At 47.3% G+C, this 250,185-nt stretch overlaps 2 protein-coding genes and 1 pseudogene across 2 annotated transcripts; 1 reads left to right on the top strand and 2 right to left on the bottom strand.

Moving 5' to 3' along the window:
- Nucleotides 1-6,309: 6,309 nt before the first annotated feature.
- Nucleotides 6,310-170,976, bottom strand: CRTAC1 (cartilage acidic protein 1). The gene is made up of 15 exons (XM_063102816.1): nt 170,879-170,976; nt 152,989-153,188; nt 81,723-81,919; nt 69,334-69,470; nt 64,341-64,497; nt 53,836-53,970; nt 50,592-50,737; nt 47,784-47,920; nt 43,935-44,017; nt 42,958-43,058; nt 42,328-42,496; nt 32,782-32,927; nt 31,389-31,431; nt 28,826-28,969; nt 6,310-6,404 (listed from the first exon to the last, which is right to left on the bottom strand). Exons 1-15 carry the CDS (start codon nt 170,900-170,902, stop codon nt 6,382-6,384), a joined length of 1,842 nt encoding a protein of 613 aa, XP_062958886.1. The 5' UTR covers nt 170,903-170,976; the 3' UTR covers nt 6,310-6,381.
- On the top strand, nt 8,853-14,458 carry GOLGA7B (golgin A7 family member B). Its single transcript, XM_063102814.1, has 4 exons — nt 8,853-8,990; nt 12,681-12,833; nt 12,918-13,019; nt 14,348-14,458. The coding sequence occupies exons 1-4, from the start codon at nt 8,853-8,855 to the stop codon at nt 14,456-14,458; spliced, it is 504 nt and encodes a 167-aa protein (XP_062958884.1).
- On the bottom strand, nt 95,595-121,223 carry LOC134382421 (small integral membrane protein 14-like; annotated as a pseudogene).
- Nucleotides 170,977-250,185: the final 79,209 nt, after the last annotated feature.

Here is a 250,185-nt window from a genome sequence, read left to right on the forward strand (position 1 = left end):
TTGTACTATTCTTTCAACTTTTCTGTATATTTGAAAATCTCAAAATAATAAGTTGAAGGAAAAAAGAAAGGGCTGTAGAAAGTCTAGTGAAGTCCAACGTTCTTATTTTACAGAAATAGGATGGTGAGCTCAGGAGGTGGGACATTTGCCAGAGGTCCTACAGCCAGAGAAGGCTGGGCCGGAACCCAGACCTCCTGGCGGCATCTCTCCCTTTGTGTGGGCTGCTGTCATTGACCTACACGCAGCAGGGAGCTGCAGAAGAGCTCCTCAAGGAGACCAGGGGGAATTATGGGGTACACGTGTAAAAAGGCACCTGTGTGGGTGTTTCCTTTTTGTTTATTAAACAGATTGGTCATTTGGTTGGAAGGTGTGATGTCACAAAAGTGAAGGCAGCACCAGGGCCAAACCTGCCCTCCTTGGAGAGTGAGCAGACTGGTTTGGCACCATCTGCTTGTGGTTTTTGAGCGGTGATGGTACTGGTGGGGTGTGTGTGTAAACTCTGGGATTACCACGCAGAAAGGGAAGAGTAAGGGGTGAGGCCAGGGCCAGGAGGAGCAGCCAGGAGAGACTGGCTCCAATTCTGGTGCTCCCTAAAAGAAGGGACCCCGGGGTATGGCTGGGGATGAAAAGTAGGCACTATTTAAAGAAAGGAAATGAATCTCTGCAGCCTGCTGCATCTTCGTCTAGCTAATGGGGTTCAAGGCAGTGGAAAGGAGAGAGAAGGGAGAGGCGAGAATGTCCGTGCAAGCCTGGGTGCGTATGGAGAGCACACAGAGAGAAAACAGGAGAGAAAAAGAGAAAAAATACAGAAGAGGAAGTCTGGAGTGGGGTGGGGGAGGGGTGAGAGCCGGAGTAGTGGGGGGTTACTGGAAAGGTAAAGAGGAGGCACCTAGGGCCTGTGAACGGGTGAGGGTCGTCATCCCGCGGGGTGGAGTGTCTTGGCCCAGAACCTTCCTGCCCCTCTCTGCTGGAGGTCCCTGAGGCCGTGGTAGCGAGCGCAGAGCTCCCGGCGCTCTCACTAGGGGGAGGGCCGGCAGGAGAGGCGGGGCTCCGGGAGGGGCGGGAGCTGCGGCCGCGGGCGGGGCTCCTCTCCGGCGGGTGCCGGAGTCTGGGGGCCGCGGCTGCCCCTCCCGGCCCGCGGCCCGCAGAGGCGCCTGGCCGCTCCTCCCCCGGCACCCCTATCCCCTCCGCTGTCGCTGTCAGAGATAAACCGGGCCGTTGTCTGCAGGAGCGGCGGCAGCGGGCGATCTGGCCGTGAGGAGCCTCGGGCGCGGCCTCGCCTCCCGGCCGGCGCCCGCATCAGCACCGCGGACAGCACCGCTCCCCTCGCCGGGACCGCGCTGCCCGCCCACCCGCCAGCGCCCGCGTCAGCACCGCGGACAGCGCCCCCGGCCCCAGCCGGCCGCCGCCAGCCCACCTGCTCCCCGACTCAGCACCGCGGACGTCGCCCGGCTCCGCGGCAGCCTCGGAGCCGTCCGCGCCCCGGAACATGGCCACCGAGGTAGGGGCGAGCACCCGGCCCGCAGGCAGTGCCAGACTGCTGCGGGAACAAATCTCTGCTAAGGGCAGACTGGGCAGGAGGGAAGGGCGGGGGTGGGGTGGGGATGAGATGAGGTGATTCTCCGGGTCGAGTCCGGAGGGAGGAGGTGGGGGTGGAGTGGAAGGGTGCAACAGAGGGGCTTCTGGAGAGGGCTCCTCTCACCCCCGGAGTGTCAATCTTCCCCATGCCCCACCTGAGCCCCGAAGCTGCTTGCACCACTTGTTGGCACTAGGACCAGGGTTGCTGCAGGGCCCCAGGCTGGGGCTTCCCTTTCCCTGGGCTACACAAGTGCTGAAACCACTTTCCTAGAGGGTTGGAGTCGCGTGTACACATGTGCAAGGGGAGGGAAGGCGGCTGTCCGCTGTTGCTATGCAGTGCAGTCACCCAGCTTTTGAGTCCAGAAGCTTGGCTAAGGGATGACAGACCTACCTCTACACCTGCATTTCCTTTGGCAGAGGGAGGGGACAAAGACATTTTCAGGCTGTGAACCCAGATGGCTGGTTTTAATGAGCTGCCTGCACCAATCCCCACTTCTGCGCATCACCCTTTCTTGCTTTTTCACCCCATTTGAATTTCCTGTCCCAGGGTGTGCACATTTACCCTGTGTATGATGAAAGGTGCTGCCGCCTTCAGGGTGTGCCTATAGGCATATCACCTTCAAGGGACTTGAAGGCTGAACTGAGGGACCTGTTTGCTAAAGGCAGAGTCTTGGTGCAATGCCTAAGAGATCAGGAATTACCTCCTGTATTCGTAGGGATTACTTCTCTCCCCCCTCATCTTGTGAGGGAGATGGGAGCTCTTTTTGTCCTCACTTTATAAGTGATAAAGCTGACATACGGAGAAGGAAGGGCAGGTTTGGTACTCACACAGTTGTGAGTAGCAGAGTTGAAAGTTTCTTCCTTTGAATTTTTGGAGTGGAACCTAGGACACCAGAATCTCCCCATTTTTTTCTTTCTTTTTTTTTTTTTCTTACAAAAGATGACCAGTAAGGGGATCTTAACCCTTGACTTGGTGTTATCAGCACCACGCTCTCCTGAGTGAGCCATGGGCTGGCCCTAGAATCTCCCCATTTCTGATGTTGACTTCCTTTGTGGTGTTCCCCATTTCCAACCCAGCTGGAACACAACCAGGGGAGAGCCAAGGCCTTTGAATGATTCTACGCAGAGCCGCTGGCATCCTGGTGAGCAGCGTGACATCAATACCAAGTGTTATTGTTGTTATTCTGCTGAAGTCTCCACAGAACAAGGTGCAGTTGCTTAGCATTCTTGGCTTTCTGACCAGGCACAGGGTTAGCTAGGAGGACAGCTTGCCTGGACCTAGTGTCCAGGCAAGCCCTGAGCTGACCCTTGGAGCTTGGTTTCTAGAGCAGAGGAATGCAGAGCGCTCAGATAGTGCCAAAGATGCTGAGAAGAGCAGGAAGAACAAAGGGAGAAATGGCCAAGGAGCTGGTCACCTTCCAGACAGTGCTGCCAGACTGCAGCAGAGGCTGGTGTTGAGCAGACAGGGGAAACTTCAGCCACACAGGCACAGAGAGGCCAGCAGTGTGAGCAGAGAAGGTGGCTGTCCTTGTGATGTGATCTGACAAATTCCAACAGGCTCATCTGTCCCAGTATATCTCCCTCTTAGGTCTGCTGTGGTCCACAGATTCCAACCAGTAGGCTCCCATCTCTAGGGTGAGGCAGTGTTTCCAGGAGGCTGCTGTTAGGCACACATGACTCTCCCCTGAGAGAGACTCTGCTCATAATGCCTCTGTGAACATAGCACTTTCCTGTGTACAAAGCACTATCATATGTGTGATCTCCTTTGAGCCTTAGAGCAACCCTGTGAAGTGGGCGAGGATGGTGTTATTATCCCCAATTAACAGAAGAGACAAATGAGGCTCACAAGCTTGGCTACAGATGATCCCTGTGAAGGAGCTAAGGAAGGCATTATCCCATTTTACAGAGGATGCAACTGGAGTTCTGAGACTTATTCAAGAAAATATGGCTAAAAAGTGGCAGGGCCAGGATAAGAACTTGAGTCTTTTGCCTCTGTGGCCAGTGGTGTTTCTTTTTTTCTGCATCCGGGGTTAGTGTATCCGATTAGTTAATTGTGTTGCCTAATAGAGAGGAGGGTGCTAGGGGTCTTGACATGAGGCTTTGATGGGGGGAGAGATGCAAAGGAGGTTATGAGGGGCTGGAGTGTGGGGACTGAGACCCCTGGCTGGGTCAGTTTGAGGAAGAAGGACAGAGGAATGCCCAGAAGGGATGGGGAGCTGACGACAAACACCTCCTACTTCACAATTTGGCCTTGGATGGACTCTGATGTCAGAGCTGAAGAAGGAAGACTTCGCTCTGCCAAGGCACAGGACATGTGCATTATCTGGGCTGTGGGGTGAGTCATTCTCCCCAGGCTGTTTTTACTATTAGGATTGAGTTGAGATTGCCAGGAAAATCTGTCAGGAGAAGGAAAACCTCACTTCAAGTTCCCATGGCCATTCCCTTAGGATTCTGAACAGGAAGAACTCAGCTCCAGAAGGTGTATTGAGAGGGGAGAGAGAAGAGAAGGGAGAAAGGGAGAGAGCAACAGTGAGAGACAGAGACAGACAGACAGACAGACAGACACGCACACACACGAGGGGGAGGGGTGTGTGAGGAACACAGGCATGAACCTCCTGAGCGAGACACTGACCTCATTTGGAAAGCTGCAGTGAGCCTCTGAATGTGTGCCACTGGGAGCAGGGTCTGACCCGGGAAACAGTCCAGATGGCCAAGGACAACTGGGACGTTCCTGGCTGGGAGGGGCTTCTCCAAGTGGTGGAGTTTGGTCCCTCAGAGATTTTTAAATGCATCCAAATAGCATTATCCAAGCAGGGCATTTAGAGGTTTGATCTGAGGTGTGGAATTAACAGCAGCAGACAGTGGATTGGGCTTGGGCCCTTGCGTAGGCTAGGAAGGAGGGTGACCCCGTCCCTGGTTTTCCATGCTTAGGCCCGACCTGGCTGCCTGTGACTGGTGCTCATCACTCCTCCACACCCCAGCCAGGGGCACAGGACTGGCCATCAGCTGGGTCCCTGATTCTTGAGTGGAGCCTCGCATGCATCCTATGGGATGAGATGAGGAAGGAGGTGCGGGCTAGGTGGGGCCTCCTGTCCCTCTTGGGCAGGAGGGCCTGCGAGCTCGTTGGCACTCCAGAGCTTGCTCCTCCCCTGTCCGGTCTGGTTAACTGTCAGGTGCACAGGCCCTAAATGTGTGACCTTTGTTCCCCTCTCCAGGCAGCCTCTCCTTCCTGGTCACACTGCAGTTCGAAAATTGGTGCTCACTGTATCACCACTGATTTTCTTCCTCATGAAGTGCCTCTTGGTCCTGTCTTTACTCAGCTGCCAGCAGGCTGGGGGATGGTGATGGCAGAGAGGGCCAGGGCTGAGGATGGTGAGAAGTGGAGAAGCTTAGGTCTCTGGGTCAGTTAGGAAACCCCTGGGGAGCTACTCAGGGGGAGCTGCCCAGCGGAAATACAGAAGCCGAAGCCTCAGAGAGAGGTGTGCACGTGTTTTGGGATCCTCTTGTAGGATTTCAGAGCATCATGGATCTCTGCTGAAAACCCCCACCAACTTCCCAAATGCTAAGTAGCTGGCAAGGTGTCTGGAGCCTGGCTCTAGCTCTTGCCCAAGGGCCCCTGCTATAGGACTTTTTAATTGGAGGTCCTAAACTGGAGGCTCTAGGAATGAATCTGGTCCACAGGTGTGTCTTATTTGATCTGCTTAGTACTTATAAATTTCAAAATTTTATTGGAAGCATTTAAATTCAGGATATTAGATGTTAAGAAAATCTGGATTTCTGATTTCTCTTGAAAAATCAGAAGTGCTGGCAACTTGGGTGCACATTCTCACATGGCAGTGGGCAGCTGCCTCGAGACAGGGCACGAGTTCCTAATTAGCCCTGCCTGACCCACTTACTGCTTAGCTCCTGTAAACATCTGTGTTCATAATCTCTGATAAGGCCTCTAGAATGTCAGAACTGGAAGGGTGTGTTAACGATTATGCAGTTTCTTTTTCTTTTTTTTTTTTCTAAAAAGATGACCGGTAAGGGGATCTTAACCCTTGACTTGGTTTTGTCAGCACCACGCTTATCCAGTGAGCTAACCGGTCATCCCTATATGGGATCCGAACCCATGCCCTTGGTGTTATCAGCACCATGCTCTCCCGAGTGAGCCATGGGCCAGCCCCGATTATGCAGTTTGAACTTCTCAGTTTCCAGCTGGAAAAAAGGAGGCCCAGAGAAGGGAAGACTTTCCCAGGGTCATGTAGCCCAGGGTCAGGTCTCCTCCTCTCAGGTCGGTGGGCTGTCTTTCCACCAGGGCTTCTTGGTACTTCACAACTGAGCCACCATGGATGGAGAGAGCCAGGAGACCCTGCCTTGCCTTAAGTCCTGCTTGTCACCAACTACAGATGAGTCTGTGATGTGTGTGCTCTTGGTAGGTCTGGGAGACTAAGGCTCTGTCATATATGATGTGTCTGATACCATCCTCTAGCAATTCTTCAAGACCCCACAAACACTCTCCAGGGAGAGAAGCAGATCTCTAGTCACCCAGAGCCAGGATAGTATTCTAAGGCTCAGAATACTGTTTGGGTTGGAAAGGGAGTTGACCCCTCCCTTTCTGACTACTAGAGAACCCATACATCAAAACCGAGAGGAAATGAGACTGTATGATGTAAGGTACCACCCCAAAATCATAATGGTTTAATGCAATAGAAGTTTATTTCCCGCTCAGTAAAGTCCTAGGCAGGTGTTCCTGATCAGCAGGTAGATCTCCTTCAGGTAGTGATTCAGGGACTCAGGTGCTTTTTTGTGGTTCCATCATCTTCAGTCCATGGCTCCGTTGGTTTCTGTGGAAGGAGAAAGAGCATGAAGGAGTCGCAGGTCTTTATGAATCAGGCCTGTATATGACGGTCATCACTTCACTCAGTCATATGCCACACCAAACTGCAAGTGAGGCTGGAAATAAATCTAACTGTGTGTCTAGGAGGAAGGAGAAATGGCTCAGGTTAACAGCCAGCCAGCCAGCCACTAGAGACACACATGTATTGTGCATGCATGTATGTGCATACACATGTGTGCATTCAGGCACAGAAAGGGACGACAGTGGAGGGGAGGAAGCTGGGTCTGTGTCAGGATGGCTGAAACACTGTTCCTTCCCTTTCTTTCCATTCTCGCTGCCACTTTTCCTGGTTTACTCACTTTACCTTCCCCCTGAACTACTATAAACAGAATCATCCCTCCAACTGGCCCCTTACCCTGATCTTGCCTGCTTCCCACAAAACTGCCCCAAATCCTTCTAAGGATAGGGGAGTCTAGCCTCAAGATCAACTGGCTCTTGTAAGTTGGTTTTAGAAGGTCAGAGGAAGGCCACAGCCTTTCCTCTACTTTTGAAAATACATTATGAAACCTTAACTAGACAGAGCAGAAACATTAATGATTGACATATAAGGACTCTTTATTTTTTGAAGTCATCATAGGATCCTAGCAGATGTCAAAATGACTTCCTCAGTGAAAACCTTGATGAGAGGAATCAAAGAATATTTACAGGAGCCTTCATACATTTAATCCAATCACAATACTTTGGGATCACATTTCTTACACAGAGTAAGATTCATCTGGACTTAGGAAAGCCACATATGAGGGTACTTTGAAAAGTTCATGGAAAGATTCATATTATCTTTTAATTCTATTTTTCCATGAACTTTTTGAAGTAACCTGTTCTCTGATTCCCCCACCTTTTCAGGACTTCGATCCACCAATTATCTCCTCTTTCTACCCTATTGACAACTTTTCTTTCCTTATTCTTTCCCCCAGCTTTTCAGCAAGTTTGAGTCTTCCACCCTAAATCCTGCCCTTCTGCAGAAACAGCTCCAGCTCTTTGCGAGCTAACCCTGACCTCCTCTCTACTCTCATCTCCCGCTGCTCTTACGGAATCTGCAGACCAGCTGCAGTCCTGCTGAAGTCTGCCTCTAGTCATTGCAGGAGCTTTCTACTATCTTTCTTACTATGCATAAGCTTTCCCTTTTGTCTGGGGTCCCTTTTCCTCCCTCTTTCCCCTCCCTCCCTCTCACCTACCTGGTAACTCCTGGCCTTCCTTTATGACTCAACCCGGGCTATAGGAAGCCTTTTCTGAGTAAGCATTTCTGGGCAAAATGTTACTTCTTTGGAGCATTCATCACAGTCTAATTCATTATGTATTTACTTGTCTTCCTCCCTGGAGCTCAGAGACCATCTTTTGCTCAGTATCCCCAGAGCCTGGCACTAGTGGGGACTCAGTAAATGAGAGCCGAGTGACTGAACAGATTCAGCTTAATTGCACAGGGGGGACTGGCTGCTTGTTCACTCTGCCTTTGGGGCTTGGTCTCCACGTGGTTCCAGTGATGCGCATGTTTCAACCCATGGCCTGCTCCTCTCGAATGTGGGTGACTGAGGCTGCAGAGGTGGAAGAAAGAGGCCTTGTTCTTCTGTGGAACTGCGCCCACTCCCCTCGGATGCTACAACTGTGTCAATGTCAATTGTGCAGGTGTGGACAAGGGACAGAGATCACCCGCCCCTTCCTACCAGGAAAGACAATTTCTTCCATTTCTGGCCTCGGTCTACTTTATCCACAGTTGTCCCTGGGGAAGTTTGGACATTCATGGGTCCCTTCTTTTCTGGGGTGAGAAGCGCTAGTCATGACAACCATTCATGGCGTCCTACGGCTGGTGCCATAACATGGCCCGAACCCCAGTCTCCCTGTCCTGTGAGTTCAGGGGCACATTGGGACTCCTCTGTCCCACGTGCTCCCTCCCCCAACCTGGATGAAGTTCCAGTCAGTGGGGTCTGAAGCTTCAGTCTTTTCCAGAGTTGGGTTCCCTAAGCCCAGGGCCTGACAAGCTGTGAACACTTGATACTTGGTGAAGGAAAACATGAAAGGTCTGCTGTGTGTGTATGTGCCTGTGTGTGCGTGTGTGCGTGTGTGTGAGGGGGCGGGGAATGAGGGGCAGATTGGGAGAAAGGTCTGGGTTGGCCACTAGGTGGTCTTGTTCCTCTTGTTAAAATTTGTTTCTGGCTCTGTCAATGGTTCCATTTTGGCTCAGCTTTGGCTCTACGTTAGGCTTCTTAAAGATCTTTCTGGGACAGCTCAAGGTAGCTTCTCAGGTGACCTCCACTGTCCTGCTTCTCCATGGCCCCCCTGGAGCAGTAGAAGTCTGGCCAACTCATCCCTGTTTTAGCATGGAAAGACCTGCACTCCAGGAAACCCCTCGGTTTCAGATAAACTGAGATGGATGCCACCCTCACTGTGTGCCTCCTGTATGTCTCCTCAGGTCCACAATCTGCAGGAGCTCCGGCGAAGTGCCTCGCTGGCCACCAAGGTCTTTATCCAGAGAGACTACAGCGATGGGACTATCTGTCAGTTCCAGACCAAATTCCCCCCCGAGCTGGACAGCCGGGTAAGGAAGCTTTTTTCTAAACTTGAAACCCAGGTCATGATAGAACTGAGGGTCTTATTGGAATGTTATTTTTTTTTCAAGGACCATATGACACATGATATCACAGTACACAGTATGACTTGCTCAGCCACTGCAAATGGAAGAACAGAAAAAGTCCTAACACTATCTTGAGGTCTTCTCATAGAAAGCTAGAGCTGAAGAAATCTCCAAGATTTTCTAGTCCAGCAGCTCTCAAATTTCAGTTGCATGAGAGTCATCTAGAGAGCTTGTCAAACAAATGGAAATTCCTGAGTCCTGTTGGGTGTTATGTGTCACCCGGAGATGCTGACTGAGTTGTTGGACTGTGGTTCAGGAATCTCCATTGACTAGCAGCCTTTCTCAACCTTGGCTGCACATTACAATTTCCTGGGGAGCTTAAAAAACTCCTGATGCTCAGGCTGTGCCCCAAACCAATTAAATCAGAATCTCTGGGAGTGGGACCCAGGCATCAGCCTTATTTTAAATCTTAATTTAAAAAATTAATTTTAATAATAATTGTTTAAACCTTAATTTTTAATGAGGAATCCCCAGGTGAAGGGGAATTGAGAGGCTCATAGATCACACTTGGAGAACTGCTGGTCTTCTAGTACAGCGCTTCTTCCCACTCCTGGCTGCACATCAGAGTCACCCAAGAGCTTTTGAAGAATGTACCTGGCAGGGTGTCAGCCTGGGGAGGGTAGGGCAGTGGTGGGCTTTGCTGCTCTGATCCATCCTCCCCCTTCCCAGACCATTTGAATCAGAATCTCTTGGGGAGAAGACTTGGGCATCATAGGCTTTAAAAGCTGCTGAGATGAGTTTAATGTGCAGCCAGAGTTGGGTACCACTAAATCCTTGTTCTTAAAACTGTGGTGTGTGGACTGACAACATCGGCAGCCCCTGGCAGCTTGTTAGGAATGCAGAATCTCAGGCCCCACCCTGCATCTACCGAATCCAAATCTGCACTTTAAACAGATCCTTAGGTTCCTTATAAACACATTAAAGTTGGAGATGCACTGCACTAGTCCATCTTTCTCATTTGACAGAGGAAACTGATGGCCAGGAAGAGGGAGTGACTTGCCAGAGTTAGTAAGTACCAGAAGGCCCTCCGTGCCCTGCCTCTCTGATTTCACAAGATACTATTTTTTGGCTCATGCAATTGCATCCTCAATGGGTATAGATAACACTTCAGGTACTCCTCACCTTATGATGGGGTTATGTCCCCATAAACCCATCTAAGTTGAAAATATTGTAAGTTGAAATGCATGTAATATACCTAACCATCATAGCTTAGCCTAGCCTACCTTAAACACACCGAGAACACTTACATTAGCCTACAATTGTGCAAAGTCATCTAAAACAAAGCCTATTTTATAACAAAGCATTGAATATCTTATGTAATTTGTTGAATACTGTACTGAAAGCAAAAACCAGAATGGTTGTATGGGTACTTGAAGTACAGTTTCTACTGAATGCAGATCGCTTTTGCACCATCATAAAGTCAAAAAATTTTAAGTTGAACCATTGTAAGATGGGGACCATCTGTAGATGCTTTGTGATCAGAGTCTTTGCAGGGAAAGCTTAGAGACACAGAGGAAGAGCTAGAGGCTGATTTTCCATCCTCCCTGCCTTGGGCAAAGGAGAGAGCCCGATGCTCCATCCCAGTATGCTGCGTGACATCAAGGACAGACAGCCAAGGGCTCTGCCCCTAGCCTCTGCCTCTAGACTCAGTGACTTGGGTGCCTCATGGACATGGCCCCATGCGAGGCATCGGCTGCTGAGTTTTGCTCCCGGTCCTGGGGATGTATGCAGCCCTCATTCCAGGCTGCCTTGGAGCTGGCCTGGGTTTGGGGGAGGGCAGAGGGCACATCTTGATCCTTCCATTCAGCAGCCCAGGCAGATCTGGATGGGTCTGGGCAGGTGGGGCAGGGCTGGCTTTTGCTAATCTGACCCCCATCAGCATTTGTAGAGCAATGTAGGCCTCTTTCTCATCTTAGCGTGCCTGTCCTTTGGGGTGGCATGACCCCCAGGTTAGAACAGCTGGGCTTGGGTCATGGACCACATGGGCAGAATTTGCTCTATGGGTTCCCTCCAGGTCTGTGTAGGGGCAGTGGTTGGGAACCCCAAAGCATCTGACTAATTTTGGGGAGAGCTTTTGTCCTAGACAGGCAGGGAGGACCCTAAACTGTGTGATGGGCAGTTCTGGTCCTCTGAGGGCAAGTGAGGAAGGAGAAACTTTGAAGAGGGTGAAGAATCGGGCTACAGACTATTTGATACATGCTGAGTTAGGAACATGAGCTTCCAGGCTGTCTGTGTAGGGTTACTTGGTGAAGAGCACAGACTCTGGGGTCAGAGCTGTGTAACGCTGGACACATTCATTTAGTATTCCCTAAGTATATATTGAGCACCTACTATGTATTAGGCACTGGGGATATAGGAGTGAACTCATGGAGTTTATTTTATTTTAGACAGTATAGATAATAAAAAAGCAAGCAAATAAATATATAGTAGCTTAGGTGGTAACAAGCACTAGGATAAGGGGAGGGTGTCAAGAGAATAGGGCGTGGTGGGGAGAGGTGCATGGTCGGGGAGGACCCTTGGATAAGGCGAGACTTGAGGGAAGGAAGGGATGAGCCATGGGGCTGTAGGGGAGGAGTGTTGTGGCTGAGGACTCAGGTGCAAAGGACCTGAGTCATATTCAAGAAGCAGGGGACTGGGTGAGGAATGTAGGAGACGGACTTAGGAGGTAGGAGGCCCAGGCCGTGGAGGGCCTGCTGGGCATCGCAAGGGCTTTTTGGATTTTACTTAGAGAGAGTTGGGAAGATTTTGGAAGCTATTGGTCAGAGCTGTGACATGATCTGACTTTAATAGGAAGTTAGGGCAGGGGCAGGGGCAGGGAGGCCAGTGAAGAAACCAGAGACGGTGGTGGCTGAGACCATAGAGCACATGGTCCCTGTGGCCTTAGGACCACAGAGCAGCTCTCACCTGCAAGATAAGGATGACATAGTACTTTTCTGATAAAATTGTGTTGATGGTTAAATGAAAGCGTCCTAAAAATGCCTGGCACGTAGAAAGTGCTTAATAAATATTAGCTATTATTATTATGGATGCAGGCAGGACAGCTTCTCTGTCGTCCAAAGACACAGGGTTCTGGTGTTCTGGGCAGTCTCTTAGCTAGCAGAAATGCTCCCTCCTGGAGAGACACTCCTGAGTCTCATGCAAGCAGCCGCATGAGTTGGAGTTCCACCTGAAAGGGAGAGACCCTATGAACTTGGTCCTAAGCGCTCTCATGACCATCAAAGCAGGAGGTGACAACGTCACTGGAGTACTTGAACTTGTCCGATCTTCAGCAGAAAATATCTGGGATATAATGGGAATTTCCTGTTTCCCACGGAGGCCAAGCAGCCATTCTTATTCTCACTTTATACATGAGGAAACTGAGGCCTAGGGTAGTCGAGTCATTAGTCCAAGGCCATGTCTGGACTGGTCCCCAGGTCTCCTGCCTCCCAGTGTAGTGCTCTTTCTGCTCCACTTGCAGCCTCTCTGGTCTTACCTGTGTTCCAATATGCCATGCCCTCCACCCATGTGGCCCCACACTGTCACCCCACCCCCATTGTGAGTGTCCACACTCCAGGGGGACTAACTTCAACCTGGCTCTGCCCTGTCTCCCTCCAGATTGAGCGGCAGCTCTTTGAGGAGACTGTGAAGACCCTCAATGGCTTTTACGCAGAGGCTGAGAAGATCGGGGGCAGCTCCTACCTCGAGGGCTGCCTGGCCTGTGCCACGGCCTACTTCATCTTCCTCTGCATGGAGACCCACTACGAGAAGGTGGGTCCTCCTCGCCCTGCCCTGTGTCTCCCCCCCATGCTTCCCTGCTGCATGCTCATCCCTGCCCGGCTCCTCTTTCTGCAGGTTCTCAAGAAGATTTCCCGCTACATCCAGGAGCAGAACGAGAAGATCTTTGCACCTCGAGGCCTCCTGCTCACAGACCCTGTGGAGCGTGGAATGAGGGTTGTATCCTGCCCAGCTGTTCTGTGTGAGGGCACAGAGCTGCCAACCAGTGGGGTCCCTGGCCAGGCTTCCAGGAAATGGGGGCCACTCTAGGAGCCTCCACTCGGAGTTTTCCCAGAATTCCCCACATCAATCGTCACCAATCCCCTCCCCCACATAAGTTACTGGGGCTGTTTGTGAGTTTCAGGGTTTGCATTTATTGAGCTGCATGTAATCAGTGCTTAATATATGCCAGATTCCATATTAAGTGCTTTGAAAATATGAATTCATGCAATTCTCACAGTAATCCTAAGAGGTGGGTGGCTCTCATTAGTCCCCTTTATAGATGAGGACAGTGAAGCTAAACAACTGGCTCAGAGTCACACAGCTGGTGAATGTCAGCCAGGATTTGAGCCCAGGCTCATGGTGAACTACAAGGCTGTACTGCCCCTCAAGGAATATGCAGATCATTACATTTATTTATATATCCATAATCTCATGTAATCCTCATTTAATCTTGCAAGGTAGGTCCCATTGTCCCCCTTTTACAGATAAGAAAAATGAGATCTAGGATGAGGTGACTCCCCCAGGTCTCCGTCCTGGAGGGAGGCTGGCCAGGGTGTGGCCACAGTTCTGCTGACCCCACCTGGAACTGTGGACCAGGTGTGCACACCTCTCTCTCCCACAAGCAGCAGCAATGAGAGTAGAAGTGTTAAAAAATAAATTTTACTGGCAAACCGAGAGGAAAAAAAAACACAAACACCCAGAGTCCCATGTTTGCAAAATCCGGGGAGTGGTGCTTCTTTTTACTGAGGCTTTACGATGTGCCAGGTATTGTGCTTAGTGCTTTGCATACATGATTTCACTTAATCTTCACAATAACCCCGGGATTCTATTATCCCCATTTTACAGGTGCAATAATTGATAGCTAACAAGGTAAGCGACTGGCCTAAGGTCATTTAGCTTGTGAGTGAGTCAGAACTTGAATTCAGACCACCACAGTCCTCACACTTCCCATGCAATCACCACCTCCCTGGGCACATCCATGTCCTAGGATACAGTAATTAGACCCCCTAGCATGTAAGCTCTAGCAGGGCGGGGCCCTGTGCGGTGTGATCGTGGCTGTGCATCCAGCACAGTGCCCGGCCCTTTGAGTTTCCATAACCATTAGCTGATCAATGTGCATGAGTGGGCTTGGGGAAGGAGTGTAGCTCCCAGGACTCCCCATCCCTTCTGTCTAGGGGGCGGCACAAGCTCAGCTTCCCACATCCCTGCCGCCTCGATCACGGTTCATGTCTGACCCCTGCTCAGCAGCTGGGCGGCTCACAGCTCTCCTTAACAGCCCACACCAGATCGAGATCTCCATCTACGAGGACAGGTGCAGCAGCGGCAGCTCCAGCAGTGGTAGCAGCAGTGGCAGTGGCAGCAGCAGTGGTGGGGGTGGCGGGGCGGGGGCCCGGTGACTGGCCGAGAGTCCCTGCAGGGAGGTGTATGGCCGGAGTGAGGGCCTCGCAGACCTGCGGCGGCTGCGCTACCAGAGCACCCGCTTCTGAGTCATTCTGTGGGCCTGCCCTGTTGCTGGAGAGGCGGGGAGGGTGGCTGGCCTGGTGTTCCCTGTGGCAGTCAACCCATGCCCCTGTCCCTCACCCCCAGTATGATCGGTCCACTTCCTGACCTGGGGGCTGTCCTTTCCTGATGGGGCTTGTCTGGGTCACTTGGAGCCAGACCTTCCTAGGGAAAGCTGGGGGCGGGGGGGAGAATACAACCTGGACGGTCCCTTTCTTCTGCAGCTCCTCTCCCACACCCAGTCCTGTCCCATAGAGAATTTCTTCCCTGCATGATTTCTCAGTCCAAACCCCATGTCCACCAGGACTCTGCACATGGGCTCTGCTCCCCGTGGCTGTCCCCCATTGTCTCCTCCTCCTGATGCCACCACAGGACCTCTGCCTGTCTATGATCCTGCCCGCACTGAATTCGAGGTCTGGGGAGATGGGTGCCATGGTCGGAGACATTTGGATGCTCCTGACCTCTCCTTGACCTGTGGCTTTCCTGGCCTCCACCCACAGCTGAGGCCATCTCGGGCTTGCCAAGAAACATCCAACTCTGAGACTTTGCAGGCTGCCAGGCGCTGGTTACGGGGCACACAGCCTGGGGCTCTGAAAAGTTATATGGGAGTCTGGAGAAACTCTTCGTGGAGAGACGTAGTCTTGGGGGCTTTGAACCTCCTGAGCTGGAGCTAATTTCCTGAGATTAGAACCTGAGTATATGTGAGAATGAGTGTGTGTATGTCTGCACACGTGTGAATGTGTGTGAGTGCACTGTGTGCATGAATGCATGTGTGTATGATTGAGTTTGTGAGCACGTGTGAATGCACTTGTGTGATGTATGCATACACATGTGAGCACCTGTGTGCTCGTGTGTGCATGAATGCATGTTGATGAGTGTGAGTGCATGTGAGTTGCATGAGTGCACAAGTGCATATGAGTGTGAGTGTACATGTGTGCGTGAGTGCACATGTATATGAGCATGTGCATGCACATGCACGCTATGAGTGTGAGTGTACATGTGTGTGTACATGTGTGCATGAGTACATGAGTGCATGTATGTGCATGAGTGCACCTGAGTGTGTGTGCGCACATGTGTGCATGAGTGCACAGGTATGTGAGTGTGAGTGTATATGTGTGAGTATGTGAGTGCTTGTCAGTGTGTAAGAATGCACTTGTGTGTCCCCCTGGGCTGCTAGCTAATGACTGCCCCTCTCTGAATCCTGCCTTGTCTTTGCTACATGATGGTCTGTGACTTCTTCCCTGCGTGGATCCAGCCTTGCTCCCCGTGAATAAATGTCTGAAAGCCCCTGGCCCCTGCCTGGGAGTGCCAGCTTGGCTCTTTTTCCTGGCCTCTCCCCTGCTTCTGACTCTATATGTTCTAGCAGAGAAGTTGGGGTTTTAGGAGAGCAGAGCCAACCTTCTGGTGGCCCTAGATACCCTTCTCCCAGCCCTTCGTGACAAGACAGTGGGGTCACAGATGTGCATAGCCAGCTTTCCCAGGCTCCGGGGCTCTTTAAGGCTGTGTAGGCGAGGCCACTTCGGACATTCAAAGGAACCAGCAACCTGTAGCTGCAGAGGCAAACCCCTGCCTTGCAAGGGAAGAGAGGACATCCAACATCCAACCAAGGATGCTCTGGCTCCTGGGGCCCAGGGAAGCCAGTGGGAAGGGAGCAGCTCTGAGCCTGGGGCCGCAAAGATGGACAGAAAGGGGCTGCCTACCTCAGCTGGCAGGAGGTGCTAGAAGTGGGTATGAAAGAGCAGCCACTGCAGGTATCTTGCTGGAACCAAAGAGGGACCTGGTTTTCTACTGGGTGTGGGAGCAGTGTGTGCAAAGCAGGAGACTACCCAGACAGCTAGAGACGGTTGGCCCAGCCCTGGAGGCCTCAGGGAGTTCTGAGTCCAAGTGAGTCCTGGTCCAGGAATTCCCTGAAAAGCTGCAGCCCCCCTGGCAACAGCCTGTGCCCCCCCCCCACTGTGTGGCTGGGCATTGTGTCTGACCCATGCATCTCCCGTGGGAGAGCTGGGCACTGGCAATGCAGTGGCCTTTTGTTATTTCTTTTTCCAATAAAAGGACTTGCCCAGCTCAAGGCTCTGTGCTGCTTTCTCTGCCCTGTGGTGATGGGGGCCAGTTCTATGCACCAGGATTGCGTGAGGGACTGCTTGGCTGCCTGAGCTGGCTGAGTGAGCTATTGAAGAGGTGGAGGACCTGACGGGGGCAGGATGGACCCTGTCTCCTCGGAGCTTCTAGTCTAGTTGGGTGGCAGGTCCTCTAATCTGGAATCTTTGGGGCACTTACAAACTTGGATGGGTGGAGCAAGTTAAACTGAAAGCCAGGCCAAAAGTAATTAATTAGATAAATATTCATTTGTTGAGCTCCTACCCTGGGTTGGGCCTTGTTAGGGGCTGGCTCACGCAGGTCACTCAGTACTAAAGATTAGAAGCAGGTGGATATTGGGACCTAACAGAGTTAGGTCTTGGATTTTATAATTTATTGAGCACCTCCTGTGTGCCAGCTACTTTGCTAAAACCATATGCTAGAGCTTGGAGGAGATTTAAGGATGACCTGAGTCCTCTCATAGAAGTGGAACGGAGGCCCAGAGAGGGTAGGTGACTTGCCCCAGGTCACACAGCTAGTTAATGGTGACAATGTCAAGCTTAGAACTGAGGTCTACTGACCCAGTGCTCACTCTGACACCATGGGAATGGCATCCAGATGGGATGTTGCCCAAGAATGCAGGGAGGCTGGGGCACACACTCAGCTCTGTGGGTCAAGGGTCTGTTCCCAGAGAGGATGTCACTAGACTGTGGGGACTACAGCTCCAGCCTCTGGGGTGAGGGGCTGGGGGTCCCCTCTGGGTGGCTCTCCTGCTTGTACTCAATGCCCCTAACAGACAGTGTGGCACACTCCTGAGCCATGGGGCAGCCTGGACTCACTGGCTCTGCTCAGACCTGGGCTGTATGGGGGTTGTCACAGGGAGGCTGCTCTCTAAGGCGTGGGTAGCTTCATTCTGTTGTCGTTTGGGATAGGAATTTTGTTATCCTGAGGTCAACTTGAACCTCCAGTCCAGCTGTTCCAGAGAGGAGGTCCTGGAGAGGGGGTAAGGATCTAATAAGCTGGTAAAACCAATTCTGAGTGCTTGTCTGGCTGAGAAGCATTCAGCCCTTCCACTTTCAAGTAGTGGAAGTAATAGTAACCAACAGTAGCTAACATTTATTTAGCACATACCATGTGCCAGGCACTAGGCTAAGATGCTACACATTCATCATTCAATCCTCACAGCAACCCTCTATGATATGGACTATTATTATTCTCATTTTACAGATGCAGAGACTGAGCTCAGGGAAATTAGTAACTTGCCCAGAGTTATACAACTAGCAAGTGGCAGAGCTTGGCTTTGAATCTAGGCAGTCTGACTCCAAACTGTGGGAAGAAGATAGATCCAGCTTTAGGGTCTCCTTCAGCGGCTTGAGGTCCTTACCTACCCCCAGGTTAGAATCTGGAAGATTCCCAGGGAAGGACTTGGAGCTGGTGCCTCCATGCCCAGTGCATCAGGGGAATGTGGGTGGCTGTGCTCACGGGCATGTGGAACCCCCGGGGCAGCCTGGTGAAGGGCAGCAGGGTGACCTGACTCACTGTGGCCTGACGAGGTGTGGCTTCTCTCTGCCGGCTCAGCGATGGGGGCATTATTGGCCTTTCTCCCAGGTCTGGTCGCAGCCATGTCCCTGCATCACCCCCTGCCAGCCAGGGACAGGCCCCATCAGGATGCAGAAGCAGAGAAACCCTGCTCCTGCCTCGGCCAGGCTGTCCCCCAGGGCTCACCCAGGCAGCTGTCCTGCATCCTCCCTCACTGCTGGCACTCGGCTGCCTGCCTGCCTTTGGCCAAAGGCACAGTGTGGGAAAACCACAGGGTGTACAGAGCTTGAGGTGCCACTGAGTGGCGGAGTCGTGTACTGCACCCGGGAATCAAAAGCGGCGGGGGCAGAGCTTCTCAGCTGTTGTGAAACTGCCCCCATGATGCCCAAACTGGCAGCCGCTGCCACCTGCCAGGAGTTTGCTGTGGCTTCCAGGGTGCCGAGCGAAGGTGGAGTCCAGTGCTGGTGACTCTCCCCACGGCCAGCCCCTGGGCTGTATTCTGGGCACCACTAGTCCAGGAAACCCACCTCCCTCTCCACGCATCCAGAGGGACTCACATCAGGGAGGGCCCCGGCAGCAGGCACCCCCACCTGGTTTTGGCTTCACTAGTCATCCAAGGATGAAGGTAAACACCCGCCACTCCAAACCAGACCCGCATTTGAGCTTGAGATCTGTCTTCATGATGCTGGCACATTATGAAGGCTCCTGGAGCCTCAGTTTCCTCAGCTGTAAAACAGGGACACTAACACGTCACAGAATTCCTTACACCCAAGGTTTTCAACCTTGGCTGCGACTGGTGTCACTGGAAGCATGAGAAACCACCAGATGCCTGGTTCTATCCCCAGAGTTTCTGATTTAACTGTTCTAGGGCACAACCTGGGCGTCAGGGTTTTAAAAAGTTCCCCTGGTGATTCTAATGTAAGGGAAGGTGGAGGTGGGAAAATCCCCACTTTCAAAAATGTCTGAGACCTCAATAAAAAGTTTACTGTTTCCACAAAAGCAGCCAGACATGAACTAAGCATGAATTGTATGATTCCACTTATAACAAATTCAAAGACAGGCAAAACTCATCTACGGTGTTAGAAGTCAAGATCACTGTCACCCTGGGTGGGGGTAGTGAATGGATGGGGGCCTGAGGGGCTTCTGGAGCTCATAGTGTTCCATTTCCTGGCCAGAGCCCTGCCCCTTATGAAGGGGTGCTCACTTTAGGAGAATTCTTTGAGCTGTGCACTTAAGATCTGTGTATTTTTCTGCACATGTGATATATTTCAATAAAATTTACCAAAAAAGTTTGTTGGCTCCAAAATAGGAAAAGAAAGCACAAAATTGAAATTAATGTTTTATTAAATATCTATAGATATAGCACATTATGTCAAACAACTGCAATTTAACTCAGTTGTGTGCGTGTATGTGTAAGTCACTGTGGGTTGTGGATGTATATGAAAATATTTGATATGATAAGAAAAGGTCCTTGATGCCTAAAAAATCTTAAAACAGCCAGGCTCATGCCAGGAGTTCTTAACCTTGACTTCCTGCACTTGTATGCACAATACGTTCCTTTATCTGGGGCAGGGAATGCAAAGCTTTCAAAAGATTTTCAAAAGGGTATGTGAGACCCCCACCCCCAAAGGTTAAGAAGAGCACCGGTTTTTGAGGAGTCAGTGAGAAACTGGCCGCCAATGTGCCTGGCATGAAACAGGTGGGCAGTAATGTCAGTTTTTCTCCTTCCTTTCAGAGTCCAGCCTTCAGGGGTTTCCAGGTTTCAGGTGACTTCTAGGAGGATTTATTCTCCTGGCAGTGCCAAGGGGCAGACTGAACCGAGCTCACAGCTTTTCCTCCAAGAGGCTGTTCAAAGGGCCTGTCATTTCAGCAGCTGCCGGACGGCAGAACTCAGCGTGCAGCATCCTGAAGTGCACCCGGGCTTGCGTTTTGAATCCGGGATGATGGAGGAGGTGGAAAATGTGAAGGGGGTCAAGGGGCTGCACCAGCCGGGAGACCCCCCAGTAATTCACTTAACTTTCCTTTGTAAATTTTTCCTTTTTAAAGCTTTGTCATTTGTAAAATGAGAGCATTATGAGAATGTATGTCTTTGTAAATGATCATCTGTTTCTCCAAAGTAAGATATTATTGTTATTGCAGAAGTGATATTAGGACCTCATTAAACCATGTCCTTATGATATAGATTTATAGATGGTTTCAGATTCTTGCACAGAATAAACAGATACTTATCCACGGGTCCACTGATTCCCTAATATATGCCAGGAACATTTATGTCCATTATTATTCCATTTAGTTCTCTAACACTCTGGTGGGTGGTTATATTCGAAATCTTATTTTATAGATGAGGAAACTGACGTTCTGGGTGGTTAGGTAGCTTGACAAGGGCTCACAGCTAGAGTCAGAGCAAAGACTTGAACCTAAGTCTCCGACTCCAAATCCCACTTTCATTCTGCCACAGTATGTCACAGGCAGATGAAAGACTCCGTTCTACCTGGATTGACTCATAAAGACAGATTTCAGACTCAGAGAGAAACACATGGGCAAATGCAGACACAGAAAAATTAGCTTTGCAGGGGCATGAAGGTGCTAGTTATTTTGGAGTAATTCAAGTTATCGATTTCTGTAATGGAAAAGTGATTGGGGACCAGCTAGCACCCGAGAGCAGTGCTGAGCGAGGCCCCCAGGAAGGGGGAAGCGTTACACACAGCTTACAAGACCTCATAGATGGCGATGGTCCTTTTCCCCCTGCCCCCAACTAAACTCCCTGATGGGGGGATCTTGTCTTACTCATTTCTACCACCTCCTTCCCCCTGCCCCAAGTGCTGTCACAGGGCCTTGCTGTGGCAGGTGAATGGGAGACGCAGCGTATTACAGGCTAGCGGGAAGAGGCGAGAATTTATAGGAGTGTAATCCGCAGGCCCCGGGGCAAAGTGCCACCAAGAAGCAGCTCAGGCCGATGTAGACAGACAGTGGTCACCAACTGATACATTCAACTGCAAGTGGTCACTGAATATCTCAATTACAGGGAGAGGCAGTGACCCCAGGCCACCCCCTGTGCTGGGCAGTAGCTCTCAGTCATGTTGTCCTGGCCGTGTCTGTGGGGCCCTGCTCACGACTTCCATCTGTCCTGGGGGAGGAGGGAGGAAGTGTGCATTCCCACCCCACTCAGCCCTCTCCGGTGCTCCCTGGACACCATATTTTGAGGTGGGTAAATCCTTCTGTAGCTGAGCATTTTGCCTGGGAAGTCTGGGCCCAAAACCCTACAGGGTGAGGTAGGTGAGGAGCCATGAGTGGATGGATGAATGTCTAAGTGGATGGATACAGAGGAGATGGGTGCAGGGAGATGACGGATGGGTCAGAGACCGGTGAGGGGCCTGCCAGGCTTGAGATGGATGCTCGCAGCCCCGGGGGAGGCAGGTGGATGGATGGGTACCAATCGGCCCTGGCCTTCCCAGTACAGGTCTAAACACAAAAGGGAAGATGCTGTGCTAACCCAGGCCCCAAATGAACTCTGCATTTGCAACTCTGAGTGATGGATATGTCTTGTTGGAAAGGATTCTTATAGGTCTAACATTGCCCAGTTAATGACTTATGGATTGTTGTAAAATCAGGCACTGCTAAAAGTGAAACCAGGAGGTTAAAGGGCCTGGAACAGATTTTATAATAATATCTGTATTTCATCATTCCAGGCACTATGTGCACTGACTGCTTTACATGCTTTATTTTGATGAAGACTCACAACAACCCTATGAGGATCTTTTGACTTCCTCCACTTTGTGGATGAAGAAACTGAGGCTCAGAGATGAAATAACTTGCTTAAGGCCACTTCATGGTGCATGGATGGAGTGTCTGTGATTCAAGCCTGAGCCGTCTGATCCAAGTCTCAGGGTGAAGAGAAAATGTTAAGGCTAGATGGAAGGAAGGGAGGTGCGAGGGTAACAGGTTTTTGCACAGCTCTCTATGAAAAAACATGGCATTTCAGCACACATGAGACACCTCGTGCAACAGGACAAGGCACTGAGACCTTCCAGTGACTGAGTGCCAAGAGACAGCCCCAAGTTTCCTTCTCCCTCTCTGCTCTCTGCGTCTGCCTCCAAGGGCTGTAAGTCTTGAGTCTGGGGACCTGAAACTGCAGAGAGGGTATTTGCTTTACCTTCCGTCCTTCAGCCTAAACTTGTCCCTCTGCACAGTCCCCATGAGCAGCTGGGGAACGTGGGTGTGCTTTTCTCCTGCCCCAGGAGCTCTGCACCCAGGTCTGGGGTGCAGGGAGGAAAGTCAGCCCTTAGGTTTGAGGGGGGATGCCTTAAATGATTCTGGGGGATAAGATCCTTCATGGCTGCTCTGGGACTGGCCACAGAAAAGGAGAAGGCGCTGCCTTTATGGGAATTATTCTGGCCTCAGACTGAGTTCCTTCTGGGAGGCAGGCAGCGGGCATGAAGTTCTGGGCGGGGACTTCCTGAGAAGGGGTGATACCCTTATTCTGGATGCTTCTGGCTCTGCCTCCCTCCTCTCAGCTGAGCAGGCCCCTCTCTGGGCTCAGCACCCTCATCCAGATCTTTAATCCCAGCTGTGTCCCAAGGCCCAAATGTGGTTCTTCTGTTCGCTTGGTGGCACGAACTCTGACTCAATTTCCATGTCAGCAAGATGGAAAGAACAAACAAGGCCCTCCTTATTTCTGAAATTGTTACACGCTGTGCTTCTGAAATGCTTGGAGCTTTCTGGAGAAGGAGGCTGGGAGTGGCTGGGCTGAGCTCTTCCAAGGAGCAGTAGGCAGAGCGGGCAGGGAGGAGGCCTAGACAGGAGGCAGATTCCTGGCTTGGCTGTGATCCTCGGGAAAGTCACGGCTCCTTTTTGGGCCTCAGTTTCCACATCTGGAAAGGACGGGGCAGGACTAGATTTCTCGGTGTCTCTGGATTTAATGTTCTAGAATTCTGTGATTGTTGAGGGCTGAGTCCCTAGGCCAGTTCACTGGTGTCTGGTGACCTCTGCTCTGTGGAGCCCAGTCGATCCCATGCCCACCCTGCTCAGTTTACCATTTTATGACTCTTCTCTGGGAATGGCACCACATGAGAACTAAGCTGAACGCAGCACAGCCCAGGCCTGGGGAAGGTCGGCTCTGCCCCCTCATGGCCATTTGTGGACTTGCTGTCCCTTTCCTGCTAATCTGTCAGCTCCACTGGGGTGGCCTGTGTCCCCACACCTCTCCACCATATGCCAGGTGTCCCAGGCAGTAGGAGTGTGTGCTGCCAGGTGTCCCGGGCAGCAGGAGAGTATGCTGGGAAGCACAGGCGCTTTGGCTTTGTGTAGGTCTGGGGCTCCATCCTGAACTTTGCTACTTAATAATAATAATAATATCTCTAATTTATTAGGAGCTTATTCTGTGCCAGGCACCATGTCAAATTTAATACAACAACTCTGTGAGGTATTATCACCATTCTACAGATGAGAAAACAGGTTCAGGGACATCCTACGTACTGTGTCTTTGCTTAAATGCCTCTTTCTCAGCCAGGCCCACCCTGACCCGCCCTTTATTTAAATGACATTCTGCCTCCATCCATGCACTCCCAAATTGCCTTAATGCTGCTCTTCTCCCCCATCCCCCACGGCACTTAGCATCTTCCAGCCTACTACACACTTGCCTTATTATGTTTCCTGTTTGGTGCCTGCCACATGTTGCTAGGGCAGGAATCTTTGCCGGTATTGTTCACAGACGTGTATCCCAAGCCACTACATCGATGCTCAGCACAGACATAGTAGGCGTCCAATCAGTGTATGTTGAGTGAACATCTGGTTAAATAACTTGCTCAGGTGTCAGTCACTTGGAGGCTGCACAGCACAAGGCTTAAGAATCCAGGCTTTGGAGCCAAATAGTTGCGGGTTTGAATGACAGCCCTTGCCACTTTGGCAAGCTGCGTGACTTTGGGTAACTTACTTTCTGAGCCTCAGTTTCTTTGGTAATAAATAGACTAATAACATTTATCTTGTAGGATGGGTGTGAGGATTAATGGAGACATGTATGTAAAGTTCTCCGCATGTGGTAGGCATTTCGCAAATGTTAGCTGCTTTCCCCGAGGGTGTTTTTCTCTCTTCTTGCTTCTCATTTTTCCTCTGATGGCCTGCCCTTTGACCACTTCACTGTTCAACAGCAGTTCCTTGAGGACAAGCTGCTGAAGGAGGGGGCTGGCACTCTCTGTGGTGTGAACCAGTCCATGCTCTCTGCACCTCCTTCTTCCTCCCAGGATGTGCTGTTGCTAAGGAGACGCAACGTCAGCCCTGGGCAGGTGCCTGGCCCCTGCAGCTGGGGTTCTGGCCACACAAAAGGAGTGGGAATATGGATGGACCCTGGGGGAAGGAGAGAAGGGGAGGGACCGGGTTTGCCTCCTGGGCTGGGAGTCTGGGTGGGGGTATCAGTCTGGAATTTGCTGGAAAAACTGCTGGCTCGCTCAGAAAATGAAGTGTTCATTCTCCTGTCTCCATGTGGCTCTTAAGGGTGGAGTGGAGCTCTTGCTTGGGCTGTGATCCAATGGCATTGGTCTAGGTGTGATGCCCAGACCCTGGGAGGGGGCCATAGCAGCCAGAGTGACACATAATCAAACTCCTGGCCCTCAGAATGGCACCTTCCCAGAGCACGGCTGGCAACCTGTAGATGCTCAAAGAGGCCTCGTGGACACTTCACCATCATGTACCAGCCAAGGTGGCCAGGCTTGCCGGGCGGGGGCTCCCAACACAGGCACTGCCGTTTCTTCTTGCAGCCTCGAACATGACCATGGCCCTCCAGGGGCTCCTTCCCAACCCAGCCCTCAACTCTGGGCAGCATGAGAGACTGTGGCTTTTGCATAAACCAGTGAGCTACCTCAATTTAGGAAGGAAGCAGTGGAAGTGCAGAGCCCAGGCTGGGAAGCCAGACTGTCCGGCACCCACCCTGCCTTTGTCCCAGCTGTGTGACCACTGACAAACCACTTAGCTTATCTACTAAACTGGGATAATTATAGCACTTTCCTCTAGGGATTGTTGTGAGGATTAAACGAGTTGATTCTGGTAAAGAGTTTGATCTGATTCAGACACACCAGGCTCACTAAATGTAAGCTATTACTGTCATTTTAAGAGGTACACTCCTGGGAAGAGGGAGTATTTTTGGACAAAATAAAAATGGTATTATTGTTATTATTATTATTACACTTTTCCTGAAAATGGGACATTCTGGTGGCACAAGCCCACCTCCTGCGCAGCTGGAGTGAGCCATGGCTGCCTCCTTCAGATGGGGCCCCAGCTTCTCCACTGGCATACTCCCTTCCTGGCCCATTTCATTACTTGCCTGTCCCTGAAGGTATTTTTTATTTTTCTTACAATTTCAAGTCCAGCATAAGCCAGTAAAGATATCAGGAGCCCAAATGGGGCTAAGGGACAGAGAGAGGACTGACTTGTCTGTGCTCAGGAGGGGAAGGCGAGGGTTTGGACCCTCGTGGGTTTCCGAGGAAGAGGAATTAGAAGAAAGAGGGGACAGGAACACAGAGCCTGGCTAGCCTGGGTGTGGCTTTGGCCCACACATCTGTGGCCAGCATAGCATAGACCAGAGGATGCACTGATCTTGAGGCACCTGGCTCAGAAAACCTGGATTCCTGGCCCTGTTTTGGGGCAGGTAATGTTGTGTTGGTCAGTACCCGCCTGCTCTCTGTATCTCTCACCCTTGTGTTTCTTCTAGCACAAACATCTTGGGTGCAGGGGACTTGATCGCATCATTGGAGGAACCTTGTCACATTCTTCACAGGAGGGGCCAAGTGCTTGTCAAGAAATGCTTGCTGAATGAATATATGGATGAATGAATGTAGACAGCTTGCTTTCTGGTATAGCAACCCAAGAATGTAGCTAGACTTTTCAGAAAGCCCCTTGGTATCCCACTCCCATCCCATGCACTTGGCTCCTCCATGAGGTCAGAGGGAAGGCGGTGCGGGGGCAGCAACCTTGTTACCTTCACTTAGCTTTGTATACCTAGAGCCTAGCTCAGTACCTGGCACATAGTAGATGTTCAACCAATATTTGTTGGATGAATAAATGAATCAAATGGAAAGCCTTCTTACTCTAGAGTCCAAAGGCTGTAGTTGTGCTTTTAACAGCTGGGTGGACTTTGAACTCCTCTTTGCATCTCATCTGGCCTCACCCACCAAGTAGGGTAAAACGACAGATACCCCGTTACGTGAAACTCAATGTGTGGTGATTCATGGTTATCACGTATAAGACATTCTCCGAAGTTTCCTGTCATCTGACCCTCCTGATGTCCTTGGCATGCTGTCTTGCTAGTAGTCCTGTCACTTATTTCTCGTGTTGTGTGTGGCCAGTCGATGGCCACTGTTACCTTGCCATTTACCACTGCATTTAGAACCATTCCTCTGTGGGTTTTGGGTTTTACTTATCTCATTGTCATAGATCCACTTATTCCTTTCTAAAAAGGCAGCGGCTTCCAGAATGACTAGGGAATAGTCTGAACAGTGACAGAGATGCCTGTTACCCCTCTGACAAGATGGTGTGGTGGGAGAGGGCTCCAGCCCTGGCTCAGGGACCAGCGGGCTCTGTGACCTTGGGTGGGTGAAGTAACCTTGATCACTTCATCTTTCTGAGCCTCATCTTTGGGGCCCTTTCAAATCTTGAACTCTATGTCAATGTGTAGGAGCGATTTTTAAGTTGGTATATGCTTTTTCTTTTATAATCCAGGGAAATTATAGCTGTTTATATTTTAAAACTTTTCATTTAAGCTCCTGTTCCTTTAAAACTTTTCATTTAAGCTCCTGTTCCTAGCGTAAAAACAGCACTAGCTACAAGGAATTCATATTTTGTGATTTATTGGGAGTATTATTACGATATCAGAAAATGGTAGTGTTTTTATTAAATATGTTTTTAAAAGGCTTGCTGCATTCTTAAGTGTGATTTTATTATATCTTGGGGTGACTTTTTTTCCCTATGAAGAATAGATCTGTGATTTATAATAAGCCTTCACCACTGAGGCTGGTCATGAACATATTCTATGGCGTTACATCATCCCCAAAGCATGAGCTGGCTACAGCAGCTTTCAGGTTTCTAAGCATATTACAGAGACCAAGTTGTAAGGCTCTTTCTAGAAATCAGGGTGACCTGAGACTAGCAATGCCTGTGTCCAGCCACACATTGAGGAATCTTAGGAAGGAAAGGGCACTTAGGGATATACCAACCCAACTCTCTTGTCATTTAGATTAGGGAAACTGAGGCTCAGACTTCCCCAAGTAAAAGGCCCAGAGTATTCTTTCCATGTTTGCCCCTTACTCATCCCACATCCTCCAAATGTGAACACATTGCACACACCCAACCACCTCATCATGCCTGGGGTGGTAGTTTGCTTGTATCAGGATTTGCTTTCCAAGCACCACAGCACCACATGGTGTAGGGCTGCTGCTAATTCAGCACTCCAAACAGCATCTACTTGCCCCAGACATACTTCCCCCCTGACTAGCTAGGCACTAATACCCAACAGAGAGTTTATTGACATGATTTCTCCAGAAAAGAGGCTGGAAGACTTAGCAAGTTTAACATTTTTATCGAGTCCCAAAGTGCCATCTTTTCCCCTCTCATCATCACCACCAGCCCCTATAAGCCTTTCTCTACCACAGGAAGTCAGGGCACACAAAGCAGAAACAGCACAGGCCAAACCAGCAGGCACACGATACATTATCGAATCAACCAAGCAAAGGACCACCTAGGAGCCATCTTTGTTAAGGGCAAAATAAGAAGCTCACGAGACACTGGAGGATACAGAAAAGACAGGACTATCTTGATTCTTCTGAAGGAGTGAGGGTGCTGGATGGGATATAGGGGAGACTTTCCTTTTCTGTTTTCTCAGAAAACATGCAAAGAAAGGCTTCACGAACAACTAAAGTTGCATCAGTATCTCCCACACTTCCCTTTTCCAAGATGGCCTCCCCTGCTGTCCATTCAGAGGGAGCTCTCAGCAGATTCTACTGGGCGTGGAGAGAGAGACAGGCAGCAGGAGAGAGATTTAGTGTTCCACAAGGTTGTTAGTTTTGTTTTGTTTTTTTCCTTTATTGATGGGATTTAAAGAGCATATAACTGAAGGCAAAGTCCAAGGCTTAGAGAAAGATATGAGGCCCGAGAGAGAGGCTCAGAGATTCTAAAGGCGGCAGAAGAATACCCACCTAAAAAGGCCACTTGAGCTGCAAAAAGGATGGGGCAAAGAGATGGAGAATGGGAAAGAGAGAAAAGGGGTGGGGATGGGGTGGGGGTGGAGGAAGGAGTTTGGGAGGAAGAAGACAAATACTAGTTCAGAAATTCAGCCAAAGATTATTGTAGGAGCTAGTTTACATCCCAGCTATGAAAATATGGGCTGATCTCAAGGTAGGAACACTTGTTTTACGAAATATAAGAAAAATGATAGCCTCAGGCCAGGATACAGCACCCTGGGGCCCTTCGGGTGTTGGTAGTAGTGATGGGTCTTTTCCAAGCCTCTGTCATGGTCTTCCCTGGAGACCCAATGTGGGTCTAAGGAGACTCTATCCATCTAGGAGAAGGCAAGGGCTGGGGACCTCGATCTGGGACATACCCAGAGCTCCCCAATGCAAGGCAACTTCCCTTTGCTACTGGACTGTGGCTGGAGCCCCACTCACCCACACAGGCAGTTCCATCCTCGTTGGGCTCGTAGCCCCGACTGCACCTCTTGTTGGTCCGGCACCTGTAGCTTCCATAGGTATTGACACATACGGGCTTTTCTCGAGGGCACACGAATGGGAACTGGATGCACTCATTGGTGTCTGAAAGACGAGGGGAGCCACTCACCACAGAGGTGTGGGGCAGTGGGTCCTGGCTCAGGCTCTGCCTGCCTACCCACTCTGTGACTGTGGGCATCTCCCTTCTCCTTTATGGGCTTCACTTTCCTTATTTCAGTACCCTTGACTGGCTCCTCCTGTACTTGACCTCTACATGTGGGTGGGGGGTGCTTGGTCTTGGTCCTGGGTCTTCTCTTCTATCGGCCTTGATTCCTCTAGGGCATCTCTTCATACATGAATGATTCCAAACTTCCTATCTCCAGCCACAACCTCTCCCCTGGGCTCCAGGCTCAGGAATCTAATGACCAATGACCTGCTTGACAGTTCCACTTGGATGTCTAACATGCATCTCAAACTTAATATGTCTAAAATGGAACTCTATATTTCCCTCCGCTCTTAAGCCTCTTGTGCCCCCTGTTCCCATCTTCCCTAACTCAATCAATGCCAACATCATCGACTCAGTCACTCAAGCAGAAGTCAGAGATCCCGGATTCCTCCCTTATCCTACTGTCTGTACGTGATTTCACAGCAGGTGCTGTCCCTTCTGCCCTGCACTACACCTCTCCTCCGGCCACCTCCTCCTCACTTCTCTGCCACTGCCCTATTCCCAGCCACCATGCTCTCTTGGCTGGATTTTGGCAGCTGCTCCCTTACTGAACTCCCAGTTTCCACTCTGTCCCCTAGTCCAATCTGCAATTCAGCAGCAAGAGTGATCTTTTAAAAATGTGAATTACATCATGTCACTCTCCTGCTTAACTTCCAAGGGCTCTAACAATGAAATCCAGACTCTTCACCAGAACCCCCAGCCCTCCTTGACTCAGCCCTGCCTCCCCCCTGCCATCTCCAGCACGTTGGCCTCCCGCTCCTGGGACCCTCCCAGCCTTTCTCCTGCTTCCTGCCCTTTGCTCCTGTGCTTCCCTCTGCCAGGAAAGCTTTTCCTTCAGCCCCTTCTGGGGCTGGATCTCACCGTTCAGGTCTCACCTCAAAGGTCCCTTCCCTAGAGGCCCTCCCTGAGCACTCTGTCTCGAACAGTCTCCAGAGAGCACCTTGCTTACAGGTTGTCCAGCTAGGTGGTCACTGTTTGGGGTCTGTTTCCCTCCACTAGGAGGAACACCCCTCCACGGCAGGGAAATGGCCCGCATCCTGGCATCCAGCATGGCATTTGGTGTGCAGGAGGCATGTAAGTCCCTGCTGGATGATGAGATGGAAGAGGGGGCTGGACTGTGATCTCAAACGGTCCCTCCAGTGTGCAGAGAAGACTCTGAAATTTCTGTGTACCTGCACTGTCTGTCTGGAGTGGGCCAGGGTGGGATGTGGAGAGTGTAGGGGAGTATTCCCCGCCCAGCCACCCTTTGCACCATCGCTCCTCCACTTCCTCACCTGCGGTCCTTTGCCCAGGCTGTGCTTCCACCATAATACCCTGTGCCCCCTCTGTGCCTATCTACTGCTCATCATCCCTCAGATACCAGCTTAGACCTCACTTCCTCTCGGCCACCTTCTGGGACCATCCCTAGACTGCTTTGTGCCCCAAGCCCCTGCCTGTCCCTCATCCCAGCCCCGATCACACCGTAGTCATGGGCTGTTAACTTTGGTGCCTCTCCCATCAGCTATAAGTTCCACAAGCAAGCCCTGGGATTGTGTCTGTCTCATTTACTCTCGTATCTCAGCAGCAAATTCATCAGCCCAGGGCTAACAAGTGGCTGCAGAGTGGACTTCAGAAGGATGCTGCCTGAGGGTCCAAGGGAGGAGGAGTCCTTGGCCTGACCCTCATTGCCATTGGGATGGAAGATGTTGGGTTGAAGGTCTTCTGGACACCAAGCCTCTAGGCTGCCCCCTTCCCATTCTGGGCCCCTTAGGGACTTTCAGAAGGTCACTGGGCTCTCACACAGCTGCCGTCCTGGAAGTGCAGCAGCCACCTGCCCCCCAGTACTCACCAGGCTGCAATCTCCCTTCTGCATGGGACCATGCTCCACACCCTGTTTTACCCAAACACCGCCGGTGATGCCCATCCTTGCTGCCAGACCCCCTGCTTGCTGTTCCACTGGCTGGCCATGGCATGTGGCTGCTCCTCCTGCTCCAGGGTGAAGCATGCCCACCCCAGCCACCATGGTCCCATGTCCAGGTGGTGGTGTCTCCTCCTCATGTTCATCCTCTCAGTATTTATGGCAGGAAGCAATGCCATTTCCCAGAACTGCAGTGATTCAGCCTGTGGCCACTAATATCTCTCCCACCCTGGTGCATCACATGGTGGCTGTCTTGGCATCCAGAGCCCCAGGGACAAATGACACCCTTTCCTCCCCACCTATCCACCCCTTGTCTGTACCCTGGAGCTTGCCACGGGTCAGGCCGACATTCCCCAGGGAGGTCCCAACTGCTGCCCCATCCCCTGGTGCCTGCAACTCACCCATGCAATGGCCATTTTCCTGCTGGGAGAATCCTTGGCCGCACTACAAGGGGGCAGAAGCAGAGATACCAGTGAGTTGAGAAGGTTCCAGCTCAGATCCCCTCCTAGTTGTGAGGGGTGCTCTTAGCTCTGGACCTGGGGGAACCCCCTCCCTTCAGGGACCCCCTTCCCTTGCACTTAGAATAGGAGCCTGGGGGGAAGGCCAATGACGGATACAGTTCATTTCCCTGCAGATAGGATCCAGGAGCCTGGTCTGGGACACCTAATGACCTGTTTCACCCACAGCATCGCCTGAGCCTGGGGCTGGTCCTTCAGGGCAAAGTGTAATGAGGGTTGGGAGATACTTTTTGAGGTGTCTGCTCAATGCCCACAGTCCCTTCTCTGAGGCTCTTCCCCCTCACAGGGCTGGGCACCTGCAAGCCACGCTTGTGTCCCACCTCTCTTGCCAGAGCTTACGGGACTAGGGGCAGACATCCCAGCAGGAGGGACAAATCACAGGCTTGGCAGCTGTAATTTGAACTAACTGACACTAAGACATAGAGGGGAGCTTCTCATGCCAGGCTGTGCTGTTTCTACTATGTCTACGTGGGGGTCTCAGAGACAGCAGCCTGGTGGTGGGGTAGGGGCACTGGAAACTTAACACTTTACTTACACAAGACAGAAAATGCCAACTGTCCATACTAACAGATGAGGGGGGCTGATGGGGATCACTGGGGAAGGTAATCCTCCTCTCCTCCCAAAGCCAGTACACCGATGACAAGGTCCTCGGGCTCCTGGGGCTAAGGCCATTGGGCTGCCAGGGTTCCTACTCATCCTGAGCTTCTCCTTGGATTTCGTGAGCTACCCTGAAACCTCCTTATATGTCCCCTTCATTTGTGTGAGTTTGAGTGGGTTCCTGTGACTTGCAACTGAGTGATCCCCATCAGAATTAGAAGGACACTCCAGAACTTATTGCAAAGCTGCTCTTCAAAGAGCCCTCAGAGGCCCTGCTATGGAGTCTGAGCCTCACCCTTAGGGCAACAGGAGACCTCAGCAGAGACGTGGACAGAACCAGGAGGGCAGCAGGAAGACTGGGGTCAATTCTTAACTCTGCTCACAACTGGCTGTGTAGACTTCAGTGGGCCTTGGAGGGTTTCCTCTCTTGGCCTCAGTTTACCTCCTCTGTAAAATGGGTGCAAACACACTTGCCATGGCAATATGCCTGGATTTCTGTGAGGAGTATTAGAGACATGGGTGTGATAGTGTTGTGTAAATTACAAATGAAGGGATCATCATGAAGCTTTTGCTGAGAAGATTTCTGTCATTGCAGAGGCTAAGTCTGCAGATTCCTGGGAACCCAGCTTCAGCCCATGGGGTTGTGGGTGGTGCTTGCTTTTCTGGATATGAGGCCCACCTCCAGTGGGGCTGGATCTTGAAGTTTCTCCTCATCCTGGGGGTAGGGGATCTCCAGTACCGAGTTCATTTCCCCACTGGCCACGCTGCGGCTCACCATCTTGCCATCTGGCCACGTCACCTCCACGCTGCTGGCTTCATCCTTCCCTGTGGGATGGACAGAGGGAGGGTCAGAAGCAGAGGAGAGCAGGGGGCTCTCAGCCGAAGCACCGGCATTAATGTATGCAGTCATTTAATAAAAACAGTAACTGAGCACTGTTCTAAGTGAGTGCTAGGGAAATGGTGAACAGATGGATTGCAGGTCCCTCATCTTTAGCATAGCATTGTCCAATAGAGTTTTCCACAATGACAGGAATGTTCTATATCTGTGCTGTCCAATATGGTAGCTGTGGCTGTCCAGCACTTGAAGTGGAACTAAGATGACTGAGGAGTTAAGTTTAAATTTTAATTAATTGTAATTGATTTACATCAAAATAGGCACATGGCTAGTGGCCACCATAATGGACAGTGCAGTGCCAGCATTTACATTCTAGTAGACAGGCCAACTGGCATGAGGCTGTATTTGGGGAGGGTGGAAGGCCTGGTGCTAAGCAGGTTGACTTTGGAGTCCAGGTTCAAATCTTGGCTCTACCACTTCCTTGATAGGTTGAAAAGAACATGCTGGAGGGTGGGCAGCTGGGAGACCTGGGGACAAGTCCCACTCTCTAGCTGACTTGCTGTGTAACCCTGGACACACCTCTTATATTTGGGGAGCTCTACTAAGGGCCAGGCTCAGTTTTGTCCCTGGGGATGTCCTTGTTCTCATGGAGCTTCCACTGGAGTAGGGGGAGACGAGCAAACATGAACAAACCAGTAATGTCAGAAATTGACAAGCTCTGTGAAGTCAACAAAAATAGGGCAACGCGGTAGAGAGGAGCTGGGGTGGGCTGGGGCCTTTCTAGTTGGTATGTCAGGGACAGCCTCCTGGGAGGGGACATTTGAGCTAAGCTCTTAATAAAAAACTTGGAAAAGATGGGGTGATAAAGAACCAGAAGATAGAGGGTCTGGGAGAAAGACCATTCTACAAAGCTGAGATGTTTACAAAAGATAACGGTGACACTCCGAGAATATTCATGGTGAATCCATTCACGCACATCCCTAAAGCAACGTGTTACATCACAGGCAGCAAGCAGGTTGGAAAGATTTGTCAGGTGTTTAGGCATTGTCAAAGCCCGCCCCAGCTCCCTGCGTGAGAAGCAGGCCCGTCACTGTGGCAAGGTCAGGCTAATGGTGATGGATGGGGTGGGAAGAGCGGGCTGGGCCTGACCTGCAGGGAGAGGTTGTTCTCCCGATCAGTCACCTGGGAAGGAGGGCAGCGCTCAGCACTGAGGGCAGGGAGGGTACAGCCCCCTCCTTATCCTCACCTATAGGTGACCAGATGTGGGCAGGGGGCTCGGGGGTGGGGCACACAAGGGCCTCAAATCCATATACTCCCCCACGCATCATTCCTGGGCTGAATAAATAATACATCGCACCCACACGCATGCACTACTCTTTTTCCTAGTGTATGTAGATACTGTTAGAAAACAAATTAAATGTAAAAGTGCTGTTGAATTGCTATCAGCTTTTGGTCATTACTCTCCACCCGGGGATTTCACAAGGATCGCCACAGGCAAACTGTGAGGAGAGTCTACAGGCAGAGGTCCGGGGCAGGGCTGAGCCAGGGTGCTGCCAGGACCCAGCTGCATCTTTCTCCCCAGAATGCCAGCGGGGGGTGGGGATTTGCAGAGGGAGTTACACCTTGTGAACGCCGTCACCCAGCTTCCATCCTCCCTGTGTTTGGTTCCCTTTCGCCAGCTTGTTCTCCCCACCACCCCAGCTCCCCTCCCCCGCACTGTCCCCGCAAATGTTCAGGCCTCACTGCAGCTGGGCTGTGAGTTCGGGAGGGCAAGGACCAGCTGCCACACTCTGGAAGAGTCCAGGCAGGCGCAGCCCCTGGCCCTGTGGGGAGAGGCTGGGACGGGGGGCAGAGACTCGTGCTCACAGTGCAGTCTCCCCACCACAGGCACCTCTCCTTCCAGGCCAACCTCACTGCTTCCAGGGTTTGCTTTACCCGGGGCCAGAAAATATTTCTCATCAATCCCTATTCCACCATTCTCTCAATCTACAATAACAATTTCTTCTGGAGGAGGGGGGTGCCAACTGCAGATTTTTTTCTGTTGGAAGTAGAATCTTGAGGTGCAAGAAATTTAGCATTTTTAGGGTGTACAGTGCTCAAAATAAGGGGCACATGTAAAAAGTAAACATTTTCCAACTAAAAAAAAAGAAAAAAAGGAGACATGGAAAAGCAAATGTTTCTCATGTAAGCCAAGAGAACAGCTACATGAATACATTTTCCAGCCTGACTGAAGTGCCACAAATAACTCAACAGAGTTGCCGAATATTCATGGACAATCACAAATTTACATCTTGTGCTTGCAGCACATAGTTCCGAGTCCTGCTTCCTGCTTCCTCCAGACCCAGGGAGTGGCTGGGACCATCACACGCAGCAGGACTCCCTCCTCTGCCACTGATTATTTTGCTGACCTGGACATCCTTTCTGGCCTCAGTTTTTCCATCTGTCAGATGGGGTCGCTGGTGTGGAGCCCTAACACTCATGGGAAGCACAGCCTCCTTCCCTGGAATATGAGCCCTGCCCCACTGATTAATCATCACCCTCAGCATCCCCATCACCTTCAGCTCTTAGACGTGGGGTCACCCTGAGGTTCCTAAAGGGCTTTCACTTGTTGGTAAGAACAGTGAACACTTATAAGGTGTCCCAAACTGTACACCAAGTGCTTTCTAGCTGAGGCCTGGAGGGACAACGTGAATTATCCATTTACCCAGCTGAGGTCTGTCTAATCCCAGAGCCCATATCTGCTCCACCCGTTATATTGCCCACCCACCCCCACACCCAGCAGTCCCCATGTGCCAAGCATTGCACGGGGATCTGCGATTCGGCAGTGAGCGAGACAGACCCAGGCTCCATTCTGGACCATCTGAATCCCATGGGAGCAAAGAACACAAGTGATTACATTATAAGAAACTGGGAAACTGCAGCAGTATCACTGGTGTCACTTGGTGAGAGAGGTGGATCACTTCATTAGGGTATTGCAGGAGGAATAAGAGTTTGTGAGGCAGAGAAGGGAAGGAAGGAGCATTGCAGGTAGAGGGAACAGCATAGGCAAAGGTACAGAGGAGAGAAAGGGTGTGGTGTGTTTGAAGATCAAAGTGGGGGAAGCGGGGTGTGAGAATGTGTATTAGGTGGGGTGGGTGGGAGAGAAGACTGAGGAGGGACTCTGGAGACTTTGCACCTACAAGGTGGACATTTTGTCCCCATTCTCCAGATGTACACATTGAGGCTTGGCTAGGTGAAGTGACTTGCAGGTGCCTGAACAAGGACCGGAACCCTGTCTCCTGTCTCAGGCCCAGCTGATCCCTCTGCCCCAGGCTGACTGTGAGAATCTCAAGTCTTCACAAAGGTGCACAACCAAGAGCGGCCCAGCTCCCAGACACTGCACAGCAGCAGCCTTCAAGCCAGCCAGTCTGCCAGGCCTGTGCGCAGGGGAGGGGTGAGCAGAGAAGGGCCCCCACTAACTAGCAGTGACATGAGCTTAGGAGCAGCGATGAGTTGCCTCTGGCAGCTTTTAAAGGACAAAGGCCAAGGCGGCACAGAGAGTTGCGCTTTTCGGAAGAATTACAAGCAAAACAGATGGTGAGAATACAGTTGGTGGAATATTTTTGCACTTTAATAAAGCAATTTTTATGTGGGCTACTGAATTTTCCTCCCCTAAATGAGTACCAGCCGGCTTGGAGGCAGCTCTGAGTCACCTGCAAACAGTCAGCTGCAAGGAAGGTGGTGTGTGTGGGTGGGGTAGCCTGAGGCGTGACCCCTCGTAAGGGTAGGCGGAGGCAAGTAGGTTGTTGGCGCTTGCTTTTACTTTCTGGGCCTGGTAGTGAGCTGCTTCAGCTTGCTGTCAGCCAGGAAACAGAGAGTCAGGGTGTGAGATCTGCGGGGGTGGGTGTGCAGGGGCTGGGGGTGGGTTCAGAGTGACCCGGGTGGGGCGGGGAGCACTCAACAACAGCTGTAAGCAGAATCACTCGCTTATGAGCCTGGTGGTTGGTCTGCACCCAGGGCAGGGTGGAGAAGGGCTGCAGAACCTGGCCAGGGGTTCCATTGAGCATCGGTGGGGCCGCCTGAGAAAGGACCGGTCTACAGGATGATGCTGAGACCGCTCTGTATGACACAGTGGGCCATCTGGGAACCCCCGAGAACAAAACGCTGCAAGGTTCCTGAGTTTTTTATTGTATGATGTGATGCAGCCCAGGCTGCAGAGAGAGTTGGGGAGCACAGGGAAGGGTCTGAGTCCTCTGCGGTAGCTCACACCTGGAGTGTTCAGAGAGGCACCAGCGAGTGCAAAGGTCAGCTGGACGCATGCACAGAGGGGGAGGAAGGGCGGAGGAGGCTGTCTGCTGAGAGGCGTGCTGTGCACACTCTCACATGTGCACGTGGCGGACACACTCAGCACACCTTGCAGCAAGCAATTCATGGAGGGAGGCAGGGAGCAGGGTCCCCTGGGGTGAGCTGGAGCCCTGTGAATGTTGGCAAGGGGGCTTCCTGCAGCCCTCCCCCCTTCAGCCTCACCTTCCCTGCCCAGCCTCGGCCCCACCTCTCCTCAGTCATGCAAACCGCAAGGCAGGCCTTTCTTGGATTCATGTTCTGGACATCCCCTTCTCATCCCAGACTGCTCAGAACTGGAAACATTCTAACTGTCCATCAACAGGGGACTTGGTAAATAAATTATGAAGGCTGATGCCCAGTGAAATACTCTGCAGCTCTAACAGAAAACAAGAGATATGCACAGACTTGGAATGATGTCCAGGATGCATTGTTAAAGGAAGCAAAAAAGAACAATTGTTATTGGAACAATTGGATGAGTATCATCATTTTTGTTAAAAATATCCCAAGTAATATACATCTGTGAGTGTGTTCCCATGTATATTACATGTAATAAAAGCACATCAGAAGCATGGAAGTGTGAACAGGCCATCCGGACCACCAGACCACCGTATTTGAGATTGCTTTTGTCCCTCCTCCTCCGCATTCCTAACCTCCTTTCCCTGTTCTGCGTTTTCTTTCTTCTTAGCACTAATGTCTTCTAACATTTTATGTATCCGCCTATTTGTTGTGTTTATTATGTATTTGTGTTTCTCCTCTTTCCACGAACACGTAAGATCCCTCACGGCAAGGATCTTCGTCTAGTTAGCGCTTGGCACATAGCAGGTGCTCAGTAAATATGTATTGAATAAACGAATCCAATGGTATTGGGGGAGGTTGAAGGGAGAAACACTTACTTTTTAAAATTCCACACATAGTGGTGAGACTATGGGTGATTTTTACTTCCTTTTTTCCAATTTGTTGTATTCTCTGATTTTCCTGTAATCAATATGTATTGCTCTTACGATCAGGAAAAAAAGGGCTTCTAAGAACAATCACAAACGCTGCTTGCACTAGGGACCCTGGTGCTGGGACACCATCCCTGCTAATGGCTTCCAGGTCCCCTCCGCAGCACTGCCACTCACAGCAATGCTGGGCTTTGGCTTTTCCAAACATGCCCCAGCCTGCCCGCCCGCCCTTCCAGCCTGGTCCTGGAGACCCCAGTCAGCCAGCCCGGCCTCCCTTTCCAGGCTCCACTCCCACCGGACTGCTCCCATTCCTTGTACCAAGCACTCCCACCTCTGGGCCTCTGTGCAAGCCAGCCTGCCCCCAGAGTGCTCTCCTCAGCCCCCGTCCATGCGTCTAAATTTCTACCCTCTTCCTCGATCTAATTCCCATCCCACTTCCTTGGAAAAGCTGCCCAGAGCAGAACTAATTTCTCTTGCCCCGTCCTCTGATGGTCACAGGGCCAGTGTGACGGTGCCTCCGAATCTGCCTTGTGTGGGAGCTCCCGTGTCCATCTGCCCCTTCTGCTGGACTGTGAGTCTGGAGGGCAGGGGGCATTCCTTCCCTAGGTCCCGTATCTGTCTGTCTTACCCCTTGTTCTCTCTCTTCCCTCGATCCTTCCCTCCACCTGGCCTTCCCACTGGCTCTCTCTCTTCCCGCTCCCTTTCTGGCTCGTCCATCAATCAGGAAGGCCTGTGCTATGCTGGATCTGCAAAGGAGACCCTCCTGGGACCATGATGGGCCTTGGAGCTGCAGGGACCTGCCTGCCCCTCACTGTGTCCCAGGATGCTGGCCCTGCTACCTGCTGAGCTGTCTTGGAGTCTCAGGGCTGGTCTCAGTTGACCCAGAAGCCTGTCCTTACAAGCAGCCTTCCTTGGAGTGCCTCCCTGGGAGTGGATCCCGCAACAGAGAGGAACTACTTTGGAACAGTTTGAGACAGAGTTCAAACAAGAACAAGTGCTGTAGCCCTGCAAGATAGCAAGGACTGGCAGTCCGGAGGGGCTTCCAAACAGGTGCAGTGACCTCCCCTGAGTGTGGGACGGAGATGGCCCAGCCTCGATCCCATCAAATGACCTGGCTGAGGCTGCCCAGTGGAGGAAGCAGGTCTGTTCTCCTAGCAGGGGCAGATTCTGGCCAGAGAAGGGACCCAGTATGGCCCATAATACGCACCTTAAAACAGCAGAGGCAGCCCATGCAATGTGGGGAAGGAGAACCTCACCCCAGTCCTGGCCTCACCACTGATTTGCTATGTGAGCCTCAACTTCCTTATCTGTACAGTGGGGTGGGGATTGATGTCCAACCAGATACCTGGATAAATAGCCCATCTGTGATACCATGGCAGTTGCCTTGGTGCTTGGATGGCCTCACTTGGGTCACCTGGTAATTGAGGGGACATGGCTGTCCAGTAAGAAAGAAGCAGAGCAGAGGACATTGGTAGCTGCACACAGAGCGGCTACGGAAGGTGGTGAGTGGCAGCATCAGGAACTCAGGCTGCAGTGCCCAAGGGGATGATGTCTGCATCCAGCCCACCCTACTTAACCTCAGCCTCAGTTTCCTGACTTGTAAAATGCGGATTATGATACCTAATTCATCAAGTCGTGCTGAGAATTGAATGAAGTATCTTATGCAAAGCACTTGGCACAGTGCCTGTCACACAGTAAGTGCTCGATAAACATCAGCTACTGCTATTTTGCAAAAGTGGGCTATATATTTGAAAGTCATCTTGTGCCTTTAAGGCTAACAAAGCAAATGGCTGCCTCAGGAGTGATAGACGCTCCAACCTCAGGCCAACCATCCAGGGTGAAATAGCCAGAGAACAGGCTCATAGAACCAGGCCCTGGGTCCCATAAATATCTACTGCTTCTTTTTCAGACCACATAAATATTATGTGTTCCCCATAAAAATTGGAGCACACACGCACAACAAAACATATGGAAGAAAATAAAGATCACATACTCAAGCAGGGTTTGAATCCCAGCTCTGCCATTTAAGTATCATGTGACCTTGTGCAGGATTCTTAATCATTCTGATCCTCCGTTTTCCCACTTGTAGAATGGGGTAATAATGCCCATCTCACAGGGTAGTCATGAGGAGTCAATGAAGTCAGAAGAAGGAAGCGCTCAGCTCCATCCGGAGCGAGAGAGTTACTGCATTAACCCAGCCACCGAGACAGAGTCACTCTTCACACGTTTTCATTTTCTTTCAGTATTTTCTATGTACACATGATGTATGTATAATGTTAATGTATGTATTTACTAATTTGAGACTATATTGCCTATACTTTTTATATCAAAATTATATCACGTTGTGAAGCGCTAACACATGGGGGTAAAGTGTCTGATTTTGAACCTAGGAATATTTGACTCAAATACTTTCTTTCTTTTTTTTTGTTTTTGTTTTTGGTGGCTGGCCGGTATGGGATCCAAATCATTATGTTGTTGTTACAAGGCTGTGCTCTAACCCACTGAGCCAGCCAGCCAGCCCTCAAATGCTTTCCTAACCACTGTGTTTAGTAAAGACACTCCTGGCACCCCCCAGTGTTTCTCAACCTTTTTTTCCCATTGTTGTAATCCCTCTCTGCCTTAGAAAACTTTTTTCCCCAATCCTTCCCTCCCCAAGCATTTCTTTAAGTACGTTTTATTTTGAAACCATTATAGATCCACAGGACATCGCAAAGATAGTACAGAGAGGTCCAGGTACCCTTCACTCAGTTTCCCCTGTGGTTACAGCTAACGTCACTACAGTATGATATCAACAGCAGGATTCAACAATGGTGCAAGGTGTGTGTATAGTTCTATGTCATCTGTCACGTGTAGATTCATGCAACCATCAGTCAAGATACAGAAATGTTCCAAGTCCCACAAAGATCCCCTCGGGCTGTCCCTTTACAGTCTCATCCACCCCTCTCCTTTCACCATCTCTAACCCCTGGCAACCACCAACCCGTTCTCCATCTCTATAATTTTGTCCTTACAAGAGTGTTATGTAAATGGAGCCATACAGTATGTGACCTTTCGAGATGAGCTTTTCATCACTCACCATTATGCCCTGGAGATCTATTCAAGTTGTTGCGTGTATCAATACTTTATTCTTTTTATTGCTGGTATGGTGTGGATATATCACAGTTTGTTGAACCATTAACCTATTGAAGGTTGTTTCTAGTTTTTGGCTATTAAATATAAAGCTACTATAAACAATAGTGTAAAGATTTTTGTGTGGATGTAAGTTTTTATTCCTCTGAGATAAATGCCTAGGGATGTAATAACTGGGTCATATAGCAGAAGTTGTATGTTTAGTTTTGTTTTTTTTTTTAAAAGAAACTGCCAAACTATTTTCCCGAATAGCTATACCATTTCACATCCCCAACAGAAATGTATGAGAGATCCAGTTTCTCCCACCTCTTGAAGCTACCTGATCCTTGCCAGCATTTGGTATTACCATTTTTTATTCTAGCTGTCCTAATAGGAATAGGTGTGACGAGATATTTCATTAATGCCACAGACATACTGCATATCTGTTTGTGTGCTATATGTACATTGGTGCTTTTATACATAGAAAAAAGACAGGATTTTTCATCTCCCCTCCCCTGCCAAGAACCAACTCTCTCTCCTTTGGGGTGACTTCACTCCTGTTGAAAACATGTGGCTCCCCAAGACTTCTCTCCAAGAGAAGTGATCAGGGCTTTGGGGTGACACTGTAAAGACGGAACCAACTCCCAAGAGGCCAGGAAAGCAGCTGTTTTGGACAAATCTGGTGCAGAGCAGGTTCTGAAGAACAAGGCTACAGCCTTGGACAAGCAGAGAATTAATACTCGGACCGCAGGGTAAACTAATTCTACAGAGGCACTGGGGTGGGCACTCGTGCCAGCGAGCAGCATGGAAACTTAACCGGCATTTCCCATTCCCTTCCCCTGGAGCTCAGGCTCATCTCAGAGCAGGCGTGCCTCCTGTGGCTGCATCCACCATGGCTGCCCAGTAAAGCAGCACCCTGAAGATGCTTGGGCTGTTACTCGGCACACTGCAGTGCTCACTCGCAGCACCTGCTGTCCTGATAACAGCTCACTGTCCCCCACTGGGCCCTGACTCACCCAGGCCGAAGTGTGCCACAGGCTCCATCTCGCACAGGTAGCCCGAGCCCCCGTCGATGATCCTCAGGTGGGCCCCGCTCTTCTTGGTGTAGAGCACGACCTTAGCCCCCCGGGCAAAGGCCCCAAATCGGGTGCGAGGCACCACTCTCAGCCAGTTGTTGCTGAAGCCCTGTAGGGAGGGAGAAAAGCAGACCTGGCATCAGCGTGGTGGGCAGGAGGAGCAGGGAAGCAGGGTGGCTGTGGAGGTGGGGGCCAGGGGCGGGGGGGAGGACAAGAGGGGCAGAGGAAAGAGAGAGGAGGAAGAAGCTGGGAAGGGAAGGTGAACAGGGAAAAGACGGACTGGCTGAAGGAAAAGAGGCAGTGGAGAAGGAGGAGGGAAAAGCCAGGAGACTTGGGAAAACAGGTTGGCATAAAGTGACAGTGGTGGGCAGGGGGGCTGAGGACTTCTCCTGGGAGGCAGCCCTTCGTGAGGTTTGCTGTGCTGCTGAGAATTGATTTGCTTCCTCCATGCCCGGGATTTCCATGTCCCGCCACTCTGGCCAAGCAAGCATCTGGGCTCCTTTGCTCTCATCTGCCCTGGGCCCAGAAGAGCCAGCAGGCTGGGATCTGGGTCCTGAGGTCTATGCACACCTGATTCCCCCGGAAGACAGACAGCGGCTGAGCCATAGACTCTCCATGGGACAAGATGAGGTCCAGCATCCCATCTCCATCGAAGTCAGTCACCACGCCCCCTGGAAATAATGCAGATTTCACTTCCTGTCATTAGCCAGGGGACCCACAGGGGAGAGGGTTCCATGGCAGGGGTAGTGTCTGCAGCCCTGCATGTGGGGGGCAGGAAGGAGAGCGGGGCTGGGGCAGGAGGGCAGGGCTTCCAGCCTGTCTCCTCTCCTTCCTAATAGTGGCTCATGATAGGAATTCATGGAAGAGGATTTTTTTCCTTCCCTGGGCTTTGCACACAGAGGGTGGGTGCAAATTACTCATACTATGCGGACTTCTTTCTAGTCTTTCTATTATGATTTGAATAATACACGCCCTTTATATTTGCACAGTTTTTTGTCTATTTATCAAGTGTTTGCATACACATGGTCTTTTGGTCCCAACCAGAGAGGCAAGGAGGGCAGATATAATTATTCCCATTTTATGGATGTGGAGAACAAGACCCAGAAGATGAAGCAGCTTTCCCAAGACCACAAAATGAGGCAGTGGCTGAACCAGGTCTTGGGACCCCTCATCCAGTGCTTTGCCTGACACCAAGCTGAGTGCCAAGAAGTCGGGTATCATATGGCAGGACCCCTGCCTGGGAGCAGAAGGGACTAATTCTTCTCCTTTCCATTCCCACCCAGCAAGGCATGTCCAGAGAAGCTCCTGCCCACAGACCCACAGATTCCCATCCTTCCCCCCAGCAGCCCTGGGGTTGGGAGGATTGACCGTGCCCCCTTCGGCTTTCTGCCTGGCAGCCCCCCCAGGGCTCCTCCATCTCCACTCTCACCCGCACCCTTGAATCTCAGCCCTCAGAGTGGCAGGGACAGGGGGAACCCTGTCTCTCCAACCCTCCCTCCAGGGTATAGACAGCGCTGAGACAGGGGGAGCCCGCTGATGTCCCTCACCTGTGCCCCGGCCCTCAGGCTCCAAGGCATCACCAGGGTTGAGCTCCTCGATGAGGGGGTCTCCGTGCTCCCTGCGGATGACGCTGCAGGAGAGGAGACAGGCTGGTTCTTGTGAGGTCCCAGCAGGCCCCCTGAACCTAGAGGCCCCTGACTCCATTCTGTCCCCCGAGCATCCCCAGGTGCCATTTGCATGCTCACAGAGCCCGCCTACACCCTTCTTGGGTTTTAATATATGTTGGTAAATATTGATTTTTCCTTCTCTAATGGATGAATTATAGACAGCCTGGAGAAGGGCAGGTGATGGATGGAATGGGGGCAGGGATACAACTCCCTTCAACTGACCTTCGCTTCCCTGCATGTGGCCCCTGGGTTTCCTAGTTCTGGAGGCTGCCCTGGGTTCAAACCCCACTCAGATGCCACCTCCTCCATGCCTTCCTTGATCATTCTGCTGGATATAATCCCTTCCTCCTCTGCCTTTAACATTTTTGTGGCCTTTATCCCTTTCTGCCGTGTGTTGAAGTGCTGTATGAAGGCATCTTGTCTCCCCGCTTAGACGGCGAGCTCTGTGCTGGGACCTGGTGCTGCTCGTCTCTGCACCTCCTGCAGCATCTAACACAGTGCCTGGCTCTCAGAAAGCTCCCGGCACATGTATGTGGGATATATGTGCAGATTCCAGAGGCAAAAGGGAGGAAAGGGGTCCCTTTAGGTTGCAGGGTTCTGTCTATTTTGAACTCTCAATCTTAGTAATATTTGTTTCAGAAAAGTCTGCTATAAAAGTCCTGCCCTTTCTCTACACTAAGTTTAATGCTGAGGAAGGTGGCGAGCTTTCATCTCTAATTTTTCTGACTTATTATATTCTCACAGCCTTGGGTGCTCTGCCCTAGATGTGGAGAGCAATGATGGGGGAAGACAGGGGACTGGGAGAAATCTGTGTCACTCTTCCTACCACACTGCACATTGCTGTTGTCTGCCCAAATCACAGAGAATCACCAGAGGGCTGTGGTGTGACCAATGCTTTCTGGAGATGGCCGGGGTCCTCTGAGAGGGAGTTTTTGGTGGCCTGATGGCACAGAGAGCTGGCAGAACTGCAGGGTGCTTGCAGGGTTGAGCAGATGCCCCAGGAGGAGTCCTCTGTCTACATGGGGTGTCTACGCTGAGCATGACCACTGGACATTTGGGTAGTGCCCAGTGTGCCTGGGCAGTGGGCTTGTGTGTAGGTGTGCATGCGTGAGTGCACACTTGCTGGATGGAGGTGTGATATCTCAGCCTGACACCCACAGTCCCTTTGACCATTTGGGTTCTGCAGACTCTGCCATAGCTAGGCAGACACCTCTTGGTTCAGGTGACAGTGCAGTTAGGGATTCCTAAGGATAAAACCCAGCAATTCCACTGTATTCACGTATTCATTGAACAAATTCTTCTGCAACAACTACTGTGTGATGACCTGGGGGTACGGTGAGGTTTAGGAAGGGTGGAGCTCAGAGTCCATGCCAACAGGAAGCACACACAGTGTGCTGAAGGCTGATGGGGATCACAGAACAGGACAAGCCCACCGAGACTAGGGCAATCACGGAAGGCTTCCCAGAGGAAGGGCCAGCAAAGCTGAGACCAGAACGGCGAGTGAGTACGTGTCCCTCAGATGCAGAGGGAGGGTGGGCAGAGTGGGGGTCCGGGCCCGGCACAGCCCAGAACTGAAAGAAGCTCGGTGTGCCTGGTCTTAGGTGTAAATGGGGAAGTGGAGAGTGCCAAGGCTGGGGACAAAGCCGGGTCATGTGGGTCATGTCAAAGAGTTTGGACTTAATCTAAAGGCAATGTGGAGCTTCTAACGGGTTATAAGAGGAAGAGGGGTATGTCCAGATTTACATTTTCAACAGCTGGCTCTGCAGGACTGGAGACAAGAAGAATGGCTGGGGTGGGTGCAGGAATCCCCATGAGAACAGAACAGAGGCATGTTCAGATGCATGAGTGGGGTGACCATACACACCCACTTGGCCTGGGAGAGTCCCTGTTTGCACCTGTCGTCCCGCACTTATTAATAGGGCTCCTATTCATACTCATTAAGTGTCTGGTTTGGGTGATGAATTAATTTCTCAGTTGTCCTAGGTATCATTAAAGGACTTGAAGACTCAAGACCACTGAGGCTTTGAGTCCCCAGTGCCTGGTGTGCCCCGGGAAAGCACCAAGACCAGGGAGCCCATGATGTTCCATTCAGTGACAGGTGAAAACCTGCTCAGTATGGGACAGGTGGGGGTTAAACTTCCAGAGCTGCCTGCTGAGTGGCAGTCCCAGCTGTAGCCTTCCTCATGCTCTGCTTTTTGTTATGTGCTCAGGACCCAGCCATCTGCCACGGGGATTTGGGCCACAGCCACGTACCTGGAAGGTGGCTTCGGCTGCCACTGTGTGGCAGCAAACACATTAACCCACTGGGCAACCATGTGGTGACTCACTCTGTGCACTGACAGCCCTGGGCCAGCTGACCTTTCTTCCATCCTAGCCCACCCTTGGTGGCCAGAGAGATTACAACAGGCGGGAAGAGTGGGCAGGCAGGGGAGGTGCCTGGGATCTCAGGCCACAGAGACAGGAGCACTAGACTCCTCAGTGCTCAGGGGCCCTGGCGAGTGACACTTTATTAGCCAGTGAAGGAAAGCAGTGTCTCTGTTAACGAGCAATTGATCTTCTGCAATTAATCTGGAAGTTGTGAATAAGCTTTTCGCAAGGCACCTAATTAGTAAATCTGGTGCCTTCGGGGGGTGATTACATCCAGTCAGGATTGATGCTTTGTTAATAATTATATTTTAAAACATGCTTAGTCACAGCTCATGCCTTTTATTAATAGTTGGGCCCTCCTGGGAGAAGGGGTAGGGGCCTTAGGGAACTGAGCAGGTGATCTGTCCCATTTCCTGGACCCAAGGCCCCTGGCCCACCCTCCTCTCCCTACCTGGTCCTGAGCCTCATTAACATGTTTTAGACCAGGAATAGGGACATCTCAGGCCTCATGCATCCTGAGGTTTGTTCTCCAACAGAGGTTCTCAAACTTTAGAGTGATATGAACCACCTGGTGCCTACTGTGCTTGTTAAAATACAGATTCCTGGGCTTCGCCCCCTAAGATTCTGAATCAGGAGATCTGGGGTGGGCACTGGGATTGTGTACTTTAAGCACTCCAAGTGATTTGGATGCCGATGGTCTCTGGACCCCCCTTCGAGAAGTGTTGCCTCAGAAAATCCAACCCTTCCTCCTTAGGCACAATGTTCAGCTGCCTGCAGATTCCTTCCATTTCTGAAACTCCCTTCTCCTTGTTTACAAGAAATGCTTGTCATCTAGTATTTCCTAGAGGATGTTTTGCAGAACACCAATCCCAAGAAAACATCTCTGAAAGATGTGTCCTGTGGTCAAATCTACTTGGAATACTCCACCCATCTTTTGGAAAGTTAAAATATTTATGGTTGTGTGAAAGGCTCTGAGAAGTTCTGCAGTAAATAAATCTGTTTGTCTTTGTTTAACACAGGTTTAGCAAACAGATTCGACTCTGTCCCTACTTTTTGTGGTGATGTGGATTGGTATCTACAGAGCTTGGGTTCTGTGCACACTCTGGGCCATGACCCTCTGCCCCTTTCCCTGCAAAAGCGGGAGGTGGGTTCCTCACCCCCAATTCTCCCAATTCGCCTGCATCCTCTAGCTCAGTCCCTGTCCTTCCCTCCTTTCTGTTTCTTCATCAGGGGACCTTCATCCACATTGGCATTGACTCCCTGGCCTTGGGAACCCTTCCCTTCTGATTCGTAAACCTTCCTCCCTGACCCATCCCCCAGACATCAAAGGAGAAAGGCCATGATCCAGGTGGAAGCATCTACCGGAAGAGGCGGTTGGCTGAGGAGCTGCGGTAGGCAATGTTGTTGAAGAAGATCTCCAGCTCCTGGTCATTGTCAAAGTCAGCAGCAAGGACCGTGCGGACAGGGGAGGGCATGGAGAACTTGGGTGAAGCGATGTCCTGGAGGAGAGAGGCTGAGATGAGCAGATAGGAGAGTGGGAGTGGGCAGGAAGCTGGCCCTCTCTGCTGGGTGTGTGGAGTCCCATCAGAGGCAGAGCAGGCTGGCCCAGCGCCTCCTCTCTCCCTGTCCCCCGAGGGACCTGGGGGGCTGCCTTTAGGACCACACGAACCCCAGGCTGCTTGTAGGAGAACAAGAAGAGAAGAATAACAGTCACAGCAGACACAGCACTTAACTGCTCCCTAGCCTGGATCACATTAACCATGCTGTCAGTCCCTTGAGGCAGTGCAGACTTTAGGGTTCCCATTTTACAGGTGAGAGAACTGAGTCCTGGAGAGAGAAGGGACTTGCCCTTAGTCACAGCTATTGAGTGGGATTGAAGCCAGGGCTTCTGATACCAGATGCCGTGCCCTTCAGACTGCACATCCTTCATCTTCTGCCGCGAGTCGGAGGCTGGGTGGTCACTGGAAACTGGTGCACCTGAATCTAGGCTCTGCCACGGACTAGAGTGTGATCTTAGGCAAGTTACTCAACCCCTCAGATCTCACATCCTCATCAGTAACAGGGTACTCATAGCTGCCCAGGTTGTGAGGGTTGCATGCAAAATGCTTGGCACAGAGTGGGCATGAGACAGGTCTCTGGCAACCTGACTGGCCTTGTTCCCACCATCAGCCTCATGGAAGGTGAAAGAGGCCAGCTTTAGCTATGTTTTTTGCTGCCTCTATTGCTTTATGTTGTTTCTTGAGAGCCTTTTAATTTTTTGTGTGGAGACATTTTATTTCAAGGGGGTTGCAATATCAGCTACACCTATCCAGAACTCATGAGGAGACCCCAGACCCGGGATAGCCCAGCTGGGACTCCAAAGTGCTGGCACAGCCTTAGGTGGACCTGGAAAAGGGTCCTAGGTGCAGCACTTGCCTTTGAAATACAAGGAGAGCCATGCAGGGTAACCTTTCATTTCTGAGCAGAATATCCCCATTATAGGTGGGTTTGTCCCTTGAAGTCCCAGGGTCCATGTGGAAAGGGCTGGGTAGACCACAGCCAGCATCTGTGGGAGGTCCCCCTGCCCCAGCCGTGGCCCTGCCCTCGGTCTCCTGCTGCAAGCTGTCTCTGTTGGCCACAGGAGAGAGCCAGCCTGGATCAGCTGGCAAGCTGCTTGCCTGTGCTGGGGAGGCCAGGGAGTGAAGTTGTCCCCATCAGCACAGTAATGAGCTTAAGAGCCTGGCCAGCTGGTCAAGGTGGGCTGAGCTGGGCCTTAAGAGCTGGGGAACAAAAAGATCTCAGGATCCCTAACTGGTTATTGCTCTATTGATTCTATAAAAATGGAAACCTTTACAGCCCCCTTGGGGTTGCCCCATTGCATGCCTACGCTTCCAAGATAATGTATGTAAAGCTCTTAGCACAGTTCCTGGCACATGGAAGGCACTTGATAAATAGGGCATTTATTATTGTTCTTATTGTTATTGCTCCTGTGAGCTCTGGGGAGAGACCATCAGATGGGTTAACAGGGTTCTTCAACCTCAGCACATTGACATTTTGGGCTGGATAATTCTTTGTTGTGCGGCTGTTCTGTGCATTGTAGAGTGTTCAGCAGCATCCCAGGCCTCTGTGTACTAGATGCCAGTAGCACCCCATTTCCAAGTTGTGACAACCAAAAAATGTCCCCAGACATTGTCAAACGTTCTGGGGTGGGGGGGTGCAAAATTAACCCTGTTGAGAACTTGGGTTAGAACAAAAGCTGAATAAAGATGGAAACCATCCAGGATCCCAGAATCAGCTGCCTTGAGTTCAGGGCATGCCTTGTCCCCACCCAGAGAACCTGGTCTCAAGCTTCAGTGGGTGGGTGGGTGGGGGGGAACTCATAGCGGTGGCTTCTCCCTGGTCACACAGACATAAGGTCCCTGGAGACTTCCCTGGGACCTTCAAGCCTCGGGTGAACACTGGAACTTTCTCATTCTCTTGGGGTTTTTTGGACAAGACCTAGGTAGCTCCAGAACAATCCTGGCTCCCTGAGATCAGCTTCACTGATCCCTTAGTCACCCTCCCCGAGAAAACACCAAACTCAAGCTCATCATGCAGGCGGCACCACCGTTACTGTCACCAAACAGCCCTTTTGAAGAATTCGTGGCATCACGAATTGACACCTAATGACAGCTCAGGGAGGGGGGTACGGAGAGGTCACCTTGCCCACCCTCTGCTGTGTGTCCTGAGGGGCAGCTGTTGGGAACTCTGGGGCCTTGGTCTCCCCCTCTCCCCCACCACTTCGTCCTTGTCTAACCTGAATTTGAAAGCCCAGGCTGGAGCTACAGATGGGGTTTCCAGCAGCCACCAGGAAAAATGGCCTCAATCCAGAGAATGAAACCCACCTCACAGGGCCCCCACCCACCCAAGAGGCTGCTCTTCCTCCACTGCCCACCTGGCTCTTCCCGCTCTGGGCACTGGAGTCTTTACAGCAGCCTGGCTGGAGTCCATCGTCCCCTAAATGCTACCTTCATGTGACCCCACCCCCACCCCAGGCTCTGGAGAGCTCCCAGCCTCTTCTCAGCCTGGTGGGGGTCAGAGGACAGGGCTGCAGCTCCTCCGTGACATGCAAGGCCCTCTGCAGCAAGACATGCTGGGCCCTCTGCAGCACGGGGTGGAGGAAGGGGGTGGGGAGAGAGAGGCCTTTCTTACCCGAAAGCGGACCTTTCCATGGGCGCTCATCTGCAGATAGAGGCGGTGGGGGCCGTTCCAGTTGCCGTAGACGATGTCCACTTTGCCATCACGGTTGAAATCGGCCAGGGCGACACCTCGCCCGTGCTGGTGTGGGTCGTCCACACCTGGGGAAGAGAGGCGGACCAGAGACTTGTCTTCAAGCCGTGTTTGCCCTGCAAGCTAGTTTTACTCAGCTTGGGGGCAGCATGGGAGTGGGGAAGGAGACTGGTGGAAATTGTGGAGGACCAAAGCCTTTCCTGGCCACCCCCAATACTGTCACTGGGAGACATTAAGTTGATCATGTCAGTCTTTTGATTAAATCTCTCATTGGCTCCCCAGTACTCTTGGGTCAAGTTCAAATTCCTGCCTGGGGAACACAAGGCCCTGTCTGACCATTCCCCTGCCCACCTCACTTGGTCTTTTTCTGGTACCTCTCTCCTTACTCACTGAGCTCTGGCCACCTGTTTCCTTCCACTCCTCAAATGAACCAAGCTCTTTCCAGCTTGTAGCCTTTGCTCAAGGGGGTCTCTCCACCTGCGATGCTCTCCCTCAGGCTCCTGATCACCTGGTTCCTTGTTATTCTGTTCTCAGCCACATGTCACCTCCTCAGGGAAGCCTTCCCTGACTATCCCATCTAAATCAGACCCTCCCACCCACCCTGTTACTCCCCCTGACAGCCTCTTATTCTTTTCCTTCACTGTGCTGATCACAGTGTGCATTTGAGTCCCTTTGCAGTTTACTTGTTTGGGGTCTGGTTTTCCTACCAGACCTGACACTCCCCGAGGTCAGGGCTGTCTTCTTGGTTCACCTGTGTACATGTAGCATCTGTCTCAGTGCCTGCGGTTGCCTGGCAGTTTTCAGTACTTGCTGAATGAATGAAGAGACATAAATAATGTGACAGAAAGCACACTGGGGATGCTGGTGACAGCAGAGGAAATACTGCAGCCATGACCGAGAAACCCACAGCGTGCCTTGTAAGCTCTGGGAAGGGAAGCCTCTGTGTCCAATGTCATCCACTTACACTATTCACTAATGAGCTGATCCTGGGGGAGGATGGAAGGTGGCTTTGCCCAGAGCGATGGCCTGACCTCCTGGCTGCCCAAGGCAGACATGCTGCCCCAGGCCAAGCTCAGAGAGCTGAGAGATGGTGGTTGCTGACTCTAACACCCACCCATGCTCTTTCAGAGGACAAACAGCTGTTAGTCATCAGGCCCTCAGGGATGTTGCGCAATAGCACAATATAATGGGAGGTGGGAGCCCAAGACCCCAGGGCACAGGGAGCTCTTGCAGGCTGCAAACAGGAGGTCTGAGGGTAGGAGCCAGGAGTAGGCAGGGATGGGACCCTCTGAGAACCTTGTAGGTGAGCATCCCCTTGGGGGAGGAAAGGACCAGGGGCATGGAAAGTGGGGGGAGAAGAGGCAGTAAGACCCAGGTGTGAGAAAGAGGGTTTGCAAAGGACTGGGGGCAGCCTCCATCCCTAGGATTAATATCCCATCAATTCTTCACAAAACTCCCCAGCCCAAGTGTCGGCGGCCTTCTGCGTCGGCCCATTTCTCTCCTATCTATGAGGCACCTTGACAAGGAGCTGGTTCCCTTTCACAGGAATAATCGGTGCCAGGCTGCATTTCACAGCAGCATCTGTTTGGGTGATAAATGCCCTCTTGACATGTCTTGTTAAACCCCTGCAATCATTCTGACTTTCAATTATGGGCCTAGCACCTTGCCTCTCTCCTCCCGCCTGATACCTTCTCCCACTCCAACTTCTTTGCTCACCTCTGCTTCTATCTCTTTAACACCTTATCAAATCCTCTAGGTTTTCTGCACTACCTGTTCCCCTTTGCTTTATGATTTTTAAGCAATGAGAAAATCTGCTTCCAGAGCATGGTACCAGGAGGGGTGAACAGGTGAGAGGACAGACCAGGGGAGCTACCCCCAACTTTAGCTTTGCCAGGGAAGGAGGAGAGGAAAGTGGGGCTGGTTGTCTACAAGCTGGGGGTAGGTGGATGTTCTGGGCCAGGAGTTCCCCCAAATGGAGACTCCCAAGCAGAAAGCTGGAGGAGTAGGTGCTCTTAATTAAAAGAAAATGGATTGGCACACACTCAGGGATTTGAGGCTCACTGTTAGCACCAGCTAGAGCTTATAGGACCTTTGATCTAAATGTCTAGCTCCCCACTCATCTCTTCTTCCAGAGGCTAGTGTTCTTCCCTATGCCTCCAAATAGGAGGTGAAACCAAACCTTACATTCCTTGGCAAGGAGGGAGGAAGGTTTGGGGTTAAGAGGTTGAAGGGCAGACTGATTACATCCACAAGCTTTTATAGTGTCCATTCTGTCACTCAGCAAAATTTACTGGGTGACCACTGGGTGCCAAGTATTATGTCAAGAGTGAATAGAACGGTGCCCCAGTCCTTGTAGAGCTCACAGACAAATCACGACGACAGCGTAGAAATGTGAGTGAGAGACACATGCAAGGGGTGGTGGGACCATGGAGGAGGAAGGGCCAGTCTCTGGCAGGCGGCACAGAGGGAGTCAGGACAGCCTTCACAGAGGGGACATTTGAGCTGAGTGTTGAAGGATAAATAGAAGTTCTGTAGATAGAGAAGGGGAAGGGCAGCCAGGCAGAGGGAATGGCAGGTGCAAAGGCCCTGAGGTTGATGAGGGATGAGCGCAAAAGGAGGCTGGGGAGCCCAGGGCACTGTTTTGTGTGGATTTTATCCTGCTTATTATAGCTATTTGTGTATATGTCTATTTCTAAAATGTCAGTGCCTTTTCTGCATGTGGGATGCCTTATTCAGGTCAGTATCCCCAGCTCCTAGCACCAACCTGGCACCTAGCAGGGGCTCCATCAGTGGTTACTGGATTGAACTGGATGTTTAAGGTAAATGTGGGAGGGGCCAAGATGGGGAGAGGCAGCTTGGAGGGGAAATTGACGCTGAGACACAAGTGGGATTCAGAGGGTCATGGACTAATTCCAGTTGCTGGAAAATGATAATGGTCAGGAATTTCAGTCCCTTTCTCCCCAGCAGCAGACATTCCCCGTGGCCTGAGCCATGAGGCATGTAGAACTGGAGGTGACAGGCACTGCTTCCCTGTGTGGTGCGGACGATGACTTGTCCTGTTCTCCCTGAGGTTGGTAGGGACCATGCTGGAGGGGGCAGGGCAGCTTGGAGTCCCCATGGGTCTGGGGTGGTCAGAGAGCACAGGGCAGTGGCTGCGTCCACTCACCAGCACTGGCCGCGATATCCACGAAGGTGCCGTCACCCCGGTTGTGGAAGAGGAAGTTGGGCCCGTTCTCGTTGTCGCAGAAGATATCCGAGGCACTACTGCTGAGGATGGGGCCCACGCTGACACCCCGGCCCCCTAGGAGAGGACATCGACCCACAGTCATTGAGTGGCAGAAGCAAAGCCCTAGGCCTGTCTGGAGGACGGGGCTGCTCTGAGGCCTGGGAGAAGCTGCAACAGAGGAGCCTTGGAAGAGCCTTGGGGGGATTTCTGACCTCTTGGATGTTTCCTGGAGCCAAATCCAGGCTCACAGTCTCCATAAAGCTGTTGGAGGGTGATGACACTGCTGGTGAGGCCAGTGAGGAGCTAGACCTGTCACTTAGTGCCAAAAGAGTGATTCCATAGGCTAAGGAACACAGGGCACGGGGTCGCCGCACAGGCGCCAGTGCCATTCCCTTCCCTTCTAAAAGAAGCAGCTGAATTGCACTAATCCTAAACCCAGCTCGAGCCACGCCATTTTGGTCAGTCAGAGTCCCCTGACATTTTGGCCAAGTCACAGTCCCCTCCCCCACTCCCACTCAGAGTCCCATGTATGCTGGCCAAGACCACGGGGTGTTCCTGTCTTAAGAATCTACAGGAACAGGTTCCAGCTAGAGGTAGCAGCTATAGGTACAAGGATGCTTACTTTGTTTTGTTTGGGGTAGTAAACAATTATGTCCATCGATAGTGAACTGGTTGAATGGATTATAGTACATCTGCACGATGTACTAAAAGGCCTGTGTAGATCCATATGTATTGACACGGAGGGGTGCCCATGATATAAGCAATTCACCACATAATAGTATCATGTGGTCTTACTTTTATTTTAAAAAAGATAGGGAAGGGCCGAGCCCGTGGCGCACTTGGTAGAGTGCTGCGCTGGGAGCGTGGCGACGCTCCCGCCGCGGGTTCGGATCCTATATAGGACTGACCGGTGCACTCACTGGCTGAGTGCCGGTCACGAAGAAACGACAAAAAAAAAAAAAAAAAAAAAAAAAAAAAAAAAAAAAAAAAAAGATAGGGAAATACATGATATTTCTGTGTGCAAGCTTCCTCAAGTTTGGAGAAAAGTGGGAAGGCCACACCCCAGGCTGGTAACACTGGCTACCTTGACAGGGTAGGATTTGGGGAGGGAAGGAGAGACAATAGTTGGCCTTTTCTTTGAATATCTTTGTGTTGTTTGCCTTGTTGCAACAAGAATTGCTTCCATAGTTTGAAAGGAAAAAATCTAATAAAGTATACATTTTTTCAAAAAAGAGTAAAAAAAGAAATCAAGCCAGCTCTGTATCAGGCTTTGAAGTCTCTAAGATCAAATATAAACTATCCATGTCAAGAAGTTCAACTTCATACATCTTGCACAAACCACCCCCAATCAGCGGGTTTCAAATAAAGGCTCCCTGCTTGCCAGGCCCCACCTTCTGCTCCCAGGAAAAGAAACCTGCACCAAGAAAGCCTTCCCTCAGTCACATCCCAAATGTTGGAAATACTGTACAGGATACAGGCCGACCAGGACCAGGAGATGGATTCTAGTCCCAGCTTGGCTTCTTACAAGCTGTGTATTCTTGGGAAATTTACATTACCCTTTGAGACTCAGTTTACTCATCTGTAAAATGGGGATATTCTGACCTAACTTTTCTACTTCAGGTTTTTTTTTTTTTTTTTTGCGGCTGGCTGGTATGTGGGTCCAAACCCATGACCTTGGTGTTATAAGGCTGTGCTGCAACCAACTGAACTAACCAGCCAGCCCTACTTCAGGGTTTTTGAGAGGATTAAATGAGGTGAGCTATATTACCTGTAAGAATGTGTATTATCAAAAATGTGAAAGATTACAAGTGTTGGGAAGGGTGTGGAGAAAAGGGAAAGCTTGCACACTGTTCGTGGGAAGGTATATTAGCACAGACATTATGGAAAACAGTATGGAGGTTCCTCAAAAAGTTAAAAATGGAACTACCATATGATCCAGCAATCCTAATACTGAGTATATCCAAAGGAAATGAAATCTGTATGTTGAAGAGGTATCTGCACTCCTGTGTTTATTGCAGCACTATTCACAATAGCCAAGATATGGAATCAACATATGTCCATTGACAAATGAATGGATAAAGGAAATATGGTATATTACACAATGGAATATGATTTAGTCTTAAAAAAGAAGAAAATTCTGTCATTTGCAACAACATGGATGAACCTGGAGAATGTTACATTAAATGAAATAAGGCACAGAAAGGCAAATACTGTATGATCTCACTTACATGTTGAATCTAAAACAGTTGAACTCATAGAAGCAGAGAGTAAAATGGTGGTTACCAAGGACTGGGGTAGGGGTGAGGTTAGGGAGATGTTAATCAAAGGATACAAAACTTCAGCTAAACAGGAGAAATAAGAGATCTCTTGTATAACGTCGTGACTATAGTTAATAACAATGTACTGTATACTTGAACTTGCTAAGAGAGTAGATTTTAAGTGTTCTCACCACAAATAAATGTGTGAGGTAATGCATAAGTTAATGAGCTCAATTTAACCATTTCACAATGTGTACATATTCCAAAACATCATGCTGTCCACCATAAATATATACAATTTTAATATTTCAATTAGAACAATGAGGTGAGCTATATGAAAGGGCTTTGTAGCCCCTACAACCTTGCTGCCCAGAGTCAGGCCTGTGGACCAGCGGCAGGAGCAGTACCTTGGAGCTTGCTAGAAATGCAGAATCTCAGGCCCCTACGGAATCAGAACGTGTGTCTAACAACACCCCTGGGTAGTTTGTGTGAGCATTAAAGTTTGAAAAGTACTGCTCTAAAGGGCTGTTTGGTACAATACGAATAGTTAGCAGAGCATCCTGGAAGAACCTGGTTTTTTAAAAAATAAATGAGAGCTCAGGCAGACCTGTGTGACGATGGGCCAAGTCCCCCCACCCGCCTGCCCACCTCTGGATGGGCAGAAGTTTCCCCAAAGGGCTGTGTTAATTTGAGACAGGGGCTCTCTTGGTCCTAGGCTACTCCCGTCCTCTGAGAGATGACTCTGGAGGAATTCCTGGGGCCTTTCTCACCTGTGCAAATGGAGCCTGGCTAGCAGAGCTGGCGTTTGGGGCCGGTGGGCCAGGGTGGGGCGAATGACATTGCTGCTCTGATCACTCTCAGGCTGGACTCCTTGCCAACACATTCTCGGCCCTGTGCCTTCCCAGACTCCTCCCAGATAATCTGATTAGCTCTCAAGGAAAGACAAAGTCTCATGGAAAAGGAAACACTAAATCCACATCATCCCTGGGGAGTTTCCTCCAAGACCTGGCATTTGCTTTTCACGATGATGGTCACAGAGTGGGGGGGGGAGGTGGCTTTCAGAGGCCTTCCCCAAAGCCAGCAGGGAAGGGAACTTGGGCACCACCTCTTCCCATTAAAAGAGGAGCCACTAAGTGGCTGCTGGCAGCTGTCCCTGCCCTGGTCCTGCCAGACTCCAGCCCAGGAGCAGGCTTCCGTGAGAAGCCCTCAGCCTTGCCCAGGCCCCCGGAAATTCCAGTCGGGACTCAGGGACTTGCAGCCATCCAGCTTCATCCTTCTTCTCCCACTTCGGCCTCCTCCAATTTCCTTTCTGCCTCTGGCTCCCAAGCTGCAACACATTCCTTTCATTTTCTACAAAGCAGGTTATTTCCCTTTTGGACAAATTTCTAAATCTTTCTAATTAACTAATTGGGTTGGGTTGAAGCCTTGCACCATTTGTAACCTGTAATTACTAGAAAATTTCCATGGTAACCACACTACTAATTAGTGACAATTTATTGCCATGGCAACCAGACCCTAACAGAGATGTTACCCACAACTCCTTCCTGGCAAGTTGGATGCACAGTTGGGGAGCAGGTGAGTCCACAGTCAGGGAGTCGGCCTCTTGGGACCAGCCCCAGCAGCATTAGGATGGGGGGCTGAACCCGGGTCTGAGGCAGGAGCAGCCAGGTGTCTGCACCCCTCGCTGATGCCACATGGGAAGCTCTCTTCCCAGGTCAACATGTAAGTCCCTTTCAAACCAATGAAATCCACCCATTCTAAGTGTAGCCTGCTGCTCCTACTTCTTGCCCGGTCAGTGACAAAGGCCCCTTATTCAGCCGTTGTCTTCTACCAGGACCTTTCCCTTCATCCTCCTCCTCCTTTGTCACACCCACCCTCTCCTCCAGCTCCTGAGGTTCAGCACGCACCACATGAGGCTACCTTGGGGTAGTCAGGAACATCTCTATTTAGCCCTGGAGAATGATGTCCCTAACAGAGTTAACTGCACTTAACTCTGGAGGAGAGGCCAGCACATCCTCTCGAGGACAAACAGTTCCTCACTTGAGGCTGGAGAGGCAGCACCGGTGGAAAGACTAGAGGATTGGGGATCAGAAAGTCCAAGTCTGAGCTGTGTGACCTTGGGCACACCACTGAACCTTTCTGAGCTTCTGTTTTCTCACCTGTAACATAAGACTGATAATAATGACAGCTTCTTCTCAGGGCTGTCATAAATATAAGTGAGCTGGTTTTTGGAAGGGACCTTGGAAAATGTCAGGTGCCACATAGTCATTAGTTGGGACTATTTACCACCTGCTGGGTGAACAATATCCCTTTATTTGTCCCAGCACTTTCAAAGCTTTAGGGGCCTCCTTTTTCTGTTGGGGTGTAAATGCTTCTCCCTGAAGGCTTCTGCTCATTCTGCCCACTAGGCTAGGGGTGGGGGAGGGTTCAGAGAAAAATGTCCCTCCATGGCTCCCACTTCCTCCTGCCACATTCCAGCACTTCCTCTGATGATCTGCTCATTGGACTGAAGACCCATGGGCAGCCTGGTTGTCCTCAAGAACTGTACCCCCAGATCCCTGAACCCCAGCACTTAGGTGATGCAGACTCAAGTACAATTTGGGTGCAGGTGACCCATCTTTCAGACCGCATCTGGGCCAGCCCTCAGGGACTGGGGTGGGGGGGTGAGGAAGGGAATGGTTGGTGGGGCGGGGAGGGGGGGGCACATGCTGCTGAACTACTCCAACCTGTGGGCCCGAGGACCCAGGGACAAAGCAGCACAAGGAGCCATGGTGCTGAGAAGAAGCCTCTCGGTTCCTGCCTGGCCCTGCCCTCTGCAGCTGCAGGACCTTGGGAAGTGTGCTCTCCAGGCCTCAGTCACCTTCCCTATAAAGCGGGTGGGAGAACGAGATCTCCAAGGCTCCTTCCAGCTTTACTTTTTACTGAATGCATCCTCCAGGGTGAACCTCAGGATAAGCATGTTGGGAGCTGATTCCTGCACATACTCCACTCTCTCTGCACCTGGGCAGACTCTCAGGCCAGGCCCGCCAGCCAAGGACCTTGGACCCGAGGATTAATCTGCTGAGACCTTGATAGAAATCGACTTTTGGTGGATGTCAAGGTCTGCAGGCTGCCAAAACATCCAAGATATTGTGAAAGAGTAGGGCAAAGATGCTGGAAAACGTGTGTGTGTGTGTGTGTGTGTGTGTGTGTGTGTGTCTGTTGGTGTCTGTGTGTAGGAGAAGTGGGTGGAAGGGTAAAGAGCAGGATGATAACAGGGTCTCTCCTCCTAAATTTTCCCCCAAAATCCAAACCAGAACGATACTGTGCTGGTGCTCATGTTGCCGCTCCTGAGCCCATGGCAGGGCTCCCACGGTGGGTTGGCGTGCAGAGGCCCTGCCTTCCCCACTCCTTCCTGCCTGTCTCTGCAGGATGGAAGGAGGGAGTTGGGCAGGAGGTCCGGCTCCATCATGTGTTCCCTGGGTGGGAGATTTCCAAAGCTCGGCCACCCAGTGGGTGCAGGAGGGAAGCTCCTCCTCTTCGTGTCCCGCCCCCAGCAGTGAGGAGCCAAGAAGGTGCTTGAAGCAGGAGGGGTAGAGGGTGCAGGAGGGCTCGTCTGCACACCAGCCGTTCAGCCTGTGCTAGGCTCCTGCACATCCATCCCATGTCAGTCTCAACAGCTCGAGATATGTTTCACCACCACCATCGTCTTCAGATAAATGATTGTCTGTATTTGTTATGTACGACATGATGTTTTGAAATACGTGTACATTGTGAAATGGCGAAATCGAACTAATCAACATATGCGTTACTTCACACATCACTTTTTTTTTTGTGGCGAGAACACTTAAAATCTGTTCTCTTAGCAATTTTTAAGAATATGATACATTGTTATTGACTATGGTCACCAGGATGTACAATAGATCTCTTAAATTTATTCCTCCCGTCTAACTGAAACTTTGTATCCTTTGACCAACATCTCCCCAAACCCCTCCACCCATCACCACCCTTTTCTAAGTGAGGAAACTGAGGCTCAAGGAGGAGCAATCACAGCTAACCGGCAGTGGAGTCACAGTTCAAACCCATGAGATGTATCGGCAGCTGCTTCCCAAATTTCTGCTAAGTTCTCTCTCAGCAGAGGAGGCAATGGTACCAGCAAGCCTGGGGGTGTCACCCAGAGGGGCCAGCCACAGGCTAGACATTTAAAAAAAAATCTCTTACGTTAGCTGAGAAAAATGCACACAAAGATTACATTTCTATTCCACAACATATCTGTGGTTGTTTTAAAAGAAAAATAATGTCCCTTCCAGACAGTCATAGAATGCATCTGACACCCCAGGAAAATGGGCCCCCATGTATCCTGGGCTCGGGGTCCCCTGGCAGGCCTGTACTGTGCTCTCTGGGGGTCCCTGGTCATGGCCGAGGAGGCTGTCTGTCACTACGGCTCTGCCTGGTCCTGGCTGTCAGCCTGGTTGCACTCTCGCTGAAAGGCCAGCACCCACCAGGGAATCTGGGAGGCTCTGCAGCCCCCACTCTGCAGCCCCCAGTTGTGCCGCTGGTGGGGATCCGCCAGAAGGCCTCAGCTGGGCTTAGGTATCTCCGTCTCCTCCAGTAATGACTTCCTATAAATCAGGTCTGCCCTCCGCTTTGTTCCACACTGCTCCCAGCCAACAGCAAAACTCCTCACCCGACATCATAAATCCACCTTCCTTTTTTTTCCAAATTTCTTTTAAGGCTTCTTTAATCACCACCTTGCAGCCCTGACAGATGCTCCCTCAAAGGGTGAGGCCAAAATGCAGAGTCCCTGGGGAGGGGTGGAAGGTGGGGGAGGCAGGGTCAGGCAGGCAGGAGGGAAGAGAGATGGATTCCAGTGGGGATGGGGATGAAGATAGCCAGCCCATGCCCAGGGCGGGAGGTCAGGCTGGGGACACACGGAGAGTGCCTCCAGGGCAAGGGCTTGGCCTGCTCCCCTTGTGCAATCGCCGTGCCTAGCTTGGCGCTCCCTCTGCCCATGATATGCCCAGCAGAGAGCCCTGGCATCACTCTGTCAGAGCCCAGATCAGGAGGGTGTTGATGTTTGCTACCCTCGGTGGGCACTATCTGTGAGCCAGGCCATTTGTCAGGCAGGTTCCATGTTCCCCCCTTCCATTCTCACAACACACCCATTTTGAAGGTGAGAAAACTGAGGCTGGGGAGAGGTTAATAATTTGCCCACTGCTGCCTGGCCTGGAGGGCATGGTGCAGGCAGGTCAGCTCCTGGCAGCCTGGCTCCAGACCCTGTCCCCTTAGCCACTCGACTAGACTGCTAGTTCAAGATGCTCAGAGAAGCTGAGGGAGGACATGCCCAGGGTCACTGAGCCCAAGAGGCAGTGCAGGACTCCCAGCCCCCACCGTCCCCCCTCTCTGGTCCCATGCCAGGCCCTCTGCAATGGGGAAAACCCAGGCTTCAGGATTCCCATGAAGGGGAGCTCCCGCCCTGTCCTGGCTCCAAGAGGCCTTGGGCAGCTGGGGAAGTTGGGGCTTGGGATCTTAGGGAACCAGGGGATGGGGGAGTCGTCTTCCTACTGCCTCATGGCACCAGCTTGCTCTGTTGCCCTCCAGGGGCCCTCGAGTCCCCTGAGAGCGGGCATAGTGGCCGCTAGATGGCACTGTGACTCAGCAGAGCAGAGGCAGCCACCAGAATCAATGGTGTCTGGAGACAAGGCTTCCCCTCCCCCTCCTGCAGAGCTAGTAGGCTGGTGCCAGGCAGCGCCATTGCCTGGCAGCCTCCCATGTGACTTGGCCTCTCCTGCTGCTCTGAGCATCCCGGCCGGGCAGCTGCTTCAGCCACAGCAACCTGGGACTGCAGTTCAAGCCCCGAGTGCCAGGGGCTGCATCCCAGTGGGGGCAGGGCCTACCCCTCCACCAGCCCCTCCCCTCCTGCAGGCTGGAGCCGGCTTCTCAAGTTGGAGGTCATCAGAAAGGTCAGCTGGCTGTGGCAGTTTAGGCATCTGGAGATGGGGATGGCAGTGCTAGTCCTCTACACACCTCTTGTGTGACCTTGGGTGAGTCCCTTCTCTCTGGACCTCAGTTTGTTCTTGTGTAGAATGAGAGATTCTCCTAGGCTGCATAGCTGTCCCGCAGATGGGTGCTGCGTGGCTTGGCTCCGGGGACCTCAGCTCCCTGACTGCACAGCTGGCCGTGGCGAGCTTCCCTCCCAGCCTGCTCAGGGCCCTGCTCATCCCTGCCTGCTTCCCTCCCCGCTTCCCAGGCCCCCCTGCACCAGCCTGGCACTGAGCACTGGCCCCGTGCCCAGAGCCTCAGCCATCAGGCTGGGCTCAGGATGGCGGCCCTTACATTTGGGGTCCATCCTTGGGGCTCAGGGGAGCACTCTGGACTAGTTTTCCAGCCAGATGTCCATGTGTCATTAGCTGAGTGCCAAGCGGGGCTGCAGGGTAGCGTTGGGGAGCTTGGTGGGCAGGGAAAGGGTGGGCTGGGGAAGGCAGACAGGATTGTAACATGGTGGGCCAAATAGGTTCTTGTCAGCCAAATGGCTTTTGGAAGTCTGCAGAGCTGCTCTAACGTGTCCTCTGGGCATGCCAGCTGCCCCAGCCTCCCCCATGCCTCCACAGAAGCCACCATTTCTTCCCGGAGCTGCCCCATCCTTCCAGTACAGCCAGGCACAGTTGGCTGGGGCTCCCATCCCCACCATGCACCTCAGCTGTCTCCTCTTGGTCCCTCCTTCCCCCTCTTCAGTTCCCTGCCAGCCCAGCCTGCGTGAACAATGCCCCCTTCCTGCTCAAACCTCTGCGTTCTTTTATTTTGTGCATAGCCTGCCCTGCCAGTCCTTGCCCCCCCCCACTCATCATTTTCAAGTGCTTCATCCCCGGCCCACCCCCTTCTGCAAGATCAAGGCACTTAATTGCCTAGCCAGCCTGGTGCACAGAACTGGGAACTATTCAGAAAAATTGACTGTACAAATCTAGGCTGAAGCGCCTGAATGTTTATTCCTTTTCCCGGGAAACATGGTTTATTACCGACACTCAGCCCTTCCGTGGTACATTCACACACAGAGCTCTTAGGCACTTTGATGGGGCTGAGCTGTGCAAACTATTTTATTGTCTAGTCATTTGTTCCCACAAACTTTGTCAGACAGGTCAACATTAATCTCCCCCTTTCCCTGAGGTGGAAAGTTGGCTAGAGAAAGGCATCATAAGCTCGGGGGAGGCAGTGACAACCCTTTTTGGGGTAGGACTTTGGGATTATGCCACCACCCAGGTGTCTGGAGGCAGGGGGATGCCCCAAATGACCCCTCAAGTATCCTTCCAGCCCCAGGATTCAGATTCAGGCAGGCCACCACTCTGGAAGTCTCTGTTGTGCATGTTGGGAGGGAGATATTGGCAAGGCCAACCAACAAGAGGATTTCTGCATCCAGCGTGCAGGTTGGGTGTGAGTGAGGCTGAAGTTCGCGTGAGAGGTTGTTGTGTGCTCGGCTCTGGCTCCCTGATTTTTGGCACCCAGCACTGGAACCAGATAGCTCTGCCATCAGCAGTCTATTGGCAGATTATCAGAGTTTAGTCAGCAGCCGTGCTGGAATTAGAAAAACAGCCTTCCCTAGAAAGATCTCCCTGTCAGAGACTCTGACAATAGGTCCCCCATCCAGAAAGCTGAAGGGGGGGAGCATGTCTTCAAAAAAAAGTGCTGGAGAGGTTTTGGAACAAGAACACAATTCTTTGAGCTCAGTTATCCGAGTCAGGACCCAGCTGAAGCTTAGGGATTTAGCAGTCAATTCCTGGCCGCTTATGTGTAAGTAAATAATTTCATCTGCTGTTTGGCAATAAAGAATGCTTTAAATCTTGGCTTTTGTGATTTGTCAGTTTTCTCCTACAGAACGTGTTCGCCCATCACTGGGGTTGCAGCAGGGAATGGGGCAGGAGGTCCCGGTGAGAGGATGTTGTGGGGCTCTCACCCCATGTTCCAGCAAGCCCCTCTGCCCAGTGTCCCCCACTGGGCACCCCAAAAACCCACACCTGCCAGGTATGTCCCCAACCCTCGGAGAGGCAGTGCTAGAGGAGCCTTTTGTGGTGGCAGATGGAACGAAGCCTTCATCCTCCCCTCCCCAGGGACACAGGTCCACCTCCTTCCTGTGGTCGTTGATGAGTTGGACTCAGCCTTGTGGGGCCCTAGATCCCAGCCCCAGGCCCCAGCCTCCTGTGTCACTCTGCCTACCTGTATATTTGCTGACCCCAGCTTCAGCAGCCACATCTCTGAGTGCCAGAATGCCCTGGGAGAGGTCGCTGGCCTCGGGGTCCATTTCAATGAGGGCATCAGGGCCCACATTGCCATAGGCATAATTGGCGATGTAGATGGAGTAGCGTCCAGAGCCCTGAAGGAAGGGAAAGAGGTGGGTAAGCAGGCCCATCTTGGCTCATCCCAGTCTTTCCCCAGAGATCCTCCAGCACCCGCCTGCCCTCCGGACCATAGCTCTTTCATGGGGTTGGGTTCTTCTCCCCAGGTCTGTCATGAACGGCCCTGCAGGCTGTGCACAGCACAACTCCAGAGGGGCAGTTCACAAAGACTACCATGTGAATGATGCCCCCCACCCCTGCCCAGTCATACGACAAAGCAGTGCTGCTTCTCTTTCTATCCTGTTCCACAGGAACACATCCCTCCCTTTCCCCGACAACCACCTTTTTATAGACAATTTTCTAATGTGCCTCCCTCCAGCTGAGCTCTCTCCAGCTGCCAGCCAGGGTAGCTGCTCAATAAATATTTGCTGATTGATTGATCTACCAATTCCCATTATTCTCAGTCTCTCTCTCTCCCGTTCAAACTCACTCCAGCCAAGATGACAAGCAAATTCCTGCGCCGTCTCCCTCTCCCCTTCCCACTATGCCTCTTCATTCCTCTATTTTGGTAGCACAAGAAGCAAAGATTTGCAGGGGTCCTCCTTTCCTCTTCCACTCCCTTCTTCTCTCCGTATTATCAGAAAGAAATATTACATTGCTTCTGTCTCGAATATTTCTTTTTCCTTTGCATCCAGGAGAAGCCCAGGGCAACAGTTCCTCTTTGCTGTAGTCATTTTCTTCTCTAGTCCAAAACATGGCTGATGAAAAATTCTTTTCTGCCTGTTATTATAATGATGTTATTTCTTCAATGGTTGCCTCCTTCTTCCAAGAGATCCACACAATTTCTAGACAGGTTTTCCAGCTTTCCACTTATCCTTTCATCTCTTCCCTCCAATTAATCAGACAGTAAATATTTCTTGACGTGCAAGGTGCTCTCCTATAAGTGTACTCGGGACAAAATCCCTGTCCTTAGGTTGTTTACAGTCTAGTTTGAAAGGCAAACTGTAAACACAAATGGACACAGGAGGAACAGCTGAGCTCAAGGCAATGAGGCTGTGCTCTGTCGCCCCCTCTTCTTGTCCCTCTTTGCTTGCTTCTATTTCTTATCCAGTGGCACATGAGCAGAACCCTCATCCCAACTAACTGGTCACTGACTACACCTTCTTAGGGACCGTTTTCTTCAGGGAAGCTGACTAAGAGCCACTTGTGTCTATTTAACTGGTGGGTGAGGCCAAGGAAGGGGCTTAGGGTCTCCTGGGGCACACAGATGCATTGGCAATCATGTGGGATATGGCAGAGGGTGTGGACAGGATTTCCTGGGTGTGCAGGAAGAGCTCCTGACCCAGAGGAAGGGCACCTAACTAGTTCAGAAAAGGTTTTCTAAGAGAAGTGTCAGCCAGGTGAAATGGCGGGTGGGGGGGAGAGCCTACCAGACAGAAGAGAAAGTGAATGATGTTATCTGAGTCTCTACCTGGCTACCTGGGAATCTATGCTTTACAAATCTCATTACTCAAAGTGGTCCCCAGACCAGCAGCATTGGTGACATCTGGAAGCATGTCAGAAATATAGACTCTCGGCCCCACCCTAGACCTGCTGAATCAGAATCTGCATTTTAACAAGACCCCCACGTGATTCTGATGTGGAACTAAGGTTTGACATGCACTGCTTTACAGCACGGCTTCTTGATTAGGGGAGAACTTTGAGGGATTCTCACCCATCCCAGGAGCTTGGTAAATGTGTGTGGAATGATTGGATGAAGAGGGAATGAAGGGAGCCAAAGAAGAAAGTGTGCCATCACAAACCGTTCCTGACCCTACCAGCTGTTAGCAATGTCGTCAACAAATGGCAATTAGGCCCAAGTGCACTGAAATGCACTCTGCTAGAAATTAGGATGTTTATAAAATTCAGTTACACCTAGTTCCTTACTTCAATTTATTGGGATGATAAAACTGATAAGCATAGATGTGTTACAGTTGTAGGAGATTAGAAATTCACATGTGAACTTGACCACAATAATTTGGGAGGGTAAGATGATTCCAGGGGAAGGAAGACGTTTCTGCAGCTTTTGGTCCCGGCAGTGGTTCTCATGCTTCAGCCTACATCAGAATCACCAGGAGGGCTTGATGAACCACAGTTGCTGGGCTCACAGAGTTTCTGATTCAAGAGGTCTGGGGTGGGTGCTGAGAATTTGCATTTCTAACAAGTTCCCAGGTGATGTAGAATTTGCATTTCTAACAAGTTGCCAGGGGTCGGTCTGGGAACTGCGCTTTGAGAACCACTGGTCTTGGGCTATTAGCCTGAGTCCTAGTCCACGCTCTGCCCTCAACTGGCTGTGTGTCCTTGGGCAAATCCCTCACTGCCTCCAGGTTGCCTCACCTCTCGTGTTAAGGGGCATCATATCCTCCCTGCTTCCTGGCAGTGTTGTGGGGAAGATGAAATGAGACAACTTATGTGAAAGGTCTTTGAAAAGATAAAAATGCTATATAAACATGAGGCATAATCATTATCGATCAGGGAACGTTTCTTGTAAGAGATCGGCTTTGAGCTGGCTCTAGAAAGGTGGGTGAGTGATGAGGCGGCTGAAGATAAAGGACAGGCGGGTGTTCCAGGTTTGGGGCAGAGAATGAATGAGGGGTGGACGGGGAGGGGAGCACATGGCGAGGGCTGAGACTTTTACCTGGTGCAATGGCTCTCAAACCAGAGCAGGCAGCAGAATCACCTGCAGCGCTGGTTGAACCCCAGATCGCTGGGCCTCACCCCCAGAGTTTCTGATTCAGTAGGTCTGGAGGGTAGAGTGGGTGGGTGCTGAGAAGTTTCATTTCTAACAGTGCTGATGCTGCTGGTCTGGGACCCACACTTTGAGAACCACTGACCAGGTAGATAGATGAAAAGGTCCCAGGTTAGGGACTGTGGGGCAAAGGAGGGCTGCCAAGGGCCAACGCTGTAATAGAACCTGTGGTTAGAAACTTATATTTGATGTCATTTCACTGAGGCAGGGTAGCCGAAGGGTGAAAAGGTATCTGCTTCATTTTCAGGCAGTCAGGACTCAATTCCTGGCTTTGCCTGCCACTTACTGTGTGACAAGTTCAAGTTGCTTAATTGCTCAAAGCTGTAGTTTCCATATCTGTAAAATGGGATAATGACAGCATCTACCTCACAGGCTTATTATATGGATTCAGTAAGAGGACACACACAAACCACTTAGCATAGGGCTTGGCAGGTTGTTAGCTTAATAAGCTAGAGCTGTTATCACCATTGTTGCACTTCTGTCTTCCTACACCACGCTGCGTCCTCTCTCTCCACGCCTCCCATCACAGATCTCAGGCCCCAGGGATGGCCAGTGTGGGGGCTGGGCTCAGAAAGCAACCCCTCTCCTGGTGGCAGATTGACTGTAGAGGTTCTCTCTAGTTCCCTGAGGCTTGGGAGTCTGAAGTCAGGGGCTAAGTGCCAGGACATCCTTTTTGGTTTTTGGTTTTCTTTTGCATTTCACATGGTGCCTTTGTCCTGTGGTTAAGTGTGTGGGTGTGCAGATGACCTTGTTAGGACAAAGACTGCATCTCTCTGATTACCCTTCATGCACCTCCCTCCAGTTCTTGGTGAAGTTTCCCACTTTAGCTGAGCGTGGGAAGCCTTGGTCTCAACGAACAAGTGACACAGGAAGCCAGAAGGAGATGGGAAGAGGATCCCAGCCATGACCAGGCCTGGTACTCCCCCAGATCCTCCCCACTCTCTGGGACTGTTCATAGAGCTGCCTCCCTGTTCCCTCCTGCTAGGCAGGAGTCCAGGTGGCACAGATTCAGGTCAGGGCTAAATGTGGCTTCACAGCCCAGCTTGACTTCTCTTCCCAGCACCAGCTTGCTAAGAAATAAATATTTATACCTGGCACCTGCCTTCTCCCAAGGCCTGGAAGCCCCTGCTGTGAAGATTCACGCTGAATCCCCAATCCCCACGGTGCCATCTCAATCCCAAAGCGAGACGATCCCTTTGCCCCTGTGCCCAGAATGGGGGCCAGAGATGCTCCCGTGGAAGCTGGGCAGCATCTGGGTCCCTGATTTAGTGATGACTGTTTATAAAGCCAAGGAGGTGGGTGGCAGGGGAGCAGGTGACAGGAGGGATAAATCACCTTCCTCCGAAGCAAGCCTCCAGCCCTGGCTGGGCCTGCTGGGACCCAAGCCCAGGCGGGCGGCCACCCCCCTATGTAGGGCAGATGGCTGCGCTGCTCCTGCCCCTCCCCCTCCTCGCACGGCCTTTCTTCCCCATTGGCTTTGGACTGGGCACCTCTGCGTAGGGTGCACTAGCAGGGCACAAAAACATTGACGGAACTATTGATTAACGAAAGTACTTGCACACTCAGGCAGCCTTCCACTCACCCACCTGTGGAGCCCTGTCCTGCTGTCATTTACTCCATAAATATTTGTGGAGGGCCCTATGGCTCAATGACTGGCACACAGGAGGCATTTAATAAGCATTAGCTGAATAAATGAATGAAAGAAAGATCACAGGATTTAGAGTAGAGGATTTTGATTCATGTCCTAGATATACTATTAATCCATTTTGGGTCCCCAGGCAAGTCAATGCTCCAAGCTGGGCCTCAGTCCCCTCGATGTCCAGTGGACACAGTGATGACAACCCCTGACCACCTTCTTCACTGGTTGCTGGGAGGGCCACATGGGGTGGGGGATGTGAACGGTGTATTCTAACTCATCCTGCGAGTCTTATTGTTAGTACTTAGCACGCACTCTGTTTAAGACGGGGAGCTGCCAAGGTGCTGCAGCCTTGGGCTCTACCCTCGAGGGCTACCACTGTCAGGGGATGTCTACCTGGTGGCTCTTCCCCTGGTTCCTCCAGACCACCATACACGACCGTGCACTCACCTTCCTGTCCACACAGGCCACAGAGCGTCCGGCAAAGAGGCTGGCCACGCCGCGGGCCACGTTGACCTCGTCACTCAGGACGTCTTCCCACCGGTTATTGCGGAACTTGAACAACTTGTCCGTGTATGTGGCCACCCCTGGAGAGAGGAGGAAAGGGAGGGCTGGTGGACAGTTCACCAAGGTACAGGTTCTGACCTCTGGGGATGTCTCATGGCACCTGTCACATGCAGGTGGGGCCAGAGGTGAATGGGTTGGGGTGCTGCAAGACCTCAAGCAGGTGAGAGTCCTGTTTGGGGGTGCACTCAGATGTTTTCAGTTGTGAGAAGAGACTCTGAGCCTTATGAAGATGGCCAACTGAGGCCTCGGAAACTAGGGAAGACATGCTGCTGTGAGGCTGGGATGATCCTCCTCAGCTGGATTTCCCACTCTGCACCACACTCCTGCAACATCATAAAGGAGATTCTGGGATTGCCAATATTTCAACACTGATGCTCAACCTAGAGTGTCTTTCCAGGAGCTGCCCCTACGTTTTCTGCTGAATTGCAGGACCTGAGCTGGGACTCAGATGAAATGGTCCTGGTCACTGAGTAGGTCTCTAAATCCAGGCTGAGGAAGGGGTTGGAAGCTGGGCTGACAGGGGTAAGGAGCTGTTTTGTCTGGAGTGTGAGGAGGGATTTAGGCAGCACTGGGAAGCCCCTAGTCCTGGGACTGGGGAGCCCCAAGAGGCAGTGGCCCTCTTTTGGGTTACTGGCCCCTCTGAGAATTAGATGGAGGCTAAGAACATTCCACTCAGGAAGTCACACATCTGCAGCACCCAATGTGCCATGTGCAATTTCATGAGGTTGGTGGCCTTCTGAAGCTTGTTCATCACTATGAAGCATCGTTCTTGGGAAGTGGGGGAGAGCTACTGGTGGCCAGAGCCTCAAGCCCTTCCAAGTGACCACTGAGGCAAGCTCTCCCCTCCACCCTCACCCTTAGCTTATTTCTTGTTAATGCAAGACCCAGTGCATTTAGGAAGGGGCCATATTCTGTCCTCAGGGCAGGACACACAGGGAGAGGAGCAGCTGAAGGAATTGGGGAAGGTGAGCTTGGGAGAGTGGACTTGGGGACAGAACCTCTGAGCTTGACTGGCTGGGTGGCCCAGGGAAGAGACAGGGGCTGAAGGGGGACAGCATGGGTTTGTGGCCAATAAGCCTGAGTTCCAATCTCAGTTCTACCTGGATTCTTCTCCTATGTTCTAGACTTTTGGCAATTTGCTTAGCATCCTTGTACCTCAGTTTCCTTATTTGTAAGTGGGGATGGTGATAATAACTACATTAAAGTTTACTCTGAGGAATAAATGAGACGATGCACATTAAAGGTTTGGCATAGTGCCCCCAAAGTGGTAGCTATCATTACACAGAAATGATTTTTCCCATTTTATAGACAAACCACTACTCTCTTGGGTTCTTCAGAGACCTGGCTGTGCACTGCAGGGGTTTGGTGAGAGTCAGTGATTCTGTGAGTGTGTGAGAGCAAGTGTGAGTGTGAGAGGGTGTGTGAGGGCATGTGAGCAGGAGAATGAGTGACCGCATGAGAGTAAGGGTGTGCTAGTGAGTGTCACAAGGGTGTGTGTGTGTGTGAGCCAGCATGTGAGTGAGGGTGCATGAGAGTAAGAGTGTGTGAGGATGAGTGTGAGAATAGGTGTGTGAGGACGAGTGTGTGAGAGTGAGTGAGAGTGAACGTGTGTGTGTGTGCAGGTGAGGGTAATGTATAAATGACCCCTCAGTGGCTCAGCCCAGGAGGGGACAAAGGGTTTGGTCTCTGAGGGCCTCAGGCCAGGAGCTCCTGAGACCATGGACCCGGACGGGCTGAGGCAGCATCTGTGGGTCCGGACTTGGCCTCAGGGATGCTTGAGGGCCACTAGAGGGCTGGCGCAGGAGCAGAGCCATCCTGCCCCTGCCTGACGCTTGGTGTGGAGCAGAGGCCTGACATGCCGAGGAGGAAGGGCCCTTCAAGAGCAGCAGGAGGTAGACCCCAGAGACCGCAGGGCATCTGTAGCCAGAGACTTGCACTAAGGCCCCTTTCTGAGGAGCCACAGGTGTGGGTCTGCACAGAGCTGCTGTGGCTTGGGAGGGATGCCCATGGGGGAAACTGAGGCGTGGATAAAATCACAGGTGCCCAACTCAGTAGGACCAAGGTCACTCCCAACATCTGACTCAAGTTAGCTACGAGGACTCCCTCCCAGTGTCACCATGGGAATTACATGAGAAAACGCACAGGAAGCCTTGGTCACAGGCCAGGCACATCGAGAGAGCTCGCAACAGCTCTGGACCACCCAGGTCCACAGCCACTCACTGACATCCCCAGGGGCCAAATGTGCTTAGAAATTGAGGTGTTTTTCCCTTCATATTTTAGAAAGGTAACACAGTGCACACATCATTTATTACATAACACCCCAGCAGGGACCAGGGGCAGCGCCCTGTAATTAAACATTAATATTCTTTCAGTGAAATATATGAATATTCACACTAAATGTGGTAAACAAAGCCTATAAATAGCTTACATCAGCTCTGGACAGATTTTGCTATCCATTGAGTTTCCCACAAACTTAAAAGCTCCTGAAGCTTTCAGAGTGCTTTGGTTTTCGGGACGGTGGAGAAGGGACTTGATCACAGCTGTTCTGGAGGCAGTGGCAGGCTTGTCATCACTTCTGGATGCCTGGGGCAGGGGGTGCGGAATCTGAGGATGGCCCCCTCAGGCTTCTGGTCTCCAGCCTTCAACAGTGAGCAACCTTTGCCCATCTCTGTCAACCAGGGTCCCCTTAGACTTTGTGTCTCCAGCTAGCCTAGGCCCTTCCTGAAATACCTTGGCGACACTCCATGAAAGCTTGGGCCAGGGTGAGAAAGTGGCTGCCAGCAGCTGGGGCTCTGCAAAGCTCTGCTGGGTGCCTCTGGAGTCAATGGGAGAAGTTTCTCAGACCGCCGAACTCCTACCTCAGCTAGACAAGAGGAGAAAATGGGCCCAAGGTAACTCTATCCCTTTCTGTTTGCTTCATCACCTCCAATTCCTCCTGCCCACCCAGGGCAGCATTTCCCAAGTGTGCTGTGTGGGACCCTGGTCTCTGTGAGCTGCCTGGAGAAAGGGTTCTGTGGTCACCTGAGTTTGGGGAAGACTGCACATTCACCCATCTCTTGGAGATTCTCAATGGACACTGGTCTATTAAAACTTTGAAAAGTCCTGCAATAAATTACCTGATTAACTCTATTTAACCCTGTGTACTTCAGCCATGGAATCCCTTTTTGCAGACCACCTATTAGCAGACAAACTGCCATCTTAGGCTGCTGATGTCCAGTCAGGCTCTGGGCTTTGGGGCCAGAAGGGTTGGGGTGCCACATGCTGTTGGCCTCTCCACTTCTCCAGCCCCCTGGCTTTGGAGCTCAACAGGGACGCCCAGAAGAATAAACTAATTAAGGTAAAATGTGCAACAGCGATGCAGAGCCTTGTAGATCATAAATGGGAATGGCAAAATCAATGGCAACCCTTCTGCAGGCACCAGCCCAGAGGCCTGGGCGACAGGAGATATGGGAGCCCATGATTTAGGAAGAGCAAACGCTCTGGCAGCTGCAACCTGGGTAATTAGGTGTGTCAGGAAGACAGATAAACAACGAGCTGTGCGGGTCGATGGCACAGGCAATAAACACCCAGCACCGGCCCCCGGCCCATGTCCGTGCATCATCCCGCCTTCCACATCCTTGTAGCTGCACCTGCCCGAGGTCCCTCACCAAGTCAGAGGGCAGCTTCTGGGAAGAGGAGAGGCTGTTAGAGGGACTCTCTTGAGAAGGTGGAGGCCTGGGAGAAACAGGGGCATGTTCAGGGGCAGGGCAGGGGGCTCTGAAGATCACAGCCCCTGTGAGAGGCAGGTGTGGGAATTCCTCTTTCCACCCTGAGTCTGGCATCTTGACGTTGAAGGAGCCTTGAAGGTCTCAGAGTCCAGTGGAACTCCCGGTTGCTGCCAGATGGCCAGTGGGAGGTCGGGGGTGAGGCTTGGGAGCCACCACGCCCTGTTGGGGGCCAGGTTGTATGCCAGATGCTGCAGAGGCCATGGGAAGTCTGAATCCTGGGGCCTGACTCAGGGCACTTACAGCCCATTTACAACATGAGAGATCAGCAAAGGGGATGCCATTAGACAGGAGTCAAACGAACACTACTAACACTTCTACAGCCTTCTCATGTGCTAGGTACTTCATGTATATTCACTCACTGCCCTCACGGCAACCTCACGAGGTGGGGACTGTTTCCATACCCCCTTTACAGATAAAGTGCCTGAGGCACAGGAGTCAGGGGACTTGCCTAAGATCCCACAATCAGCAGAGCCCAGCAGGGCAGGACTGAGCAATACATCTGGGAGATGCCATGAAATCAGGATGGAAGAGGTTGCTGTGATCAGGGAGGGCTTCCTGAGGGAGGGGGCACCTGAACTGAGGCATCTGAAGGGTCAGGGTAACAGTAGTGATGACCCCCACATGTATGGAGCACTTAGTATGGCCAGGTTCTGTGTGAAGTACTTTTTTGTTTTTACAACCACCATCTCGTCTAAACCCTGCAGTCACCCTGAGAGGTGGTGTAGCCCCATTTTACAGATGGGAGAAATTGAGGGTAGAGAGTTAATGGCCCAAGGTCACAGAGCTGGTAAGTGGTGGAGACAGATTTAAACCTAGGTCTTCCAACACCAAAGCATGTGTTAGCACTGCACTCTAGAAGGGCAGGGAGGAAGGAGTGGTGCTGTGGGCAGGAAGGATGGCAAGAAGGCGGCACAGAGGGGACACAGCTTGCCTAGAGAGAAGGGTTGGTGCAGGTAGAGGAGGAGAAACATAGCAGGGCAGGCGAGACCTGGTAATTCCAGGGCTGAGGGCAAAAGGGCCATCGGTGGCTTCTGATCTGGAGAATGTCAGGGGAAGACAGTGTTTCCAGAAGACTGAGTTGGCAGTGGAGGAAGGCGTGGGAGGGCTAGCAAAGGAGAAAATGCAGTGAGCCGCCACTTTTGTAGGAGTTCACTTTTGTAGGCCTGATTAGGGTGGTGACAGTGGGAGTGGGAGGAAGCGCCAGGTGCAGGGGGCCACAGCAGGAAGGGCAGGAGGGATTGGCTGGGTGTGGTGGGCACAGCAAGGGAGCCATCCACGATTGGGGACAGTGACCCGAGAAGGGATGCTGGGCCCACTGGGGGTGCAGAGCAGGAGCTTGGCTTCAGATGGTTTGCATTTGAGGTGAGAGGTTACTGGACATGAGGAACAGCAGCTTGCTGAGTGGTGAGGCTGGAGCCAGGGAGAAGGGAAAGACCAGGGCCATAGACTGAATCTCAGAGAGTAGCCACTTTGGGGCACAGGAGAGAGAAGAGGGGGCAGAGAAGAATGAGACATCAGGCAATAGAAAAGGGAAGGTTCTTTGTTAATGAAGATTAGGGCGCCAAGGGCCGTGGTGTTAATCAAGTGAATGGTCCTCAATTCACCATCCCGTCGTTCCTCCATACACAGCTCTGCCCCCTAGGGGGCACCCTGGATCCACTGGGCGGGTGAGTTGGGGCCGTAAAGGGCTCTTGCTGAGGATTATTGTCTGCACTGCCTTCTCCCCCAGGGGCTGGCCCCACTTTGGGAGATGACTTGAATCACGTCTGATCCTGGTGGCACAGAGAAGGGTGGGCAGGTGTGTGTGGCAGGGCGGAGGCCTCGGCCCCCAACCTCATTCATCATGCAAGGAGATTACTGCCAAAACAGCAAGGCTGCGGAGGGAGGCAGGAACACCCCTTCCTCTGGGTTGACCTTGAGCGGGTCATGAACTTGTCTTTTCCTCATCTATAAAATGGGATAAGGAGAATGGCCACCTATTCATCGGGCTGTTGCGAGGGTTAAATTAGATCATATATGTGAAGTGCTTAGAACACTGCCCGGTACATGTTAAGTTCAATAAGTAATAACAATACAACCACCGTTATCCTCATCCTCATCGTCTTCCTGCTCATCATCATCCAGGGAATTATAGGGCATAACCACAGCAGATCCACAGTGATCCACATCCCAGGAAGCAACTGTGACATTAACTGTAAAATGCTTTACAAGACTTAGTCAATGGAGAACCAGCAAAGCAGTGATGGTCCTGTGAGAAGAACTAGTTCAGGCAGCGGGACATTTAAAAAGAGAAGCTCAGGGTCCCCTGGGTCCCCGATATAATTCCTGACCCAAGCCTTCCTTCTAACTTCCCAGGGTGAAGAGGGAAACCCACTCAGCTCCTGCCATGTGCTGTACCCACATTAGCTCCTTTAGTCCTCTCCACAGCCATGCCAGGAAGACGGGTTCTTAATTTTACAGGGAGCACACGGGGCTCAGAGGGTTAAATAATTTGCCTAAGTTTGCATGGCTATTGTTAAGTGGCAATGCTGAGCATCAAACTGTGGTCTGTCTGCTGCAAAGTCCCCTTGCATGGTAGGAGAGAGCAGGGGCAGCCAGCTGGGGGGCAGGCCTGGGATCCCAAAGAAACGAATTCTTTGTTAATTCCCATTCTCATTACTGCGCTGCTTTGGCCGCCTTGCTCCATCCTCACTGCTCCTTGGGCCTCGTGTGATGAGGCACAGCGAGGGAGGAAGGCCCAGGGAGCCTGAACTCCAAACGAGGCCATGCTAGGAGAGCTGCAAATCAGGACTTTGCACCCAAGGGAAATCTGGTTGGGGGACTGGAGACCCTAGAATCTATTTAAAACCTAGAGAATCCTAGGAAAAGAGGATGGAGACTCAGGGCAGTGCATCTCAGACTTCACTAGGTACGGAAGCTCCTGGAGATTAGGACATATATTCTGGCCTAGTGGGTCTGGGGTGCAGCCTGAGAGGCTGCATTTTTATGAGTTTGCAGCTGGTTCCAGCGCTGTCGCACTTTGTGGAGTGTCTGGGTGCAGGTGGATCGGGGCCTGCGTGGAGGAGCTGCTGGACAAGCGTGCTTCTCTCGAGAGCAATGGCTCATCTACCATGAAGGCAGAAGAGGCCGGAAGTGCAACTGCCTGAATCCGCTTCTTTCTCTCTGGCATGGTGTCTGACGCCTCCTCTCCTCTCCAAGACGGTACAAACGCCTCTGCTGAAGGCCTCTCTAAGGATGATACAGAGCTCAGAAGCCATAAAAGAAGAGAGTGATAAATCCAAGTCCATAAAAATGAAAATTTTCCGCATTACAAAACCCACCATGAGCAAAGATAAAAGAAAAACTACAAACAAGGGAAAACTATTTGCAACTTGTATTACAGATGAAGGGCTAATTTCCCTAATTTATAAGGAGGTGTTAAAATCAATAAGAAAAAGACCAATAATCAATAGAAAAAATAGGCAAAGCCTATCAGCCAACAAGAGATTCAAATATATAAAGATATTCTCAGCCTCACTCATTATAAGAAAAATGAAAATTAAAGCTACACTCAGCCATTAATTTTTTCCTAGCAGATTGGCAAATATAAAAAAAATTGATGAAACATCACATTGGTGAGGGTTGGAAAGTGTCTGCTCACATCCATGGCTGATGGGGGTGAAATGAGTAGTGACCCTATGAAGGGCAATTTGGCAAGGTCGATCAAAACTACACATGTTTATTCCGTTGATGCAGAAATTCCATTTCTATGAACTTATCTTACAAATGCACCCGCAACTGTGGAAGATGGCAGGTTGCACAAGCTTACTCATTGGGTGGCACTCTTTGTAAGGGCGAAAAGATTGCAAGCAATCTAAATTTTCATCAGTAGAGGACCAATTAAATTAATGGCAAATCTATACGATGGAGTACTCTACAGCCATAAAAAGAATGAGAAAGCTGTCTGTGTATTGCCATGAAATAATATCCAAAATGTACTGTTAATTGAAAAAGCAAGGAGCAGGACTGTGAGTAGGGCATGCCACTGGTTGTGCAGAAAGGAGGGAGATATACATATTAACAGTGCTCTGCACATAGCCGATCTTCAGTGACCATTTTGTTGAACTGAATAAGTGAAAGTAAGGCAGTACTGGCTCACAGTTCATGCTGGTGCATCTGCTACCCGTGCTCCCATTTCCCCAGGCCAGGCCACGTGGGCAGGAGAGCTCAGGGATGCTCCCCAAGGCAGCTGGGTGGGCCGGTGTATGGCCCTCAGGGGAATGTGCTCTGACCAGCTCCTGCAGGAGATCTGGAGCTCCTGGATGTGGAGGGAAGAGCTGGCCCCCGTCTTTTGTTTCCCTTTGCCTCACATACCTTCCTACCTGGTTTTCACCGAGTAGCGTTGCTTGAAACACTCTGGCTTATACTTTTCCAGGTTGATTAAGCCATAAGCTGGTTTGCTAGCCCAGGCCTTCCTGGGATTGTGGTCTATCTCCTCCTTTTCCTTTCCCTTACCTACTTACCAGTTCTTAACCCTTGACCCACACCCACTTGGTACCCTCATCTGGGTGGTGTCTTCTTTATACTATGGTCCTTTTCTCTTCCTGCTCCTAGCGTCTCTCTTTCCCATGGGCCAGGAGAAAGGACTGTGGCCCTCTGCCCAGGGCACTTATAGAGAATCTGGCTTTCTTCATAGCCACAGAATTATAATGGCTATTGTTTAGAGAGTACTTGTAAAGTCCTAGGCACTGTAATAAGTGTTTTTCATTCATTATCTCAGTTTTTCATTCAAAAATTCATATGTAATGCTTCCTAAGTGATAAGCACTTCTTTGGGTCTGGAGCAGAGCAGTGAATAAGACGAAGTTCCTCCCCCCATGGAGTTAAGACTCTAGCAGGAGAGATGGGCAAACAAATATATATTTTCGGGTACTGCTAAGTGTTACAAAAAAAAAATAAAGCCAGTGAAGGGCACAGGGACTAACAGGGACACGATTTTAGGTAGGGTGCTCAGCGAAGACCTCATCTGAACAGCGGCCTGAATGAAGGGAAGGAGCGAGCACTGTGAGTATCGGTGGGAAAAACGTTTCAGGCAGAGGGAACAGCAAGTGTGGAGGCCTCGGGTGGGAATGCAGTGAGCAAGAGGAAGAAAGAGGCCAGAGAGGCAACGCGAGTCCCATCAGGATGGGTGCTGCAGGCAATGGGAAGGGCTTTGAAGATAGCCTACAGAGCCACTGGAGGGCGCTGAGTCTGTGAAGTTGATGTGATTTTTCCTGTCCTACAGTTGGGAGAACTGAGACTGAGAGAGGTCAAGTACCTTGCCAACATCACCCAATAAGTGAGGGAAAGATCCCAGGTTTGTACAAACTCACTCCCACAGGACACCGTTAGGAGGCCGGGTCTCAGTCTCTTCTGAGGACTCCAGTGCTAACACCCCAAAGGCTGGCTGAGGGAGGGGAGAGGGACTGTCCTTCCATAGGTCCCTCCAACACTGGCACAGGCTGAAGGATCGCACAGCCGAATGCCATGGACATGCCTGGGCTGGCTCCTGGAGAGGCCCTCAAGTTCCCCATAGTGGGCCGGGTGGCATTGGTCAAGCACCGTGCCAGCTGGACCCAAGGAAGTGCTGACACAACACAAATGTCTCAGCTCCACACCTGCCACTGTTGGTGAATCAATTGAGTCACTCAACTGAAAAATTAACTCAAACCCACAGACATCCCTCAAACCCACAGAAGGTCACCGGGGGATGCACACTGAGGCTGAAGCTGCTGGGCACTGTCGTCCTTGCCCCAGCCTCTCTACGCAAACACTTGTGCCCTCAAGTCCAGGAAGCCCAGGGCCCTCTGGGGCCTTCACTCTGCCTGCCTTGCTAGCCTTCCCTCTGCTGGAAAACCTCCTTTCAGGTCCAATGGCTCATGCCTGCCTATTCTTCTTGGGATTTATTTATCCAATTCCAATTGTCTGGCTGGGGCCACGGGGGCCACAAAATGCAGGGACTTTGCTCTAAAGGATCTTGGAGTCCTGGGGGCTAGGAGTAGGGAGTCAGATACCTGGAGAAATATAAGCTGTGCGGTGGTAGATTGTAGACTTCCTGAGGGCAGGGTATTTGTGTTTCATTATGGAAGCCTCCTCATGCTTAGGATAGTGCCTGGCACATAGTAGGTGCTTAATAAATGTTTGTCCAGTGAATGAATGCATTAATGAATGAGTGGGGCTATTGCTGGGCTAAGCATGGAACTGACATGATTCTGACGTAGTGGTCCTCACCATTGGCTGCACTTGGAAATCGCCTGGAGAACTGTACAGTCTGACAGCTGGGTCTCACCCCCAGAGGTTCTGATTGGATCGACTGGAGTGCAGCTCAGCTGGGATCATTAAACATTCCCCAGGTGACTCTCACGAGCAGTGAGGCTGGGAACCAGTGCTCTAGCACTCAGTGGAGCTCTGTAAGAGCAGGGGAGGGGATGCTGTCTTGCAGGTGCTCTGTGCTGGGGGGCAGGGAAGAGTCTGTCCCTATCCTCTGGCATCCTGCTTGCCAGGTTCACATTGAACAGCCCTTCCAAAGTTCTTGTTCCTGCTTCCCGGCCCTCGTGACTTTTCCTGGACTCACCCCTTCCACAGGCGTCCCTTGTTGCTGCTCCCTTCCTGACCTTGTCCCACATTAAAGAGTTGATCAGCCCATCAATTAATTGTGTCCTAATCCAATCTTGGCTTGGTTGGAGAGAGGGCAGTAAATCCAGCTGGGTAATCATGCCCTGATATTTGTGTAGGGATAATTACTATCTCTCAGGCCTCACTTGGTGGCAAGATGAGATGAAAACCCATAAAACACCACCCGGGGCTGTGGCTCATTGTTTCTTGGCTGTGCATGGCTGGCTGCCAGCCACCAGTGCTGCCCGCTCCTGCCCCTGGCAGGGCCCCAACCTCTTCCCCTCCCATTCATGCAACTGGCAGGGCTCAACATCAGGGACAGTCTAGGGGCTAGTCCTGGCTTGGATTTGGCAAACCAGCAGGGGCAACATTGTGGCCCAGAGGAAAGCCAGTGTGGATGTCGGGGTTGGGGGGAGCAGAAGGGTGGCCCCCACAGCCGGGCAGTCACCAGCCTCTAGTATGTTGGGAGGTCCAGGACAGTGCCTGCTCAGGTCTGAACCACAGGGTCTCGTCCAGAGCCAACCCAAGAGGCTGCTGCCATCTGGAGTTCAGTGCAATCCAACCTGGCCCTGAAAGTACTTGAGGCCCTGCACGCCCCAGGTGGACATCATGGCATGGGGCTTTCCCCCCAGATGATACAGCCCCACAGGAGCAAACTTGAGATCTGGGCCTCAGAAAACATGAGAGTCAGGGGTAGGGAACCACCTTGATCTGTAGCCCAAAAAACATTGCCCTCAATGCATGCAACGCTGAGCAGCCACCACAAGCCAGGCTCTCCATGGGGCCCTCAGGACACAGGACTGAGTAAAGCCAGGGAGTACCTTGATTAAAAGGAGAGGTCCAGAGTCAGGCCCCTGGCTTTGGATGATGGGACTTACGAGCTCTGTGGCCTTGGGCAAGTCAGGTAACCTCTTTTGCCTCAATTTCCTCAACTGTAAAGTGGGATTTACCAATACCTAGCTAACTGAGCTGTTGTGAGACTTAAATGAGATAACATAAACGCTCACATCAGGGCCTGGCTCACAGTAGGTGCTACTTAAGTATTAGCTGTTGTCATTATTGTTACTATTATTTAGCCCTCCGGGCATCAATCTCCCTCATCTGTTCCTTAGCGGGTAGAGCCTTGCTATTCAGAACGTGGTCCTGGACCAGCAGCCACATCACAGCCTGGGAGCATGTCAGAAATGCAGGTCTTGCCCCTCCAACCTGCTGAGTCTGTCTGCATTCACACAAGACCCTCGGTGATTCGGAGGGATGCACGCTTCAGTTTGAGAAGCTCTGAGCTAGAGAAGGCTCCATGAACTCACGTCTTCCTCAAAATTATATCCCCAGCACCTTTGGCCACTAGCTGGATGTAGAGTAGGTGCTCGGCAAAAACTTGTGGAATGAATAAACAAGCTCAGCTAGAAGCTGTGGGGGGCCCTTGAAGGATCTCAAAGCACTTTAGAAAGGGAGCCAGTGTAGAGGAGATTCCAGATGATGTCTGCTGGCTACGGCAGTGACCCAGGTGACAGCAATGGGTGCTTGAAGCTGGGCAGGAGCAGCAGGGATGGAGAGGAAGGAGGGTTAGGAGGACTGGGGGACTGTTCAGATTGGGAGGTGAAAGGGACACACAGTCCGAGGAGAGACCTGGTCTCCTCTGTTCACGCCCCTGCATCTTGGCCCAGGGCCTGGGAATGAGAACATGAGGCTTCATGAACAACACAAGAAGAGGCCTTCTAGGACGGAGGGAGGTCCTGGAGGCAGCAGGGGACTGCGCTTGGGGATCCGGTAACAGTGGCCTGAGGAAGGGCCAGGGTCCGCAGGCCCTCCTCCAGCTGGCACTGGGAGGGAGGAGGTGGGAAGCAGGCAGAGGCTGAGGCCCCGTCCTTACCCGAGAAGGCATTGTTGGTGTTGAGGAAGTAGATCTCCTCCCGGCCATCCCCGTCGATGTCGCAGGCTGTGACGCCGATGGCGTTCCCCTGCCGGTCCCGCAGTGCATAGTAGGGTGAGCTGCGCTCGTCCACCGCGATGTTCACCAGCCGCTTCTGGGCCTGGTCGTACTTCAGAACCAGGTTGGGGCCGTTGTACCTGGAGGAGGGACAGGTTGGGGACATTGGGGAGGAGAAGCTGGGCCCACCCTGTCCCCCCTGACCAGAGCACGGGCTGAGTCGTGGGGCAATTCTGCCCGAGAGCATTCCCAGGGGACCCTCGCCAGCTTTGTCTCGGGGGTCCCTGAGTGTTTGATGAGTGTCCCTGTATCAGATGTGGGTTCAGGCACAGTGAGAGTCAACTGGGCCCCTGCGGGACATGATAAACAGGGCGGGGTGGCGGAGGCGAGTGGGCCGCCAGTGACGGCCCCCTTACCACAGGCTTCACTGAAGAAAACTAAAACCTCCCTGGCATTTACCTTGCCCGCTTCAATATAAAAGGCACTTTCACATTTATGATCTCATTAATTTAAATCTAACAACAATCAAGTGAGGTAGGCATGGAAGGCTGCATTATCAACCCATTCTACAGGTGAGTAACTGAAGTTCATCAGGCAAACGGAAGCTCAGAGAGGTTGAGTGCCCTTTGCAGGGTAACACAGCTAGTAAGCGTCACGTGCTGGGACTTGAAACCAAGACCCTTGTTATGGTTTGAATGTTTGTCCCCTCCAAATCTCATGTTGAAACTTAATCCCCATTCTAACAGTAGTAAGAGGGCAATCCGACTATGGTATTTGAAAGGTAGAGCCTTTAAGAGGTGATTGGATCATGAGGGCTAGACCCTCAAGGATGGATTCATCTATTCATTGACTAATGGGTTAATGAATTACTGGGTTATTGGGGAGTAGACTGGCGGCTTTATAAGGAGAGGAAGAGAGCACGTTAGCACACTCTTGCCCTCTCACCGTGCATGCCATGTGATGCACTGCCTCAGGATTCTGCAGGGTCCCCACCCGGAATGCCCTCACCAACTATACCCCCTTGATCTTGAACTTTCCAGCCTCCCAAACTGTGAGAAATAAGTTTCTTCTCTTTATAAATTACCCAGTTTCAGGTATTCTATAAGAAGTGAAAGAAAATGGACTAATGCACACTTTCTGCTCTCCCAAGAGACCCTGCATGAATGAACCCTGGAGGAGCAGAAGGCTTTGTCGCTGAGGTTTGGAACACCTCTCTCCTGAAGAACGTCTCCGCATTTAAGCAGTAGTATGGAATCAGCTTCTCTGTTGGGAGAATATGAACACAGCTAAGTTATTAGGTGGACCTGCTGAATCTCCTTTCCTAAGGAACTCAAGACAAAAGATTAAAGTGCCCATCAGGCTCCTGCACCCACACCACCTCCTTGTGGCATGGAAGCTCAGGCCATTCCTGCCTCAGGGGCTTTGCATTTGCTGTTCCTTCTGTCCAGGATGCTGTTCCACTGGATATCCACACTCTGGCTCCCTCCTTCACTTCCTTCAGGCCCTTGCTCAATCATTCCTCTGCAGTGAGGCCTTCTCTGCTCACACTCCCCAGTTCTGCAGCCACTACCACGACAACCCTGTACACTTTACCCCTCACCACTGTTCTCTTCCCCACAGCTTCCACCACCGGCTGACCACTCTGCCTTCTTGTTTATCTCTTCCTTCTCTGTTCGGTCCCACTAGAGCGCTGTTAGCTACATAAGAACTTTTTGTTCATTTTGTTTTCCAGTGCCTAGAACAGTGCCTGGCATACGACAGGTGCTCAATAAATATTGTCAAATGATTGGATGAACGAGACCTCAGAGCTCATGCTTGGGTCATCAGGGCTTAGGTATCTGATGGTTGATTTCTTCCTATCACCTCTCAATCTGGAGAAAATGAGGGTCCCACAGGAAAGCAGCATGCCCAAGGTCACCCCCAGGCAGCAGAGCCATTAAAGTCTGAAGGCCACCTCCTGCCTCCTGGGAGCACCAGCCTGCCAGGCTCTCCAGAGGAACACAGCCAAACCCCATCCACAGAGTCCCTGAGCCCTTGCCTCTGTCTCACCCTGAGCGTCAGCATCTGGAGTGAAGTTCAGGTGCTGGCCTCTGGATGGGCCCCAGCTGAGAACACCTGGGGAGGGCAGGAAGAACTCTCCAAGGCGTTCGAGAGAAATTGCTTCTTTCTTTCCTGAATCAGATCCAACCTGGCCATCTCCTTTGTCACCAAGATGCAGAAGCCAGTGAAGTTTGGGGAGGCTGAACAGCTGGCCAGGAGCCTTCTGGCACCCACAGTGTGTGAAGGGAGAGATGGCCCTCATGGGGGCTGAGTCAGAGCCTGGTGATGGAAGGTGGCGCCTTGGACACCTTGATGAAGAGTGTCTGAGGGCTGCTTGTCGATGTAAGGAGACGTGTCTAGGCAGGGGAGACAGAACACTTGGGTTCCAGCATTGTCAGCAGCTGGCTCCAGCCCCTGAGGACAGGAAGTGCCTTTTGAGCGCTAAACACTAGTCCTGAAAGCTTTGGGGTCTTTTGTTCTTTCATTGCTACTGCACCTCCTAAGACGACTATATTCATGGAGTGCTTGGCCTTGTTAAAAGCTCTCTCACATGCATCGTCTCACTTGAGCCTCGCATAGTCCCAGAAAGAAGGTAGGTAAGGCATTTTTCTAGAAAAGGAAACTGAGGGTCAGAGAGGCAAAGTGAAGTCCAAGGTTACACAGCTTGCGAGTGGCAGTGCTGAGCCTTTGTCTTTAGGGTGCAATCCCGTGTTCTTTCTACACTGCCTATGATGCCAACACTCTTTATCCTCTGCAGTATTTTTTTCTCCTGGCAGCCTCCCCCAGAGTAGCAATCTTGAGAAATGCCCGAGAACTTCATGAAAATGGCAGCGATAATGGTAAACTACGTTTCTACAGCACTTTACAATTTGTAAAGCACTTTTCATCCTTGATCTCATTTGCTTCTTAAATGCTCTGCCAGAGATTAGGATGGTGGCCTTGGGCTGGTCAGTTCCCTCTCTAGGCTCTCGGCTTCTTTTCTGTAAAATGAGAGAGATGGAGGCTGGCGGGTTAGCTCACTTGGGAGACCGTGGTGATGGTAAAGTGATAGAATTGGACTAAATCAGGGGGCCACAAAATGTGTGGACAAATGCAGCCACAGGGCCCTACACTCTCAGTTTTAACCAGAGCATTTCTATGCTGATACATTTTATTTTATGCATCACCTTCCACAATGTTGTTTGAACAAGGGATTCCAGAGCCAAAGGTTGAAATCCAGTGGACCAAAAGCTCTGTGGTCAATGTGTCTAACTGCAACCTTATGAGACGAGCCCAGCAGGCATCCCCTCCCCCAGGCTATGGCTGAGGAGCCACCATATGAGGTCCAGCATTGACACCCTCCTTCACATCCCCTGGCCCTTGGGTCTTTACCATCCCCTGAAGCCAGCTCCAAGTGGGATGTGAGGAACCAGGGCCTCCCCACATATAGTCCTGAATCTGGGATGGCTTCTGTACACACAAGGTCCCTGCACCCATGGTTGTGGCCTTGGCAGAGCAGATGGCCCTGGCTCATCTCTTCTTTGAAGAACTTGGCAATGCTAATTCCAGGACATCTTCTAAGGGGATTGTGAAGTGATGTTACTAGGCTGTATCAAATTCTTGGATCTGTTACAGAATGATTATGTGCCATAGAGGTTACCCCCAAACCTACATAGTGTCCTGGGATGAATGCTGACACTCTGGTCCTCTTCATCTGCCACCCCCAACCCTAGACCCACATCCCCTAGGTTGGGTTGACAACCCATGGTGCAAGGCCATGCACAGAGCTGCCTCCCCCTCCACCCAGGCGGCCCTTGGCTGGGTCTGCTGACACCCAGAGCCTTGCACCATCTTCCCCAGGAAAGTAGCCCTACCCCTTCCTCCTCTTCTCCATGGAGCTGGCACTCCAGTTTGTTTCCTCGCCCTCCCTGAATATGCTCTGCCCTTTTCGATCCTGTGTCTTTGCTCAGCTGCAGCCTCCCCCTCCCGAGGGGAATGTTCTCACCCTCCCATCCTCCCACGAAGCCTGCCCGACTGCCCTGGCTGGATGTGACCTTCTCTTCTCTGGATACCCACAGCGTTTTGCTCCTCGCGTATTCCTGCGAGGGCAGAGAGGTTTGTGTTCCAACATCACCTCCCTCATTAAAACATCTGCTTCTTGAGCCAAGGAAGCATGTGGAGTGGATGCATCTCTGCATTTTCTGTGCTTACAGCAACGCTTGGCATCGAGAGGGTGCTCAACATATGTCTGTTTGATGCAAGAATGAGTGAGTGAGTGAATGAATGAATAAAAATAATCATGGGGAACGTGAATAGAGCAGTCACCACGTGCCAAGCACTGTTCTAAGTGCCTTATTCCCACTATCTCATTTCATCCTCACAACAGTCGTAGGACGGAGGTCTTATTAACGTCCCTGTTTTACAGATGTGGAAACTGAGGTGCAGAGGTTAGATGGCATGCCCACAGTCACTGTGGTGTCAGTCCCCAAGCTGACAAGCCTGTGGAGCCAGATTTAAGCTATAGGGCATTACTCTCTCCGACACCTGCCAGAAATTTTTGGGCACTTCTAGAAATTTAGGAGGCTTTGAAGCTCTGTTAAATGGAGCCAGGAAGTGGGACAAGGGCCCATGTTCTTTTTTTTTTCAAAAGATGACTGGTAAGGGGATCTCAACCCTTGACTTGGTGTTGTCAGCACCATGCTCTCCCAAGTGAGCCACGGACTGGCTCAGGCCCATGTTCTTAAAGAGCAGCTGTGGCTTCTGAGTATCAAAGGGTGGGCAGCAGGCAGAAGCAATTGGCTTGGTGGCAACTGTAAATTCTGCTTGAGAGACATCACCAAGGGCACCACCGGTCCTGGCTGTGGGTGCCATCCATAGGGACAGCATTGCTGGGGAGAGGAGGGGGCCTGGGGTTAGCCCAGAACAGCCTGGGGGCGGTGTCCTGGCCCTGCTGTTTTCTGGATCTGACCTTGAGCTTGTCATTCAGTTCCTCTAAGCTTCAGCTTGCTCATCTGTAACTCGAGACTGCCACACACCTCACAGGATGGCTGTGAGGATTAAGCGCAAGAGCGTGTGTGATGACACTTGGTAAACTGTGAGGAGTTACACAATTATAAGTTCTTATCATTATTTTTAAAAAAAAAAAAAATCCCAAGGCACAATCTCATTCTCCAGTGATCATTTTGATAGTTTGCAAACATGCTCCACTATTTCTCATCCCCAAACATCCCACCCTTGATTGCTCATCCTTTACAGGAATATTTCTTTATTCCTCTTTATAACTTGACTTCTTAAAAAAGCTGTCTTCACAAGCTGTCTCTACTTTCCCACCACATGTTTTCCCCACCCAAATACACCTTCCACCCCAAATCCACCAGAGCCAGCCTTGCTCCTGTCATCGGTGGCTTTCCTGTGGCCACATCTAGGGACACCCTTTCTGTCCTCATCTCCCTTGGCCTCTTGGCTATACATGGTGTAGTTGCTGCCTTCTCTGCCTCTGCCCTGCCACTCTCCTCTGAAAACTCTCCCCTCCTGGACTTAGGATGGCAGCCGTGGGTTTCCTGCCTTCTCTCTGCTTCCTCTCCTTCCCTCTGTGCAGATTCTTCCACGCTCTTAATGCTGGAGTCCCCAGGCCTGGCCCTGGGCCCTCTCCCCTTCTTTCTCTCCCCTTTCACAAGGGGTTAATATTCATTCCCATGACTGACACCTCCCAGATTTACATCTCCAATCCCAGTCCCCAATCCAAACTCAGACTCATGTATCTGACTGCCCACCTGACGTGCCGCTTGCAAGTGCCACAGCCACCTCTGATGGAACCTGTCCAAAAGGGAACTATCGATTGGCTCAGCCCTGCCTCCCCGAGTGAGCCCCCAAGTACTAAAGGCAGAAGCCTGGCGTCAGCCCTGGCTCTCCCTCCCCTTGTCTTCACATCTAATTCACCAGCCAATCCTGTCCTTGTTACCTCCTAAAATACTTCACATCCTTTCTCTTCTTTCCTCCCCTACTACCACCATCTCTGAAGAGCTTCCTTTCTATGCTTCCACACTTGCCACCTCCCAATCTAATTCCCCCACACTGCAGCAGAGTCATCTTTTTAATACAAAAATCAGATCATGCCATCCTCCTGCCTAAAACCCTTTGGTAGCTTTCCATTGTGTTGGCATGAAACCAGAGCCATGATCACTCCTGGCCCAGGAGCCTGGCACGGCTGCTCCTCCACCTCACTGACCTCCTCCAGCCCCCTGGGCTCCTTTCAGCTCTGGCTGTCCCACCAGGCATGTGCCCAGCCAGGGATCTCTTGCAGGATGGCTCCCTCTGCCCAGAACACTCTCATTCTACTTCCCTCCTTCCTGTCCCACAGCTGGCTCCTTCTCATCCTTTAGGACTCACGTTAAAAGGCAGCTCCTTAGAGAGATCTTCCCCCTTGCTGGTATCCCAGTCACTGCATCCAGTCCCCTGCTCTTGTTTGCTCTATTAGTTATTGCTTACTCCTCCCAGTAAACCACAAGCTTCATGAAGGTGGCGACTGTGTCTTGTTCACTACTGAGTCCCCATCATCCCATGCATAGTGACAGTACATGTGTAGAGTGGATGGAAGAGAAGTTTCCTAGGGAGGTACAAGTTGCTGAATGAAAGGTCAACTGAACCTCCAGTCTTTAGTTTGGTCTTTGACCCTCCACTTTCATAATTCCCAGAACATATGTACAAACACGTTAATGACAAAAAGGATGCCAAGAGTTGGTATCCTGAGTAAGGGGGAGAGAGAACAACAAAGTGTTATAGATATAGAGGATCGACTTATATTCTGTTCAGAATCGTTGACCCATATGGAAAAAAAAATCACTTAGGCAGTCGTATTAAGGGGAAGCCAGATAAAAGAATGTAATCATTGAGTACCTACTCTATACTGTGCTAACTAATTTACATATGATATCTCAATTTACAGAAATAGAAACTTTTTTTAGATTTGAAAGATATATAAAATATGCTACTTAAGAAAAAAAAAAACTAAAGAAAAAAACATGCTACCTATTTTGAAAATTCAGAACAGGAAACTTGTTTTTGTTAAAACATTTTTTTCATTAAAAAGTGAAAAAATATCTCTATTCAACATTATAGTCAAGGGAGAGAGGCAGGGCAGAAAGAAGAGACGACGTATCTATGCACAAAGAATGCAAGACAGAGACACGCAGAATATGCAAAAATGGAAATGCAGGACAGTGAAGCCTTTAAACAGAGAGAGAAAAACATGCACATAAACACAGGTAAAGAGACCGACCCCTGTAGAACAGAGACACATGGAAAAGGGGATCTGGAGACCTATAAAGACAAATGGAGAGACCCCTAGGAAGATTCAAAGTCATGGACATATAAACAGGACTCCGAGATATTGTCGTAGAGAAACAATCCCATCTTGTGGGCATCTTGGGCATTTCTTCTAAAGATTTTTAAAGTTGTGTTGCATTTTAACAACTATGGGCATAAAGGGGTATTTTATACTTGGTCACTTCAATGCCCTCATTGTAAAGATTAAAAAAGTGAGTTTCAGAGAAATGTGACTTTCTGAAATCCAGACAGCTAATCATTAGAACAAACTGCAAGACAAACTTATGCCTTGTTCTAAAGCAGGGAGCAGCAAACTGTGGCCTGTGGGCCAAATCTGGCCTGCTGCCTACTTTTGTAAATAAAGTCTTACTGGAGCACAGACACGCCATTCATTTACCTATTGTCTATGGCTGCTTTGGCTAAACAACAGAGTTGAGTAGTTGCAACAGAGACAGTATGGCTTGAAAGCTGAAAGTATTAATCATCTGGCTCTTTACAGGAAAAAAAGCCAACCCTGGGTCTACAGGGGTGTCAGCCTTATATCATGAGTGTATTACAAGTTTTAAATGACCATTATCATATACAACAAAAAATTAGAAGAAGGTTTGGTAAAAATTCATTTGGGGTCAGTACTTGGGAATACACAGTTTCCTAAAACAAGTATTTCAGGGAGAATGAAGGTTGAATGTCAGGTCTTAAAGTGGAGATTGTGAGGCGAGATAACCTTTGGGAAAAAAAGAGACCAAAAAGAGCCACTCAAGATGAGAACAGTGTTCTATAGATAGGGATTTAATTAATCTAAGGCTAAGAAATAAGCAAGAGCATGTGCCCTTTCAGTGAGTTCAGTGGTAAAAGGAATGTGGTAGGTGGTCTCTAAATATGACCATTATCATTTCCTTTCTTCTCTGTATACATGTGTTACTCCACCCACCAAGAGGTGGAGTCTATTTCTCATCCTCTTGAATGTGGGCTGGCTTGTGATTTGCCTTAATTGGTGGAATATGGTGTAAGTGATGTTGGACCAGCTCTGGGCCTAGCCTTTAAGAGGCCTAGCAGCTTCCAGTTTGTCTCTGGGGGAAGCCAGTCAGCATGTAAGAAATTTGACTGCTTTGAGACCACCATGCTCTGGAGAAGCCCAAGCTAGCCCCATGGGGAGGCCACATGGAAGAGTGCTGAGGCACTGGACATGTGAGGAAAGACTTCTGGTGCCTTCCTGCCCAGCCCATTGACAGCTGAATGCAGCTGAAAGAGTGACACCAGCTGATGTCATGTGGAGCATGAGAACCACCCAGCTGAGCCCTGCCCAGATTCCTGACCCACAGAATTGTGAGAAATAATAAATTGCTTTTAATCTCCTAGGTTTTTGGAAAAGAAACTAGGTCATGATGACCTATCATTTCAGGCCTACACAGGAAGAGGAATTTATCTCCGGAAAGTAGAGAAAATGATGATTCATAAATCATTAGAATTTTCTAGAATAGCCATTTGAATTCACAGTAGACAGGTCTCCCCTGGGGAGGCCTGGATTCAGTTGGGTTGGTACTTGGATCTCAGAGTATCTGAGGATCTGTGTAGAGCCTGAGGGTGGAAGGGTAATAAGAAAGGGATTCCAGAAAATTCTGTTTTTCTACTCTTTCTAGCCATTTCGAAATATTTTCCATTTTGAATGTACACCCTTGAGCATAGCTCATTTCTTTGGAAATGTGTGTAATACTCTTTTTTCCTTTTTACACAGTTAATTCTTTGAAAGCCATTGAAGTTAAATAGGACCAGAAAACATATGGGAAGGCATTCAAACAGGAGATTCACAGATTGTATCCTGGAACAGGATATATCCTGAGACCAGGTATTAGTTTCAAGGAATGGAGTCTTTGGTGATGGGAGGGTTCTGGGCATAATGAGAAATCTAGGCTGGAGTTTCCACAGCAGTGTAAATTGGATGGGGTTGGAAAGGGCGTCCCAGAAACCACCACAACAAGCAGATTTAATCCTGATTTAGGAGCTGGCCAGAGTGGAGAAGACCCCATAATAGAGTGCTGTATTGAAGAAGGTTACCTTCAGATAAAAGAGAAAAAACCTTTTGTTCTAAGGGGTGGTTGGTTTTTCAAGAAAGGGATGTCTGGTAGCAAAAGGTCAGAATAATCTGCAGTGATGAGTGCCTGTGTTCTGTAAAAACTCCACACAGACTGACTGATTTATGCCTTGTTCTAAAAAAGATCTGTGCTCAGCATGTGCTCTGTGCCCTTGGAATTTCTTATATTTTGATGAACACAGAAGCACCCAGAAGGCAGAGACTATCATACACGGCTCTATCCCCCACCATACCTAGGACAATGCCAGCAAAGAGCAGGTGCTCAGTCTTGTTTGTTGATGTTGATGTTGTTGATGATAATGAAGAAGACCATGACTCCATCCCTCAATGTGTGTTTCCAGGGAAAGAGGAAGACAGGGAGGCAGGGATCCCTAAACTCTCAAAGAAGGGATTCAGGGGACAGATGGTGGCTGTGTTCATCAGGATTCTTTGGTTCCAAGTGACAAACTCTCAACCTGAACTAGCTGAGGAATTTATTGGTTCAAATGTTCCAACTGCAGGAACAGCCAGGGTGGGGCTAGGCCTCCGGGTGAATGGTACCAGGGCTCTGACTCAGGAAGGTGCCAGGACCTCCTTTTCCTTCCTCCTTCCTCCTTCACTGTCTGCGGGCCTCATTCTCTCCCACCATCCTTCTTCACAAGGCTTCAGCTGTGGCCGAACCAGCCCCACATTGCAGCTTCAGCAGCAGAGTGGAAGATGCTTTCTTTCCTCAGCTCCAGTGTGGAAAACCCCAGGAAGAGCTCTGATGGGCCCAGGCTGGGTCACCTGTCCATCTCAGAGGCAGGAGCTGGGAGCCTACCATTGCCCAGTACCAAAGCCAGTGAGAGCAGCAGCATCTCAGGAGCCATGTGTTTCCAGAAGAAGTACCAGGAAGGATGCGGGATGTGTCTCTGGATGACAGTGACTCATCTGGGTCTGCACATCCTGGAGACAAACTTACCAGGGCCTCCTCATGGAAGGCAGTGCTTCCCTGGCACCACCAAGCCCCTGTGCTCTCTAGGCACATCACGAGGTCGCCCATTCCCCTCCAGTAATCCCAGAAAGAGGTGAACACAGAAAGCGGAACAACTGTTTGACTCACTGGGTTCTGGAACTGGGTGTGGTTCTTGACCTCCTGCCTGATCTTCAAGCCTGTGTTCCAGGCTGCAGGGATGCAGGAGACACTGAGTTGGCAGCAATACCAACAAGTTGATCACAGAGTCCAACCAGAGTTCATCCACTTGCTGTGAATTTAGGCAAATCACTGCTTGGTCACAAAACACTTTAAACTTGACTCAAACTTTCTTGCCTTCATGGCTTCATGCTATAACTACCTGGAAGCTTCCAGCTATAAGGCTGTTGGTCTTTGTCTCTCTTTCAATTGAGGAGGCCTATTTAGAGGCAGAATGGTGGGGCAAGTAGCCAAGGGATGTATCACTCCTCTTTAAGAATAAGAACAATGTTAGTCATTGACTTCATTGCACCCTTTGGGGTCCTATTTCTAGGCCAGGCACATTGCTCGGTACTGTGATGGGTACACATGGCATATGATGTAATTCTCTGCTCAGAGAGTCTCCACCTAGTACATCAAATAAGGAGTGGCCACAATCCCAAGCTTTCAGAGGAAAGAGAGGTCATTTTGCTGGTGTAAAGTCTTTGTAAAGAAGGTGCATTTGGTATAGAACCTGAGGGATTTATAGGATTTTAATAGGAAATATATGGGTCAAACATTTATGAAAGGAATGTTATGAGCCAAAAAGATCAGGGGACAAAAAAATATGTAAGGAACAGGGGGTAAAAAATATGTTTGAGGAACAGAGGGTACATTAGCTGGACAACAGAGAAACGTGTGTTGGGGAATAGTGGAAAACCGTGGAAGGCACTCTGGAAAAGTACATGGCAGCTAAGATTGTGGAAGATCTGGTGTGTAAACTAAGGCTTTGTTTTTTTGGTAGGAAATGGGGAGTCACTGAAGGATTCTGAGCAGGGTGTACCATTATATCAAAATACTGGTTTGGAGAATGTTGTCCGGTGTCTGTGTGCATGAAGGACGGTCAGGGAGAGAACTGAAGAAGGAGAAATTGGAATCACAACTGAGAGGCTTACACACTGCCATTTACCATGGTAAGTGGGGCATGCAGGATCAGCCCCCTCAGAGGGTGAAGCCAGGACAACTCAAGGAGTGGTGAGTTGTGGAGGGCAGGTGGCAGGACCCTAGTCCCACAGAGAAGACAGGCTCTGCTCCAGGAGTGGAGCAATCAGTGCAGGGGGTCAACCTGGACAGGAGGACACAGGCAGAGGTGGAGTGCAGGCAGAGGTGGAGTGCAGGCAGAGCTGCCTCAGGGAGCAGCACCGGGGCAGGGTGGGCAGCCCTGCAGAACCTGGGGCAGGTATTTGGGATCTTAGGATCCGGAACAGGGGCTGCCTTCCCTCAGCCCTGGGGAGTGGCTTGGTAGAGGTGGCAGAAGTATCTGCTTTCCAGAGTGAGGTGGGTTCTGTAGGGGCAACACAGAGTGGCAGAGAGAGCACTGGACTTGGAGTCCGAACATAAAGACTAAGAGGCTTTATGCTCTGAGGTGAGGTGCTGGGCCTACGAGTCAGGCCACCTGAGGGCAGGTTCCTGTTCTGCAACTCTTAGGCTATGTGGGTACCCTTGGACAAGTCACCCAACCTGTCCAAGCCTCAGTTTCTTCATCTGTAAAGCAAGGATGCTGTAATCATCTCCCATGCCATAAGGTTATGCCAAGGATTAATATCATACCTGTAAAGTAGTTAATACAGAGCTTGGCACAGAGCAAATGCTTAATAAACTCTAGTTAGTCTGTCTGTCTTCTGCCTTATATGCTCACTGCCTGACACATAATGGGAACTCGATAAATATTTTTGGAAGAATGAATTATTTTTATTACCCGTGTAGCCTTGAGCACAGGAAACTGTGAGCTCCACGGAATTCTGGACTATATTTTATTCTTCTAGCCCCTGACACAATGTTTGATAAAAGAACCTGCTTATATTTACTAGGATTCACTTTCCTCATCTATAAAGTGGGGCTAATAATATTTGTTCTACCTCAAGGTCAAATGAGATAATACATGTGAATGGTGACACAGCTGTAGGTGTTACATGCATGCGCGCACGCGCGCGCGCGTGCACACACACCCACACACACACACACACACACAGTATATGGCTGTTGTCTCAGTAGCTGTCTGAGCCCCTGGGGAGCCCTAACTCTTCTATACAATCCAACAGTAGCATAATGATAGGCTCATTGAGCTATAGGAATGTTTTGGTAAAGGGAGACAATAGGCATTTGCTGAGGGCCTGGTCAGCAGACAGCTGTGGTTTTCTCCAGTAGGGAGGAAGTCTGGGCTGGGCACTGAACTGGAGATGGACAGGAGGCTGCTTTAAGCCAGTCTGGCCTGAGGTCTGGGTTGGATGAGTGAGCAGACACAGGTCTCTAGACACAGGTCACAGGCCACGGTGAGGGGCAGAGATCAGATAGGTCTCGGCTGTCATGCAAAGACAACCAGGTGGGCATTGTTGGTCACAGCTCATGGAGGAATGCAGATGGCCATCTTCTAGTCACAAAAGTCCTGCCCTGCTAGCCCAGGGCTCTGTCCAACCAGAGTCCTGAACCAGAGGCTAGCTGGTAGCTGGCCCCTCTTCATGATGGTGAAATTCCCCTGTGATGACTATCTGCTTAGAATTTCTTTTTGTTTTGTTTGTTTTTCTATTGATCAATCATGTTTATTTAAAGTTTTCTTAAAATTAAACATTTTTAATGGGAGTAAAAAAATTAGTAAACAACCACTTCATCTCTTCTCTCTTACTCTAGCCACATAAGTCAGCTGTAATGGATGATATAGATTTCAGCCGTACTTTGTAAAATACTCCAAGAGCTGCCACAGTATCAAGAACTAGAGAAAACCGCCACTCACAATAAACTACCAACATAAATGTAAATACCATGTGGTTCTAATTTTCTTTCATACAATCCCAGACAACCCCAAATAAATTTATAAATACTTTATGAAAAAAAAAACAATTTAAAAACCTATCTAAACTATTTAAAATATTTAAATGCAGAGATCTCAAATTTCCTTCAATCAGGTCAGAAATCATCACAAAAATTATGATCACAGAAACAGAATGAGTTGAATGTTTAAGTTCAGTAAAACCAAAAAAGCTCCATGTAACTTTTAAAAAATATAACCATTTACTCAGATATACTGTAAAAAGGAATGGTGATAACATGGGAAGCAAAAATAAGCTTGCAAGTGAAATTTCTAGAAGCTCATGAAAACAATACCATCAAATTGCAAATGCAAAAAGGAAAAACAGTTATAATGGGGTTAAGAGTACTCTGGTCATCTCTGTTCATTTGGTCCTGCAAGGTGTTAACTATTTTCACTTCCCATATCACAAAGTTTGTCCACAGGAGGAGCTGGTGGATCACGTTCACTATGAGGACTGGATGGCTGTCCAGGAAGATCGGATCCTCTTAAAGTAGGAAGTCTCAGTAAGAACAAGATCACTGCAGTAACCATCCAGGCCATCAAGATCATAGTAATACTGATGCCATTATCACCAGCGGGTCCTGGTAGTTCCTGAAGACATTCTGTGTCTGTGCAGTAGGACTGGGACTGGCGCAGCAGATCAATCAGCCCTTCTCATCGCATGTTCATGAGAGCAAACACTTTCACAAGGATTGAATCCACCTTCTGCCAGGATTACCCAGCTTGATTTTACTTGACTGTTTAAATCCGCCCAGACAACAACCTGCAGGGTGGAGGTGGGGGCCAGGACCCAGGCTCAGCAGAAAACCGCCTGGAGCTTCTGGAATGCTGAGGCTCCTCTGGATGCTGCTACTGCTGCTGCTCCTGGCCTGCTTAGAATTTCTAATGTAAGTCACTGTTCAAGTCCCCTGTACCAGTCAAGACCCACAGGCCATGTAGTGTTGGACCCTGTCTCTTTCTTTGCTCGCCTGCACCTCTACGTGCTCTGTCCATACCTTGTGTATATGCTGTTCTGCTTATGCTGGACTCTACTCCCTACTCTCTCTGGTTATGCCATCCCAGTGGGAAAACCAAATTCCTTCTAGCTTTCCCTCTCTTGCTGCACTAGTCGGGTATACTACTGTGTCTTGAGAAATAATGGCTGGAGGAAGTAGCAAAAGCCTTCTAGTTACTCTGGAGTGTTAGCTGATGAATTAAACTCCTCATTTTGATTCGGAGGAAATAGTCCTAGAAGAGACTCTTGCTTTAAAAAACATATAAAGCTGCCAACTACTAAAGGCATTCATTCAGAGGGGTATTTGTTGCCAAGCTGGCTTGAATTCCCTAAGCCATGCATTAATACTCATCAGAAAACACTAATCAGAATGTGGCCATTGGAGCAAATGTACATTAAAATTTAGGGACAGAAAATGTTGTGTGTTAAGTATTATTGGGAAAGTACCAAGTTATACCTAGATATTCATTTCTTTGAAGTGCTTGCTGTATAAAAATTACCTACCTGACTGGCAGCTAAACAGTTATTTTAATTACAAATGGAAGGTACATGACTATAATCTAAGATATTAGATAAGCATGTTTGAATCATCCATCTAGAACAAAGTTCCTGCTACAGCTGGTACATTCCAATTGCAGGAAAAGAATAGCAAGTAGATTCTTGCTACTCAAAGTGCGGGGTGGGGACTGGTGGCATCAGCATTATTTGGGAACATGTTAAAAAATGCAAAACTTTGAGTCCCACCCCAGATCTCTGAATCAGAATGTGCTTTTAACAAGAAGCCCAGGGGATTCATGTATGTGCACATTAAAGTTTCAGAAGGGCTGGTCTGGATCAGTGTGACTCAAAGAGCAGCCTATAGACCACTTACATCAGAAACATCTGGAAAGTTTGTTAAAAATGCAAATTCCTGAGTGCCACCCAGACCTACTGAATGAGAATCCCTACACGTGGAGTCCAGGAATCAGCATTCCAAATAAATTCCCAGGGGGTTTTGTGTTCATCACAATGTGAGACCCATCCCTAGTCCTTCCACTCCCATCAAGATCCATTAAGGACCAGTTGACACATGGTGTTCTGAGCCCAGTACGAAAGGCTTGGATGATCCTCGTCTCTGCCATTTGAGGTTTATAACAACATCGCAACAGTTGAACATGTAGAGAACAAGCTATGGTAGGAATACCTAGAAGGATTATATTATTAATTGATTTGCAATTCACGATGCATTTGATTCTCCCTTCCACACCTGTGAAATACATGCCTTCCTTGAGGGTAGGGAAAAACAGACACACTGTGCTCCTCCTGGAGCCTAGTAGATTCCTACTCCAACAACCATTCATTGTTCTGAGCCACTAGTGTCCTGTTCAGAGCAGATAGGAAACCAGTGATTTATTTCATTCGCCTTTTTCTGTAAACCATCCCCCTTCCTCCTTGCACCCACCACCCCTTCCAAGGACCAGTGGGGCCCGGCCCTCTGCAGTTCTGCCCAAGTCCAGTTCCCAGCACATAGGTCAGAAAGGCTCAGATTAAGCCCAGGCATGTGCAAGTGCTCAGTCCTCTGGGATGGCACAAGCTTTTTTCTTTTCCTTTTGATGTGCAAACCGTTACACTCTCTTACAGATAGAAACCAACCAGCATCTTTTGAAATTCAATGTATGACAATTGGAGATGGGACGAGTGTGTTAGGTGTCCAGCCAGAGGTCTCTATTGCTTCGTAGCCTTGATAAGGGGCAAGGAGGCCCTCAGGCCCTCAACAGCGGGCCTTTAGTGGAACTGTGTCTATGCTGGGCCAACCCAGCCCTGACCTCAGAACTCACAACACAGACCAGAGAGGGACAAAGCATTCCCTTCCAACTTGATGGCTTCCCAGTCTGCGGATGCAGTTGCACAGTGCCTTGTGTTTACCCACAATGATGACCTAATCCTCTCAGCGATCTAGTGGTGTCATTATTTATCTCCTCTACCTTTCAACAAGAAACTCAGGCCAGGGGTTAGTCCTATGCCCAAGTTACATAGCTGGGAAGTGGCAGAGCTGGGCTTGAATTTGTTTCCTCTGGTTCAAAATTCTAGTTTCTTTTTACCCAGCCATAATGCCTTATTTTTCTCCTGTTCATGAGCTAACATTATTTTAACTAGACCAGGGATTCCTTTTGGCAAAGCCTTCTCCAAATTATACCAGGGAGTGCAGAAGTAGCATGTCATACCCCCTTAGCAGGTGTGGTGGCCAAAAAAGGAGTTACTGCTTCTTTACTTTGTGGCTCTGGCAAATTCTCGGGAGGTGTAACTGAAAAATCAATGCCAGATGGCTGTCGTGGAGAAGTCTCTATAGCTCGGCTTCTGTGGAGTCACCTGGGGGGAACATCTTTGCAGCTGAGGACCATGGCAAGACCACTCTGGATCCCAGACCACACATGCCTCATCGTCTGTTTGTGGCAACACAGGCCTAACTTGGCTCAGCCCTACTTTCCTGGAAAAGGCTAATATTGAAGCAAAATGAGGGAAGAGTACAGGTAGCAAGGACAGTATCCAGGAGGCATTACTGCTCATCTTGAGAGTCCCCCCACAGGCCTGGATGTAGATGGTGATAAAGTGAAATAGTGACAGCACAAATAAGGCTCCTGTCTGCACAATCATTAGACTCAACAGATAAATGCAGACCTGTTGTCAGAAATGACAATCTGGGCATTACAAATAACTGGCTCGACACTGTGATTGCTGGAGCCGAGGTTCAGGAGGAAAGTGGAAACCTGAACAGTCACCGAGAGTCTGCCCTTTAAAGGGTCTCGAGAGAGCAAAGAGGGTTCCTGCTGGAGCCTGCTTGCTGTGTGCAGGAATGAGGTGGGCACTTTTGATGCATTATTACAAGGATTTCTGCACATGCCCCATGCCTTCATCCTAGTGTGGAACAATTCCTACATATAGTGCGTGCGCTGGGGCCGTGCTAGGCAGTGACCCTGTATTAGTCTTGGAGGGCTGCAGTAACAAAGTACCACAAACTGGGCGGCTTGACCCAGAAATGTATCCTCTCATCATTCCAGAGGCCAGAAGTCTGAAATCAAGGTATCGGCAAGGTCGCATTCCCTCCAGAGGCTCTGGGGAGAACACGTTCCTTGCCACTTCCAGCTTCTGGTGGCTGCAAGTGTTGCTTGGCTTGTGGCCGTATCACAAGACCAACTCTCTCAAGACCTTTAACTTCATAACATCATTTGCCATATAAGGTAATGTTCACAGGTTCCAGGGATTAAGACATAGACATATCATTTGGGGGCCACCATTCAACCACCATGCCCCCCTCTGGATTAGCTTATCTCCCAATAAGACATATCAGTTACGACAACACTAACAGCTGGGGCGGGTACTCCTGCTGCACATCCATGAACTCATTTAATCTTCCCGACCACTCGGTAAGGCCAATGTTTGCATTCGCTTTCACAAAGAGAAAGCAGAAGCTCTAAAGTCCACACTCCTTCAGCTTCACTAGAGGTTTTGGTTTGTGTCCTGTGGAGCGTAAGGGTTCCCCAGAGGGGACTCTGAGGGGACAAGAGGGAGGATGAGATGGGATCTGGGCCCCTAGCCCCTTCAACCACAGCAGTTCCACTCTGATCTGATTTCTATGTTAGGGTGCGGCATACAATTTTCTTTTCGTTCCAAAGGGTTCCCTGAGAAAATAAAGTTTGAAAACCACAGTTCTACACCCACTGCCTTGTGTTGTTGGGGAAGGAGCCCAGGTTCAGGAACCCCATCTGAGGAGTCAGACACACCCAGGCTCAAATCTCCTCTCTGTCTTTTCCTTGCTCTGTGTCCTTGGGTAAGCTACCTAACCTCTCTAAGCATCATGCTTCTCATCTGTGCAATGGAAATAATAATAATATCTACCTCAAAGGGCTCTTGCGAGAGTTGAATGAGATAATGCACCTATGTGCTTTAAAAATGCTCAAGAAAGAATAGCTATTATTTTCATTGTTATCTTCATTGGCTTGTGCACACCTCTACTGATCAGTTCCCTTGATTTTCAGTCTGGGGCTTCTTGAAAGTAAAGCTGTTTATCCAGAACAGGTGGGTCCTGCTGTTTTTCCCTCTCTAGAGCTTCCAGAGGAGATGGAAAGAGTGATGTGCAATGTCACTCTTTCTGGCTCATGTATGGGGGCGCTGTCACCCACTCTGTGCCCAGAATGTTCCCATCACATGCATGGGTGCATGGTGATGGTTCAAGGTTCAGCCATTGCCTCAGACAGGATTCCCAAACAGGCTGAGATGACAAAACTTATAAAGGCTGGGTCCCACAGGGAGATGTGAGACTTCTGTGATCTCTTTGACAATCATAAAGATTCATTTACTGACCTCTGTGGGCTTCTAGATGACCTTTTAGGAGGCAACTGATGCCTCAGTGACCAAGTACAGCTCACTGTGTGGGGCCACGCTAGTAGCAAAGGGAATCATACATGCTTGTGTTAAGGGACAACAATTACATTTCCTTCCAGACTGAATAAAACATGTCAGATATGGGAGGCAGATTGACTGACATCAAAGTCTTTGATATATTCCAAAACAGCTGCTTTGAGCAGGGATTCTGATTGGATTTTAGCATGTATCATAATGGCAGCTCAGCAGGGATTAGCAGCTGCCAGGCACCAGCTAAGAATCTTATCTGCATGATCTCAGGGTCCCCCAAATGAACCTGTTACCCCTTTTTACACATGAGGTGTAGGAGCTCAAGTGACTTCCCAAAGGTCACTTAGATATCAACTGACAGTGCATGGTTCAGCCTGGGATTTGCACGAGTCTCTGGAGGCTGTGTTCTCAATCTGGCACACAATCCCACTCTAGGATCAGTGTTCTTAAGAATTCGCACTGCCTGCTCTTGGGTGTCTTTATTTTTGACAGGATCTTATCCTCATCATTAAAAATAAATGTTATATTCAGCAACAGTGGTAATTAAGCAAAACAAAACAAAACAAAAAACCCACCACCACCACCACCACCACCAAAACACAAACTAACAAAAAATTTCTTTGGGCCTAATTTTTCTCTAAATCTACAACTCTAGTCTCTCAAAAGGAACAAACACTAACATAGACCAAGGCACAGTGATATGCTAGGGTGACAGAAATGATCTCAGATGGAGGTGTCAGGGGTAGGGGAAACTCTGGAAAGTGCACACTGAGAAGCAGAGCACTTATTTTAAGAGAAAAGATACCTCTCTTTGGGGAGAAGAAGGCGATGCTTCAAAAAGACACTGGAACAAGGGTGTGTCTGGCATTGGCGGTCTCTGGAGGTGGTGATGGTGGACTTCTTAGAATGAAGAGAGAGACGTAGCAGAATTGAGGTGCGGAAGGGAGTGAGTGAGAATGAAAGGGGTGTGCTTTCACTGTGGCTCTGAGAAGGTGGGCTTGCTCCTGACAGCATCAGCAACAGCAGCAGCAGTAGCTGATCTTTACTGAGGGCTTACTATGGGCCATGTGCCCTTTAGCAGAATTATCTCATTTAATCCTTATACTCTAAAGGTAGGAACCATTATCTCTTCCATTTTACTAATGAGGAAGTCAAGGCTCAGCAAGGTTAAGTAATTTGCCTTAGGCTGCACAGCTGTAATGTAGTAGAGCCCAATTCAAACCCAGGCCTGTGGGATCTTAGGGCTCACGTTCTACACACAGTTTTCTTCGTGCCATTCACCTGGCTGTTCCCTGCACCCAGTCTTCTGAAGGTGGATATGTTTTTGATGCAGAGGGGACTGTCCCCTCTCATTGTCTGTGTCTATTATGTTAGAATGCAATGGACCCTCCACCCGCAGGAGGCTGAGTTTAAAGTGTGTGAGAAGTCAAAGACATGCTGAGTGGGTGAATTGTGGGTGGGGGGTAGCAGAGGAGATGGTGAGCGAGGGGCTTAGAAACAGGAAGTGGCAATGACATTTATTAGGTCTCTCTCCACTTCCTGCATCAACCACAAGTGGGTTTGAATTTGGAGGGACTGGGGCAGTTCCTACAAGGCCTCCATCCTCCCATCCCTGGATCACCGCCCAGGTTGCCTAGGGGAGGTCTCTGCTTTCCTTGCCTCCTCTAACCCCTGCCAGAAGCTTGTTGGAACCCCAGCAGAAAAGTGGGGACTACTGGCAACAGGACACCCATAAAAAGGGTAATTCCACAATCAGAATACAGCAACACATTAAAAAAATTAAACACCATGATCAAGTGGGATTCATCCTAGGAATGCAAGGATGGTTCAACAAATGAAAGTCAATAAATGTGATACATCACATCACTAAACTCAAGGACAAAGACCATATGATTATCTCAATAGATGCTGATAAAGAATTTGACAAAATTCAACATCCCTTCATGATAAAGACTCTTGACAAATTAGGTATAGAAGGAAAGTATCGACCCCCCTCCCTCAACCAGGCACACTATGACAGCGCCTTGGGGTCTGCCCAGTGACCCGAGGCATGGAGCTGAGGACTGGACCCCCCCCCACAACCAGGCACACTGCCAGCGCCTTGGAGCTCCAGATGGGGGCCTGGGGTATGGAGCCAGGGATTGGACCCCCCTTCCACAGCCAGGTACACTGCCAGGGTCTTGGGGCCCTGCTCAGGGACCTGAGGCATGGAGCTGGAGACCGGACCCCCCTCCCACAACCAGACACACTGTGCCAGCACCTTTGGGCCTGCCTGGGGACCTGAGGTCTGGAGCCAGGGACTGGACCCCCATCCACAACCAGGCACACTGCCAGGGCCTTGGGGCCCACCTGGAATTCTGAGGTATGAAGCCGGGGACCGGAGACTCCACACAACCAGGCACACTGCCAGCACAAAGGAGCATGCCAAAAACATCACTTCCATGTGGGTGGCCCACCACAGCCACCACTATAACCATAGCTACCACGAAAGTGGCTAGATGCTAAAACCAACATGCAGATGGTCTGCCAGCCACCGGAGTGCATTGACACAAAGAGAGTCACCAGCAGAGATAAAGAAAAGAAGAGGACATCTCTCTTCACAAAGCCCATTTCAGAGTGACAGAAGAAGCATCTGATCTATGATAATATTGGGGGACCTGATCACACCTTTCAGCATTGGACAGATCATCTAGGCAACAAATCAACAGAGTAACCATAATTCTTTCAGAAGGAGAGAAAAAATCTAGGGTAATTAGAGGGGGGAGGTAGGAGAGAGGGGGGGAAGAGACTGGACAAGAGGCATAAAGATAGTTATGATTTATAGCAATATATTTGCTAGTAATATTGATTTGATCAACATATCTCAATGTTGAACCCCCCAAATTTGTATAATCAATTTCGATTCAATAAAAATTGAAAAAAAAAAAAAAAGAAGGAAAGTATCTCAACACAATAAAAGCCATCTATGAGAAGCCCACCACCAGTATCATTCTGAATGGGGAAAAACTGAGGGCTTTTCCCTTAAGAACAGGAGTAAGACAAGGATGCCCACTCTCACTTCTATTTAACACAGTACTGAAGGTACTAGCCAGAGCAATCAGGCAAGAGAAAGAAATAAAAGGCAACCAGATTGGAAAAGATGAAGTGAAACTGTCCATATTTGCAGATGACGTGATACTATACATAGAAAAACCTAAAGACTCTATCAAAAAATTCCTAGAGCTGGTTAATAATTTCAGTAATGTTGCAGGATACAAAATAAATGCCCCCAAATCAGTTGCATTTATATAGTCAAATAATGAACTAACAGAAAGAGAAATAAAGTAAGCCCATTTATAATAGTCATGAAAAAAAAAAAAAAAAACCTAGGGATCAATTTAACCAAGGAGGTGAAAGATCTCTACAATGAGAACTACAAACTACTACTGAAAAAAATTAAAGAAGACACAAAAAGATGGAAAGACATTCCATGCTCTTGGATTGGAAGAATTAACATTGTGAAAATGTCTGTGCTACACAAAGTGATCTACAGATTTAGTGCAATCTCTATGAAAATACCAATGATGTTCTTCACAGAAATGGAAAAAGCAATCTTAACATTCATATGGAACAATAAAAGACCCCAAATGGCCAGAGCAATCCTGAGCAAAAAAATTAAAGCCGGAGGCATAACACTACATGATTTCAAATTATACTACAAAGCTATAATAATCCAAACTGAATGGCACTGGCATAAAAATAGACACTCAGACCAGTGGAGCAGAATTGAGAACCCAGAAATCATCCCTAAGGCTTACAGCCATCTGATATTGGACAAAGGCAATAAAAATCTACATTGGGGAAAAGACTGCCTCTTCAATAAGTGGTGCTGGGAAAATTGGATATCCATATGCAGAAGAATAAAACTAGATATGCACCTCTCACCATATACTAAAATCAACTCAACTAAATGGATTAAAGACTTAAGTATAAGACCTGAAACTGTAAAATTACTAAGGGAAAATATAGGTGAAACACTTCAGGAACTAGGTCTGGGCACAGACTTTATGAACATGAGCCTGAAAGCACAAGAAACAAAAGAAAAAATAAACAGATGGGACTATATCAAACTAAAAAGCTTCTGCACAGCAAAGGAAACAATCAACAGGGTGAAATGACAACCTACAGAGCAGGAGAAAATTTTTGCTAACTATACATCTGACAGGAGATTAATATCCATAATATACAAGGAACTCAAGCAATTACACAGGAAAAAAAAAACAAAAAAACAAAAAACAAATAACCCAACTAAAAAAATGGGCAAAGGATCTGAATAGACATTTTCCAAAGGAAGACATACAAAGGGTCAAAAGGTACATGAAAAATGCTCAACATCACTTGTCATCAAGGAAATGCAAATTAAAACAACGTTGAGATATAACCTCACCCCAGTTAGACTGGCCATAATCCAAAAGACGGTGAATAACAAATGCTGGTGAGGGTGCGGAGAGAAGGCAACACTCCTACACTGTTGCTTGGACTGCAAATTAGTACAAACACTATGGAAAACACGTTTTTCAAGCAGCTACAGATAGATCTTCCAGCAATCCCACTTCTGGGTATATACCCAAAGGAATGGAAATCATCATGCCGAAGGGATACCTGCACTCCCATGTTCATCGCAGCTCTGTTTACAATAGCCAAGATATGGAACCAACCTAAATGTCCATCGATGGATGATTGTATAAGGAAACTGTGGTACATATAGGCCATGGAATACTACTCTGCCATAAAAAAGAATGAAATTCTCCCATTTGCAACTACGTGGATGAGCTTAGAGAAACTTATGTTGAGTGAAATAAGCAAAGCACAGAGAGATAAATACCGCATGTGCTCACTCATACGTGGGAGCTAAGAGAGAAAGAAAGAAGGAAAGAAAGCCCACAGTGGTGTGGTGGACTTGCAGAGGGAGAGAACATACCTTGGGATACAAAGTGGAGTGTGGGAAAGGGGGAGGGGGAGGGAGGTTGGGATAATTGGGTGGGGGACACGGGGTACAATTGCAATTTGTGGTAATGGGCATGCTGCCAGTATGCATCTAGCCTTCACATCTTGGACACGAGGGGTGATGATCAGCTTTATACCTCACGGATATTCATACTCATTAAAAAAAGAAAAGGGTAATTCCATGCTAAATCTTGGATTCCCTCAGCCCCAGGTCTCCTCAGGTGAAAGATGCAGTTTAGAAACAAAAGTGGGCATTCTGTGGCCTCTCGGGCTGGGGGATAGGATGGGCAAAAGCAAGGGGACAATTTCTTCTCTCTCAAAGACATTTCAGTGTGTTTAGTGGAGATAGCAGTGAGGAATGTCAGAAATTAGTCACCCTTTTCAGAAAGTGGTGGTCTCTTGCTGCCCTAATCCATACCCTAAACCACACTTGTAGAGCTAGAGCATGTCCTTTTTTTTTTTTTTTAAATTTATAGACTTTATTTTTTAGAGCAGTTTTCAGTTCACAGCAAAATTGAGCAGAAAATACAGAGGGTTCCCGTGTATCCTGTTTCCCCTCCTCACCACCCTCATCCTGCCCCAAGTGGTACATTTGTTACAATGGATGAACCCGCAGTGATTCATCATCATCACCCTGAGCCCATAGTTTACATAATCTTGGTGTTGTACATTGTTTTTTTTTTTTTTTTTTGACCCGTAAGGGGACCGCAACCCGTGGCTCAGTGTCGTCCGCACCACGCTCAGCACTGGCCATCCCTATATAGGATCCGAACCCGTGGCCTCGGCGCTATCAGCACCTCACTCTCCCGAGTGAGCCATGGGACCGGCCCTCCATGGGTTTTTTTTTTTTTTTAATCTGATGGGAAAAGAAAGGGATGACTGGCTGGTGGCCACCCACTGAAGTCGTGCTACAGCCAACATCAGCGCCTAACCTCAGGGTAGCCCGCACCCTTACACCTTCTTTGCCAGAAAATGCAACCCTTGGTCTTGCAGGAGGCAGATGAGAAAGAGAGGCAGAGAGAAGCTCAGGGGATGAAACTAACAGGGATAAGCTCCATGGCCCAAACAACGGGCACCATTCCCTGCCCCTGCTGCTTCACAGCCGTCTGCTCAGAGGTCTGTTCTCATTCCAGAAGACACCAAGAGGAGACTAGGGGATTCTGGAGAACTGAGGGCAGCAGGACTCCCCATTTGGGTGTTGGGGCCTGCGTGAGCACTGAGTGTAAAAGAGCAGCAGGCTGTCATGAGACCCTGTGGAACAGTGAGCCTTTGGAGTTAGACATGGGTTCAAGTCCTGAGTCTGTGAATTACCAGTGAGCAGTGTAGAATTGTTATAGGAAGTTTATGATATAATGAACATCACATGCCTATGGATCAGGGGTCCCCAAGACCGCCTCCAGGCTCAGTAATTCGCTAGGAGGACACACAAGACTCAGCATATAATTATATTCACGGCTAAAATTTATTACAGTGAAAGGATATGAAACAGAATCAGCAAAAGGAAAAGCCATGCAGACTAAAGTCCTGAGGTTATCAGGCACAAGCTTCCAAGAATCCCAGTGGAGTCACACAGATGGCGGTTAATTCCCCCAGCAATGAGTTGTGACAACACGTGTGAAATGTTGTCTACCAGGGAAGCTCATTAGAGACTCAGCACCTAGGGGTTTTATTGGGGGCTATGCAGAAGGGACAGAGGCACCCTCTCCCAAGCACGTACCAAAATTCCAGTCTCCCAGAAGGAAAGCAGGTGTTCAGCATGAACCACATTGTTTGGATAAATAGTTAAGGTAGAGTGAGCCCCTCTCTTCAGTCTGGGGACAGTGAGAACCCTCCCCAAACCCAAGTTTCCAGACGCCAGCCAAAGGCCAATTTTGCAAGCAAGTCTTTCCAAGGAAAGCAATCTCAGGCCTGCTGTAACTCTTTTTTGCACAGCCCGCTTCCTTGTTTGGGGCATAGAAGAAGCTCAATACATTGCAGCTGTCTACAACATCGCATATTTACACCTTTTATTATAGCTGGGAGATACGATTATATGAAATCGGTCTCCTCAAAGTCAAACTGGGCACCCACTTGGAAAATGAAGAACACACGTATACATACGTACATATGTATATAAGAGTGTATATTTCATGATGGCACATGTTCCCGTGATGGTCTCTCTGTACACACAAGTGTGTATTTAAGATAAAGTAACTGCTTATATAATAAACCTTTTCCTCTCCAAATGTCGAACCATTACTCTTCCATCTCTGGTCTTAATTTGCTACTTACAATTTTGACTAGCATGCCTCCCAAATCATTAGCGGAGTCATTGATAAAAAAACAGTCTGGACAAGGCGGGACCCAGGACAGAGTCTTCCTTCCAGCTCTTGAATCAACCTTCAAGGTGTGATTCTAGCTAAAAGAATGATCATCTGGCTTCTGGGTCACGTAGTCATTGAAATACGTGGGGAGACTTTTAATTGCTTCACCAAAATAAAAATAAACGATGTTTATAGCATTCTGCCAATGTACCAGCCAAATGCCTCCTTGCAAGGAAATAAGAGTAGTTGTGTATAAATGATTCTTAGGCAGCCAGTGCTAGCTCCTGGTGATCACCACATTATGTCCTAAAAATTTACAAGCCATTTGTTTGAACTCACTATTCTTTAATTTTCAGATCCACTCTTTTTTTCCTGTTTACAATAATTTGCCTGTCCTCTTCCCCCACTGTCTCATTTTTCTAGGATCACCAAGGGCCATTAAGAGCACAGCTGCACCTTTTCTTGTAATTTTATTTCAGAGGACCAGATGTGTGCCTCACCTGCCTTGGGCTGCAGTTCCCTTAGTGGATTATTGGTTCTACCTGCTCAAGGTTGAAGGCCTCTCATGGAGAAGATGGAACTCAACAGAAGTTGTAACTCTACCTTCTTTCTCTCGCTTGCAACATTTTATTCTATCTCCCAAAACAACAAATCTTCTTTCTTATCCTTTGTTACTTCATTAAGAAGTAAACAACACTGGGCTCCAGGACATCAATTATCAGGGCCTTATAATCCCTAAACCCAAAAGCCACAATGCACTCTTTCCTAGTTCTTCCTCCCCTTAGAGTGGTGATGGCTAAGGAAGGGAATTCTGACTCCACGTAAGCATAGACACCCCACTGCTCCATGTACTGTTCTTATGCTGTCCCCTACAATAAGCACCTACCCCAGGCTGGCGTCTAATTTTAATGCTAACTGGTTAATTTCCATGTGTTCTTAGTCCTTGGTCTTCTTTACGTCTACCCTCTTTGATGGGTGTCTTTTTTAGAACACAGGATTCCCGAAAGCAGTTTCCATGTCTTTAACTTTCTTCAGAAAGCTGTGAAACAAAAACAAAAAGCAAGCCATGCCACATCAGTGTGCTTAGCACCATGTGAGTCCCTGTTCCTGGATGTGCAGCCTCCACTCCTGCTGTCCTTCTTGACCCAGTGCCATCTGTACGTGGGCCTCAGGTCACGAAGGCTCAGGCTGGGTCTCTGTCCAGTCTCTAAGTCAGAACTCCAGGCAAGAGAAAGGGAGGAGAAGGTGAGCAGCTCCAAAGCAGCCTTCCCGAGCAGGACTCAGAGGGGCAGGATCACAGCCAACTACCTAGGCAAAGGTTCTGATCCACAGAAAACGGGACAGTCTGCATCAGTAAGTAACACTCAGATCCATTTTTCAAAACTAGCAGCTACAAAGGAATTAATGCAGATTACTGTTTAGTGCGCACACAGGCTCATTCCCTCCAAGAGCTCCACAGTCATTATTAAAGAACACATTTCAGAACATAATATTATTAGGCTATTGATTGTTGTTTGTTTCGATGTTTAATTCAGTAACAACTCGAGTTGTGGAGAGCGTTAAATGAAACAGATGCTCTGAAGACCTGCACAATCGTTTCAATTTTCCACTGGTTTCACAAGGAGCTTTGGCAATGCCGTGGGGACCAGGGGCCCCTAGTGCCACGAGGTTCTTACAGACAGGGAATTCAGGGGCTGGCTGCTAAGCAAGGCGCTGAGGTCTTTTGGTACAGAAAACAGAAAAGGTGGAGAGTTCCACATGAATCCAAACAACATCCGCTCCCTCTGTCACCGCGCATTAAATGATCCGGGACTGAAATTCAATACACACCTCGGGCACTCTTGCGGAACGGTACCCGCGCATCTTGGCGGCATCAACATCCCAGGAGGAATAGAATAGCAAAAGAAAGAAAAAAACAAAAGCTTCTCCTCAGAACATACACAGAGATAAAAGGCTCCATGCGGAAACCCAGTCCCAGCTGGGATGACAGGACTAAAGGCTCCAAACGTACAGCTAGACCCACTTGCCAACCCTTTGCCCTAAAGGTGTGTAGGAAATCCAGGGACAAGCAAACCCTGAGGCCAGATTTAGAGGTTCCATTCCATCCCTAAAACCTTTCTTAGAACCAGCCCTCTCCCCTCGCCTGTCCCTAGCTGGTGCTTGTGTCGTCTCTATGTCTTCATGCTTACTTCTGCTGCCTGGACCAGTGGTCCTCAGAGTGTGGTCCCCTGGCCATCAGCATCAGCATCAGCATCACCTAGGCGCTTGTTATAAATGCACATTTCCCAGGGCCCACCCCAGACTTCCTGAATTTGAAATCTGGGACTGGGTTTCCCAGTGTGGTCTCTTTTATCTTCTGCCTCCAACTCACCCCCAACCCTGCCACCAGAGCTGGCCTTCTAAAACACAAACCTAATCAACTTTGGTGCCTGGCACAGCCTGGCACACAGAAGGTGTACAATAACTATTTATTGACTCACTAAATAAGTCTTTAAATCTTTGATGGGTACTCATGGCCTACATGGCCTACAAAAAAATAAAGTAGGAACTCCTCAATAAGGTAGAATAATATTTATCTGATCATTATTTCTTGTTAGTACAATTTTTATTAGTAGTCATTTGTGGAACACTTACATTGCTCCAGGTGCTTTGGTAAATATCATGTACTGGTATTTATTTATTTTTCTAACATCTCAGCCCTGAGAGGTAAATGTTGGTAGCTGCCCCTTACAGAAGAAAAAATTGAGGCCCAGAGAACTTAGGTAACTTGCCTAAGGATATACAGATAGCAAATGATGAGCTGGAGTTCAAGTTCAGGTTTGTTTCTGAGGCTCAAGCCTTCAATGTATGACCTTTCAAAACCAGCCCTCAATGTCCTTTGTACACACTTCCCACCTTCTCTTGGAGCTCCATGGCTTGGCTTGCACTGTTCCCTCTTTCTGGAATACCCTTTCTTCCTTCTCCTACCTGGAGAACTTACAGTCATCTAAAACAGCATGATCATCAGATGAGTGGATACGGAAAATGTGGTACATCTACACAATGGAATACTACTCAGCTATAAAAACGAATGAAATACTGCCATTTGCAACAACATGGATGGACCTTGAGAGAATTATATTAAGTGAAACAAGTCAGGCACAGAAAGAGAAATACCACATGTTCTCACTTATTGGAGGGAGCTAAAAATTAATATATAAATTCACACACACACATACACACACACACACACACAAACCGGGGGGGGGGGGAAGAAGATATAACAACCACAATTATTTGAAGTTGATACAACAAACAAACAGAAAGGACATTGTTGGGGGGGAGGGGGGGAGGGAGAAGGGAGGGAGGTTTTGGTGATGGGGAGCATTAATCAGCTACAAAGTATATCGACAAAATAAAATTAAAAAAAAAAAAAATAATAAAATAAAACAGCATGAACAACTTGCTAACTAAACTACTGATCCAGTGCACTATGCCGGCTGGCTCATGGGGGACTAACAGCCCTTGGGTATTTCCTGAAGTGTGATCCTCAGATCGCCTGCATCAAATCTCATGGGATCCTGTGAGCAACGCAGAGCCCTAGGCCATGCCCCCCAATTCTAACACAGTGGGCTTGGAGTGGGGCTGGACCTGCCTCTTTCCTAAGCACCCCAGTCCCCCACGATTATACTGCATGCCAATATTTGAGGACCACTGCCTTGGATCGTGAGTTTGTCTTATTCACATCGGTCTCCTGCAACAAATGCTTGACAGGCAATCAGAGAATGAATGAATGAGCCTTTTTCTCTTAAAAGGATTGAGGTGGGGTAGGGTGGCCCATAAAACACTCATAGGAGAAAAGAAGCCACAGCAGAAACAGCCTTTCCAGATGTGGCACCAGCTGTTGGTATGTAAGACAGAAGCTTGAGTGTGAACAGAAGACACACGTTCCCAGCCACAGGAAACTGACATATCGACTTTGGCAAGGCTTGCCGACCACACGGTACTGATAATGTTATTAATGCTGAATGTGTTTGCCTGACCTTATCAGGCTGTATAAAGAGCACAGGTGTCTAATTAAGTTCAGATGCCAGCACCTCTAACTTCTTTTTCGATAGCTACTGAGCCCATCATTTACTCTGATGTTCCTGAAATGATTGGTCTTTAAAACCAAAGGAAGTTGGTCATTAGCATGTGTAAGACACTTGTCATGATTTGTGGTAAGACTAATCTGGTGCCCAGAGATGGAGGGTATTTCATTTTACTTGGCATGACACCAACCCAGCTGGTAGGAGACCCAGCCTTATCACCCCATCACACTCGCCACCAGGCTGTGCCCTCCGTCTCCTTCTATTCAACATCCACACAGATGAATTGGAAGAGGACACTGATGGGCTTACTGATCAAACGGGCAGATGACATAAAATTGGGAAAGGAAGCCAGAGTTGTGGGTGTGACAGCTGGGATCCAAAAGGGACCTGTGCATCACTTGTGATTTACCAGGGGCTGGTGGAAGGTCTTTCTTCCGCTTGGACTGTCTCCATCCTTAGAGCGAATATTAAAATAATAGCAAACATTTGTATAATACTCACTACATGACAGAAACTTGGCCTAAGCACCTTTACATACATTAATTCATGTAATCACCAACACCCTAAGAGGTAGCTTCTATTATTATCCTCATTTTAAAGATAGGGAAACTGAGGTGAGAGCAGTAAAGTAACTTGTCCAGAGGGCTGTAAACATTACTGGACTGAACTTCCTTTTTCAATTCCACCCACCAAATCTCTCCTTTCTTTAAATGCACTTGAACACTCCCAGTGTTGGAACACTAACTACCTCCAGTGGCAACACTTCTTTCTTTCTTTCTTTTTTTGGTGAGCTTCAACTTTACAGAAAGTTATTCCTTAGTTACTTGTGGTGGAGCTGTTTGAAAAGAAATCAGATAGTTGAGTCGAAGATATTAGTATGAAGTGGCTGCCTCCAAAGTGAAAGTCACTGACATCACTATGGGCTACACTAATAGGGATATAAGTATATGGCCTAAAGGAGGTGACAGACCTGCTTGTCCCTGGCCTGGCAGCCACACTCAGAGTGTTGTGTTCAGTTCTGCGCACCTTAATGAACTAGGGCAGAGAGTTGTCAAACTGAGCTGTGCTGAAGAAGGGGGATCTGGTCAATGAGAGAAACTGAACCCAGGACTCAGAGGACCTGATGAAGGAGGTGGAGATGTCTGACTTGGTGATGAGACCACAGATGGCACGGGGAGAAGTGAGTGTGATGGCTGCCTTTGGGGAGGACCTGGAGGGTCATTTCTGAGTCAGTTTAGGCCAGGGATGGAGCCAAGGCCGGTACATAGGCAGGGAAAGCTTATTATCTTTTTGTAATAACTTTTTAGTTTAAGATAGTTTTAGATTTACAGAAAAATTGCAAACATAGCACAGAGTTCCCATATATGCCACATCCAGTTTCTCCTACCAACATCCTACACTAGTACATTACATTTGTCACAATTACTGAGCCAATATCAATACACGATTATTAGCTAATGTCCATACTTTATTCAGATTTCCTTAGTATTTTTTTTTTGTCTTTTTGTGACCGGTAAGGGGACTGCAACCCTTGGCGTGGTGTCATCCGCACTGCGCTCAGCCAGTGACCGGCCATCCCTATATAGGATCCGAATCCACGGCAGGAGCGCCGCCGCACTCCCAAGCGCTGCACTCACCCGAGTGCGCCACGGGGCCGGCCCCAGATTTCCTTAGTATTTACCTAATGTCCTTTTTCTGTTCCAGAATCCCACCCAGGATACCAAATTACATTTAGTCGTCATGTCTCCTTAGCTCCTCTTGGCTATGACAGTTTCTCACTTTCCTTGGTTTTGATGACCTGGACCGTTTTAAGAGGTACTGGTCAGGTATTTCGCAGAAGGTCCCTCAGTTGGAATTTGTCTGATGTTAGACTAGGGATAATGGGTTTTTGGCAGGAAGACCACAGAGGTGCAGTACCAGCTTCATCACATCACACGAAGGGTACAAGCTGTCAACGTGACTTATCCCTGTGGATGGCCTGATCCCCTGGCTGAGTGGTGTGGGCCGGGCTTCTCCCCTGCATAGTTGCTGCTCACCTCCCCTACCACACTGCTTTCTGGAAGGAAGTCACTCTGTAGGGCCCACACTTAAGGAGCAGGGAGCTATGCCTCACCTCCTTGAGGATGGAGTATCTACATAAGTTATTTGGAATTCTTCTACGTGGGAGACTTGTCTATTCTCCCTCATTTGTTTATTTATGCCATCATTTATTTATATCAGCATAGATTCATTGATATTTATTTTACACTTTGGGCTATAATCTAATACTCGTTTGTATTAGTATTATCATCTAATACTTTGTGGCTCAAACTGTTCCAGATTAACCACTGGGAGCTCTTTAAGTTGACTCCTGTGTCTCTTTGACATACCACATCACTGTGGCTTTTTTGAGCACTTCCCTACTGTCCGGCACTATCAGATGTTGTAGGCTCATCTTGTATATTTTCTGCCCCAGTTTTAGAATCAGCCATTTCTCCAAGGAGCCATGGTTCATTTTATTGAAGAATGGTATTAGAAACCAAGATTTGGGGGATAGGTGTGCTTGTTGCTACTGGGGTGTCAGTTGATTCTAGTGCTTCTGAGATGACAGAGCAAGGAAATATATGTGTGTATACTAGCCCACATATATACACATATCTTTAAATATTTCTCTATATAACCATCTATTTGTATATTAAGCTAAATCTGAGTTCACAATGAAGCCTACAACCCTAATCCATTACCACATAAATCATTCTATCCTGGGGAAGGCTGGTTTTCAAACATAAAAAAAATGTGCAATGCTGAGGCTGGTTGCCTCCAGAGGTACTGAATGCTCTGTCACTGGGCAGACTGGGCAGCTATAAGGAAAGGGGAGATATCACAGGCAGAATTGGAAAGGTAAGCTCAATTTAATTATGTTCAAGGTCCCTTCCAGCCCTACAACTGTTGAAACAGAAGTGCCATTAAAAACAAAAAAAGGTACATATGAGGCATATATGACTTTCCGGGGGGAGTCATTGTCTTCTTGCCTCCAGAAGTCTAAGATCTGGGCAAGGAGGAAAAGCTGGCATTTAAAATAAATAAAGGGAGCACTATTCAACTGGTAGAAAATTTACAGCATTTGTAATCCAAAGAAGAGAAAACAGGCTTAAAATATAAATGAAGCTCAGAAAGGTTTTAAATTCACAGATGACAGAGCCAGAATGCATTATGAAAGGAGAATGATGCTGGCTTGTGAGAGGGACACTTGCCAGAGTGTTGACATCTAAGGAGTTAATCCTGCCATCCCTTTAAGAGTCCTGGCTGTGCACAGTCAGAGGCACTGTATTTTATGTTTTACTGCAGTAGCCCCGGATCTAGTCAGGGAAAATGGGGCAGCTCAGAGTCCAAGAGAAGGAAACAAGGAATTGACTATCCCGAACACAGAGAGATTGAGTTTCTCAGGAAGGCAGTACTGCCCCAGTTTTAGCATGTGTTAGACACGGGATGGCCACCCTACTGCAGGGTGACAATCCCTCCTCAACAACCAGCTCTTCCTTCTTGCTAAAGTCTTGTCCAAAAAGACCATGCATCCCTTCTTGAGGAAAGAATAGATATGAAGGAACAAAGAGAGAATTCCTGCACTAGGGGGTGCTCACTAAAAATGCAGACTGTGGGTCAAAATCCCAAAGATTTTGAGCCAATACATCTGGAGATAAGCTCAGAGATTTGTTTTTAAAATCATTTCCCTCAGTGATGCCGATACTGGGATTTCTCAGTCCCATTTGTAGCTCTGCTGGTGGTTCTAATACCAGATGTTGCCTAGGAAAGTCCTAGTTCATGCTTGTTGTCCTGGGTAATTATTAGTAGGTCCCCTTTCCCCCCATGTCAAAAGTGCCCTGGTTTGTGTGACAAATTGTATGGTCACTCTTCTTAACACTGATCTATCCCTGAGCAGCAGGTAAGAAGTCATGTATTGGCTAAGCACTGCTTTTCCATCTCAGCTCCTATCTGAGAGTATATTCACCATTGAAAGAGAGGGTTCTCAACTGGGGCAGGAGGGAGATTCTAGGATCTTCTGGGGTCATGGGACTTTGGAGCCAGGGAAAAATAGATCAACAAAGCTATCCAGGTGTTTTGATGATCCTTGACCTCCCAGTCCCTCAGCAATTATTACCTTAATGAGGGAGCCTGCAGATAGGGACAGGGCTTCCATTCCAGCCCCAAGCTTCCCTCTGGGCCCCTTGCCTTTTCTTTCTCTTTCCCCTCCTTTCTTTCTCCCAACTCTGCATTTTCCTCTGATAATATCAAAGGGCTGCCAATGTGCTTTGCCCTCTTGAGGATGACTTTTGAGATTAAAAAGTTAGCTGATCCTTGGTCAAACGTAACCATGGAAATCTGAGACATTAACTATTTCCTGCTGGGGCCTCTGATGGGAAGCTCTCAGATTCTCTCCACACTCAGGGGAGATGGGATAAACCATAGGCGACCCTACAGAGCCATTGATCTGAAACACAGATCTGATCACATCTTTTCTCCCCTTCCATGTCCATAACTCTCGGAGCACCAAAACTATGCCAAAAAGTCCAAATCTCTCCTAATGTTGGAGACAGTAGGCTCAGTCATTGGGCATCTCCTGTATTCTATCTACGCTCACTCTTTGGTGACCTCACTCAGTATCAGGGCTTTAAATACCATCTCCATGCTGACAACTCCTAAATTTATGTCTCCACACCAGACCTCCTTCCTGAACTCCAGACTCATATATCCAACGGCCTACTTGACATTGCTCTTGAATGTTTAATAGTCTTTTTAGACTTGTCAAAAACTCTACTCCCGCTGTTTTTCCTTTCTCAAGTTCTGACTTCTAGGTGCTCAGGCCCAAAACCTGAAATTTTACTCGACTCCTCTCACACCCCACATCCGATCCACCAGCAAAACCTATCCGCTCTGCCTCACAATATCCACAGAATCTGGTGATTTCTCACATGTCTGCTGGCCTCTGGTCCAAGCGCCATCATCTTTCATTCGGATGATTGCAAGAACTTCCAGCAGTTCTCTTGGCTTCCCTCCTTTCCGTCCTTTGGTCTGTCCTCAACGTGAAAATCAGAGAGGTCCCTTTAAAGTGCGAGTCACACCCTGTCACCCTTGCTCACAACCCCTCTCCTACTGGCTCTCTTCTCACTCAGAGAGAGAAGCCCTCATGTGAGCAGCCAGCCCTCAGGGCCGGCAGGGCATCCCGGGCACACCCAGCCCTACTTCTCACGCCTCTCCTCGGCCTCCTGCCGCTGCAGCCAAGACAGCGCCTGTGTTCCTGCCTCAGGGCTCTGTCCCCAGACAACCACTCGCTCCCTCCCTCCCCTCCCGCAGGGTTTGCCGCAAACTCCTCAGAGAGGCCTTCTCTGCCACCAGACCCCAACACTTCTACCTTCCCTCCCACTTTCACTTTTCTCCTTAGCACTTTCTAACATGCTACGTGTCTTGTTTAGTGTCTTTCTCCCTCACTTGGATGTAAACTCCATGAGGGCAGGGATTTTTGTCTGGTGGTTGGTTCACAGCGGTGCCTCCAATGCCTAGACAGCGCCTGACACAAGACAGGAGGCACTACAAGAATATCGGTGATTGTTTGAACGAGTCATTCATCTATAAGGAGTGCATGTAAAGTAAGGAGTAAGAGACAATGCATTGTTAATAGGAAAATGATCAGAGGACATAAAAGACAACTTACAAAGAGGAAGCACACCCCAGCTGATGAAGATATAAGTTCACCTTCATTAGAAATGCTCAAAGAAGCACATATTAAAACAATGACATGCTACATATCTAGTATCAAAGTAACAAAAAGCAACCAAGTAATAATATCCAGTGCTGACATGCACACTTACTGATAGAGGTAGTGTACATTTGTAGGAAGTTTTTGGAAAGCAATTTGGCAGTATGTATCAAGAGCTTAGTTTTTTTTCATACCTTTTGATTGGTAACTAGGAATCTATTTTAGAGAGCTAGCCCAAAATTCAGATAAAAGCCGTGCACACCAATGGATGGATGGATAAACAAAATGTGGTATATACATACGGTGGAATATTATTCAGCCTTAAAAAGGGAGGAAATTCTAACACACGCTACAACATGAACGAACCTTGAGGACATTACACTAAGTGAAATAAGCCAGTCACAAAGTGTACAATTCCTCTTATATGAAGTATCTAGAGTAGTCAGATTCATAGAGACAGAAAGTAGAATGGTGGCTGCCAGGGGCTGGGGGCAGGGGGCAGGGGGAATTGTTTAATGGCTACAATTTCAGTTCGGAAAGATGAAAAGAATTCTGTGAATGGATAGTGGTGATGGTAGCACAACGTGAATGCTCTTAATGCCATTGAACTGTACACTTAAAAATGGTTAAAAAGGTAAATTTTTTGCTATGTGTATTTTACCACAATTTAAAGAAAAAAGCTACAGGATTGAACACAATGCTGTAGCTAAGTCCACCAATAGTTTATTTATATACCTTGGAGAGATAGAAAGCACAACACATGTTTTTCCAAGATAAGTCTTATTATACCATATCAATGTTTAGCTCATGGTGTATATTTATCTGTTTTGAGAGCCCCCCAGCTAAATTGGGGTTCCAGTACCGGAGAAGCTAGCAACTCCGCCCTAACAGGAAATGAAGGGGAGCCGGACGTGGGTGTTTACAATGTGCCTTTGTTGGGATTCTTCTTTTACCTGGAGGATGGCCTAATGCCTAATTGTCTGACCTGCGACCAAAGGGCCCTTGCACAGAAACTTGTTTATACCTTCAGACGCCCCTTGTGCCTCTTGTCTGACCTTGTCCAATTTATGTCTGCCTGACCATCACTCTGATGCTGGGAGCCCAATCTTGTGCTCTCCCTGGCATCCTGGGCAATCTTCCCTCCCTGGCTCCTGCAAGGCAGGATGAAGAGTCAGGCAGAAAGAGCTATATATGTATAGCTAGTTGCACTCCTGGCAACTAGCTGTATATAAGGGGATAAAGTGTGGGTCACTTTAGGCTCATGGGCAAATGCCTGAATGGTCTGTTTAAAGGAAGCAGGAGGAAATCAGGGAGCCCGGTCTGCTACATGGGAGAGATGGCACTAAGCTCTTACCTTTGGCCACTGGCATGAGCCATTTGGATGTGGTGTAGAACTGGAAACTGTGTCAGGGTGACTGACCCCTGCTTCTGGTATGAGGAAGTTCAACTTGCATCCAAAATAGATGCTGAGACAACAAAAAATGGTAAGAATTCACTACATTACCTCTGAGTAAAATATTAAAAACAGGAAACAAAACAAAACAAAAGCTTATGCACACCAGTTTTCACTGAGATACTCTATATAGTGGTAACAAAATTATATAGTACCAAAATAGTACCTAAAGATAGGGATACGGTTGTATAAATCGTAGAATATCCATGTAATAGAATATTACGCAGCTGTTAAAAATTATTTTTACAAATACTTTCATAACCTGGAAAATTCTTGTGGTATAATTCTGGGTGAAGAAGCAAGGTACAAAATTTGAAATATGATGAGAACTCGAGTTTGAAAAAATACATAGCCTCATACCATTACTTCCAAGGCACAGATTTTTTTTCACGTCTTAACCTATCTGAAATGGGACATGTCTCACTATCTCTGAAAAGAAGCACTGTGTCAAGCGTAATTGCACATTCTTAGCGGCACAAAAAGTAATGATGTGCTCCCAGACGATGGTGTCATAGGTTTAATGAAACAATGTATGGAAAGAAGACTAAGATAAGTAAATACTAAAATGTTGACAGCAATTATGTGTTTTTCTTTCTATTTCTCTATATTTTAAAAAAATTTCTATAATGAGCTTATATTACTTTTAGAATTTAAAAAAAAAAAAAAGGTATGTTAAAAATATCTCTTCAATGGCTGTTCATTACCTGACAGGATAAAGCGCAAACTCCTCAGCCCCTGTACCCTCTGGCTCCTGCCTTACTTTTCAGTGTTATCTCCCTCCCACCCTCTCTTCACATGATCCACATGCCAACCAATTATCCCTGGGCCTCCAAACAGGACATAATCTTCCATGTGTCCATTTCTGTGAAAATGCTCTTCTTTCTGCCTGAACTGCCCTCCCTGGCCCCCTTTTCTGCTTGGTGCACTCCTATTTATTTTTCCTCTGTGAAGACTTCCTCTTTACTTCCCACCCAGAAAGGAGCAGCCCCATCCTCTGCGTTCCCAAAACACTTGTTGCCACATCCCCATCTAGTCCAAAAAAAAATTTTTTTTTTCATTAAAAAGATGACCGGTAAGGGGATCTTAACCCTTGACTTGGTGTTGTCAGCACCACGCTCTCCCAAGTGAGCCACGGGCTGGCCCTGGTCCAAGATTTTGAAGAGGGGCTCTATACTTCCTGTCTCCATTCCACCATCTTGGCTCCAGGCCTCACCTTGAAAATCTAGCTTCCTCCCTCTCCCCTCTGAAACTTTTCTCCCAGGTCACCACCAACAACCACCTGCTGATTTTTGAATCTAATAAACATCGCTCAGTCCTTATGTTCTCTGAGCTTTCTGAGCACCTGATGGGCACCACTTCCTTCACCCTCAACTCCTTTTAGCCTGCTGCTTCAATGACAACTTTTCTAGAATGTTCTCCTCCACCTAACTTCTCCTTCCTGACCACTGTCACTGAATTTCTTTTAGACAGTCACTAAAATGCCAGTGTCAGAGGGTCTGTGGATAGGCCCTAGAGGTTCATGACCCTCCCCAAACTGCAGAATTCTATGCTCATGAGTGTGTGTGCAATGCCTGGGGAGACAGCCACAGCATTCTCTGTCTCGTAAAAAAAAAAAAAAAAAAAAAAAAAAGAAAAAGAAAAAGAAAAGAAAAATCCCATAACCAGAAAAAAAGTTAAAAATGACTGCTCTACACATTCTGGGTGACCTCATCTACTTTTGATTTTAAGATGAAAGATCACTTATATTTTTATCCCTCCTCAAAGAACTTGGAAACCATGGCGCTGTACGCTCCGTGCGGGAGATATTTTTGCACCGGGAGGAGGCGTTTCTCTTAACTCACAACTCAGCCTGCTCTGCCTACACACATGAGGAGGAAGGGAAGGGGCCCGGAGACGCCCAGGAAGCCCGGAGAGAGCGACGACCTGCCGGGAACCACGAGCCGGGAGGCGCGGGGCCGCCCGCAGCCGCTGCGGAACAGGCGGACTAACTTTGCTGGACGTTTCTCCTGCTGACGGCACACGAGTGTGGGTTCACGTGCGCCCAGCACCTCCGGTGACTGCTCATGCAGCAAGGTCATCTGCTTGAAACCAAGAAAGTCAGAGACAGCCTTGCTTAGAGCGTCTGCATAGCATTCATCTCCAGGACTGGCATGCCGGCCTCTTTCAACACTTCCCAATTTCCTCAAAAATAAAGAAATGATGTTAATCTAGAGAAGGAGAAATAGCTTGGGTGGGAATTGTTTTCTTCTCGGTCTCCAGAGCTGTTTAACCCCTTGAAGACATAAAATGGATTTCCTCGTAAACTCCCCGGTGTGCCCTCCCCCTCCTCCCGCTCCCCCTCCTTGCTGGGCCACCCCCGGCCTCTGCCGGGAGCTGCGGGGACGCGGCTGGCCCTGGACTGCCTCCCGTTCGGGATCAGGGAGGAAAAGCTCGGATCCTACGGGCCGGTATTTCTGCTCCTTGCTCAGATAGGGAAAAAGACCCTTTTCTTCTGCTTGATATATTTAGTAACGACCTTAAAGAGTCTGTGAGGCTGAATGAATTGGTGCATCTCGGTGCATTGGAAGCAGCTGCCAACGCGCAGACAGGAGGAGGGAGAGCCTGGAGGGGAGGACGGGGAGGAGGGGGAGGGGTAGGACCGGGGAGGAGCGGAAGGGGAGGAGGGGAGGGGTAGGACCGGGGAGGAGGGGAGGGGGATGGGAGGGAAAGGGGGAGGGGGAGGAGGAGTAAGGGGGAGGGGGGAGGGGGGAGGGGGAGGGGAGGGGAAGGGGGAGGGGAGGGGGAAGGGGGAGGGGAAGGGGAGGAGGGGGGAGGCGTCGGGGAGAAGGAGCAGGAGGCGGGAGAGAGGAGAGGAGGGAACGTGGAGACCTGCGGGAGGAAGCCTGCAGGCTGCGTGCACAAGCCCCTGGCTGTCTCCGCGGCTGGCCTGGGATCGATTCCCGGGTGACTGTGCAGGGTCAGCCCAGCGTGGGGTGGCGGTGGGGGCGGCGGTGGCCAGAGCCTACCGTTAAATCTGGCTAAATGGCAGCACTTAAGGGCCCTGTGAAGGAATCCAATTTGCTCACAAGGATCGTCTACAAATTTATATGTCGGCACTTAACACAAAATGCTCCCGGACCAATCCCAGGGCGGACGGGGAGCTGGGGCCTGGCTGACTGATTCTGCGGACCCTCACTCCCCTCACCCCCTCACAGAGAGCGCGGGGTGGGGCGGGCAGCAGCGCCTGTTCGCGACCTGCCTCCTGGCTGGAAGGTTCAAAGGCCTCCAGTCCTCCCAGGTCCTGTGTACGGAGCTGTGGGGCTGTGCGAGGGATGGAGGGGGCGGGGCAGGGAGCTACAGACCTGTCTTTCCTCCTTTTCTTAAGGGGAGAAGTAGCTGAAAGATTCAACACAGCTTGGCGTTCAAGAGGAGAAAGAGGATTAACCCTGTCAGTCCTTCAGCTCAGGTCAGGATGGAGCCCCATCTTCCTTAAGGACTCCTCCGGGTTATTGCCAAGTGGCACATTTCTCTTAAAACCCTCAGCCACATCTCTCTTGTGGAGTCCTAGAGAGACCATTTCTATAAACGACAGAAATGTGCCCCTTCCTCCAGGCCTGCACAGCCTCACACCTGGGGCAGGGCTGGGACATTGAAGGCTGGTTCTCCAGCCTCCACTCACGCACCAAGGCCCTGTCTAAGGCTACTCTTCCCTCTGCACAGCAGCCTCTGCCACCTGAGAGGGGGAAGCAGGGTACACCTGGCGGAGCTTGCTCCTGGGCCCTTTGGGTGAGGAGCCAGCTCGATGCTGCCTCTTGAGGCCGTGAAGAGTCCCAAAGACGTGAAGCCATGGAAGGAAGAGGAACTATCTCCCTGGTGTGTGGTTCCCCTCCTCCAGCCACATTTTACATCCTAGGGCCCCTAAAGGAACCGTGGATACGGAGCCCAAAGTCCCAGAGGAAGATGGGCTTAGGTGGCCTCTGAGGATCGTAAAGACTGTCCAGGGTGGGGGCTGCTGCCTGGAGAGCCCATTCTTGGCTTTCTAGAGCTCGGAATGGTAGGCGGCCATAGATTGCTCTCTTCAAGGGTTTTGCTGATTAGGTGACTCAAAAGCCTGTAGTGAAGGATAAACAAACATCTTCAGTAGGTACTCAGTGCTTACTCTGCTTCTAACAAAGCTCAACAGACTTGATTAGTGGTTTAAAAATGAGGGTAATAAAAAAGAAAATCAAATGTCTTGTATATAGAGGCAAAAGAATTTCAGTTAACAGCACAGGCGCCAGCTCCAGGCTGCCTGGGTTCAAATCCCAGCTCCCCATGGACTACTATCTGACCTGGGGCAAGTTACTTGACCTTGCTGGGTTTCATCTGTCTCACCTGTTATATGGGGATGATAACATAAGTACCCCCCTCACGGGGTTAATGAGAGTATCAAATGAGCTAAGAACATCTCTGATACGTGGTAAGAGCTTCATACATAGTAGCAATTGTTGGTTTTGCTGAAAATGCTCATCCCCTGGTTGAAATTCTATCTATTCTGATGGGCAAACCAGACCCATTGCTACCCCTTCCATGAGGTCATCCCAGACTTCTCCAGTTAGCATTAACCTCCAGGGCTGGCCTGTTAGCTCAGGTGGATAGAGCACAGCCTCATAATCTTACAGTTATAGGTTTGGATCCCCATACCGGCCAGCCACACACACACAAAAAGTTAACTTCCTGCCCCATCTAGCTCCAAACTTGCCTTTAATCCAGAACTTATCACATTCTGTTTTTCACACCAGGTATCTGTGGATGTGTCTACAGGCTCAACTGTAACAGATAACAATCTTCTTGATTACAGGACTACACCTTATGTCTTTGTTTCTCCTCGAATGATTGGCAAAGTTCCTCCATACAGCTCAATGAGTGTTTGTTGAATTGAATAAAATGCACACAAACACAGGCCAGCTCCATCATTTTTGTTACATTTAGGCCCAGGGATCATCTCATTGAAAGGTGTGAAGTAGATATTCCCCTTAGCACCTCAGAGTCTTTGCTGGACCTTCAAGCTGTCATAGGAAAAGTGGGAATATTTGCAAAGCATTTCTATGCAGTTGATATTCAAGTGCAGTTTACTGCCAAATTAGTATTGGGTTTGCCTGGAATTTATGGGTAAGTTCTGAACAGCTGGGCCAGGTGGGCCCCTGACAGCTAAGAAGGCCCAGGGTAATTGATAAAGGGGCCTCCACTCAGGCATCTTTTATGACAGGTTCTATAAGTCCTTTGGCAAGCTGCTCATCATGACAGGAGCTGAATTGTGATGTCTATGGTTGGGGAGGAAGGCAGCAGCTCTAGGAACACGGTCTGGCCAGGAATGAGATGGGAGCAAGGCTCAGGAGTTGTAATTGCATCGCAGCAGGTTCTTTCAGGACCAGCTGCGCTCACCCAGGGAGGAAGGGCACTCTGAAAGGTCCCCCAAATCAAGTCAAGTCAGTTTTTTCCTCTCTCTGGGTAACAGTGGCTCGTGCAACGACATTCCTGCTGTTAAAAAGAAAACCAGCTGTTTACAATCTATGTTGATTTTGTTTCCTGAGATAATGGCTAGTCTCCAGGGTACCCATCCAAATCTGAGAATGGAGAACCCTGGGGAGGGATGTCGGCTCTGAGACCAGAGAGGAACAAGATCTGGTTAGCAAGGAATTAGAAGGCAGCTATGTCATCCTTGGAAGGGTAACTAAGAAGAGAAATGTTGGGTTTATGGAGTTAGGTTTTGCTATCAAAACTGAAAACCTAAAATAACTCAACAACTTCCCTATTAGAATTGATGAGTATCTCACAAGCATAAATCAGAGTGGCAGGGAACCAATATGCTGTGATCATCAGTATGTATGGCCTGACCTGAGGCTGTGCCTAAGACAAAGGAGGGATTTTACACCAGCGCAGACTCTAGCCTTTCTGCTATTCCTGAGGGGGAGCGACAGTCTCCACTGCCTCTTCCCAGGGTTGTAAGGACTTCATTCAACCTCTGATACTGGACTGCTGGGTAGCAAGTGGGGAGGCTCACCTCAAGGACATAGTCCACCTGGTCAAATAGCCAGACTATGAACTAATCCCCACCCCTACCCCCACTTCCAACCAAATGGCCATGGTTGGCATCTATGATGACCTAATACTTTGCTACTCAAAGTGTGGTCTGTGGCCCAGCAGGAGTAACATCATCTGGGAGCTTGTCAGAAATTCGGAATCTCAGGACCCGACCCTGACTGACCAAGTGAGAATCTGTGTTTAAACAAGGTCTCTGGTGATTTGTGTATATACAAAAATTTCAGAAGCACTGCCTTGATCTCCATTTCTTACCATCACCTTGGGAGAGTCCCTTTACCCATTCTCCACCTCCACCTAAGTTTTTTCTTACCCCCAAAATGGGGATATATACTCCCTTTCCTCTTATATCATAGGGTTGTTATGAGGCTCCAATGAGACAAGGAATGTAAAGAAATTTATAGTGTTGGGAAATGCAAGGGATTGATGTGCACACCACAACCTCAGCTTGCTTTCTGTTCTTCACATGCACCAAGCTCATTCCTGCCCCAGGATTTTTGCACAGGCTGTTTGATCTGCCCTGTGACACTTGGAGTCAGTCGCTTCCTCGATGCCCTCATTATTCTTCAGAACCCAGTGGCAATACCCCTGATATAGGGGCTCTTCTCCCAGGTCCTTGAGAGTAGCTCCTTTGTCATTCAAGTCTCAGTTCAAAGGTCTTCCCTTCAGAAAGGTTTTCCTGTACCTCCCAATCTACAGCTATGCTCCCTTATCTTCATATCACTTACCACTCTCTAAAATGACCTTGCTTCTGGTTTGTTTGGTGGTTCCCTACGAGGGCTTTGGGGAGGTAAGAATCTGGTCTGACTTGGCTACCATTCTTCTTCCAGCCATTAGAACACTGCCTGGCATTCGGTAGGCATTACACTCACCTTGCTGAATGATTTGATGAATTAACATCGGTGTCTGGAAGTGTTTGTAATGACTCAGGATTGAGAGCGGAGATGGGGGGGCGGGGCTGGTCTTTGGCTCATTTGTGTGGATGCCTCAGTGGGGTCTCCTGCAAATGTTATAGTCAAAGTGTCTAAGACCCAACCAAAAGCTCCCTCAGAGAAATTCTTCCTCCAAGTCACAGTTTTGCACTGGCCAGGAAGCAGGGCTGGGCTCATACTTGTGCTTATGTGGCATTCGAGTTCAGTGACAGCCGAAATGCCAAAGCAGTGGCCCACTGAGGGTGGTTTCCTGACCCTCAGCGTCAGCCCAGACCTAGTTCATCAGAAACTATGGGGATAGGGTCACGCCATCTATTTAAACAAGCCCTCCATGAGGTTCTGATACACTCTGGAGCTTGGGAACCACTGCAGTAAAGGAGCAAGAGAATTCTCCTTTTTCCAAGCTCTGACCTGTGCAGGCATTAAGGGCATTAGATTTTGGTGTTCAATGAGGAGCTGGGGAGTGAATGGACAAAAGGACTGATGTCACACCCTGCTGGTTATTTGGGTTTTCTTCTTTCAGCCCTCACATGACTCCCTTTGATTGCTGGAAATGGGAGACAGTTGGTCGACACTGAGTGATTCTTCTTTTACCAGTGTTTTTTTAGAGTAAGTCAGGCTGATTTAATTTAAATGAGCCAAGGCAGCAGAGCGGTGGTTCTCAACCCTGGCTGCACTTTAGAATCACCTGGAGTGCTTTAAGATACTGAAACCTGGGCCGCACCCCAGTCCCATTAAATCAGAATGTCTCTGGAGTGAAGCTGGGTACCAGTATTTTTTTCAAAGCTCTCCAGATGATCAGATGATTCTAACTTGCAGCCAGGGATGAGAAACACTGCAGTATTGTCCAACACCTTCTCTCCCAAGCCTGCCTGATAATAAGAATCACCAGGGGCACGTATTAAAACTACCAATTTCCCAAGACCACCACATCAGAGAAGCTCCAAGGGCCTGAGGGCTGTCTCTTTAGCAAACACCTTTGGTGATTCTTCTAACCAAGCTGAGACACAGTGGTCCAATGGCCTGTGCGAGCTCTGGGATTGAGTTCTAGCTTCACAACTGAAAGCGACCTCAGGAAACATTCTTGGACCTCCGTCTACTCATCTGTAAGAGGCAGGAAATGATAATATCTCAGAGGAGTGCAGAGGATTAGATGAGAAGATTCATGTAAAGTGCTCAGCACAGCGCCAGGCACACACAGAAGGTGCTCAATAACTGTTACTTGCCACTCCCACCCTCACATCAGGTGGGTTCTGGGGAAGCTGTTTCTAGCAAAGCACTTGCTTTTATTTCAGTTTTGGGCAAATGTTTGGGTCCTGTCTCCCTTTTAAATCAGAGACCATGCCTATCATTTTCTTCTAAGCCTCCAGAACCTCCAATACTATATTCTACACTCCAAGAGTTCCATACCTGCTGGCTGAAGGGTGGGTTTTAATCCACCATCAGTAGTGCCTGTGAGGAAGTCCTGAATTCACATCGCAGCAATTGGGCCCTTAATAATGAGGGGAGAGAGGAAGTGACTGACTCCGAGTCACAGAAGCAAACCAGGTGGGAGCTGAGACACTTTAGATCATGTAGTTCACCTTCCTCACACCACAGCTAGGAGGCAGAGGGCTTTTAATTCCCAGCACACTGACAACAACTTAGAGGGAGAGAAAGGAAGGCAATTATACACCAGGGCAGAGGCTCAAAGAAGTCTGGTACAGAAAAGAGATGAAAAAATGATCCCATGAAGGTGTCTAGTATTCCTTCAACATTTAAAACACAGATAGATTTAAGCAGTACACATACATGGAGTAGTTGCTGGCTTCCTTGTTAATCCTGGATGGAGACGTGCTAAGTAAGAAAGAATCCGTTGCTGTGTTCCGGAAAGAGCATTTCACAAACCTCAGTTAAGACAATTATTGAGGAACATGTTTTCAACTCCATCCTGCAATATGAGACAAAAGAATCTGCAGAATCCCTCTGATTCTTGACAAGGTGCAGAAAATCATCAAGGAGCTGAAAAAACAAGGTGCCTGGAGCCAATGGAATTTCTGCTAAAATTTTCCAAATTAGGTGAAGAGAAACACATAATTGCTCTCCCTGTTCTCATCCTGACGATCTGAAATGCTGAAAAAAATTCTTGGGTGACCCTATGAATGTTGTGATGATGATCATTAAGAGTTTTTTCCTGATTATAAAAAAAAAGCACTTTGTGCAAATTTTACAAAAATTGGAAGAAAAAAACCCCAGAAAAATGTAAGAAAGGAAATAAAAATCACCTCTAAATTGGCCACCTAGAATAACTTTGAATACCTTGGTATATTTCCTTCTAGTCTTTTTCTGCACATGTTTAAATGTTTTACAAAGTTGGGATCATATTGTATTGAGTATCACATTATACTTCTTTCCCATAGTTATATCATGAATATTTCCTTCCTGTCCTTAATATTATTTGAAAAGAATTTTTAATGATCACATAGTAATTCATCATGTTGGTATTCCATAATTTACTTAACTATTTTGTTATCGAAGTTGCTTCTGGTTTTTTGCTGTTGTAACAAATAGCCTTTCACATAAATTTTTGACCATATATTTCTGATTATTTCCCTAGGACAGAACTATAAAAGCAGATTTATAGAATCAAAGGATCTGTGTATTTTTAAGACACTTAGTACCTTTTGACAAATTTCTTTCCAGATTTTTGAACCTGCACTAGTAGTTCATGAAAATACTCACCTCACCATATCTTTGCCCACAGTGAGTAGCATTATCTGCCTAAATTTTTGCCAGTTTCGTTTGTGAAAACTAGAGTCTGATTTTATGCTGCATCTTGAAAATTCTTAGTTGAAGTTGTATATATATATTTCTGTCTATTCACCATTTGCAACTCTTCTTTTGTGAATTATTGGTTATGATTATTTTAAGAATTCACATACAAAGTGAAATTGCACATATCACATTATAGGAAATCCTTTCACACGAGCTGTCTCCTTTCAGCATCTCACTATGGCTTTAAGTCATGTAGACTCAGACCCACAAATGGCTACTTTCATCTCTTGCCAGCGGCAAGAAAAATTCAGAAACCATAATCCTATTCTTTTTACCTTATCTGATTTCATGAAAGCATCTGACTCACTCAAATGATAGCTATTGTTGGAAGATGCTCATCAATAAAAATGTCCACCAAAATGTGTCAACATTTGTTTTCTCTATGATGCTTTATGGACAGAAATCTTTGATAATGTGTACATTTTCAGACCCTTCAAGGTCAACACAAAAGTCAAACAAGGTTGGGTCTCATTCTAATGCTCCTTGACATTTCTTTTTCTAATGGTAAGTTATGTCACTAACTATCTTCCAGCACGAAGTTGAAGCAGTCGGTGGACAATAAATCTCTGCTGACTCTGAAGGAGAAGTAAAACTCACTCTGATCTAATCAAATCTAATCATCAAACTCAAAAATGCTGCTGCTGCTGCTTTAATTTCAGTAACAGATCTTCACACAACTGTCAACATCATTACCAAAACACATCAGAAAATTGGATGAAAGCGCAACACATAGACAATCATAATCCCCTGTCATCAATCTCTAGCGGTCTCCAGTTGACAATTCAGATTAGGGAGTAAGCCTCTGGGGAACACATTTTGTAAATCACCTTTACAAAAGGGTAATATTAATCCCAGAAGCACCTCCATTGTGCAAATTCAGGCACTGGCCAATTGAGAAATAGGAATTAAAAGAGCATCACAACATTTGCACCAAGTTTATGGTCCAGCTTATGTGTTATAGAATGACATGACACAGACAACTAAGAGTTGAAGGAAGTGAGGAAGTTGTTGCCTATGGGAAGATTTTCAAATACACAGAGTAAATGCACAAACAATTTTTGACAAACAAAAGCCAAGAGCATTGAGCAATGGTCAGTCGATAGCATTTCTGCTGGGTAACCCATGTGGACCTTCAATTGTAGACTCTGGAGATGAACTTTCTATGCTAATGTGGTGACTTGAGCATGCTCAGGAGAATGGCAAAACAATGTTTTTGAGAATAAGCACCAAACAAATATGGAACATGTCAAGGGGCAATGGTGATGTCCACCATGGGGAGGGAGCCCATTGTGAGACTCCCCTCAATTACCAGGGAAGTCACAGAGAAAGTTAAAGCTATTCACCCACAAATACTTAGCAAGCACCTATGTTGTGTCAAGCACTTTGCTTACACTCAAGAAAGCATGTTCAGAGAGGTTAAATAATTTGTCCAAGGTCAGACAGATAGTTAAAGCCAAGACATTCACTAAGAAACTAGCATTTCAATTTTTTATGACAAGAGATAGAAAAAGAATGTTTGACAGAAATGACTTACAGAACAAATAAATAATCCAAGACTGTCTTGGAGGCTGCCAAAAGTAGAGATTCTTCTCTCTCTCCCCTCACTGGGCTGTGATCTTTTGATCATAAAGATGGAAATTGCAAGACACCATGAGACAGAAATCAATTCTGAAAGCTTCACTCTTCCTTTGTTTCCCTATCAAAAGACACATCAAGAACTACCACATTTCTTCTGCCCACTACCTGAAAGTAGAATTCTTCAGTTGTGAGAATTGTCCAGGACACTGGACCTGGCAATGGCATTGGGGTAGATGACAAGATTTATCCATTCCTCTCGCCTGTATGGGCACAGCGAGGTGACCATATCAAGATGGGAGTGGGGTGGGGTGTGTTGCACCAACTCTAATGTTTCAATTTGAGGCTCATAGTGTCATGCAAAGATATGTATACAGCACCCCCTCACTTTTGTTTTGAAAAACTCAATGGCAAGCCTTTCTGCAATCTAAGAGACACTTAAAAAGCAAGAAAGCATGATGCCTTCACAAGGGCTTTAAAGCAGGGGTTTGCTGATGGATGTTATATGTTCTCTTATGTTTGATTTGCAGCCCATCCTGCTTAAGAACAATGCCACTGCCTGTGGTTGCTTCCCATGTGAAGGGGAAAATTCTTAAGTGGCCATATCTTGGGGTGGGGAAGGGTCTCAGACTGTATGTAGGGGATTTCCCAAAGGGTCTTAAAAAAAAAGTCTAATTCTCAGGCTTGGAGACGCATCTCTACCATAGAGTGTGACTTTCAGACAATGAGATGGGCTATTTAATAAATGTACCAGAATATATCCATCAAAATGAGTATTCCTTCCCCTTCTGAGCAGTTATCAGAGATGCCAGATATTTATCACAAGGCTGCTGCCATTGTTCCAGATACTTTGGGAGCTCCCTTGAGAATTTTCTTCAAATCGATGCCATATTATTTGGAATAAGCACAATGGTGGCAGATCCTCATCCTCTGAGGCTGGATTTTATTTTTGGGAACAGTCAAGAGGTTTTTCGGCATTCGTAGCCAAGCCCGGTGAATAACCAGCTGATTGAGCTGGTAATGTTGTTTTGGGTCCAAATTGAAACATTGTTATAAGGTCCTGTGTTCTTTTGTGGCATGAAAACAGGCTCCTAAGGTCATTTCAAATGAGGAGGTCCTGCACTGTTTGAGTCTTGGTGGCACCGCTGGACCAGGGATATGACCTTCCAGTAGTCCTCTGTGAAGAGGACAACACTAATTTGGGTAAGTGATGCTCAGTGGGGTTCTTTCGTTGTAAGCAACAGAAACTGACTCTGACTAACTTATATGAAAAGGAAAATGGAGTGGCAGGCTATGGGGGAGCTTGCTGGTTCAAGCAGAAGGCCAAAGGACCAGTCTCGGAACAGATTACTCCAGAAGGAGCCTGAACCCTCCAACAGCCTAGCTCAGGTGCTACAGCTAAAATAACTAAATTCCAAATGATTCTTCCATCCTTGCATTACTCTGTCCCAAAATGAAAGACTCAGGGGAGATTCCAACTGGATGCACTTAGGACTTGTGCCCACCTCTTGGCTCCACTCCTTGGCATCAGATGGAAGAGCCTCCAGGGATCCTTCTGGCTTCTGTAAAGTGAGGGCAGTGTTCCTTGGTCACCATTTCTCCAAACAGTCCACAAAATGGGAGAAGCAGTTTCCCACTAAGAAACGAGGGTATTTTTAGGACGAAAGAGTAGATGCTAGGCACCAAAAAGTGAGAAATATGAACCAGAGCTTAGTCCTTTTATTATTCTTATTATTACTGTATAATGTTGTGTATAATATTAAGCTTTGTTCTATTTGTCAACATTTTTCTCACATTGTAAATTACATTGGCCTCATTAGCCGTCTTCAGTTCCATGAGCTGATGGAGCCTTTCTCCTTTATCTTATAGCTCCTAAAAAATGTGTTGGTTTGTGGACTGCCCCTTCTTCTCCAGGTGGAGCCAGACCCAGTCCCTTTCCTTCAGAGCACTTGTGAGTCCAGGGAACCAGCTAGGTTCTCCTCCTCCTAATGAAGAAAGCAGGTGCTCTTCCTGTTTGCAGGTATGTCTGCCACAGTCACATTTGGCAGTCATGCCGAGGCCACACTGTGCAGCTGTCATTGTGGATGAGCTGGGGTGTGAGTGAGAACAGCCTTAGGTCAGCCCAGAGATGCACTTGCTTCTGCAAAGTGCCAAGGCCCTCTGTACACAGAATGTGCATGCTCTCAAGAAAGCCAGCCACCAGCCTTTGCAGGGGAAACCGCCCTCCAACTCCTGCCCACAGAGGAAAGGCCATGTGCATGCACTGAGACCATTATTAACAAGCAACAGCCCCCAAGACAGTAGCTGGCTCACCCCACCCAGCTTGCCCAGCACAGAAATAGACCTCTTTGTGAACTACCAAGAGCTCTGGGGAACCCATCTGACCTCAGAGTCTCTGGCTAGCAAAGGACAGAAACACACAGCTCACACCCTCCCTATTGAGGCTCTCTGGGAAGTTCTTCCAAGCCAGAGCACCAAAAGAGGGCCACAAAAGCTGGCCCCAGCCCTCTGCAGTGCTGTTCATGCAGGTTCTGAGTGCTATCAAAGCTTCAGTGTGTGGGGGAAGGGCTGGGCTCTGGGAAGGAGGAAATGTGAAAGGGAGATGAGGCTTTGTCTCAGACAGAGCTCTGGGCCTGGGAGGTGGCTGCTTGGGGCTGAAATGCACCGAGTGCAGAAAGCCTCTGGGCTCTCCAGCAGCCTGCCACCCTACAGGGGAGAGTGGAGGTACAGGGTTTGAGTTCAAGACCCTCAGCAAGGACACTTACCTCTCTAGGTCTATCTCCTAATCTGTAATACAGGGCAAGACCTTCCCTTAGTGGTTTGATATATCAGGGAGAGCGTATGAAAACCATTCAGACTGGTGCCCACCAATGGCCAGCACTCAGCGAAGAGCAGCTCTTTCTTTTGGAGATGCCAATGTTATCCAGAGCAGTGTTTTCCAGACTTTGAGATTTCATGGCACAGTAAAATTTTAAAACACAAACTTTGGAGCATGTGCACAGGATTGCCAATGTTTTATTTTGCTGATAAAGAACAATACAAAACAGCAACAACTACCATCTATGATATAACCATAAAAGTACTTTTTAACACTGAAAAAAAGCAAGAAGGACAAAATCTTCGAATTTAAAAAAATTGATCATTTAGATGAGATATTTTTAGCTTCATGAAAAATTAGATAATTCTTATTAATTTTGCTACAAAGTGAAAACAAATTTATTCCAGACTGAGATAGCTCATTTGGGAACCAGAGGCATGGAGGAAAGAGTTTGGGTCCTGGAGCCAAACAAGCCACAGTCACCTCCCAGCTCTGCCCTTAAATAACTGTGTGACCTTCAGCAAGAGACCTGCCCTCTTGGTCTCACTTTCTTCCTTTACGAATTGGAAACAACAGCACCTCTTTTGTAAATGAGAATATGTATACAGGGCAAAGCATAGAGTTCGGTGCATAGTAGGTACTCATTAAATGCTAATGCCAAAGCCTCCCAAAGTTTGAGAGAGGACTGGATCAATTCCAGTTTTTGAGACACTCAGTCTATTAAAAAATGAAGAAATGCCAAAACAGAGTTGCCATTCACATAATTTAAAAATATTCACATTAGAAAAAAATACTCAAAACATATCCACACACAAATACAATGGTTATATAGCCTCATGAATCTCACATTTGTGCAAGCGAGGTTGGAGGCCAGCAGTCCCCAGTGATAGCCCTGATTGACTCCTTTCTAAGCCACAGTGCTGATGGATGACATACTCCAAGACACTGATTTTACTCGTCTTTCCTCTCCTTTGTTTCTTTTTCCCTGCCGGGTTCATGTGGAACATTTCTCCAGGTTTCTCTGCCTTTAGTTCATAATTCTGAGCATGCAAATTTTCTTGGAAATCTAGTTGGTGCCTTTTTTGCATCACTGGATCTCAATAGGTTTCAAAAGGACTAAAATTGAGGGTTAGAAGGGAAGATAAATGAGTGCTGAAGTGGATGATTTAACCAGGAGATTCCAGGGCAACCAGTGAAGGGGAAGGGGTCTGTGCTGAAGGTCCCTGGGGAGGTGATGAAGACATGCCAGCACAAGGCTCTGCGAGGTTTTCCCAAGAGGTGTGCGTCTGTGTGTGTGTGTGTGTGTGTGTGTGTGTGTGTGTGTACGCATGTGCATCTGTGTGCTCCTTGTTTCTCTACAGAAATTCAAATGTTCTGTTGCTTTGCTTATTGCTGCCCCCCCCCACTAGAATATCACTCCCTTGAGAACAGGGACCATGTGTGTCTTGGCCACCACTATGTCTCTAGTGCTGAATCCAGGGTTGGGCACACAGGGGGTGCTCAACGGATGTTTGCTCAATAAGTGTCTGTATCATAATCGTGTGTCTGCTCAGCCCTCTTCCTTCCGGATCTACGAGAACCCCTAACATTTGGAGGATCAATCCTTCCCCCTTTCCCAACCATACACTTTCCCTGAACTACAGGGATGGGCATGTGGCTGGCCAGAATCCTTTTCGTATAACTTGAACTTTCTCTCTGGCAGTTGGGCTGGGAAGATATATGGCCAGGACTGCTGGAAGTTTTAGTTCAAGTCTCACAGAGAAAGATGCCTTGAAATAATTAGGCTGACAGGCCAAGACACAGAAACAGGGATGAGAGTCAGAAACACAGAGAGAGGCATCCTGGCCGTACCTGGTCTCTGGCTCCTGTCAGTCCTGACATCCCCCTGCTGCCCCCGTGCCTGCGTTCTCCAGGCTGAGTTGATCAGAGCTTCTTTTAGCTATGTGAGTTGCGCCACTATGCCTCCATTAAATCCTCTTTCAGGGGTGGAGGTTGGCAAGAGGTTAGTTTCTATTGCAATCAAAAGAGTTCTCACTAATCCAATTCATTAAAGATTAGAATTGCCCAGAAAGTAGCACTCAGATATTTGCTGACAGGCAAGACTCTGAAAGATCTTACGGGTAGATGAGAGGTGAGACAGTAAGAAATGATGATAGTGATGGTAAATAATATTTGAGTATTTTCCATGTGTCAGACACATAACCAAGCATTTGGTGTGCACCGTTTTGTTTAATTGCTGTGATGGTTAATTTTGTGTGTGAATTCGAGTAGGCCACAGAGTGCCCAGATTAAACATTGTTTCTGGGTGTGTCTGTGAAGGTGTTTCCAAATGAGATTAGAATTTGGGCCTGTGGACTCAGTAAACTACTCTCCCTGATGTGGGTGGACATTATCCAATCTGTTGAGGGCTTGAAAAGAACAAAAGGCAGAGGAAGGAGGAATTTGTCCCTTATTTCCTGCCTCACTGCTGAGATCCTCTTCTCCAGCCTTTAGACTAGGATTTGCATCATTAGCTCCCCGATTCTCAGGATCAGACTCAGACTGAATTTTATTACCAGCTTTCCTGGGTCTATAGCTTGCAGATGGCAGATTATGGGACTTCTCAGCCTCCATAACGGTGTGAGCCGATTCCTCATAATAAATCTCTCTCCCTCTCTGTTTGTAGATAGTTAGATAGATAATCTCCTGTTGGTTCTTTTCTCCTACTGGAGAACCCTAATAGAACTGCTACCACAGTGCCATGAATAGGCTATTAGTTATTATTGTCTCTACTGTGCAGATGAGGAAACCCAAACTCAGAGAGATTAGATAACTTGTTCTAAGGTTCCACAGCTAGAAGGAGAAGTAGCAAGAGTTTAAACACAGGTTTGTGTGACTCTCTAATTTGCCCCCTATGTTTTGTGAACATTTTTTCTGTCTTTTTCTTCTCTTCTTACTCATCTGTTCTCTTCTTCTCCCTCTATGTCTTGTCTGAAGGTTCTCACTCTCTCTTCTTTCAATAACCCTTCTCTTGCTCCTTTTAATCCCATTCTCATGATAGTACATACGCATATATTTTAAGATGATGGTTTCGACTTTTTTCAAGTTTAAAGATACATTTTAATGTTTAAAAAAATCTCCAAATAACGGTAGCTATACTAGCATCTATTGACAAAATGCCTATGCACAGATGGATTCTCAGATGCCTTGTAATAACTCCGTGACCTCTAGATTGGCATTCACTGCTTTAAATGTATGGGAGAATCCATACAACCATTCCTCTCACTGCTACCTGCTCGGTTTATTACAATATAGAAAAGGCTTATAAATGCTACTATAGAGCTCTTTTTTGCTCACCCTCTGCCTTAAGGCTACTAATTTCTTCTGAAATATGGTCTTTCCCCCCCTCCTTAATATGTTTAATTATTTAAGAAGGCATGAACTATTATACTTACATTTTATATATCACCACTTGATTATTAAGGGGCTGATTAATTCATGGGTTGCCCAAATCATGTCCTTCTCCTTTCTATCCCCATTTTGTTTTATCATTCCATTTCTTATTAGCATCTTGTAGCAAGAATGGACAGTGGGAGTGAGAAATGATTCTGGTTACAAATTATAAATTCTGATAAAAGGTTGGTTGGAAGAAGTCGAGATTATTTCCCAAAGTAAGAATTTCTTTAATTTGTTAGGCATATTGACTGTCTCTGAGCTTTGTGAAGGCAGGAATTGCTCTCATTTACTACTCACCTCCAGGGCTCAGCAAGGTGCTTGGCACATGGTAGATTAATAAAAAAATGTATAGGATGAATGAATAAGAGCTCATATAATAGGGGTAAATAACTTTCTTCTAGGGGAGACATTGATTATAGGAAACTAAGGGAAATAGAAGATAACTTATTTTAGGGTTGCATGTCTGCAGACAACATAGTATAGCAATGTTTAAATGACTGTGTTGAAAATTAACAACCAGAAGATATACAGTTCTAAATAAAAACAACAAATGTTTCACAGTGCCATAGTATCCCACTGATGAAAGGAGGGATAGAGAGAAACTGAGGTTTCTAAGATAAGGGTTGGTCCAGGTAAACTCCTCCTGTTATAAATATACTGCTATATTTATCCTATATATATCCTGTATATTATAAATAAACATAATCACCCTCAACACACTAACAACTGAGCACTTAGTATGTGTCAGGTGCTGTGTTAAGCAATTTATATGACTTATCTCATTTGTCTTCATCACAACTTAGGAAGTACTATTATCTAACAGGCATCAGAAAGTTACCAGTGTTCCTTGAAAATTTCTTTAGTTCTCCAGATTTTTGAACCAAGAATGAACTTGTCTTCTCTTTACTTCCTAGTTTTTAAATTAAAGATTTTTTTTCCCCATGAAATGTTAGGTGTGTTTGAAAGATGGACTTAGATTTTAGACATGCGCTTGGAAACGTTGAGGTATCTGTTATTTCACTAGCTTTTTGTCGTTAATGAATTGTCTGGTAAGGAAACTTTTGTAATGAGACTTGCCATACTTTTCAAAGTCCTCCTAATTTTTAGAAGCAAAATGGTTTGCATGTGAGGACGTAGAGGCAGGACAGGGGCTCTGGTGCTGTCCAGGAATCCGGTGCTGAAATGGCTTAACCGAGGGCTTCTCACAACAGCCAGATGGGGCAATGGATGATGGGAGCTGGCTGCCTTGGTGACAGCCTGGTGCAATCGCAGCTTCCTACAATAGGGAAGCACCTTTCGAAGATCCTGGAAGAACCAGAATTACAGCCCATCTCACTTAGAGGAGGTTGAGGGAAATGCCTAGCTATCTGCATCCTCCTTCTTCCAAACATCGTTCTAGCTCGGAGGAAAGAATATAGACAAGTTACTAATGGAAAAACATATGTTCAAAACAACAACAAACCAGGCTAATTATGGAAAACAGTATGGATTCTCCTTAAAAAATTAAAAATAGAACGACCATATGATCTAGCAATCCTACTACTGGGTATATATCCAAAGGAGATGAACGCAGTATGTTGAAGAGATGCCTACATTCCCACGTTAACTGGAGCATTATGCACAATAGCTAAGATATGGAATCAACCTGAGTATCCATCAGTGGATGAATGGATAAAGAAAACATGGTATATACACACAATGAAATGCTATTCAGCCTTTAAAAAAGAGAAGGAAATACTGTCATTTGCAACCACATGGATATACCTAAAGGATATTAAGTGAAACAAGCGAGGCACCCATATTGCATAATCTCACCTATATGTGGAATCTAAGAAAAGTTGAACTCATAGAAGCAGAAAATAGAATGGCGGTTACCAGGGGCTGGGGGGAGGGAAGGGAGATGTTAATCAAAGGATACAAAATCTCAGTTAGAGAGGAGGAATAAGTTCAAGAGACCTATTGTATAGCATAGTGACTACAGTTAATAACAATGTACTGTATTCTTGAAAATTGCTGAGAGAGCAGATTTTAAGTGTTCTCATTGTCACCACAAAAAAGAGAGAAATATGTGAGATAATGCATATGTTAATTATCTGATTTAGCCTATCACAAAGTGTATGTATTTTGAAACATCCTTGACTTATGATAGGATTATGTCCCATTAATCCCATAGTAAGTTGAAAATGTCATTACGTCAAAAATGCATTTAATACCCCTAAACAATCAAACCTCATAGTTTAGCCTAGCCTACCTTAAACATGCTCAGAACATTTACATTACTAACATTCGCCTATATTTGGGCAAAATCATCTAACGCAAAACGATATTTTATAACAAAGTGTTGAATAGCTCATGCAATTTACTGAATACTGTACTGACAGTGAGAAACAGAATGATCATATGGGCACTCGAAGTATGGTTTCCACTGAATGTGTGTCACTTTCACACCATTGCAAAGTCACAAAATTGTAAGTTGAACCGTTGCAAGTAGGGGATTGTCTGTACACAATTTTTATTTGTCAGTTAAAAACAAAAACAAAAACAAGGCTGGCCTTTTTACAACTGGTTAGTAGAGCATTTTAGAGAATTTCACTGCTTCTCTGAGGTGCTAGACAGGAACCAGGAAGAAACAGGACTGGAGGCTCAATGATATTGTCAGTCCTTTAGGACTGTCCAGTCAACAATTATTGTGGTTTAATGAAAGGAAGTGAACACAGGAACCATTGCTGTTATTGTAAAAGATCAAACCCATGACATCATAGAGAAATTCCATAGAGGGGGAAAAGCCATCTTACTACAACTCCAGATGAAATTCAGTGTAATAAGAAACTGAAATATTCACTGGGGACATGAACCTGATAAGTGTGCTGAACATGGAGTGCATGTCTTGTCTCTAGCATACGTGGCATTCTGCTCTGTTATTTCCATTTGTGCCTTGTCTTTCTTATGACTAAGATGGCTTAAAAGAAGGGACCATATTCTTGCATCTGCCAAAGCACTGAGCACACAGCTATGCACACGGTAGATAGGTATGCAGAATTTGTTTATAGAATTGATTGGGATGTTGCTCTGAAAACTAAACTCCTTGAATCGATTGCTTCTGAGCGTAGCTAATGTTTATTATTGTCATTAATCCTCTTACCTAAGATCCTCCATCCATCCATAAGACCCCTGCCTATTTCATTTCATTTCATTTCATTGAACACCAACTATGTGCTAGGCACTGCAGGTGCACAGATGAAAAAGATAAAGTCTCTGCCTTTAGGAGTCTGCAATCTAATGTGAGAGGAGGAATTTTTAAATATTATTGATCAAAGTATGTATATAGAATGTTTATTGTTTAATTAAATAACACTGTGGGTTTGTTTTTGTTTTTGTTTTGTTTTTGGTTTGAGCTTCTTTTTAAATCTGATCCAGCTCCTTCAGAAACATAGGTTGACACCTATCACAGACTGTCAGCTGTTCCTATATAGTTTTAAGAATCTTCCCTCTGACCCCAGCATCTCCTTTGGGGCTAGGCATGGCTATGCTCTGGTCTGTAACCCAGCACTAGATAGGGTGATTGCTCTGGTCTGAAAAGGAGCTTCTCTTGTCTGATGTATAAGCCATGAATTTTGGTATTAAATGAGAAAAGTAGCTGTAGAAAAGAGGAGGGAGAGGAGGATTTACTGGAGGTATGCAAAGGTATTCTAAGAATGATAGGTCTGGGGACATTGGGGACAGGAATGTCATCTTCATTCTCTGTTTCCTCCATGGGGGACAGGGTAGGTGATATATCCTTACAACTCATAATCCAAGAACAAAGGGAGAGCTTTCTTTCTTAGATTCAAGATAGAAAATCTGATATCAAGGGCCGGCCCATGGCTCACTTGGGAGAGTGTGGTGCTGATAACACCAAGGACATGGGTTCAGATCCCATATAAGGACGGCTGGTTGGCTCACTTGGGAGAGAGTGGTGCTGACAACACCAAGTTAAGGGTTAAGATCCCCTTACCGGTCATCTTTAAAAAAAAAAAAGAAAGAAAGAAAATCTCATATCAAGACAATAATTGGACAGTCTTAAGTTCAGGGAACCCTGGATTAATTCCCAGTGACCAAAGGGTTCCTTTTTTTTTGACAGTGAAATATAACTTAAGCTTTTTTTTGAGGGGGGTACATCGGGGGTGGGATCAGTTGAAGCAGCCAAAGACGACCATGTTCTCCATGAAGGTGCCAAAGTCCTGGCACTGTTTCTGGTTCTCTTCCTCTTGGCATTCTTCTCCCTCAGGCCAGTGCTCAAAGTGCTGCTTTGATTGGCATCCCCACAGCATCCTGTGATTGGAACAGTTTTCCAAAGGAGTGGGGAATGAAGAAGCCGTGGAGGCCCAAACAGCAGATCCTGCTACCTTGTCCTGTGTGAGGAGCCACCAATGCGATGTTACTTTCCAGGAGAATCCTCGTTAGCCTGTCATCTTTCCACTGCTCACTCATGAACAGCGTACAGAGTGACTATAACACTAGGGCATAGCAAAGGATACTGGGTAGTTGTCCATGATCTTATATGGCTGTAATACTTTTAAAAACAACATAGAAAGATGGCTGCTGGGGGAAAGTGGTCCTTTTTGATGTGCCCAGTCACACATTCCTTTAGTTGACAAAGCCAAACACCAGTGATCTTGGATGGTACTATCTCTGGTGGCAAAAGACTCTGATCTTAAACTCCTGTACTCTTCCAAACAGGGACAGTCAAAGGTCTGGCCTGGCTACTTGACTGCACGCAGCTTACTGCACATGCTTCTACACACACACACACACACACACACACACACACACACACACACACACACACACACACACATATCCTTCCTTCTCTATCTCATGACCAAATCTCCCATGATTTAGAGCTCTTTCCATTTTGCAAGAAGTGAGTTCAAGCATCTCTAAACAGCTAAGGGAGAGGACCTTTTAAATATTACTTCCTTGAATTGCACACACCCTCCCCCCATATCTTCTTGGTAATAGACTATAAACTTTGGAGATCCTAAGTCTATTGACAGCTCCAGACTTCTGTTTCTATCTGATATAGACCTCTGAAGGACTCTACCACTATGAAACAAGAAGATCTCAAATAAAACATATCTTTAATGTTATTACTGGGCACACAAATTTAAGAGAAATCTCCAAGAACCAGCCTACCCCACAGAAAAGGGAGCTGAAATTAGATCTGGCAGCAGTGAGTGGTAAACAAATGGGAACAAAAGGCTCCGAGCAAGGTAAAGAGTATTACTAACCTTTGAGTTGGCAGCAAGGTGGGGATGCTGAACCCTAGAATCTTACATTAAGCCAAGAACCTTGGAGAGAGCTAGAATGTTTGCAGGTGGTAGGACCCTCTGGCCCTCAGCAGTGGTGGATACAAAGCCTCTTTGGTAAAAAGCATTTCCAATTTAGGCCCACATTTTAAGATCAAGCAAATATAATATGGAGGCAAGTGACACTAAATAAGTGGCAAAACCAACTAAAAACACATTTAACCCCCAAGGACTGCAGATATTAAAATGTCAAATACAGAATACAACTATGTATGAAATGTTTAAAGAAAGAAAGGATGACCTCATAAAAGGGAGTAAGCAATAAAACAATTTCAGAAATTATAAGGGAGATTTGAAAAAGAACCATATAACAGTCCTAAAAATGAAAAACCATTTTTTGAAATGAAACCCAGCAGTTTAGGTGCAATTGAAGAAAGAATTAGTGAACTGAACAATATCCATGAAAATTAACCAGAATGCAGCAGCACAGGGAGACAGGAGATAAAATAATGTGAGAAAGGATAAGGGATTTGGGGACTAGAATGAGAAAACCTGACATGTCTGAGTGGAGTTCCAGAAGGAGAGAGTGGAGAGAATGAAGAAAAGATTTTTTAAAAGACGATGGCTAAGAACTATTTAGAACTAATGAGAAATATGTATCCTAGGATTTGGGAAGCACAGGCTGGGTTTTCAAAAAAGAGATCCATATATATGTGTATGGTAGCAGAATATAAAAGATGAAAAAAAAAAAAAAGAGACAAGAGACAGATCACCTACAAAAGAATGACATTACTAATAATATACTTCTCAAAAATCAACAATGGCAGCCAGAAGACAGTGGAATAAAAACGGCCAACCTGAAATTTTGAATGCGCATAAAAGATCTCTCAAGAATGGAGATACACTCATTCATAAGTGGGAGCTAAAAAAATAAGGAAGGAAGGAAGGAAGGAAGGAAGGAAGGAAGGAAGGAAGGAAGGAAGGAAGGTAGGAAGGAAGGAAGGAAGGTAGGAAGGAAGGAAGGAAGGTAGGATGGAAGGAAGGAAGGTAGGAAGGAAGGAAGGAAGGAAGGAAGGAAGGAAGGAAGGAAGGAAGGAAGGAAGGAAGGAAGGAAGGAAGGAAGGACAATCACAATATTCATTGACTTTCAAAAGGAGAGAACAGAACTGAGGCCACCAGAGGTGGGAATGGGGGGTAGGAAGAGGGAACAGAGGGAAGAGGGTTAGTAAGAAATTGGTAAGACTACATGGTGTAATGTTGAATATAATAATTATCCTGATTTGAGCATCACACATTGCACACAGGTATTGACAGTCAATGCTGTATCCCACAGGTATGTGCAATCAATTATGTTTCAATAAATTAAAAACACACACACACACACCAAAAAAACCCCAATAATTTAGATGGAGGTAAAAAAAAAGAAAGAATGGAGACACAATAAAGATATTTTTAGATTAAACAAAAACTGAGAGGGTTTACCAGTATCTGGCATACAGTTAAGGGACATCGAAAGGAGGTATATTAGAAAGAAGAAAAATGATCTCAGAAGGTATTTCTGAGGTACAAGAAGGAAAGACAAGCAAATAAAATGGTAAAAACTCGTGTAAATATAAAACATTGTCTTTACATTAACAACAACAACATTAATTATAATGAGGTCAACCAAAGGAAAGACTAAAATACCTTATGTATGTCAAGAGGGGGAGTTCAGAGTGTATTGTTATAGGAGGGCACTAAAATAATTTTAGAGTTTGTAAAGTTAAAATTATGATAAAATTTCAAAGTGAACCACTAAAAGGATAGAAGTAGAGGGTATAAACTCCAAATCAACAGGGGCAAAAAATGGGATTTGGAAAAAAAGAAACTTCCCCCATCCTTAATTTAGAAAAGCCCTTCAATCAATCAAGTTTTTAAAAAGCAAGAAGGGAAAAGAAAAGAAGAATTGAAAACATGAAAACTGAAAAATAAGATAATAAGACAATAAATAAGAAATAGATAAACATATTGATGTTCCCATTAAACAGAAGTGAACTAAACTAATCAGCGAAAGGACACAGTCCAACAGTTGAAAAACACTTAAACTTAAAAGTTCAGAGTAAAAGATGCACTTATTATGGAAAAAGATATACCTGGCAAACACTAACCAAAAGAAAGCTGGAGTAGCTATAATAGTATCAGACCAATAGCATAATTAGGATTGGACAACTTCACTTCATAATGATAATGTCTTCATTCACCAGGAAAATATAAGTTTTAAACTTTCACCTAATAAGTTAGCTTCAACATATATAAAATAAAAATTGATAGAATCACAGAAAGAAATGGACCACTAGAGTAGGATATTACAAAATAAGCCTCTCAGTTATTAATAGGCAAAACAGGAAAACAGTTTAATAAAAATTATGATTTGAACAACATAATTAGCAAGCTTAACTTAATAGGCATATACAGAATAGTAGTTTCACCTTTTATCATCTCTATGACCCTAAGCAGATCTCCAGACCTCAGTTTCCCCTACTGCAAAGTGGAGGCAGCACAATTTACAGTGTTTTCATCAAATCTAAAGTATCATGGGAAATAAGACTCACCATGATTTTATGTGTCATAGAAAAGGAAAAACTGCCAATTAAATGCAAGCTGCCAATCAAAAGTCCCATCTCAATTTTAGAGCTATGAAAATGTAAAAAAAAATCTGTGACTTCGAATCAGTGAAATGCTGCATATAATATAGACTGTGGGGACGGGTAAATTGAGAAGGCGTAAGGAAAATACCATGTTGCTTCTGCACTCATCCCTTCCTGACTTAAGTCAACAAGCAGGTAAAGGTAAACTAGGGGAGGTCACAGTAAAAATCTGAAGTGGGAATGTTTGTTTTTAGCTTCTTCATACATCCTTTCATGTTTTTCTACCCGCACCTCAAAAGTAACCTTTTCCTCACAGGGAAAATTAAGTTAGAACCATAGAATCCTTGTAAGAAAATGGTGAAAGCACCTGATCACAGGTCAGTAGGACTGGGGAGGAGGAGGCTGTGTGAGGAAGGACACAGGAGAGGGAGATTGGGGTCAGACCCGCCCCCAAAGCAGAAGTGATTCTGGGTAGCACGTGTTCCAGAGAATGGGGCAAGAATGAAGAGGCCAGTGCTGCAGGGCTGGGGAGGGTCGGCCGTAGCTCTGGCCTCTCGCCCGCCCTGGGTCTGGGCCTTCAGCAGCCTGCAGTGGGGCCTGCAGGACTGAGTCCCTCTGGCCAGCCCACTGCTGCAAAAAGTGGGCAGAAGGAAAGGGATTGGAGACAAGGGCATGCATCTACGTTCTGAATGGATGAAAAATTCAGACTACTAAAAGTAGCTTTGCTGTTTCCAGCAGAGGCAATTTTAGTGTCTTAATTATATTACTATTTTTGAATGGGTTTTTATAAATACTCCTCACTACTTTGTGAAAATCAGTTTTTTTGTTAAAATGATTTTTTAAAAATACATTAAAAAACAAATAACAACAAATAATCCTAAAACCATCTTTGACCGGGAGAGGCCTTTGTCCCCTTGTTAAACAGACCCATGGGCCACCTGTCATTCCAAGGACATCCAAACGTCTCCTCCCGAACATTCGTGATTCCCAGGCAGAAGTGCTCTTGACCACCTCTGACCTCCAGGAATACTTGCATCTCTCCGGTGGCACCGATCACTTATGACCTCACCCAATTTGGGTGTGTTTGTCTCACCAAAGACAGTGAGATCTTTAAAAGCTCTGAATTCCAGGGCCTGCCCGTGGCTCACTCGGGAGAGTGTGGTGCTGATAACACCAAGGACATGGGGTTGGATCCCTATATAGGGATGGCTGGTTAGAGCGTGGTGCTGACAACACCAAGTCAAGGGTTAAGATCCCCTTACTGGTCATCTTTAAAAAAAAAATGCTGAATTCCCTCTCCCCACCTCCAGCCACGCACTGGGTCACAGTGAGTTGCAGGGCAAATTAATTTGGATGGTCACCGTGGAATGTAGTGTGCTTTTTGGAATTCTTTCCAAAACCACACAAGTTCCTATGACAGGGGATTGACATTGATTAAATATAATACATTTGTTGGTGGTATATGTCTTTTATTGTTGTGAAATTATAAAAATCATACTGTTAAAATTCTCCGAGGTAATGGCCATCACCTTTCTGAAAAATGATACTAAGCACTCAAACTTTTATTTTTTTATTTTTTAATTTTTTTTGTCTTTTTCGTGACCGGCACTCAGCCAGTGAGTGCACCGGCCAGTCCTATATAGGATCCGAACTTTTAACTACTCTATCACTTTCCTGTGGCTGCTGTGACAAATTACCACAATCTTCATGGCTAAAAATAATACAGATTGACTATCTAACAGTTCTGTACGTTAGAAGTCCAATGTTGATCTCACTGAGCTGAAACCGAGGTGTTGGCAGGGCTGCATTCCCTTCCAGAGGTCCTTTCCAACTTCTAGAGTCCACCTACAGTCCTTGGCTCATGGGCCCTCCCTCTGTCTTCAAAGCCAGGAAGGGTGGGTTGAATCCTTCCTACATCAAATCACTCTGATCTCCTCTTCTGCCTCCTTTTTTCCACTCTTAAGAAGCCTGTGATTACATTGGGCCCACTCAGATAATCTGAGATAATCTCCCCATTTAAGATCCTTAACTTAATCACATCTGCAAAGTCGCTTTTGCCATATAAGAAAACATATTCGTGGGCTCTGGGGATTAGGATGTGGGCATCTTTGGGAAGCCATTATTCTACCTACCATACTTACTGGCACACTCACTATGTGTGTACGTGTGTGTGTGTGTGTGTGTGTGTGTATGTGTGTGTGTGTCTGGGGCAGCTACCTGGGGCCTCAGACCTTAGAGCTGGTCAGCAGAGTCTGTAACTTCAGAGGAGGGGCAAAGGCAGAATCTTTGCCTGTTGCTTATGGTTGCCTAGGGCTGGGGAGAGGTGGTATAGCTGCAGCAATGGGATGTCTCTGCAAACCTGCCAGGCACTACTGAGTAAACTTTTTAGAAGTTTTAAAAATGGGTGAAAAAGCCCTGGCTCCTGTTCCGACTCATATCTTATTAGTATTCAAAATCAGGGGCAGTCCATGCTTAACCATAGCCAAAGAGTGTACACCCCACAATCAGTCTTCCATGGTACTGATGGCAATGAATCTCCAGGTGAAAGGTGGCTCATTTAACAAATACGTTTTTGCAGAAGAGGCTTTTGAGGAAGTCCTTTCAGCAGTTGGAATCAGAAAGTACTGAAGTTCTTCAGTCCAGTTTTTAACAGAGCAGCTTCTTTCGCAGATGTAGAAAAGGCCCTTTTTCCTTCTCTGAACTGTTAAATCTAAATTGATAAGTTCAGACCCTGAAACATATGTGGCTGTACACATAGTAGGTGCTTGAGCCATTAAATTGAATAATCCCAAAGCTTGCCTTTTATCTCTAGTCTATGAATAAATAGAAAAAGATTGAGATTGGAAGCAATTTGACAATGTCTATTAAGATTTAAAATGTACATATCCTTGACCCAGCATTTCCACTTCTTGGTATTCATCCTAGAGAAATATTTGCATATGTGTGTAAGGATGTGCACGCAGTACAGGGTTGTTTGCAACGGTCACAGATTAGAAACAGCTTAAATGTCACTTGAGGAATGGCAAAATGAATGCAGTACATCCGCACAAAGCAAATTTAAAAAAAGCTAGATCTGTCCAGTTAGCTCAGTTGGTTAGAGCATGGTGCTGATGCTTGGACCAAAGTCCAAGGTTTGATCCTTGTACCAGACAGCTGCCAAAAAAAAAAAAAGCTAGATCTGTATCTTTGAACATATTATATAGTTTATACAGTGAAAAGAAGCAAGTTTTGAAACAATATGTACAGGTGTGATTACCCCCAAAGTTATATATTTTGTTATACATATATGTCATAGAAATTTATATGACATAGATTCTCTTTCTCTCTGTATGTATATATAAAACAGAAATTTCTGGAAGTATAAACACCAAACTGAAAACAGTTGTTAATCTGGGAGGGACTGGGATGGGCTTGGAGTGGGTGGAGGGGGAGTGGTAAAGATGGATTTCTGCCTTCATCTATATTGTATAAATATTTTTTGCAACAAAACATATTTAAGTGTTATTAAAATTAAAATATATTTTAAGTTAGAAAAGGAGAAACTGAATAAGATACTCTAACATTTTAAGATAATGTCAAACTGATGATTGAATCAATTAAAATGTTATATTTTACAAAACAACAGTTAGGACTGAAAGTTCAAAAATATTCATATTTTGTCAAAAGCATATGTGTATGTGTGTATACGTTTAGATATAATTCATATATGTAAATATATTTTTATATGCTACATTTATCTACTATATCTATCTATACATACAGTATATAGTATATCTAATATATGTAGCATATCTATATACGACGTGGATCCAATATATATAATAAAATACATAAATGCTTCTTTGTTAAATCATAGATAAATGTCTTATTCTTTATCATTGTTCCTATGATTCATAATGGCGAAAATATCTCCAATATGATCATGATAAATCTGGTGATTGAATACAGTGTGCCTTTTAAATAATTTAATTAACTTTAGTAAATTTAAAAGTTTCCTGACATAGTTCCAAAAATTTAAAAGACAACACTGTTTTACAATATGTAACATCCCTTTAAATGAAACTCTTCCAAGTGTGAAGAAGGTGTTAAGGTTTTATCAAACGAATGCTCTTTGTATAGAAAAACCGATTTAAATCGTGATTTAAACTTCACGACCACCACATCTTTCCATTTGAGCAAAACTCCTGTTGGAAATTGAGAGGATAGGAGGTTATCTCAGACCACTGAGGAATATCCCAGGAAACAAAAGCTGCTCTAAAGGAATTGTCCAAGATTGACACCAACAGGAATTCCTTTACAGACTCCGTGAGACTATAGATTGGGTGTTTCGTTCCACTGAGAAAAGGGGAAGCCACTGGGCTTTCAATCTGCCCAGGGAACCCGTTCTGAATATCCTCAGCGGTCTGTGCAATGCGAGGGCACCTGCAGGGGGGTGATCAAATCCTCCCCTCAGCCCGCAGGGAGGAGAGTGCAGGCAGACTGCAATCATGCACCTGCCGGTTAACAGATAAGCCCTCCACATGCCGAGGCACTCGCCCAGCTGCGGCGGAGGAGCCAGCCCGCCCATTCCCTCCCCCATCCCCGCAGAACAAAGGGCGGTCATTTTCTGCTCCTCCCAGAGTCAGAGACACGCACACGCCTTCCATCACAATTAACTCAAGAACCTGAAACACAACACAAACCCACCCGCAACATGCTCAAAATCAATGCTGTCAATACCCAGAACGAGGATACCAAAAAAAGCCAAACAAAACAAACCTATTCACAGAGTAAATACTCAAAGCAACAGGGCTCGAGTCAGACATACTCCAAGGTCAGCAAATCCAAGACAAGTTCAAGTGCCAGTCGCCTTATAAACTGAAAAGCTGGCTTTATCCCAGGGGTGGCAAAAGTAAATGCCTTCAGAGGCCAGGAAATGGGAAGGTCTATAAAGTAATAGAGAGCGGACTGTCATGAGCTAGACCTCAGGTGCTCCAGGTAAAAGCACTCAAATTCAGTTTTTAAAAATTTCAACTCCTGCTACATGATTCTTAAACAGACTCTACAATCAAACAGAGAAGGAAACAGGGTTGAATATGTGTATAAGGTGGATGAAATAGAATGAATCAAAACCAGAAACGTTGCTAAGAAGTTCACATGGAATAAAAGCCAAGGCAGTGATCCCAGCTGTCATTATTTAAAAGGATGGTGACCACTTGGTTTATGTCTTCAAAGGCAATAGCAAAACAAAAGCTAAAAGAAATGGCTTATTAAGCTCTAATACTAGTATGAGGGATTCAGATCAGTCAAACCGGTTCTTGACATAAGTAACTATTGAGCTGGAATACAAAAATATTGCACACATTCCCTTGGATGGTTCTAAGTAAATGAAGTCTCCAAATACTATGGGCGTGGCCCTATTGGAAGGCAAGGGGTGGGCCAAATGACCTCCCAAGGTCCTGATTAAATATGTCTGTATAGTCAACTCTTGGTTATCCAGCCCGAAGAAGAAGACAGTGACAAATCATCCTAAGTTGGAGATAATAAAAGTTATATTTGCCTTTGGAATGTATTTTGGTACTTAAATTAGAATGTCTTTCTGATGCTCTGAGAATTCACAATGCTTTGCAACAGCCACAAAGAAAGCCTGACCCGGAGCTGGGTGGCTGCCCAATTTTGCCATCCTGTCCTCCGTGTAACTCTTATTCTTTGCTGGGGGTGAGCAATAAATATCTTTCAGAATAACACCCAGCAGCCCAAGCTTTCTCAGACAGAGGCTGGCTGGCTTAACCATTCTCTGAGAGAAGAGCCAGGGGTCTTTCTGAATGGCAGGTCCAGGATCAAGAGCTAGGATGGGCTGATTCTTGTCTCCAGAGGACCACTCCAAAGTCCTGTAGGCCCCATAGTAAGCAGCAAGTTAGACAAGGTTTAAACATCCACCCTAAGCTGACTGCAAATGACGGTCTAGCTTCTCTACCATAGAGGACAAAAAAGCCAATTTCTTGAGTTCCTTGGAAGAGAAAGACAAAAAGACTTCATTGAAGGGAAAGATGAAATGAATGCCCAGCACTGGAAAGGAAGAAGCTGCATGTTTAGGAGATGCAGGAGCTGTCCCTTTTGCATCAAAGGATGCGTGGAATGGAGACCTACACAGAAAGTCCACATTTAGACACAGGGCTCAGGTAACGGACCTCAGCAAACAAGTCATAGGGACACAAACCACTCCATTTGACCTGGGAAGGACAAGGAGACACTGAATATTCTGCCACCAAATGGTTCTGCTTCTTCCCAAACAGACCTAGGTCAATGTCTTGGATAGCCTTAGGGCCCAAGCTGACTTGTTTCGGGGTGGTCTCACCATGAAGAGCCCCCAAAGGGTAGTGCTAAGTGAAGCCATGAGGGTTGGGTCACCTGGAACCTTGGGGGCCCAACCCTCATCCCAGAGTGTCCAGAAGGAGGAACATGGAGCCAAAGATTATTTTCAAGCCTTAAGATCTAATGTTGTTTGCCCTGATGGGTTTTAGATTTACTTGGGACCTGTTACTCCTCTCTTCTTTCCTCTTTCTCCTTTTGGAATAGAAATGTCTTACTGTGCCTGTCCCATCATTGTATTGTGGAAGCACATAACTTGTTTAGATTTCACAGGCTCCTGCTGGAGAGAAATTTGCCTCAGAATGAATCATGCCTTGAGTCTCACCCACATCTGATTTAGATGAGACTTTGGACTTAAACTTTAAAGTCGATGCTGGGACAAGTTAACGCTTTTTGGGGCTATTGGGATGGAATGAATGTATTTTGTGTGTGAGAAGGGCATAAACTTGGGGGAGCCGGGGCAGAATGCTATGGTTTGAATGCATCCTCTCCAAAATGCAGGTGTTGCCAATGTGGGAGTATTAGGTGGAGGGGCCTTTAAGAAGTAATTAGATCATGAGGGCTCCTCCGTCATGAGTGGGATTAGGTGTCTTTTTTTTTTTTCGTCTTTTTTGTGACCGGCCGCACCGCGCTCAGCTAGTGAGCGCCGGTCATCCCTATATAGGATCCGAACCCGCGGCGGGAGTGCTACTGTGCTCCCAGCACCGCACTCTCCCGAGTGCGCCACGGGGTCGGCCCAAGGTGTCCTTGTTTATAAAGGAGTTTATAAAGGTGCCCTTGACAGAGGGAGTTGGTCGCCCTTTTTTGCCCTTCCTCCTCCTGCCACGTGAGGATACAGTCCTCACCAGACACCAGATGCCGGCACCTTGATCTTGGACTTCCCAGCCTCCAGCATGGTGAGAAATACATTTCTGTTCTTTAAAAAAAAAAGACCCAGGTCAGGACCAGCTCTGGGGGCAGGACCTCCTCTGTTGGCTCTGTCCTTTGCAGCTAAAAAATGGATCATGAGGAGAGCAATGCAGTCCATGACTACTATTTCAGCATGGCTTTGAGAGAGATGCCATGGAAAGGGGCAAAATAACCACAAAAAGAACGAAAGTAAGCTGTAAGAGGCTCTTTGCATCTTCCTTCAGGGGGTGCTATCCCCTCTTTACAGATGATGTATCTGAATCTCAGCAAGGAAGGGACTGATTCAAGGTCATACAACTAGAAAGGTGTACATCTAGGGCAGGAATGCATCTCCTCACTGACTATTTCTTGGTCTGGAGGTGATGGCCGGCTGCTCTAGGGAGGGATCTTGGCTCGGGGAAGTTGCCAAGTCACAGATTCTCCCCAGGCCACCTCTGGGGTATGTCTCGTGCTTTTCTAGATACACAATGTTGCTTTTAGGAGAGAAGGGAGCCAGCCCTGGTCATCAACACATATTTAGAGGAGGTTTAGCTATCCCTTTTAATTTCCATCTTCTCTCCTTCTTTGAAATGGGCAGTTAATAAATTAATGTTTTTTTAGTCTTATGTAAAGTGTTATGCAAAGGCAGCTTTGAGCATCCCCTTTACCATGATTGTCACCCTTAAGCTCCTTCTACATAAAGATCCTAGAGCCCCACTGGTAAGTAAATAATACCTGCACTACCAAGGAGTCTTAAATATGAAGAGAAGAGAGTGCCTTGAAACAGGATATTCCAGTTTTCTCCCTGGAAAGCTTGTGGATCAAACACCTTCTTCCAAACTGCCCTCCATCATCCCAACTCACTGCTGTAGCAAAAGGCAAGGCCACAGCATCCCAGAACCCCAGCTGAGCTGCAGATGAACACAGGCCTATGAGTGAGAATGTGTGGTTTTGCAAGTCACTGGGTTTTGGAGTTATTTGTTACACAACCTTATCACAGAAAGAGCTGATTCATTTACACGTTGTCTGTCAAACTCAGGGTGGGAAGCACTTACCCTGCCACAACGATCTCAAAGTCCCCATCGTGGTCCACATCAGTAACTGCCACACCATAGTTGAGCTGGGTGGGGTTGCTGTCATAGTCAGGGGGCAGAACCGAGTTGGTGACTGCAGTGAACATGGGTTCAGCCCTCTGGGACCCCTCAGTGGGGGGTAGAAACCACAGCAGCAACAAGAACAGTAACATTCTGAACACCTGAAACCAAAGGTTAGAAACGTTATCGAAAGATCTCGTAGCCAAAGCAGCCCAGGAAAATCTAATCCTGGGTAGACCCAGAAGTGCCTTTCTCCACTGTTCATGGAGACCTTGGCGATTCCCAGGCTATTGCTTTTCCACAAGCCCTGCCCTAACCCTCTTTAAAACTGCAACTCACCCCCATCATGGTCATCACTGTTATCCTGCTCTGTTTTCTCTTTCTGTAGCGTCTGTCACTGTGTAATAAACCATATAATCTACTTATTCATTACACTTATTACTTATTGTCTGTCTCTCTCTGCTAGAATGTAAGCTCCACTTGGGCAGGGATCTTTGTTTTATTCACTGATGAACACCAAGCCAAGGACAGTGTACACAGACACTCAATACACATTTGTGGAAGGAAGGAAGGGAGGGAGAGAGGAATGAAGGAATAGGAGAGGATAAATACACAAGCATCTCCTGTACTCTGGAAGAGAGAGCGGGAGAATGGAGAAAATAACAGATATCAGTGCACAGGTCAGGGCGAGACCCCCACGACTATCCAAATTTAGAACAACAGAGGCAGTGAAGGATTGTCCTTCTGTGGGACATACACCAGAGGTAGCCTGGGGGGAGCCTGTGACTTGGCAGGTTCCCCGAGCCAAGATCCCTTCCTAGGGCAGCCAGCCATTGCCTCCCGACTAAGAGATAGTTAGGGGATGCATTCCAGCAGGGCCTGGCGGTAGCACATCATTCACTTGGGGAAATTAAACCATTGCATGCACGTTTTATTATAAATTAATTATGTATAATGCATTGTATAATTCATTATTATATCTCTGACATAACTCAGGGTGTTGCCAAGCATCCTGGGGCCATGGGAGCCAGTGACACACACCCAGGAGACAGATAAGAATGGCCAAGGAGGTGGAAGGACTCCACCCCCTCTGAGTGTGAGCAAGGAAGACATGTAGAATACTACAGATGGCACCACCCCGAGACGCTGCCCACAGGCCTAGAATCAGAACTCAGAGTGTTCCAAAGGCTCCACTGAAACAAGTCCCACAAAGGCTGTGCAGGTCCAGTCCAGGCAGGCAAAATGGTACCTTCCTGCCTTCAGAGGGCAGCAAACCTCTTCCTGATGGAACTTTTCCTGCTGGCTTGTCAGTGCATCTGGCAGCTGAGAGCAAGGCTGAGTGAGGCTGATGTCTTAATGAAGGGAAGAGCGAGGAAGATCTAAAGACTGTCTCCCCATACAGAGACAGACGCGCCTGCCAGCAGATGAGCTTGCTCCAGGTCAAGGACCCGAAGAGCAAAATGAAGGGCTCAAGCACTGCGTTGGGAGCCAAACATGATGCAGAAGCCTCCCTAATGCCTTGCCGGAGAGGCTGGAGAGAGATGCAGGGGCAGGGCTCCAATTGCAGGGCAGAAACTGACCTCAGACAGCATTCCCGGAACGGAGGTTCTTGTGGTGAGTTTATAGGGCACATGTTGGGTGTTGCACTACCAGACTGAGGTCATTACAAGTTACTGAGACGTCTGAATGAGACAGCATGTTCCACTGGGCTGTTCAATCACTAAAGGCAAAATACATCACTACAAGAGCTCTGCAACTTGGCAGGAAGTTTGATTGGATAAAGGAAACTCTTAATTGGATTAATGAGCAGCTGGAGGTGGGGGTGGTAGGAAGCTAAAGAGTATTTAACAAGCAGTGTACACATGCTGGAATGTAGCATGGATCAGAAGGTCACTGGACTTTTCAAGGTACGACCTCTACTGTAGGGACGCAAATGAGTTTCAACTTGAGAGCCAAATCCAGTTGACGGGGAGTGGCTGGAAAGAGTGCTGTGATCAGCTTACAACATCTGCAACGGGCATGGAAGAGAAAGGTGGCATCAGGCATGCCTTCTGGAAGCTAGCTAGTTTCTCCCGGGAATTATATTTGGGTCACTGCCACCAGGAAGGCAGGTCCTATTAGGGTAACACAAGCCTAACTGGTAGAACTTTTCTAATGAAGGACTAAGAACCATAATCCAGCCTCTTGATTTTTACCTTTTCTCTGAAAAGTAGAACTTTTATTTCAAAGAGCTTAATGAAAGTAGTTACTCTATGTTATCCATTTCCAGATAAATAACCTAAAACAAGATGAAAAAGAAATAATGCATCTATGGGCTGACCTATGTTTTGCTTGGTGACCTTGAACAAGTGACAACCTCTTTTGGTCTCAGTTTACTTCTCCAAAATGAAGGTTTGGGAGAAGATTGCTAAGGGTCCTTTCCAGCTCTAAAATTCTATGACAGATTAAAGGATTTTTTTTTTTTTTGGAAACAGACCCCCCCCCACCCCCAACAGTTTCTTCTATACACTTCAGAACAAACTGTGTGGTTTTCCTTTCTAAGCATAATAAACATATTTTGAACAAAATAGTTTTTTAGCAGGGATCTATGGTAATTTCCTCACAAGGGGCAAGATCAGAGAGAAACAAGCCATCATTAGTGTGGATCCTGAATTCACCCAGCATGGGCAGACCAGTGGATGGTCTCCTTCAGGTGCCAGGGAGAGAGCTGGGCAGGGAGAACACACTCTTTACACTTTATTCCTCTGCCACGCCAAAGGCACCCAATGTACCACTAGTGCTGCTCAGTACCAGTTGAAAGTTAGAGGGTAAGTGGTGGGCTATCATGATGGCAGGTCAGGAAACAGTTATGGTGAGGAAGCTTAGGAGAAGTTCTGGTAAATGTCTACTTCCTACTCTCAGGCCTCAGATGAAGTAAATAATTGAAATGCTTCTCTACCCCCTGGCCACTCAGAAGGTCCCCAAACCAGCAGCATCAGCATCATTTAGGAGTTTCTTAGAAATGAAGAATCTTGTGCCTTACCTCGGACGTAATAAATCAGAATATGCACGTTAACAAGATTTCGGGTGAATCAAATGTGTGTTAAAATTTGAGAAACACTGCTTGATCTTGGCTGTACATTGGAATCAACTGGAGAGCTTTAAAAACTGCTCATGCCTGACAATGATTTCTTGGATAAGACAGCAAAAGCACAGGCAACGAAAGAAAAAAATAGATTAATTGACCTACATCAAAATTAAAAACTTTTGTGCATCAAAGAACACTATTAAAAGAGTGAAAACGCAACCCATAGAATGGAAGAAAATATTTGCAAATCATATATATGATAAGGTATTAATATTCAGAATATATAAAGAATTCCTACAACTCAGGAACAAAAAACCAAACAACCTGATTCAAAATGGCAAAGGACTTGAATAGACATTTCTCCAAAGATATACAAATACCCAATAAGTTCATGAAATATCACTAATCCTTAGAGAAATGCAAATCAAAACCACAATGAGATACCATTTCACACCCGTTAGGATGGCTATTATCAAAAAAACAGAAAATAGAAGTGTGGGTGAGGATATGGAAAAATCAGAACCCTTGCGCATTGCTGTTGGGATGTAAACTGGTGCAGCTACTGTGGAAAAAAATATGGCGGTTCTCAAAAAATTCAAAATAGAATTACTGTATGATCCAGCAATTCCACTTCTGGGTATATACCCAAAAGAATTTTAAAAAGAGACTCAAACAGATATTTGCACACCTAGGTTCACAGCAACATCATTCACAACAGCCAAAAGGTGGAAGCAATCCAAGTGTCCACCAATGGTTGAATGGATAAACAAAATATGGTATATATGTACAATAGAATATTATTCAGCCTTAAAGAGGAAGGAAATTCTGACACATGCCACAACATGGATAAATCTTGAAGACATTATGCTAAGTGAAATAAACCAGTCACAAAAGGACAAATACTGTATGATTTCTCTTATATGAGGTACCTGGAGTAGTCAAATTCATCAAAATAGAAAGTAGAACGATGGTTGTCAAGGGCCGGGGACAATGTGGAGTTACTGTTTAATGAGCACAGAGTTTCCATTTGGGAAGATGAAAACATTCCGGAAACCAGTGGTGGTGATGGCTGCACAACAATGTGAATGTACTTAATGCCCCTGAACTGTACATTTAAGTATGGTTAAAATGGTAAATTTTATATTAAAAAAATACTGATGCTTGGGTTTCATCTCAACATACTCTGACTTAATTGGCATAGGATACAGCCTGGGCATCAGATTTTTAAAATCTCTCATGTGATTCTAATATGTTGCAAGATTGGAAAAACAGTGTTCTATACCAGTGCTTCAGTCATTCTCAAACTTGAATGTGTATATGAATTACCTGGTGGTCTTGTTAAAATGCAGATTCTGATTCAATAACTCTGCAGTGGAGCCCAAGATTCTATATTTCTAACAAGCTCCCAGGTGGTGTTGGTGATGTTGGCCCATAAGCTACACATTGTATAGCAAGGTTCTATACTAGAGCCCCTAGAGTCATGAAACCAGGCTATATACTACAGTGAAGGTATGAGATTGGTTCAAGAACCTTCCCTTATGCCTCTAGATCCAGGGAGCTGAAATTAATCCTAGGGCTACACAATTCCCATGGCTACCCAGGCTCAGTTTATCTATATACGCTCAATCTTGTCTAGTTGTACTAGTTGTCTTCAGCTCAAGACATTACCAGAATTGATAGGGAGTGACAAAGTGTGATTTTGACTCTAATTTTGGCAAAGAGGTGAGAAGAGGGAAAGGGTGGGAACTGGAGAGGAGTCTGGTCAAGGAGACAAGAAGGGCAGAAGCTGGAGAGAATGCGGTATGGGCAGGAATTTGCAGGCCGGGATAGAGACATGCCAACGTGTTCCTAAAAAGCATCACAGTGCCTGGCACCTAGCAGATGCTCTATTAATATTTGTTAAATGAGTGAAGGAAGGAATATGTCTAAATGATCCTATGAAACAGCAGAAACTGCTTGCAACTTGTTATACTTGTTTAAAAATGATTCTTTCTCTATTTTTAAGCAATTTTTTTTTTTTTTTTATTTTTTTTTGGCAGCTGTCTGGTACGGGGATCTGAACCCTTGACTGCACTCTAACCAACTGAGCTAACCGACAAGCAGTGCTTCTCAGTCACCTGAGGATCTTGTTAAAATGCAGATTCTGACTCAGTCTAGGGTGGCACCTGAGAGTCTGCATTTCTAACAAGCTGTCAGGTGGTGCCTAGGCTGCTGGTCTACAGACTTCACTTTTATTAGCAAAATTCCAGACCAGGGGCTCTAAACCCTAGCTGCCCAATAGACTCACCTGGGCAGTTCTTAGAGATATGCTGCTGCCCGGGTCCCTTGGCCATTTCTGATTTAATTGGTCTGGGGTGGGGTTTGGATGCTGTATATTTTTAGAAGATGCCAGGGTGATGCTAATGGACAGTCTGGGTTGAGAGCCACTGCCCCAGACTTGTAGTCCCTAGATGGGAGTGTAAGCTGCAATCTGATTTGAAGTGAAAAATGTTTCTGCTACCAAAATTCATCATCAGCTTGTTGAAGTATATGAAGAAAATCTATTTAGCTACAGACTGTCAGAGGAGGAGGGAGATGTGAAGTTTGGGGAAGAAAGCAGAGCAGGATGATACTGCCTAAAGCAGAAGGGCAGCAGGCTCCAGAGCGACCTCACATTTTACAAAGCTGGCTTGGGAAGCCTCTTGTCACAGCACTGTGAACGTCTGAATCCTCTGGGAGAACAGGTAGAAAAGTTAAAAATAGAATGAAAAAAGTAGGTTGAACCGAACTTTTTTGTTTCCTTGAATGTTTGTGTATCAAGCACTGACTATGTATTAGAGTAGTACTCACCAGCAGGAGCAGCACTAGAGAAGTATGTAGAGTATTACGTAGTACGTAGCATGTAGTACACAGTACACAGTACATTGTACATTGTACATAGTACACAGCACACAATACTATGTGCATACTATGTACTATGTACTAGAATTGTGGTGGGTTAATGCAAAGATGAATAAAAAACCTGGTCCTTGCCCTCAACTGGCAATGGTGCAATTGTGTATTCTCAGGTGTGCCACCCTGTGTAAGACAGTGGAAGGCTATCCAGTGGTAGAGAGCCCAGAGGAGACAGAGCTTGGGCAGAGGGGCACAGGCCAGAGCACACGGTGCCTCAGTAAGGAACGTGGATTTCTCCTGCCGGGGACATGTGGGGAGGGGGAAAGAAGGGTCTTCATAAGGGCCAGAGGAGGTAGAATTTGTGTTTCAGGCCATGAGAAGAAATGCTTTGTAATAATCGTTTCTTAAAAATGCCCTATAAGCGAACTTTTTGAACGATCCTCAGCAGGATGGAGAGGGGGAGAAGGGAGGGTTGGTTGTGAGAGAGAGAGAGAGAGAGAGAGAGAGAGAGAGAAAGAGAGAGAGAGCGCATATGCGAAGCTTGGAGTCAGCGACCTTGATTTAGATCTCAACCTCACCCCAAACTACTTGTGACTTTGGGCATGTTCTGAAATCCTTCTGATCCTCAGGGTCCTCATCTGTAACCTGGAGCTCCCATGACCTGCCCAGGTTTCAAGGGTTAAGTGAGCTACAGTGAAGAGCCCTCAGGGGCCAGGCAGGAGGCAGCCTCCTTGCTTGTTTCTCTTCTCTTTACTCAGATAGCCAGAAGGTTAGATGCTCTTTAGACACTAGCTGTGAGTCACATGCAGCCAAACTCAGTTTCCTGTGGCCTCGGGACTTTCCTGAACTGGGTATGAAAACTGGTAACCAAGCAACCTGGATTCTTTGCCATGGGGCCAGGCAGCTGTGGGGAGAGGCTTCCTGAGCAATTTTTGGGGCAATCATTTCTTTTGCAATTATCCAAAGAGCCAAGGACACACCCAAGGTCTGGCAAAAACAAGAGGCCCCAGTGCTTCAGATGTTGGGAACAAGCAGAGAGCACAGAATCTTTTCAGACACCTGGAGGAGAGCCGAGACATGCGGGAGAGGGGCAGTCACAGGAACAGCCTGCCCTGCATGGGCTGGGCCACCAGACCCACACAGAGACCCACCGAAGAGCTCCTAGAACCAAAGCCACATCATAGAAGAGCTCACAGAAGTGGCCCAAGCTCATTCACCCATGACAACACTTCTTGCAGAATGTCGATGAGCCTGGCACTGTGTTAGGTGCTGGGGTCACAGGGATAAAGCTATCAACATCTGCAGTACAGGGTGAGGGGTGCCATGGACGAAGAGCACAGAGAAATCTAAAAGAGCTAGGGGAGAGTGGGAGCCCTTCCTAGAGGGAGGGTGCTGTAGCTGAACTTTGAGGGATGCCAAGAAGTTCGCTGGGCAAGAGGAAGCAGGAGGAGAGGAAAGGAAGAGCAATAGAGACAGAGTGTCTCCTGCAAAGGTCAGGAGGACCCAGCTGTCACCCTAGCCTGCCCTCCCAGGTCTGCCTATCTAAAGGCCCCGCTGTCTGGGTCATAAGTTGGGAGGGGACACTCATTTCCCGTTCCTCATGTCTCCATCTGGAGGACCCTCCATTAGACTGCAGCAGGGGTTCTCAACTGGGGCAATTTTGTTCCCCCTGCCCCTGGAGACATTTGGCAGTATCTGGGACATTTCTGGTTGTCACAGCCAAGGAAGGAGGTGTTACTGGCACCTAGTGGGTAGAGGCCTGGGATGCTGCTGAACACCCTACAATGCACAGGACAGCACCCATAACAAAGAATTATCCAGCCTGAAATGTCAGTAGTGTTGAGACTGAGAAACCCTGGACTAGTGCGACATTCTTGGCCTCACTCCTCCCCCTCCTAAGGGGTGGAGAGGGGACTCATCAGACTGGCCAGTTTAAAAGAACTGGGCACTGAGAGGGTCTCTGGACCTGCCTCCCTGCAGAGGCCACTCTGCCATGTGCTGAGCTGGGCCAGGCAGACTCAGCCCTGCCCCACCCATGGGGAGTCCTGCAGTGGGCAGGGGCATTAGTAAGCCCAAGTGGCCCCACGCCCAAGCCTGGCCCCCACCCAGCTGCATCTGTGACAAAGGTGGCATTCCCATCTCCATCTGCCTGAGCCCCGCCTCTCCCCCTCCCCCCGACTTTCTCTCTCTCTCCTTAATCGAGTAGGGAAGTGAGATGATATTCACTGGGTCCCTTCGAACCCCAACATCGTCACCCAGGCTGGAAATCCAGCGACATACTTCGTTCTTGCTTCTACATTCTTCCCACTGGAACCGAGTCAGTTCTGCTTCACGAATCTCTCTCGACACGGCCCTGTCCTCTCATCCCCACTGCCAGGGACTTGCCCCCTTCATCTTTCCCCTGAAGAGCAGCAATACTTGTGACTGCGTCCCCTGCTCTCAGCTCAGCCCACTCCCACATGGCGGGCAGAGCTCCCTTTCTAAATCTCAGAGCTGCCCCCACAGCTCTTCAGCCTAACTCATGGGAACCTGGACTCGAGGCAAACAGAGAGGAACAGAACTGCGACTTCATGGAGCAAGTTCCAGACGAGGAACGGATAGTAACACTAATAATAATAACACTAACGTCCTACCACTGACTACACACCAGGCACTGCTCTAACCCTTCTCACGGATGACAAGTAATCCTCAGAGCAACTCCGTGAGGTAGCTACTACTATTGTCCCCATTTTACAGATAAGGAAACTAAGGTACAGAGAAGTTAAGTAACTGTCCAAGGTCATGCAGCTAGTACACGGTACATCCAGGATTTGTGTCTACACAAACTAGCTCCAGAGTTCTTAGACACTACATTCAGGGGCTTCTCTCACTGTACCAAGCTTGTCTTAAATCGAGTGTGATGGGAGCGCAGTGGGAGCAGCAGCCACCGCTGCCTGGGGAAGCTGGGAAGGCCGCAGAGAGGGGCAACGGGGACGGGCCAGAGGGACAAGGCGGGGAAAATGCTCTGGACTAAGAGGCAGCAGGTGCACGGCGGATGCGCAGGTTTGTGTAGTGCGACGCGGCTCTGCATGGCTGGAGCACGGGATAAGGGCAGAACAGTTGGTAGGAAGGAGGGCAGCTAAGGAGGCTGGAAAAGACCCTGGAGGCCTTGTGAGTGACATGAGCCAAAAGGGCTGGGGAACAACAGGGCTGGGGTGGTGTGTTGGAGAGAATACTGCAGGAGTAGGGTGTGGAGGAGGCCAGGGGTGTGCTGGGCTGGAAGTGAGAGGCCAGCTAGGAGGCGAATATCATGGCCCAAGTGAGAGGGAACGCTGGAGGCTGCCACTCACTCCTTCCTTCCTTCCTTCCTCCCTTCCTTCAGCATTTCTTGTGCACCTACTCTATGTCAGGCACTGTTTTGAGCACTAGGAAAACAGCCAAGAACAAGATAAAGCCCTTGGCCCTGTGCTCAGTTATCTGTTTCCCATCCTGTCCCCTGCTCTGGTCCTCTGCATTGCCAGCCTGGAAGACAAACTCCAGACCTCTGCACCCCCCACCTCCCCAGAAGGCGCCATGTACTACGTCTCTTCTCCTGTATCAAGAGAATATACGGCTTCCCCCTCCTCCCCTCTACCTGGAGAGAACTCTAGATGCTGCCTGTAGCAGCACTCATAGACAGAGAGGAGATGGTCCTGCTTCAGAAAGAGGCAGATGAAAGCTCAGGGGCCCCAACGAGGAGGTGCCACAGAGACCAGTGGGCTAATGAAATGTTATTTCTGAAAGTGAGAGGACAAACGGAGTCTCCCAGCCTTATGCCCAAGGCATAGTAGGTTCTTAATGAGTATTATTAACTGCTCAGACTTCCTGTTCTGTAAAATGGGAAATAATGCTTATTGGGTTGCTGGGAGAATGAAGTGAGATTAATGTGTACCGAGTGCTGACCATAGTGCCTGGCACAGAGGAAGTCCATATGTGGTAGGTAATGGTAACAGTAATCGCACTGTCACTACAGTAATGCTTGTTGAATGAACAAATGCACCCCAGGAGACAGGGTCCAGCCCACCAGGTGCTCCCCTTCCAGGAATAGTTGCCAAATGTTGAATGGAATGCTCTGGACTGTAAGACTTTGAGGAATAGGCTTGCTTCTGTTACTAATTTGTCTAGGGACCCTAGTGGAGTTCTTTGACTCCTTAAATACTGCTTTCCAAATGCAGAACCCCTCAGTGTACTTTGATCCACACGTTCAATCTTCAAACATTTAGAAGATGCCTATGGGCCAGGTTAGAAACGATGACTAAGGCATGGTCCCTGACCTCAGGCAGTGTACAGTCTACCGGGGTGAGACCCACTACAGTGGGATATGTTCAGAGCAGCAGCGGGCACAAAGTCCACACGGAGGTCAGAGGAGGGAGGGGTTAACTAGCCAGGTGGGTGGGAAGGGCAGGCAGGAAAGACTCTGGAGAAGGTGAATTGGGATTCCAGGTGGTGGAGATGTACGGATCAAAGGCATGGATGTGAGACAGCGTGGTGCATGCTGCAAATGCAGTTGCTGCTGCTGGAACTCAGTGCCTGGGGCAGGCAGTGGAGCGAGAGAGGAGGGAAGTGGGGGAGAAGGGTGGAGATGCAGTCTTATGTGGGGGTAGCAGGTGGGGCCCGTAGAGCCTGCGATTGCCAAGGTGAGTTGCCTGGAGTGAAGTTGGGCAGAGACACGATCAGACTTGCCTTTTCAAAAGGGCCTTTTAGATTTGGGGCAGCAGTGTGTAGGGTGGACAGTCCACATTTCTGAAAAGTGAGTGAGAGTATCACAGAGGGGACTGGAACATCCTGGGATGGGGATGGGGCGGGGTGCTGGATGACCTCCAAAATTCTTTTCCAGGCCTCAGAGTCTACGGGTCAGGTTTTTTCCCTAAATCATTCAAAACGCATTAGTGGACATTGCTATTTAAAAGCATCCTCCTGGGAATCTGTTTTGTGAAGCAATGATTCACCCCCTCATTTGTCTTCAGTGGAAATCCAAATTTTCATTTATTCTACAGCTTAAAGCAAGGTAAACCTGCACTGAGCTTCCTTGCAGCAGCCTTGTGGGATGGGGAAGGGAAGAAGAGCTAGAGAAGCCAGAGGGTGGAAAAGAGGAAGAGAAACTCAGGCTTGCTCAGGTTAAGAGCTGGCCACCATCTCAGGGGGTGGTCCTTGCATTGGGTCCTCAAACCCTGCTTGATCAGTGGGTCCTGTGGGGGTTTACATAGCCCTGGTGCCAAGTGCCAGCTCTGAGAAGGAGCCAGAGGGAAGCAGGCCTCCCTGACTGAGGCCAGTTTGGAGATCCATTTTCACATCAAGGGCCACCTCTGCCCCAGAATGGCCACCTACATTCACTTATACATTTGCTCATGCACCAAGCACCTAAGGAGCCCTTCCATGTGCCAAGCAGCACGCTAGGCACTGAATCTGCTGCCGAGAACAAATGACACAATGCCTCTCCCCACACTGTTTGGCATTTCTCCTTCTTGGGGACTCCTATTTCCCCACCTGCAAAAGCCTCTTTGGACATATGTAGCTTCTTAAATGAGAGGTGCACCACTATGATTTCTAAGAAACAGTTTGCTCTTAGAGACCAGGGTGAAAGAGAACATGACCTCACTTACAGAAAGAGACTGACGGTGACAGAACTCCTCTGATTACAGGGACTGACCTCCAGAGCTAAGGGACTTGCCTCAGGACATGCAGAACATTCATGGCAGGAATCTGTGTAGTGCCACTCTCCCTCCCCATGTGGGTAGGGACGGATATAATCTCAGTCCTCTGAGAGGAGCCTCAAGTGACCCCCTACCTCCAATCCTGAGCAGAAGAAGGACAAAACCAGGGTCAAGTCTTATGTGAAAAACACCAACCAAGGCTGCTCCCACCAATCCTACAAGAGCACCTCTGCCTATCCAGGAGGGAAAATTCAGGCTCCCAGGCCTGTTCCCCCTCATGAGAGCTATACATCATGTACAGCATGATGCTTCCTTCAGGAGAGATCTCCATGGAAGGAGGGCTGGGATGCCAATGCAGAATTCTCCCCAACAGGGTGGAGCCTGATGTAAGGAGGGAAGAGGTCCCTGCAGTCCCTCCTCCAGTTACTGGGACACTCCCTGAGCTCAGCAGTGATGCCCATGACCTTGTCACTGTATTTGTCGGGTGCAAACAAAGATAACAGTAACTGGAAACAACAGAAAGGGTCATTTTACACTTTCTGCACTCTCCTGTCTTCTGTAGCTAATTAAAGTAATATGTCAAAATGTCCCTTGGAAAAGATCTTTAAGAATATGTCTGTTAAGTAAACAAGGTTTTACTAATTAATGACACGCCTTCCCATGCCTCATTAAAGTTCCTTGCAGAACTTCTCTGTGCCAGGAGGATTGAGCAGGAAAGGGTGGCAGAGAAGTTGCCGTCTCCCTTCCCCGGAGTGAGTGGGGACAAATCCAGTCACTTGTCATTTGTGGAGCTATCAGTTTCTCCTCCGGATGTTGATCAGATTTCCTGGGCTGGAACCAACTTACAGGGCCAGGGTACTGGAATTTTTCCAAGAAGTAAACGCTATGCTTCTTACGAAGTCAACATGATTTCTTTCAAAGAAATTTTTTTTCTCTCTCTTTTTTTAAGTGTCTAGGGTTTTTGAAGGGCAAATCTTGGACTCTTCTCTAATGATTATGATTATGATGTACTTGTCTTTTGATAAGACCACCCCCCTACCACATACACACTCCCAGAGAGGCATGGGGGTGGGGGAATGATTTGTCCAACATTGTACAATGAGTCAGTGGCATAGCCAGAAATAGAACCTTCCAAACTCTCAAATTCTTAATAATAGCAATATTAATAATAGTCACTTTATAATTTTCTAAGTGTTTTCACAGTTTACATTTAAGCGTCACAACTTGGGGGAGTCTAGGTAAGTCAGTCTCAGGAGAGAGTAGATCTGCCACTTGCTTGCTGTGTGACCCTGGCTGGTCCCCTCTCCTCTCTGGAGCTCAGTGTCCTCAGCTGTGAAATGGTAGAATTGGATAGAATAATTTCAAAATCCCTCCTGCCTCTAAGATGCTGTGACTCTATGCTGCAATGCTCTAGTCCAGGGATTCTTGATTTTAGCACTATTCACATTTTGGGCCAGATAATTCTTTGCTGTGGGGGGTGGGGGGTCTGTCCTGTGCATTGCAGGATGTTTACAGCATTTCTGGTCTCTACACAGTAGATGCTAGTAGCATCCCTGACCTCAGCTGTAATACAAAAAAAAGTCTCCAGACATTGCCAAATGTCTAGAGGGCAAAGTAACCCCTCTAGTTTTTGCCCAAGGGCTTCAATAAGGCCCAAATCATAAGTGGTTCAGTGTGAGAAAAGGTCTTCCTGCTCCCTCTTTTTCCCCAACACCTTCACACTGTTCTGCACACTTTTCAAACACAACCTCTCAAGTCCTTTGCTACTTCTCGTTTCTTAAATGTCCTCAGTGATCCAGGGTATGTTTGGTGTAATAATGAACCAATTGATTTCATACTTTCTCGTAAGGAGAGTTCACAGGTTTATGTCCCCTAAGCAACCAGCCAGCCTCCCCAGAAATCCCTAGCAGAGCCCAGGCTGGCCTGGAAGCCTGTATCTGCAGCCTGCAGGAGGCTCGGTGAGCACGGATTTGTCAGCACTCTTAAATCACTGGGCTCTGAGGAAGGCTTCTCCCCGCAGAAAGATCCTTCCTTAGGAATCAATAGCTCAGGGCCCTCCATCACATTCAGAATTATCCTGGGACCCGTAAAATTTCTTTTCCCCAAGCATGGCAGAACCCCAAAGTGAAAACCCTGAGGTGGGGGAGGGAAAGAGGCAAGGAGAGAGCCCTGCCAAGAACGCCCTGTCCATCAGCCCAGATGCTGTGAGCAGAGGCTGATGTGCAAACCTGGACAGTCAGCCTTGCTTGCTGGGAAAAAGAAGACCCCTGTGGCAGAGGCATACTAAAGACTGTCTCCTTGCTTTGCTACCCTACCCTCATCACAGCTTCATTTTGCAGAGGAAGAAACTGAGGCATGCAGAGGTTTCATGCTTTGTCCAAGGTCTCTAAGCCAGTAAGCAGGGAGCCAGAGTCTAAGCCTGTGTCGTTACCATCACAATGAAAAGTGGGATAAGGATCAACCATCTAGTGCTCATGAAAGGGACAACTTCTTGTTTTCTCAGTGTCTAATGCCACTTCGCAAATTCTATACCCCCACCCCTATCCAAACACAAATCCAGAGAGATTGTGCTATAGCTATATTTTACATAATTATATTCCTTTGGCCTTATCTAGAGCTAGACCAAGCCTTGAGAACACAGGCACATTTCTCCAGTTAAAGCTGGGAGCTAGTGAGGATCTCAAGCACAACCTCTCAGAGCTCCACTTTAAAGAAAGGAATTGTTGCTCTCTGGTGGTCCACGTTATCTTACTGCCTCCCTCCTCCCGCTGAAGATGAAGACCCGACTTGTCTGTGAGTCTGAGAGACATAAGAAAACTCAAGCATCTTCCCTGGCAACAGGCATCCCTTGGGTGAGCCTTAGGGAAAGAAGAGAATTCCACCTCTCAGAATTCTGGATTGGCAGCAGCCGGATCCTCATGAGGGTAGGTCACCACAGCAAGGATCCGAAGAGAACCCAGAGGAAGTCCATACAGTATGCAAAAAAGCCGGGTGGGGAGAGGAAACAGAAGGGGCAGCCCACAGCAGGGGCAGCAAACCTCCTTCTCAGGGCCCAGCTCAGCTGTCAACAGCTGGACTCACAGAACAAAAGAAAGGGCAATGGAAATGGTAGTATCTTTCAGGTCACCCAAGAAGCCCAAACATGAGGATTTTGCAAAAATAGAACATCCTAGCACTCTGACCTTGAGCTGGGAGCAGCAAGGATGGGGGAAATAGGTGAATATTCTTTGGAAACTCTCCAATTCATCTAGGATCTGAGTATGGGAGGTCCCACTGGCAGTGATGCGACTGTGGGACAGAGAGACCCCACTCCAGCATGCCTTAGCAGTGGAAAGGAAGAACTCCAGGCCTGGGTTCCAAGACCACAGTGAGGGATTGGGCACTTCTGATTCCTAAATGCATGGACAGAAATCTGGAGTTGCATGGCTTTTGCCTAAAAGACCACTTGGAATAATGAGAACAGATAGGGAAGGAAGGAGAAAGAATAATTAGGGATTTCTATGACTTGTATATGTACAAGAGCTTGATCTGCTCCTCCTCTCCTCACTCTGAATAACAGATTCAAAGGAAATTTCCCCAAATTTGCTAAATTTGTTAATTTACTGAAGTCTGGTCAGTCAGGGATTACAAGTACCCACTGCATGGAGAACATACGTCCATCTTCATAGGAGAGAGGAAGCAGGTTAATGGAGTGGAAAGAGCTCTGAATCTTCTAAGGACACTGAGAATCTTAGGACCTAGTCCCTTCTCTACCACCAAATAGCTATGTGACCTTGGGCAAGATACTTGCCCTTGCTGGCCATCAGTTTTCCCATGTGTAAATTAAGTGTGCATGCGTGTTATGGATGGGGTGGGGTTGGACTAGGTGTTCTACAAGGCTCCTCTCTTCTAACACTGATGTTCTTGGAATCTATGAACCCTTAATGAGTTCAAAAAACACACCAGCACCAAATACAAAGGAATGATCTCAGAGAGTGGGTGGGGCCATGGACCAGCTCTGTCTCCTTGGAATGTTGTGCTTGTACCTGCCCCATTGCACCTGAGGTCACAGGACCACCTGAAGCTTAGGAAGCATGTGGTGGAAGGGCTCCAATCACAATGGTGACATTGGGGGCTGTGGCCTGGGTTTGCATAAAGCATTAAGTTACTATGGCCAGTGAAGGGCAAGAAGTGAGAAAGTAGTGGTCCTGAGTTAGGGACCTTTGGCGCCGCCTACTGGACACCAAGGAGCCTGCTCCATACTTCAGCTTCTACTGCCTCAGCAGGCAGCAAGGAAGCTTGAGACTGTCACAAGCTGTTTAATAGGACTGCCTTCCTGGTTGGTGGTCCTCTCTCTATAAAAGCCTATGTTGCACTCCCTAGAATTACACAGGCCATTGGTCCACACATTCACAGGGGCACCCCTGTGCGGCCATCGGACGTCTTAACCAAACATCAAGGTGCCAAGGAATAAACATCAGGGTTCAGAACACCAGGTGCAGCCCAGATGGAAAAAAGGGAAGAAAGAGCAACAAGCAGGTTTTTGCTGCACAAATCCTCAGTGGAGAGAAGGTCTTGGGAAATGCAGCAGAAAAATGTTGACTGCAGGCAGACAGAGGATGGAGCTGGGGTTTGGGGAACCGATTGATAGGCCCCATAAAAGATCTCCAGGCTGAAGCAGCTACCCCAAGAGTTTGAATACCCACCCATGTTCAGGGATGGGGTAAGGTGAAGGATACAGCCCCAACTGAGCAGCTGCAGAGTAGGTAACCACCCACTGCCTTCGACCTTCCCAGAGTCCATTAGTACCAACTAGAAACTGGAATATTCTAATTGTAGTCCTCTGGACCAGCATCAAGACCCTAAATTCCCTTCATTGCCTCTTAAATTGATTTCAGAATGAGATGCCAGAAGGATGTTCTTAACCAAGTTGGAGAGAGAGAAAATGCTTCCTCAAGGACCATATTGGAACAACCGCCATGTTCCACTTTTCCATCCTCCACCTCTCCTTCCCCACAGCTGAAAGTGAGGTACAGCGTGACTCTCTGAATAGCTCTAATTCAGTCTTAGGTATTTCCAGCCCAAAGTCATAAGGGTCCAAAATAGTCCATGAAGAGCTTTTCTCTTCCCGCATGAGTTCTCCCCTGACTCAAGACAGCACCACCAAGCTGTCCCCTATTCCCAGTACCTTCTTCCCTTCTTTTCCACCTGGCTTCACTTGGGAAATCCTGCACCATCCCAGAAGATATCTCAAGTGTGACTCAAGAATGTGTACTGTCTGGAGAACTCTTCTGTGTGTCACCTTCTGGGACACATACAAACCACAGTAGGCAAACCCACCACCAGCAGCAGCAGCAATATTCATTAGTCATTCCCGGGGGAAGCCCCCGCCCCAACCCTAGGAGCATTTCCCCACCACTCTGGGAGGCTCCCATCCAGGCTGGGATGACACTGAATTCTTGAGTTGGTTTCTGCAGAAGCGGGACTAACCAAGGCTCCCAACTACTATACAGCAAGGAGGCGCGCTGCATTGCTGGGCATGCCCCCAAGCCGGCCTGCTGCCCCATCAAAGCCTCTATGTGCCCCCACGGGTTCGAGGGGAACCTCTGGTTCCCCTGGAATGCCTGCAGCTGGCTTGCCTGAGACAGCCTGAAAGCGAGACCACACCTCGGTCCAGCAAAAGGCGGCTGGCAACTACACCGCGCGTGGGGCTAGTTCCCGGAGCTCTCTGACACCCAGCGTGGTGCCCGGGAGCTCAGCTTCCCCGGGGAAGAAGAGCCAGACCCCCGGGGCTCTTCCCCAGCATGGTAGCGTAGGCAATTGGCCAAGGCCAGTAGCTTCTCCGGCCCGAAGCTAAACCTGCCTGGCTCGGTGACTCCCAGCGATTCCCCTGGCACATCCCTCCCCACCTGCTCCACCCCCTCCCAGCCCCAGTGCCCCCTCCCCAAACAGCTGACCTCCAGTGCGCCCCCAGCACCTTCCCTGCCAGCTGCGGGTTATCGCCTCCACACCGGCTCCCACCTCTCCGCCACCTCCAACCCGGCGCCCACCTCTCCCCAGCCCGCGGGGGAGGCTCACGAGCCCATCGAGTCCAGCGCCTCTTGGCAAGTTGGGAGCAAAGCGGCCGCCTTCACGGTCTCCGCCTTCCCTGCTTCCCGGGCAGCATCCCCGCCACCCCTGGGCGGATCGGGAGGGGACCGTAGGGCTGGAGAAACTTTCTCCGCCTGAGGGGGTGGGGGCACCGGGAGCGGGTACTCACGCCGGGGTCAGCGCTCGGAGCCATCCTTCGGCTCTCTCAGCCCCACCGCCTGGGGGCGTCGGAGCGCGGGCGCTCGCTGCCGCCTCTGCCGCCGCCGCCGCCTCTCCGCTCCCAGCTCCGGTCCCGGGCTGGCCTCGAGCCTCCCGCCCCGACGCCGCGCGCTCGCTTTATACAACTCCACTCGAGCGCGCCCGGGCTTATGTAAAGGCTGGCGGAGGCCCGCAGCCAATGGCGCGGCAGCTGGAGCGGGGCCGGGGTGGGGGGCGCCCGCGCGGCCAATCGCGGCCGGGGGAGCCGGGGGAGCCGGGTGGGGGCGGGCGCGCCTCCCCGCGCTGATTTAGGAGCCGGGATTGCGGTGGCAGCAGCCGGCAACCGGGCCGGCCCGGCGCGGCGGGCGCTGGGGCGGGCGGCGGCGTGGGCGGCGGCGAGGGTGGGCGCCCCCCGAGCTCCGCCGCGCCCCGCCGCTGCGTCGCGTAACCTTCAGGAGGCAGCGGGGCCTGGCGACGGGGGGGCGCCTGGCGGGGCGCTGGGGTCCCCGGCCGGCGGGAAGCAGGGTTCCCTCGGGAGGAAGAGCCGGGAAGGCAGGCAAAGGGGGAGGAGTGGGTGGCGAGCCCAGGACCCCGCGGCCACCGCTGCACGCAGGGCCGGGGGTGGCGGCGGGAGCAGCGGCGCTGCCTTCCCGTCCCCCCCCCCCAGATAGCGATCTGGCGTCGCCAGGCCCGGCCTGAGCGGCCACGCGAGCCGCACTGATGGCGAGATTTCGCGCTGCGGAGCGAGCGCCGAGCCGATCTTTATCCGGCCTGGGGACGTGTCCGCGCGCCTCCCGGGGACTGCTCAGTATGGAAAGCGGAGCTTCGAGACGGCCCCAGCGGGCAGGGAGCGGGCGGGCGCAGCGCCGAGAGCAGGCGGAGGCCGAGGCGCCTGCGGGCAGCGTCGCCTCTCTCTCGCTCCCCGCGGGCAGTGTCCCCTCCCCGCCCAGCCCCTGCCCCAGCCTCGCCCGGGCTGAGCCTGGCCCAGCTGCTCTGGCTCCTTGCGTCCTACCAGCCTCCCTCCAGCTTTGCTCACAGGTACTGCTGCCCCTCCTCGCCCCAGCCCTCTGCTGTGGGTGGGATGGCCTCTGCCTCTCTGGACTGGGGGGGCCGCGGGGGACTAAGCTCAGGAAGGACGCGTCGGTCAGCAGTGCCCAGATGTTCGTGTCCTGGGAAGGAAACTGGCCTAGGTCTATAACACTCTGAAGGCAAGTCTCTTATTTTGCGGCTAGACTAGAGCCTGACACATAGTAGGCGCTCAGTAAGTGTTCGCTGTATGAATTTTGAACTTCCACCAGCAAGGTCTTTTGGGTTTCGGAAAGCTGGGGCACAGGGCTTTGGGAAAGAAAGACCTGGGAATCCGCCATCAGAGAGGGAAGGAACCAGGACTGTTTTCTCATCTGTGGACGCTTTTGTGACCATCACCCACTAGCCTGGTTTCTGGGAACTCTTAAAATGATTCCAATGTGTTCTTTCATGGAGGGTCCAGCCAGCCGCTGGCCCCAGACCTCATTATCTCTGGGCCCTGTTTTTATGTCTCTGTAATCGTCCTCTGTAAAGAAGTAGCCACGCACTGGCAAACCTTCTAGCTTCTTGAGCCCCCATCAAGCTCAGGTTCTTAATCCTTTGAGGGTTATAGATCCCTCTGAAAATCTGGCAAAAATTATTGAATCCTTTTTCCAGAAAAAAAAAATGTAAACACATACACATTTATACACACACACGCGCACGCACACACGCACACACACCCCCGGAAATTTCAGGATCATTAGAGACCCTGAGTCTTTTGAGGCTCTGCCCAATGGCAACCTGTTTCTCCAGGGGTCTAGGACAATGGTTTTAATCACCTTCCTTTTGGGAATCACAGAACTTTTGAACCTTTCAAGAATCCAATGGGTCTGTTTCTCAAAAAAATGCTCACTCATACTCACACATGTTTGACAAGCAATTTTAGGAGGGTTTGTGGATCATTAAAACTTAATCTGGGGCCCCAGATGAAGAACCTTCACCTAGCAGCAACAGACTGCCCCAGAGGTGCACCTGATCCTCAGCTCTCTCCACAGGGAGCCCAGTTGGCTCTGCACCCCGCTGGACCAAGCCACCACCCTGTTCTAAGGGTGTCTGAGTCATGTGGCCATGGCCCTGGCACCTGAGAGACCATCTCCACACTTGTCTCTTTGCATCTTGGTCTCTGCCACCCTCTCAGTGTGGAAATAAGTTGCAGGTTGTCATATTCTATCTGATCCATAAGCGTTCCTTAGCCAGAAACCCCAACTCGGAGACAGCAAGTGACTGGTAATGAACCAGTTTCACGCAATCCCAAGCGTCTGAGCACACCTTTCTTGGTTTTTGTTCTCACCTCTCTCTCTGCTGGTGAAGCTGTGAGCAACAGCCCCAGCTGCAGAGCCTCTCCTCACCTAAACCTGACAGATTTAGTAACCAGCACGGTAATTATCAGCATTAGCCATCCAGATGTGAACAGGTTCTCCACGCAAAACAACTCTGTAATGATCTCACACTTGCCTGCGGCTAGCCAGGTAAGGGTACAACAGACCAGACGTGCTGGGGAAGGACAGGGAAACAAGGAAACGATGGACGTGTTCTTTCCAGGACATTCTCCGGTGAATGCAGTCTGGTTTCAGGCCTTGAACTTGTGAGGGTTGAGCCCAATGGCCCAGGCAGTCCTGATCCTATAATTTCTAATTCCTCTAATGTCCTCCATGTCCATTCATTCAGTTCATGTCAGTGTCCACTCAGAGCTTCAGCCCTACCTCTGCCCATCCCTTAGCAGACATCTTGCTCTCTCAAATTGCCAGACACACCCTCCTTTCTTGGGGCACATGCACACTGTTAACAGCCCGAATTATGTCCCCCACCAAATCCATGTGTTAAAGTGCTAACCCCAATGTGACTATATTTGGAGATAGGGCCTTTAAGGAGACAGAGAAGGTTAAATGAGGTCATATGAGTGGGGTCCTAATTCAATAAGACTGGTATCCTTACAAAAAGAGAAAGAGACAGTAGAGATCTCCCTCTCTCTCTCTGCATGGCCGCAGAGGAAACCACGTGAGGACACAGAGAGAGGGTTGCCATCTGCAAGCCAGGGAGAGAGGCCTCAGAAGAAACCAGACCTAGTAGCACCTTGATCTGGGACTTCTAGACTCTAGACTGAGCAAATAAATTTCTGTTGTTTAAGCCACCCAGACTGTGGTATTTTGTCATGGCAGCCTGAGCTGACTAATACATACACATTTTAAACACACTCCTTACCCCATCCATCTTGTTCAGTCTCTTCCCAGTGCTTTGACTCCAGCCTTCTCACCTCTACTGAAGTCTTTCTCCAGATTATTCCCTACAAACCTTGTCCATTCTTACCAGGGTCACTTGCTTAAAATACGATCTCATCTTTTGATACCCACACTAAGTCTCACCTCCTGCACAGCCTTCCAAAACTGCTCTGGCCAGAGAGATTTGCTTTCAGCTCTCCTGCAGGTCTGAAACATCTTAACACTCTTATCAAGAACATGCTGTCTTCTTTTGTCTCTAGTTGTTTCTTATGCATAAGACTTGGTCTTCCTAGCGGAATGTGAGCCCTTTTAAGTGCAGAGTTTGTATCTTATACTTGACTACCTCATAAAACCCAACATAAAATGGCACAGAGTGAGTACACAGTGTTTGCTGTTTAATTTAATCCAATTAAACACATTTACTTTAAAAATACTAGAAAGAACATCTAGTATTTTATTTTCTAAAAGTTCAAGACATTTTATGTGTGTTATCTCAGTCATTTTCAAAGCCCATTGGAGCAGGGGCTCTCACGAACTAGCTCTCTCCTATAGTCCACGCTCAGAGAGGTCACGCAAGTGCTCACAATCACACAGCAGGTCAACAATAGGACAAGGACTGTAGAAAACATTGAATACCTCCCTGCCTACTCTCCCTGCCATGTCCTTTTAATTACAAATGATTTTGTTAATTCTTTCTCCAAATGAGAATATTTGCTCTTGTTGGTTCCCTTGTGGCCCTTGCTGATCCACTTGGCTGTCTTCTTGCTCTCCAGGTGGAAAGGAAAGGCCAGGGAATCTCAGATCTTAATGATGTTTCTATTCCAACAGACCTGTTGCAGAAGAATAGAGAGGTTGGTGCAGTTCCTCAAGCTGAAACCCCTGAAGCCAGAGGGGGTTTAAAATTCAGAAAGGTACCATACATTTTGAAGCATCCCCAGTGAGGTCTTGAGCAGCATCTCAAAGTCAGACACATTAATATGTCTTCAGTGAAATATATGAGTTTTTACACTGAGTGTGAGGACAAAGTAGCTTTCACATCAGTTTAGGTCAGGTTTTGTCACCAGATGAGTTTTAGCACCAAACTTGGAAAAAAAAAAAAAAAAAAACCTTTTGCTTTTCAGAGATTTGGGGCTTTGGAATTGCAGATAAGGGATTGTGGAATATTTTAGGCTTGGCTGTCCCAAAAGAAATGATTGTTTTGTGAAGGTGTGGAAAAGCAGCAATAATAGAAAATGAGAAATCATAAACTGTGAAAGAAGTGAGGAGTTTAAGAGAGTGTGAGGAAATAACCCCTTCTCAAGCCAAGTTGTATCAGAGTGTAGTCCCTTTTTTCCAGAGAGTATACATTCATCAAATGGCAGGTGAGTTTCAGATGCATTTGTGTTAGCAGTGGCTTATAAGTAGTAGAGGTATAGAATGAACTTTTGAGGGGAGGTAAGTAGGGGTAAAGATGGAAAGAAGGTCTTTTAGAGGAGTCACAGACCCTGGGGGATGGTTTGGTCCAGGGATAGGGCTGTTGCAGACACAGAATCTTCCAGATGGCCAGAGATTTAGTTAGAACAGCTTGAATTGGGAGCACATGCTATAAGCAAACTCTTCTGGATAGAGAGCAGACCCAGGAAAGGGATCCTAGATAAAGGAGGACATTATGGAATCTGGGAAAGTCTGATTAGAAAGGTCAGAGCCTCCAGGGCTGGGGGAGCTTGGGTTGATGATGCAGGTGGATACCTTCTCATCATGTTAATCTGTGCCAAGATGGCTTGGGTTCTGGGAGCTCACCTGCCTTTGGCTCTGCAATCCAAGGGGCTGGCTGAGAGTATGATGCAGGGAGGGAGACAGGAAAAGGAAAAGCCACACAGTTCTCTATCCCTGCTGGAGATGCTCAGCCGGCAATCCACTCCATGGTAAGGGGCTTCCTGGAGCTCTAAGTCAACAGCAGGGAGGCTTCATTTTGACTCTGAAGGTCGGCCTTGTTGCTGACCTTGCTCCTGCTCTGCCTTTGTTCCTGGATCCTAGCACCTGGCTCTTACCTGTTTCCTTTGACAGAGCTGTTTGGTACCCCTAGCTCCAGTGACTGGGTCTCTATCTCATTCTCTCATCCTAGTGCCCTACCGCGTAATGCAGAACCCCAGTGACTAGGATTCTGGGTATGGATACCTCACTTTCTTCCTTGTGGCTAAGTCTTCACCACTTGCTGCCCCATGTTTCTGACACCAACTGCCTTCTTGATCCTCTACCAACTGCCTCATGACAGCTTCCTTTGACATGCCCCAGCCTGGCCCCGCTTCCTCTCATCACCAGTTGCCAGGACCTCCCCAAATCCTGGCCCTGCCTTGTGGGCAGGTCTTGCTCAAGGTTCCAGCCTCTCCTCATCCAACATATCCAGCTGCTAGCCCCGGTTTCTAACAGGCATGAGTTCATGATCATAGTTTAAAGAGGAAGAAGAGGAGGAGGAGGAGGAGGAGATGGAGAAAGGAGAACCCTTTAGCAGCTGGGTAGAGGTAGCAGACATTTACTAGCAGCAAATGCCAGGGAGCTGCTGGGCTGGGGGTGCCCTTACCCGTTTCATCCTAAAGGAAGAGAGAGAAATGGGTGAAAAGTGAACAGGGGAGGAAGGCGAACAGGAAGGAGTAAAGAAAAGCAGGGGAAGAATCAGGAGCAGAGAGAAAGGGAAGGGAGGATGTTAGAAGAGAAAGTAGAGGGGTGGGGTGGGGAGAATGTAGTTTGTTTTCAGTGTCTAAACTGAGCATGAACATCTTGTCATCAACAAAGAGTCAAGTATTAACACAAAAGACGATGGCAAGGGTAACTGAGCATGTGTGTGTGTGTGTGTGTGTGTGTGTGTGTGTGTGGCGAGGGCTGGGGGAGAACATAGGAACAAGAGAGATGGAGACGGAGGAGTGAGGTGATGGACCATCCAGGAAGTAGGTGGGATAGAAGTGGAGGGCCAGTTGGAGCAGGTGGACAACAACCAATGGCATCTGGGAAAAGGGATTCATGTTTGAAATTTGCAAGGGACAGTACTTCTGATTACTCCATTATGATTTCATTAACCTTGGTTTGTTGAGCACCCTCTGCCCCCACCCTCTATCTCTGCACCTCTTGGTTCTTCCCTAATTTGTTCTGAAACCCCACCCTCATCCAGACACCAAATTCCATTAAAGATAGGGTGGATTTCCCACAGGTCAGCTTCAGGGTCCAGAGGTATGCTTTGGCCTGCCAGGTGCAAGGGCGAGATGAAGGTAATAGAACCTCACTACAGGGCTTTCGTAGGGAACGTGTGAGACAACGTATGCACAGCACTTAGCAGAGCGCCTGGCACATAGCAGTGTTCCAGAAATGATAACCATCACTGTTCTCCCTTCTCTTTCTTTAATCTCTGTGCCAAACGGTCACCTCCTCCTGCCCTTCCTTTCTGTGAAATGCCACTCACTCTCATCCCTTTTTCTTCCTCCCAGCCCTTCAGCCCGTCACATTTGCATTCCTACAGTAGTAGACATGTAGGCCCCCCTGCCTTCATATTCTCCCCGCCCCAGTCTATAGTAATCCTTTCATTTGTGTAGCACTTCACAGAATACAAAAATCCTCATTAACACCTATGAGATAGACACATAAGCAAAGGCTCAGAGAGGTGAGGCCTCTGTTCATCATAACACAGCTAATGAAAGGAGGAACTGGGATGCAAATTTGTCTCTTGGGCCAAAATCAGTGCATCCCCGCTGTCCACAGAGCTGAGTAAGTAATTGATTCTTTCATAGTGCTATTCCTGAGGACAGAGACCTGGTTTTATATTTCCCATAAACATCTTCGGGGTCTGGCCCCCAGAGGCCTTCCTCAATCAGTGTCAGCTGATTCACTTCCAGGCACCCAAAGGAGCAGAGGGCCACGCTGGGCTCAGCCCTGCCTCCGTGGAAGGAGGGTCCTCTCTGCTTCAGGTTGCTTGGCTCATACCTCAGAGGCAGGAGCCCAGGCCTGAGCCAGGGCTGGTGCGCACAGGGTTGTGACCAGACGCAAAGCCAATATTCCACACTCTGGCGAGGCAGGGAGAAAATCATGAGGAATTAGGCTTGTTTAAGTGTAGTTCAAATTGGTTGAGAATAAAAGCAACTGCATGCTCATTGCAACAGAAAGGAATTGAGATTTCATGAAAAGAAGGCTTTCTTCCTCCTGCGAGTTGTGAGATGTTAGAACAAGATTCCTGCAGAGGTTGTAGAAACTGTTCCCCTGGAGGTCTTTAAGAGCTGGAGTGCGATTCGCTTTCCAGCGGGATGTGGGCAAGATAGCCATGAGGTGAGGGCTAGGCACAGGCACGGAGGGGGATTCGGGAGGCAGCAGGCCCGCCTCGCCCCTGGGCAGGCAGGGAAGAACTCACAGGCAAGCCGGGGGCCATGGCAGGGAGGGAAGGTGGGCCCTGGGGAGCAGGAGGTCAGAGGGTTGGAGTTACAGGCGGTTGAGGTCCTGATGGAAAGCCAGCAGGCTGTTTGTTGTCTGATCTGTCCAATTACTGCCTGCTGGTTGAGGCCCTGGGCGAGGCAGCCTGGCGGGAAGGAGCACATTCTGGGCCCTTGGGCTGATTGAACCCGAATGGACAAAAGCCAAGTGTTTTCTATGAGTAAAGCAGGGTACAAACATGGCCCATTCAAATATTAAACACAAATAACAAAACCTGAAGAGTGGTCGTGCAAAATGCTCCTTAGACAGGGACACTTGGGAGTATTCTGGGAATACAAAATATCCCAGAAAGAAGTGCCACATCGTCCTAGAGTATCCGTTTTTACTAGGAGATTTGCTGGGGGCAGGGGCAAGAGGAGGAGTGGTAGCATTTTAACTGGTAAGAAATAAATATAATTTTCATTTTAACCTGGACATATCATGGAGTAGAATGCAAAATTATGCAAGCATATTCCAGACAAAGCCTGAGCCTTGAAAAGACCTTCCAGGCTTCCTGTTGGGTGAGATCCCCAGATCCCTAGAGTCAGGGTATGTGGTAATCCTTCCTCTGCATTTTGAGTACTTTGGTAGAAAAGTTTTCACAGGGCTGCTTCAGTATTTACAAAGCATTGTTTCATGCAATAGCTCATTGGGATACTCAACAAGCATTTAAGCACTTTCTGTGTCCAGGTCCTATGCCCTTTATGACAAAGAAGTGGGTATTTCTATTTTCCATGTTGTGGAGATGAGGAAATAGGCTCAGAAAGACGGAGTGATTCCCATCACCTGCCAAAGTCTTCACGTGACAAAGCAGAGTTAGGGATGTGGGTGTTGTTTTTGGTGTGCCGTGCCCCTTCCATCCCTGCCGCCCTTCCCCATGTCTCTGTGATTCCTCTTATATGCATTCCTGCCATTAAGCAATTATACAACACTCACCACCACGTGCTGCCCTCCTAAGAGCCTTCCAGGCTGGAAGGACAAGTCACGAGCAAATGGGAAACTCGGGAAAGCCAGCTGGAGTCTGTGCCTTTCTGCTTCTGCCTGGGGTTGTGACATGGTCCGCACACATTTACAGGCAAGGACATTAGTGCAGAGTAACCAGCATCCCAGTTTACAGGTGGAGGTTGCACAGGGACAGTTCTGGCTCAGTGCATAGCCCAGGGTTAGCTGGGATGTGAGCAATTCACTGTATGGCTCAGGATGGATGGCTCGCCAGCAAGCATTTATCCAGGGCTTGTTAGGTGTGGGCTCTGTGTTAGGCTGGTGGGGGAACAAAGATAAATAGGACCTTCTCTGCCTTCAAGGAGCTTACAATAACAGCAGAGAATTGATGCTCAACTTGTGTTGAAAGAAATAAGGAATAGGAACAGGTTGGGGACATGTGGCCACCAGGTGATGTCCCTCCTGTCACATCTTGCAACCTCCCACCACTGAGGCACTGTGGGGCAGGAGATGTTTCCCCGACTGCTACCATGCACATTCACTCCCCACCTCTATGTGGAACTCCCCTCTCTCTGCTTATTCGTAGTCGTCTCATCCTCAGTCCAACATTCTCCTTTTTTCTCTACAGTTCTCCAGCTCTCGCCCTAATCAAAGCCACTACAGCCTGTGGTCAGAAGGTGATCTGCCTACATGGTGCTTTACAATTGTTGACAATACACACTGATGCCATGTTTACATGTGCTGGGCACTGTTCAAGCACTTTAACTGCTTTATCATCCCAAGGAGACTATGATTCTGTTATGCCCATTCTATAGATGAAAAGGCTGAGGTTAAGTAAACAGCAAGTAAGTGGCAAAGCTGAGACTATCACTCAAGCGCATTGTAGACAGCCTGTAGCCATTCCACATACATTCCTCATGTGGGTCTCACAACAATACCATGGCATAGGCAGACGGGAAAATTGAGAGGCGGAAGGACCAAATGCATGCCAAGCTCAATTGGTCTGTAGCTAAAGCGGACTCCAGGACCCAGGTCTGACTCATAGCTGGTGTTCTTTCCATTACATTTTGTTGCCGAAACCAGAAAATATTTCCTGCCTATTTCCAGTAACCCTGTACCCACCCAGTCTTTGGAGGATTGGGTCTTTGCACTTACCTATTGGGCAAAAACAAGAGTGAAACAGTCTTGATCAGGCTAAAACCAGAAAAGCTCGAAAGACCGCCACCTGGTGGTTTGCTCCATGGTGGCAGCTGAAACTGGGCCCTCGCCTGCCAGCAGTAGCCTTGGGAGTCTACGATGAGATGTCTGTAATAATGGAAACTAAAACTTATTGACCACTGACTATGTGCCAGGTGCTCTGCCAAGCACTTTAAACGTCTCCTCTTATTTATTCCTCACGTTCACCACATGAGGTTAGTCCTATTACCATCTTCCCTATTTCAAAGAGGAGGCCACGCTGCTAGTAAGTCCTGAAGCTGGGATTCAAGTTCAGGTTTGTCTGGTCCCAGGTCCTGCTTCTACTTAGCCACTCATCCTGCCTCCCCAGGCCTTTCACCATCAGGCCCCTGCACACCTCTGCTACCCCATCCCTCTGCCCAGGTCACTGCGCTGCAGCCACTCGAACCTCCTCTCTCTTCTTTGGGTCATCCTCACACAGGGCCTTTGCATTTGCGGTGTCCTCTCCTGCGGCATTCTCTCAGGTTTACCCACTGCTGCCTACTCATCATTCGGGTCTCAGCTCATTTGGTCACCTCCTCAAAGATGCTATTCCAACCATCCATCCACGATTCCCCTGCTCAAGCCCCGCTCCTCACTATCCCATCGACTTACTGCATTTCCTTCTCAGAGCTTGGCACTCTCTGAAAGGATCTTATTTATTTGTTTGCTTGTCTGTGGTCTGTATTCCTCACTGGACATGTCAGCTCCAGGGGGTCAGGGGCCACTGCCTCTTAGTACTTAGTGCAGCACTTGCATAAATGTCTACTGGGTGAATGAGTGGAAAGAAGGTGGCAGGAGAGAAAGGGCCCCATGACTGGTATTTTATCCATTTAACTCTGAGGCCTTCTCATCCCTCCTGTGGTTGGTTGTCATCCTTGTCTCTTTCCTCTTGACCCTTCCTCTATATAACCAGGGTCACAGACAAACTGAGGCCAGAGTTAGGACTTGGTTCAACTTGACAGAAATACAGTGAAATATCAGATGCATTAAGTATAAGATGTTTTGCATTTCTGGTCCTCAGTATTTGATATAGTTGGAGTGTCCGGGTTTTTTCAGTAGTGGTTGTTGTTAATTCTTGTAATTAGCTTGTATCTTCTAGATATTGCTCTTGGTCATTTAAAAAGAGGTTTAATTGGTCATTCAGGCCTCGAACCTATTTTATTCTCCAACTTTATTACTTCCTCCAGCACATTCAGAATCTGGCCAGGTAGATTAGCATCTCAGGATTACAAACTGCCTGTTCTCACTCACCCACACTTGGATGTGCTCCAGAAAACAGACCCTGGCTTGTGCATTTGAATTTAGAATCCTGCACTTGTAAGGAGAAGCTCAGACCCAGGCACAATACCTAAGATCTGCTGAAAGTATGAGCAGAGTACAAAAGCCTACACAGATGAGTTTATAGTCAAAGACATGAGTGGCCTCAGAAAGGAAAAACCATGGTAGCTAATGGTCATTAAAGCTTAGCTGATGTAATTTCAGAGAATGAGGAAAGCCACATCCCAATGAAATAAAACCAGGAGAATTTAGCTCTGAGCCGATAGTCCCACCACTGTGACTTGATGGCAGAGTGGTATCAGGGGTCAGCACTGGATGAAAAACTGGGCAACTTTCTGTATCACTATATGTCCTCCCTTAATCTGGAAAAAGTAAAACAGAGCTGGGTGACCTTTCAGGTTGCTCACAGCTGTGATGTTCCAGGCCTTTATTTGGGGGTGGGAGGCAGGAGAAACATCTGGAAAAAAAGAAGGCTAATGCTTACTGAAGTCCTGCTTGGTGTCAGGCACTGAACTGGGCACGGTGGCACCAAGTCTTCACAGCAGCCCTCCTAGCATGGTCTCTGTTTTGCAGATGAGGAAAAGAAAAGAAAAGGAGGTTAAGTGATGTGCCTAAAGTCACACAGCTGGAACTGGATAGAACTGAAACTCGTATTATGTTCTACTTTGCCACAAGGCATCTGGTAGCTTACAAACCATCTCTACTCAATGCTCCAGAATACCTAATTTCTACAAGTGCACTCACCTCCTAAGGTGCATAATTCTGATCCACACAGCAACTGGGGAAAGGGAGATCGCAGCTGGGTTGTCAGATTTCTTGGTTTATTTCAACACCATTCTCCGGCTCCTAATTAGGCAGCTCAGGGGTGAAAGCTGCCTTGATGTAAGTAATGAGTAGTAGACCTCATGTCACAAGCCGACCCTACAGGACACAGAATGATTCTATAATTACACCATCAAGTGTTCATGAGGGGTCATGTATGTGCTGAGCACTGACAGCAATGACAATAGCAACAGCAATCAATGACCTTTATTGAGGGCTCACTATGCACTAGGCATAGTAATACACTTATAAGCACATTACCTACGAGGCGAGTAAGATGACTCTCCCTGTCTTCTGCTTGAGGGGATTGGGTCTTAATCTCTGAGAGATAAAACAAGTACCCCAAGGCCAAACTGCCAGGATCAACATATTTCTGCTTCTATATGGTGGAGTGGTGTGAACTCACTGGTAAGCCAAGGAGCCATATTTTCTGAATGAAAAACGAGGGCACTTGGTCTGATGCATTGGCTGGTGATGGAGCAGGATCTCAGAAAAATCCATTATCAAATGCTATCGGTGTTTTTCTCAGCACAGTTACCTACCTCTCGGTGCCCCTCTGTTCCATGCCCCCCACCCACACCACTCTATGGCTGCCCAAAGCCCTCCCACAAAGGCTCACTCCCTCCCCCAGAGTACCCCATGCTCCAAAATTATGACTTCTAATCTACAACCAAACTGAGCATTCTTAGGCTAAACAATCCCCAACCCATTTTGAGGAGAAAACTCTACTAGCAATTGATGTAATTTATACTAAGGTGTGAGTGACTGACAAGCTGCCCATTACTGGCAGGTGTTTGTCCTTTTAAATAGAAGCTAGTTTATCCACCAGAGAACTCTTCCTAACAGGATCCTAGCTGCCTAGCACTCCAGGCTTTACGGGTGCAGGGTTGTGGGGACAGGTGGAGAGAGAACACCCTCCCTAAGGGGCCATTTTCCAAAGGAAGTGCTTTATTTCTTTTTTCTGGTCCCAGCTACAGCACCTGTCCTATTGGCATCGCATCACCCTTTAAGACCCTTCCTTCCATGAGAAACCATTTTAATAAGGCTGTAATTTCGTTACAGAATTTTGTAATTAAATATCCATGAAAAAAATGAGGTTGCAGGTCCCTATCTCCCAATATATCATAGACTTAATTCCCCAAGTTACAGTGTTTAATCAAGAATGTATCCCCCTTGTAACTCCATGAAATTTCCTGGCCTTAGAGATAGGAAGTGCTCTGAATTTATCATGAAGGGTGCTCTCTGTTCTTGGGATATTATTCTGTTTACGAAGATTCCTCATCCCAGTCCCGTGAGCCTCTCTCATCCTCAGAGACAAATCCACCCATCAGCTCTCCATAGAGTTTAACAGTTCCGAATTGGTGTCTTCATTTAAGGAGCAAACGTGCTCCCCCTGCTGGCCGAGGACAGCCAATACACTAGTGTGCTGCAAAATCACAGCACTATCTTCCGACTCCCTTCAAACCACAGGTATGAGCACCTACTACGTGCTAGGTGCAGTGTTAATGGATATAAAGATGAGAAAGACCAGCCACCTGTCCTCAAAGAGCTTAGAGTCTGGTAGGAGAGAAAAATGTGCATAAATATTATACATAATTCATAAAACCAAGTGTTAACATCAATTAACTTAATTTGGGGATCACAGAGAAGGCAGAAATAACTTCTGTCCACAGAGATAATGGAGAATCCATGGTGAAGGTAGCATTTTACTTGCATCCTGAAAAAGCAGTCAGATTTCAGCAAGTGAAGAGGGAGAGAATGGCCAATGTAAGAAATCCTAGAATGTCAGGGGTACAGAGACCTGAAGAATCATGTACTTTAATCACCTCCTTTTATAAGTGAGGAAAAGGGAGCTTAGAGAGGCCAAACGTCCTAGGTGTAAGTGATGGAGCAGAGACTGGCACCCACATCTTCTCACTCCAACTCCAGGCTCACCAAGAATTCTAGGCTGAGGGAGGATGAAAGGCAGGGGGTGGGGAAGTGCTAGATATGTCAGGGAAATGGAGAAAGGAGTCTGTGTCGCCTCAAGAAATTCAATCCCATTTACTGGGGAAGTGAAATGGCCTGGTTAATTTAATTTCCTAATTAGGTGGAAGTTCTGCAGAAAGGCTGCTTTGTTAGGGATGTTGATTTTAAAAAACTTCCCAAAATGTTTTATTCCACTTCCCTGCTTTTGCAAGCAAAGTGAAGGCAACGGTTCAGTCACTGATAATTCTGGATCTTGCAATATCTCTCAATATGTTAAATGTAGAGAACATACAAACCTATACATATAGATCCTTGAAGGGGTTCTTTAAATCCTTAATGGCAATGTATTTGCATGCCATTTGTCTCTTTATCAACAACCACAATGTTTAGATTAATTTATCCATATGGGGTAGTTAAATAAAGAAAAGAATCTGATTAAGTGAGGGTCCTGGCTCACTTTGCTCTGGTTAAATGAGGTTTTTCTGGGTTATTTAGGGTGGTCCCTTATAGGGACCTTATAGGTGAGCCTCCATAGTTCTGCCCACACCCTTGGCAGTCTTGTCCCAGGAATTGGGGCTTCAGCATGGAGCCTTGAAGAATTTCTGGGCTTGCTTTGGAAAGAAGCAGGCAGGACATTTCACTAATGATACTGGCTGGCTCATGTACAATCTCTCCCCACAAACCTCCCCCCAACAAAAGTTATGAACAGTGGCACTATCTAAATGGGGGCCTCACAAATTTGATTCCATCCCAGGTATGATAGCTAGCCTTCCAGATGGCTCCCAGTGATCTCCACCTCCTGATATTCATGCCCTGTGTTGTCCCCTCCTACATTAAACCAGGGTTGGTCTGTATAACTAAAGTACGGCATAGGTGATAATATGTCACTTCCTAAGCTAGGTTATAAAAAAACATTGCAGCTTTCATCTTAGTGACTCAGATCACTTGCTATGGGAAGCCAGCTGCCATGTCATGAGCATCACTATGGAAAGGCAAGGAACTGAGGACTCCAGCCAAGAGCCATGCAGACAAGCCTCGAAGCAAAGTCTCCAACCTCAGTCCTGCCTTCAGATGACTGCAGCCCTGGCCAACATCTTGACTGCAACCTCATGAGAAAGTCAGAGCCAGAACCACCCAGCTATGCCATCTCCAGATTCCTAGCCCTCAGGAACTGTATGAGATAATACATATTTGCTTTAAGTTGCTAAATTTAGGCTAATTTGTTATGCAACAATAGATAACTAATACACTGAGCTAGAGACCTCCCTGGGATGGGGAACCCTTGGGTACTGCTCTTTCCCACCCCTCTGAGTTGGACAGGGGTAGTCTTAACATTCTGGAATCTTAAATCCAGAAGGGGCCTTGGAGCTCAACTAGTCCAGTTCCTTTAGTTTACAGATGAAGAAGGAGAGGCCAGGAGGGAAAGAGGTTTTGTGTGTAGCCAAGCTGAGACTAAAACTTGGGTCTTCTGATTTGGGGTTCAGCCTTTCCTCCCCTATCTCCACTCCCAGCACCTAGTCAGCTTCCCTATTCACTATTATTTCAATAATCAAATATTGATAGAGTCACTATTATGTGCTGGGTACCTTGTTAGGCCCTGGGGCATTGCAGAGGCTCTGGGAACATGTGGGCTATGGTCAAAAGTTACCATTTGAATAACACATATTTATTATGATGGCTATGTGTTGAATGAAAGAATTAATCAGGAGATACCATATCTAGTCCCGGGGACACTCGTGTCCTGGGTCTCCTTTGTCATTCTCTGTAAATGAAGCTTCCAGGCTGGTATACAGTACAAAGACTTAGATTAAGACACAGAATCTTAGAATTTTAAAACTAGAAAAAACCTTGGCAGGTGAGTGATGTGAAATTTTAGAGGGAAAGTGATCCCTTTGAAAATCAGGTGAGATCTATGGGCCCATTACCTACATACACAAAACACTTTGCAGACAAATTTTGGGGATTCCTAGAACATGTGAAGCCCATCTGTGGACTTCCTAGGAATCCACAGGCCAAGAACCCCTGATCTGGTCTAATCTCCTGTTATTTTAGGTGAAAAAATTGAGATCCAGAGAAGTGAAGTAACTTGTCCTGCATCTCACAGCAAGTCGGTAGGTAGCAAAGCCCATGCTTGAGCCAGGTCTCCTAAGACCTGCTTCCATGCTCTACCCACACAGAGCCCTGACTTCCAGGAAGCACACGGGACATGAGGAAACCAGCCCTGGCTCCTGAAATGTAGAACTTGGGGAAGTGACATGCTGATATTTATTTTCTGTTAATGTCGCTCAGGGACAGACAGAGTAGCTCAGACAGTCAACTCTGTCTCCAGCGCTAGGCTACAAGGCACTGCTGGATGCTTCCTAAGCTTGGGCAGTTGGAAAGTGCCAGAGATGGGACTGGCAGACCCGGGGAGTGTCGAGGACAGAGGGAAGCAGAGGAAAGTCTGGCAGTGTGGGTGCTCAGCAGTGAAGCCCCAAGGACAGTAGGCTCTGCTGTGTCCACTGGCTGGTCCCAGGAGCTCAGGGCCTCTTAAGCCACGGGGTGGACAGTCCACATTTAGATAGAGCCTCGTCTCTCACTATCACATAAAGAACCAGCTTGGCATGGTGTTGAGGAGCAAGGGCTTTGGTGCCATCCTACTTGTGTTCAGAGTCAACATTTTGCTACTTACAAGCTGTGCCATCTTGGGCCACTAGTTAACCTTGCTTTCTGATCTATACAATGGGGACCATGATAGACTTTACACCACAGGCTTGTTGTGAGGATTAAAGAAGTTAGTTTTTGCAAAGTGCTTATAACAGAGCCTGACATGTACTACTTATTACTGTATAAATTTATGATAATTAAGGGCATCAAATCCATACCTCTTCAGGCACCAGTTTCTCTCTGCTGGGTCCTTCAGAATAGGCCACTACACTTAAAAAATAGTTACATTGAAAAAAATGAACTTTTTTTTTCCCTTAAAAAGATGACCGGTAAGGGGATCTTAACCCTTGACTTGGTGTTGTCAGCACCACGCTCTCCCAAGCGAGCTAACCGGCCATCCCTATATAGGGATCCGAAGCCGCGGCCTTGGTGTTATCAGCACCACACTCTCCCGAGTGAGCCACGGGCCTGCCCAGAAAAAATGAACTTTAACAAAGTAAAGATTGTATACATTAATATGTACCTATTATAAGTGAACATTTAGATGGATAAGTTTTGACACATTTAAGGATTTGTGTAACCACCACCACGATCAAGATATAGAACATTTTCATCACCTCGAAAAGCATCCTTGTCCCTCATCCCAATTAATCCCCCTTCTTTCTCAGCTCCAGGTGACCATCATCTTTGCCACCAAAAGTTACGTGGCACATCTCTATCAGTAAAAGGTTGTTGGGCTGCCAAAATATATATATGTCTCTCAATATATGTATGCATTCACTCATGTATTATATATGTCCTGCTTTTAATCTGTGTCATACACACTAGGAAAGCTTAATTTCTATTCTATTTTTTTAGATAAAATCAAATGTGAGAAAATTATTAGGCAAATGAACGATGTATGAACAATTGGTAAATCCAGGTAAAGGGGATAGGAGAGGTTTTTGTATAGATCTTGGAACTTTTCTGTAAGCTTGACGTTATATCAAAATAAAAACTTACGACAAATAAAATAATCATAGGTAGCAGTAGATAGAGCTATCGTTGAGTACTTTGAACACTGTGCTTTCTCAGAATCCCCTGGAAAGTTTATTAAGTCTGCCAAAGCCCAGGCCTCAACCCAGCTCGAAGGAATCAGCAGCTCCAAGGAGTGGGCCTGGGCTTCAGTTTGGCACACAGTGAGGTAGCCAGGGCTCCCCAGGGCCACAGGGCCTTGGCAGGAGAGGGTTCCCGTCAGCTGGCGAGGCCATACTGGCCTCTGGAGTAAAATGGGCCAGGCTTGAGTTTGGTGGGCAAAGAGCTGGCTCAAGTTGGTGGGGCAGGTGTGTTTGTGAAAATGCTTTGGATCCATAAAGCACTGTGTACGTAGAAGGGCTTAAAGCATCTCACATCCTTTGGGAAGGAGGCAGCTTGACAGTGAATAAATATATAAATATGATATAAAGCATCAGCTAATTATTAGAACACCTCTACTACTACTACTAACTAGGATGACCAACCATCTTGGTTTGCCTGGGGCTATCCCGATTTTAGCTCTGCTTCCCAGCAAACCCTTCCATTCTGGGCAAACCAGGGGGGCTAGTTACCTTAGGATGTATTATTACTAGTCTTTCAGTTGACACAGTTACTTAGACCACCCCTATATTAGTCTACTCAGGCTGCCATAACAAAATACCATAGACTGGGTGGCTTAAACAACAGGAATTTCTTTTCCCATAATTCTGGAGGCTGGAGAGTTCAAGATCAAGGTTCTGGCTGATTCAGTTCCTGGTGAGGGCTTCCTTTCTGGCTTGTTAGGTGGCTGCCTTCTCACTGTGTCCTCACATGGTTTATCTTCTGTGCTCGCATGAGGAGAAGGAGATCACTGGTGTCTCCTCTTATAAGGAAATTCAGGGCCCCAACTGTATGACCTCATTTAACCTTAATTACTTCTGTAAAGGCCCTGTCTCCAAATGCAGCCACACTGTGGATTAGGTTTTCAACATATAAGTTTGGGGGAGGGGGGCCAAAAAAATTCAGTTCATAACAACCACCGTCCACTCTGACCACCAGCTCCATCATAACCATAACTGTGTAACCCATCCCTTTCACTGTGCCTGCCACCTCTTGGGATAGCTCCCACCTGCACGGACTGTCCCCTGCCTTTGCTCCCACCTACCGCTCTTCTTCCTTTGGCTCCTAGCACACTGCCACTCTCTGGGAATGGTCTATGTGTTTGAACATGCTTTCCCTTGGTTGCTTGCCTTGGCCACAGAAAAGCCAGGCTTTTGTAGGAGCTGGATCTGCGAGCCCAGGAAAGGAATTCCCTAGAACCTTCTCATACTTGCAGCTTATCTCCTTTAAATTTTCTCCCATCCTTCCTTCTCCTGGATTTGCCATGACAATGACCATCTCAGCAGCGGGCAGCCCACCGGCTGCATGGCCATGAGGGGCTCGGGAAGGTTAATGAGACTCGGGCTGCTAGGCCTCCTGGAGGTTACTGTCACCCCAGAGCCCTGTGCTGGCCTCTTCCTGTCGCCAGGACATCATTAGAAATGTTAATTATTAATTATTGCTAAAAGCCCTTTTTGCTGCATTGCTGTTCTCAATTGCTCTCACTATCTCTCTTTTCCCCCGTTTCTTTCTGTAACTGGATCCTGGTTCCTGGGGCTCCTGTTTTTCTTTTAGTCTTTTTCCTCTGCTCACCTCTCAGCTGCAGGCTGCGGGGTTGGGGTGTCCTGGGGCAATAGGCAGCTGGGGAGAGGTACCTGGATGCATCCTTTTGTTGTGTCATTCTGGCCAGGGCATCCATTTCCTTCTTTCAAAGCATTGTGAGGACTTGAGCATGTAGAAACTGGGCAGAATCTGGGTAGAACTGAGTTCTAATGTTCTGAGGTATTTTTGGTGAAACTACATAACACCCATCTCTTCAGCTCAGGTGCTAAGACAGACATGGGGAGCCACCTATAGAGATGTAATTTGAAGGCATCCTGGAAGGGTTTTCCTACCAAAATGTCTCCTTCACCCTGCTATGGCACCATACTTCTACCCTTAGGGAGGCAGCTTGGTGAGGGGGGAAGAGTTCTGGGGGGGCTCAGGTAGTGACTCAAGGCCCAGAGTTGTCATTACTTGCTGTGAGACCTTGGGTCACCTCTTTTCATCTCAGCCACATAGTTCAGTAAAAAGAACAAAAGACTGGGTTTGAATCCTTGCTCTTGCCATGTGCTTGCTGTGTGGCCTTAGACAAGTTACATGACCTCTCTGAGCCTCATCACTAAAACGTGGCAATAATCTTTCCCTCTCTGGGATACTGGGGAATTTAATGAAATCCTGATCTCTAGCTCTGAGCCTGACACCTTAGGTGCTTAATAAATGTTCATGTCTTGTCCATGAAAAAAAAAAGAGATAAAAACTCTTTTCTCTCCTATGTGACAGAGCTGAGCGGAGTTGAATTTCTGAGCGATTGTTATGTGCTATTGCGATTCTATTCAACTACTATTCTAAATGTTTTATACATAGTTATTCACCTAATCCTCATAACAGCTTTATGACAGACATTATTATTATCATTAGTATTTATGAAGGAGGAGAGTCAGATAAAGAAAAGTTAAATACCTGGTCTGCAGTCATGTGCTAGTAAGTAGAAAAGTAAGGAAGTTTTTAGGGTAGTTTAGGGTCTAGAACTGTGTCATCCAGTAATGTAGCCACTTGCCAGATATGGTTATGCCTTTGAAATGTGGCTAGTCTGAAATGAGATGTGCTTTAAGTATAAATTATACACCTGATTTCGAAGACTTAGTGCAGAAAGAGAGAGAATGTAAAATAGCTCATTAATAATTTTTATATTGATTACATGTTAAGATGGTAATATTTTAGATATATATTGAGTTAAATAAAAAATGCTATTAAAATTAACTTCACCTGTTTCTTTGTCCTATTTTTAATGTGGCCATAAGAAAAATTTAAATGACATGTGGCTCGCATTGTATTTTCACCAGACCACATGGCCTAGAACCCCTGCTCATGACCACCTACTACATTGTTGCTGGCAGCGAGGATTTGTAGATACTGAAGTGCTAGGTTATGATCACAAAGTCACTGCCAGCTCCTAAATGCAGGTTCTTAGTGTCTTGTCAATATCAGGAGTTTTATTCTTGAGGTATAGACACCTCCGAGAGAATGAAGTTCCAAGTCTTCTCCAGGGCAGTCCAGAAGTGGCCTAGCAGAGACCAAGTCTTTGACCTTGAGTCTTTACCCACCTGCTTGCTGCCCAAATTGGAGAAAGCAGTGAAAGGGAAGAGGGCTTGTCTTTTTTTTTTTTGCTTTTGCTTCTCAGTTCTGCCCCAGCATGGGGTGAGGGCTCCAGCCAGCTGCTTAAAGCCCCCAGTGGTTGGAGAAGGAGGCAGCTCTTGGCCTGGCACTTGTGCTCCTCCGGGTAACCACGTCCTGCTCTGCCTGTGGGTTCTCTGGCAGGTCCTTGTGTGAGTACTTTCAGTGACAGAGAGCTCAGTGCCCCTGTCTGCCTCACTGTCAGGTAGTGCTACTTTTTAGAAAACTCTTCTTTTTATTGAGCCTCCTTTTACAGGGAGCTTACATTCCATAAATAACTCCCAGTTCTCTTTTCTGGAACTGTGCTTCTTAAAGCCCTAGAGAATATGGCAAGGAGCTCAGTACCCCCCAAGACCTACCGAATCAAAATCTCCCTGTGTGAGGCTCAGGAATTGCACCTCTCTCTTCCTCTCTGTCTCTGTCTCTGTCCCTCTGTCTCTCTGTCTCTGTCTCTCTCTGTCTCAATCTCTCTCTCTCTCTCTCTCTCTCTCACACACACACACACACACACACACACACACACACACACACACACACACACACACACACCCTATTGTGAGAACCAGACCCACAAGCAGGGGCTCTCAATCTTGGTGTCGTATTGTCCAACCGTGTGATTAGTTGTGACATATGCTGCCAGTAATTTTTCCTAAAAATAAAGTGGCTAAATTTTAAAATTATTTACTTCATCAATTAACTTGTGCAGACTCATGGCTACTCCTCTAGTAGTGTCGCTTTTACTCACCTGCCTTCTGGGACAGAGTTACTGCCATGTGAGGGGCATTGTGCATGCCCACGCCTTCCCTTATGTCTGTGCAGGGATGTCAGTAACCAAGGAGAGGGAAGGGTGGGTCAACAATTATGCTAATACAGAGGCTTACTCTGTGACCAGAGATGTGCTAAGAACCTCATGTGTATTATTTCATATAACCCTCCCACTAATTCTTGGAGGATTACTGGCTCCATTTTACAAATGAAGAAACTGAGACAAGAGGTTAGGTAACTTGCTTGAGGTTACCCAACTGGCAAACAAACAAACAAACAAAACAGAACAAGGTCTTAAACAGTCAAGTAGCTCTGTCTATCTTGTTAGACATTAATGGTTCCATGATGATTAGAGGTGGCTGGGGAGATTTGTATGACCCCTGTCCAGGGACCCAGATAAGGGAATCCTGCCGCCTCTCCCTGAGAGGACCCCACAGACTTAGAACACAGGGAACAAGACAAGCAAAGGAGCCCATTGTTATTCTTGGGACTCTTGCCTAATCCCCAGTGCAGGGTGCCAAGGAGCCATACTGCCCCCTTGGAGAACTCTTACTTCGGTGAGAACATTCTAGAACCAAAGCCTGCTAAAAGGGCTGCTCTGCCGACTTCCATGCCAAAGTGTCTTCCTAATTCTTGGCTCTTAACATTTCAACTCGGGGAAGGTCATACTTGCCAGCAAGGAGCAGACGAGAGCCGAAGAGACCAAAAGCATATTTGTGCAGTGCGGATTTATGTGTCCCCATCCCACGCAGGCCCCTCCCCTCTGAGGACACTGGATTGAGAAGCAGGAAGAGAAGCTATGACATTTCCTCCACTACTAGACTCCGGCTGGAAGCCAACAAGTCACCACAACTAATGTGACTGTTGTGACAATGACAAATTATTATAAGTTCATTACTTTCCCACAAGTATCAGGGAAGGGGAGTCTAAAATTGGGGTCTGTCATGGGAGTACGTGGGCTATGAGAACACTGCCTGCCACACGGGTCCCAGCAGTTAAACATAGCTGGGCATGGCAGGTCTAGAGACATCCACTGAGGAAGTCTTCTCCAATTGTCACATGATAACCCGTCACATGTTTGAAACCCTTACGTGCACCCCCTTGAGTTGACCCTTCTCCTGGACCAAACTTTCCCAGCTCCTTCAAGCCTTCTTCATGAGAACAGCTCTCAGCTCCTGCACCATCTGGCTGCCATTCTCAGGACATGCTTTAATTTCTCAATGTCATTCTTATCCTGTAATTCCCAGGGTTTTGCATGGTGTCTGGACAAGACCAATCCTGAGCACATTGAGGCTATGTTATAGCCTAGACCAGAGACACTCTACTTCCCTTAATGTAGCCAAGATTGTGTTCACTTTATGTATCATGCATCAACCACTTAACACAGTTGGGCCAGGCTGAGCTAGTGGCTCATTTACAGAATAACAAATAAATAGGTTATTTTCACATGGGCTGCTGCCAAACCAGGTCTACCCCATCCGGTACTCATGCAATTAATTTTTAACCTAAATGCAGGACTTTGCATTTCTCTCTGTTCCTTCCATCATGTTGGTTTCAGCCTTATGTTCCTTCCTGTTGAGGTCATTTCTTATTTCCATTCTGTCATCTATAATGGTAACTGCTTCCCAGCTCCGTGTCTGCTGCAGACTTGATTAGAACACCTTATACATCGTCTTCTGAGTCACAGGTAACAATGCCAGTGAGGTCAGCGCCAAGGACAGAGCTCTATGGCATGCCACTAGAGACCTCCTTTGGGTTGACACAGAAAAACTAATCAACATTCCTTGGCTGTGGTTGCTCATCCAGCTATGACTCCACTTCCTGTCCTCTGACCCAATTCTCATTTCCCCATCATGTCCTCAAGGGCACCAGGTAAAACATTTGTCAAATGCCATGGTGAAATCAAGATATATTGGGTCCATATCATTGCTTTGATCTTCTACCTGAATGAATTGCTGCTAACATGCAATAGGCAAGATATTTTGGGGGTGGAAAAGAAAAATAGGTGTGTAAATGGCTAAGAAGATAGGGATTCACTGTGAAAACATAGAGCACATTTAAAGTTGAAGGGTTAGTGCATAAACCTCTCCTTCTAGAAAGTATTGTTCATATAATAGTCTATCATGTATTGCAATTACTACATGTGTTATCTACTGCATGAACATCTGAATTTTTTTTCTTTTTCTTAAGCTAGCTTTATATTTCTTGTCACCAAATGTTTTTAGAAAACCACACTCCTTAAGACACACCTTGTGTCTTAGTCTCTGAATAAAAATGTATGAAAAGCACACAGCCCAGAGCTTGGACCAATGTAGAAGCTTAAAAAAATATTAATTCCCTCTGTGTGCCCACAGCATATAGCTCAGGACCTTACACTCAGTAGGTGCTCAATAAATGTGTGAATGAATGCACAAATGCCTGAATGAATATGGGAAATATGGGTGTCTCATATCTCCCTGGCATCCAGGTTGACATAGTAAAGGTTTGGGAATATATACCAGGACACTTGGTACTCAGGTTTACAGTTGAACTGAGTCTAATCAGGTCATGTCTTATTCAGGGCATGTCAACCAAACCAACTTGACAAGAGGCCAATTGTTAAACTAGAGCACTATATATTTATTTGCTCTGAGAACTATTGTCTGGCCCCACCTGAAGGGGAGACAGCACATGCCTGGCTGGAGAAGACCAAATAAGTTTGACTAGGTGTAGGGAGAGGGACAGGGGATCCCAGACAGAGCTAGAGCAAGAGTAGAGGATAAGTGCAAAGAGCATCTGAGAGACAGGCCAGGCTTCTAAAAGAAGTAAAGTGCGTTTGGTCTTCAGGTCCAAGAGGTGGGCACGGGACTTGTAGTGGGAGACAAGCCAAGATGCCAGGTGCCAAATAAGTGCTAGAAAAGTCAAAGAGCAAAAGTGAGCATGCTCTGAGGGGGTCCAGGGCTTTTACTATAAATGTGCCTGATATGGCCAGAGCTTGCTGTTATTGGGGCCAGCTGCCTGGGGCCTGGGTGGTTTGGCCTGGTTGGAAAACCTGGATCTGGGCAGGCTGTTTATGACAGTTAGGTACATCTATACACACATTTTCCCTGCTCTGTATTGGAGAAACACCAGTACATTCATACTACCCAAATGCTCCTTTTAAACAAAATCCTTTCCTTTGTTAGTCAAACAGCCTGTTATTACAAAAATATTTACTTTATATTCTAAGCCAGGATGGGCTTTGCACTAAGGCAGTCCTGGATTCAAATCTCAGCTCTGTCACTTGTAGCTGTGTGGTCTTGGGTAAGTTACTTAGCTTTTCAAAGCTTTAGTTTCCCCATCTGCAAACTGGGAATGATAATAATGTCTATTTTATGGTACTGTTGGGGAATTATATTTAACATATCTAAAATGCCTGCCAGGTAGTTGTAGTAAATGGTAGCTAGCCATCGTTATTAACTCTGTGACTTTAGGCAAAAGTCACTTAACTCCTCTGAGCCTCATTTTCATCATGAAAATAATGGCTGTAAGAATTGTGGGGATATGGAATGGAACACATTTTTTAAAGTGTGAAATATCAATAAATGCAAAAAATTGTTATGACTTATTGTTGCTTAGATAGTTTAGGAAAGTCTCACTATTTTATATACCTGCCAAACCCAGAGATGTGCCCTGAGTCAGAGGTCTAGCGATAGTCTTCAGGGAGGTCTGTGATCCCTTCAAAACTGTTTGCAAAATGTTGTGAGTATCCACACACAATATATCCTCCTGGTGAGAGAGTCGATAGTTTTAATTACATTTTCAAAGGTGTCCATAGTCCCCCGAAGCTCAGGAAACACTGCCCTGGGGTAATTAAACTATAGGAAAACTATAGTTTCCTAACATTGCTGTTAAATCTGGGTGCATGGAGTTCCTTAGAGTTTGGAGAGAGGATAGAGTCAGCCCCGTGGACTTCTCAGACAATGCAGATATGGGTGTATTTCCCTTGGGTCTTTCTTCTGCACCCAGGAATCTAAGGTCCTACCCTGTCAGACCCTGCTTATTTCTAGAAGCACTGCACATAGGCCTGAGCTGGCCATTCATTCACTCTAAACAGCCCTGCCCATTTGCAAAGGCTTTTCATTCCATTCCCATATTAATTCCAAACAAGCCTGTGAGCTCATTTAGAATTATGCCCCCCATTGTCAATAGTGAAAAGAGCTCAGAGGTGCTCTGGATAGTGGCCGACAGAGTTTATGTGCAGAGCAGAATTAGCACTGGGCAGTCAGGACAGGAGCTAGAGGATCTGAGTTATACATCAGGTCTGTCCCCTGTAGCTATGTGACTGATGGATAATTCACCGACTCTGTCTGGACACTACAGAGACTTGGTGAAGAGGCAGAAGGCAGTTGGGGGTCTCCTATCAGATGACGGTATCTGATCCCAGCCACCTCCCTTTCTCACCCACCTCTGAGGATGGTGAAGTTGCATATGGTCAAGCACCAGCAAACCTTGTGAGAAGATGCCGTTATCCCACCTTCATTTCTCCCCAAGGCAAAGTCTCTTGGGGTTACTCCCCATACCTAAGGATCCTAGGGGAAGAAGCTTAGGCCAGCTTCACTCTAGGCATTGGGACAAGCCCCCTCTCCTGTTCTCTTGCCCTTGCTTTGGCTTGGTGTGGCCTTGCATCCTATAGGAGCATCATGTCCTTAGACCCAAGTTTGGGTATTGGGGAGAATAGATGGTCTCCTTTGGTACGAGGAAAGAGTATGCCTGCAAAGTCCAGCCCACTGGGGTACAAGTTTAAAGCCCCAGCTAATCGTGGCAATAATAGCTAACAATTATGTAGTAATGTAGAGCAGTGCCAAGTGTTTTTGCCAGCATTCAATGCATTTAATTCTCCCAATGACCTATCACACAAATACTGTGATAATCCCTTTCTAAGACAGAAAGGAATTGAGGCATGAGGGTGAGAAGCAAATGACCTGCCCAAAGTCACACACTGAGTAAGTGGTGGTGCCACGATTCAAACCTGGTGTAGTTGGCTTAACCACTGCCCCATAATATTGCCTGTCTAAGAGGAAAGCACCATTTCCCTGGCCTGCCTCAATTGTGTGCGTATCTATATCAGGGTCTTGCTGGGTGGGGGGTGTCTAGGCCATGGCAGAATTTATGTATTCCTGGTTTGAATGGTGTCTCTGGCCTCAGTTTCCTCATTTGGAAAGTGGGGACTGTTCATGCCCTACTTTCTTACAGAATTATTGTGTGGATCAAATGAGCCCCCCAGTGTGAAGGCTTTGTAAACACTGAGCATTGCCCAATAAAAGGCATTACCATTATCATTATTGGTTGAGAAGCTCTAAGTGTCCCAGCTGCCTGGGGCAATGTACAGCCTATGATTCTGCTAGAGCTGGTGACTAGAGACCTCTCCACCTGCTTCTCCAAGGCCCAGCTCACCCCCACACCAGTTTTCCCTCAGAGGCATCTAGAGGAGGCATTTTGTCCTCCAGCCTGAAACTCAACACAAATTCCAGGAAGAGGAGACATGCCAAGACACTGACCTGTTTTGCCAACACATTGGCTGCCTGGCTGGCTCCCGGCACTGGCAGTCAATCATAGCTCCACCAGTCACTTGCTGTGGTTTTACCACCTCTGTTCTCCTTTGCCCAAAGCCCCATAGCAGCCATGCCTGTCACCAATAGGTACTGTGCTACAAAGTGGAATTGTACTGGATGGGTGTTCTGTAAGCTCCTTGTTTTATGCTGCATGGGGAAATTGAGACCCAAGTAGGTGAAATGACTTGGCCAGGGTCACATGAGTAGTGGCAGAGCTAAACTAGAACTGGGTTTCTAGTCAGATTGGAATAACTTTCAGTTCTGATGCTTACTAGCTGTATGACCTTGGACACCTTCCTTAACCCTCAGAGCCTTGATTTTCCCTGTCAGTAAGGTGGGGATGATAATGTTTACCTTGTAGGTCTGTTCTGAGGACTGAATGAGAAAATCTAGGTAGTGCTCCATCCTTGTCCTTTCCACGGCACACAATAATTTTCCAGGCTATACAGCCTAACCATTTGAGGCACCCAGGGGCTTGAAATATTAATAATCTGGGTCACTTTGACGGTGGGTTTTGCCAAGTGTTTGAGAAGCAGAGCAGATGCAGTGAACAGGAAACACAGGCCAGAGAAGCAAGAGCAATGGGCACCTCCCCCTACCGCTGGCTGCACTTTGCTCTTCCCGTTTCTGTGTCACCTTCTCGCTGTCTTGATGACTTTCCTTCCTGTATCTTCTCCCATGACCACTCTTACTCAGCCATTAATAAAAGTATATTCATCATCACTTTCTGTTTTTAATGAATAATACACTACAGCCCCTTATCTGAATTTTAAAATCATGTGTACATATATATCTTTGTCAATTTATTCAATACTCATTCATTCACTATTTACTGAGCATCTGCTATGTGCCAGTCATTGTGCCAGGAGCTGGGTATATAGTCATCAAGAAAGCAGTCTAAATTCCCTGCCCATGTGGAATTTATCCTCTAGTGGAATAATTATCCACCTCCACCCACATCACTTATTTAATATATTTAGTTTCTATTTTATCACTTTCTCCCTTGGCTGATGTGTGTGTGTGTGTGTGTGTGTGTGTGCGCGCGTGTGCGTGAGAGAGAGAGAGAGAGAGAGAGTGTGTCAGTGGTTCTCCATATAGAACAAAGCTGAAATCCTCTGTCTGGGGTAGTCAGACTTGGTTAACACTCAGAAGAAAGCAGAATAGGCAGCACAGTCAATGACAATTCCTCCCTAGGTCCCAGACCTACCATACTCTTTTCCAGGACTAGAAAGCATTTCCGTTTGGATAGATGAGCAGGACAATTGGCTATCTACACGACCCTCTCTTCTGTTGTTCTGCACTCATTTGGGACAGGGCTATGTGTGCTCCTTGAGTGACACAGTGCTGGGTGTAGAGCAGGGCTCAAAAACCTTGCAGGATAAATGTAGGCAGAGAGGTCAACAGATAATTGGAGCTTCTGGAGCTGTCTGGGCAAGGGCAGCACATGCAGTCTAGTGATCTGCTTTGATCCGGGATGTCTGGCTGTGGCAGGGCTTCATCCTAGAGCAGACCTAATCCTGAGTTTTCACATGAGGGTCTTTTGTTTCTTTCTGGGTCTCTTCCTCCTAGAAACCTAGTCTCTAGCCTTGCCTGCAGTTGCTGAGGTTTACAATGTCCTCAGGAGTGTTTGTGAGTGAGGGAAAGTCCTGCTTAGCCCAGAAATGCTATTCTCAAAAGCCAAGACAGAACCACAGAAAGGAAGGCTGGCTTTTGTTTGCGCAGTAAGTGCCTATAATCTGCTCAGGGAGGTGAACCTAAGGCCTTATCCCTCTGAGCGAGAGATTAAAGGCCTGAACTTGTGATTGCTGCTCAGCTGGGGATCTTTGCCATACACCAACAGGGAGCCCCAAGAGCACAGCTGCCACTGGAGAAAGTCAGGGCTGGGGACCGCCAGTGGCAGGCTGTTGAAAACAAATGGGGCAAAGAAACGACTCCGATGCTATTGATTGGAGCTGATGTTTGCAGAACAGCCGGAAATGACTGACTTGGCTTTAAAACCAATAGGGAAACTGAAGTCAATGAGCCTAGGATAGACCTTGCTGAACCCTGCAAAGGGTTTCTGTGTCCCCAGCCTTTCTCTTCTCCCTCCCAGAAATACCCACACATCAACCCACCCTCCACACACCATTAAAACGCTGGCCTGGGTGGGATAGGTGCTTCCAGCTGCCCCACGCCTTCCTCCCACTCCACCTTGGATGGCCTCCTACTGGGCTGGCTGATGCCACCGTCACATCTGGCCACTGATCCCCCCTTGCTACTGTCATCAAGGCTCCCACTGTGTCTTGAGACGTGGATGAGCGCCTTCACCCCCTTAGGTTAGCTGAGACAACACTGGAGCTTTTGCTGTTGTTGTCATTTACTTACAAGGAGCCCCACTAGTAAATTACAAAAACAAGTCAGGGGAAGAAAGTACAAAAGCCTAGAAATGGATGAGTTTGCAGAGCAGGGATCCTTCAATCCAAGATAACTGCAAGATTAGCTCAGTGAGCACAGCCTGCTAGAAACCCAGGCCCCTATTTTTTCTTTTCTTTTCCTTCCATTTCTTTCTTTCTTTTTCTGTACTTTTTTCCTCTCTCTCTCTCTCTCTCTCTCTCTCCCACCCTCCCCCTCTCCCTCGTCCTGTCCCTCTTTTGTCTTCACCCTGTGTTAGACTGGGCCTTCCAAGAAGCAGATGCCAAGATAAGATAAGGATCATGGATTTTAGTAGGAGAAACACCTGTGGGAGAGAAAATGGGGAGGGAGCTAAAAAACAAACAAACAACCCCCCCCCCAAAAAAACTGGAAGCGATGCAAGTTTGACCTGGAGTGAAGGAGAGAAGGGAAGTTGGGTAAAAGCTTGTTTGACTGCTCTGCCATCTAAGGAAGCTTCAGCAAGGCTGTCAGGGAGTCCTTGAACCAAAGCTGGCTGTCAGAAGAGTCCGATGTCTCTTAGGAAGGGGCCGGCTTTTGTATCTCTGCTGTGCTCACTCATCAGCTGGGAGCAACTCTTGGAAATGGCCTTAGTGCAAACTAGGTGATGGATTTCAAGCCTAGCACTGGGAGACTTGGTCAGTTCTCTCGCTGCAATTGGAGGTCTGCCAGGCACATTCTCACAGCTGCCATAACCCTGTCTGCTTTGGCATGCCTGAAGCCAATCCACAGACTGATTCTACTCTCACTCTTTCTCCAGTCTTCCTCTAGATATCCACATGGCTTTCTTCCATTATCCCCTTCTCTATGAGGCCTTTCCTGACTAGTCCATCTATAATTGCAACTTTCTGTCCAACCTTCACTTGCCTCCTTTCCTGCTTATTTTTCTCCCTAGCTCTTATCACTATCTAACCTACCATATATTTTTCTTATTTCTTGTGTTTATTGTCTCTCTCCCCTACTAGAATGTAAGGTTCATAAGGACAGGGATTCTTGTCTATCTTGTTCAGTGTTATATCCCCAAAGCCAAAACAGTGCCTGGAACTTGATACTATTTTGCTGAATGAATAAAAAAAAAAAAAGTGTAACCTTTGGGCTCAGTGTTTCCAGCACCTGTGTGGGCCTGAGGAAAAGGGCTGCCTCCTTTAGAGCTTGAGAGCTTCATATCCCTTTCCAGGAGCTGGAGAGGTAGAGCTGTGCTGCAAGGATTCATAGCAAGGGGGTTAGCATCGGACAGGCTCAAGTACTGCTTCCCACTCCATCACTTACAACTGTGTGACCTTAAGCAAGGCACGTCACCTCTCTGAGCTGAATCTCCCTCAGCGGTGAAATGAGGACAAAAATCTATCACTGTCAGAATGATTTTAAGGTTGAGAGGGTTCTGAATAACCTAACTAAGCCTAGATGAAGACTTTTCCTGTTTAAGAGTCAGCACTCACTAATGGTTTATCAACAAAAATTTTTTCTATTGAAGGAGAACTTCAGCTCAGCCTACTTCCCCAGGTCCTTCGGGGACCTTTCCCGTGCTCTCTCAACCCCAGTTATCCTTCAGCCCCAAACAGTAGTATGGTTTTGGAATTTTTTTTTTTTTTTTTGGCAGCTGGCTGATACGGGGATCCAAACCCTTAACCTTGTTATAACACTGCTCTCTAACCAACTGAGCTAACTGGCCAGCCATGCTTTGGAATTTTTTACCCCTAGGTCTCCATCATAACTAATAACTACCATTTCCTGTGGGGCAATTACTTTGCATACACTATTATATAACTTAAATAATTAGAGCTCTGTGGTGACAGGGACCGTGTTTCTGGTCTCCTGCTAGGGTCTGGTGCTGAGTAGGTACTCAGTAAATGTTTGTTAAATAATCACAGCCAACTGGAAGGTTGGTATTATCATCCCTATTTTACAAATATGGAGACTAAGGCTTGCCCACAGTCACAGAGCAAATAAGTGGCAGAACCAAGATTTAGACCCACATCTGTCTCATCCCCAGCTCTGAGAGTCTCATATTCTATGGAGCTGCCTGAGGAAGGTGGTTCTTTTGCATCATTTCTACCCAGATGGAGAGTTCAGGACACAGGTACAGACTTATGATGGTCTCAGGACTCATCCAGCCCCCTGGTTATAGAGTGTCAGGGTACCCCAGTTCAGTGTTGGGGAGAGCATAGCCTCACAAACATCGTGCCTTTAGCCCATTGACTTTTATTGCCAGCACATTATTTTCCAGGTTGAGTGAATCATCCTTGGCTGGCAGATAGACCTCTCTTAATTTTTTTTAGCTGCTCTTGAATTCTTGACAATGTTGACTCATTCCTTGGCAGGACATTGCCAGTATTGTGACAGTTGGGACAATTGTGTAGGCCAGACAGCTTAGTTAGTTAACCTATAGGTGTTCTTTGAACATGGCACAGAGTTTAACCCTATTTCAGGGAGTCTTTGAGAGAATGGTGACAATCCTTTAATCCCTGCAGAATGCTTTCGAAATCTCAGGGGTGAAGGAGGGAGGTGGAAGACAGAGGGAGCATATTTGTAAACTGCAAATAATGAAGTCATGTAACAGTTCAAGCTGGGCTGTTTGTGCTTGAAATAAGACTCAGGCATGCACACAACTACACAAACAGCCTGTGATGAAAACCTTTAGTCTTTATTGTACAAACAGCTGTGTTTGCCTTTAAATGATGCAATTAAAATACTGTTACAGATAAGTAGAGTGTAGCCTTAGCTAGGGTTGGCTGGTTGAGAATCAGAGGAAGAGCTGCTGATGGGGTGTGGTTTTTGAGAGGCCCCTCAGAGGCTGGTCTTCGCAAATCCCCCACCCTCGTTCTGCTTTGGGGGTCATGATGTCACCATCAGTCCCTGTAGAAGGTATGGCACTGAGCCTTTTGTCAGAGATCAAGGGTGCAAATATATGTGATGAGTAAGTGGTGGCATGTTAATGCACTCGTGCCACTTCAGCCACTTCAGGTGTCAAGCTAGCCAACTGACGGCTGGGGAAACCTGGAGAGTACAGGTGATGAAATACGGTTTGGTTGTGGAGTGAACACTTGTTGTCTTGGCTCACCCAGCATATTTTTTTCTGGACACAGGATCCTAATTTTTCTCTGGAGAAACATCCTTCTTCTCATCTTAGTTCATGGAATTCAGTTGGCATGAGACCAAGGCTTAGCCAATCAGAACATCGCATTCTCCTGGTCACCGTAGTGGGTTCAAGAATAGGCATGTAATTGAATCAAGCCTACAGGAGGCTTACCCTAGACTTGTGCTGGAGCTATTGGGACAGAGTTATATTCTTGGGGGTTGCTTAGCTAGTAGGATGTAAGGCTGGAGCATCTGGGTAGGAGTGGAGGATGTAATGGAGAGGAGCCATTCTGAGAAAAAAGCCGAGCAGAGGAAAGCAGAGTGGAGAGAGGAGAGGGACACCTTCTTCAGGACACCACTGGAGGCCCTGGATCATGTCATGCCTGAAGCCAGTTCACCCTTCAATTTTTAAGTTGTATGATACAATGAACTAATAAATTAATGTCTCCTCATATGCCCTCTTTTTTTTTTTTTTTTTGGTGGCTGGCTGGTATGGGGATCTGAACCCTTGACCTTGGTGTTACAAGGCTGTGCTCTAACCAACGGAGCTAACCAGCCAGCCCTGAAACTGAATTTTGATTGATGTATTTTGTTTGTTTACTGCTCTTTCTCTCACATTGGACTGTAAGCTTCCTGAAAGCAGGGATCTTTGTCTTATTCATCTTCATATCCTCACTATTTAGCATAGTAGAACTTCAGTACTGAACTATGGGATCCAAAGAGAAAAGGTGTCAAGAGAATTCACTTTAAGCAAAGTGGTCTTGAACAAGAAGGTAGTCTATCCTGCTCCCCCAGGGCAGCGGCAAGCTGAGGAGATGTGTCTCTTTTCTGGGCCATTGTGCAAGGAGCTTGGGAGAAAATATCAGAATGGACTATGAGGAAGAGAGTGGAGATTGATCCACAGTGTTACCAACATGGAGTAGGTGGGTGCTGGTGTTAGTTAGTATTCGGAAATGAGATGCGGAACCAAATAGGGGTTGTAAAACCAGGAAAAGTAAGAATACATATCCAGAGATTAAAACCGGCAAATGAGAAATAACTGGATGTGGCATTTGATACAGAGGCCAGGCCCATTCAAAGGGGCAAGATGGGATGGGTAGGAATGACAATATTGGGTGCCTTCCTGGGAGGCTGGACCCAAAAGGGGCAACAGAGACAACATTCCCTATTCTCACCATTCTTCTGGAACTTTTGATTTTGGTGACAGAAGTTGTTGGTGCCCTTCATCCAACTTTGCCTTTTATAGAGATGAATTAACTTGAGTGGGAGAGATTAGTAGTAGGCTTTAGAAGCATCTCAGTACTGTATATTCTGGATTATCCCGTAATTATACATGGCCTCAGGGAGCAGCATACCCACGTGCATTATCTTCCAAAGTAAATCCAACTAGTTGAGTCATTGGGTCATTCCCATTCACCAACCAGAAGAGACCACATTGCATACATTTCAAACAAGCTCAGGACACCTGGTATTCAAACACTTCTGAGCCAGGAGCCAGTTCTTCCATCATCAGAATCCTTGCATCTGTTCTCACGCCCCTCTCTCTGGATGCAAGGCTCCTCAACAGAAGCAGGGGCGGGGTGTCTCCATGAGTGAAGTAAGGTGAATACATAATAAACCTGAGGGTCAAGTGTTGCTGGGGGTGACGGAACAGGGACCAGCAGTCAATGGTTGCCCTGTTTAGAATTCTTAACCGCATCCCATAGGAAAATTTGTTCAATCTCCTTCCTTCTCTATCCTCTGATTTCCCCCAGATCCTTACCCTGGCACTAATCAGGAGCTACACGGGAGAAGGTGAGGTGACATAGCTCGTCTTTTCCTACATGGCAGATTCAGAGGGTATAACTGATGAGCCAGGAGACTAGGATTCCAATCCCAGCTCTTCAAGACCTTCATTCCTTGGCCTACGGAAAGGATCTTCTCTCTCTGAGCTTCACTGGCTTGTTGATTCTGTAATTTTGGAATTAATTTTGGGTCCTGCAGTCTCTGGGCTGACCCCTGCCTTCTATACATGCTGTATGAGCCGCACCTCCCAGTGGATGCCTGGATGTTTTAGTTGGGAAATCTAAAGTTGGCAATAAGTTTAGAAGAGACCAAAATGTTGGGCCACCAGAGACCAAAAGGGTTTTCAATAAATGAAACTTTAGCATTTAAAAGATTCAAGACCAATTCCCTCAGAAAAGTTCCTGAAAGTAAAGATTATTCACTTAAACACCCAAAGATAGCATTTACGAAAAAGGCACTTTGCAGGAAAATCAATCTTAATGTTGCCCTTCATGATTCCCTATGAAAGGACGAGTTGACACCAGTTGACGATCCACCAGAGAGAGCTTGTTTATTAGGTGGCACACACACATATATATAGGGCTTTTAGGGAAGGCTGATTGGCTTAAAATACAATCCCTACTTAGCATACCACATGGGGCTTGGGGTGAGCTGATTGGTGTGCGATTCGCACCGGCGGGAAGGAGAATATGGAAGAGAAGGGCAACCAGCGCCATGATGGGGTGTGGCCGAGAAGGACTTATGTGATCAGCGTGTGATCCCTTGGGGCATTTGGGTTCTTACATTCCTCGGTGTGATCCCTTGGGGCATTTGGGTTCTTACACCCTATCCCTTATACTCTGTTGAAGAAGCGGCCCCTTAACCTTTCCTTGGGTCTCTGTTCACCGGGACCCTCCCCAGCTGGACCTGTTTCTGCCTTGGGGCTTCTCTTCTTTCCTGTAATGACAGTTATGGGAAAACTGGAGGATTCACAGTGGTACAGCCACCCTACACTGAGCACCGATATCAGGAAGGCTTCTGGTCATTTGGTTCCCATCTGCAAACAATTACAAGAGAAAGAAAAGCCCAACCTTCAGCTCAAATCCTTAACTGGGATTTTCTCTCAAAATTCTTATGCTGAGAATGGTCTTTTGGAATCCCTTGCCCACCCATGTACATGTTTCTGAGTTTCCCAAGAGAAAAGAAAGCAAAACCTTCAGGCTATCTTTGGATTACCCTTTTTTTTTTTTTGGTGGGGATCCAAACCCTTGACCTTGGTGTAATCAGCACCATGCTCTAACCAACCAACTGAGCTAACTGTCTTTCCCTGTATTAATTTTTTTTTTTCAGTAGCTTGGAAGTTGGGACAATATCACGTGATAATGTGAACAATGACATTCCTTTCTTGTCTTAAATCAGTTATTTTTTTTCATTACAGTGGCATTTATATCCACTTGAAACATAGTAAGAAATATGTATGAAAAACATATTACTTATTCATTCTATGGATTTTTCTTAGTTTTCATGCAGATTTGGGGTTCCTTTGTAATAATTCTGGGGCCCCACTAGGTCTATTGTGTACAGATTGGAAACTGCTGTTCTACAAGAAAAAAATGTACTGACAGCATATGTTGAGTGTTACCTACATGTTCATCACAATGCTAAGTGCCTTACACATACTATTTTACTTGGTTCTTATGACTACCTTATAAAGTAGATGTCTGTATTATCTCCATTTTATAGATTAGTAAACATAGGCTTAGAGAAGTAAAATAATTCATTCAGGGCCACATGGATAGTAAGTGGCAGAGTCAGAATTTAGACCCATATATTTCTGATTTCAAAACCCGTGTTCTTAATCACAGAACTGTCCTTTGGCTTATTCTGCCATACTTCCTTTGCAACTGGCTGTTTTGAATTTAGTTCTTTGTATCTTCCGTAGATCTTGGACACACAGACAACAAAGCTCAATAAATGCTTCTTTATTAATTGATTAGTAGTGAGGGATTTTTCCTTGATTTGATTCCTATAATTTTATTATTTATTTTCAAATAGTGGCAATTTAACCTTCTTGAGTATAAGCCATTGAAGATCTTGGATGGCCTTGGTTGACAAGCGTCATTTTAAGTTCTAGATTCCAAATTAGTAATTAATAGATAGAAGTCAGAGAAGGAACTGAACTGGAGCTCCTGACTCTTGGCCTAGTTAGGGAGCTTGATGAAGACTATTTTGTGTACAAACTATGAGTCATCCATTCTATTTCCCAGGGCATTCAGCTAAGCTTCTTCACTACCACCACCATGATCATTATCATGACCATAATCATCATCATCAGAATATATTTACAGTACTCTTTATGCTTGTAAGGCACTTTTCTAGATTCTAGGGATAGATACAAAGAGATATAATATGGGGTCTGTCTTTGAGGAACTTACAATCCAATTAAGAAACCAGGTAAGGCTACAATGTGGAGATGCATTTAGCCTGGGCCTTCATGGGAGAAGAGGAGGAGCATTGTTAGGACTTGTAATATTCTAAACAAAGGGAACAATATAAGCAAAGGCAGAGAGATGTGGATGTACATGTTTAAAGAAATCCATGCTTAAGGAAATGTAAGCAGTAGAATGAAGGGTGTTTATAAGTTGTAACCAATCTGCAATATGCTTTATGTGGTGTGAGGTAGGGATCTGGCTTTTTTTTCTTCATGTGGATGGTTGATTGTCCCAGCACCATTTTAATGAATTATTAATCCTTTCCCCACTAATTAAAAATAACACCTTTTTCATATACCTTAAAGACTTGGTCTGTTTAAAAAATTGGGTCTGTCTCTGGATTCTCTCTGTTTCATTCTTCCTCTGCACCTGAGCCAGTGCCACATTATTTAAATTCACATAGGTTTGTAACATGATATCTGGTAGGAAAAGACCCTTCCTTTGTTCTTTTTAAAAATAGTTATGGCCGTTGCACATTGGCTCCTCCCTAAGAATTTTGTAAGTTGCTAATCAAATTCCCTAAAAAATCACAGGGGGTATAAAAGGAATGCTGTGAGGCATAGAGGGAGTGTAATGGACCATGAGGCTGGTAAAGTAGTTTGAAGGTCAAATAATAGAGGCTTTTGATTGTCCAGCCAAGACATGCAGAGCCCACAGCACTTCTGGGCATTTCTAAGGAAGCTGAGATAACTTCTAGTATCCAGGCCCCTCCCTTAAAAAACTTGTCTGTAATGCTTTACATGTAAACTGCTACAGACTGACCAGAACACCCAAGTCCCCAGAGCCCTGCATGGCAGGCTGAAGAGAGAGCTCAGCCTGTGCCAAAAGAGCAAAGAAAGGCTTATCCATCTCATCTATTCAGAACTCAGAAGTGACCTGATTCTGAAGCCCTAAGGCAGCTCCTTTCTCTCTCTGCCTTGGTCTTTTCACTGCCTCTGCCCCTTTTCACACACAGCCCTCCCAGGCTGCCATCTGTCACAGTTACAGATGATTGGACAAGGATAAGGAGAGAGAGTCAGCTGCCCATCATGTCTTCCTCTGAGGACTAGTGTGAGCCCTGGATCAGAAATCACGGGAAGCAACCCTGGCCTTTGGGTGAGGGGAGGGAGCACATGGGCCCCTTCGACAAGCCTCCAAGGACAAGCTGTCCTCTCATCCATCCTGTTCCATTAACTGCAAGACAGAAACATGAGAGCAGGGAAGTGCCTCTCCTCTGCTTGCCTCTCTGGTTTCTCTCTTCTTCAGTTTTTATGTGTTTCTTCATTCAACAAGTATTAATGAACACTTGCTATGTGCCAGGTGCTGAGTGAACACTGTGAACAAAGCAGAATTAGTTTTTGTACTCATAGAGCTTATAGCCTGGCGGGGGGAGACAGCCAGCAACAGGCTAAATAACAAACATGTACATACTTCTCTTCCCCAAGAACAGCTCTCCCTCAGGGATCCTCTGCCAGAGATGGATAGACAGATATGGGAGTGATAGATCCATATAAAAGGCTCTAGGCATTCCAGCCTTGGGGTGGCCAACTGGGAGAATAATGGGTGATTTCTATGTGTAAGAGGCAATCTGAAAGGTTCTTGAAAATCTTACCTGGGTTACAATTTGCCTGACCCCACTAGGTGATTCCTTTCTTGCTTTTTGAAGGTAAGATAAATGCCCCATGTCTGAATAACATCCCTCACTGAATGGCATGAACAGCAGGGGAAGGAGGAGTTTTTCTGTTCTAAGAAAGGGAGAGGAGAAGGGTGAATGCATTCTACATCCAGAGGTGATAGGGAGGAGGACAGAATATTCTGGCAGGAGGATCCTGGCTTCCCAGAGGCAATCTGTGAAACATCCTCCCCTTTGGGGCTCCTGGGACTAGTGACCATGATGTGATATGTATAATTGAAATTCTGGGCCAGCTCTGCAGCCTGACTAATCTGAGAGACCAGGAGAGCAAGGAAGACATGAAAAAGGACAAGAGGCAATGTGATAGCCTTGAACGTAAGGCATGGGAAGTCTCATGGAGAAGACAGAGGGGAAAGGAGTATCTAGATCCATAGCAAGGGATGCAGAGGGCTCTTGACCAGATGGAAAATTAGGAAGGACTTTGAGCTGCTTTCCAGAACTTCAAAGGTGGAAACCTCTTCATACTGAATATAGGTGCATGAAATTTATTGAAAAACAAATAACAAACCAGGGGTGTGGCTTTCAGAAAGGCATGAGACATCAGTTTTGCATTTATAAATAAATAAACTGGGATGGGGAAGGTGAGATGGGTGTCAAGAGTGATATTTAATAATTTTGAACAATTTTTCCACCTTTTATATTATGTGATTCTGTTTTTATTTTCATGGACAGACACTGTGTACCTAGAAATGTGCTACGATTTGTGGAGAAAATGTATTTTTTTAAAAAAATTATTTATTTATTATTATTATTTTTTATATTCTAAGGTGTTGTGGAGGAGCGGTTGGGGTGGAAGGGGAGAGAAGAAGGAGGAGGGGGATAGTGTGGGAGGATGAGGAAGGGGGAAGGGGGCATGGTCAAGGCTCATGGCACCCCCCTCATTCCAACAGAGGAGTCCAGGGGGCTTCCAGCCGTGGCTTGGTTGTGGCTGGGGTGGATGAGGACGTCAGGGGGATGTGGCTAAGGTCCTTGGCCCCCCCAACCCTGGCTTGGGAACCCAGGGTGCTTCTGGCAGTGACCTGGTGGTTGTCACTAGGCTGAATGTGGATGCCAGGGGGCGTGACTGAGGCCGTCGGTCCCCCACCACCTTGGCTCAGGAGCCCAGAGGGCTTCTAGCAGTGGCCTGGGAGTTGTGGCTGGGCTGGATGCAGACATTGGGGAGTGTAGCTGAGGCCCTTGGCCCACCCCACTCTGGCTCAGGATCCCAGGGCATGGCTAGCAGCAGCCTGGTGGTTGCTTCTGGCCTCGAAGCCGATGTTGGAAGGGTGTGGCTGAGGCCCACAGGGCCCCCCCCAACTCCCTGGCTCAGAAGCACTTCTGGCAGTGGCCTGGTAGTCGGCCTGGATGCTGAAGGGGTGTGGCTAAGGCCATTGACCCCCCAAGGTTTTTTTTTTAAGTTTTACTTTTGGGAGTCTATAGGCACTTTGAGAACAGTTGGTATCTTCCTACACAAAGTTGCATAAAGTTTTGTTGATGATGAATAAATGAATGGATAAGGAATGAATAAAACATATAAAAATAACCTACTTCCAGGCTGGAGAGACCAGCTAACACACTTGAAATAAAGTCTGCTAGACAATCCATATTTAAGGTCTAAATTCTGACTCTACTCCCAGCATATTGTGGACAGCTCCACGGTGCTGAAGGAAGAGCTATAATGAGGTGAATGCACTTTCCAATTCAATGTTCACCAATTGATTCATCCCACAAACATTCACTGAGGGCCTATTACATGCAGGCAGCATCCAGATACAGTAGGAAAGAAGTATTTGAGTATTTTAAAGCTGAAGATAACCTTAGAAGAAGTGACCAAAAACTATTATAATATAGATTTCCAAGAAAAACAGGAAAGGAAACACAAAAGAAAGATGATTTCAGTTTAGAAAGTTGAATTCAGAAAGATGAGGAAACTTTTCATAATATGTACAATTTACTGAGTGCCTACTATAAACCAGACTCTGTATATACTTTATTCCTAAATAGTTCCATAAGACAGGGACCCAAAGAAGGTATGGGTTCAAAATCACATGGCTTGTAAGTAGTGCAACAGGATCAAGGCCCATGTCTGTTTCCCTCCAAAGCCTGAATTTTTTTCTAAATCCTTATGATTCCTCCGTAAAGTCATCATGGGAGAAAGGAACATTCTAGTCTGCACACAGCTTGCTTGTTCCCTCCCTCCCCACCATTGCCTGTTGAACTTACAGAAGGAAAGATCAGCTCCTTTGCTCTCCTTTCTTCTCTAGGCATCTTCTTGCTATTTTGGCCTTGGGACCGCACCAAATGGTGGTGAGATGGAGATGAGGCTCCAGAACTTCTTGAGATGTGTGAGGTGCATTAGTCATGGATCTTTTAATAAGATAGTAGTTTTCCCAGCTCAAATAAACCTAATCAAAAATGTCATTAGTTCACAAGACTAGAAAGTCTAGGGCTAGATCTAGCTTCAGATATGGTGAATCTTGGGGTGGGGGGTTGTCATATGCTGTCATCATGACTTTGTCCCTTCCTCCAAGTTTTGCTTTGCTCAAAGATAGTCTCCCATCATGTGAGACAAGTCGGTTGCCCGGAATCCTGAATCACACCCTCCCTGATTTTCAACACTAGCAGAAAAGTGCCTTCTCTCTTCCAATTTTCATACGTCAATCACAGATAAGATTCTGATTGCACCTGCTTATTGTCATGTGCACATACTCTGATCGGTCAGCCTGAGTTGCATGGCTTTACCTGTGGGGAGGGAAGGAAACACAGGGCATGAGGACAATAGCTCAAACGGTGCCCCTGAAGTAAGGGAGGATCTCCCTGTGGAACTGGAAGAAAGATGATGGGGAATCAGACTGGACAAACAAATATAGTAAGCATGCTGGACCCCTACAGTAGAAACACACAGCCCCAGACAGTTAGGTCAAGGGCTCCCTAGATGGTTTTTATCTTCTGAGAGGGGACTGGGGAGGCCAAGGGGAGCAAGGCATGGGAAAGGTGAGCAGCACTGCTCAGTGGACTCTTGGGGACAAAAAGAAGTTCTGGTCCCTGGTTTTACCTGCAGAGCTCATGGCAGAGTTTACCTTTATGAAGAAAAATATCAAATGTATCCACAAAACCAATAACCCCTCTCTTTATACAATTCTCTGCAGTTTACCAAAGGCTATCTTACCATCTTCTCTTCAGAACTTCATAACAACTCTGGCAGGTAGTAAGGGCAGGTGTTACTTACCTATTTTACAGGTGAGGAAACTGAGGCTCTGAGATGCTAATTGACGTGCCCAAGGTCACTCAGTTAAGTTGCAGAGCTGTGACTATCAACCAGCTCTCCAGTGTACTGAATTAATTAAAGGCCTATGAAAAAAACTCGAACACAAACAAGACTGGTTAAGTGATGAAAGACAAATCTCATTGGCTAGATAAAAAGCTGCAGAGGGAACAGATCTGCCAGTTGGAAAGGCAAAAACAGGAAGCTTGGCCCGATTGCCCAAGAAAAGAACAAAGAAATAGCCAGAATTTATAGGCATGAGAAGAGAAAAATCAAAGAAAGAAATGAGATGCAACCTGAAAAATACATAAAAGGAAATAGAAAAACATTCTTTAAAATACACTGGGAACAAGAGAAAGATAAGGGGGAATGTTTCTTCCTAATAGATGATGAGGGAAAGCTGATAATAGATGACAACAGAAATGCATGGGTTTTTAATGCTTGATTCCTTCGGTAGCTGGAACAAACTGCATACAGACTAGAAGGCAAGAAAAACTCTGGTTGTTTTTTTCCACAGAGTGGAGGGTGAAGGGACAGTGCCTGTAAAGAATCACCTTTAGGGTCTGGGGGGACCTAGATATCATATGCCCCCCCCACTTTGCAGACAATGAAACTGAGTATCAGTGATGGGGAGTGAGCTGCACAAGGTCGCTAAGTTAATATTGGCAGAGCCAGGACTGACTTAAGGCTTCTGGCTTGCAATGCAGTATGTCTTTCTGGCACCCATGGGAGACAGGGAGAAGGGGAGGGACAGTGATGGATAAACGAAGTCATATAAAATCTAGTGTGAGAATTAGGCAAGTGCATAAACAACCTTGACTGAAGCCAGGGTAAAGGGCAGGACTCAGGGAGGATCAGGGATACAGTGTAAGGGGAAAGCTGCCTTGACATCAGGGTTTGAGTCTTGCTGTTGCTTTGGCCTTCTGTCTTCTGCCAGTCTGTTTTTTTAGGGTCTTAGGGTCTCAGACTCCCTCCGATCCCAGGGTCTCTGGATCACTGTTGTCCAGGACTTGGATGCTGCCTGTCTTGCCATGGCTCTTGCATCAGTTTCCTATTGCTACAATAACACTAACAAACCACCCCAATACTCAGAGGCTTTAAAGAATATGCATTTATTTAGCTTTCTGTGGGTCAATGATTGAGGCTGGATTCAGTTGGGAGGATTTCCTACAATGGCTAGATTCTTTCACATTTGTGGGGAGACTGGCTTGCTGTTGGCTGATCTAGGATGGCCTCAACAGGATGGCTTAGATGAGATGACTCAGCTCTCTATCCAGGATCCAGAAGCTAGTCCAGGCATATTCTCATAGCATGGCAGAGGTGCATAGCCAACAAGCCAAATTGTGCAAGGAATAGAAATAGGCACTTCTTAAGTTTCTGCTTGCAAACATGTTTGCTAACATTTCATTGGCCAAAGCAAATCATATGGCTAAATCTAGAGTCAGAGTGGGCAGGACTGCAAAATTACAGGGTAAAGGGTATAATACAGCAAAGCTATTCACTGAAGCCTTTAGCTCAGTCAATCTACCATCACACCCAAGGTCTTTGACTCTGCTGCCTTGCTCTGCTTCCCACAATCTTGGTCCTCCTGAGCAAGGTGCTTGCCCAGCTCCCAATGCTCATGCTTTGAGAGCTCCCTGATGCCCAGGGTCCCTCAGCCTGTTTGCCAGTGGGACAGCAAGCTGAGTCTCATACCCTGCTTCTGCCCAGGTAGACTTGTATACCCCCATCTAGATTGGGTTTGCCTTTCCAAGGACAGTGATAAAGACATTGAACACTCAGAACTCATCTGCCACTGCCATGGTCCCAGAAGCAGTACCCTCTAAAAGCTCTTTGCCTGGAAACTCCTAAACACAGGAGCATTCATCAACTGCTGTTCACTTCCAAGTCTTCCCTGCCCATAAACATATGTCTAGGAGAAGCCAGGTAGGTCCTCTTCAGCCTTATCCTGTATCCATACCATCCTGGACTCTGTCCTCTGAGAGGGTGTTAGGGGTTGAGTTGTGTCCCCCAAAATTCATATGTTGAAATCCTAAACCCCAGTATCTCATAACATGACTGTATTTGGACATGTGGCTTTTAAAAGAGCTAATTAATTTAAAATGAGGTCTTTAGGGTGGACCATAGTCTAATAGGACTGTTATCTTTATGAGAAGAAAAAATTTGGACACAGATAGGCACATAGGGAAGACAATGTGAAAATACAGGGAGAAGATGGCCATCTACAAGCCAAGGAGAGAGGCCTCAGGAGAAACCAACCCTCCCAACGCCTTGATCTCAGATTTATGGTCTCCAGGACTGTGAAAACATAGATTTCTGTTCTTTAAGCCACTGAGTCTATAAGACTTCATTATGGCAGCCCTAGAAAACTAATACAGAGGGAGAGGTCCAGCCTTGGATGTTTGATTAAAGACATCGGGATACTCGGAGACTGTCCTCCCTTTAGCATCAAAGCTCCAGACCCCAAAGACAGGGAAGTGCTCAGGGAGATACCAGTCTGTGTGAAACCACCTCCTGTTTTCCATTCTGACCACTGAGCATGTCCCAACTTCCCTTCTCGATGAGCCCATGGTCAGAGCTTACTGACTGTGGTCCAGATCCTGACTCTTGACCCCCACTTCCCCAGACAACGCAAAGGTTCCCTCAGTTCTGGCTCCTCTACCCTCTACTGTCTGGCCCTGTGCTCCCTTCTATACCTCTCTTCTCATCCCCATCAGGCCAGTTCAAGCTGTTCATCATTTCCTGGTCTAGGATCCTATTGCCAGAAGATCAGGTCTAAATTTTTATGAATTTAGAATGTCAAAGCCCATTCTCAACAATATATACTATTTGATCTTTTTTTTGGAAAGAAAAAAATGCCCATATAATTTGAGAAGGGAGGGAAAGTATGTTTCGTTACAAGGCAATGAATAAGGATGCATTTTAGGTTCTGAGACAGGAGAATAGCCTCTCAAAGGACACATTCATTGGATGTTGAAGCACCGTTTAGATTGCAAGGGATGGGCTGGAGACTGGGAGATGAGCCAGGTAGCCACTGCACTGGCAGGTGGCAGGAGCCCCAGACTAGGAGTCAGAAGACCCAGCTCTGCACCTGGTTCTGTCATCAAGCCTTGTATTTACTGACTGTGATGCTATGGGCCACTTTGCCAGGTGCTGGGAATAGAGTTGCCTATGGCAGACATGGACCCTGCCCCCATAGGGCGTTCACTCTCTCTTTGTGACACTGGGCAGTTAGTTCTCTTCTGAGCCTCAATTTTCCCAACTTTAAAACAAGAAGTTTGGACCATGACTTCTAATGTCCTTTTCTGCTCTAGCATCCATAGGACTGTCCCTTGGCTATGAGGTGATGAGGACCTACATCATAACAGTGGTAACTCTTAAAATGGAAAGGGAGGGATGAATTCAGAAACATCCTCAAGAATTAATTCACTATATTAGTCTGTTTCTGTTGCTTATAACAGTGTACCTGACACTAGGTAATGTATAAAGAAAAGAGATTTATTTCTTACAGTTTCAGAGGCTGGAAGTCCATGGTCCAGGTGGCATATCTGGTAAGGGCCTTCTTTTGGGTGGGGACTCTCTACAGGATTCCCATGGTGACTAGGGTGCCACATGGTGAGAATGGGCTGAGCAGGAGAGAGCTAACCTTCTCACTTGCTCTCCTTTTAAAGCCAACAGAACCATGTCCATTACTCCATGAGTGGATCAATTCATTCACAAGGGCAGTCCTTAGAATCCAATCACCTCTCAAAGGCACCACCTTTCAAATGCCATAATTGGATTTCCCACCCTCTTAACACTGTTACAATGGGGGTCAAGTTTCCAATACATGAACTTTTGGGGATGCATTTATGGAAGAGGCAAAAGTGCCTGAGCTTTTTCAACTGAAGATGTCATCAAAGAGGAAAAAGGAAATTGGAAGAGGGAAAAAGACAAACGCTGGCCCAAATTAGATTATTTCTTGGTCATTATATAGACAGGTGGGTCAAACCTACATTTTTTTTCTCCAAAGAGGGAAAAAGAAACTATATGGATTAACAAGTGTGTGTATGTGGGGTGAGGGGAGTACTCAGTGGCTATATATGCATACGGATGAAAAAGATCTAGAGGTCCTAGTAGAAAATCAACTGACTCCAAACCAGAAACGAGTATTGCTAGGAGAAACAATCACGGCATGGAGGTGCAACAACAGGGGAAGTTGCACATGTAGGGCAGTTCTCTGTCTGCACTGGAGGCTGCATAGAGGCCTTTGGAGAGGAAGATTGCCTGGCCATTGTTCCGTGCCTGGGAGACTGTGAATCCAAAGTGCTGTCTTTAACAGCACACCTTTTCATCTTCTAAGGGAGCTGAGTGCCTGGTAACACAGCCAAACTGAAGTGCTCACCATTTAGTCAACTCAATAAACATTATTTTATTACCCTCATGTTCCAGACAACAAGCCAGATACAAGGATGGAGGGATGAATAAGAGAGGCTCCCTGTCCATAAAATTAGAGTAGTGGTGGGGTGGGGAGGCGGACACACGACTGATTCTAATGCAGGCAGCTTGTGACTTAAAACAGTGCTCAAAACAGTGTTCTAGGCAAAGTGCTGGTGAGTAATTCTGATGGCCGAGCTCTTTAAGGGCCTCATGGAGGAGGTGGCGTTTGAGTTGGACCTTGTGTTGGGTAAGCAAAATGTAGGGACTGACAGAAGCATCACCTGTAGGCTGTCAGGAGAAGGGGTGGAAGGTGGTATGGGGAACGGAGAATGTTCTAGGTCAAGACAAGAATAAATTTGGATGTGGCTTGGGGGGTTTGAAAGGGGTCTTCTAACATGACCTTAGATGTCTAAGCACCCACACAGGACAGAACCAGATACTCTGATTTATTTCAAAACTAGGTGGTGCCACTGTCCAGAGGATGGGAGAAGCTCCTCTTGATGGTGGTGGTGGGGGAGCGGTCAGCCAGAGGGGGAAACAAAGGATGAGACTGTTACAAGCAGGCATGTGGGTGCGGGAGGTTTCAGACAATGCCGCTGTTTCAGGAAGATGAAATAGGCCAGCGCCGCAGAGGCGTGCAAGGCTTGGGAGCCTGTGGGACAGCACTCTGATGAGCTGCTTGGGCAGCAAAGCAAGGAAAGGAGCTGGATGTCAGCTGAGAAAACACATGGGGTCAGAGCAGGAGGGAGGCAGTCAGCAGCCTGGGCATTCTTAGCTCCTACCTACGCTGCCCACTGAGGTCCAGGTGGGAGGTGAGGAGGCTGTGGGGCCCGCTAGGATCTGCACCGCTGGTCTGTGGACCAGCTGCAGGCTTCTGAGCAAGGGGGAGTGGTCAGACTATAACACACACAGCTGGGCTTTCAAGGAAGCACTCTGACGAGATGCAGACTGCCTACCTGGCAGGTATCACAGGCAGGGAACAGGTGCAGGGCCTTTATAGTCTGCCTTTCTCTCCCTCCTCTGCTTCCTTCATCTTCCCTCTCATCCTCCCATCACCTCCCTTCCTTTCATTCAACAAAAATCTATTAAGAGCTTATTACATTTGTACTAGGCTGCTGTACAGAGGCTTAGAGATCCTTTTAGAGAGGAAAAACTCAGGGCCATCTACAGCTATAGTCAGCCTGGCTCCCAGCCTAGAGTCTTTGTAAGATCCTACCTGTACCCTACGTAGGCCAGGCAGGATAAATCTCAGTTTTTCTGTTCTTGTGCCCACCCTGCCCCCGATGGATGGCATGCCAAAGGTCAGTAGGGCTCTCGAGTTTTAGGGCAGACTGACCCCTACACAAGCCTATTTTCTTAGCCATAATCATCTTCTAATGTCAATCTTACCTTCTTTCTCCCAGTTTGCTTTACTTTGATTCCTGACCTTCTCTCACGGTTCTGAGAGAAAGCAGGAGAGTTCAACTGGGAGGGTTATTCATAATAATAATGGCTACCACTCACTGAGCAGTTATAACAATACCAGGCACTGTGTTAAACAAGTAACTTTATTCAATCCTTATAATAACTCTGTATAGTAGATATTATTTCACCATTTTTTCAGATGAGCACACTGAGGCTCAGAGAGGATAGGTTTACTTGCCCAAGGTCACACAGCTACTAAGCAACAGAATTCATATTTGATTCCAGGTCCACCTGAGTCTGAAACTATGTGAATAAACACCACATTAGACTGACTTCCTTAATCATTAAACAAAGATTCTATGTTGTCTCTCCCCTGGGATGAGAGACTGGATGGGCCCCTTCCCTTTAGACCCATCTTCCCTCCCCTGTGAGTCCAGCCACTTTCGGTTCCAGCACCATCCACACCCTTAACACATCAAGGCTGGCTATATTACCTACATGGTGGTGGGTGGGGGGCAGAGGGAAGGTATTCTGGCAGCAAAAAGGACAGAGCTCAGACACATAGAACACCCAAGGACAAGGGCAGAGGAGGGAGTCGGGTCCATTTTTCAATCCTGGTGACTTTATTGGCAGGACAAGGTAACCAAGCGTTGCCAAAGCTAGTTCATCAACCTCCTGCACTTTCCTCTCTAGCGGGGGCTGAGGTGTGCATCCTGAGCCAAGCAGTTTGGCACCCCAGGGGCAGCTGCTGGCTCCTGTTATGAGTCTGTGTCACCACCTTCTCCCCCGCCCAAGCCCCTAATTTCCTTCCTTGATGATCCAGAGATGGTGACAACCACAATATGTATGGCGCTCTGTTTAACACTTAGGATGCATTTTCACAGGCATCCTCTCCTCTGGTACCTTTAATCCACTCCACATTAGCAATAAGACCCTGTCACAGCACATTCTGAAATGCTGCTCCCCCTTTCCTGGCCTGGATTCAAGTCTTCTTTCTCTGTTTTCTAAGCGGGGTTTGAGCCCCAAGCACTACCTCTTTGCTCCAATAAGTATACTCTGCAGTTACTGGGGAGAAAGATGGTGCTACCCCCATTTCAGATATGTAGAGACTGAGGTTATGTCTTGAATGATTCTACACAGCTATTGCAGAGAGGAGCTGAGATCCAAGCCCAGGGATCTCTCTGCTACTCTGTGCTGCTCCCTTCCCTGGAAAGGAAGCCCAGGCTCCTGGGTTTCAGTAAGACAATCACCAAAAAGCAGGCGAGTTCTCAGTTGGGGAGCTGGGGCCAGCTTTGACTCTCTCCAAATGCTGACTGTGCCTACCTCCCCACCTCACCTCAGATAACCTGCCCCCTTGCTCACTACGCTCTGGCCACACGTGCCTGCTTTGGTTCCTTTCATCCCTCTGCCCTTCATTGCAGGGGGTTCATGCAGTCTCCCCAACTTGTCCCTTTTCCCTAGTAACCCTGTCTTAATCTGCATGGGCTGCTGTAACAGAATACCATAAACTGGGTGGCTTATAAATAATATGAATTTATAGCTCAAGGTTCTAGAGACTGGGAAGTCCAAGATCGAGGTGACTCTGGTGAGGGCCTGCTTCCTGGTTCATAGACAGCACCTTCTCACTGCGTCCTCACATGGTGGAAGGAGCAAAGGAGCTCTCTAGGGCCTCTTTTACTTGTATAAGGGCACTAATCCCATTCATGAGTGCTCTACCCTCATGACCTAATCACCTTCCAAAGGCCCCACATCCAAATACCATCACATTGGGGGTTAGTTTCAACATATGACTTTTGGGGGGACACACACATTCTGACCATAGCAAACCCCCCTACTTGTCCTTTGGTCCTTTAGGTCTTGGCTTTGATCCATGGCCTCATGGGAGACTTGCCTGACTCCCCACCCTAGAGTCAGTCCCCTGCCTGGATTTCATAGCTTCCTGTACACCTTAACCACCAGATTTTCTGCATTTTGCAGTTTAACTTATGTGTGTGTTTCATATCTGTCTTCTCCACTAGCCTGTAGGCTCCCTGAGGGCAGCCTCTGCACCTCATTTGCTCACTATTAACCCCTGTTTCTGGCACATAGCTCAGGAAAGGGCCAACTCTCCTGTGTCAGTACTTCCCATCATGGCACCACACCGGAAACAAGAGCACCCTGTGCCATCATATCAGCCTCAGATCTGTCAGTCTGTGGGGCCAGGGCTCAGGCATCAGTGGGCTGGCAGGGCAGCCATGGCCCCTGGTGAAGTGTGAAGAAGTCACAGAGAGCTTTGGGCAGTTAATCATTTAAGAGACTGATTCCTCTTAAGTGGACTTCTGCTGTGGTCGCCTTCCACCTGGCCAAAGTCTCTCCCCGCCCCCTTTTGTCAATTTTCTTCTATAACATCATCTAGTAAGAACCACTATACAATGCTATCGTGACCATCATTAAGACTGACTTCCCTTCATTTGATACAGCAACCTATGAGGTTTAGAGGGCAAGTATTATCACCCCCAAGTGACGGGAGGGGAGAGTGAGACCTAGAGTAGAGTGACTTGCCTGGTTACAGGTTCGTAAGAGAAAGCAAGTCCATAACCCTGGTTTTCCGACTTGGGGGATAGTGCCCTTTTCCCTTTGCCTGTGATGCCTTCACTGGAGGTGGCTGTCAGGGGATCCCAGCTCACACCTTATCCTCCCTTATCCTCGGGATCCCAGCTCAAGTCTTCCTGGAAGTCCAAGGAAGCATGTGGTTCCACAGAGTGGAAGAGTGAGAGACAGGGAAGGGGACATTCCACTTGCCATCTTTTGTCACTGGAATGAAACTAACATCTTAGAGGCACTCCATGTGTTCCAGGCACAGTGCTGGGCTGCCATCCTTGTTATTCCTTCAAGCCTTCTACAATCCCATGAGCTAGAGCTGATGCTGGAAACCCATTTTGCAGATACAGAAACTGAAGCCCAAGGTCATACCGCTGGCAGCACAGCCAGGACTCAACCCTGTCTGACTTCAAAGCCAATGGGCTTTCCCCATCATCACACTACTTTTCCTTACCATGCTCCCCGGCAAGAGCCCAAGAGAAAGAGGAACAAAGATGTGGGTAATGGCTGTCTCTTACCTGAGGCAGGAGTCAGCTGATCAGAAATGTGACTCAGTCCTTCATCCTCTCAACAGGTCTGCAGATGAAATGAACTAAGAGGAATTCTTTGCCAGCTTGTTACCTAACTCTGCCCTGTACAGGGCAGGCTATACCCGGAGACCAGAAAGTTTATTTAGAAGCTTCAAAAGTGTCTGCTCCCAAAGAGATACGAGCAAGCAATGGGGCATTCGTCAAAGGTAAAAAACAGGAAAGAAGAACAAAGAGAAGTCAGTGGGAATCAAGGAGTCAGAAAATAGGAGTCAAGGGGATAGTGGACGATAGAAAAAGACAGAATGACTCAGGAAGAGGGATGGGTGCCCTGGGGGGAGGGGTTGGGCACAGGACTGGAATGGCGAGCAGCAATTTGTGAAGTTTACAGATAAATCTTGGTCCTTTCAGCAAAGCTTATCTGTAATGGGCTCGGCTCACTGAGGCCCCGTCTCCTGTAGACATAAATCATTTTCTAATTTATAACATGAATAATTGATTTTGCCTCTGTAGCCTCAACAATAAATCTCCCGATCGCACATGCATAAGAAAATAATAATAATGAAAGCGATCAGGATATGCTGTCATCGATTAACTGTGAGAGGGGCCACTTGACTCGCAATTCATGTTTTAAGTATTCTAGGTGGCATGGTGCCCACAGGCCACTTCTGCCCTTTGTCCCTGAACTCTGCCTGTCACTAGTGGGGGGCAGGGCAGAGGTCGAGAGGGCCGAGAGGGGAGAGAAAGCTGGGTCTGACTATGATTGTCCACAACTGGGATCAATTCACATGTTTCCTCAATAGTTATCATTCATTCATTCATTTAGCAGATATTTGCTGAGTATTTCTTACCTGGAATGTCCTGGGACAGGTGCTTTCCAGGGCAAGGCAAAGCAAAACCTGGTATTTTGTTTCTAGTTGTTTACAAGACAGTTAAAGGGCAAAACTTGGAAAACACAATTGGGTGTTCAGAAGGACTAAGGAGAAGGAGGCTTTCACTGTTCTATTGTGAAAGTCACCTCCCAGCCGGGGACCTGGAGTCCTCCCTGACTTTTCCCTCTCCTTCTCCACTGGGTCCTGCAGAATCTGTCTCTACAAGGTCTCTAGAATCCAGCCACGCTTCACACCCCCATGCAGCCTAGTTTAGGCCTCCATCATCTCTCTCCTGGTGTCACAATGACCTCCTAAATGGCTCTCCTGTCCCTCTTTTACTCCCACCCATATCCATTCTCCTGTAGGCAGAGTAAGCTTCAAAACCATAGGGGCTTTCCCATAGGCTGGCAGGTTCAAGCCTCCCCCCAGACTGGATAACATTTCCCTGGAAAGTCCTCTTATCTCATATTACACTGCTCCTTCATGTCACTCATCTCATGGGTAATTTCCTGTTCAGTAGTTTTTCCCCTGATAATGATAAAGTTCAGGAGGCCAAGTTTCACCCCTTCTTTGCCACTGTTTCCTCAGGACCCAGCACAGTGCCTGGCACATAGTAGGTGCTCAGTAAATGCTTGTTGAATGAATAAATCTTGCCGCCTCCTGTCTCTTACCTCTCTGGATCATCATTTATATGGCATAAATGTTTTAAACTCTCTGGCCAAGTTATTTTTCTATTCAAAAATCATCACTAGTTGCCAGGGCCTGTGAGTGAAGTCCAAGTATCCTAGCCTGGCCTTGACAGTGGGACCTGTGCTACTCAGTCATTCCAACTTCATATCTCACAAGTTCTCTCAGTGGGCTCTCTGTTACCTATTGAAATAGTACTCATCCTTCAAGACTTAACTCAAATGCCGATTTTATTATAATACTTTCTTCCTTGTTTAAAACCCACTGATGGGGCCGAGCCCGTGGCGCACTCGGGAGAGTGCGGCGCTGGGAGCGTGGCGACGCTCCCGCCGCGGGTTCGGATCCTATATAGGAATGGCCAGTGCACTCACTGGCTGGGTGCCGGTCACGGAAAAGACAAAAAAAAAAAAAAAAAAAAAATAAAAAAACCCACTGATGGTTCCCCTTTGGTACTGGATGGAAGAGGAGGCATTGAAGAATTTTAAGTGGACGAGTGATGTGCCCAGGTTTGAGTTTGGGTTGAGTGTTCCTAAAGCTTCATGGGGGATGGATCTGAGGATGGGGGGGAACTGAAGGAAGGTAGGCCTTTCACTCTGAATAGGGACCCTAGCCCAGCGCCTACATACCCATGTTGCTGGGGACTTGCTCAGGGCCTCACAGTGATTCATCATCACACTTAGATTTACACCCAGTTAGTGCCAAAGCTGCTGCCGTTTTATCCACACAGTCAGTTATGCTGCTGATCCACCGCCGCCCTCCCCCCCCGCCCGACTGTAGTTTCCCAGCTCCCTGGATCCCTGGCCTGAATCCCAGGGTCTTCCTTAAAATGGAATCTAAAAATAGAAGCTGCTTTCATAGTGCAAAGGACCCAGGCAAGGTTGAAATAGAGTGATCCCTGGAGGGCTCTCTGGGGAGTATGGGGACTGCCCGAGGAGGCATGAGCACAAGTGACAGGCCTTCTGGCAGGAGACAAAGTGGCTGGGATTGCAATGGGAAAGCCTGGTTTCTCTTGCCTCACCCGCTCACAGTATCTCTCCTTACACCTCTCCTGGCTCTGAGCCCATGCCTTGCCCAGTGTTCTATCCTCACCCCAGGAAGGGCCTTTGTAGCCATCACACCAACACAGAAGCATTAGAGAGCCCTGAGGAACCATCAAACCAAAGCCAAAGAGTGGGGAAGAGCATGAGGATGCATTGGGGGAGGACAGGGCAGGGTGATGACACTGCCCTGGGTATCTGAAGTGACTACCACCATCTTGAGCAACACACAGCTCTTTCCAGCTAACAGTCCCTGGACATTACTGTTCCCCAACCACAGGCCACTGAAATTCCCTAAAAGGGCCCTCGTGCCAGGAGGACTACATCACACACTCATTCGGCAGTTCCAGACCTGACAGCAGGATCCTAGACTAGTCACCATCCTTAACTATAGTGTCTCATACTTACAATGATAATTTCTTAAAGAGTAGGGTTTAAAATTAAAAACAAACTGAGGTTTAATTCAACATAATAAATCACAAAAATCATACGTGTGCAGCTTGATGAATTTTTACGTATGTGTGCACCCATGTAACCATCACCTGGACCAAGACGCAGAGCGTTGCCAGAGTGCTACAGGGCTCCCTCTGGCTCCTTCCTAGTCACTGCCACCACCCACCCCACCCCTGTCCCACCAAGGGTAATCACTTCTGATTTCTATCACAATAGGTTAGGTTGATGTATTGATCATATTCTTGAAATTTACATAAAATTGTGTAACATGTGCTCTTGGTGTCTGGATTTTTTTCCCTCGCAGGGTCTTATAAGGATCAAATGAAATAGTCCATATCTAGCACAGCATCATGGCATACACAGGCATTCTCCTTAGAGACTATCCAAGGAGGCATAGAGTGGTTTGAATCAGAAAGACCTGGCTTCAAAACCAGCTCCGTGTCTTGTCAGCTATGTGACACTGAGAGCCTCAATCTTCCCATCCATAAAAAGGGATAATAATTGATACCTCAGGGTGTTGTCATAGAGATGAAATGAGACTAGGTATAGTACCTGATAATAAATGCTCAATAAATGTTAACTCTGCACCCCTCCCAGCTGTGGGGCTGAAGCCAAAGCCCCAGACCTTATTCTAGAGAGCCAGTTACTTTGCTGTATTCTGGTGTTTTCAAATTGCATTTTCTGGATCCTGAGGACTCTGCAGTCATGAATCAGAGGCTGAGAGTAAGGACAAGCTTAGCAGATGGATTTGGATTTCCTACCCTTGGTCAACCAGAGCAGCTTTGCTTTCATGTGTTTGATAAATCGGGGGATTGGGGGAGGCAGGGGGAGAGATGGCATTTGGAAAAAGAGTTCTGCTCCAAAAACAGTTTGAAAACTACTATTCTATTCCATAACCACAGAGTGTTGCCCAACATGCCAGTCAGATACTGTGTAAAGGGGAAAACAAATGAGAACATATTCATGCTAATTGGTTAGAACTTCCTGAAAATCTCTGCAAACAAATGCCCTACACTTTAGGGCAAGGACACCACGAAATGCAACCAGAAATGAATGAAGCAGTTTCTTCTTCTTCTTTTAAAGTTTGCTTGAGTTATAAATTGCTTTTTAGGGACATCTACATTTCTATTTATTTTATGTACTATAACACAAGAATAAAGTAAAATATTAAAAGAAAATCTTTCATGATTCTCTCACTTTAATATGGCAACTATGAGACCTATTTTTAAAAAATGTCCAAGTGGATATCTGTTGTTTTTGACTGCCAGCCATATTTGCCCCTCCTCTGGCACCAGAACCTCATTTTTCCTTTGTGGAGCCATCCCTTTCCTACTCTTGTTGCATTTGGGGTCAATCTGGTTCTGAGAATGCAGATGTGACCCAGGCCTGGTTACTCACACAATTCCTCACCCTTGGCCATGGTGATTGTTCGGGGGGGAGGGGGCATCACATAAAACCAGTGGGATTCCATCCTGGGGCTTATGTTGAAATTAGAGGGAAAGTAAAGCTCCCTTTCCATTGAATTTGAAGATGGAGCTGCTGGGGGCCACCAAGTCCAGAGAGCCTGCTTGAGAGTGAAAAGAAAGCACAGGAAAAGAGCTGAGATCAAGCAAGATCAGGTCCTGACCATATTATTTCATCTCCTGGATCCAGCCATACCTGAAACAAGAATAACTATGGATGTTTCAATCACTGAGCCAATAAATTATTTTTCCCCCTTTAGACAACTTGAGTTCTTTCTTTCATCTGCCACCTATAAACTCCTGCTCAATATCAGGTAGATCAAAGCTTAACCATGTAAGTACATTTCCCTTCAAAGTTGCCACCTTGGGAAGCAACACTTATGCCAAAGTATTTTTAGAACTACTCATTGAGATAACTCTTAGTAACAATTTAACAATAAAGTCATCTCTTTACTTTATATCACTGGGAGGGAGGAGATTATTCTGCTTGATAGCTTTATTCACCAGACTTAACTCTGATTGACCATTTCCAAAACTCGAATCTACTCTCAGAGAATGGAGGCTTGCTGACGAGGATGCCAGCTGAGAATAGGTGGCAAGCACAACTTTGAATTGGTGTTATGCTTTTCAAGGTGAACGGGAGAAAATCAATTTGCATTGATGACTTGTAGTATGAAATATCAACCTCATTATCTTTGGTCATACCTCGAAAATAGCAGCCGTGCTTGCTCCCCTGACATCTTTTGTTCAGAGAACCATATGGACTTCATCTCCCCCTGGTCTTGATGGGAAGACTCGTTCTCACTTCCCAAAGAGGAAAAGCAAGGCAAACTTAAGTTCCCAATAAGGCTCTTTTGTGAAGCTGCATATGTATTAGGATCCAGAATACTAAATGGAATCACTGAGCAAAAACAGCAGCCAGAAGGCAGGGCCACAGGATGGATGTTGGGATCTGGGCAGAGAGAGAAGGGCCAATAGGAAGCAAGATGCAAAACATGGGATGGGAGGACCAAGCAAAGCCTGTTACTAACCAGGAGCAGAAGAGACCTGGTAAGACCAGAACAGACACCTAGCAGAGGGGTGAGCACCTGGTGCTGCTGGCGTCTCCTCCTCCAGCTGGCTGGGAGTTGTGGGTTAGTCCCAGGAGCACAGTCTGTCCTCCCTGCAGGGTCCTTGTCAGTGTGTGTAGGACCTGAGGAGCAAGCTAGGAGATACTCCAAGGCTCCTGGCTTTCAAGTCCTACCCAAGAAGAAGTTTCTCACCTTGTGGAGAGGTTTAGGCATCTAGGCAATTTAATCCTCCCAAGCAGTTGGGCAGGCCCTGGAGATAATAAAGAAAGAAGGTAACAGTGTGGATCTGCAAAGCCTTTAATACACAGCATTAAAGGGTAATGGGAAAATCGATGAGACTATACAACAGGGTCACCCCAACTGCCAGAAGTGCTGTCATTAATGGGACAGTTGGTGCTCCAGCCACTGCAAGGGCCCCAGCCTGACCTCTTCAGAGCTCAAACGGCTTCATGGACTCTCAGACTTCCTACTTGAATCAGAACACAAGGGGATGGCTTTTTTCTCTCCCTTGGGCACACCCCACCCTTCTAACTTTGGCCAAGTGACTTAATAATAGCTACCATTTATTGATCATTTTCTATGGGCAGGCTTGAAGCTAAGAGCTTTCTGAACAGCATTTAATCCTTACAACAACTCTATAAATTAGCTACTATTACCACAGTTTCCATTTCACATGCAAGTAAAGTGAGGTCCAGAGATCACAGGATAGGAGAGAGGATGGATGAATTAGCACAGATCATAGGATATGGAAAAGCTGGAAAGGGTCTCACAGATCATCTGGCCTGACCTCCCAGGACAGAGAAGTGGAGTGACTTGCCCTGGATCACATAGCTGGTCAGTAGAAAATGTAGAATTATAAAACAGGTGTCCTACCTTTTAGTTCTAAATTCTTTGTCCCCATTATATCATCTGATCATTTCCATCCACAAAGCACACACTCCACTGGCTTTGGAATTCATAGTCGTTCATCGTAATTAAAGGGATGGTCTTAGGAATTGTTTCAATTCAGTGCAAAGTTACTAACGCCACCTAACTGTGTTCTGGGAGAGTAGGTGCTGAAGAGCAAGGAGGTCTGATCACTGTTCTCAAGCACCTACAGCATCTGGCTGTGGGGAGAAAAACACACAGACCTGAAACAACCTTAGAATAATTGTAAGACAACAAATAAATAAGTGTGAGAATATGTGATACCAACTGTATACACTGAGCATCAGGGAATTAAATGTAAAGGAAGGTAGGCTCAGCCAGAGAAGGCTTTGTGAAGGCAAAGAGTTTGGAACTGAGCTGTTAAAGGAATGAATGATTGGGATTAGACAAAGTGAGAGGGAGGGGCTTGTCTGATGGTGGAAACTGCATAAGCAAAGGCCCAGTTGCTAGAATGAACATAATATAATGTGCTGGTCCTACAGGAGGGGAGAATTCCTACTGCTGAAGCAGGGAGGCGTGGGTCGGGGTGTCAGTGTGGAAGGCAAGGCTGAGCCAGTGTAGATGGTTAAGCAGGGTAATGCAAGATGGCAGCAGTAGGTCTAGGAAGATGTAACTGATGGTAGATATCCCAGAATACTGGAGTTTGGGGGACTGAATTTGAGCTAGGAAGACAATGAGGGAAGTCTTCCAGGCACAAAGTAGTGGCAGTGGTGAGGGCTGCTGTGGAGGCTAGAAGATAATCAAGGGGTGAAGAAGGCATCAAATGGAATCTACATGATACAGGCCTGAGAGGCCGGGAGAACGGTGGCAAACTGGGTAGTTTGCAAGTTGAGTTTAGGGGTGCGAGGTGCAGAGGGGACAGAGGGTTATATAGGAGGAGGGATGGCAAGGCTAAACACAAGAAGGGAAATATTTTGGAAAAACATCCATTTTCTCTTGAGGACTGTTTTCCTTTCAACATCTTAATGGGAAAAGATGTTTCCATGACAGTTCTCCCCAAATGTCTCCTCCGCTTTAACCCATCGCCAATGTGCTTGTTTTGGGAGCAGTGTGGAGCGGGGTTAGGGGCACATGCGCAGGAGATTGTCAGCTCAGATCTCAGTCCCTGCTCTGCCTTTACTGGCCTGGAGCATCTGTGCAAGTCACATAAGAACACTAAAGGGAGTAAGACCAACCTCGCAGCATCGTTGAGGGGACAAAATGAGAGGCATAGAAAGTGCTCACCCGAGTCATGCATGTTAGCTACTGCTTACGAAAATCATCTTTAACACAGCAGATGGTTCAAATTCCCAAAATGACTCAGGACTTATACACATGGATTATTGGAAAAAAGGTGGAGTTGGGGGAAAGGCTATTGGATGGGGTTAGCAGGAGAGTCGAGGCAGCAGCTTGTCCAACCTCACCCATGAGATTCTGGGAGTGGCCAGCAGCCTCCTGCCTGTGTCTCCTGGGGAGCTTGTGGAAACTGCAATTCTCTGGGCTCTTTGTAGGCCTAGAGAGCAGAAGCCCAGGGAAGGGTTTGGAACTCTGTGTTTAATAAGCTCCACAGGTGATTCTCATGCAAACTGAAATCTGAGAACCACATGTTATTTGCTAACACCAATCTCCTCAGCAAGATCTCCAAACAGTGTGATCGCTGCCACAGTGACAGGGAGCTCACCCCCATGCTGCCAGTCCATCATCTCTTTGGACCAAGGTTCCTGCTAATAAGGTCCCTCCCAGTCCCATGACTGTCTCAGAGAAATGAAGAGCAAGGAAGAGAAGAAAAGGAAAGTGGGAGAGGAATCCAGCAGCAGGGGAGAGAGGGAGATTGTGGAAACAGGGAAGGACTTGAGCTGGGGGCTGGAGGGGTGGGCGTCGCACCACTGGGGTGAGGAAGAGCCTGAGCTGGCTCCCTCCACAGTACAGTCGCGCCGGGTTATTAAAGGGAAGAAGAATGAGCCTCTGTATCTCAGTGGAGCAGGGCAAGAGTCATCAGCAGACGTTATTAAAATCCTTTCCTCACCAGTGAAAGACACTTATCGCTCTTCATCAGCAAAGCTCTTTCTTTTTGAAAAGGAAAATCAGCTTAATAGGTGGGGACTGTCCTTTCACTCCTCCCGTGAAAGAGACCAAGGCTGCCTCCAGTTAGTCCCCAAACAGGTGCAGGGCTCACAGATCACACCCAAAATGGTGGATGGGGGACTTTGGACCCCCAGCGTCTTGGCTGTGTGTGTGCAAGGGACCTGTCCCCTGCTGCAGGGAATATCTGGGTGGTAGTGGCTGCAGCAGCTGGACGCTTTGGGTACTAGTGATGACTGTCTGCTGCACAGGGACCCTGGATCCCCAAACAAGAAATCGGGGCTCAGTGCTGCAGCATGGCTGCAGGGGGCAGGGCCTGGCCTGAGCCACAGCCTCCTCCATCCCATGAGAGACATCTTGCCTGAGCGTGTAACCCCCTTGCTGACAAAGGCTCAGGGAGATTGCCCACTGCAGCAGAAATACATACACACACCTTAGCTCGCACTCAAGTTCCTTCCCAGACTGGCCCCACAAGACCCTCCAGCCCTCTCCCCACCTCCCTGCAGACTGCAGGATGGCCGCACTCTCTCCTCCGCACACCCCTGCGGCCCTTGCCTGTCTCCCTGCTTTCACTCAAGGCGGTCATACTGCCTGCGATGCTTTTCTCCCTCTTCTCTGCCAGGTGATCCACTTAATGGCCCAGCTCCAATGTCCCCTCCTCGGGGAAGCCCTCACTGACCTCACCAGGCAGAACTAATTATTCCCTCCTCCACCAAGCTCCATAGCAGGCATGCTACTGTTCACACAATAGTCCCACTAAATTCTAGTTGGTTGTAATCCTTTGTTTATATCTATCTGTTTCCCCTCATTATAGGGAGTCTGGCAGGAAGGGAAGGAGGGCTGTATCCTGCTCCTCTTTGCAGCCCCCACAGAACTAAGCATAGTTCTTAACAAAAAGAAAAGCTAGCACTCTGGGGGTCCCTCATACACATTCATTCATGTAATCTTCAGAACAACCCTTCTGGGTTATTAAGCCCATTTCACTGATGATGAAACTGAGGCTTGGAGAAGTGAAGTGGCCCATTTAAGGGCATATGGCTAGTACATGGCAGAGCAGGAATTAGAAACTAGGACCATCTGAGCTCAATAAAGGTCTGTTGACTGACTGAATGAATCCCCACCCAACTCTGCCTTGGGGCCAGCCACCCCTCAGGTAGACTAGCAGAAGGACCTGAGCCAGATGTCATCAATCCATCCCTTGCCCACCACTGTGCGCTTACACCACTGCCTTCACACCACTTGCTCTGAAGTCTTTTGTCCATTTTCTTTTGGTCAGGGTAAGGAGGCCCTACAAAAAGATCTCTGTCACCTTCCTAAACTAGCCCCCATTAACTCACCCCTCCCACTCTCCCCATACCAGCAGCCCCTCTGGCTGTTCCTTCCCTATGTCCCCTCCCAACCCCTGCTATGCAGTCAACTTTCTGACTTCTCTTTTTCCAGCATGCCAGTCCCCAGTGTTCCTCCAGCCTCTGGCCAAGCCTGGAAAACCTGCACGGGACAGTGTTCCTGTTTCTACCCCTAGGTTTCAGATAACTCTGGAGGGGTACAGAGCCCTGGGCAGTTGTCACAGCTTCTTCCTTCACTGGGGGATTCAGGAGTAGCTCCTCTCTTCCTAAGCCCCAGTTTTCAAGACCAACTCCAATTTTACAACCTAGTGAAGTTCCTGAGAATAGCAGCTGAGATTTCTCAACTCTACAGGCCCCACACTCCCTAGCCAAGAGCTGTGCACTAGGTAGATGCCCAGTACATGATAAATGAATAACTTCCTGGAAAACACCAAGAACATTCCATGAGTATTTTCTCAAATACATCACTTCTCATCTTCATATATTCTATCCCTGCATCAACTTTCTTGTTTCTTTCCTCTGATTCTAGAAGGGATGGTATCTCTTCTCCATCTTATTATGCCCACCTCCGTGGGCACCAGTTGTCCAGCTGCTCTAGTGCACCGACCCCTGGAGCTGGCCAATGGTCCCTGCTGACCTCCCCTCCAAGTGCTCCCAGGGCCTCAGCATGCTCAATGGGCCCTGCTTTTAAAGACTGACAGAATTCATCTCATTTCTACACTCATTAACAAAAGGTAACTGAACACCAACCATATGCTAGGAATAGAGAGGAAATGTGGTTCAGGGACACCTTGTGGGGCACAGTCTCTAGTGGGACAAATCACACCATCTGTTTTGTTCACAGTTGGTTCTTAGTGCCTATACCAGTGCCTGGCACATAACAGGAGCTCCATAAGTATCTGCTGGGTGAACAAATGAATAAATGGCCACTGTGTCTACTGTACTTTTCTGTTCATTCCAGATGTGTTAATCTAATATTGCCATCCCCACTATCCTTCCATTTGTTTTACTCCAGGGACCTCTATCATCCCTGCCTCTCAGAGCCCCTCAGTTTGTTCTTATCATCCCCATGACCCCCCATTCTGTACCAACCTCTCAGGAGCCCAAAGCTCACAATCATTCACTTCCGTTAGCACAACTCTTCACCTCCCTTGGGGTCTCCAGCCTCTTCCCTCCTCCCAGATCCCAGGGTCCCATTACCTGCTCTGTCCCTCTCCCTCTCCCTAGAAAGCCTTTAAATAATAAAGCTTTTCAGCAAAGAACTTGGTCATCTCTTTGTGACCCCGCCTTTGTGATCCATCCACCTTAACTGTCTTTGGCTATGAATGTCCCCCACTCTCGCTTTCTTTCTCTGGAAAGGGAGATTGCCTGAAAGTCCTGCAGGTCAGCATTGCTACGAATGAATGCTGACTAGCTTTAGGTGCTTGCCAACTCTTTAAAAATATGTATTTAAATGATTTTCTACAGGGGAAAAAAAATCTTCATCTCCTCACACCAACTGTTTACAGAATTCAGTGACCTTTTATGAACCATGCCATTGTATAAGCATCATTTTCCAGAGTAGAAATAAACTTATCCGCGCTATTTCATACTGTACCTTGTTCACATAACATTTTTCTGTATACACTTTCTCATGTATTGACAGAGTGCTCATATTTATCATTTGTAATGGTTATATAATATTCCTTCCTATTAATGTTCCATGGTTTGCTTAACCATTCCCCAGCTGTGGAGCATTTGGATGTTTTCCAGGATTTTCCTATTATGAATAGGGCAGAAATAATCATCTTTTTGCAAATAGCTTATATTTCCTTTTTAGTTATTTTCATGGTATATATTCCCAGATGAGGAATTATTGGGTCAAAGGCTAGAAACACTTTTATGGCTTTGGTTGTGTGGTGCCAGACTGCTCTTCAGAAAGACTGTACTAATTTGCAATTCTCCAGTCTTTTTATTCATGTTTTGTAGCCTCCTAATGAATTCCCCCAGGGGTTGTTCCAAATTTTCTGGGCCTGTCTGGGGTATCCAGCCACTCTCAACCTCCAGAGGTGATTTTACTGACAAAGCTACAGACATGTCCCTGAGTTTCCTCAGCTTCTTTCCACATCAACATTTTTATTTTCACCCTGGCTCCCCTTCTATGCCCATGTCTGAGGCAGAGGTGTCCAGTTTCCTCTCCAAACAACACCCCTGCCTGCATATTTGACCTCATTCCCTCCTCCTGCCTCTTCAACACCATGATGCATCAGTCATTCCACCCTTTTCACGTCACCCAGCTCTCCCTCTTCTCTTACACTTTCCCCTCGGTCTGCAAATACCCTCAAGTCTCCCTTTCCTAGAGGCAATAAGCAATTTCTCCTTCTCTCTCTGAACGACTCTCTCCTTCCGTCACCACCCATCTTTCTGAAAGAACAGTTTACACTTCACCTTCTCATCATCCACTTCCATCTTGGCCTTTTGCTCTCTTTCATTGATGATCAACACGCAACTAAAGCTGCCATCTCAAGGCCACCTATAATTTTCTTAATCACCCAAACAAATGACCTTTTATCATTCATCATCCCCACTAGCTTGTTGAGTATCATATCCTCACTGAAACGTTCTCCTGTCTGTGGTTTCAATGGAAGTGCAATTTTCTTAGAGCTCCTTCTATTCTACCACTATTGTGCCTCTAGAAGAATTCTTGGACCTTTGATGAAACTTTAAATTACCTTTACCTCCTATTGTGTAGCAGCCAGAAGAACTGGGTGGAACTGATGCTACCCCCAGCTCTAGTGGTAAGCTATGACTAGTCTAAGCCCATTAGTGTAAACCCATGCCTCCTACCATAGCGATGGCTCAGGGAAGGCCAGACCAGAGCAATCAATGTGTGACATTTACCTGTGACCTCTGGTGATCCAAAAGACTTTTGTTAGATAGTTAAGGGAAATTAGCCCTTTCTCTACTCTTGAGGATAAATAATAAAGTATGTAAACCTAATTGCTGTTGGCTACCATTTTACAATCTGGAGGGAATCCAGTAAAATGAAGCCAGAACACAGAATAGAGCAGAGTTTGGAGAACTGAGGTGTAATGGATCCAGATCCCTGACTGAACCACGCCTGAAGCCCACCCATTGGATTTTTCAGTTATATGAACCAATAAATTCCTTACATTATTTAAAGCATAATGTACAGGGATTTCTGTTACTTGCGATTCAAACATAGAACCATTAGAGCCCTCTTCACTGCTCTCCCTTTATATTCCTTTTTCTTCTTCTTGTTTTGTCTTTAATGCAAAACTGAACACTCCCTTTATATTCCATATCTCACAGCTGTTACTCATTTCAGTAGCTTCCATGATCACATCTATGTAGATGATTCCTCTACACCCCTAGGTTCACCTTCAACTCCAGCACCGCTTGCTTTTTGCTGAGTGGCTATGCTTGGATGGTTTACGAATCTTTAATCTTAACATGTTTAACACCAAAACTTTCACTACCACCACCCAAGCCAAATTAACCTCATCTCCCTACTTCCTTATATCTGATGATTCAGTTGCCCAAGTTTGAAACTTCAGAGTTATCCATACACTTCTCATCTTTAGACCCCACAGCCAATCAGCTGACATGACCTTGCACCTTTGCCTCTGGTTACATCCTGACCTTCATTACCTCTCTTTCAAATTGATCATCTTCTCAGGTGGTCTTTCTGCCTCCTTGCTATCCTGGCTTCTGATCACCCTACACAACATGTTTATCAGAAACATCTTCCTAAAACATCAAACCAATCAAACTTTTTCAATGATCTCTCAGTATGTTTCAGATTTAGTCCAAACTTTCTATCCTAAATCTAAGTCCTTTTACTACAAGGTCTTTCCATGATCTTTCTGGTCTTATAATCCCATTACTCTCTCACTGGTGCCCAAGCTGCAGCCAAACTGAACTATTTACTATTTCTTACACATCTTGCTGCCAATAAGATGATTCCTGGACCCATTCCTTCACATTCCACCTGTTGAAATTCTATTCATCCTTTAATATTTATCCCAAAACTCCGTCCATAAAGTATACACTCATTTCTTCAAATAGGTGTTTCCCTTTTTGAACCGTGCAATGTGTCACTCATGTCACTCATTGGAATAGAAAAGCTGATTTTTATGTTTGTATCCTCTAAGCACAGAACACAGGGCCTTGAAAATGGTAGGTGCTCAATAGTCATTAGATCAGCCTGAATCAAAGCATCCTTATGAAGAAGAGATGCCACAAGAAGGTAGTTGAGAAGGAGTCTTAGTCTTTTATCTGCAGATTCACTAAAACCTCTCTCTCTTTTTTCTTTTATTAAATGCTGGCTAGGGATTTATCAATTCAACAAATATTTATTTCGTGCTAACTATATGCAAGTTAACATTGAGAATCTGAGAGATGTCAGCTTTGAATGCTTGTACCCTGGGATGACTCAGAGTATAGTTCTCAGAACATGGACCATATGGATGGATGTTCCTAGAAGCTGATGGCTGATCCACCTTCTTGTGATATCAATATTTAAGGCAAATTCTGAGTTGCATAGCTATTGAGGCTAGTGGGAAAAAAAATCAATGGCCAAGAGCCAACAAAACTGAATTCTGAGCCTGGATCTTTCACTAACCTTGAACAAATCTTTTAACCTCTCTGGGACTTTATTGCTTCTTTCTCAATGTGTGGACCTCAGAACACTTGCATCAGATTCACCTGAGTGGCTTTAAAAAATGCAAATTTCTTGAACTCAAACCAGTGCTATTGAAAATGAATCTTTGGGGCCTAGATAAGCAAGCTCCCCAGGTGATTCTTATTCCCACTCAAGTTAAGAAATCTCTAGAATTTTGTAATTGCAAGGTTCCTTCTGTTCTAAGATGTGGAGGTTACTGGATTAAGTAATTATTTGAGTTATTTTGAAGTGACAAGTAGAATAAATCAATGAGTAATCCAGGAGATATTTTGCCCTAATCAAGTGTCTCTGGTTAGACGGCTTCTATTCCGTGCCTACTGCCTAGGCCACAGCGCCAGGCCCACGCTGCAGCTGCGGGCCTATCTGCAAGCTTGCCTCCTTGCTCACCCCTCCTTTCCACTCTCCCTTTCTTTTCTCTTTTCCCTTCTTTTCTTTCTTCTCTTTCCTCTCCTCTGTTCTCCTCCCTTCCCTCCTTTCTTCCTCCCTCCCTTCCTCCTTTTCTTTTTCATTTTTCTTTTTCACTCCTTCCAAAATCCCATAAGCATCTGGGTAAACACTTCATTACTAGTACGTTCATCTGCACTTACCTAATGTACTTTTCTTCCATGAAGTCTTTCTGGCTCCCTCAATCAGATGTAAACATTTCCCAAACTCTCACAGCACTTTGAACTTCTCTCATGCCATTAATCATACTTCACCATGTAATATCCCGAGTCTACTCTGTTGTATGCCTCTGAGGAAAAAGGCTATTTTATTCCTCTTTATGTCCTGCCTGCTACAGTGCCTCACATGGTGTCTTCCACAGGTAGATAATTTTTATATTTATGTAGTGTATACTAGTTTTAGAAATATTTTCACAAACATTAGTGAATAGTAGACACTGACTGAATAAGTATTTTCTGAATGGATCAATAAACGAATTCCTCTCTTTTCTTTATCATATCCTTGAGCTTGTCTTATCTCCTGTCCAGGAGGCAGGATTGTGTAGTGGCGAGGAATCTGACCTTGGAGTTAGAGGGCTGAATTTGAAGTCTTGTTCTATTTCTGAATAGCTGGGTGGTCTTAGGGAAGTTGTTTAACCTCTCTAAATCATGATTTTATCTATAAAGTAGTCATAGCAATGTCTTCTTTTCAGGGGTGGTGATGATTAATTGCAATTACTTGTAAAAACATCTGGCACATAGCAGATAACTTAAAAATACTCGTTGAATGGAATCTTTCCCTTCCCCCAATGCTTCACCTCCATGAGACGGTCCCTTAAGGACAAATACTGGCTTCTTTAATTCTTTCTGTCCAGATTTTTATGCTGTGTCTTGGTGTGCTGCACACAAAGATGTGCAGAACACATTTTGTGAACTCAAAAATGGTCAATGTCATAAGGTGAAATGTATGGAAAACATTCAAACTGAAATGAACAGACAGTATTATCAGGATTCTTTGTTGCAAGGTCCATACACCCAATTCCAACATACTTAATGGAATAACAAAGAATTTATTGACTCTCATATTTGGGATATTCTAGGATAGATCTGGCTTTAGACACAGTGTATCCAGGGGTTAAAACGCCAAACACAAGTTGCTGTCTCTTTTTCTCCAGCTCTGGTGACGTCTTTGTCATGCAGGATCTCTCCAGCTGCTGAAAAGGACAGCTGCTGGCTTTGGAGCCCAAAGGGAGCGGCCCTTTCTATCTTCGTGCACATGTACAAATCTCGTGGAAGAATTCTCATTGATCCTGCTTGGGTCCTATTACCACATCTGAACTAGTCACTGGGTACAAAGGATGTAGCAGCTTTGTATTACATCAAAGGTGTATAGAGGTTGGCTCAGCCTGGTCACATGCCCACCCCTGTGGCCAGTGGGGGAAGGGCTCAATGCCTGACAGCCCCTCAGACCACAAAGGAATGAAGGAGAGGTGGTTCCTCCAAAAGAAGGAGTGCAGGGGCTGGCTGGTTTGCTCAGTTGGTTACAGCACGGAGTTATAACACCAAGGTCAAAGGTTCAGGTCCCCGTTACCAGCCAACCTCCCAAAACAAACAAACAAACAAACAAACAAACAAACAAACAAACAAACAAACAAACAAACAAACAAAAATGAAGAGGTGCTGACAGACAAAACCAACTTGTTCTCTGCACAGTAGAAAATAACACACTATTTCCCATAAGATGCTATATGCTTAAAACTGCCTACTTTGTGTTATTTAAAGGGCCCAGCTTCCTTTACTCATTAATTTATTCATTCACTGTTAATGGGAAAATAAAACCATTTGGAATGTCTCCTAAGTCCTAGACCCAGTGCCAACGGTTGGGGTGAAGCAGTGACAAAGTCAAACAAGGGGTTCCTCCCACAGAGATTCCAGTCTGATGAGGGCTCAAAACCTCTCACTGCACGCTCGGCCACAGTCCCTTAAGTTCTTTCCATTAAATATGGTCTTTGGCGTCAAGGAATAATTTCCAGAAGATTCCGGTTACAGTATATTGACTGGGAAGAGTATCACTTTAACTCATTAGCATCTGCTTCGCACAATTGTTCGCTGGCTGAACTGGCCTTTCCTTGTTGATATCACAGAATCAGACTTTCAGGTGAAAGGACATGTAAAGCCAACTCCCTTCAGAGGCTTGTGCATTGTTTTGGAGAACGGCACAGAGGGAAGATCAGGTGTTTTTGTTGTTGTTGTTTGTTTTTGTATTTCTAATTCAAAATTTTTAATTATGCTAAAATACATATAACATAGAATTTACCATTTTACTATTTCTAAGTGTACATTCAATAGTGTTAAGTATACTCACATTGTTGTGCAAGCAATCTCCAGAACTTTTTCATCTTGAAAAAGTAAAGCTGTACCCATTAAATAACAACTCCCCATTTTCCTCTCCCCCCAACCCCTGGCAACCACCATTCTACTTTCCGTCTCTATGAATTTGACTGATCTAGATACGTCACATAAGTGGAATTGTACAGTATTCACCCTTTTGCGACTGGCTTATTTTACTCAGTGTAATGTCCTCAAGGTTCATCTGTTTTGTAGCATGTGTCAGAATTTCCTTCCTTTTCAGGACTGAATAATATTGCATTGTATGTCTATATCCATTCGTCTGTCATTGGACACTTGGGTTGCTTCTGCCTTTTGGCTATTATGAGTAATGCTGCCATGAACATCGTGGGGCAGATCAGTTTTCACGTCGGGAGCCTGTGTGTTCTGGGGCTCGGCAGAAGTCAGATGACGTAGGGCCCTAGTAGCACCCTGGACAGGCAAGCTTTGAGTTAGGAGGGGCAGCATAAAGGCTCAGGGTGCCCTTTCTGGGGTAGGCTGGGCTTAGAGGAAGGGACGGTTTCCTGGGTCTGAGGAAGTACCCATGCATGAGGGAAGGGAGAGGGTCCAGAAGGAAGGAAAGTGCCAAACATCACCCACCTCACAATTGGGCCAGTGCTGGCCCTCATTTCACACTTTGTTGCCCAATCCTAGGAACTCTTGTCAGGTCATTAGAGGTGACTTCCAAACTGTAACATTGTGCTAATTACTTTAGAGAGATCTTCACTCATTCTTCAAGACCCTCCCCTGGAGAGCCTTCCACCAAAGGGCACCCAGCAGCAGTGCCAGCCCCCTCCCAACCACCAGCAGAGCTTGGCCTCCCTCCTCTGCCATCTCACATCCCCAATTTCACTTTTCTCTGCTAGCATTGCCTATATTAGACTTGCTAATTTATCTGTTTGTCTGTCCTCTACACCAGACGGAGGGAGGAGCCAGCCTCACCTGATTGCCCAGCTGTTCCTGACCCCAAAGAGGTTGATGTTCAGTGTAGCTTCTTTTGAAGGTGGAAAAGGACGGTGACACTAACTGAACTGGTACCCAGCATAAGTAGCCTGTTAGCTGCAGGCTGAGCCAAATAGAAGCAGAGTGTCTAGAGGACTTTGAAGTGGCTGCTGAAGACAAGGGAATTGCTTGTTGGAACTAGGTGACCCAGGAGCAGATTTCACGGTGTAGTAGATCAATAATGTTCCTTCTAAGGAAACAAACAGAATCAATGCCAGCTGTCCTAGGTCTCTGAGCTGACCTGAAAGCCATGGGGCCCATGGATGGAGGCTCCATTCTGCTATTGTAGAATACAACGTGTAGCTGTTTGGGAGACTAGAGATGCTTTATTGAATTTCATACCAACTACGGTACCTGGGCCACCAGAGGCCCAATGTGCAAGCATATAGCACAGAGGAACATTCAGCTGCAGGGTTGAAAGAGTCCTTAAATATTGGGAATGGCATTCTTGCTGCCATTCTCTACTCCTCCACCTATAGCAGACATTGCTTATTGACAGCCACATGCTTGCTGAGCACAGACGCAGCCTCAGAATGTTCTCACCACTGTTTCAGGCAGCCACTACCAAAACAATCATGGTTGGCACTCAGCATGAAGGGTCTGCCTTCCCTGATCTAATTCCATCTAACATCATTCCAGTAGGACTCCTTTCTGTGGCTTTCTGGAGATCTGCTCTAGAGGCTTTGTGAGGCTATTTCACTGTTGAATAGCTTAAATTGTTAAACTTCCAATTCACTGAAAACACACTGTGTTCCTTCCACGAGAAAGGCCCTGGGTGTTGAGAAGGTGCTTCCTTAAGCAGGACAGAAATCTTACTCTGTATAACTTCTTCCCATTGGCGTCTCCCCTGCCCCCCGGACAGCACATCATAAGGTTCTCCCTGTGCACACAGCAGCCCTTCCAACACTTGAAGATGGCTTTTGTGCCTTCCACCCCCTGTCACCCACCCCCCCCAGCCACCCCAACCCAGTCTCTTTTTTTCAAGAGGAAACCTTCTAGGTACTTCCAGCCGTTTCTTACAGTATTTAGTTTTCAGACTCCTCACTCTCTGGTTAGCCTCCCACGGTCATGCCCGAATTTTCTACATTCCTCTTAAATTGTGATTCCCAAAATGTACACAGTACTTTATCTGTGATCTTGTGAATTCGTAATACAAACCAGCACACAGACACATTGAGGTGAGTTTTGAAAGGTTTGAAAAGGAGTTCACCAAGTTGACAAGGTGTATCAGGGGATTTCAAGGCAGGGAAAAGTCTGGGAAAGTATGACCATGACATGTTTGGGATGGCTTGTACATCTTCTCATAAAAATTGAGTCTTCCATGACTTAAAAGTTGTTCTTCGAATTACAAAAGGTAGTTACTTCCAGTGAAGGGAGCAGAGATGGCCTGTTCTCATGTCTATGCAGCAGCCAGAGTTACAGCTTTAAAAACCCAATCAGATCATATTACTTCCTGTTCAAACCCTTCAAGTCTTCTGATTACACTCAGAAATGTACCCAACATTCTTTCAATGGCCTGTAGGATCCTGGACTACCTGGCATCTGGCCACATCTCATGGCCCACATGAACTTGCAAACTTTTCCACTCTGGTCACATGGGCCACTTTCCTGTCCCTGAACCTGCTGGGTTCCTGTCTTAGGGCTTTTCTTGGGAACCCCCCTCCCTTGGGCCTCTCCCTGGCTTGCTCACTCATATCATGCAGTCTCTGCTCAATTGTCAGCTGTACAGAGAGATCTAAAGCCCTCCTTCCCATGATTCATCACTTGCTAACCCCTTACCCTGCCTTCTTTACTTAATAGCATTTATTACTACTCAAACTTACCTCGATATTTACTTATTAATTGTCAGTCTCCCAGCAGAATGTGAGCTCTATGAAGGCATAGATTTTGTCTGTTTTTTTCACTGCTGTATCCCCAGTGCCAATACCAGGGCCTGGTACATCACAAGTACCAAATAAATTTTTGATGAGTGAATAAATGAGTTAATCTTCTTGATAATCTATTCTAAAAATAGCAGCAGGTGATATTAACATCCAGTGTACTTCTCTGTAGTTTCTAGAAAAAAGTCCAATCTTTTTGAAGATGAGCCCAAATAGTTTCTCATTTGAAATCCTGTGGTATAATTCTACTTTTCATGATTTCTTAACAATTTTGATTTTGTCAAGTTCTTTCAACTGTCTGGGAGATTTTCCAGCTAGGCCTAGGAACTTAGACAAATTATATGCACAGAGGATTCTCATCTAGCATGAAGTTACATTCTTAAATCGGCATAGACAGGTAAGATTGACGTATCATCAGTATTGTCTTTGAACATCCCTAGTATCACAATGGATTACTGATTCTGTAGTTGTGCACCCGAGGAATTGGTTTGTTTGCATTAGGAACCCTGTGGTATGAAAAGCATGGGTCTCTGAACACCTGAATCACTCTTAGCCTGGTTAGGTGCTTTTCCTATAGTAGGCATTTGGGAACTGAGGCTGACTAAAAGCGATTTTATATACCCTGGTATACCCAAGTGGTTTTGAGCATGAGTGCAGGAGCCAAATTATTTATTTTTGAATCCTGACGAACACTTACTTGCTGTACCACTATAGGCAAGTTACTCAACCTCTCTATGCATCAGTTTCCTCATCTGTAAAGTGGGATAATAATGTACATGCCTCATAGGGTTATACTGAGGACCAAATTCATCAATGTATATGTGGTCCTTGGAATGGCACCTGGCACATAAAAAGTATTTCAGTCAATACTAGCAATTATTTTATTATGTCCCATCTCTTGTTCATATGGGGATATATACTCAGTGGGTGGGAAGGCAGGTAGAATGTATTAGATTATTTTAATTGTAATTTCTTGCTTGTTCTCTCTCACTCTCTTTCTGTTTCTCTCTTTCCCCAAATGCCAATAGTTGAATTTGTATGATGTGACCACGCTATAAATTGCTTAGGGGCTTTCCCTCTGTGGGAATTCTATGCATTCTTATATTGATTATCATACAACTTCTAGTTTGAACACCTTTGTAAAGATGGGGGAATGTGAGAAAAAAACAGACATGGAATAGTTTGACCTCTTAATCTATCATACACGCATTCCCACACTTTCCACAAACAGTAAGTTCAGCCTTTTCTTGATGTCCTCCTCCAAACATAGCTATTGAGGCCCTTTGGTTGCCTTTAGTTTTTCCTGGAGCACATTTGGCTTCAGGTTTTTGGACACCTTTCTTATAGATTCATATTCTTCCCTTTCTTTTAGCACTGAGAAAGTAAAAAAGTCAGAATGAAAGGCAACACTGTAGAAAATGGCATGAGAAATAGCCAGCCAGAGTTTTTTGGTTTTTTTGTTTTTAGTGTGAAGAGCAGAAAAGAGAGAGGACTGCATATTTGGAATGGGAAGAAAGGAGCATTTGCTGTTATATAGGCAGAAGCTGCTGTCCTACCTGAGTTAACAAGTTCCCTGAGCTGCAGGAGACACGCTGGGCTCTCAGGAGCAGCCAGCCTGGGATGCAAGTGTGCAAGCAAGTTTTGACCACATCTGGAAAGTTCAGTTATTACAGGTATTTGTTTTCCTTCTAAGCCCTGGGACACAATCCCTTGTTTCTGGGCTGATATTGAGAATAGTGAGGGAAACATTATCTAAGAGCTCAGAAAGTGCCAGATACTATATTAATATCATCCTTTGACTTCATATTCAACTCATTCATTCTTTGATTCATTCATTCAACATACATTTACTGAGCACTTATATTCTAGGCACAAATGAAAACACAGAGGATAAAAAGATACCATAGACATAGTCTCCTCCCTTAAGTAGCTCATGTCTACTGAGAAAGAGAGGCACAAACAGATAACTCTTATATAGCAGGGTAAGTCCAGTGTCTTAGGTTGGGTGCCCAAGAAATGGTCCCAGGCAGTGATCTCAGGAGGTACCAGTAGAGGAGTAAGAAGCTGAGACAGGGAAGAAAAGGAAACCAATATGCAGTGTATTAATGAGCAGGTTACCGCTGTGTAGGCAACTGGGGCTCAATTCCATTGGAGATCTCTTAGAGATAATGTAGAAGCTGCTCAGTCTTGCCCCATCTAGGGAGAATCTAGAGTATTTTCCCATTACTCCCATCTTCTGGGCTGCCCTGACCTCTGGCTGAGCACATGCTTGGCCATAGGCAGTAGGGAGTCACGGGTGAGGAGGAAATGATGATGCCAAGAGAATGCGGGCAGAGCACAAGAGTGTCTGCTACATGCACTTAAAGAAAAAAAGCAGAACATTATGGAAACCATGAAGACGAGCTCCCAGCTCAACTTGATTGGATCCAAGAAGTCTTCCTGGAAGAGGTGACAGTTGAGCAGCATCCTAAGGGATTCCTTACTCCAGAGCTGTTCAGCGATGGCATGGGCAAGAGTCCCTGATGTCCAGTCACATTAAAGATTTCAAATTGAAAGTTCTGGTTAAAGTTCATAAAATATCTACTTAGCACCCTACCCATGAGGATTGAGAGGCTGCGAATAGGACGAGCACTCAGATGGCTAACAGACCCTCACAGTGCTGTCCTTTCCAGAACTGCGGAATGACAGAGAGAGAACAGGAAGCAGTGAGCTTGTGTTTGCTTTTTGTAAAGAAATCCAATGACTTTTCTGGGTTTGCCCAAGACTAACCCCAGGTTTTCTATTTGTGGATTACGTGTTTCCTCAGAACGTCCTTCTTCCCAGAGCTGCCATCCTGCAGCCCTGCCCAGCCCCCAGAAGCTCACTGCACTCACCTCTCCTTCATCAGCACCACCTCCCAATTAGACCAAGGATGTGGCAATCGGGCTGCCCAGAATTGCTCTCCCCACCTTCAGCTTGCCCTGAGCAGAGTTCAGATTGCACATTTCCCGACACTCAGACAGACCCATTAATATTTAGCATGTTACATTTCCAAAGCACTTTGCTAACACAAATTGATCTTTTCGGAACCCCTCGTGAGGCATCCCACTACTACTAGCCCTACTGGGGACACAGGCTTTGAGAAGATAAGCTACTTAGGCTAGGGCTATGGCTGAAGAGCGATGGATCCTGATTAGAACCAAAGGTCAATGACACCAGTTGTCCAGCCTCCAGACAGAAAACCCAGAGTGGCCACAACATCCCCTCCCTGCCCAGAATGTCCTGGAACAAATCCAGCCCTCAAAAGGTTTAAATAGAATGGGTTTGTCATCTGTAAGATCGGACTGCTTATAAGCCAGCTACTGTTTATAGAGCTCTTATTATGTTCCAGGAGCTGGACACTTTATACACATTGTATCATTTAACTCTCACAACCCTTGACACCTTATGTGATGTCACCACTATTATTTTATGCATCAGAAAACTGAAGCACAGAACAACTAAGTAACTTTCTTTAAGTTGCACAGTGAGTAATTAGTAGAGTTAGGTTTTAAACCCAGGCTATTCAGCTTCAGAGACTTTAACCATTATGAGCCAGTGTAGGGGTGGAGAGAGGGACCAGGTCAAGAGGAATTGCTCTTTGCAAAGTTCTTTCCCCTCCCAGGTAATTTATCATATGCTTTGCAAGATTATTTCTGGAGGTAAAGAAATTGGAGGTGGAGGTGAAGGGGCTGCCTGCAAAAGTGTTCTTGAGGAATGAAAGTGTAAACTAAAGATGTTGGTTTCTTGATTTCCTCTGATTTTTCCTTTGGCTTCCCATTCCCAGCCTTCCCTAAAAGGACAGAGAGAGGACCAGTTCATCAAATAAACAAGTGTGGGGCCCGTATGCCATTAATTGTGTTTAATATTGACACTCACTCTGGTGGGGAAGACACACATAAGTCATTATGATTTTGCACTAGAACCAAAGATTATGAGAGTTCATGGGCAAGGGGTGGGGAAGAAGTGGTTTGTTAGTCCAGGGAAGTTGCTGAAGTTTTGTAAAGGTGACATGAGTTGGATATTGATGGAAGTAGAGGAAGGAGAGAAAGAGACAGCATGTACAAAGGGAGGGAGGTGTGAAATAACATGGCAGGTTTGGAGAGCAGAAAGAAGCACAAAGAAGTGCTTGGAGCTGTGCTCCTTGCTTTCCTAAGTTAAGTGGGTCGATTTGGCAATCCATGGCCCTGGATGAAGAATTGGGTTACAAATTCTAGGGTGTCCCTGAGAATGTAACTCTTTGTGACCTGTCTAGCCAAATTCTCATCTTGGTGTTTATTGGTGAATAGAAAGGGTAATTGTTTAACAGATATTTAGCAAGTTCCTACCATATACAAGGCACTGTGCTATGTTCCAGTTGATAGTGGATCCTGCCTTTTTGAATGCTATGGGGCTGTGGGAAAGGGTCTGGGACTGAGGGATTGAGTCATGGGAAGGAAACTTTGAAGACTCACTCTGCCTCTACCACTCTCCTAAGGGAAAAAGAATTAGCATTGCAATTTAAAAAATCTATTTGTTCCCTAATCATATATATCCCTTATGAGCAAAACTTTGTGTAATGTGCATCCCCCTCTTTCCTTGTTAACCCCTTATGGTTTACCAAACCATTTCCCATCTATTATATGACATAATATTCATGATTACCCAGTGAGGTAGGTGGTCTTTGTGGATCTCTATTTTACAGATGAGAAATCTGAGTTTTAAAGAATCACTTAAGGTTATATGCTTTATAATAGTAGAAACTTTTGGGGTCCTGGTCTCAAGTTGGTTCCCTTACACATATCACTTTGCCTTCCAGCTCCTGCTAGGTGCTCAGAACAGCCTCTGATGAATGGCAGAGGCCCCTGACAGCACCTTTGGATGGGTGGTGTGGCTTACTGCACATCTGGAGGCAGATGTTGAAAATGTCAGAATAAGGGCATAGATTATGCCATGGTGGAATCAAAAAGTCTGGCTCTAAATATCTGACTGGCTGGGCCGGCCCCGTGGCTCACTCAGGAGAGTGCGGCGCTGGTAGCGCCGAGGCCACAGATTCGGATCCTATATAGGGATGGCCATGACCTGTGTGCTTGCTGGCTGAGCGTGGTGCAGACAGCACTGTGCCGTCGTGATCCCCTTACCGGTCAAAAAATAAAAAAATAAAAAATAAAAAATAATAAATGAATAAATAAATATCTGACTGGCTCAGTTGGAATTAAGCTGTGAGAGTCTAAGTAGAAGAAGTTACCAGACTATTTATCAATTACAGCTCTAAGGACTCAAGTTGTTTTCATATGATACAGTCAGGATGAACATGGGCAAGCCTTTCCTGCCAAGTGGGCATTGTTGCATGGGGTAGTATAGCCATATAAATTGTGATGGTTAATTTTAGGTGGCAACTTGACTGGATTAAAGAATACCTAGAAACCTGGAGAAGTATTATTTTAGGGTGTGTCTGTGAGGGTGTTTCCAGAGGAGATTAGCATGTGAGTCAGAGTGGACTACATTGGAAAGATCCATCCTTAGTTGGACTGACTATCGAATCAGCTAAGAACCCTAAGAGAACAAATACAGAGAAAAGGCGAATGTGTCTATCTATCTTTTATCTGTCTGTCTATCCATCTTCTGGGATACACTTGTCTCCTGCCTTGGACAATAGAATTCCAAGTTTTCAGGCTTTTGGACTTCAGGACTTAAACCAGTGGCCCCCTGGATTCTCAGGTCTTTGGTCTTGAACTGAGAACTACATTAGCTTCTCTGATTCTGAGGCTTTCACTTGGACTGAGCCATCATATTGGAATGCAGACAGCCTGTCCTGGGGACTTCTCAGCCTCCATAACTGCATGAGCCAGCTGCCCTAATAAATCCCCTCTTATATATATCTCTCTCTATATCTTATTGGTTCTGACTCTCTGGAGAATTCTGTCTAATACACAAGCCTTGCGATCAAGAGGTAGATAGAACAGACTTGGTGCAGGAAGGCTAATTGTGGGGCAGGGTTTGTATGTTTGTGGTGGTGGTGAGGGTGGGGGTACAGTTCATGGTTAGATAACAGTATCAGATGCCATGACTCACAGCCTAGAGAGTCAGCCCAAACAATAGTTGCTACCATGCCCTTTTTAAGGTGGCTTCAATTAGAGTTGGTGAGTTCTCTGTTTTCCTCACTTAGGCTTTGGGGTCTTGGAGTCATTGCTGCTTGTCAGAGTTCTCTATCCTGCTTTTTCTCATGAATTAAATGGGAGCTATCTGTTGATGTCCTGCCTTCCTATTGTTCCAAAAAGTCTTACCTTTCCTCCTGTTTATACCTTAGACCCATGCAATTCTAGATAGTAGCACTTACTAATGGTAGTCATGAGGGAAGGATCCAATACCCAAAAGCCCAGTAAAATTCACATTGTCTGTGCTTATGAGCTGAAAGTCACAAAAGGTAAGAATTTTCAAGTTAGGAGGGACCAGTGAGAGCCCATGTTTCCAGGGGGAAGTCTTATTTAGTCCTGAGAACATTTTCTCCTCTATCTTCTATACCACATGAGTAATTATGGTATTATATTGAGAGAATGTTGAAACTCAGAGCAGATTGTGAAATGTCCCCTGACAGGGTTAGGACTTTTCTCCTATATAACCTTATTCAATGTATATACCTCTTTTATATATACCTTGTTCAAACTGTCCATTTTGAAGCTAGGCTGGAGACAGCCATGCCCTAATCATCAGACAGGCCACATGGGATCCCCAAGAGTCAGAGGACCAGATATCCTTTATTAGTTATCTCAGGCTTCCACAGGATCATACTACTAAAATGGGGGACCTGACACCAGGAACATCTGTATTAGAGGCAGTATAATATAACAGTTGAGAGCTCAGGCTCTGGAGCCAGATTGTCTTGGTTCAAATCTCAGGTTTGTCATTTATTAACTGCATTGCAATGGGCATGGTATATAATCTTTTTTTGCCTCAGCTTCCTCCAGTGTAAAATAATGATATTTATAGATCCTATCTGGCAAGGCTGTGTGAGGATTGACTCAGATCAGGCACGTAAAGGGTTTAGCACAGCTCCTGGCACACATTAGCACTTGTTAACTGTTAAATGTTGTTATTTATTAAGGAAGAGTGCTTTTTCTTTCTCCCCTTATGTTCTTGACCCCCATCCCTGACCCTTTCCCTAGTTTACATTTCTGAAGCCACCTGCTCCAATATCCCTTCCTTCTTCTGGTTGGGGACGTGAAGGGAAAACAGCTTGCACATGAGCAGGATTTTTTTGTTTTTGTTTTTGTATTGCTTACAACATCACTTTAAACCAATATACCACAGTTTGTTTTTATCCAAGAGCTAAGGGCCCTTTAAACCAGCCATTCCTTATTTATTCTGTTAAAAAAAAAAAAATCAAGGTCCTTTGGTTTCATGTTCCTTTATTGTATTTTGTAAGGCAAGGAGCACATATTGGATACTATGTAAATGTGAAATACTCTAACAATAGTAACTGAGACAGATGAGAAACTCAAAGAAGCAAAGTCACCATTTTGAATTTAGCTTTTTATTGATGGGCTGAGTGATTTGGAAGAGACAATGTGGCTCCAAGGCTAAAGAGCCCACAGGGATTCAGAGGGTGAAGGTCTGAATCTCAGTCACAACAACAGCTTCGGTGACCCCAGGCGAGCAGCTTCCTTCCCCTGGACTTCAAATTCTCCCCATGAATACTGGGCTTAATGCCACAAAGCCATCTCCTGGGGATGTTAAGTTAAGCCAGGACTGCCACATGTGGTCATGCAGACTGTGCAGTGTACAAGGGCACCAGCTGAGGAGGAAAGGGGGCTGAAATGTAGCTCTGACTGTGTCCACCTGGAGGAAGGGGGCACTTTGTTCTAATTTGCAAAAAAGTACTATATGGGCAAGTAGAGGCCCTGTATTAAGCAACGTGACAGCAATAGGACACAGTTTAGCACACAGACTGGATAAATTCATTCGGCATAGTTATAGAACACCAACTACGTGCCAGGACCTATTCCAGGGGCTGAGGATACGGAGATGGATATAACCAACTACTGCCCTTAGGTTCTTCTTTCCTTCGCCAGCCCATCCTTCCCTATATTTAATCTATAAGCAAGTCCTGTTGACTCAATATGTCAAATCCACCCACTTCTCTCCATCCCACTTTGTTTCAT

The sequence above is a fragment of the Cynocephalus volans genome, chromosome 7 (assembly GCF_027409185.1).
Source record: "Cynocephalus volans isolate mCynVol1 chromosome 7, mCynVol1.pri, whole genome shotgun sequence".
NCBI lineage: Eukaryota > Metazoa > Chordata > Mammalia > Dermoptera > Cynocephalidae > Cynocephalus > Cynocephalus volans.

Coding starts and splice junctions, on each gene's coding strand:
- GOLGA7B (XM_063102814.1), top strand. CDS start 8,853: ATGTCTCCTCAGGTCCACAATCTGCAGGAGCTCCGGCGAAGTGCCTCG. Junction 8,991..12,680: donor CCCCCGAGCTGGACAGCCGG/GTAAGGAAGCTT, acceptor GTCTCCCTCCAG/ATTGAGCGGCAGCTCTTTGA. Junction 13,020..14,347: donor TGGAGCGTGGAATGAGGGTT/GTATCCTGCCCA, acceptor AGCCCACACCAG/ATCGAGATCTCCATCTACGA.
- CRTAC1 (XM_063102816.1), bottom strand. CDS start 170,902: ATGGCTCCGAGCGCTGACCCCGGC. Junction 153,189..170,878: donor CTCCGAGCGCTGACCCCGGC/GTGAGTACCCGC, acceptor CTTTGGTTTCAG/GTGTTCAGAATGTTACTGTT. Junction 6,405..28,825: donor GGATGGAACTGCCTGTGTGG/GTGAGTGGGGCT, acceptor CTCCTTCCACAG/AAACCAACGGAGCCATGGAC.